The following is a 233030-nucleotide window of genomic DNA, read 5'->3' on the forward strand; positions in this document are numbered from 1 at the left end:
ATAGATGGGGCAAGAGAAAACAGAAGGGGAGCTGGGAACTGGGGGTGGGGCAGTAGGCAAGCCAGGTGGCAGGAGCAGTTGCCCATACAAAGGATCAAAGGGACTGGTTAGAAAGGCTTTCAAGGAAGAGAACAAAGCTTGAGAAGAGCCAGGGGGAGAAGCTTAATCCAGTCCAGGTGGAGCTCCAGGGACAGCTTTGTAAGAGTGGCCTTAAGGTTCCGTTGGTGTTCTCCACTTTGCCGGAGGATTGGGGGTGGTAAGGGAAATTTCCAGAGGATTTGGAGATACCATGCTACATCTTGGGTGACAGATAAGGTGAATTTCTGGGCCATTATCTGTTTGTAGGGAGAAGAGGATACCAAACTGAGGGATGATTTCCCTGATCAGGACGGAGGCAACGGTGGAGGCTCTTGTATCCTCCTGATCTCTGCCTCCTGAGTAGCTAGGATTACAGGTGTGAGCCACCAGTGCCTGGCTTCCCACTCCTAATTGGGCTTTGTTAGGCTCTGCTCCCACGCTCCTCTGAGAGGACACAGCCAGATGACCAGTGCTGAGCTTGCCATTTAGCTAGGAATGAATGCCTCAAGACATGGCAGGCATTTCGTCCCTCAAAATAACAGGACAGGGTGCCCCAAGTCACAGGATTCCAGACATGCCTCAGACCCTCTGTGAGTTAGAAGTCTCCCAGCCTACACTCTAACTCCCTCTTACCTCTCAACACAAAGTAGTTTTGCAGTTTTCATGTGCCTTTACTGCATCTTCCAGTAATATGACACCTCCATCAAGAAAAACAGTAATTTGCTCTGTTCATTTTAGAAAACACATTCCTCTACCTCCTTCCTCTAACAGGCCTAGGGCTTGAGTTCCCACATGTGACTGGCACATGTACCAGTGGACCTAACCAACCCTGGCTCCATGTGTGTACTCTGCATATGGGCTGAAAAGCATCTGACATCCCAATTAAGTTCTCATGCCTGAATGTTCAAGTATATTTTGTTACAAATCACTTTTATTTCTTCTTCTATTAGGATATCATGTCACTTTTTGGGGGAGAGCAGTATTGGTATTTAAACACAGGGCCTCACATTTATTTATTTATTTAGGCGGCATTGGAGTTTGAATTCAAGGTGTCATGCCGGCTAGGCAGGTGCTCTTACCACTTGAGCCACTCCACCAGCCCACTCCCTTTTTTTTGGTGGAGTTCGAACTCCTCCAGCCCTCATGTGGCTTTTTTAAAGTTCCAATTGTAAAAGCCTCCACCCATCCTGAAAAGGTGTCTACCAACATCAGTAGATATTTAAACCACTTTACTGGAGGCATGTGGGTGAAATCTAGCTGCCAATCAGCTTCAGGGAGAGAACCCTTGGCCTGGTATGTTGGAAAGGATGGGGTAAAAACCATTAAAGTTGCGATGGGTTTTCTGGCAAATGGAGCAGGATCTGGTAATCTCTTGTAAACCGTGAAGGTCTTGGGGTGTCGTATGAACTTGGGACTTTAGGTAAGTGGTGAGATATGAACTTGGGACTTTAGGTAAGTGGTGAGGTTTTGCAGGCTAGGATGGAAAAGGTGATGGAGGTACTGAAGGATAGATCTGGAATCTTGTTTGGGAAAAATTAGGTGATTTTGGAGGAACCACCAGCCCTGTTCTTTCAGAGCCTGTTGAGAGGTTAGGTTTTGTTCTTCTTCTGGGGAGTAGCAGGGTTTGATTGAGGGTGAGGCTAGGTTGAGGAAAAGGTGTTGGGGAACTGAAAATCCCAAGGCCGCGTTCTTTGCTAACTGATCCATTTGGTTGTTGGCCTAGGATAGGTATTTTCCATCCCGTTTATGTTCCCTACAATGGATGATGGCTGCCCGAGCGGGGAGAGTTGCTTCCTGGAGTAATTTATCAATTAAGTCTCCATTTATAATGGGGGTTCCTCGCTGGGTTAGGAATCCACTCTTTCTCCAGGTTAAAACATTGGAGTGAATAATGTTGTATGTATATTTGGAGTCAGTATAAATATTAATTGTCTTATCTTTAGCTCCAGTGAGGGCTATTAATTCTACCTGCTGAGATGAGGTCCTAGGGGGCAGAGTTTTGGCTTTTATCACCTGTCAGGGAGGAACACAGTCTTAATCATTGTGAAGTCCCTCTATTATTGCATATCCTGCCTGGTAGGGATGGGCCTTATGGGAGCTCCCATCAATGAACCAGTTGGGGGCTCCAGAAAGGTGAGACTCTGTAATATGGGAAAAATGGCTAAGAGCAAAGTCAAGGACTTCGAGGCATGAGTGGGCAGGGGGTTATCCGAAGGAGGTGGAGATAATGGGGAGAAGGGTAGCAGGACTTAGGACAGAGCATCAAGTAAAAGATATTTGGAGATCTAAAAGTGTGCCATGAAGTAGTTGAACCCTGGAGGGAGGGAGGGAGGGAAATGAAAGCCCAATGGCTCAAGAAGTCCATCAGTGAGTGAGAGGACAGGACATGGAGGGGACTATGAAAGGTTAATTTGTTGGCCTCCAGGATAAGGGGTGAGGCTGCTGCTAGAACTCAGAGGCATTGGGGCCAGCCCTGGAATACTGGGTCTAGTTGTTTGGACAAGTAGGCGATAGGGTGAGGAGTGTCACCAGCCTTTTGGCATAGGAGGCCCAGAGCTTGGCCTTTATCTGAATGAATATAAAGGAAGAAGGGTTTGGTCACATCAGGGAGGTAGAAGGAAGAGGCATGGCCAAGGACCTTTTTTAGGGCAGCAAAGTTAGGGGAAAAGAATGAGGGGGCTAGGAGAGGTTCCCTTAGGGCCCCTTTGGCAGCATCATAAAGGGGTTTGGCTATTAAAGAAAAATTGGGTATCCATATCCTAAAGTAGTTCAATAAACCCAGCTGGGAAAGCAATTCTCATTTGTTAGAGGGCAGAAGGGTGTTAAGCAGTAAAGCAAGGCAGTCGGGAGGAATGGAGTGGCAGCCAGGAGGATGCAAAGTCCTAGGTAAGTGATAGAGGTGGTTACCAGTTGGGCCTTGTCTTCGGAGACCCGATAGCCCCAGGTGGCCAGGGCATTCAGAATGATAGTATGTTGTGTGCACAACTGTTGTGTGTTGTTGTGACCTCCTGCAAAGGAGGAGGTCATCCACATACTGGATGAGACAGCTGAGGGCCAGTTGAAGGGACTGGAGGTCCTGTCGGACAGCCTGTCCAAAGAAATAAGGACTATCCCAGGATCCTTGTGGCAGGATGGTCCAGATTAGTTGTTGTGAGGTGAGGGTGTCCAGATCAGACCAAGTAAAGGCAAAAAGAGGTTGGGAGACAGGGTGGAGTGGAATAGTGAAAAAGGCATCCTTTAGATCTAATACAGTAAAGAATTATGTCTGGGGAGGAATAGTAGTTAGGAGAGTGTAAGGGTTGGGGATAACAGGGTGTGTAGGGAGAATGGCCTCATTGATTTTGTGTAAGTCTTGTACCAGCCAATGTTGGCCATTGGATTTGCAGACACCCAGAATGGGGGTATTGTGAGAAGAGTGAGTGGGAATGAGAAGTCCAGCTTGAAGGTGTTGGGAAATGATAGGTTTGAGTCCTCTGAGGGTAGGAGGCGGGAGGGGATATTGCGGGACATTAACAAATGTGGTGGGGTCTTTAAGGGAAATGATAACTGGGTTACAGTGTGTGGCCACTTGAGGATGATCAGAGTCCCAAACTTGAGCATTAATGGAGGGATATCTTTGGGGTTTAAGGGAAAGGGGGATGAGGAAGGGGGGAAGGTAAAGGAAGGGGAGGAAGAGGGGTACCTCTGGGTTCTTTAGGGGAGCTCTGTAGGAGAAACGGTTGTAGAATTTAAAGGGGGAATATGAAGGGAGACACCCAATTTATGAAGTAAATCCCTTCCCAAAAGGGGAATGGGGCATTGAGGCATAATGAGGAAGGAATGGGTCAGGACTGTTTGTCCAAATATACATAAAACTTTGGGAGTTTTATGGGGGAACTCCTGGATACCCGAGATTCCCACTACAGGGGTATGGCTCTTTGTGGAAGGAACAGACCATGAGGTGAGGAGAGAGAATATAACCCCAGTATCAGCAACAAAGGAAAAGGTTTGGCCAGCTACTGTCCCAGTCACCCTGGGCTCCTCAGACCCCAAAAGTTCTGTCAGGGGAGCTGGGGAGTCCGGGCCTCCTTATTTGAGTAGTTAGTGGAGGGGTGTTTCTGGGACATCAGCAGGAAGTACCAAGGCTTGGGGGGGGGTGCTGACCCTACAGGCACTCCCTTTTCCAGTGTCCCCATTGACCACAGATTGGACATGGCTTAGAGAGGGGGGCAGGGATTAGAACAGGCTTTGGCCCAGTGGCCAGATTGCCAGAGTGAAAGTAATTTCCTGATGGTGTGACTGTAGAGCGGCAAGCAATCCCAGGACTGGTTTGTTGCCCTGGAATCCATCTGGTTGAGGGCAGAGACAAAGAGTTGATATTTGGCCTTGAGGCTTCTCTCTTTTTCCCCATCTCTATTCCTCATCTCTATTATTGAAGACTGGGAAAGCCACATTTAGGAGCTCCTGTTTGGGTGTCTTGGGTCCCTGCTCTAGCTGGCAGAGCTTTTTTTGAAGGTCAGGGGCAGACTGGCTGATAAATTGAACATGAAGGAAGAGGGTGCCTGCTAGGGAAGTAAAGTCTAAACTAGTATATTTAGTAATGGCCTCCGTGAGGCGAGCCACAAAAAGAACCGGTTTTCTTCAGCCCCCTGAGTAATCTCTCTAATCCTATCATAATTTACTTGGGTGTGGGCATTCTTCTCCATCCCCTCAAGGAAGCAGGACACCATGTGGTTAACGCAGAGGGGGCCTGGGTTGCCCGGCTGATAGGCCCAGTTGGGTTCAGAAGGGACAGCCTTGTCCACCACTGGATTAAAGGCTGGATTCTGGCCATGGAGCTGATCCGCATGTTCTCGAGATGATAGCCAGATACACTGGAGTTCATCAGGAGCTAAGGTGGAGGTCAGGATATAGTAAATATTGGACCAGGTGAGGTGGTAATTGATGGGAACTGTCTCTTCTACAGCCTAAGCTGCAGCTGGTTTCACTCCTTGCAAACAAAACCCACCATTCCTTATCTCCCACCCCCCTTCCTTTACCTGCCCCTAGACCTTGCTTCAGCAGCTGGTCTCATCCTCTGCTAATCAAAGCTCACTGTTCTTTATCTCCCACCACCTTCCTTTGCCTGAGATCTTGCTCCTGCAGCTGGTCTCTTCCTTTGCAGATCAAAGACCATCCTTTGTCCTTGCTTTCTCCCAAATGCTACTTAAGACCAGACCGGACAAGAGAAGCTGCTGCGCCATTTTCTCTCGGCCAGCCACCCTGCTTATTAAACTTTTGGACATGAGATAACTCTTGTGAGCCTCCTTTGTGTGTGGTGTGCAGTGTTTTCCTAACAGTAAGCCTGAGTGAGCCTAAGGAATTCTTTTTGAAATTTTGCAGGATTTTCAGAAAAAGTGGTTGAGGCAAGCCTCAATCTGGGCTATCAGACATGGAAAAAGGAACATGAACCCAGATGGTCCCATCCACTCCCAACACCTTTTGTAAGAGAAACATGGGTTGGGGATGGGCCCAAGACCAAGTGAGGGGGTGGAGGATGATAACCTTTGGAGTCAGTGGTGCTGGGGGTTGGTGCAGAGAGGGATGGGGAAGAAGGGGATGGCCTGATGGGTAAAGGGGGTTACAGAGTGGCAGTGTGATAGGGAGGAGGATTGACAGGAGGTGGGTCATGGAGGGTCATGGAGTTGGTGGGGGATGGTTGGGAGGTGGGAGGCTCATCAGGGTGGAGTGGCAGGGTGGGCAGTTCATCAGCTGGGTCTAGGTCATCGTCAATATTATTAAGGTCTTTTGGGAGGCAGGGAGGTGAGGGTAGATATTATGACCCCCCTTAGGGGAAGGCATATCTGATAAAAGAGGTTGGTAAGCAGAATAGGAGGAACAAAGGGAGAGTCTTCAATGGAGCAGAAAAAAGACCTGAATATAGAGAATTTGTAACCATTTGCCAACCCATTGTAGGAAGTTGTCCAAATCTCGAAGAATGGTGGATGCCATATTCAGGCCAGTGATGTTGGTTATCTAATTGATATTATGGCCAAATTTGAACCAAGAGGCGAATGAGTTTTTTGGACTTAAGGTCAGGGGTAAAACCCAGGGTTTTGAGATTTTTTAGAAAACCTCAAAACCTGAGGGCTGGCAGTTGGAATGGATTGTTGAGACTACATGGTGATGAGTAGGGAGGCAGAAGGAGGTTGAGAGTCAGAGCCAAGGAGTCCCCCAGCTCTGAGTCAGGGCCAGAAGGAGGCTGTGGATCAGTTCCAAGGCATCCCCTGGGACTGATTCTAGCCAGATAAAGGCCTTCAGAGGAGTTTCCAAGTGTCCACAAGATGACTGCCCAAAAGGGGTCCCTGGAACCCAGAAATGGACAGAGTCTCACTCACGGTGTGCCTCTGAGAAGGAGACAAGATTCTTACCTCCGCTCGCCAGGAAAGGGCTGGTGGTGGATGTGGTCAATTGGTTGAAAAATGTCTTCAACTCCAGAGGTCTATGAAGGCAGAATGGGAGAAAAGAGGAAAGAGGCAAGGTTGGAGACTGAAGTGCCAGGGAGTTTACTCGTTGAACCAATATAGACCTAGGTCAAGATGTAGCCTCCCTTATGTGGCTCAGGCAAGGAGAGCAGAATCATCCGGTTGCCATTTGGTCAAAGTAAGCTGGAGGAGCCAACCAGCTCTCATCCTTGACCGAAGAGAAAAAAAAGGAAATAGAAAGTGAAAGGAGAGAGGGATGGGGAGAAGAGGGAAGGGAATCGGGTGGAAGGAGACCCCAGGAGGGAATGAAATCCCCGTGGGAGACTCCTCCTGGGTTTTGGCACCAAAATGTTAAGGAAGGGCTCAAAACAAGGACAGAGACCTCAAGGAGTCAAATTGCGCTTTATTAGCGAAACAAAAGGGCGTCTGGCAATCTCTGGGGCTAAAAATGCGAGAGCACTGAGTGGGGGTAGGCTGGGTTTTTAAAGCCAAAGCAGGAACAAAGACAGGAAGTGGATGTTCTCAGGCGATTCAGGCAGGCTGTTAGTGTGGGAGGTTTCAAGGTTGTTTGTGCAGGCCTGTGGTTTTATGGGTATTGGCCTGCAGGGGAACTGTAGTAGGAGATCAGGAGATAGAGTTTCCTACATTCTTCTCTGTCTGTCAGAGGTGATGACTTTCACCTTCATTTTACCTCCAGTCAACCTCTGACATTCACACACACACACACACACACACACACACACACGCACACACAAAAAGACCTCCAAAAACTAAAAGATGTCTAAATATGCACTAAATGCTCCCTCTGCCTCTTCCCACCTCTTCACCTGGCCTCTTTATTTGGTGATTAGAGGAAAATGCCTGGACCTGGCATGCCAAATCCCAGCAGTTTGGTCTTGGGTCCAGAACTCCAATTTTGGCTACTTTTTGACAAAAAAAATCGCATCCTTTAATCAGAGACTTCTCTAAGCATTTAAACATTTTGTACTAACAATTCACAAAGAAAAATAAGACAAAAATGGAGTGTTTTTATATTCAAGATCTCTGTTATAAATAACTTAAGAGTAAAAAGTACTATTTCCACCTTGCAGCCTAAAAAAATTCTAGCTGATTAGTGTACTAAAAAAATCCGAGCATACCCTCAAAATTAATGTAATTGTTTTTTGTGTGTCATTGTGTACATTTTGAGTGTGTCTATTGTATGTCTATGATGATTGACTTGTTAGAGACTAAAATCTGATAGATATGACAACAGTCTTCTTGGACACTGAAACTGACTCAAAACACTTTCCTAGAGTTGGCTCTTACTTCAGCTATTATGCCTCCCGAAATGAGTCCTAAAAAAATCCAAAATAGGACACATTTTAGTTTGCTCCTAAAATTTTTAAAAAAATAACTAACCAACATATTTATGACCACTTAGTTAATTTTTGCATGTTCTTGAGCTCTTAAACCTATGCACACATAAACTGACATTTATAGCACACCTGATTTAAAACCTTTTTTACATATATACACATAAACATCTTTAGGGTGATTCTTACTGTAGAGTTAATACACAAAAATTGTTATTTCAAAGTTCTCATGTTAACCAGGTCTAATTAAGATATAGACATTCAAGAATTATCTCTGTCTGAGGACTAAAGAAGAGGACTATATGGACAATAACTTAATCTGTTTCATTTCTGTGTATTTTACATTCAGCTCTTTTATGAATGGACCTACTAACAAATGTGTTTTGGTAAATTACTTACTGTATTAAAAAAAAACAGTTTAAGCTGGGTACCAGTGGCTCATGCCTGTAATCCTAGCTACTCAAGAGGCAGAGATCAGGAGGATCATGGTGCAAAACCAGCCCAAAGCAAACAGTTCACAAGACCCTATCTCCAAAAAACCTAATACAAAACAGAGCTGGCAGGGTGGCTCAAGTGGTAGCGTACCTACCTAGCAACTGTGAGGCCCTGAGTTCAAACACCAGCGCTGCCAAAAACAAAATAAAATTCAGTTTAAGATTGCTGTTCTTCCTGGGTCTAGATTAAAATATAAGATTCCTAGACTATTTTGCTAAAAAAAATATAGATAAACAATTTTATCTAAATTTAAAATTTTATAAAAATTATTTCAAAATACAAATTAAAAGGGGTTAAAGCTTTAAAATAATTTATGTATATGATTAAGGTGACTATAATTTTTTAATTGCCTTAAAAAATCTTCTAACATAAAACCTAAGATCAAAACTTAATGTACTGATTTAAAAGTAGAACGTAGTTCTCTATATCTATAATAACAAGGCTATCTTAATATTTGTCAGCTTCGAGTAATATCTAAGAAATTGGCTTTAAAAAATATTTTCATCAAAATAATTACTCATGTTTTCTGTTGCTCTTGTCATGCTTTTGACTACTTAAAAAAACAAACCTTAACGAAATCAAAGTTCGTTTAAGTATCTGTTCATATAAAAATCTCTTAAATGACTACTTTCTATGTGGCAAAACAACTATTATTCTAATTCTAAATTAATGCCCTATAGATCTGTGGCTAAAAGTATGTAAGTCTAGAAGTCTATATGTCTGGACTTTATCTAAATATTATACAAACATTTGCAGAGTTAAAGTGTGTCAAGTTAACATATGTAAAATGACCAGCTAATTCTCTCTTTTATCCAAGTGCATTATCTAAACATTTGACATATAAAAATGGTTAATAAAACTTTTGGCAGGTCCACTGTTTGTAATGAGTAACATTAAAAAAAACAAGAAAAACCTCTGCACTGGGACAATTCTGCTATTAAAGCTCTGGCTTATCATTTTTTTCTTAACAAATGAGTGTTATGGCTGGTGGTGTGGCTCAAAGTGTGGAGCAGCTACCTAACAAGCGTAAGGCCCTAAGTTCAAACCCCAGTGCCACCAAAACAAAGACAAAGCAAATAAGGTACTGTCTCCCTAGCTTACAAGAGATCAAAAGTTTTGACTTTTATCAGTGCTGTACACTAGAATTTTGCCTAACTAAAATTTTAAATTTTACTTCAAAAAAACTCTAATGACATCTACATAGCTCTGATGCTAATTGTTGCTGGTTCCTTTGTAATATGTTTATACTCCCCAAATATATAAGCCTTCTGAAATACAAAGCTTAGGGAAAAAACTTTACCATATAGATATTCTCCAAATTAAAATTTTTAGTGATACCAGTCTTTTGCAGGCTTATCTCCATGTGTTCCTAATTGTAACAAGAAACAATGTTGCTATTGTAATGCCATCAGTCATCATTGGTTTCCTTAAATACTGTACACTAAAAAAATAACTAGATGTTCTGACAGTTGATAAACTGCTTTACAGTATTTTAACCGTGGCTATTCTAAGTCCTGTCACTCACCATGTGAGTCCTTCTGGGAAACATTTACAATTAAGCCCAAAAAAATGACTCTAAGGAGTACTTATTTGTCAATTGAGTCAGCCTTTTTAAATATTTGCTTTTGTTGATTTTTGTATTTTCCTTGTAAAACTTTTAACTGTTGCCTGTTGATGCTCTGCAACATTTTCAAGATATCATCTATACACCATACAAAATTTTAAATGGATGCAGGTAAGTCCCCCTCTTCTAAAGCTCTTTTGCTGCTTATAATTTGGCCAAATGGGTTTTTTGGCACTGACTCCCACTTGACCTGCCTGTTATTTCCCCTACCAACGTGGGATCAGAACAGAACATCTGGGAAAAAACTATTCCTGATGACAGGGATGTTGATTAACCACAATGGTTAATTGGCAAAGTCCTCAGAAAAGAATTGTTCAGAGACAGTTTAGAGACATGAGGAAAAAGCTGTCAAAATCCAGATGGAGTCACCTGCACCAGACCTCACAAAAGTTACTGAAGTCAAGAGGTTTTTAAAAAGTGTTCTTACGCATGGCTATTGGACATTCAAACCTTTACAGGCACCTCTGACAGAAGGCAAACTCATATTTTTGGCCAAGGCCTTCTCTTTAAGTAGAGACAAAAATAACTATTTCTGCTGGCTCCAAATGTATCCTTTTAGTAGTCTATTCTTAGGGAGTTGTTTTAAAATGGGTTCCCCAACACAGTTTATTTAACTGGGTGACTTCTAACTTTTACTTCCTCTGTATTCTGCTTTAGAACAAGATTGAGTTGATCTTTTAGGTAATATCCTGAATAAAAGTTTGGACCCTCTGGGAAATAAAGCAAGAAAGCAATTTAAAGACACAAATTAGTAGAATGAGATAAAAATAAAAGTGTTTATAGTTTTAGACTTAAACAACAAATACTTTTGACTCAGATATCAGTTATCAGTCCCCTTCTCCTACACTAACTTATCACTGACCAAAAAATACCAATTTACTCAAGATTAAAAAAATGTTCAATATAAAAAATATATATATATAAGGTACTTAAACTGTTTTTGCTAAACAGAAAAAAAACACTGACTCCTTAATTGGGCCCACAAATTAACTAAAAAACAAGCTTGACATCTTTGCCTCTATTCTGCATGTGTTGTCCTTTGCTCTGACAGCAACCTTGGAAGGAATAATCATCTCATGAAAACCAGATTGCTCCCCTCAAGTGATGGACAGCAATAACAACTTCTCCAGAACCCTTGGACTGAGATAATGGTCAACCAGAACACACCCATGACTGGAACTGTTTAACTATATATAACTTTGTCCCCTGCCCCCAGTTCTTTTGTCTACTGAAACCTATAATCCATATCAATACCCTAAGGAGCCGTACAGCTCATTCCACTCCTTGTTTGCCTGGGACACTCAGCTTCTCTGGGGACCAGGCTAGTGGGCTAACCATTTCCTCAATACACTTTCGACAATGCTCAAAGACTCTTTTCCATTATCCTAGGTAATCTGAGTCAGTCCCTCTCTACTCTCCAAAATCAACTCGACTCCTTGACAAGAGTCGTCCTCCAAAACCATTAAGCTCTCAATTTCCAAACTACAAAAAAAGGGCAGTATGTCTTTTCTTACTGGAAAAATGCTGCTATTATGTCACCCAGTCTGGGGTCATCACAAAACCATTAAGAAGACTCCAAAAATGCACTTCCAGCCTTCAATAACAAGTGACAAACAGCTGGGGACAGTGGTCTGCCTGGGCTAAGTGTATGCCATGGATGGCCCCTCTATAAGGACCCCTTATTTTTATCTCATTCTACCAATTTGTGTCTTTAAATTGCTTTCTTGCTTTGTTTCCCAGAGGCTCCAGACTTCTATTCAGGATACCACCTAAAAGGTCAATTCAATCCTGTTCCCCACTGAGTTCAATTTGTCTAAGACAAAAATACCCTGCCAGTACCCTCTCTCCCTAAGAGACCTCAATGCTCCACTTCAACAAACAGCAGTCAACAGTATCAATGTTCCTATCCAAATATATATCAAAAGGCAGGAATGTTAGGTAAACAGTAAAGGAAGCCAAGTTAGAACCACACCCCTTCCCCCTCACAGGTGACTTATTGGAACCCCCAACCTGATTCCAAAGAAGGACAAACATTTGCCTTTAGCCATTAACACCAGAGACCAAAGACAGTTGAGCAGATGAGTGACCTAACCACAATTTATTTTCCTTAGTTGCCCAGCAATGGCATTCCTTAGTGACCCACAAGATAAGTTTCCCACCCAGCAACCTTTCTGGTACTTTTCTACCAGCTCCCCCTATATCTATTCCCAGTCTGTAGGTGGAAAGGGGCTACAGCTTCTGCTTGGGACCCACCTCCACAGGCTGTCTTTCCCAAATGAAGCCTAGGATGGTATTGAGCCATCTCCTCATCAGTCTAACACCCGGGGCAAACATTGATCCCCACCAAAAAGACTTCCACAGGCTCAGTCCATCCTAGAGCCAGGGGGCCTGGATCATGGAATTATCTGAGCCTCAGTCCTCTGTGCTGACTCTTGCCTGCTCTGAGACACTGCACAGGAATCAACTTCCCTGGGCTTCAATGTCATATTCTGCCTCCCTGGCTCTTTTAACTGTGAGCAGCTTTTGGAAAACTTTGAAAAGCCTAATGCAGACCAGGTACCTCTTCGATTCACCACATACCATGGCTCCTGGTGCACTGAGAATGAAGGTAAAATGCCTAAACTGACCAGCATCTTCCAATTCCCTCAACAGGACTTACACATGGTGGTTCTTCTACTGGTAACTCTCCAGCACCTCAAAAACCTTGGGTTTAAATTGATGTCCTCACACGTGAGATCACCACCTATTGGAACACAAGGACCTAAAATTTGGTGACAGTGGCAGGTCCCTAACCAGGCCCAATCAATACTCAGGTGCAGTGATATTGTGGGTCCCTGACTATGTGACCCAATCCCAAACCAGGTCCCTCAGCATGGCAGCTGCCATCAGACTCTACAGGTGGGCCAAGGCACTCTACCACTGCTGTGTTGTGCAGACAAATTCTCCTCTGGGAACTTGTTTTAACACTAATTCTTGGTGGATAATGTGGTTCCAAAAATCTGCTTAGCAGACTGACACTCAAATTGCTACAATACCTGACATGAGAGGGACACCAGAAGTCCCATCCGGAACAAGCCATCCAATCATGGGAAAGACCTTTTTCAGACAGTTCATTGGTCCAATCACTTCATAAGGAGGTCCACGGCACTCTGGGCACCACAGCAATTGTCTGCATGGTCCTTGCCAGAGCATATTTGGATAGGAATCCAGGAGCACTGAAAGTGGCATTGAGGACCTAAAGCAGGGTGAGACTTTGTTTTCTTAAAGGGGCCACAAGCAGATTTCTGGGAAATTTTGTCTACAACTGGACACCCAGAAGTTTAGAGATGTGTCATTCATGCTGAGCATGAATGATGCTCCAGGAAGCTGAAGATATCATTTTAGCCACTTCTAATGGCTACTGATCCAAAGGTCACACCATGCATAGATTCATTCAGACACAGTGTGTGCATGCCTCCTACCCAGAAGGCAAGTAAACACTATGTACTGATCTTCATGCACTACTGACTGAAGATCTGGAGTGACACTGGGACACTTCATAAGATTCTTTCAGACCAGGAGGGAAGACTCCAGGCCAGGTGGAGGTCCTGCCCTCCAGGCTGGTGCTTAGTGCGTCACCTTTGGTTACTGTTTCAGGGCTTGAACAGGCCTTCAGGGAATGATTCATATGGGTAGCTCCACTCTGCCACCAAGGTTCCTCCTCCTCCTGCAGACAAGGTTATCATGAAGACTGTGGAGAGAGGAGAGTTCAGGACTGCTCGTGAGTAACTGCTATCTCACAGTTATGGATCAGTGAGCAATTAGAAGACCAACATTCTGGCAGTAGAAAGGCAGTGCTACCTCTAGTGTGAAGTTTAATCTACAATCACTTTCTCCCTGAGGACCCAAGTTCACTGCCTCACTCATCCATCCCCTGCTCTCCCTTATGCCAAACTCTCTACCTCATAGAGGATAACAGACTCCAGTGCCACCAATGCTTTCTCTCAACTAATGGCAGCACTCATCACTGTGTTGTTCCACCACTCACAGGAAATGGACAAACATCACCTAAGTCAGCGCCTGGCATCCAAACTCAGAGGAGTCTCACAAAGCTATTCCATGGGAAACCAGACCACACCAGTAATAGAGTCCAATGTTACATCATCCTTAATTCATATACTTGATGCCTGGACCCTGGGGACATCATTCCACATGGCTCCTCCACATTTCTGTAAGTCTTTGCATCACCCACTTCCTAGGACCATCCCTGATCTTCCTACATGTAATTCAGCACAAGGCATCTAGAATACAAAGAAAATGGAAATATGATATCCCAGTGCACTGCCAGTCCCCACTGCTACAAGCACCCCCCATCCTGGAATAAAGGCCTACATGCCTGACTCTGTCCTTGCTTCAACCTCAGCCTCCAAGAGCCACCTATGGATCTGAAAAATCCTTGGCCCTATTCCACCTTTGGTGCCATTCATGTCCCCTCAATAGTCACAGACTTTCTCTCGCCAGTAATTCTCATTCTGCTATAATCTTGAGTGGTCTTCCTCCTCAGGCCCATTCACAGTGTGGCAGGATGGCTCAGACACAGAGATGGGGCACCAAAGCTTTCAGGAAGCAAGTTTATTAAGCAAGCTGGCAGCAACTCAGCAGACTCAAGTCCAAAGGCTGAGCCCCAAGAACAAAGGAGACTTTCCTTATATACCATTTAGAGCAGGTTACAGAAATGGGGGGTACAGCTTGTCCCATACATAATCACATGTTATTTCATTGGCTGTTTTAACTGCTGGAGCAAGGTGAGCCTTCTCTGGTTTCCAGGTAACACTCCCCAACTCTGGTTTTCCTTTGTTTCGCTGTAGCACTCATTAATCTCTCTTCCCCCTCCCTGCCTTCCTGCCACATTCCCCCCTTTGATGCTTGGACCCACTTCTGGGTCAAAGAGCATCACCTTTATAAAGACAGCAGTACTGGGGGATTAGGCAGGGTAATATCAGGCATGCTTCTAAGTGAAGGAACATTGTCCCTATTAAGGTCTTGAACCTACCTAGGGTTGAGAACTAGCCCCTGAATAGATCTTTGGGGCTCCATCCCTTCCAGGTCTGCACAGGAACATGGTCAAGCTTTTTTTTTATCTTGTCATTAATCTGTAAACAGCAGCTACTCAGATTGAGATTATTCCAAGCTATTGTAGGGAAGTTAGCCAGTGGGTGAGGTTGGGGCTCCATGTGATTGGAAGCCCCTCACCATTAAGTCTCTTGAGTAGTGTCATTGTAAAACTTTTGTCCCAAGCAGATCAAGTCCCCTACTGGGGTGGAGAATTGGCCTTCTTTAAAGGGCTCTTGTGGGTTTAGTTCTTTTACCTCCCATGGCCAATTGTCTCCCATATTTATTCCTCCACAAACATAAGCTAGTGAGAGGAACAGGTTTTTGGTTGTAACTGAGATGGGAAACTCACTTTGTATCTCCTCGTGAAAGGAGTGGAAGACCTGGTATGAGGAGCTCTCATGAGTGATCATGATAAGTTGAAAATGCAGCAAAGTACCAGGATCTGTTCCCTCTCCATTGATTAAAATGCCAACCTTTTTCCCAACTTCCCAGCCTGTTTCATTGAGGTTGAAAATAGTGAAATTTATTACAGGCACGAAGAGTGCAGTTGGAGGTTGCTTCCCCTTTTGTAAGAGTGGCAGTTTCATGTGCTGTATGGACCTCCCCTTCAAGCCAAGTTGCCCATCTTTTACAACCCCAATAAGGGCAGTAGAATTGTTCATAGTATGCACAACTGGATGTCCCACTGTCATTTTTTGGGCATATAAAGTTGTCATTTAACTTGTGTAGGTCATTTCCCAGGTTAGCCCCCCACCCAGTTGCCCTAAGGCCCGGTGTTTTTAGCTATTGAGGCACACACATCAAATTACATGGACACAGGTTTGTTGCAGTCATTAATCTCGGTGTGGTTAATGAGCTTCCCATTGCTGGTGAAGCTTTGGATCTCTAGCCATTGCTCTCAAAGGCGATAGATGGGGTTAAAACAGATACAGTGACCATGATGAAAGCACACCAAGTAGGTGGTATGGTTGTGGGTGCATGACCCAACAATGGTGCCTGCACAGGAATAATAAGTATGGAAAACCAGAGTTTTGGTAACAGCACTCCCTGCTTGGGTAGTGCCTATACAAGAGTTACAGTCCAAGGCCTGGAGGTTCCCCAGGTAGAGAGCTGACCAAGATTAGCAATAAGAATACATGGAACAGACTCTTCCTCAAAGTTGAGATGGGTGACTCTCCAAGCTTCTGCCATGTGTAGACTAGTCAGCTTCCGGAGTGACTAGAGCAGGGCTGATGTCTCGTTGTTATGGTCTCCTAGGAAACAGGGTCCTTTCGGGGGAGGGCACAAGCATTGTATGGTGAGGCTGGGCAGGGATGCACTCCCATTCAAGGGAAGCTGGCTTCATTTGGCTGTAGTAGATACAGGGAACAATCTCTGCTACTTTAACTGTGGTGGGGGTGGACAAAACAACAACAAAAGGGCCCCTCCAGTAGGGCTTTAGTGGTTGAACATTCCATTCCTTTAACCAAACAGCATCCCCTGGTTTATAACGGTGTGTGGGAGTTGTCAAGCTAACAGGGAGTCTCTCTCTTACCCAGTCATTGATTTTTGAGAGAATCAACCCAAGGGCCTGTATCTGCTGTCTCAGGGTGAGGTCACCTATTTCCTTCAGGTCCCTTCCCAGGTCCTTGACTAAAGGGGGTAGACACCCAAAAAGAATTTCAAAAGGGGAGAGACCCATCCATTCTATGGGGCTAGACCTCATCCTGAGCAAGGCTATGGGCAGTAATTGATCCCATAGTAGGTGGGTTTCCTGGCATGGTTTTTCCACTTGAAATTTTAGAGTCCTGTTATACATTCTACTTTTCCTGAACTATGGGGGCAGTAGGGTGTGTGTAGCTTTTAAGTTATTTCTAATCCCTTAGCCATCAGCTATACCACCTCAGCTACAAAGGCCAGCCCGTTGACTCAAGAGATGGGTATTCTGAATCGAGGGATGACTTTCTTTAACAGGTACCTGGCCACTTCTCGGGCTTTCTCAGTCTGAGTGGGCAAGGCTTCCATATATCCTTGAAGACAAACACCAGCAAATATTTACATCTTGGCCCTTGTTGGGGATTGTTTCTGGCACACAGACTGCACATTTCACATACTGTCTTCCTTATGCTGGAGAGCTTGAGGACATAAAAATGCTGGGCCAAGATGGTCTGGAGAGCTGTCTGCCCTGAGTGAGTTCCTTCATGAAACTGTTTGACAAATGTGGGAGCCAGTGAACCAGGTATGGCAATGCAGCCATCATTAAACTTCCACCATCCATCCAGTAGAAAATTTCCTTCTTCGGTCTCAAACCAAGCCTGTTCTTGCGCAGTATACCATGGGTCCCATCTAGATAAGGGTCACAGGAACAAGACAGCTGCCAATGAGGCTGAGTTTTGTCCTCCTGTGAGGGCTGCTTGCTTGGCTTCCCTTATCAGCCTTTCAATTTCCAAACAGCTGTTGTCTCCCACTTCTGGTACCCCCAGCAGTACATGACTGCTACTCACTTAGGGATCCAAAGAGCTTTTAGTAATTTTAGAATTTTTTTGTCCATATTTAATATTTTTTTCTCCTAAGTTAATGAACCCCCTTCTTTATACAGGGCTCCATGGACATGAATGGTAATGAAGGCATATTTAGAGTCTGTATATCCAGCAAAATGTGTGCTGTCCCAGACAAAACTGTTGCCATCTGTGAAATACTCAACATCCAGATGATTAATAGGCTGGTCAGTCGGTCAAGTCTGGCCAGCTGGAGAAAACCTCATCCATAATCTCCAAACAGTCATGCTACCATGGGCCTGAATCAACACATAGTACGGTGGCTGGATTTAAAGTAGAAATTATCCTGACAGGCTTAGGACTGTCTGTGAAATAGACTGGCCTGTTTTTTGTGTTGGTTGGCCCTCCAATGGGTCATTAGATAAGGTCATAGAGTTTTTGAAGTGTTTGTAGTGGAGCCTGGACACTCAGATGGTTCCTTATATTGACTGCCGGCAGGACACCGCACTTAGTTGGCCCACATGTCTAAAGCTCCACCTTCAGGAGGCAAGTAGGGTCATGGTAGCCAGAGTGGCAGCAGCTTCCATGCACAGGGAAAAAATGTAAAAAGCCAGACACCCATATTAGTGGGGGACCCCAAGGGGACCCCAACCCCTATGTGCCACTGTACCCACCTTTGCTACCACCATCTGCCTCTTCACCTCCACCCTTGGAAGGGGAAGCAGCATCTGATGGGGAAGCCCCAGAAGCAAATACATCTATAAGGCTGAGCGTAGGAGTCTTTGAGACAGCAATGACCCCACCTTCCTCAGGCCCCATGAACCTCATGCCCACTCCGAGCCCACCAGTCCTCACTCCACAGCTTCCTGTGAGACCGGCCCCTATGTTTAACCAGGAACACTTGAGCAATCCCCTATGGGTCTAGCCTCTCCCCCAGGACCCACTGCCCTGAAGATGTCCCTGAGAGAGGTCCAGGGCCAAATATACTATGAGCAGTATGGTCAGATATAAGGAGGATGGTGAATATTAATCTACCAGCCCTTCACCATCACAGACCTCCTTAATTGGAAGCACCATACCCCCTCCTTCATGGAAAAGCCTCAGGCCCTGATTGATCTAATGCAGTCCATCATCCAAACTCATAAGCCCACTTGGAGAGACTGCTGACAGCTTCTGACTCTATTTAATATTAAGGAGCAATGCCTTATAACTTTGGTGGCTCTCAAGTGGCTGGAAGACCATGCCCCTGTGGACACTTTAAATGCCCAAGCCTACTCTAAGAGCCAATTCCCTGAGGATGACTCCCACTGGGACCCTAATGATGACTGAGATTACCAGTGGCTTGAGCAGTATCAGGAGGCATTATTAAGAGACGTGAAGGAAGGAGGGGAAAAGGTCATGAACATGAGTAAGACAACAGAACTCCACGGAGGGCCAGATGAGAGCCCCAATCAGTTTTATGAGTGACTCTGTGAAGCCTTCCACCTGCACACCCCTTTAGACCCAAAGGCAGGCAAAAACCAGGGGATCATTAATGCAGCCTTTGTCAGCCAGGCCCAGGGGGACATAAGGCAAAAATTGCAAAAGCTTGAGGGGTTTGCTGGTATGAATGCCAGCCAGCTTCTAGAGGTGGCCACAAAAGTCTTTGTCAATCGAGATCAGGAGGCCAAACAGGAGGCCAATAGAAAGATAAAAAAGGAAGGTGGATCTACTTGCTGTGGCTCTTGCTGGATAGTTGGACAGGCCCCAGCATGCAGGCCATGGCAGAGGAAAAGGTAATCCCTGTGGATGGCGGTCAGCACCCCCAGAATGGCCTCACCATCGGGAGGAACTAAGGTGGGTCTAGTGTGCCTACTGTTTCCAGGAAAGACACTGGAAAAATGAGTGTCCCTAATGGCCCAGAGACTCCCAGAAGCCACCCCCCGACCAGAGGCAGAGGCTGAGTTGTTGAAGGAAAGTATCAGACTGCTCAGGGGAGAAGCAACCCCTGGGAGGAAGACATCATCAAACTGGCCACTTTTGAGGATTTTGAGAAGGACTAGGATGGACTAGGCTCCATCTACTGAGTCCCTAGGAGCCTATGGTCCAAATGAAGAAAGGGGGCCGTCCTGTTGACCTATTGGTGGACACTGGCATGACCCATTCAGTTGTAAACCCGTGGACCTTCTCTCACAGAGAAATGCAACCATTGTTGGGGCCACAAGAGATCAGACTTCCATCCCTTCCTCATATCCAAAACATACAGTCTTGAAATGCATGAAGTAAAGCATGAGTTCCTTTACTTTCCTGATTGCCCTGTGGCCTTAATGGGCAGAGTCTTGTTGTGTAAACTAAGGGCACAAATAACCTTTGACTATGATGGCATGGCAGATTTAAAGCTGAGAGGGCCTGAAGCCAAGATTCTAACTCTCACAGTTGTGCAGGAGGAGAAATGGTGACCCTGTGCCTCTAATAAAGGGATTCCTGAGATGCCTGAGCTTCCCATTAAGATTCCAGGAGTATGGGCTGAAGACAACCCCCCAGGCTGGCTTGGAACATACCTGCAGTGATGGTAGAATTAAAGCTGGGAGCCATCCTTGTTAGCCAGAGGCAATATTACATTCCTTGCAAGGCCCAAATTGAGATCCAAAAGCATCTTGACAACTACCTCCATGCAGTCAACTCAGCAACTGTCACTTACCATCCTGTGGTCCCAAACCTGTATACATTTTTGGGTCTTATCCCAGCTGAGGCAAAGTTCTTTACCTGCCTGGACTTTCAGGACACATTTTTCTACATCCACCTGGCCCCACAGAGCCAACCCATCTTTGCCTTCCAATTGGAAAATTCTAGCACTGGAGAAAAGGGACAACGACTTGGATTCGGTTGGCAAAAGGCTTCAAAAACTCTCCCATTATCTTTGGGACTGCCAAAGGCTTTCTTGGCTGACCAGCATGGCTGCCCACTCTAGTATGTAGATGATCTCCTGTTGACTGGACCAATTCAGGAGGATTGTGTGGAAGAAACCTGCCTCCTTCTCTCCCTTTCCTGAAAGAAAGCCCAGATTTGCCAGGATATTATCAAATACCTTGGGTTGCACCTGTCACAAGGACAATGTAGACTGGGCCCTGAGAAGAAACAGACTGTCTGTTCCACTCTGGCCCCCAAGACCCATTGACAGATTACAGAATTTCTAGGGGCTGCAGGTTTATGCTGGGTCTGGATCCCCAATTACTCTCTCTTGGCAAAACCCCTTTATGAAATCACAAAGGGCAGGGGGTGGGAGAATGAAAACCCATGGTGTGGGGAGAGGAGCAAAAAGAGGCCTTTAAAGAAAGTAAGAGGGTACTCACAAATGCCCCTGCTCTGGGCCTGCAAGATATGATGAAGCCCGTCTTCCTATATGTACGTGAGAGACTGGGGACAGATGTGGGAGTCTTGACCCAGCTGCTAGGATCCTGGAACCACCCAGTGGCCTATTTATCAAAGCAACTTGATCCAGTTTCCCAAGGCTGGCCACCCAGCCTGAGTGCCCTGGTGGCCACTGCCATCTTGGTGGCCAAAGCAGACAAAGTTACTTTGGGACAAGAACTCACAGTCAGCGTTCCCCACTCTGTTTTAAAGCATGGACAAGAAATTCTGGAAATGCTAGAAGCTGTATGGGCCCCTAAGCGAGCACTGGTCATGCACTGCCGAGGGCACCAGAAGGAGAGACAACAGGTGTTCAGGGAAACTGAAAAGCTGAGAGGGAAGCCAAATGAGCAGATCTCACAGGAGGACAAACTTCCAACTTCACTGACAGCTGCCTTGTTCCGTGCCCTTTATCTGAATGGGACCTACAGTACACTTCACAAGAACAGGCTTGGTTTGAGACTGAAGGAGAAATTTTTCTACTGGACCGGTGGTAAAAATTTGCTGGTGGCTGTATTGTTTTCCTGAGTTGCTGGCATCTGCATTTGTCAAGCAGTTCCATGAAGGGACTCACTTGGGGTGGACAACTCTCAAGAGCACCTTGACCCATCACTTTTATGTCCCCACGCTCTCCAGCATAAGTAAGACAGTATGTAAAAAGTGCAACATATGTGCCAAAAACAATCCCCAACAAGGGCCAAGAGCACCACCCTAGGTGCAAAATGTTGGAGGAACTCCTTTCAAAAACCTGATTGTGGACTTTACTGAGATACCACAGGCCAGAGGATGTAAATATTTGCTTGTGTTTGTCTGTACTTTCTCAGGATGGGTGGAAGCCTTTCCTACTTGGTCTGAGAAAGCCCAGAAAGTGGCCAGGTGCCTTTTAAAGGAAATCATCCCATGGTTCAGAATACCTGTGTCTATTGGATCAGACAATGAGCCAGCCTTTGTGGCTAAGGTGGTACGTTGATGACTAAGGGATTAGGAATAATTTACAAGCTACACGTGGCCTACCACCCTCAGAGTTCAGGGAAAGTAAAATGTATCAACAGGACTCTAAAATTACAATTGGGAAAATTATGCCAGGAGACCTACCTACTATGGGATTGGTTACTGCCCATAGTCTTGCTCAGGATTAGGTTTTAGCCTCACCAAATGGACTAGCCTCTCCCCTTTTGAAATTCTTTTTGGATGCCCACCCCCTTTAATCAAGAGCCTGTGCAGGGACTTTAAAAAAATAGGTGACCTCACCCTGAGAAAACAGATGCAGGCCCTTGAGTTGACTCTTTCAAAAATCAATGAGTAGTCTGCCTGGAAGTGAGGGGGGTGGGGGGAGAAGGAGGGGGCAGGAGAAAGGGGGTAGAGATGGCCCAAACAATGTATGAATAACCAACAAATGAATATCCAATAAAATATGAATAAATGAATAACCAATAGAAAAAATAATGACTGGGTAAGAGCCTAACAATTCCCACACACCCTTATAAACCAGGAGATGCTGTTTGGGTAAAGGAAAGGAATGCTCAACCACTAATGCCCCACTGGAGGGGCCCCTTTGTTGTTGTCTTGTCCACCCCCACCGAAGTTAAGGTAGCAGAGATCATTCTCTGGACCACCACAGCCAAGTAGCTTATTGCTCTCACATGGGAGCGCTGCCTCACTGCAGGAGGGCAGGCCCCTGCTCCCAGGAGACCACAAATGATGAGACATGAGCCTGGCTCTAGTCACTCCAGAAGCTGACTAGTTTAAGACGCATGGTGAAATCTTGAGGAGTCACCCATCTTACCTTTGAGGATGAGTCCCTTCTTCCAGAAAGTTTTGGTGCCCTCCCTATCTCTGTCTGAGCCCTCCTGCAACAGTGCCATTTTGAATCACACATGGCTCCTGTTATGTTACTCCATTCAAAGATTCTTGGTCTCTTCAGAGAATTAATTCAAGGACTGACTGAGAGGAAGCTTAAACAGGAGAAGATTTATTAGTGCAAAGCAAAGGGAAATTACACCCTTCAGATGAGAGGGCCAGGACTGGGAAACTCAAGAACCACTGCTATCCTGTGGGTCCCAAGACCTCAAGTTTTTATTGGGTTCTGTGCACATGGCGTCGGTCAGTGTGAGAAAACTGGGCTATGTACCACTGATGCCCTGAAACGGTTAGGCATCATCAGCTTCTCCTGAAATAGATGGTAGGGACCCACCTCTACCTGGCACAAGAATCAAGGTTAAGCATTGCTAGAATACTGCTGAATATTGTTAAAGTACTTTTGCTGATAAGGGTTTTTGTAAGCAGTTTTGATAGTTTTTTCCCCTTAAAATATGCTGAGATATTCGGGCTTGCAGAGACTTAACTCCCTAAGAGCTGCTAGACCTTTCTCTAGGGCCCTGAATGCCTTGAGCCCAGGACTGCCAGCCAGACGGCTCGACGGCTGTCATGCCAACACCTAAAGCACAACTCCAGCTCCAGAAGGCACTGCCCCAGCAAGAAGCTTTTACCAAACTTCAGCTCAACAGAAAACTAACACAACTGCCAATTCCAGGAAGCAGGACACTTCCGCCCAATAAAAGACCTGTGAGTGGTGAAAACACAATCCTTCATTTGCATAACAGACTGTACCATTCGTGGTGCAAACATGAGGGAACACTTGTGATTGGTAAAGATACTTTTGACCCTTTCCCTTTTTAGCTGTATGAGCAGTTCACTTTTAAAGCAAGTGGAAGATTCCTGCCATCCTCCTCCCTCCCCCCACTTTCCAGTGGCTTGCCCACCTTTGCTGGAAAGGAAGAAGGAGGAGGAAGTCAAGGAGGAGGAGGCAGAGGAGGAGGGGAGGAGGAGGAAGAGGGAAGGACGAGGGGGGAGGAGGAGAAGGAGAAGTTCTGCCTCCTGAGCTAACTGTAAGCACTTGACCTCTGGGGCCAACAGAGGAGGTGGCTTGTCTTTTATTCTTACCTTTTAAAAATGTTTTTATGAGTTTATAATGTTTGCACAGGGGAGTTGTGTCATTTCCATATATACATATACCCCAGTTGCCTGTAGGTGTCTTGATTCCCACACTTCCCTGTGCTGTGATCAGAGATGCCACAGCCCTTCCGAGGTGTTCTAATACTGCTGCCCCATTCTACAGGCACCTAACTTTCCCCTTCCTCACTGTCCCCTTAAAGGTGCCATCTTAGATCACATATGGCTCCTCAAACTTTAAGCATTTGTCTGGATTTAGGCACCAGGTCTAGGGGCCAGAAGGTTCTTACTCTTCTTAGAAAAATATTTCAAGGACTGACAGAGTGGAGGCTTATGCTGGAGCAGGTTTATTAAAGCAAAGGAGACTGAAAGCAAAGCAAAAGTGTACTTTCCAGATGGAAGAGCAGGCAGGCTCAAGAAGGAGCAGCTACAAGGAGGATCCTAAAAGTTCAAGCTTTTATTGGGGTCTGTGGATAAGTCCTGGAAAACTGGATATACATTATTAACCTCACAAGGCTGCGTTATATGTCACCCACTCCTCCTCAATGTTGGGTGGATGAAATTAGTGGCCAGCACTGTTGTTTCCCATGGCTGTGCGGGATTCAGGTCAGCAAGACCCTGTTGTATATCATGAGTTATTCTGTTAATAACTGCCATCAAGAATTTGGGTCCCTGCTAACATCTGAGCCATCGTTCTTAGTCATCAAGTTTCTTAACTCCCTGCCTAACGCATTTACTATCCCTCCCACCTTGAGGTGGGTCCTTATATTCTTTTATATCCCCCAGTGGTGTTTGAACTCAGGACCTCACACTTGCCAGGCAGATGCTCTACCACTTGAGCTTATCCACCAGCACATCCTTAATCTTAAAAGAGAGGAAGGACTCTTTCTTCAGAAACTAATTCCTAGCCAGGTGCTGGTGGTTCACGCCTATAATCATAGTTACTGAGAAGGCAGAGATCAGGAGGATCGAGGTTTGAAGCCAGCCTGGGCAAATAGTTCGTGAGCCCCTATCTCAAAACAACCCACTACAAAATAAGACTAACATAGTGGCTCAAGTGGTAGAGTGCCTGCCTAGCACTCTATCTAGTATGAGGCCCTGAGTTCAAACCCCAGTACCATCACAAAAAAAAAAGAAGAAGGAAAAGAAAAAACTACTCCCTGCTAAAAGGAGCACTGGACTTAATTACGGGTCTACCTTTTCTCCCTCTTGTCTATTAGGGTGACAGGTGAGATTTTTCTCCCTCTTGTCTATTAGGATGACAGGTGAGCTGGAGGAGGTGGAATAGATTGACATGGTGGCCTAATCTAGAGACCCCAATTGTTAATGATTTTCACCTGTGTGATATTGTCTGAAAGCACTAGTGTATCACTTTGAGTGAAACTTCTGAAACCCAACAGTTGGATTTGTTATGGGTTGCCTTTGTGGTTGCTATCCATTGAAAGAAGAGGTTCCTCTCGACTATGGCTAGCAGCAGTAATCTTGTGAGAACTGATTTCCCATTCCTGCTCCTTTAGACATCCTTGTATGTCCTCTAGTTGTTTCTCTAAATCAAGGTCCTGAATTATTATCCCAGGGGAAAGGGTGGGGCTGTGTAGGTAACCTTGGGGGAGTACTCTGAATATCCACTGCTGGCCATTCCAGGTGAATGTGACCTGTTCCTGAGTCTCAGTGCTTAACGGGATACTAAAGAAAGCAGTGGAAAGATCCCAAAGGGCATGATAAGATCCCATTTAACAAAAACAATGGCTTTCCTAGGAGCCTATGACTTTCTCTGCCAAAGACTTTTCTCCTGGCTTACAGTACTAAAGAGGAGTCCTCTCCCACAGAGGACAGATGTTTGCCAACATGATAAGCCTGGTCTTTTTCATTTTACTATCCTAGATCCATATCCACCTATTGATGTCTATTGCCCCCTGTGTCTTGGGAGATGGACATCAATTAGGATGTGTTTTACATTGGTGTTCATCATAGCCCATGAAGTCCATACACTGATAAGGAACAACACATGCACTGTGTCATGTGGAGCCTCTGGTTACCCTGTGAGGCACTCATTTCACGTCAAGTTTAGATATACTGCGAGAGTATGGCCTGGAGTGTGGAATGATCCATAGCACGAAGGTCTCTGTTTCCAGTACAGAAGATGTGTACATGTGACATATATTTCATTTTCACTTCCTCTGTGTAGTCTCTGGTCTCATCTCTCATTTTTCCCTTGCCTAGGTGAACTGATGTTCTGACCTTACAGCTTTCCAAAAACTTACCAAGATGACATTGGGCTTAACAAATTCTATCTCCTCCCTAGTCCTACAACAATTCTTCTACAACATCCTTTTACCCACCTGGTAGTTCTCAGTCTCACTACAGAAAGAAATTATTAAGAATGGACACAGCCGGGTGCTGGTGGCTCACACCTGTAACCCTAGCTATTCAGGAGGCAGAGATCAGGAGGATTGTGGTTCAAAGCCACCCCAGACAAATAGTTCATGAGACCCTATCTTGAAAAAAAACCTTCACAAAAAAGGGCTGGTGGAGTGGCTGAAGGTGTAGACCCTGAGTTCAAACCCCAGTACCACAAAAATAAAAAGAATGGACGCAGAAGAGACTTAAGCAGGAGGTTTATTAATGCAAGGTAAAACCAAAAATAAACAGAAAGTACTTCCTTCAGAGGAGATTGCAGGCAGCCTCTATATGGAGCATCGCACTGGCGTGGTCCTAAGACCTCAGGCTTTCATTTGGGGTCTGTGGACATCCATATTCAGCCTTTACAAAGAGGGACACCAGGCCTCTTGATTGAGGTAGTGCATGCCTGTAATTCCAGGTACTTGGGAAGGGCAGGCAGGAGGATCAAGATTTCAAGGCTAGCCCAGGCTAAGTTATTAAGACCCTATCTTGGCTGGAAGACCTGCCAGCCAGGAGTTCCAAGAAAAGTGAATCTTGGTGAACCTTGCCCATAGCAGCACAGGCCTGAAACACGTGGGTGACAGGAGGTGATACTGTTGTTACCATAGCGAGTGTCACACACTTGTGTGTTATGATGGGAAGACTTGTGTCCACTGCAATGTGGAATCAGGAAGGATGAACCAAAGGTGCTGTCTGCCTGAGTGCTTTGGAGAAATGAATAAAAATGAGTAGAAATTTTTTTTAAAAACCCTATCTCAAAAACAAAATACAAAAAAAAAAAAAGGGCTGGGAGCTTGTCTCAAGTGGTAGAGCACTTGCTTGCAAACTGGAGGCCCATCCCAGTACCACAAATGAAAAAAGGAACTCTTGTTACATGCAGCAGCCTGGATGTACTGGAAGGCATTGCGCTAAATGAAGTGAGACAGGCTCGGAGAGAGAAATGCCTCAGGCCACTCACTTGGAGGCTCCAGGACAGGTGAATTGCATAGCAGAAAGTAGAGTGGTGCTCATCAGAGGCAGCCAGGAGGGGAGGAAGGAAAAAGGAAGTTGTGGGTCAGAAGGCAAAAAAAAAGGTACAAAGTTCCAGATAGCTAGAGTTCTATTTTTTAATGGGGTGACCATGGGTAATAATAATGTACATTTGAAAGTTGCTTAGAGAGTAATTTCACAAGTTCTCACAACAAAAAAAAAAATATTGTATGTAACAGATGTGTGAATTAACTTGATTTAATTATTCCACAATGATGTATTTGAATACATCAAATGTTATATCGTACCCCATAAACATATACAATAATGATTTGCCACTCTGTAACAACTTTATAAAAATTTAGCCAGACACATTGGCACACAACTGTAATCCTAGCACTTAACTGAGGCAGGAGGATCATGAGTTTAAGGCCAATCTGGGCAAGATCCTGTCTCAAAAAAATAAACAAGCTGGAAAAGTGGCCTCCCTCACAAGTGTGAGGCTCTGAGTTCAAGTCCTAGAACCACCAAAAAAATACAAAAAGGCCTAGTAAAAAAAATAAAGATTTAAATGTCAAGTGCAACTTCTAGGCTGTGTAGAAAAAAATTAAGGACACCCAACACACATATAATGACTGCTCTGGGAACCTGGGAAGCACTGTGCCCATCTGCAGTGCTGAGCTCAAGAGAGTAGATACACCTCTTGCCCAGCAGCAGCTGCAGCCCAAGAGTGGCAGGTGCAGGGTGCAGGTGTGGCCTGTCTAGGTGAGGCTGGCCATTTGAGCCTTGCAGCCAATGGGCAATGGTAACTCACTGGTTGGGGAAATCCCCAAAGACGGTCACCACGTGAGGTCGACACAGCCTTTTTCTTTGCCTGGTTGTTAGTTGGCTGAGCGTGGAATTTCACCTTGGAGGTGAGGAGTCGCTGAGACACGGTATTTTCTCCTGTCTTGTTTGTAGCCTTTTCACCCCTCTTTTTCCATTACTTAGGAGAACCTTTCCTGGGGGCCCTACGATGGCTTCCTTTTCTCTCTTCTGACTATTCAGAACCTGGAAACCAAAGGATCCCTTAGAAGAACAAAATCCAATTGCCCCATTTTGCTGAAAAGTCAACTTCCAAACACACCTATTTAGGGGGAGTCTAGGTCTCCTGCTGTTCCCAGAGTTGTTGCAAAGGCCAGGCAGGATCAGCTGATGTCTGGCCCATGTCAGTCGGAGTCAGGGGGCTGTGGCTATATGGACTATGATGATAACTTATCTATCACTTGGGTCACTGAAATCCTATCTAAGCCAAGAGGGTAGTTCTGTTTGCCAAGAGAAGAATCTGAGTAATCTTTTTATGGTTTTTTTTGGGGGGGGGCGGGCAGTGCTGGGGATTGAACTCGGGGCCTTGCTCTTGTCCGCTCATCCTATAATAACTGCTTCTATCAAGTCATTCAAAACACTTGTGGGGACTGGGAGCAAAGAAGGATGGAGATGGAGGGAGAGCGTTAGTAAGACTCACTCCTCAGAAAATAGCTCTTGCCATCAGCTGTAAGTTGTATCCCTTCAACCAAAAATCCAGCCTGCTTGCAATGACTCCTCACCTTCTCCCATTGCCCCCCTCCTTGCCCACCCCACTGTACAGAAGGTGTCTAACTGCCCCCAAAATATCCTTTCACCTGAGCTTCAGTCCCATCCTCATCTTTTTTTTTTTTTTCTGACAGCACTAGGGCTTGAACTCAGGGTCTCACACTAGCTAGGCAGGTGCTCTTACTGCTTGAGCCACTTTGCCAGCCTGCCTTTCCTTTCTCTTTGGGGTTTGGTGTACCAGTTCCCACTGTGACATATTGAAAAACTTTTTTCCTAAAACAGAGCCGCTTACTTCACAGGACATCTGTGAATCCTTCAGACTCTGAAGGATGATACTGTTTTGATATTTTTCTGTAAAGTGACATGCTATAAGCCTCTGAAGAACAGGCTTAGCAAACAGCCAGTTATTTTTCTCATTTGCTTCCTCTTCCTTTATTTTAAGCTCCAAGCATAGGAACCTTGTTCAGTCATCCTAAAAATAACTTTCCCTAGAGTTTGCTGGTTTCCTTTCCTCAGGTTTGGGGGGTTTTGGTCTCGTGTTGTTCAACCTTTTTCCTGGATTGTTTACAGAAAGACAAATGTCTAATTCAAATTGTGTGTGTGTATGACATATTTAAACATGGCAGACTGAAATTCAGTCTTTAACTTTTCTTCCTAATGTAGTCACTTAACTGAATAGCTGAAGTATTTTGCTATTATGTCTAGGTTTTATTTTTTCTGTTTTCAATCTCCATGGATCCAGGTGATTTTTTATATTCGAGGGAGAAATACTAGGAAATTTCAATTGCTCTGAAGTTAGGATGGAACACTCAGAACTTACTAATAAGTATTTGTCCTCTCGCTTCCCTCATGGTCAACATTTTTCCCTACGTATCACAGAAATGCAGAGAAAAGCTTATTTTCATGATAGTATGTTTTGAGTCAAAGGCACATAACTGCCAGCTTTCTACAGTTAAGTGTGTCTGAGCACGTGGGAGGCTGAGGCAGGGAATGACCAGTTTGAGGACAGTGTGAGCTACATAGTGAGACCCTGTCCCCAACAAAAATGCTGCATCTACACTTTGTGCCTTCCATAGATTGTAGTGGTAAGGGAATTGCATGATTTGGATGAAATTTACTTACTCCTGTGAGCATCTACAAAAGTGAGCTTTAGATGGGGGTTAGGGGAGATACCTCTTAGTATTCACCTAAGAAAGCAAATGATACGATAAGGTATAAAGTGAAGTGTGTCCATTTCTTGGCCCCTCTTAGTCCCCTCACCTCCAATCAGGTGTCTACCATCTGTTACCTGAAGATATTCTGTGCACCTGTGTGGGGTGCTTATCCTCTTGCAGAGGGGCACTGCCTCATGGTGATGGCTCAGTGTTTTTAAGGATGCAGGTACATCAATGGTTGAGTTAACACACCTGTTGTTGGTCAAATCCTGAATGGTCTTCAGTCTTGGTGGTTTGGGCAAGGCTGTGTGTAATGATCCTTCCACTAATGTCAGGCACCTCTTCCCCGTGGCGGTGAGAAGCGATCGTTCAGTACACTGTCAGCAGTTGAAACAGTGTCCTCCACTGTGATCCTCGGTGTTCATGTTATTACTACTGCTGGTGTCAGCTGCAGTTAAAAGCCATGTACAGGTTTTTAACTGCTTCGGTCTTTTTTATTGTAATAAACGATTGGATCAGGAAAGCTATTTATATAAAACATTTAACAAGGCTGGAGTTTTGAGCTCCAGTTCACACTTGCTTTGCAGGTGTTCTGCTTGAATCACGCCTCCATCACTATAAAGTTCAGATTTATTTGTGCCATTCCTTTATCCAGAGGAGCTAGCTTTAAAGCCTGCTTGGGTGCGGGAGTGCATGGAGAGCGGCCTAAGTTCAATTCATCTTTTATTTTGCCTATTACTTTGAGATGTTCTGTTTCTTCTATGAATTGTTTGGGGGGTTAAATGTACAACAGGAATTTGTGAACACAAATATTTCAAACGTTAACAAATCTTCTGTCTTTGATGCTAGCTTGTTTGACTCTAAGAAATGACGTCCTTTCATGGATGTTAAAATCAAGTGTAGCCTTCAACAAAGTAAACACAATGTTTTTCACAATCTTGTCTATTTTGGCTTTTAACAGGAACACTAATGAGTTGCTAGTCCCACTAAAAATATCAGTGGGACTCCTTGGATGATATACTGATTAAGAATTAAGAGCTGGCGGAATGGCTCAAGTGGTAGAGCGCCTGCCTAACAAACATGAGAATCTGAGTTCAAACCCCAGTACCACCAAAAAAAAAAAAAAGCCAGAATTGAGATTTTGAAAATATGCTTTCTCTTTTACTTACCACCTCAATTTTTATCAGAATTTTAGGGTTTTCAGTGGATATTTTACCTTCTTAAATTACACTCATTTTTCTTTGTGGGTGCCTTTAATCTGATTGTCAGCGTCATTCCTAACTGTTTGAGCCACTCCTTCAGTCCATTTTGCTCTGGTTATTTTGAAGCTGAGGGTCTCTCAAACTATTTGCTGGTCTTGAACAGTGATTCTCCTGATCTCCGCCCCCCAAGTAGCTAGGATGACAGGTGTGAGACACCAGTGCCCAACCTTCTACTGTTTATTACTATTAGCTTGGAATTTTGTTAAATTTGTTACCAAATAATGTGTAAACATAATTTGATAACTTCATATGAGTTACGAGTTTTTCAAGCTCTTGGCTTTGAGGTGTACAAACTTCCTTTCCCCTTATACCTCTCATTTGATTGCTTTGCTACCAAATATAAGTAATACAATATTATTTTCAAGAACTGCTGGGCACTGATGGCTCACGCCTGTAATCCTAGCTACTCAGGAGGCAGAGATGAGGATCACCGTTCAAAGCCAGCCTGGAAAATTAGTTCACAAGACCCTATCTCAGAAAACCCATCACAAATAAAAGGTGGAGGAGGTCAAAGTGTAGGCCCTGAGTTTAAACCCCAGTACCACAAAAAAAAAAAAAACACAAATAGTAGCAGAATGCAAAACTGAAGAGGTCCTAATAGTGACCATTGCTGTCTGACTCCCTAGAGGTCAGACAAGTGGCTTATGGGTTAAATCTATTCCCTGCCCTGTTCACTTGGAGCCCAGTCTCCCTCTGGTGTTGCATTGTCCAGCCTGAGGACTTGTGCCTGAGGCCAGATGTCCCACAAATAGCACCCCTTCTCTTCTTCATGTGTTTCTCCACTAAGTTCATCTGTGACAGTTTTTGTTAGTGGGAACATTTGCTTCATCTTTCAAAGGCTGTCTAGTCCTGGCTTGCAGAGTATTTCTGTAGACACCGTTCATGCATCCCTTGACACCACGTGATCTTCCCTTCAGTATGATGTGATTTGGGGGATGCTAAGTTTATTGCGTGAAATCACTATCTCCCTGTTTTCTCAATGCCTATCTGTTTTCCTAACTGTGCATATGGCTGGGATCCTTTGTCCTAATTCTGCTTTAAGTAGATCTTTCCCTGTGGTGGTCCCCCTCCATCAGCTGCTACTTCTCTTCAGCCCTATTCTCACCTGTGTGCCCATCAATATACTGAGGAGTTGTCATTTCTCTGCACAAAAGGGGCCTTCTTTCAGCCAGGTTTTATGCTCTTGTGGTGCTGGCAATCAAACCCAGGGCCTTGCACATGCTAGGTGAGTGCTCTACCACTGAGCTACATCCCCACCCCTTAGGGAGCATGTCTTTCATGTGGCAAAATATTGCTAAAGGTTTACAATGTTGATATATTTACAAATATTTCAGACTCGAGGGTATTCTTATATGTGTAAAGAGTTAAAGATATATGAAACTGTATTTACTAAACTTAGCATTCCATGTTTAGGGAACAACTGAAGTTTCTAGGATGGTTGAGTTTTAATTTTTATTAATTTTTAAATTACCATGTATGTATTACACAAAGGGGTCTCATTGTAATATGTCCAAAAAATGCATGTGTTTTGATCAACTTCACCCCTCTATTATTTTCTTATCCTCCCCCCTGACTTTTCCACAATTTTCAATAGACTTTATTCTATTTTCATACAGGCATATAAAGTAATTCAGTAATTTTTTATTCATTAGCATATAATTGTACATGTTTATGGGGTACTAGGATTTTAATCCATGTGTACAGTGATCAGGGTGATAACCATATCCATCACCTCAAACATGTATCATTTCCTTATGCTCAGAGCATTTAGGATCCTTCCTTTTAGCTAACTGGAAATATACAATTCATTACTGCTGGGCCAGGCATTCTGGTTCACACCTGTAATCCCAGCACTCAGGTGGCGGAGGCAGAGGCAGGAGGATTGCATGGTCAAGGCCAGCTGGAGCTACATACCAAGACTCTGTCTGAAAGAAATACTACATTATTGCTAACAATCCCCTCAGTGTGCCATGTAGCACTATAACTTATTCCTCCAGATGACAGTATTTTTGAACAGAGCCCCAACAGCTTCTCCTCTCCTACCTTTCCCCGGGCCTGTGACCATGATTCTGTTCTCTGCTTCTGAGATCCACCTATGCAACTCCCACCTGTGAGTGGGGTCTTAGCTCCAGGTTGGGAGAAAGTGATTGTTGCCTACTCTTACCAATGCTTTCAGCATATAGAAAGTAAACAGGTTAGCACAAAGCAGGGAGGGTTTCTCCAGAGGGTACGTAGATTAATAAAAACCCTGCCTCTTCAAGCCAGGTGTGTGGTTTTGTGGTGTTTGGATGCTTAGCATATGTGAGGCATTGGTTCAACTGCCAACACTGAGGAAAAAACAGTCTTGCCACTTGTTTTTTTTTTTTGTTTTTTTTTTTTTTTTACTTTTTGAGACACTCTCTTTTAATGGAATAGGAATTCCAAAAACTTGGTTGGTTAGATTGACTTTATCCTGCATCCCGAATTTCAGACACCCTAGAGCTATAAGAATAGTTCAGTTTCACCCATACACCTGCAAATTTAAATGAATCCTAAATCTAGTTTTAATTGACAATTGTATTTGTGAGGTACAGGTGACACTTTTATATGTAAATTATAGAAAGAATAACCCAAACTAATATGTCTATCACCTCACTTTGTGGTGAAAACAAAACAAAACAAAACCTCTGGGGTGCTGGGGGCATGGTTTGTGTGGTAGAGCACCTGCTTAGCAAGTACATAGGCTTTGAGTTCAAATCCAGTCCTATAGGGTACACTCTACCATTTGAACCATTCCTCCAGCCCTTTTTTGGTCTTCTTGATACAGGTCTCACTAGGTAGCCCAAGATGGTCTGGAACTCACGGTTCTTCTGCTTCAGCCTTCCCAGTACTGCACCATTTTCATTACATGTGAATCTGGTATTTATGTACAAATGTGACAGATCAGGTATGGCCACCTTACGGAGCAATAGCTTTAAGACTTGCCCCTCCCAACTGAAACCTGTAGTCTCTGACCAACAGCTCCCTCCACGCCTAACCCTGGTGACCACCATTCCTGTCTCTACTTCTGTGGGTTGGACTTTCTTAGGCTCCATGTGGGAGTGACATAGCACTCAGTCTAAACCAGCCACAGGAGCACCTCCCGCTGAGCACTGTGTCCATGTCACTCTGCTTGGAAGTCTGTTCTTGCTTTGTGGCTGGAGCGGGTGTCACTTGGATCTGCACGCTCCTCCTGCTGACTACTGTATGACTTCACTGGGCCCTCAGGGGTGGCCCTTGGAGAGGTGGGTGCTCTGGGTCCCATCTTCCAAGGGAGAGAGCCCAGCCTTGGAAACAAACTTAGTTATTTCCTGAAAGTTGCAGAAGTGTGACTTGAGTGCTCTGACCTGAGAGCCCAGAATTGTCACCATGGAGATGACAATGAATTTCCTATGTGGAGTCTGACCCTGAGCCTTGGTGTCACAAGGACTGAGGTCTCATGGACTTCACTAGCAGAAATCTGTTGTGGTATTATCAGCAATCCATTGTAACAGATCACTAGTGGGGTAGAAAGAGAAAAAATGAGAGAATGCAGGGAGTGGGGGTGGCCCAAACTATGACTATTGACTAGGGAAAGCCACCCTTTTTAGAAAGCTCTAAAAAGAGGGTTTTCTGTGATTATTCCCTTTTCCCAAATCCCAGGGTACAACCTGTGCCCACACACACCTCTTCTCTTGGATCAGGGTAAACTAAAATAGAACAGTGTTGAAAATGCTCGCATTTATGAAGTGGATTTTTTTTCCACAGTGGAATCTGTTGGCACTTGTCACCACCCCAACCCTTTTTTCAATATTTTCTTCTACACATCTTTATAATCTTCTCTCTTCATCCCTGTCTTAGTCTGTTTTTTCCTGTTATAAATTACCTAATCTCAGGCATTCAGTTATAAAGAACAGATTTGTTTGGTTCACTTTTGAGTGTATTTCTGGAGGCTGGGAAGTCTAAGAGCTAGCCTCTGGTGAGCTGCATTGTTCTATAATAAAAAGCCAAGAGGATGGCAGGGCCAAACTTGCTTTCATGAGAAGTATACTCTTATGGTAGCTAAACCACTCCTCTGAGAACCACGTTAATCCATTCCTGAGGGCTGAGCCCTCATGACCTAACCACCTCCCAACACAGCTTCATTAGGGCCAAGTGTTCAACATATGAACTTTAGGGGACACGGGCCAATCATTGGCATCCTTCAGCTCCCACAACCGAAGTAATTTTAGCAAACCCCTCCTGAAGTGTCCTTGTGTGCACAGGATAGACAGACAACTCACTGCTAAATGAGCTCATCTCTGTAGGAGGGAGAAGAAACCAGATGCCCCAGTCTGTCTGTGCAAGAGCAAAAGCCAGCGTTGACAGATTAGAGACTGACTGTACCTTGGTGGGATGTCTAGGAACCAGGAAGGAGGTAGGACCTAGATAAAATCTTACTGTGTATCCACAAGTCCATCTACTGCATGTGCAGAGACAAGACGTCAAGCTAGGGTGACTGTCCGTCTGCTTGAGTTTTCAAATTGTTTTATCATATTGCTTGCCTTTGAATGTATTTTTTTTATTTTCTTTTTGGTGGTACTATTTGAACTAAGGACCACATACTTGTTAGGTAGGTAATCTAGCATACCCCAAACATTTTTGCTTTTTAATTATTTTTTGGATTAGGTGTCATGTTTTTGCCTGGACAGCCTTGGACTGCAATCCTCCCACCTGCTGCTTCCCATAGCTGGGACTACAGGTTTGTACTACAATATCCAGCTTATTGAGATGGAGTCTTGCAGACTATTTGCCCAGGCTGGCTTCAAACCCAATCCTCCTGATCTCTGCCTCCTGAGTAGCTAGGATTACAGGCATGAACCACTGATGCCTAGTTCTGGCTCTTTTTTGATATGGAGTCTTATTAACTTTGTAAGGACTTTACAAAGGGCTGGACTTTAGCCATAAGCTTTTGGAGAATCTGTGACTACAGGTATGAGCCACCATGCCCAGCCAATTTCAGCTTATTTTCATGCCAAAACTATTTGCCGTGTTTATGTAACTTGATATTAACAGGCACAGATCACCAGAAAAAAGCCATGTTACAGGTTAATAGTTGCCAGGAACCTATTGTCAGGTGCATTCAGAGATGAGTGTATTGAATCTTATTCTAAACAGATGCTGTTTGAGAACTAAGAGTACACACAACAAAATATCCCAGAACTTATATTCTAATGATGGGATAAACAGATACAGTGGCAGCTAGTGCTCTGTCTATGAGGAATTAGTGCCTGTGAGTCAGTCTGTCTCAGAATGGTTCACTGTATCACTCACCCAGGGATCAAGTGTGAACGTGACAATTTGTGGGATTACCTGTTAAGTCTTGCCACTCTTTCTTCACAGAAAGGATATTCACGCCATATTACCAAAGAATAGTGTCTTTGCCCAAAACCTGACCTCTCAGCCTCACTCCATGATGAAAGAAGACCACTTACCCTTCTTCTCCAGCTACAGGCTGCAGTGGTGCCTCAAGGATCTGGACAAGGAAGAATTCCAACGGTTTAAGGAAATACTAAAAGAAAAATACTCTGACATGACCATTTGTCCTCTTCCGTGGGTCACAGTGGATAATGCCAGTGTGGAGCGGCTGGCCTCCCTCTTGCATGAGTATTACATGGGACCCCTTGCCTGGGCAGTGACCATTAACATCTTGGAAGACATGAACCTGTTACCCCTCTCTGACAAAGCAAGACATGAGATGAAAAGTAAGACTTATGGCAAGTCTGGGGGTGGGCAGAGAAGAGGGAATCCTGAGTTCTCATGAGGATGGGGCATCTATCATTGTAGGGTAAGTCTGAACTATAAGAAATGCCTCACTGTGCAGTCCAGCCTGTGAGGCAGGGTGGTCACCTCCACCACCTGACAGAATTCGGCTGAGATTTGTAGACAGGGTTTCATTATAATGCTAAGCTTGAGCTCTGGCATTATCACTTGTTACTGTGTGAGTTTGTGCAAGTCTCCTCCTATTCAGACCCTTGGATTCCACACCTTGGAATCGAAGCTCCTGGTGTCACATTGAATGTGACATTATAAAGGTTCCACGTAGTGTATAGAAAGCAGCTCGCACTCCTATTGAGAAGACTGCTGAGGATTGTCCACTGGGGTCTCCCATTCAACCCAGGCTGAGGAACTCGGGTTCAAGGCCCAGATCTGAGCAGCCTTTCTGAGATGGTCATATCACGTAGCAGCAGTGGACTTCAGTCATACTGCAATTATGTTAGAGTATTTAGGAGAAAGGTCATTGTAAAAAGATAACAGTCCTCCTTTATCAAAGGAAATGCTCTTCAACTGGTGACTAAAAAGTAAATCTTAGAGGAAATCGTTCTGTGTAGCCAAGACTACAGGAATTACTCACAGCCCTCCTTTGACTTGCTGCCCTTCTGAGCTCTGCAGAAGCACCAGTGAAAGGCATGCTGGGATTGTTTGCAGGAAGTGAGGGAAGATAAACGAAAGTGATGGCTAATATTCACTGAGTCGAGGCGGCAGTCAAGCTCTGCACTGAAACGTGCCCCATGCACCTTTCTCAAACCACTGAGAATATTTGCTCCCCAAGGCCCTAAAATAGAGCCTTGTGACCAAGCCCATGAGCTGATAAGTGGCAAAGTTGAGGTTCACTATTTATTTAATTTTTTTTTCTTTTTTTTTTATTTATTTTTTTCTTTTATTATTCATATGTGCATACAAGGCTTGGGTCATTTCTCCCCCCTGCCCCCACCCCCTCCCTTACCACCCACTCCGCCCCCTCCCTCTCCCTCCCCACCCCCTCAATGCCCAGCAGAAACTATTTTGCCCTTATTTCTAATTTTGTTGTAGAGAGAGTATAAGCAATAATAGGAAGGAACAAGGGTTTTTGCTGGTTGAGATAAGGATAGCTATACAGGGAGTGGACTCTCATTAATTTCCTGTGCGTGTGTGTTACCTTCTAGGTTCATTCTTTTTGATCTAACCTTTTCTCTAGTTCCTGGTCCCCTTTTCCTATTGGCCTCAGTTGCTTTTAAGGTATCTGCTTTAGTTTCTCTGCGTTAAGGGCAACAAATGCTAGCTAGTTTTTTAGGTGTCTTACCTATCCTCACCCCTTCCTTGTGTGTTCTCGCTTTTATCATGTGCTCAAAGTCCAACACCATTGTTGTGATTGCCCTTGATCTAATGTCCACATATGAGGGAGAACATACGATTTTTGGTCTTTTGGGCCAGGCTAACCTCACTCAGAATGATGTTCTCCAATTCCATCCATTTACCAGCAAATGATAACATTTTGTTGTTCTTCATGGCTGCATAAAATTCCATTGTGTATAGATACCACATTTTCTTAATCCATTCCTTAGTGGTGGGTCATCTTGGCTGTTTCCATAACTTGGCTATTGTGAATAGTGCTGCAATAAACATGGGTGTGCAGGTGCCTCTGGAGTAACCTGTGTCACAGTATTTTGGGTATATCCCCAAGAGTGGTATTGCTGGATCAAATGGTAGATCAATGTCTAGCTTTTTAAGTAGCCTCCAAATTTTTTTCCAGAGTGGTTGTACTAGTTTACATTCCCACCAACAGTGTAAGAGGGTTCCTTTTTCCCCGCATCCTCGCCAACACCTGTTGTTGGTGGTGTTGCTAATGATGGCTATTCTAACAGGGGTGAGGTGGAATCTTAGTGTGGTTTTAATTTGCATTTCCTTTATGGATAGAAATGGTGAGCATTTTTTCATGTGTTTTTTGGCCATTTGAATTTCTTCTTTTGAGAAAGTTCTGTTTAGTTCCCTTGCCCATTTCTTTATTGGTTCATTAGTTTTGGGAGAATTTAGTTTTTTAATTTCCCTATATATTCTGGTTATCAGTCCTTTGTCTGATGTATAGTTGGCAAATATTTTCTCCCACTCTGTGGGTGTTCTCTTCAGTTTAGAGTCCATTTCTTTTGATGAACAGAAGCTTTTTAGTTTTATGCGTTCCCATTTATCTATGCTATCTCTTAGTTGCTGTGCTGCTGGGGTTTCGTGGAGAAAGTTCTTACCTATACCTACTAATTTCAGAGTATTTCCTAGTCTTTCCTGTATCAACTTTAGAGTTTGTGGTCTGATATTAAGATCCTTGATCCATTTTGAGTTAATCTTGGTATAGGGTGATATACATGGATCTAGTTTCAGTGTTTTGCAGACTGCTAACTAGTTTTCCCAGCAGTTTTTGTTGAAGAGGCTGCTATTTCTCCATCGTATATTTTTGGCTCCTTTGTCAAAGACAAGTTGGTTATAGTTTTGTGGCTTCATATCTGGGTCCTCTATTCTGTTCCACTGGTCTTCATGTCTGTTTTTGTGCCAGTACCATGCTGTTTTTATTGCTACTGCTTTGTAATATAGTTTGAAGTCAGGTATTGTGATACCTCCTGCATTGTTCTTTTGACTGAGGATTGCCTTGGCTATTCGTGGCTTCCTGTGTTTCCATATAAATTTCACGGTAGATTTTTCAATCTCTTTAATGAATGTCATTGGAATTTTGATGGGAATTGCATTAAACATGTAGATTACTTTTGGGAGTATTGACATTTTTACTATGTTGATTCTACCAATCCATGAGCATGGGAGATTGCTCCACTTTCTATAGTCTTCCTCAATCTCTTTCTTCAGAAGATCAAAAAGAATTAACCTAGAAGGTAACACACACGCACAGGAAATCAATGTGAGTCAATGCCCTGTATAGCTATCCTTATCTCAACCAGCAAAAACCCTTGTTCCTTCCTATTATAGCTTATACTCTCTCTATAACAAAATTAGAAACAAGGGCAAAATAGTTTCTGCTGGGCATTGAGGAGGTGGGGGAAGAAGAAGGGGGTGGAGTCGGTGGTAAGGGAGGGGGTGGGGGCAGGGGGAGAAATGACCCAAGCCTTGTATGCACATATGAATAATAAAAGAAAAAAAAGAAGTGTGTAGTTTTCCTTGTAGAGGGCTTTCACATCTTTTGTTAGGTTTACACCTAGGTATTTGATTTTTTTTGAGGCTATTGTAAATGGAATTATTTTCATGTATTCTTTTTCAGTTTGCTCATTAATAGTGTATGGAAATGCTAATGATTTTTCTATGTTGATTTTATATCCTGCTACCTTGCTATAGCTATTGATTATGTCTAGAAGCTTCTGAGTAAAGTTTTTTGGGTCTTTAAGGTACAGGATCATGTCATCTGCAAATAGGGATATTTTCACAGTTTCTTTACCTATTTGTATTCCTTTTATTCCTTCTTCTTGCCTAATTGCTCTGGCTAGGAATTCCAGTACTATGTTGAATAGGAGTGGAGATAGTGGACTTCCTTGTCTGGTTCCTGATTTTAGAGGGAATGGTTTCAGTTTTTCTCCATTAAGTATAATGCTGGCTGTAGGTTTGTCATATATAGCTTTTATAATGTTGAGGTACTTTCCTTCTATTCCTAGTTTTCTTAGAGCTTTTATCATGAAATGGTGTTGGATCTTATCAAAGGCTTTTTCTGCATCTATTGAGATGATCAAGTGGTTTTTGTCTTTGCTTCTGTTAATGTGGTTTGTTACGTTTATTGATTTTCATATGTTGAACCACTCCTGCATTCCTGGGGTGAAGCCTACTTGGTTGTGATGAATGATCTTTTTGATGTGTTGTTGAATTTGGTTTGCCATTATTTTGTTGAGGATTTTTGCGTCAGTGTTCATGAAGGAGATTGGCCTATAGTTCTCCTTTTTGGAGGTGTCTTTGCCTGGTTTTGGGATAAGTGTAATATTGGCTTCATAAAATGTGTTTGGCAGTTTTCCTTCCCTTTCTATTTCGTGGAACAGTTTAAGGAGGGTTGGTATCAGTTCTTCTTTAAAGGTCTGATAGAATTCAGCAGAGAATCCATCAGGTCTGGACTTTTCTTTTTGGGGAGACTCTTGATTGCTGCTTCAATTTCATTTTGTGTTATAGGTCTATTCAGGTGATTAATTTCCTCTTGGTTCAGTTTTGGATGGTCATATGTATCTAGAAATCTGTCCATTTCTTTAAGATTTTCAAATTTATTTGAATATAGGTTCTCAAAGTAGTCTCTGATGATTTCCTGGACTTCCATGGTGTTTGTTGTTATTTCCCCTTTTGCATTCCTGATTCTACTAATTTGGGTTTTTTCTCTCCTCATTTTAGTCAGGTTTGCCAGGGGCCTATCGATCTTGTTTATTTTTTCAAAGAACCAACTTTTTGTGTCATTAATTCTTTGTATGGTGTTTTTGGTTTCTATTTCGTTGATTTCAGCTCTTATTTTTATTATTTCTCTCCTTCTATTTGTTTTGGGATTTTCTTGTTCTTGTTTTTCTAGGAGTTTGAGATGTATCATTAGGTCATTGATTTGGGATCTTTCAGTCTTTTTAATATATGCACTCATGGGTATAAACTTTCCTCTCAGGACTGCCTTAGCTGTGTCCCATAGGTTCCGGTAGGTTGTGTTTTCATTTTCATTGACTTCCAGGAACTTTTTAATTTCCTCTTTTATTGCATCGATGATCCATTCTTCATTAAGTAATGAGTTATTTAGTTTCCAGCTGTTTGCATATTTTTTGTCTTTACTTTTGTTGTTGACTTCTACTTTTACTGCATTGTGATCAGATAGTATGCACGGTATAATTTCTATTTTCTTATATTTGCTGAGACTTGCTTTGTGCCCTAGGATATGATCTATTTAGGAGAAGGTTCCATGGGCTGCTGAGAAGAATGTATACTGTGTAGAAGTTAGATGAAATGTTCTGTAGACATCAACTAGGTCCATTGATCTATTGCATATTTTAGATCTTGGATTTCTTTATTTGGATGACCTATCTATTGATGATAATGGGGTGTTAAAGTCTCCCACAACCACTGTGTTGGTGTTTATATATGCTTTTAGGTCTTTCAGGGTATGTTTGATGAAATTGGGTGCGTTGACATTGGGTGCATACAGGTTGATCATTATTATTTCCTTTTGGTCTATTTCCCCTTTTATTAGTATGGAATGTCCTTCTTTATCTCATTTGATCAATGTAGGTTTGAAGTCTACTTTGTCAGAGATAAGTATTGCTACTCCTGCCTGTTTTGGGGGGGCCATTGGCTTGGTAAATCTTCTTCCAGCCTTTCATCCTAAGCCTATGCTTATTTCTGTTGGTGAGTTGGGTCTCTTGTAACCAAGAAATTGTTGGATCTTCCTTTTTAATCCATTTTGTGAAGTGGTGCCTTTTGATGGGTGAATTAAGTCTGTTAACATTAAGCGTTAGTTTAGTACTGATAGGTATGTGGTGAATCCTGTCATTTAGTTGTCTTAGTTGTTTGAAGGTTTGATTGTGTGTACCTAAGTTGAGGTTATTCTCTACTTTCTTGCTTTTTCTTTTCCTGTGGTTTGGTGCTGCCTGTCTTTTCATGGTTAAGTTGGGTTTCACTTTCTGTGTGCAGAATCCCTTGCAGAATCTTTTATAGTGGTGGCTTTGTGGTCACATATTGTTTTAGTTTCTGCTTATCATGGAAGACTTTTATTGCTCCATCTATTTTTAATGATAGTTTTGCTATGTAGAGGATCCTGGGATTGAAGTTATTTTCATTCAGTGCCCGGAAGATCTCACCCCATGCTCTTCTTGCTTTTAATGTTTCTGTTGAGAAGTCTGCTGTGATTTTGATGGGTTTACCTTTGTATGTTACTTGTTTTTTCTCTCTTACAGCCTTCAATATTCTTTCCTTATTTTCTGAACTTGTTGTTTTAATGATGATATGTTGTGGGGTGGTTCTATTTTGATCTGGTCTGTTTGGTGTCCTGGAGACCTCTTGAATCTGTATGGGAATATCTTTTTCTAAATTTGGGAAAATTTCCATTATTATTTTGTTAAATATAATACTCATTCCCTTTGCTTGCACCTCTTCTCCTTCTTCGATGCCCATGATTCTCAAGTTTGATCTTTTGATGGAGTCAGTGAGTTCTTGCATTTTCTTTTCACAGGTCTTGAGTTGTTTAATTAATAGTTCTTCGGTTTTTCCTTTAATTACCATTTCATCTACAAGTTCTGAGATTCTGTCTTCTGTTTGTTCTATTCTTCTGGATTGGCCTTTCATTTTGTTTTGCAGTTCTGTTTCGTTCTTTTTTCTGAGGTTTTCCACATCCTGGCTGTTTTCCTCTTTAATGTTGTCTGTTTTTGTCCTGAGTTCATTTATCTGTTTATTCATCATGTTCTCTCTTTCACTTTGGTGTTTATACAGTGTTTCTATGGTTTCCTTTATTTCTTGTTTTGTTTTTTCAAATTCTCTATTTTTGTTGTCTTGGAATTTCTTGAGTGTCTCCTGTACATTTTGGTTGACCCTATCCAGTATCATCTCTATAAAATTCTCATTGAGTACTTGTAGTATGTCTTCTTTTAAATTATTCTTGTGGGCTTCATTGGGTCCTTTGGCATAGTTTATCTTCATTTTGTTGGAGTCTGGATCTGAGTATCTGTTTTCTTCATTCCCCTCTGGTTCCTGTACTAATTTTTTTCTGTGGGGAAACTGGTTTCCCTGTTTTTTTCTGTCTTCCTATCACTGTCTTTGGTGTTGTTACTGTCCCTGTACTGTGTGCAATTAAGTATTTTCTACCTTGTAATAATAACAATGGTAATATTTAGAATGGAAGGGTAAGCTGAGATGGAAAGCAAGAAGTTAGAGAAATGGGAAAAACAAATAGACTGGAGGGAGAAAACAGAACAAGGTGTCAGACAAGAAGTTTTCAAAGGTATAAACAGGGAGCTTTAGTGTACTAATCGGCAGTAAGCTGAACAGATATTAGAGAGACAGAGGATTGAAAATCAAAAATAAAAAAATAAAGGTAAGAATAAAAATAAAAAATAAGTAAATGAAAGAAAAATCTATTTATAAAATGTATTAAAATAAAATGAAAAAATATAAAATTTTAAAAAAACAAAAAACCTCCAAGTTCAAATGCAGTGAAGTCTCAGTCTCCAATCCTGGAGATGGTGCCTCAGATGTTGTTCTATAACTGTCTCATCAAAGGGGATGCATAAAGAAGAACAAAACTACACACACATGCACAATAAAACCCCACCAAGTGTCCCAAGTTCAAATGCAATACAGTTTCAGTAAGTTTTTCAGCTTGCAGGTGTAATTTGGTTGTTCTCTCATCAAAGGTAGGGAGACAAAAAAAAAGAGTCTGGAGACAGTTCTGAGAATGGTATCTGCAACTGTGGCTTGCCTGCCTGCTGCTGTCAGCCTGCTGTTGCCGGAGGCGTTATTTATGCAGATCTCTGGGGTGAGCTTAGCACTCACCTGGCCCTGCAAGCTTTGTTTGCTCAGATTTCCCCTGTGTGGGAGCCTCTGCTACAAGCTTTCCCCTTTCCAAACACTGGGAAAGGTGACATTGCACCCGCGTTGTTAGGCCTGCATGTTTATTTACAGTTCATGTGGGAGGTGGGTCTTCCCCCCTCTCCTGTGCAGTTCTCCCACCTCCACTTTCACAAGCTTTCCTGCTCCTGCTTACTGTGTGGTGCTGCTGCTCCTGCCAGCTGCCATGTTTGTTTACAACTCACATGGGAAGTGGGTCTTCCCTCCTCTCCTGTGGAGTTTTCCTCCCTCCACCACTCTCACCAGCTTTCCCGCTCCTGGTTGCTGGGCATGCACCCTGCCCCCGCTCCTGCCAGAGACTCTCTGGCCCACCCGGCTTATTTATTTACAGTCCCAGGAAGGATTCCCTTCCCCCAATCTTTGGCGCTCGGTGTGCCCCCCACCCCTTCCCTGCATGTCTTTATTGTTCTTGTTGCTTATTACTCAGTTTCTCTCTTTTCCCCGGGTGGAGGTTGGTTGTCCAGGGGGCTATGCTGCTCTGGCCCAGGCTTGTCTGTGGGAGTACCGTGGTACCTCAAAGCTCACCTGGTCCGTGTCGTCCCAAGCCGTCTGGGCACTGGCTGCCTGGGGCCCTCCTTTTTCTCTGTTTAACATGAAGTGGAGATTCTCTGGACCGACTGGAGGTGTGGAGGGGTCAAAGTTATGCCTTTTCTCAGTGATTATGCCAGCAAAGTGTGTCTCCAGTGTCTCTCCAAAATTTCACTATAGGAGGCTCGCTTTCTGCTTCCTCCCTCTAGCTGCCATCTTGGAATCCTCCAAGGTTCACTATTCAACATTCACTTAGCAAATATTCATTCTTCATTGTCAGCTACCAAAGACATAACTGTCAGTGTGCTAGGAAAGAGAGCAATAGTGGATTTTTTTTAAATTAACATAAATCAGTTGTACAAAGGGGTTTCCTTGTGGCACAAGTTGTATATAAGGTACTTTGATCAAGTTCACCTCATCTGTTATTTCTTAGCCACTCTTCCTTTTTAACAGTTTCTGATAGGTTTCATTGTGCTGTTTTTACACATATAATGTACTTCTGTCATATTCACCCCTATAAGTGGATCTTAATCTTAAAAATAGATGGTGTAGAAAAGCCGTAAGAGAGGTTCCTACTCCAGACTAGAGGGTTATGATGTCTAAGACCACGTCTTAGAAGAAGAAAGGTTGAAGTTGAAACAACAATGAAGGTGAATTGGCTAAGTGAGTTTGGCAAACATTAGCAATGTCAGGAAGCCTTTCACAGAGAAAGGTTTGACTAAGCTGTGAGGAGGGGCAGGGGATCAAGGAATGGGCTAAAAGTCAGATCTCACAGCATGTTTAGTGGGTGGGGTAGCAATGATCAAATTGGAAGCTGGAGGAATGACTCAAGTGGTAAAGCACCTGCCTAGCAAGCACAAGACCCTGAGTTCAAATCCCAGTACCGCCAAAATGCTTAAGACCAGGGCACTCTTTGTGGCACAACTCTGGGGTGTCCTTGTGCACTCTGGGATGTCTCTGTGCTTCTGAATAGAAGGACCTGACTCCATGCCCACATCATATAGGTAAACTGAGCTCTAAGGTCTGTCTTCATTCCCCTCAGTGATTTTGGTAGGGGACAACCCTTATCCTTGGCTTGGGTGATTGCTATGACTTTACTGATGCCATTCTTTTTCTCTCTGTTGCAGGATGTTCAATACTAGAAGATTCTGAGCCCATAAAGACTGACCAAGGACCACGTGAAGAGGAGGAGCCAGGTTCGTGCAGGGGCAATGCAGAGGTGGATGTCCTTGAAGCATGTGGTTAACAGTTGTACAGCAAGGACTAGACCCCTGACTCTCTTTTCTCTTGGTAGTAGTTAAGGTTTTTTATATGACTTGTTATTTTTAGTATATTAACCATTGCTGTTACCTAAATCCAGAGATTATCACTCCCCTCAAAAAAGCTTCTCCCCATTAGCAGTCATTCCTGATACAACCCCCTAGACCCAGCCCAAGGAAATTGCTGATATCCTTTCTGTGTCTGAATTTTCTCATCCTGGACCTTTTACAACAGTGGCACCTACAGTCTGTAGCAGTTTGCAACTGATTTCCTTCTTAGCAGATTGTAAACATTTGTCCATGGCATAACATGGCAGTTATGTGTCCTTTCGGTTGAATAATTTCCTTTATGGATATACCAGTCCTTTTACATTTACCACCCTATGAACACTGGGTTGTTTCCATTTGGAGCTACTATGAATCTTAAGTTACATATGTTTGTGTGGCTGTATTTTTTCAATTTTTTAAAATTTTTTGTTCATTTATTCACATGCACATACATTGTTTGGGTCATTTCTCCACCCTGCCCCCCTCCCCCACCCTTCCTCCCCACCCATGTTTTCAATTTTGCAAGATATCTACCTAAGAGTGGAATTGTTGGGTCATGGCAATTGTGTTTAACTCCTGGAGGAACTACCAAAATAACTGTACATTTTCATTCTCACCAACAATTAAGGAGGGTTGCACTGACATCAGGTACTATGTATCGATGGCAGCCATCCTAGTGGGTATGCAGTAATACTTCTGATTTTGATTTGAATTTCCCTAATCATGTTGAGGTGTGTGTTCGTATTGGCTATTTCTATATTTTATTTAGAGAAATGTATGTTCAAATCATTTGCCCCTTTTTGGGCAGTGCTGGGGTTTGAACTCAAGAGCCTCACACTTGCTAGGCAGGTGCTCTACCACTTGAGCCACTCTGCCAGCCCTTACAGTGGTTATTTTTGAGATAGGGTCTTGCTTTATAACTTGGTTAGCCTGGACTGTGATCCTCCTGTTTGAGCTCACAGCTAGAATGACAGCCATGGTACTGCACCCAGTCATTGGTTGAGATGGGAGCTCACGAACATTTTTCCTGGGCCTGCCTCAAAGCAGGATCATTTTGATCTCAGCCTCCTGAGTAACTAGGATTACTCTGCACCCAGCCATCCTTTGCCCATTTAAATTTTTGTTGTTGAGTTGTAATACATTATGCATTCTTGACACTTGATCCTTCAGACTCATGATTGAAAGATATCTTCTCATATGCTCTGGATTCTCTTTTGATTTTCTTGATGGTGACCTTCATGGAACAAAATATTTTAATTTTTTTTTTGCAGTGCTGGGGTTTGAACTCAGTACCTTAACTGTGAGCCACTACACCAGCACTTTTTTTTGTGATGGGTTTTTTTGAGGTAGGGGCTCGTGAACTATTTGTCTGGGCTGATTTTGAACCTTGATCCTCCTGATCTCTGCCTTCTGAGTAGCTAGGATTACAGGTGTGAGCCACCGGCACCTGGCTGGTCTTAATTTTTGTGAATTCAAATTGTTTATTTGCTTACCTATGCTGTTAGTGTTATACCTTAAAATTACTGTCCAACCCAATTCATGAGGGCACACAACAGTATTTCTTTTTTATAGTCATAGCTCTTAAAAGCATTTAGTTGTTTGATACATTTTGAGTAAATTGTTGAATATTGTGTGAGGCAGGGAGCCCAATTCATTCTCTTGCCTCTGAATACTGACTTTGAGAAACTTTAGTGGAAGTCTATTCTTTCCCTTGCTGAATCACCTAATATCAGTCGAACAGAAATAGGGTTTATTTTTCTAATAGCAGTTGCATACAGACGTATGGGTTTATTTTTGGCCTCCCAATTCTATTCCATTGACCTATGTTTGTCCTTGTGCCAATACCACTTGATAGCTGTTTCTTTATAGTAAGTTTTGAAATCACGAGGTATGTCTGATTCACTGACTAGTCTACAAGATTTCTGTGCCATTCTGGGTCCCTTGGATTTCCATACAAATTTTAGTATTAACTTGTAGCAAAAGAAAAGTTCAGCTAGGCTGAACTTTTGGGTATGGATTGCATTAAAGCACATAGATCAACGTTGAGTAAATTTCCCTGTTAATAATATTTAGTCTTCCAGCCCATTAACACAGGATGGTCTTCTTACTAAGGGATTTTTTTTCAATATGTTTGTGGTTTTCAGTAAACAAGTCTTATGCTGCATCTTGGGGTTTGGGGGGGTTCTGGCACCTCTTATTCGAGTAGCAAGAGTAAGTACATTAGGGTTTTTACTCTCCCTTTTGCAGAAACTTCACAAGATGTGGAACAAGATGAAGCAGCAAAGATGTCTGAACAAGGTGAGGGAAATTCATTTTTTCATTTCTTGCCAGCCTAGAAGGAAGCTAGGTGAAAGAGCATTGTGTGTGGTTGCAGTGGGAGGGGGGTGTGTCCATCTTCGTGCCAGCAACTGTGTCCCTTCCCTGAGAACTCCAGAGATCACGGTGGACCAGGCGGTGTGGGTCAAGCCATCTCCAGTCAGATGGTGGGTTCCACAGAACCCTTGGTCCCGGTGAATGGAGGCACCGAACACTTGCCCACTTGACAGATCCTGAACAGAGCTGAACGTAGTAAAATGCTTGTTCAAAGTTACTTTGAGATTTTCTTAACTCCTGTCAAATTCTTTTATTTTTCAGTACTGGGGTTTTTGAACTTGGGACCCACACCTTGGGTCACCATCAGCTCTTTTTTGTGTTGGGTATTTTTGAGATAGAATCTCAGGAACTATTTGCCTGGGCTGGCTTCGAACCATGATCCTCCTGATCTCTGCCTCCTGAGTAGCTGGGATTATAGTCATGAGCCACTCATGCCTGGCAACAAATTCTTTTGTACATAATTATAAGCCAAAATTGGACAGGAATACAGCGCAAGAAGAATACATCTCCTACCTCTATTGTGTTTCTAGCCCAGGGTTGCACATTAATTAAGCCAACGATGCAAAATCCAGATGTCCAAGATGCCAGCAGGAATTGACTGGTCAAGGAAGTAGGAACAGTCCCCTAGGGAGATGTTGCTTGAGGCTTTGTTTATTAAGCTATGATTTGCCTACCATGAAGCCCACACTTTGGTAAATGCGTAACTCAATGGTTGTGGTATAGTCATACTCACCCAACCATCCTCACTACCGAGTGCCAGAACATTTCCTCTGCCAAAAAGTAGCCCCATCCTGATGCGCAGTGACTCCATTCTCCTTGCTAGCAAGCCCTGGGCAACCACTAACCTGCTATGTCTACGAATTTTCCAGTTGTGGACACTTTATATCAAAGGAATCCAGTATGTGGTCTTTCGTGACTGGCTCATTTGACCTGGTATAATGTTCTCAAAGTCCATCCATGTTATAACATCTATCAGCAGTTTGTTGGTCTTGATTGTCTAATATTCCATTGTATGAGCATACCACATTCTTTATCCATTCTTCAGTTGGGGGAAACTTGGAATATTTCCACTTTAGGGCTATTGTGGATAATGCTGCTGTGAACTTTTGTGTTCAAAGAAGTAGTGACAGAAATTGAACTTGGCTGACCTATTCAAGTGGTAAGATTAGTAAAACTTGGTGTCTGGCTCATAACAATTCATTCAACCAATATTCAAAAAACTAATAGCTTCCAGTATTGTCAACTATAAATTTGGACCTGTAATAATAATGACATTGATGGTATTTCTAGAATATCCATGATGAGCCAGGTGCTGTGCTCTGTTTTATGATTGTCAACTCCCACACAACAACCCCATAAGGGGAGGTGTTGCTATCCGCATTTTACATGTGAACAAATTACCATAGAGGATTGATGTGAGGCAGATGTTATACTTATGTATAGAACAGTGAGATCCATATCTGTACCAATACAAGTGCACAAATACAAGCTTTTTTCTTTCCTTGTTTGGGGGGTGTCAGTCATGGGATTTGAATTTAGGGCTTTGCACTTGCTCAGCAGGAACTCTGCCTTGAGTGCTTGAGCCATGCCCCTAGCCTCTTTTGCTTTAGTTATTTTATGCCTGGGACCAGCCTAGGCCCTCTCATTACACCTTCTGTGTAGTGGGATGACAGGGGTGCACCACCACGCCCAGACATTGATTGGGTTGGGGATCTCTCTAATTTTCTAGCCTTGAACCACAATCTTCCCTATCTTTGCCTCCTAAGTAGTTAGGATTACAGGTGGGAGCCGCTGCACCCACCCTGCTTTTTTTTTTTTCTAGTTACGACTCACACTTACAAGAAGGAATAAGTTTGGAGCTGGAGGTAAAAGATGAAATGGGTTTTTATGCCTCAAATGTGAGATCCCTGTGTCCCCTGAACGTGGTGAGTTAGACACATGAGCCTAGATTTTTAGGGAGGAAATCATCATGAGAGGTTTGGCAGTTTTAACCACAGGTGTAATAATTAAACTCCTAGGAGAGAAAGAAGCAAAGAAGTCCTAGGTTCAACTTCAGGCTGTCTTCCTTCCCTGCATAGAATCCTGAGTCCACTTGCATGCCTATCTTCTGTCTGAGGGAACTGCCTAAGCCCAAGCTTGGCAAGTAACAGTGGAAATCCCAAGGTCTGTTTCCTGCCACTTCAGTGCAGGGCTGTCCATGGCACCCCCTGGCTAGAATAATGAAGTACAAGTCTTAGAACTTCTCCCTGGAGAGAAACTTTGCTGTGTTTTTTGTAAAGTTAATGGTAAGGCCAGAAAGTTTAGGGTCAGAGAATGTGGGCTTCTTCATGTTCCTTGAGTCCCAGTTGGACGTCACAGACTATTGAGGAGGCTGGAGACAGAGTCAAAGCACTTTTCTCGTGGACAGTCCATTATAATGTGGGCACTAGACAATAACTAAATGCATAACTGTGGTTTGTGATAAATGCTGAGATAAAACGAGACCACGTGAGAGCAGTGTGGCTCGTAACGAGGCCCCATCTCCCATGTTCTCCAGGCTCTGTACTAATGCTGAACGCATGTTCTTAAATCTTTATCATGACCCTAGGGGAGGCTGTTGATCTCATAGGTGAGGGAACTGAACCTAGAAAACATGGCTCTTGTCTTAAATCACAAGGATGGCACAGCAGGGCATGGGTTCCAAGTGGTATCTCATCTCAAGGGATCTCCTCTTCTACATAGAGCAGGTCCCCCATCACATGGGGGTGTTCCTGCAAAGTAGCCTGGGATGCATAACTGTCCCATAGATGTAGGATTTAGGGCTGTGGCACACACATCCTCAGCTCACGTGAGTGTCCACAAGGCACTAGGCTCAGTTATAAACAGTGAAGATCCAACAGCAAGTAAAAAGCCCATACTAAGAATCCATGGGAAGAGATGGAGAATAAGCTAAGAAGAGAATTAGGGCTGGCACGGTGGCTCATGCCTGTAATTCCAGCTACTTGGGAGGCAAGAGGATTACAATTCAAAGGCAACCTGAGAAAAAGTTAGCAAGACCCTGTCTCAAAAATAAAATGCAAAGAAAAGGGCTGGGAGTGTATCTCAAGTGGTGGAGCACTTGCCTAGCAAGTATGAGGCCCTGGGATCAATCCCCAGTACAAAGAGAAACAGGATAGTGACAAGGAGAGCAACTCGAGGTGTGTTCAGAAGCAATCTGCAGAGTGACAGTTGATGAAGGGAACAAGGAATGGAGCTTGTTAACTCTCCATTGCTCAGAAGTAGCCAGACGCATGTTCCACAGGCTGTGAGACTCGGGGTCTGGGGTGTGTGAGTGTGTTTATTAAGACATAACACTTGAACTGGGTGCTCGTGGCTCATGCCTGCCATCCTAGCTACTTCAGAGGCTGAGATAAGACGGATCATGGTTCAAAGCCGACGAGGGCCAATAGTTCTCATGACCCCATCTCCAAAATAACCAGAGCAAAATGGACTGTAGGAGTGACTCAAGTGGTAGAGTGCCTGCTTGCAAGCATGAAGACCTGAGTTCACAGTCCTGCAAAAAAAAGACATTCATATCAGTCACTGTAAACTTCCATCATTTTTCCCGTTGGTTCCATTGTGATGTTTCCATATAGGCATACACTGTACCCCAATCAAACCCATCCTCCATCCGTCCCTCTCATGCCCCCTTTGTCCTTCTTGGAACAGATTCAGCAGGTTTCCTTGTTCCACTTCATACAAGTATGTAGAATGTGTTGGCCATATTCACCCCCCATAGCCTCTTTCTGTCCTACCCCTCCCGCTGGCACCTGCCCAAAACACAACCTGTTTTACATATCTATCATTCACTTTTTAAAACCTAGATTCCGCATAAAACGACATGCAATATTTGTCCGTCTGAGTCTAGCTTACTTCCCTTAACATTATCTCCAGTTCACCCATTTTCCTGCAAATGACAATAACTTCATTCTTTATGGCTGAATAATACTCCATTGTGCATTTACACCACATTTTCTTCACCTGTTCATCTGTTCACAGGTGCCTAGGCTGACTCCATATTTTGGCTATTGTGAATGATGCTGCTGTGATAAGTATGTTTAAGTTTCTCTCTCCTACTTTGAGAGAGAGAATGCATTTTTTTTTCTGGCAACACTGGAGGTTTGAATTCGGGGCCTCATACTTGCTAGGCAGGTGCTGTACCACCTGAGCCACTCCCCAGCCCTTACAGTGAATTATTGATTACATTTACCTTGTCGTTATTTTAGTTTTACTAAAAACCAGATATTCTTCAAATTCTGTTTCTGCTCCCCTTCTGCATGACTTCATACCTTCAGACTACAAGGCCCACGTGGTGAACAAATTCACCCCACAGTTGGATGGATACCATGATTTGGAAGAAACCACTACTGAGAGCCCAGAAATGCAAGCCCTGGTCAGCGCTTTTGATCCAGACCAGGGGGGCTTCCAGCCTCGCACAGTGGTCCTGCACGGAAAGCCGGGAGTTGGGAAGTCAGCTTTGGCCAGAAGAATTGTGCTGCATTGGGCACAGGGTGAACTTTACAGCGACATGTTCTCCTACGTGTTCCTCCTCCACTCTGGAGACAGGCAGCTGGTGCCCGAGGCCAGCCTTGCTGACCTGATCGCCAAGGAGTGGCCAAATGCCCACGTGCAAGGGGCCAAGACGATGTCCCAACCTGAAAGGCTCTTGTTTGTGGTCGATGGTTTTGACAACCTGGATTTCACCCTCAGAGATGACACGGGGCTGTGTGGAGACTGGGAGGAGAAAAGACCTGTGTGTCTCCTCATTCACAGCCTGCTGAGGAGAGCCCTAGTCCCCGAGTCCTGCCTCCTCATCACTGCCAGGGACGACAGAGTAGAGCAGCTCAAGTCCATACTCACGTGTCCCCGTTACCTGCTCGTGGGAGGAATGTCGGTGGAGAAAAGGACCCGGCTTGTCCTGGAGCACCTCCCAGACAACCATCGCAGGGTGCCAGTCTTGCGATCAGTGACAATCAGTCGTCCACTCTTTGACCAGTGCCAGGCACTCCCTGTGTGTACCTTGCTGTGTGCGGCTCTGCAGCTGCAGGAGGTGCTGGGAACTAGCAGGGTCCCCACCAGCCAGACGCTCACGGGCCTGTATGCCACTTTCCTGTTCCATCAGCTGGGTCCACGAGATCCCACCCAAAGCTCACTCACCCACGGAGAGCGAGTGGCCTTGAGGGGCTTGTGCCAGGTGGCTGCAGAGGGCTTGTGGCAAATGAAGTCTGTGTTTTGCAGCAATAGCCTGAACATCCATGGGCTGAGGGAAGCCGAGCTCTGGGCTCTGTCACAGGCAAGTGTCCTTGTGCCAGTCGGTGATCAATGCTATACCTTCTTCCACCTCAGCCTCCAGGAGTTCTGTGCCGCCTTGTTCTATGTGTTGGAGGGGTTGGAAAAGTGGGTCCATCTCCACTTTTCCCTCAGGAGCTTAGTGGAGCGTAGGCAAGTGGCCTTCAGCCCACACCTGGTCTGGATGAGGCGTTTCCTCTTTGGCTTCATGAGCAAAGACATGACAAAGGCCTTGGAGGTCCTGCTTGGACGCCCTGTCCCCCCGGTACTAAAGCGAACACTTCTGCAATGGGTGTGTCTGCTGAGTGGACAGGCCAAAGCTGCCGCCTCAGCTGACATCCTGGAAGCCTTCCACTGCCTTTTTGAGACTCAGGATAAAGAGTTCGTTCGTTTGGCATTGAATAAGTTCCAGGAAGTGTGGCTTCCAATCAACCAGAGAATGGACTTGATTGTGGCTGCCTTCTGCCTCCAGAACTGTGGACACCTGCGGAGAGCCCGCGTGGAGGTCAAAGACATCTTCTCTAGAGACAAGGTTGATGAGCTGTGCCTTCTGGGCTCCCCACAGTGAGTACCTCCTGCAGTTTTATTCTCTGCCGGCAATGAACCTCTGTAGCCGAGTGCAGTGGCTCATACCTGTAATCCCAGCTGCTTGGGAGGCAGAGATAAGAGGAATGCAGTTTGAGGCCAGTCCAGGTGAACAATTCATGAAACCCTATTTTGAAAATACCCAACACAAACAAGGGCTGGTAGAGTGGCTCAAGTGGTAAGAGCCTAGTGGTTGCCTAGCAAGTATGAGGCCCCGAGTTCAAACCCCAATACTGCAAAAATAATAATACATATTTTTTCCCAGCTACTTGGAGGCAGAGGTAGAAGGGTCACAGTCTGAGACCAGCCCCAAGGAAAAAGCATGAGACTCTGAAAAATAAACTAAAGCAAAAATGGCTGGGGCTGGGGCTCAAGTGGTAGAGCACTTGCCAGTCTGAGGTCCTGAGTTCAAATCCACAGTATTACCCAAAAGAATCACTGATTTATGTACTGCTTGCCTTGGGTAGGGTCCCATCCAGTAGAATTTCCTGCAGTGATAAAAACACTTCCTTTTGCCTTGTCCAGTATGTGACCACTGTGTGCCTATCAGGCCCTTAAACGTGAGACTGAGGAGGTAAACCTTCAGTTGTACTCCAGTTCAGCTCGCTCGTATCTGAGTAGCCACCCTATGTACCCTGAATGGCGGAGGCCTAGCACAGGCTTCGCCCGAGTTCCCATCCTCCCAGAGAACACAGAAGTCAGGAACATGGATGTGGCCACCGGCCTGCCAGTGTCTAAATCCTAAGGCTGCTACCACTTGGCATTGTGACCTTGGGAAGGTCCCTCAAGTGGCTCTGTGCCTCAGTTTCTTCTTCTGAAAAACAGAAGTAACCTATCAGGCTGTCAGGAGGCCGTTCAGGTGAAGCCTTAGTAACTGTGACTGATGCTTAATTAACTCGTACATAACAGCTAATAACTGTCAGCAAAATAACTTCATTAACTTAACACATAAATGACAACTAGAAACAGCTAACTCAAGGGCAAAGAGCGCTGGGGAAACCTGGGTTTTGAAGGTTTTTTTCTTTTTTTGCGGTACTGGGGTTTGAACTCGGGGCCTCCTATTGCTAGACAGGTACTCTACCATTTGAGCCATACTCCCAGCCCTGAAAACCTGGTTTTGGATTTTGGCTCTGCCACTCACTAGCTCTGTGGCCATCTACAAAATTGGGAAGGTAGCTCCAGGCTGTGGATTTTGAATGGTGGCAAACTTGCACTTGAGGGGCTCAGCACAGGACCTGGAAAATGCCAAGGCCTCAATGGTATGCCAGGCCCTCTCGCTCTGCTGGGGGCACAGTGAGGAAGGAAAGGACACTTTCCTCTGTCACCTTGGTTTTGGGGTTTTGTTTGTTTGCTGAAATGTTGGGGACGGAACCCAGGGTCTTGAGCATGCTAGACAAAGGCTCTGCCTCTCCAGTTGTATCCCCAGCCCTTGTCTGTCACCTGGTTTTGCCCTCTCCATACCTAAGGAAGCCCACGACCTGGGCGTTTTCCTGTGGACCAACAGGAAATGTGAGGAATTTCAGATTAGCTTTGAGCTGGTGATGTTTACAGCATCATAAAAATCATGCCTACAGCCAGGTGCTGGTGGCTGATGCCTGTAATCTTAGCTTCTTGGGAGGCTGAAATCAAGAGGATCTCAGTTTGAGGCCAGCCTGAATAGTTCAAGACCCCAGGCTAAGGTGGTAGAGGACCTGTTTTGCAAGCATGAAGCCCTGAATTTAAACCCCAGTCCCACAAAAATGATATCATCTTTCATTTAGGGTGTGTTTTGGGAACAGAGTCCTGCTATGTAACCAAGCTTCAAACTCACTATCCTCCTGCCTCAGCCTCCTGAGTGCTGGGATTACAGGTGTGCCCCACCACACCCAGCAAATTTGTTTAAGGCTGTTGTATATATGTATATACCGTGTTTTCTTTTTCCATTTACCCACTGATAAAGCTGGGTTGTTTTCTGAATCTGGACTGTTGTGAATACTGTTGCATTGACAGTTAATACCTCTTTGGGACCCCAGTTTCAATTCTCAGGGTGTGTACACAGAAGTGGGAGGCTAGATTGTAGGGAAGTCTGAATTTTAATTTTTTTGAGGCACCTCCATACTGATTTCCATGGCAACTGCACCATTTTACACTTAGGGGACCTGGAAGGGAAGCAAACTTACAATTCGGGACCTGGTGGCCCCCAATCTTTACAGCACATCTCTGCTGTTGAACCGTTCGGGGCTGGCCTGGACGTGTAGCTGGTCCTGTGGGATACAAGGTGGTGTCCGCCGAGTTGGCCACACCTCCGAGCTGCCTGTCCTGCTTGGCCAGTCGGTGTCCCTCACCCTGACGGTGCTGTGGCAGTGACTGGGGTCACATCCCTCCGTGGAATTAGTTTCTTCTCTCTGATGCAGGACGCAGCACAAGGCTCTTGTGGACGAGTCATGGGAGAAGTTCTGCTCCGTGCTGGGCACCCATCCAAGCCTGCGGCAGCTGGATTTGGGCCACAGTGTCCTGAGCAAAGGGGCCATGAAGACACTGTGCACCAAACTGAGGCACCCGGCCTGTAAGATACGGAATCTCATGTAAGGCTGCCCACCCCCCTTCAAGAGGGAGGACCCTTCCCAGGGCGAGGATGCAGCCCTTCTCCTGAGAGGACCATCAGTAAACCCACAGAACTGTTCTGAGGGGCTAAGCGTGGTGAAAGACAGAGGAGGCAGGCTCCCAGAAGTTTGTGAAGAGATCATTTACTGTGGGTTTTGAAGGATGAGCAGGAGTTGGTTAATAGGGAAAAATGGGAGGGGAGCTCATTGCAGGCCAATGGTGAGATTGAATGTATGATTTATAGGGCCCTTTCATTTGGCAGTACCTGAGTTTGAACTCAGAGCCTTGTGCTCTACCACCTGAGCCACATCTCCTCTACCACCTGAGCCACATCTCCAGTCCTTTTTGCTTTCGTTATTTTTCAGGTAGAGTCTCATGCTTTTTGCCCAGACTTGCCTGCTTAAGCTTTCCTTGTAGCTAGGATGACAGGCAGGTGCCACCACACACAGCTTTTATCAGTTGAGATAGCAGTCTCCCTAACTTTTTGCCTGGGTGGGCCTTTGTACTCCTCCAGGAAGTACAACAGGATTCACCAAGTCCCTTGATATCCCCCCAACCTGCCCCATCCTCCAGAGCCTCCTGCATCCCTGAATACTCACCTTCCTGTCCCTGCCCCTATCCTATGTCCCTCACATGGTAGCAAGTACATAATGGTGTATGTGCTCCCTGATCTCAAAGGGGAGATTCTGCAGGCTTCCTGACCTTCGACTGCTTCAACTCGACTGTACATCTCTGTCAGAAGACTACGATGTAGCATGGTCCTTTTGTCCCACCCTGTCCAGAGTCTGTCTAGATGAAGCAGGTTGTTACCACTGTTCAATGTCCTGTTTCCACTGCCTGGCGCATGAAGCGTTTGCTGCTTTAAAATTAAATGCAAGTAGGACATATGGCTCATACCATTAATCTCAGCTACTCAGGAAGTAGAGACGGAGAGCATGGCAGTTCAAAGCCAGCCCTGGCAAAGAGTTAGCAAGACCCCATCTCAACTGAAAGGTGGGTGTGTGGCATTGTCTGTCATCCCAGCTACTCAGGAAGGGTAAATAGGATCACAGTCCTGTCGAACCCCAGCAAAAATGCAAGATCCTATTCAAAACACAACTAAAGCAGAAAGGTCTAGAGGAGAGGCTCAAGGGGTAGAACACCTGACTAGCAAATGCAAAGCCCTGAGTTTAAACTCCAATAACATAAAAAAATTAAACGGAAATAATTAGAGTTTGAGAATAGGTTGAAAAGGAAAAACTAGGACGCATGTTAATGTCACCAGGGTGTATTTTGCTATCTCTCTCTCCTTCCCCCATCTGCTCCATCTCCTCCCCACCCCTGCCTCTCTCCCCCCTCCCTCCTTCTTTCTCCCCCTCCTCCTCTCCTGTCTTCTCTGTTCTCCCCTCCTCCCCTTTCCCCCATCTTCCCTCTCCCCCTCCCCCTCTCTCCCCCTCCCCCTCTCTCCCCCCCTCTTCCCACAGATTTAAAAGTGCGGAGCTGGCTCCTGGCTTCCGGTATCTGTGGATGATGCTGACCACCAACCGTACCTTGAAACACCTCAACATGGGCAGCACCCCCCTGGGGGATGAGGACGTCAAGGTAGCCTGTGAAGCACTCAGGCACCCACACTGCGCGTTGGAGACGCTGAGGTGAGTCTGGATCTAATGTCTGCATTTCACTTTTACTGGTGCAGAATGGGTCCAAGAATACTAAAAAGTGAGGAATTCTGGAGGTGGATGGCAGTGATGGCCATACAGCCCCACGAGGTGCTTTGTGCCACCAGATTGTATGCTTAAAACAGTAACTTTTATGTTATAAATATTTTACCACCAAAAAAATCTGTCAGTGTTTCATAAAGATTAAAAGCAGATATTACGAGCTGGAGGCATGGCTCAAGTGTAGAGCACCTGCCTAGCAAGTGTGAGGTCATGAGTTCAAACTACAGTACTGCCAAAAGGAAAAAACTGTCCCCCAAAAAAGGGGCCAGGTGTGGTGGTGTACATGTGTAATCCTAGTCACTAGTGCAAAAAATTGGCAACACCCCATCTCAACAAACAAGCCAGAGCATGGTGGTACACATCTAAAATCCCAGGTATGTGGGAGGCTGAAGTAAGAGAATCACAGTCCACATCCAGTTCTAGGCAAAAAATTTGAGACCCTCTCTGAAAAATAAAGCACAAAAGAGCTGGAGACATGGCTTAAATAGTAGTGCACCTGTCTAGCAAGTGCAAAGCCATGAGTTCAAACCCCAGTACCTCCAAAAGTTAGGGAAGTCCCATGTACCATCGGGAAGTTTCTCCTCATGGTTCCATTTCAAATGACCATAGCACAATGTCAAAACCAGCAAATGTGGGTGTGATGCGTATGCATCATTTTGTCACACGCCAACACTGCAGCCGAGGTACACATGCCACTGCCCTCCCCCACACACCATGCCTCATCCCTGCCAACCATTCAGGTTTCCCTTCCTGGTTTTATGTTGCCGATGCTGTCAAAGTGGAATCATGTGACCATCCCTGCCTGGGCCTGGCTTGTCTCCCTCGGGCCCTGAGGTCCATACACATGCAGAGTCCGTTCCTCCCTGTTGTGCTGGTTTCTTTGACAGCCATTTAACCATCTGCCTGAGCAGGGCATCTTGATGGCCTCTCGTGTCCAGCTGTGGCCATGGTTTGTGGATCTAGGTGTCTGTCCTTTCATAAGATTCACTTGGTCAGAAGATGCTGCATGGGCTTTGGTGGCATTCTGAGGACAGGCCTGAGCCCTGCTTTGCGGTTTGTTGATCAATATACACTGACCACCAGTTTGCTTTGCACCCCATGTCGTTTTTCCCTGTAACCCAGGAACTATGCTTTTAAAATTGTAACCCAAGGAAGTTAGAACAAAGCAAAGCCATCCTCGGGGATGGAAAGGCACATGCCTCGCGACATCATAGAGGTTGTAGATCTCTGCTGAGGACAACTCCCCTCTCTAGAACCAGTTCCCATGGAGATCCTGAAACAAATGCACCAGCCACGTGTGATGGTGAAGCAATCCAAATACATACACATATTTTTTGACAGTACTGGGGTTTAAACTCGGGGCCTCACACTTACTAGGCAGGCACTCTATCACTTGAGTCAAACCCACAGCCTGCCCACCCCCCTCAGTTTTCTTTTGGCTTTCGTTATATTTTTTCAGGTAGGATCTCTTGCTTTTTTTTTTGCCTAGGCTGGCCTGGACTATGATCCTATTTATGCCACCCACATCACTGCAATGATGTACTACTACATGCAGCTTATCTGTTGAGACGGGGTCTCACTAAGGTTTTGTTTGGGCTGGCTTTGAAATGCAGTCCTCTTGATCTCTGCCTCTCAAGTAGCTGGGATTACAGGTGTGAGTCACTGCACTCCACCCTAAGTATATTTTTTGTCTAAACACTCTAAGAGGGTTTCAAATGCTGGGTAGGTGAGGTCCTATGCCACACAGACTAATAGGGATTGCACCATTAACACACAGCATCTAGACACTGTCCGGGTAGAGAGATTCAGTTCATAGGAGGAAGAAGGTTTGAACCCCAGCCTGAAGTGGTGCAAATGACGTCCATCACATTCTCTTGGCTGGAGTCAGGGACATGAGGCCTTGCCTGCTGCAAGGCAGGCTGGGAAATGTAGTCCAGCTGTGTCCATGAAGAATCAAAAACAGCTTCATCTCTGCCCCAGCTGGCCAAGGACCTGAGCGTTTCACAACTATTCTGACTTTCTAACCCTCACCGTCACTTTTGGGGTTGGTAACACGATTAGCTTCACTTTTTTCCAGTCAGTCAACTGGGTTACACAGTTATTTGCTTAGAAGAAGATTAAATGATGGATCAGACTGCCATCAGATGACCAAATCATGGGATAAGGTGCATTTGGCTTTCGTAAACTCTGTTCAGAGTTTCAGGAGGTTTCACTTCAGCAAGTGCTTAGTGCTTTCTGTATACCGGAAGCTCTCACAGCTGCTGAAGATACAGCAGGGCAAAAGCAGGTCTCTGGGTCTCTGCCTGATAAACAGATACAAATATAAACATAGGAAGCATCAGCTGGTGGTCACCGCTAGGAACAGAATAACACTGGACAGGGGATGGAGGAAGGTGTACAAGTAGCGAGTCCAGCTTGCTCCAAAGAGGTAACATTCAAAAGACCCAAATGATGAAATGACCATATGAAGACAGGGGTAGGGGCCAGGGGGGCTGCAAGCAGAAGCAGCAGCTGATGCTCAGAGCCTGAAGTGAGATCACTCAGTACCCACGGACCCAGAAAATGGCCAGAGGAGCTGGTGTGCACTGAGGGGGATGGGGACAACTTCAGGGAGGGCTTGGGTGTGGAGTCATGGTCCTATCTCTGCAGGTTGGATGCCTGTGGATTGTCCCACTACTCCTACCAGATGATCTCCCAGGTCCTTAACATCCCTACCCACCTGAAGTCCCTCGGCCTGGCAAAAAATAAGGTGACAGACCAGGGTGTGCATCCCCTGTGCGATGCCTTGAGGAACTCGCGGTGCTCCCTGAACAGGCTGATGTGAGTTGTACTTCCTCTTACCGGGATCCCCCACGTGACAGAGTGAGGCACAGGGGCAGTCGAAGCACAAACCAAGAGGATGGGAGCTGTGACCTCACAGGAGTGTAAGGAAGATCCATGAGAGGATAGTTGTCCAGAGAGATGCAAAGTAAAGCCACAGTGAAGTAACATTGCACACTCAACAGAATTGCCAATATCAAGGACATAGAGTAGCCAGAAGTCTAAAACACTCCCTACTGGTCAGAATGTCCCACAACTTTGGGGAATCTCTGGGCATTGTCTTCTAAAGTTTACCATCCTGTAAATAGTTGCAGTCTCAGTTATATGTCCAAAAGAAGTACATACATAGGAAACTGTAATGTAACTTGATCAAAGGATATTAATGCATTATTTAAATGCCACAGTGCAACCCCTTTTGTACAATTAATATATGCTAGTGTAAATGGAAGTAAATCTATACACAGATGCATCAAGACATGTGCAAGACTGTAGCAACATTATTCATACCCTAAATTAAGAACTCGAATGTACAATAGTAAGAACTTGAAAACAACAAAAAAAAAATCAGTTGTCTTTGCTACTTGAACTCCAAGCTGATGCCAGATGGAAGTCACTCAATGACCTTCCATGGTGGGAATGCTCTCTTAGAGCGTGAGGCTTACATAAATTGCAAAGTGGGTTTGTTGTTGCGTAACTACACAGTTGGAGACATTAGTTCACCCAGTGATGGGAAGAGTATGGTGTGGACCAGCTCCTTACTGCCTGGCCTCGTGCAGACCACAGCATAGTGTCTGGGCACAGACTGGCTCAAAAAGGAGGTAGGGCTGTAGACTTGGCTCAAGTGGTAGATCACTTGCCTGGCAAGTGCAAGGACATGAGTTTAAACCCCAGTACTTTGGCAGAAATACATTCCTCACTACCAACGGCCCAAAGTGATGTCATTTTCTTTCTGGCGACTTATCCTGTGGAAGAAGAAGGGAAAGAAGAGACAGTGGTTATGACAATCCTTTTTTGTAGAACTGGGATTTGAACTCAAGGCCTTGTGCATGCTGGGCAGGCACTCTACCGCTTGAGCCACAACCTCAGCCTTTATAGTAAGCATTTATCGAACACCTATTGAGCTGTGCCAAGTATAGCACTGAGTTGTTTCCATACTTACCTCATGTTCTCAGAACAAGTCTATGCAGCAGGTTTGTCATTCTCCTTCTGATGGGTGAAGAGACAGTTCTAGGCTGAATGACTCATCCATGGCTGAACTTTTAAGTGATAAAACCAGAATTCAAACCCGTGACCAATTCTCAAAGCTGTGCCCTGGCACATGAGTGGCACTAATGTATTTAGTCTGAAGCAACAACAAGAGTTGAGAATGAAACAGCACAAAGTATCCTTAAAGGCTAGAGGGGGAGGACAATTGTAGAACACCCAACATGCCTTCTGTCCTTTGGTCCAGCCCATTGGTCCAATCCAGCCAGTGTTTTTCTCCCTTTGCCAAGAGAGATCCCATCAGAGGCACTGAACTATTGATACACATAACATGCCTCTTAAGAGCTCTGAGTGTTGAATCCGTCCACTTGACCACACCCTGTGAGAGGGCAACTATCAAACTCCTGTTGCAAGTACTGTAACTTCATTTTGTGGGGCTAAAATAAGAGGAGGTGATCAGTCTGATTTCACAAGCCCCACCATCTTCTACCATTAATAGACGAGCCCTGCCTTGGGGTCCTAATGCCTGAAGGGGGTAAGAATAACAAGAACAAGACCTTGCATGGGTGAGGACAGGGGGTGGGGGGGAAATTTAACAACACACCTCATTTCCTGGGTGTTGTTTTCTTGCAGATTGGACAACTGTGGCCTCACAGCTGCTGGCTGCCAGGTGCTGGCCTCAGCCCTTGTCAACAACCACAGCTTGACCCACCTGTGCCTGTCCAACAACAACCTGGGACCTGACGGGGTATGCCTGCTGAGTCGGTCCATGAGGCTTCCCAGCTGTGCACTCCAGCGGCTGATGTGAGTCTGACTTGTTTCCCTGCAAGGAACTCATACCCTTCTGGCAAACAGTGGGTGTCACTCCAAAGCACCAAGCAGTGAGGAGGGGGTGTGGACCACCTGAAATGTACAGCAGCCCCCCGTATCCACAGGGGACTGTCTCCAGGACACCTGCAGATGTTCAAGTCCTGTATATTAAATGGTGTGATGTTTGCGTATAACCTACACACACCATCCCAGATGCATTAAGTCATCTCCAGTTTATTGTAATTCACCATGGAGTCCAAAAGCTATGTAAATAATTGTGTCGTCAAATAACAAAATGTCTGTTCAGTGCAGACACAGTAAATTGTCGTAGTTTTGATCCTATAATGTGACCCCACAGATAAGGAAAGCCAATTGTGCCAAACTCTGGCCCTGTTTGTTGAAGTATTTCCACAATCCTTAGGGAGATCCCACCTCTCCTTTGCTTTCTCACAGTGGGAAACCACTCTCTTGGTCAACTCTCAGTATGTCCCATAATGTCCCCTCAAAATGTAGGAGTAGCTGAGGCTGAGATGTCTTTTCTGGCCATGCAGGCTCAGGTTCCCAGGACTCTCTAATGACCTCATCAACGAGTCAACACATAGCCTTACTTTGTGTTTTCCGTTTAATGATGCTTTATTTAACATGTGCCACTGATCCTTTAAAGATGAACTTATGGCTAACAGCACTGTTATCAAGGCCTGATTACCTGATACAGGGAGGTTACCACCTCCTCATGCTTAGACAGAACTTTGCCATTATGCTTGGAGGATCATTTACGCAAGTAAGTCATCAACAGAGGGTACAAGAAATACACCTCCAAAAGGTGAGTTGTTCAGGATGACAGCTGAAACAAGTTCCACCTCTGTCAGGAATGTGTGGGACTGGAGACACCAATGTTTCCAGTACACATGTACACATCTGAGAAGGTTGGTGAGCCACTAGCAGGATTAGTTTGGGAGGGTAAAGAATTTTAGCAAGTGGGAGAATTTACAAAAACAGAATCCATGACCGATAAGGCTCCACTGTATTTAATACAAACACTGAGTTATGAGATTCAGAGATGGAGGACGAGGATTGGGGGTGTCAGTGGTAGAGCGCTTGCCTTGCATACATGTGGCCATGGGTTCTGTCACCAGCACTGCAAAACAACAGATGTACATGGTGCCTGTTTCAAAAGAGCTTGACTGTGTTGGGAGAGCTAATAAGGAGATTTGAGATGGTGACAATGACACAGGGCTCACACCACAGCCACATGGTGTTGCTCGACTCCTAGGAGCAGCACACACATGGACAGTGGTGAGAACAGTTTCCTCTAGCTGTCATATAACAACTTACCTGTACAAATATTTTTAAAATGGCCAAGTTACCCTTCCACCATTGATCTTTGGTCTTAAGATTTTGCTACTTGTGTTTTATTTGCTTGTTTGAGACAGAGTCTGGTGATGTAGCCCCAGCTGGTCTTGAACTTGCTATATAACCCAGGCAGGCCTCCAACTCAAGATCCTGCTGCTTCAGCCTCCCAGGTTCTGGAGTTACAAACATGTACCACCACACCCAGCTCTTGTTGTTCATGTTCAATATGGTCTACCTGCTCTGTCAGGGCTAGGGTTGGCGGGGTCCGTCAGTAACTTCATGTACATGAAACATGGACATGTGTTAATGGCAGACTCATTGTCAGAAAGTACGTCAAAGAATATGACCTTTGCTGAGCATGGTGGCCTGTAATCCCAGCACTCAGGAGGCTGAGGCCAGCCTGGATTACTGGTGATACCCTGTCTCAAAAAATAAAAGAAGGGTACCTTACTTTGTATATCCACGAGCTCCAAGGCTCATCATAGTTGTCCCCCCCTCCCACAAAAAAAAAGTCCAAGTCTTTATCCCTATGAGTGTGCTGCCTCTCGTGGTAAAAGGGACTTTGCTTTGTAGGTGTGGTTGGGGTACAGATCTCAAGGTAGGGAGATTTTCCTGAGTGAATTGCCTGGGTGACCCCCAAAGTAAACACAAGTCTTCATAAGGGAAAGTAGGAGGCAAGAGAATCAGAAGGAGGCATGGTAGCAGTGGAGGTCAGTGTGAAGCCATCTCTCTGGCTTTGATGTTGGACATGGCTCCTTGTCCAAAGGCCTGTGGGCAACCTCTCAAATCTGTAAAATTGAGAAAACAGACTCTTCCCTGGGGTCTGTGCTGTCCCCTCAATGTGAGACCCATGATGGACGCCTGACCTCAGAACTGTAGGGTAACAGACTTGTGTTTGAGGCCACTTGATCTGTCGTTATTTGTTGATAACAGCCATGGGAAACTAACACATGGCACCTGACAGAAAGTTCTAGAGAGGATATCAGTCCTGGCCAGCATCCATCCAGCAAGTGTTCCTGTCCTTCTCTGTGCTGAGCACTCGGGTCATCTGCCATCATAAGTACAAATATGGCCCCTTCCCATGGAGAAGCAGATGCTCCCCCGGGTCACACTGTGGGGCAAGTGTGACCCTCCTCTGCTCCTTGTGTCCCACAGGCTGAATGAATGTGGCGTGGACACCACAGCCTGTGGGTTTCTTGCGTTCATGCTGATGAGCAATAGGCGGCTGACACACCTCAGCCTAAGCAGGAACCCCTTGGAGGACAACGGGATAAAGCTCCTGTGCGAGGCCATGAGGGACCCCACATGTCGCCTCCAGGACCTGGAGTGAGTACCTCTCCATCATACTGGGTCCTGGAAGGCAGGAAAGGTCAGCAGGGGGACTAAAAACCCTGCCTGGGGCCAGCTGCTTCTCTGTCTGGGGGAAGGGGGGTCACTCTAGGGACACTGGCATGTTGTCACCACAGTGTGGGTGCCGGGACAGAGGAATTCCTCACAGCCTATTTAATAGGACTATCCCATCATTAAACATTGCAGAAATTGGAAAAAAGTCTTCAGTCTCACAACCCCACAGTCAGCTCCATTGTAGTCCGGTGAACGTCTCCTGCCGCTCTTTTTCCCTACATGCATAAGTGCATTTTTCGTATTTTATAATTTTGATAGTGCTGGGGTTGGAACTCAGAGCCTTGCAGGTGCTCTGCCACTTGAACCTCATCCCTTAGTTCCTTTTTGCTTTATTTTTCTGATAGGGTCTCGTGGTTTTGCCGAGGGCTGGCCTTGCACCTCGATCTTCCTAACCTATGCTTCCCATGTAGCTGGGATTCCAGACATTTGACACCATGCCCAGCTTATTTGTTGGGATGGGATCGATCTTGCTTCTTGTCTGGGTTGGCCTTGGATCTTGATCCTCCCAATTTCTGCCTCCTGATAGCTGGGATTATAGACTTGAGCCACCATACCTGACCTCATACATTCATACGTGCATTCAATGCCTTGCAAACAAGGGATCCTTGTAGTCGGTGGTTTGTTGTTGTTGTTGTTGTTGTTGTTGGTTTTTTTGGGGTTTTTTTTTTGCATTTTCCAGAATTCTTCTAATGCATTCTTACTATGTGGGGTTTGGACTCAGGCTTCATGTTTGCAAAACAGGCACTCTACCACTTGAGCCATGCTTCCAGTTCATTTTGCTCTGGTTATTTTGCCCAAGCTGGTTTTGATCCTCGATCCTCCTGATCTCAGCCTCCCAAGTAGATAGGATTACAGGCATGAGCCACTGGTGCCTGTACAAAATTTCCTATGCACCTATGTTTTGACTGTGACCTGTTATGGGAGGTCAGGTTTTGGGTTTTCCATTTGTGGTAGTGTCATGTCAGTGCTCAGAGTTTCACATTTCAGGTGCCCAGCCTGTGTGGCACTCTGAGGTGGTTTAAGTCATTTCTGCTCAAACCATCCAGCCCTTACTGCAGGGCCCATCTGCCCCATCCACCTGCTCTGTCTGGGAACAGAGGCACAAGGCCTCCCCAACTCTGGGATCTCAGACCCTATTAGCACTTCAGTTGCTGCTTATTTTAATTATTATCTTCAATTAATGGAACAAAGGGGCTTCACTGTGATATTTCCATACATTCATGTAATATACTTGGAAATTAACCCCATCTGTATAACTCTTAACCCCCCTCTCTCCCTCTTCCCCCTCGTTTTTAACAATTAATGATATTTTCATACATAATATACTTGGGTTATCTTCACCCCCTACCTCCCTCTCATTTCCCCCTCCCCTGATCACCCCCTCAAGCAATCCCTCTATTAGAACCATCTGTTACTAGTAATAATAATTCCACATATGAGTGAAAATGTGATATTTATTTTTCTGAGTTTGGCTTATCTCACTCAACATCCAGTTCCATCGAGTTTCCTACAAACGACATAATTTCATTCTTCTTTATGGCTGAATAATATTCCATTGCATTTTCTTCATTTGTTGGACACCTTGGCTGATTCCACAGCTTGGCCATTGTGGATAGTGATGCTACAAACACAGACATGCAGTTGTCTCTATTGTATGGTGACTTAAGTTCCTTTAGATGTATGCTCAGGACTGGTGTAGCAGGGTCACGTTTTGATAGCTTCTTTCACCTTTTCTCTCCCTCTCCAGGCTCTACAAGTGTCTCTTTCAGGCTTTCTCTGCTCCTCTGCCCCTCCCCATGGAAAAGTGCCTTTCACAGCTGAGAACCAAGATCTGGTGTATCTGATTTTTTAAGAGCTACCTCCACTGCCATCCATCTCCCAAGCCAATGATACCACACTGTCTACATGGGTCCCAGAAATGGGTAGAAGGCAATCCCTACTAGTGCCTCTGAGAGTTGTACCTCACTGTAGCCCTTCCCCTCAAGGTCATGGGTTTACTGTCTCAATGTGTCCTGCAGACTGATGAGCTGTCACCTCTCCTCGGCTTCCTGCAAGAACCTGGCCTGTGTCATCACAAGAAACAAACACCTCAGGAGCCTGGACCTTTCTGACAACGTCCTGGGGGACAGTGGAGTTGTTGCACTATGCGAGGGACTGAAGCAAAGGGACAGCACTCTGAGGAGACTTGGGTAACTTCCTGGGATCCCTCTTTGGAAAGCAAGAGGACCCTGGTGGTGTGAAGTCACTTGAACCAGGAAGATGCTCTGATTTTCGTGACTCTGTCAAGTTGGACAGAATGGCACTTCAATGGAGTCCAAGATCGGGGTGTCACTTCCCACCTCAGCTCCTATGAATGGGGTGGGGGATAGCAGATGCATGGGAATTGGGTCTGGGGGTGGGAGACCCTCAAATCCTCACTGAACCACCTGGGTGTGCTGGGTGCAGTGTGGTGGGAGTGTGGAGATGGTTGAGACTTTGGTGTGGCTTGTATGGTTGAGTGAGATGAGGACTCCACATATAGAACGTGGTGCGTAGTGAATTTACTGAGCACCAGCCAGTTACAGGTTTTGGCACTCGGCCCCTGATCACCTCAACATGTGTCTTCATAAATGCCAGAGCACTGATAAGGTATCATTATTACACATCTTTCTGGTGCACTGTGGGTTGAACTCGGGGCCATGCACCCAGTCCTTTTTGGTTTAGGATATTTTTTACATAGGGTAAAGCCCAGGCTTGACCTGGGACTGCAATTCTTCTGCCTATGCCTCCTGTGTAGCTGGCATTGCAGGTATGTGCCATCATGCTGGATTTGATGACATGGGTCTTTTTTTTTTTTTTTTTTTTTTTTTTGCTAGGACTGGGGTTTGAACTCTGGGCTTCCCATTTGCAAAGCAGGGTGCCCTACCACTTGAGCCACACCTCCAGTCCATTTGCTCTGGTTATTTTGGAGATGAGGTCTTGTGAACTATTTGGGCTTGCCTCAAACCTCAGTCCTCCTGATCTCAGCCTCCCGAGTAGTTAGGATTATAGATATGAGCCACAGACACCCAGTACAGATGGGGTCTTGCTAACTTTTTCCCCTGGGCCAGCCTCCCTGTGTGTCTGCCTCCTTGGTAGCTTGGATTACAGGCACTGAGCCCAGTCCCTTATTACTCTTGATGATATTCTTTGCCATACCATTGATCTTAGGATAAAATCCTAAATCCAGCCTCTTACCACTGTCTCTGTGCCATTTTTCTAAGGAGAGGAATTATTTTGGCTCAATGTTTCAGTCCATCATGGTGAGGAGGGCCTGGTGGAGCAGAGAAGCTCACATAATGGCGACCAGAGAGGGGAGGGGGGGGGGGACAGTGGATCGGCTCCCTTACCTACCTCTTCTTTTGAGTTTTAGGGTCAATGTCACTTTCTCAACAGGTCTTCATGTGCACTCCTTGTCCTGTTGCCTTGTTCCAGGTGTTCTGTCTTTACCCTTCAGAGGGCTTTCACTGTGATATTTTCACGCATGCGTATGACATACTTTGGTCAAGTTCAGTCTCCCTCTTATTTATTCCACTTAATTTCAGTCACCCAGCAGCTCCCAGAGTGAGCACTAAAGCCCTAGCCTTCCCTGAGACCCCTTTAGAAATGGAAACATCAGGGGCCCTTCCCCAGAGCTTCCAAAGCACAAAGTCTGGGGGTGGAGCCCCCCACTCTCATTGCATGGCTGGCGAAGGTGCCCTCGCTGACGTTGACCTTTGTGTGTCTTGGTTACTAACCTCCGTCGTGTCTTGGGCACCTTCAGGTTGGAGGCCTGTGGGCTGACATCCGAGTGCTGCACGACATTGTGGTCCGTCCTCCTCTGCAACCAGCACTTGAGCAGCCTGAACCTGCTGCAGAACAGCTTCAGCCCCGCAGGAGTGACAAAGCTGTGCTCGGCCTTCGCACACCCCGCATGTAGCCTCCGGGTAATCGGGTGAGTCCCTGTGACTGTCCCCGGAAAGACCAGCCTGCTCCCCTTGCAGGCAAGCCCCGTGGGGACACTGAGATCATAACCTGATGACAGTGACGGTATCTGAATGATGGGAGCAGCTGTGTGCCCAGCACTACGCTGTTCACCGGCACTGGGGGACGTGGGAGATGGAGTTAAGATGCCTGGGCGGGTGGGGAGGATAGAGAGATGACATACATTTATGCTCAAAAAGCTAAACAGCCAGGTGCTGGTGGCTCACACCTGTAATCCTAGCTAGTCAGGAGGCAGAGATCAGGAGGATTGCAGTTCAAAGCCAACCCAGGCTAATAACTCAGGAGACCCTATCTAGGAAAAATACAAACCACAAAAAAGGGCTGGTGGAATGGCTCAAGGTGTCAGACCTGAGTTCAAATGCAAGTACCATAAAAAAAAAAAACCCTAACATTGTGGATTTATTCAGACAATAAGTGCTAAGAAGGAAATGGAGTGGGTGTGGGGTTCATTTAGATTACATGGGTTGACTTAGATTGTAGGGGTCACTGAGGTCATTCTCACAGGAATGGATGTTTGATTCGCACCCTCTAAGGCAAAGGCCTGAGGCCAGAGCTTTCCCAGCTGAGAAAGTGAAGGGCACAGCCCCAGGCCAGCAGACATGTTTAGTGAAAGAAGGAAGTGGTGGTAACAGACAAGGTTCCAGGATAACAGAAAACTGGCTCTTGATCAGGGAGTGCCCTGGAGTCAGACTTCTAAACTTTTGACATACATGCCAGGTATGGTGGCACATATCTATAATCCCAGCACTTGGAAGGCAGAGACAGGAGGACCATGAGTTCCAGGCCAGACTGGACTACATGGCCAGACCTATCACAAAATAACAAAAAGAAATGGCTCACTATCTTTATGACCTTAAGAAAGCTTTGTAGTCTGTGCCTCTATTATCTATAAAATATGCAAGAACCCTGACATATCCGTTACAAGGATACATTAAGGCCCAATGTTGGGTTGAAAGCACTCATCTGTACTGATGACCAAGGGGATAACATGGCCTGTGACAAGGTGGATGGAACAGTTGATGGGGTGCGAGAGTCAGACTTGATTTCACTGACCTTCCAGGAGCCAGTTTCCCCATGACAGGATGGCTGTGCACTCTGCATTTATTCAAATGGGAGTCTCTTCCCCGATGCTGGGGTGAGGGTGTGGAGCTGGGACTTTGCTCTGTCCACCTCCATTAGGATAAGATTTGGCACAAAGTAGGGACTTACAGGTGGCTGAGCAGTGACACTTCCATCCTAGGATCACTGGAAAGTTCCTTTACACATAGGGATTGTCTTTGAATCCCAGGCAAGGTTTCAGTGTGACAGGCTCCCTCTCTCTTGCAGCCTGTGGAAGTCACAGTACTCTGCACAGGTCAGGAAACTGCTTGAGGAAGCTCAGCGTTGCAAGCCCCACCTGGTGATTGATGGCCACTGGTATTCCCCCATCGAAGATGACCGATACTGGTGGAAATACTGAAGGCATGACGTGAAGACCTGGTTTTGGTCAAGAGGACGGTTAAGAGCTATTCTCTGGGGCAGGTCTCACTGCCACTGCCTCAAGGTGGACGGCAATCTCTGGCACTCACTCGGCCAGCAATGGTAGCGAGCTTCTTACCCCATAAACTGACACTGCAGTTGAAGGCCATGACTGTCCCCTCCTAGGACCTGGCTGGCTATCTGTGCAATGTCTGTCTACCTTAGAGCATCCACAGGGAATAAAATAAACACTGAGCATTCAAAAGTACCAACTGGTCATCTTGACCCATGGGGCTGTGACCTAAGAGCAGAAGCACAGAGAACTTGCATCCTCCAAAGTGACTCCCAAATTTGGTGGGTTTAGCACACATATCTGAATGTCAGAGGGTGAGAGTGTAACTCAGTATCTGAACTATAACCACAAGGCTGACTTTATTGATTATGATCATGAAGAGCTGGTCCTCTGTGGTCTCTGGGCAGATGAGCAGGTCTCATAGGTCAGGATTTGGGGAGGTGTGGAGTTCAGGAACTGAGTGCTCAACGGGTCAGCTGACATCAAGGCAAGGCTGATCAGCACTCAGGTTTGTGCCTCAGTGAATTCCTTCCTGACTTGCTGAGTGTGAGGCAGTTTTTCTTGGCTCACAAGCTATCTTGGATCCATTGCATGGGTTTAAGTCCGTTTGGGTAGCTCCTTGTTCCCAGGCTTCCAGAACAATTAGTCTGTGTGGGTATGTTAGCTTTCCATTACTAAACCAACTCTGATCAACACTAATCAACTTACAAAGAAGGTTTAGTTTGCCTCAGATTGGGAGGTTTCAGTACATAATTGGCCTCATTGCTCTTGGACCTGTGGTGAGGCAGTAGGTCATCGCAGGAGCCTATGGCAGAGCAAAACCTGCTCACCTTGTAGAGAACCAGGAAGGCAAGAGGGATGGGCCAGAGCACCTCAATCCCCTTCAAGGAAACGCCCCAGTGACCTAACTGCCTTCCATTAGACCCCCACCTCTTCAAGGTTCTACCACCTCCCAGTAGCACCATTCTGGGGACCAGTTCTCTGATACTTGGGCTTTTGAAACCCAAACTGCAATGATGGGAAGGTCTTGTGTGTTCAACAACATAATCTCTTACAGTGATTTCTTCAACCTAGGGATGTGTGGCTCAATGATAGAGCACTTGCCTAGCAGATGCAAGGCCCTGGGTTCCGTCCCCAGCACACATAAGAGAAGACTTCTAACCCATGATGATGAATGATAACTGCTAACACACATAGTCCTTATCCTGTGACAGACTCTAAGCACCATGTATAAATTAGCTCATTTAATCTTTAGGCCCCATATGTAGGTCCTGTCTTCACCTCTGACTTACAGATGAAAAAACTTGAGGCACAGAAGCTTAAAATGGACTGTAATCCCAGTTGCTTGGGAGCCAGAGGTTGGAGAATTTCGAGTTTGAGGCCAGTCCAGGCAATGTTAGCAATAGCACTCTACCTGAAAAAAGTACAAATAAAAGGTCTGGGGCTGGCTGAATGGCTCAAGTGATAGAGTTCAAACCCCAGTACTGCCAATAAAAGACAAGATCAACAGGTATAGTGGTTTCTGAAGAAAGCAAGCAAGAGAGCCTGACTTGATGGTACACACCTGCAATCCTGAGCACAGGCATTACAGGAGTTATTGGGAGGCTGAGGCAGGAGGATTGAGTATTCAAGGCTAGCCTGGACTACATAATGAGAGTATCTCAAATAAAAGGTCTGGGTACACGGCTCAAGGAACAGTGTCTAGAAAGCGTCAGGCCCTAGTTCAATCACCAGTACCACTCCCCACTCCACTCCCAAAGAAAAGCACAGGCAAGTCTGTGCTCTTGACATCACCTCTTCCACACAACCACCTCCCAAGTGCCACAAACCATACTGTGTAATTCAAGCATCACTTTTCAAACCTGGGAATGTTCTAGGCTTGTTCCTAGATGACTGCCTAGCCCCCTAACCCTTGTAATGTGTCTGAGCAGTTTGCAGGAGTGGGAGAAGTAGCGATCGGACCTGCAGCTTGTGCTGACACTATTAGCATTATCCTCAGCACCATGGTTTCTTATTAGGGGTGCTTTCCAAACATATTCTGCTAGGGTGGTGGTTCACACCTTTAATCCCAGCTATTCAGGAGGTGGAGGCAGAAGGATCTCAAGTTCAAGATCAGCTCTGGGCAAAGACCCTGTTTAAATAGAACACCAAAGGGCTAGGGATGTGCCTCAAGTGGTAGAGAACTTGCCTAACAAGCACTGGGTCCTGGGTTCAATCCCCAGGACTGCACAAAAATAAACCCACATCCCAGGAGAGTGAGCTCACATTACAAAATGGTTGGACATCGAACCAATGTGGCTTTGAGGTGAGTGTGTGGAGAGAGTGGGCTACATTGGCTACTACTGGGTCCAGAGGCTTGTCCTGAGTACTGCCACCCACCCACCAATGAATACACCCACTTCTTATGGCTGAAAAGGGAAGGTCAGATAAGTCAAGGTTAAGGAACAAGTTTTGGGGTTATTTTGTGGTACTTGGGTTGAACTTGCTGGGCAGGCACTCCACCACTCAAGCCATACCCGGAGCCCTTTTGCTTTTAGTTTTTCAGATAAGATCTTGTGCATTTTGCCTTGGGTTAACCTCAGACTGATCCTCCTACCTCTACATCCTGTGTAGGTGGAATTACAGGTGTGTGACACCACTCTTGGCATGGGTTTAAGACAACACTGCCACTACCTGAGTAGGAGACTGACACAGAGGATTCATGGTTTCAGCACTCCCATCTACCTTCTTGACTCTCTGAAGAAAAGTAAGTGGAGGTCCGATGAACCCAGAAGCCTGGGCTACCTGACGCAGGTTATAGTGACCAGGGAATCTCCCCCACCCTGAGGACCAGGGGCCCTGCCCCTGGCAGCCAGGACCGACTGACTTCTGAAAGGGACGGTCCCCAGAGAACATCCACAGACCTGGTATTTGCACTCTGACCATCCATGCCCCAACTGTTCACACAGACAGTTATCCATGGGGAGGAGGAGCAGAGGGAGGACAGGAAGTTTCCCATGCAAGGCAACCTGGGCTTAACCTGATGCATAACAGCACTGGTGAGGCTGGGGCAGGCTGGTTCTTGGACTCCAAGTCTCTCCTTGGGACCCTTGCTTATCTCCACCTGGCCAGCCACATCCTGAAGGTGGTTGAAGTGTGTGTGTGATCTAAAGTCACTAGAGAGAGGTTACTTGAGCCACACACCTGGGATAGGCAGTTCTGAATCCAAGGCCTACACTCTTAAGCTCATGCAGTTCTCCGAGTGCACAGCAGGGGGGGGCAGAACACCACATCTCCACAGGTAGCGCAGCAGGAAGACTTGACTCACCTACCCTGCAGGTAACCTTTCATTGGGGCTGCCTCGCTTTCTGCTGGGGCGAGGTGGGGAGTAGCCACTTGAGCCAGAAGCGCTGTGACAACAGAAATGTCTCAGGAGGTAGCTCACATTCCTGGGGGCACAGTATCCATGGCCTAAGAGCCACTGGGAAATCCTACCATACCCCAATAGCTTCTCCCTGGCCCCCACCAGGAACTGCTGCACACACAGTCTCCAAAAGAAAAAAGTATCAGCCACTTTTGTATTCTGTGATAAGAGGTGACAGCTGTTGGGATTGTCATTTGGTGAGGCTGATCCATGGTGTGCCTCTGTCCGTGGTGCTGACACATGGGATCTACAGGCACCCATGATGGGGAGTCTGTGGATGGACCATCGTCCATTGTGATGGACAGCCTCTCCCACCCACCGCATCCTTAGATACACACATCTATGCAGATACTCACAAGCTCGTGCACATCAAGACACGACACATATAACCCACAGATACACACATCCCCTCCCTGAGGATGGACTTCCTGGAGCACGTGGAAGGTGTCCTGTGAATGGAAGGCTTCATGACTGACCAAGTTCTGAACACACTACAAGCTAACACCCACCCTGTCTGCACCCCATGGGACACAGGGGACAGGGACATTTTATTCACCCAGACTGCAGAATCTTGACTGTCTGCCAAGATTCCACATTAGACAAGGCAAATCCAGCATGTTTCCAAGTTGCCTGGACAGAAAGTTGTGTTTCTTGGGACATTCCAGAGAGTACAGATGAGGACACCCATGGGAGGCAGAGCCTATGGCAAACACTGTACTGAGACTGAGAAGGATGGCGATGGAGAGGCTCCTTCCTCCCCATCGTCTGCCTGCTCCCGACACCCCTTTCCCAGGCTGTCACACCTGCCGCCCACAGGACTCTACATAAGCCCCTCTTTAGTCCTTCCATCCTTTGGTACTGGGGTTTGAACTCTGGGTTCAGGCTTGCTAGGCAGGCGCTCTACCACTTGAGCCACTCCACCAGCACTTTTTGTTTAGGTAGGATCTTACATTTTTACCTGGGACCAGCCTCAGACCGCAATCCTCCTACCAATAGCCTCCCAGGTAGCTGGATTACAAGCATGGAATGTGACACCACGCCCAGCTCACTGGTTGAGATGAGGTCTCTAACTTTTTGGCCTTGACCCTCAATCCTCCTTCTCTGCTTCCATTGACTTTTTTTTTTTGGTACTACTGAGATTTGAACTCAGGACATCACACTTCCGAAGCAGGCACTCTACCACTTGAGCCAAGCATCCAGTCCTGATCTGCTTCCAAGTAAGTGGGATTACAAGTGTGTGCTCACCTCACCTGGCTGTCCCTTGATCCTTGACTACCTAAGTCTCCTCTCACTCCAGGGTATAAGCTCTGTGAGGGCAGTGGCTGTGAGTCACCATGTGTCCCTGATGCTCAGCAGATATGGCTGTGGACATGGGTTCCACTGTTCTCCACACCAGGGTCATGGGCAGAGCGCTTGTCCCTGTACAATGGCTGCAGCAGCAGAGCAGGGCCTGAGCAAGGCAGGAAGCCACCACATGGCACAGCTCGCACCAAAGCCAGCAGCAGTCATCATTGCCACCACCACTGCCATTTTATGAAGGTGGAAAGAGCACCCAAGGGTGTATGCCCTCAACTTACCCACCTGTGTCATGGGACCACTGTAGATGGAGGTGAGAACAGAAGTGCACTTTTTTGTTTCAGTTTTTGCTATGTAGCCCAGGCTGGCCTGGAACTCGAGATCCTCCTGTGTCTGCTTCCTGAGTGCAGGGATTACAGGTGCGCACCACCTCCCCCAGCTACCATGTGCACTGTTTCCACCTGATGGGCACAAGGCTCAGAATTATCTGTAGACTGGGGCAGGGATGAATAAATCAGTAAATGACACAATGTGACACAAAAGCATACATGTGTCTGCTCTGGCGCTAGGGGACCCTTGTCTACACATGTGGATGTGTTGGCTCATCGAATTCTTTATTATTAACTGAAGTTCATTCCTACATCAAGTGCAGTAAATGGAGCACCAGAGGGGTAGGCACAGAGCTGGGATTGGGTCCTGGCCCCTCACAACTGCATCCCATTCCTGCCTGGGAGAGGCTCTTGGCCCTGTGACTTCCAATCTGACTCAGACCCCTCCAAAATGCCCCATGAGACAGGCAGCCCTTCCTTCTGTACAGAAGGAAACAGGACCAGGCCCTGGGTCACATAGCCTGGACCTTTCCCACTCTAAGTGTCAGCTCCTGGGACAGGGAAAGCAGACTCAATGCCCCTGCCTGAACCTACCACTTCACATCTGCCACAATGACAGGGCTCCGCCCTCCCTCCCTTACCCCCAGAAATACCAAGGTCAGCACTGAGCAGTGTTTTCCCAGCTTTCACTCACCAGACATCCCACCTTTAAGAGAGACCAACTGCAGATCACTGACTCCAGCCAGGCAGGGGCCACTTAATGTTTTTCTGGCCTACCCTTACTCTTGATAATTCCTCCAGGGGTGTCATGACCTTCATTTCCAACTCTCTTTGGGGCCCTGTTGCTGCCTCACAGTGGAAATGTTCTGTCCTCCTTCACCGCCATGTCTCCAAGGTGGCTCAAGGAAACAAACGTACAGACTACCTGTAAGACCTGCTGTTTTCACCACCGTGTAGCCAGGTTGAAAATCCCCCTGGCGGCGTGCTCGATGCAAACTCTAACGGACAGGGACAGGGTTCCTCGAACCCAGGAAACTGGCCATGGCAGTGGTTCCCTGGTCAGGCACCGAGGCAGGGCCCAAAACAGTGATGGCACTCTGGTTACACCCACTGGACCCTAGGCTGAAACCACGGTCTTCCCCAAGCCATGGCAGTGGGTTTCCAGGCAACTCAGGTGGCACAGCCTCCTCACGAGCCATGACCAGTGACAGACTGAAGCCAGAGGTTTGGGCTGGTGGGGCGTGCCACTTAAGGCCAAGTCGTCTTAAGAGTCCGCCGGGGAGGGGCGTGGGGGAGCAGAAGCAATGGCCACCACCTTTCCTGGATCGCTCCTCCAACGTCCCAAGGACTGCTCCTCCCCGCACGACGCTCCGCTAGCCACTTCTCCCAACTGCGGCGGAGGCGGGCAGCTCCAATGAGCCTCTCGCCTTCTCCCTCGGCACTGAAGAACCACGCAGTGCAGGGACAATTGAATAGTGCCATTTATTGCCCCCGCACCACCTCTTCCACCATGCCAGGCGCCCCGTCCTCCGATGAGGCTGGCTAGGAGGCTGGTTCTGCCTCACTCCTCCGCAACCCCAAATCCAGGAGGGGAAGGGACGACTTGGGCTAGAAAATCGACAGGACCTCAGGGCAGAAAAAATGGATGGGAGGGATCAAGACGGTGGGTATGATTAAAGAAAACTCTACAAAGGAAGAGGCACTCTACCCCTTCCCTCTCTGGGATGCTCTCAAAGCAAAGGGCCGGGCTTCCCCGTTCCTCCAACACCGCAGCCCGCCCGGAGAGCGGAGGGCCGGCATCCCCACAGTCCTCCGGTCGTCCATCAGCTCGCCCGCGCGGAGCCCTGCAGGGTGGGCAGGCGGGGCGGAAGGGTGGGGTTGTGGCGGGGCGGGCGGGGCGGCGTGGCGGGCAGGCTGCAGAAGAGGCCCCAGGCCCACAGGTCCCCTCGTACGCTCAGGTGCCGCGAGCGCTCGCCCCTCTGTTCGTTCTCCTGGGGTCTCTGGGTCTCGCTCTCGTCCCCGCCCAGCCCGAGGGGCTCCACCCCCCCGGGCGTCCCCGCCCCTACCGGGCCTCCCCACCGCGGCACTCGGCGCACCGCCCACCAGCCGCCTCGTCGTCCTCGTCGTCGTCCTCCTCCCCGCCTGCCCGATAGAAGCTCTGTCCGCAGCCGCTGCAGACGGAGGGCGCGCCCACCGCGTGGATCTTCTTGTGTCTCCGGAGCGCGGCGCCCTGCACGAAGCCTTCGCCGCACTCCACGCAGATGTGCGCTGGCTCCTCGCCGCCCGCCGCCCCCAGCCCGTCCCCGTGCTGCGCCCGCTGGTGGGCCAGCAGCCCGGCTGCATGCCCGAAGCCCTTCCCGCATTCCATGCACACGTACGGCTTGGGCGCCGGGGCGCGCCGTGACCGGGGCCCCGCCGCCCGCGCCCCAGCGCCTGCAATGGCCGCGGCCGCCGCGGCGCTGTCACCCGGCGCGCCCACCACAATGATGCCCTCGCCGTCGCCCACCGGGATAGCGATCTCGCCGTCCGCCGCCGCCGCCTCCTCGGGCGCCTTGGCGCGGCGCACGCTGGCCGCCAGCACCTTGGCCGCCACTCCGGGACCCGAAAGCTCCGGGTGCAGCCGCAGGTGGCGAGCCAGGCTCTTGGGCTGGCTGAAGCCGCGGCCGCAGCGCGGGCACACGAAGGGCTTGAGGCCGCTGTGCGAGCGCCGGTGCTTGGCCAGGCTCTTGCTCTGCGTGAAGCTGCGGCCGCAGTCGGGGCAGGTGTAGGGCTTCTCGCCCGTGTGGATGCGCTGGTGCTGCATGAGGTTGGAGCTCCAGCTGAAGCGCTTGCCGCACTCGGAGCAGGCATAGGGCTTCTCGCCGGTGTGGATGCGCCGGTGCTGCACCAGGTGCGAGCTCTGCGAGAAGGTCTTGCCGCAGTCGCTGCAGGCGTTGGGCCGCTCGCCCGTGTGCGTACGCTGGTGCCGCGTCAGCTTCGACCAGTGGCTGAAACTCTTGCCGCATTCGTTGCAAATGTAGGGCGCGGGGGGCCGGGGCCGGGGTGGGGGCCCGGCAGGGGGCGCGGACTGAGGTGGAGACAGCTTGGTCGGGGGCCAGCTGGGGACGTCGTCGTCATCCATGATGAGAATGTCCACTGGAAGGCAAGAGGGTGGGAAAGTAGAATCAGAGGCAGCTCACTGAGCGCCTTCTCCAGATCCCTCTAACCCGGTTGGGGCAGCACCCACTTTACAGGGCAGCTGGTGCGGTCACCATGCAGCTCTGCCTCCACCCCTCAATCCGTCACTGTACCATGGGGCACTGGTCACCCTTGGCATTTTACTAAGCTTTTTTCTTTTGTTATTCTTGTTTTTGTTCCCCGCCCCCCATGGTGGGGGGATTGAACCTGGGGCCTCATGCATGCTGGGCAAGCGCGGCTCTACCACTTGAGCCACGCCCCCAACCTTTTTGTTTGTATTTTGTTCCGGACAGGGTCAGCTAACTGCCAGGGCTGGCCTGACAGAAGCTGCCTGCATTACTATTTTTGCATTCATTACCCCTCTGGCCACTGAGACCTGAGCTGGGCAGGAATGGCCTTCCCCTCCATAAAGCTCTGTTAATCAAAGCCATCAGCATGGGTGAGAGGAGGATGAGTAACCAAAGCATGAGGCTGGGAGCAGGAAGGCTTCTGGGAGAGGACACTCCAAGGGCCTTAGTCAGGGCCAGACAATGCAACCAGCTGTGGGCCTCAGTGCTAAAGAGTGATGGTGTCACTGTGAGCTCTAGCAAAACAACCCAGAGAGGAAGGGGGAACCCCAGCTGGGGAGGCACACCAGTCCCTAGAGCAGCCTCCACTACAGTCCAGCCTCACAGACTGGCCCTGGGACAGGGGCTGCCTGCTCACTGCAGACAGTGAAGGGATGTGGGGCAACTTGAGCTGCACATCTGCAGCTCAGGGCCTTTCACACACAGGGGCCTTGCCGCCCTGGAGCCTGCCTCCTGACTTGACCGGCTCTTGGGGGCCCTGTGCACCTTACACGTTTGCTCTCCTCCTCGGCCTGCCCACCCCCAACTGCTCTCAGCCTCACTCTGTGATAGGAGAAATGAGGCCTACAATCACCCCCAAGGGTCTTGTTGAGGTGCATCCTGCCAGACACCCCAGGTGCATCATGAAGTTTTCTTTCAAAGCGGAAATCAATAGCCCTAATGCTCAGATCCTGTCTCCCAGGTAACAGCTGGCACAGTAAAGGATGATGGCCCTCCAAGGGCAGTGCTACAAACGGGCACAGCTGTGTTTGAATCCTGGCGCAGTAGGTGGTCAGAGGTTGAGTCTTCCCCAGAAGGAAACTAGGCACTAGGAACCTGAATCATGGTCCACGGCTAAAATCGAAAGGTGCCCAGGCCCAGATCTACACGGGTCCACCAGACAGCCTCTCCCTGAACACATAAAGTCCACCCCTCAGAGCGGGAGGAGGCCTGCAGAGAGAAGCCCCAGATGCACACCCTTAGGCCTTACTCCAGCCCCTTCAAGCGTGTTTTCACAAGTCCAGAGTGCTTCTGTCATCAAGTCTGAGAATCAGTGTTCTACAGCAAAGAATGCTGGAGTTGCCAGGCCAGAAAGAAAACTCCAGGTAAGAAGGTGGGGCAGTTTGGAGATGGCACAGAGTCCATTTGGTGCCATACGTTGTAAGCACATTCCAACGGAGAGTAACAAGCATCAAAGCTTTATGGTGGTGCAGGGGGCAGTGGGAGAGGCCGGCTTTCCACTGTAAGCTGAACCACAGGATGGGCTCCTCCAAGTGCTTGACTCCTTTAATGAAAGCAAATGTCTTGTTTTCTTTCAATTCTGAGCCTGGGACAAGTGGTGCTGGGGTGAGGGGAAGTGGCTGGATGGCATGGGGTGAACCCCCACCTCCCCTCAGGGCTGCCATGGGCTGAGCCCTGCAGGAGCCCCGTAACTGGAGCTGGGCAGCAAGCTAGAGGGAATGCTGTGGGGGAAGGTGTTCATGGGTGAGTGGTCCAAGGTGTCAGCCGTCTGCCTCCAGCTGTGACTTTCTGTGGGTGTCTGGTTTATTGGGTAGCACTGCCTTTTTTAAACAGTCATTCTGCACCCTGTTAGGTGGATGGACATGCCATTAATTAAGTGGCAGACTCCTTTTCATCTGGCTGACATGAGCTGGCTGAAACCCAAAACCTGCACTTCACCAGACTGGCCGGTTCTGAGGAGCACCAGAGCATGAGGGTAGTAGTACTGTGTGGAGGAGTAAACCAGATGGCAGGGTCAGGAGAAATGGGGCAGACAACTTTTCTACCTCAGCGTTGTCCTTAAAAGCACAACGGTAAGCGAGGGGTGTTGCTCAGTGGTAGAGGCCCTGATTTCATCGCAACAGCAGCAGGAGAGACACAGGAAGCTCCCAGGCAAAGAAGCACAGTGAGGAGCATAGGCCTCACTTCGGGAAGGCAGAAGGAATGAGGATCCAGCTCTGAGGTAGACAGAGATGACCCTTGGGGGAGAGCAGGGTCCTCAGTCACTGCCCTGTGCCCTGCAGATGCCATCATTGTTCTCTCTCTGAAGGAGGTCAGCTAGGGGCCAAGGCCTGCTCCTGCCCTGGCACAGAGGAGCAGTGTCCCCCTACCCCCACCCTAGATCTCCTCCCAAAGCAGCACTTCTGGCCTGGAGCTCCCATTCTGCTGTGTGAACCACACAGCAGCTACAGTCCACACAGCAGCTACATGGAGCCCCAAAATCAGATGCGGTGCTGAATATAAATAGATACACACAAGATCAGACAGCTTGGCCACCCTGGTGGGGCCCCTTTGTGCTCTCCCTAGCCCCCCACACCCCCAGCCCACAGCTGCAAGTGGGCCACTGCTCTGACTTGTGCTGTAATCATTCCTGTCTCTCTTCACACCTCTGTCACTCTAATCTGGTCCCCCAGAGGAGCCTCATGTCCTGGCCTTTCCTGCAGCATTCCTGTTGAAGAACAGAGCCACACAGCTTTCTGCTGCGCACACTGTTCAGCAGCTGGCCAGTGGCCTAAAGCCAGCACAGTGCTGTAGGCCATCCTAAGTGGAGGTCCCTCCTTTCCCAGTAGATGCATGATGTCTCAAGTCTTCTCAGGATGCCAACAGCTACCAATGCACAACTCAGGCCCAGGAAACCGTGGTGCATGCAGGTAGCTCTGTGCTGTGTGCTGGCAGCTATGATGATGCCTAGTCACTTCGTCATCTGCAAGCTGGAGCCAGGGTTGGACTGCATGTGGTGAAGGAAGTATGAATGTACACTCCCCTGGTTGCCAGTCTTCAAGACAATGAATTGATCCCTACCCTCCTGCAAGGGAGGCCCAACAGTCTCCCTTCCAACATCGTCCCAATTCTCCCTTGAAAAGTACCTGGGGCCACACCCTCACTCAAGCTGACATGGCAGGGCAGCCATGAGGAGTGGTGGGCCTCATCAGCACAGCCTGTCTTCCCTACTCCCTCCGGCTCCAGATCTGAGGCCCTGACTAGATTTCAGAAGCAGAATCAGGAAACATGCATTGCTTTTTATTTTTTAAAGATACAATTCCTCATGAGTCCACACTGACATCCCCTTACAAACTCAGGACAGAAGGTTTTTACTCAGCCTTCTCCACAGGACGTCTGCGACTCCCTCTTCCCCAGTAAGACCCAGGCTCTTAATGCCCAGCGTTACACACAGGCTTCACCCAGCTGCAGTATTGGCAGAGCCACACTGGCACTGGCACTGCCAGTTCCAGGGCACGACACAAACCCAGGGGATCACTGACCTCATTCCCCTCTTGTGCCTCCATCAGGTGCACAGAGACAGCCTCGTCCTCTCTTAGTCCTCAGAGCCGGCCTCTGTGCACTTCTGTCCTGTGTCCACCTCTCTGGCTCATTTGCCATTAGTTCCTCAGAAAGGATGCCTAGTGCAGAATTCTCTGGGGTCCAACCTTGCTGGCCACCTCTGCTCACCTCTCTCCGGGAGCAGATCATTTTCATCTGGCCTGAAGCATTTCTGCATTTACCTTCCCTTCAAGCCACTTGCTCTCTGCCAAGACACCCACCTGAAGGACCTGCTTCTTTAAAGTTGGTGGCTTCTGTAGTGTGTCCTTGGTGTTTATCTGTGTTGATGTGTGCACATTTGTGATTCGCTCTTTCACTACACAGGTTTTAAATTTCAAGGTTCTTACAATTTATTCTATTCCTTTGCTTTGGACTTTCTCTTCAGGGACTCTGAACTATAGGACTTTCTTTGCCTAATTCCAATGTCCTTTACTGTTTTAATCTTCCTTCACTTCTTTTTCATTTTACAATTATCTTACTTTCCACCTTCAATTTTCTGAAAAGACCTCAATTGAGTTCCATCTAGTCTTCATTCTAAAATGACTGTGTTCTCATTCCTAGGTCTTTGCTGGGTTTGCCCCTCATTTCTGAGTTCCTGTGGGTCTTCTACTTGCCATGCCAGCTCTTGGAGTATCCTGTATAATCCTGACTTCCGTGGGGGCCAATCTATGGCCACCTGTGTGCAGAAAGCCTGTTTTCTTTTTTAGTTTAGTAACCTTCTAAACTGGAGAACTGGCCTTGGCACAGCTCTGTTGCTCTTTCTATGGGTAGGTGTCCTGAACTTCTGGAAGGCAGTGAGGTATAACTTCTCAGCTGTGCTCATATCATGATCACACAGATGGCCACCTCCACTCCCACATGCCCGGGCTTTGCCTGCCATAGACCCTTCCTTCCTCCCTGTTGGCGAGGACAGGGGCCCAGCAGATTTCTTCCTTGGGGTCTAACCCTGCAGGGTTATGCATGCCTGATTTGAAAACTCCAGCCCTCTGGGCCTCCCTAGCCTCTCTCCTCTTACACCAGTCTGGACAAACAACTCCTACTTCCACTGCAAGTCTCAAAGCTCCCCAAGCAACCCAGTGAACACCTGCAGGAGACCACCTCTGCTTTCTGGCCATCCTGACCAAAACAGGCCTGGGGGACAGCTTATCCACTTCCACCCCCACTGGAGCTCACAGTGATGTCTTAGGCCTCATGTGTGGTTGGTGAGGTTCAGGGGCCTGTCCATTGCACACTGGAGCTCACAGGGCCGCCTTGGACCTCATGTATGGTTGGTGACGTCCAGGGAATTGAGCTTGTCTTCTGTGTCTTCACAGGGGGATCTGGGAATGTGAACACCCTACAACGAGCTCTCCCAGGAGCTTCCAAGGCACCCTTAGCATGAGCACCAATGCTCCAGAGGGCAGGCGGAACCTTGCTGCCCTAGCAGGAGAGCTCCAAGATACCAGACAGAAGCCCTTGTTAGGAGAACTCTCCTTGGAACCAGTATCTCCTCACTTGGTCATTTGTGGTTTCCCTTCTGAGCATCTGACAGCTAAGGCGCAGAAAAGCCTGTGTGGCTCTCCCCACCTGCCACAATTCCACTCCACAATGGGAATTCCAAGCTGGGCCATCACTGCCCCAAAAAAGCACCTGGGAGCTGCTCTGACCCTGGGGCGACCAGCACACCTCCACCTCATCCCTGACCCCAGCTTCTACCCAGGCAAGCGGCTCTCCCTGTGTCTCCAACACCCTCTGAAAAGCGAGCTTGCTCGACAGGCAACCCAACCTCCCAGGGCTCCATGCAAATGCAACAACGAGGAGGTGGGCAATGACGGCGGGACACACAGGACATGCCACTATCAGTCACAGTATCAGCTTCCTAGCATACTAAAGTTCAGGAAAAAACCTACCTCTTCTGAGGTTCTAAATGCCCTGGGCAAATGCATCTCAACTCAGCCCTCTGAACCAGCCCTTCCTCATTCAGCACCCACCATCCAGGGCCATGCTCACTACAGACAACAGCCATCAGTGGCTGGTCACAGTTCCACAGGGGATAATGGACAGTGGCCACCATTTAAAAACAGGACAGATGATGAGAAAAGCAGTAAAGGTTAGTGTGTGCTTCTGGTACAGTCAGGATTTGTGCCAAGCCTCACAAAAATGGCAACCTGGGACAACACCTGTGATTGTGTCTGTGTGTACAGGTGAAGGTGACAATACAGGCTATCTAGTCTCACAGAACAGTCTGAGGAACACTGAAGCAAGGTGTCATAGGGCCAGGTTATTAAAATAAGGAAGCCACCTGCCCTTGGTGACAGACACAAGGTGTCCTACTGTGCCTCTTCTCTGGGACCTTCCTGTCACTAGGTTGGCATCACCTACACAGAGGGAGAGGGGAGAGAAAGGTGTCAGTGGGCCGGGATAGGGCTTCGGTCAGCAAACTTGGGCATCAAGCAGCTCCAAATGAGTTTTTATTCAATCTGATAATGCTTCATTAAACCAACAAAGCACTGCCAGCATTCAAAAGTAAAGAATTCACATTAAACCCACAAGCTTGCCCTAAAACACACACCCTCAGGCTCCCCATCACTGTCTGTCCCCAGACTCTCACTCACTCATCTCCTCCAGACCCCCAAATTTGTATGGCCGCCCTGGTATGAACAGCTGCTCTCCAGGCACAGTCATGGGGCCCTGGAACCAGAGCAGAGGAGGCAGAGTGGGTGGGGCTGGGGGGGTGCTGCCCTGGCCAAGAGGTACACAGGAAAAAGATGGAAGGGGGCCCCCAAGGCCCCAAAACACCCTCACTGGACAGACACCTGGAGCCTGGGACTCCAGTGCCTTGCTCTGAGCTGGGCATGTGGGGCCCTAGAAAGGAGGGTGCAGAAGGCACACGGGAAGAGGGACCTCCGCTAAGCAGAAGGGCAGTGTGTTAGCTACAGAACTACCTGGGTCGCCTCACCTGGGTTCTCGTGACTGGCCATCTGCTGGTCCTCAGAGTCCAGCGGCCCCGGAGACCAAGCCTCTTCCCGCAGTTCCATGTCTGGGTCCCTGTTGGAAAGGGATAAGATGTAAGGTCGGCGTTTACAGAATGTCAGACAGGACTGAAGGCAGTGGAAGGCAGCCACTGCATGGACCTGAGTGCACAGGGCCTGCAGCATGGATAGAATGAAGGAGGGGGCTGGGCTAACTGGGCCCCCCCCTCACAACACAACCCTGAGAGGAGTGCGGCCCCCACGCCATGACCCTGAGGGAGGAGTGCAGCCCCCACCAGGGCTCTTGCCCCACTGTACTTACAGCTAGGACCTGGGTCTGTTTCCTCATGGGTAAGGTTGGGCGCACCACAGAGTACATCAGGCTTAAAGGATGATGCAGACTTAAGACACTTGTTGGAGGAGGGGATCCTGACCTGCAGCAAGGTGGGTCCTTGAACGTGCGGCAGAACAGTGGGAATTGCAGCAGCCAATGAAGGCACGACTCTGGGGCCAGGCTGTCCTAGGCACCTACATAGCACGTGGCATCACCCTCAGCAGTGCCGCTGGGCAAGCGGCAGAGGCACAACCCAAGTCCTCTGAGGAGTTCTCACTAGTTTCTCTTTCAAAACCAAATCAGGCCAAATGCAACGGGGCAGTTCCCAGTGGGCCCTGGAAAAGGACTAACTGGCCTTCCAGGGCCTCCATGCCTGTGATGTACAGGGGATCAAGAATGGCAAGGCTGCCCTGTGGCTTCCAGACACTGACCTTTCATACACCAGCCCTGACTTGACACAGGTGCCAACTTCTACAGCCAAACAAGAGCACGAAGAAATCTCACAAGTGGAAGCCCCACTCCCGGGCCAGGCACCGTGGCCTGGCTCTGAGCCCCTGACATCCAAGGCCACAGGGCTGCCACAACCCACTCCACAGGGCCAGCCTGAGGCACAGTTGTTCCAGGCCAGTCAGCAGAGGGCTGGGCAAGGCCCACCCTCAGGAGCACCCTGGACCACATAGCCCACCTCCCTCCAGCCAGCTAAGTGTCCCTCCAGGCCGAGATCCCACAAGGTCTGAGGGACAATCACCTTCAGAGGCCTCACCCCTACCCACCTGGCCTTTCTCCTCAGCCACCGTCCTCTCATTTTTCTGCTGTCCTATCCTCCCACCACGTCAATACCATCCCAGTACCCATGAGGACCCAAGCACCCAACGCAGTGGCAGGCACCCCAAGTGCCTCAGCCTAGCCAGGAGGGGGATGCACAGAACATGTGAGCTTGGGGTGTGGGTTCAGCTCTGAGCAGCTCAGTGGCCATCCTAGGGCAGCCATGTGGCTCTGGAGTTGTCAGAGCAACTAGTAGCTCAGTGCTAATCAGGTAACCACTCTCTGAAAACCTATACCTGAGGAGAAGCATCTTGCTGGAGAACAGTTAATCACAGCAAGGTTTAGTATGGGAAAACTGGAAGGACCCAGCAGCCCAAAGAGGAGAAAGTGTCAGCAAATTTAGGATTGTGTGACAAAGACAGGGCTCCCATTCCCCTTTCTCCATGTTTCCTACCCTTCTGACAGCAGTTGATTGCATCTGTCATAAGAAAAAGACTAAAGCAGATGTTTTCTGACAGCCCTAAGTACCACAGAGGGTTGGGTGTGAGGAGGGCAAGGCCAGTAAGGGCTGTCAGAACCCACCCAGAGTGTGTCACTTGGCAAGGGACAGTTCCAACCCCAAGACCTGTGGGAACAGATGGTTCCCTGTGCTTCCTGAAGGCTGGGGTGCAACTCCTGTCCGGGGAAGCAGGACACCTTATCACAGGGATGAAGCCAAGGCCAAGGGCCTTCTGCACAAACAGGCCAGGCCATCCCCAGTCTCTTAGGCTGTCCTTAACATTGACTCTTGTCACCTACCACAGGAGCATGGAGGCCCCTCATACATGTAGGATGATCCCTGTACTTTTCTCCTGTTCCTGTTTATGTCAACTTAATTATCAGACCCAGCAGGAGACCCTTAGAGAAAGAGAAAGTTATGCCTCCCTTACACAGGACATAAAACTGCAGGGTCTCAGATGACACAATGCCAACATCAAAACACAAAGGAAAACCTTCCAGTATACTGGATTTGCAGGGGAGGGAGGGCAGGTGGTGTCCCACCTTGGAAAACAGTCTGCCAATTCCCCAGTGGCAAACCTGAGTTACCATGACCCTGAGATCTGAGATCCCAGCCCCACGCACACCCATACCCGCACTCGCACACACACATTCGAGACACTATCCACAATGGCCAAGGTAGACGCTGAGGGACAGGCTGCATGTGTGAGGCGGCCAAGTCAGGCCCAGGCCAGGTACAGCCACAAGCAGGAAGCAGGCCAGTGGTGCTACCAGTCAGGGTGGGAATCAAAGTGACTGCTTAAATGGAGGTGGGTTTCTTGGAGGGTAACAAAAATGTTCTGGCACTAGAGGGCAGTGATGGTTATGCAACTTTGTGAATGTATTAAAAGCCCCCAAATTGTGCACAAATTTTCACTACACAAATATCTTAATAGAAAGTAAAGTTTATGGGCTGAAGCGGCTCAAGTGGTAGGTACCTGCCTAGCATGTGTCAGGCCCCGAGTTCAACTTCCAGCACCACCAAAAAGAAAAAAGGTAAAGTTTTTAAAAGTGTACAAGTCTGCTGATTACAACAGCATACATATCAAAAGTGCATGAGAAAAAACAGGACTAAAGCTGCAGAGCACTGCAGGAGATGGGGAGGGCAGCTGCCCTCTAGAAACTTGTCTGCCAAGTAGATAAGGAGTTTCCACTGAAACAATAAACCCCAAACTCCACAGCAGGGACTTCCCAGCTCTGGCCCAGTTCCCACAGGGAGAAGCAGAGCCAGGATAGAGGAAAGGGGGTGGGGGGAGGGGGGAATAAGCCTACCCTCCACTTGCCTCTCCTCTGCTGGATGTCTTGCCAGTAGACAGATGATGGCCTCTAACCACCACAAGCCAGACCCAGGCAGGAAGGCCATAAGCATGGACGCCAACACATTTCTGTGCAAGGTTAGGGCCAGGAAGAAACCAGACAGGGGAGAGGTGGAGGGGCTAAGCCTGAGCTGGGAAATTCCTCCCACCAAGAATGGCTGCTACCTTTAAGTGGGCACATTTTAAATGTTCTACCTACACGAATTACAGCTCTGGTTTGCCTCTCAATCTGTAAAGCCTAAAATATTTACATCCAACCCATGAGAGAAAGTTTGCTGACCCAGATGTGAAAGAACAGGTATGCAAGATGAGGGGAAGCAGGACCCACAACAAGAGTCACAGATCCAGCATGGGCTCAGTGCTGTGTGGCTGCTGCCCTGAAATTCCTGATCATTTTATCTGCAGATCCAAGCCTATGCATAAGGTCCAATGGGACAAGGGAGCAGGTGCTAGAGACTCTTGCCTGCTGGCCCTCACCCCTGGTAGAGCGGGGACACAGAGAGGTTGGCCTGCATCCCATGGGTGAAATACCACAGAAAATACCCTGATGGATTTAGAGGTACCTCAGGAGGAAGCAAGGCTCTCCTCCCACCCTTCTACACAGGTTTGCACTGGGCCCTGCCAACAGGCCTGGGGTGGCAGAAGGGGCGCAAGGGGTGAAGGCTGGAGCACAGGAGTGGTTGTCAATTTCACCAAGGCCCACAGGTGCTCCTTCAGAGCAGACAGACTCTGTCCTTCAGACAGCAGAGTTACTCTGCAGGGCAGTCCCACACTTAGCCAGGGAGCTGACACTGACCTGGCAGACTTAAACAAGCCAGGTGGAGCCAGGTGAGGGCAGGCCCAGCAGCGGCCCAAGCGTCCTCTCTTCACCTGGATGTCCCCCTGCTGTAGTCCCACTTCTGGCCTAGAAGCCAAACCCAGGCACACCACTGCTGCATTGTGACCTGGGGCAAGTCACTCGGCCTCTGTCCTATGCTGCACCCTCTGTAGGTCAGGAACACCAGATGCTGGAAGAGTTGTGTGGGGAATGGAGTGACGCTGGTGAGGCCAAATCGGGCAAAGGGCTTAAGAAGTGCATTCACTAAATGTTACCCCATCCTCTTTCTCTGTCACTCATTCCCTCGGACACTGCTGAGCCCTTTCATCCTAACCCTGGGGGCTCCCAGTCTGCGGGGGTGAATGCAGAGTGAGGGGAGCCCAGCTCCCTGGAGAAGCCCTCCACCAGCTTTCAAGAAAACCCCAGGCAGGAATGGAGCACTCCTCAGGGGTAGAGCTCCTGCCCAGCATGTGCCAGGCCTTGAGTGCCATCCCTGGGTTGCATCTCCAGTACCCCACACAGAAAATCAAGGAATGGCCCAGGCCACTCGAGGAACCAACGTAACTCAGGAACTCAGGCCTTCTGAATGGAGTCTGATGGTTCCCTCTCCACCTCCCCTACCCCTCAGTCCCATCCAGCATCTCCAGGCTCTCAGGCAGCAGATGCCTGACCTCCACCCTCCAGGGGAAGGAGGGGAGGGTGCCTGCCCTGGCCCACCCCGGCCAAGCCCTTGAGCGATCCAATTAGTGCATGGATCTAACAGGGCTATTAAGCCCCAGACAAATTATTGTTATTATTGTTGTTATTAGGTCCCGCCCACCCCCTTTGGATGCCTGCCTGCCAATTATCCCATACCTTTGTTCTACTGCCAATCTCTCCTCCTCCTCCCCTGCCACTGGAATTGAGCTCTGAAGTTGCCCCTCCTGGCCCAGCCCCTCCCTGCTGCTCACTTCCCCAGCCTGGTCTCCTCTGGTCCTCTCCCTCCACTCACAGACCCAAGTGGCCACCTTCACCTCCTTCCTACCTCCCAGTTGTCTTCTGGCCACCAGTCCTCTTCCTACTTTGTTCAAAGACCCTGTGTGGTATCCTGGTCACCAAGTCCTGCTTGCATCCCTACAGCACCATTAGACACACGAACCCATCACCTCCCCCTTCCTGCAGTGAGCAGGATGCAGTCCCCTCTTTCCCTGTCTCCTCCCCCTGCCCATCCCAGCCATTGCTCCTAGGAGCCTCTGCGCCCTCGGCCTCAGTCCTGGCTCTACCTCTCCTCTCACAAACCCCCTCCCCACCACAACCAGCTAAGCTTTGTAAAGAGTCATTCAGTTCAAATAACTTAATTAAAGCCTGGGCAAAGTGTATGACTAGGACTTTCTCCAAAGACGACATCCACAGTGATGGGGACTAAACAATGCTGCCCACCAGTCAGCAGGGAAATCAAACTACAAGGAGGCTCCACCTCATACCCACTGGGTGGGCTCTAACAAAAGTGCTGGTGAGGATGGGGAGGAACATGGGAGAGTAAAGTGATACACCTGCTACAGAAAGCACCTGGTAGTCCCTCAGGGTCAAACCATAATTCCTGTGGGGCCAGCAATTCCACTCCTGAGCCTTGCCTAAGGAAGAGAAAATATGTCCACATACACAGAACATACCAAATGTTCCTGGAAGTGACACACACATTGGTCAAAAAAAGAGACCACCCAATGTGCACTACAGATGACTGGATGAACCCTCCACCCACACAACAGAATGTCACTCAACCCTAACAGGGAATGAGGTACAGACACACTAATACAAACTAACTTTGAAGACCTTGTGCTTGCAGCAAGCTGGATGAAGAAGAGCAACACATGGACTAAGTCCGCTTACGTAAACTATCTGAAATATACAAATCCAGAGAAAGCAAGCAGAGGACAAGATTCCAAGGGCTGGGCAGGAGGAAGAAGTGGCTGCATAGTGGGCCGTTTGGGGGTGATGAACTGTCCTAAAATACACTAGGTGACAGGCGTGCAACTTAGTGAATATAGTGAAGGTCCCTGAACTGTGTGCTTGAGATGGCAACGTGTCTCAACAAAGCTGCTACAGGCCATGAAGCAACTCAGTTCATGTCCCTTTGCTGCCCAAACCACCCTGGCTACGCAGGCCCACCACACTTCCTACAACAACTAACTCTGCCCAGCTTCCTCTGCAAACTCACTCCCCACAGACCCCACCACCCTGACTCCTATCAGGCCCACTCCTCTTTGGAGAACACTGTCCTGTCCTCTGCCTGCCCGCTCCTACTCCCTTTCCAAGTGTCTCCTCCTCCTGCTGCCCAGCCCCACTCCACATCACAGGGCAGGGCTTTCTTCCTTGTCCAAATTTCCTTCCTGGCATGAAGTGTGTCTGGCACCTGCCATTCTAGAATATACTGCCTGATGACAGTCAGTTGACCTCCACACTGGGATGCCCCACACAGCAACCTCTCGGCTCTACCAGCCCCTTTCCTGCTTCCCTTTTCCCTCCTGTGCCTCCCTCCCACTGGGATCCGAGGACCCCAGGCTACATGTACACCCACTCCTGCACCCAGCACTCTCAGCCTTGGGGTGAGGCTTAGCTGGCTGGGAGATCTCACATTCTCTGGTAACAGTGTCTGCAACTCGCTCTGATCTGGGGACACAGATATGGCCCTGAGCAGAGCCATCTGATCCTCTGTCTGCTTCTCATAGCATCAATCAATGGAACACCTGTGTCTCCTACCTGGCCTAGTGCAACCACTTGCAAGGGTTCACAAGCACACGTTTGCCAACTCCAAGCTCATCATCTTCCTCAGGTCACAGTGTCAGTCCAAGCCAGCAGGGCCAGCTTGGTGAGGAAAACGACCAAGTGCTGTCAAGACAGACGGATCTCAGTTCCAACCACCAAGCTGCCCTTCTCTGGGACAGACTTCTAGAACCTTAATCCACTGTGAAGCTGCAGCACATCTGGCTCAGTGGCAGTGCCTGAGCACTGTCCCCAAGGGGCAACTGCTCCCTCTGGCTGACTGCTGCCTCCACAGATCTCAGGTCTGCACCTGCACACTCAGATTCTCAAACACTGGCAAATTACTGGAAATTGCTAAAAACAAACAAAACTCTTCAGGTTGAACACTGCACACTCAGGGTGGCTACAACTGTCAGGTTCACCAATTGAGGCAGGGTGGGATATTGACAGTGGGAGGATGTTGAAAAGAGGGAGAGGCACGTGGGAATTCTCTGTACTTCCTGCTCTACTCTGCTGTGAACCTAAACCAGCTTTAAAATATCTACATGCTAAAAAGACAAACAGGAACAAGCTGAAGACCCTCTCATCCAGATACATGTGCAGTCTCCACCTGGCCTTCTACCAGCCACGTGTTTCTGCCTGGCCATTTGCTGGGGCAATATGCCAGTGGGGTCTGGCCTGGCCTGGGAGCCTTCCTGAGTGCACCCTTCCCTCAGCTCCAGATGCCCTCCTTACCTAACAGTAACTGACCACATCCTTCAAGTGCAGGTTACATCCCAGTCACAGACACAAGCACTGTAAGTACATAAGCCTGGGCTGATCCCCTAAGCCACCAGGGAGACCATGAGAGGCAGGACAATCCCTCCAGCAGGCTTCCAGGAAAGAATTCAGCCTATGGACCAGCTGTGCAACCTGGGCAGGGTGCTCCACCTGTCTGTCCTTCCTCATCTTTATAGTGAGTGTCAGGATTAAGTGTCCAAAAAGAAGCCAACAGACATCACCAATGAAGGGCTGCTGTCCCTGTTTTAAGACAAGGAAGCCAGGGTTGACACCAGATGAGTGTCTAATGTGATGTCATACAGCCACGAAACAGAGCTGAGTCAAACTGGGCTCTGCCAGTTTAACTCTCTAGACACTACTGTGTGCCCCTTGTAATGTGGATTCCTGTGGATGAGGCCTACATCTCCTATGCATCCCCCTGACCATCCCACAGAGCACCCACCAGGCTGTGTCCTCAAGAAGGGCAGGGACTATTCCCAGCATTGCAATGTGCACACAGCAGCCTCAGAAATCAATGGCTCTGAGCAAACTGTCCCTGGGTTTGAGCCTGGAGCTGTATCTGACAAATCCCTGGGTCCTCAGCATCATCACATGAGGCCAGGTGCCCTGCAGGGGCTGGAAAGGACTACCCATTCAGCACGAGAGAGAAGCCACTGTTCTGCGAGCCCAAAGGGCAAGAGCAAAGGGCCAAGGCAGAGACAGTAAACCCCTGAGAAGGCCTGGTCACCAGACCCCTGGAAGAACGCACAGCCCCGTCCAGCCTGCCTGGGCAGGGTCAGCTGGCTTCCCCATAGCTGTGAAGCAACAGTGCTCTGCACTTCCACAGCACTGCCACTGTCACTGGCATGGCTGCCCAGCTTCCTTACCTACCTGGCTGGCCAGTGAGGCCTCCGTGGTAAGGCATGGATACATCTCACCACCCACATCCTGGCCATCTACAGAAGTCACCCTGTACTCTTGCTGTGCTCCCTAGAATGAGGGGTTGGGTCTCAAACTCCCCTGAATCAGCGAGCAGCTCTGTGTATAGGAGTCCTCATGATAGTATACCCACAGAACCTGAGCCCAGAGAACCCCCCTACCCAACAGTCAACACCTAAGAGAGCTTCACCACAGGCCTGTCTACCTAGACACAACATTGCCTAAAAGAATCAAGTCAAGGAGGAGGGGTTACAGTGGAGGCCAGCTCTGAACTCATTATACTTGTATTGTGATGTTGATGTGGGGTCTGGGGCTCGTGAGCACCAACCCAAGCCATCTGTCCCATCTGGATAACACAGGCCTCGGAGAACTCAGGACAGTGAGTACCAGGAACAGCGCCAAGCCCTGACAAGTGCTTAGCACATGCCATCTCCTGACCATGGAGGCCCAATGCCCGGCACAGGCCTGGAAGCACCAGGGGACAAGTAAATGAGATTTGTGAGGTGTCTTGAGCACAGGAACCCCGAGAGCTGTGTATGCCCTTTGGGGCAGGGAAAGCTAAGCATCCTGCCATCCGTCCTGGAGTTCTGGTACTGCCCCTGCACATGCCCTGGCCACACCACCCTTTCCCTGTGCTAGTTAATCTCCCCATTCTCTGCTGGTCACCCCCGCGGGTCTGGGATGCTCCAGAAGGAGCTGTGAGGTTCCTGAGTTGACCAGTGTCACCCACCACTGGGCCTGGTTCAGGGAACCCCTCTCCGACCACGTGGGCTCCCAAAGCACAGCAATCCAATGTACAAAAGGTCCCTGCGTCTGCAGTCTTGATGGGCTGGACTTGGTAAGGGAATTGTGGCCAAGTATGTTCTCTACTTTGGGGGACTAAGGAGGAAACAGCCTGGGAAAGGGGAAGTGACACATTCAAGGTCATGGAGCTACAAGAGAGGGAGCCAAGCCATAGAATCAGAACGTCTGGCTCCAGAGCACTTTCCAGTAATTATGGCTCTGAAAGGAAAGCACCAAGAGCCTTCCACTGAGGTCAATACTGTCTCACCCTGATCTGTCCTGTGGAAACAAAGAGCCTTCAGAAGTAAAGGGGAGTGGAGCAGGGATTTGGGTCCCAGAGCTCTCAGGGAGCACTTCCCAGTGCCTGCCACTTACTCTGGCACTTCCCAATGGGCCAGAGCTCCGCTTGGCTGAAGAAGACATGAGAGGACCCAAATAGAAAGCTAACGTGAATGTTCACAGGACCAGAGGTTACTGTAGAGCAGCAGGCAGGCGGACGTCAGCTGCACTTAGGACAAGAGGCTTATGGTCTCACAGAGGGGCTAAGCCAGGGTCAAGGCCACCGTGCTTCCCCAGAGCTGAGGCCAAATCTCAACTGGATTCTCAGCACTGCCCCACACGAAGCCTGGAAACAGGAGAACACAGACCTGGCCTGGCGGGTCTCTTTTCTTCCACCTCCAAGCCCTTGCTCCTCTCCCTGTCCCTGGTGCCCAGCACAGGCCAGGCACTGCGACAGGCCTCGGTCCATGTTCCTGCCCCCTGGGTCTGCTTTCTGACTGACCCCGTGGGTCCGGGGCACTCATCTCCAGGAATTGGGGTCACCTCGGCCACAGATTGGGGAGTGGGGATGGGTGAGGGCGGGGCTCAGCGTCGGGCCCACTCTGCGCCCGCCCCGGGAAGGAAGGCAGCCGTCCGGGCCGGGCCGCGCAGGCCACGCGGCGCTGACCTTGGCCCGGCGCTTCCCCTCCCGGGACGCGCTTCCTGGCGCGCACGGGCGAATGAATGGGCCGCCCGTCGCCGGAATCCCCGTAATTACCCGCGGCATCAAAGGCCAGCGCAGCCCGCCCGGGGCAGCAACGGGCTAGGTTGACTTGAAAAGAGGAAGGAAGGGACTGTGAGGGAGCTGGGGGGAGACCTGGGGCCCAGACTGTCCCCGGGCCGCCGTTTCCGGCCAGCCTGGCCCGACTGCGCGACCCCTTCCCCTACTGGGCCTCTACTTCCCCCGGGAGTCGCGAGCATTTCCGGCCGCGGCGGGTTCGACAAGGGGAACTAACTGGGCGGCCCGGGACCGACGAGGCCCCTGGCCCGCTGGTCGCGCGCGTGCACGTGCGCCCCCGCGTCAAGGCGCACGCGCACTGGCCCGAACCGCGACGCCTGCCGCACGCACGCGCACTCCCCGGCCGCGCGCCCGCTCACGCCCCCCCACCGCGCGCACGCGCACTCGCCCTCCCAGCCGCGCTTGCCCTCCCGCCTTCCCACCCACCCCCGTCCAAAGCCCGGCTTCCCAAGGCGTGCCCACCCCGGTCCCCAGCGCACGCCCCCCGGGCTCGCACCCGCCCTTACCTCCTCGGCCCCGGGGCCGCCGCACCGCACTCCTCCTCCTCTCGCCTGCCTCACGGATGGTGGCAGCGGCGGCAGCGGCGACTCAGACCCTGGGGTCAGGGGGACGGGCGCCCAGGCCGGAAGTGACCTTCCCGGCCGCTTCCGCCCGCTCCGCTCCCCCCCCTTTCCCCCTCCGCCCGGGCCCGCCAGGCCCGTCCTTGCCGCTCTAGGCAGGAGAACCCCGCGACCCCTGGCCGCCACCCCGCCCCCAGCTCTATGGTGCCGAACGGCGCCTTAGGGCCCCACTTCCGGACGCATCTAGGACCCTAGTCCTCCGTCCCCGCTCTATGGCGCCTCGCGCCGAGGGGCTCCAGCCCCGCCCCTCCCAGGACAGCAGGCGCGGCGCGGCCCGTTAGGCGCAGACTTCCGGGTGTCTCGACGGCCGCTCGCGCCTGCGCGCCCAGCTGCCCGCGGGGACGCTCGCGCCACCCCGGTCCTCCTGTAGTCTCTATCGTCGTAACCCCTTCCGCGCCGGACTGCTCCTGACCCGCGCTGGGCGCCTGGACAGCTCGTTCCCCACGACCTTGACCCCGCAGCCACTGGACAGAGAGAGAGGGCTGCGCTTTAGAGGGCTGCACCTGTTTGTACTGCCCTTCTCCTAACCTCAGTTTCACTACCACCACCTGTGCTGGACCTCCCCCTAGGTCCTAACAATTACTAGGGCCTGCAATGGGTCCTGTCTCCATTCTGCAGAGGACAAGAGGACGAGCTACTCAGCGAAAGTGACGCACCGGGAATGGCAGGGCTTGGGCTCGAACCCTCGAAACCTGGCTCCAAATGCGTACCTTTCACCGCTAGTGTCCATATCGCCTCCTAGAACGAAGATCCATCATAGCAGCTATGAATTCACTACTGCCCGGGTCAGGTGGGCGTCTAGTGAGCTATCACTGCCCGTGAGCTGCAGGCGTTAGTGACTTTCTGGTATAAAACACATATTTTACAAAAATGGTCCACACCATAGTGTCCTCGAGGGCTGGGCTCTCTGACCTCTTACCTGTTTTGTACTTTGCTTGCTCTTATACCTAAGCTGCAGGTTATTTATCGTCTGCTATTCATTATCATTTTAATATCGTCATCGCTGAAACAGCCACGAAGCTATGAACACCTGTCTCAGACTCACGGCCTCATCTGTAAAATGTTGGGGGTGGGGGGTAAGAGACGCCGCAGGCAATGCCTGCTGCAGTTGTTTAATTCGGTACCTGACTCACAGGAAACGAGTTACAATGGCAGCAGCGATCACTTACGGCAGGATATTTCTATGTATGTGTCTACTGTTCACCCTCAAGTCTCAGTCCGTATATACCTAACGTGTGAGTTGCTGACCTAATACCTTTTCAGGGGAACAAGGAACAATGCTGTTTTAAGTGTGCGGGTAAATAGTAAGATACATGGACTGGAGGCATGGCTCCAACAGCAAAGCACCTGCGCCCCAAGTTTAAAACCCAGTCCCAAAAAAAAAACTTAAAATCAAGAAATCACAAAGGGAATATAAAGGTAAAAATTTTGTGTGTATGTGCAGTGGAATATTGTTTAGCCAGAACAAAGGAAAGTAAATTCTGGTGGATACAACAACAGATGAACCTTGTGAAGTGAACTAAGTTCATCAAAAAAAAGAAAAATAATATAATATTTGTCAAAAAAGACAAATATTATATGATTCCACTCACAAGAAGCATCAAATTCACAAACACAGAATATAGAGTGGTGACTGCCAGAGAGTTAAAGGGGGGGAGGGGAGGAGAAGAATGGGAAGTTAGTGTTCAGTGGACACCAAGTTTCACTTTTGCAAGATGAAAATGTTCTGGAAATGGGTGATTGTTTTAATTGAACAAGAAAGTGAGTGTAGCTGGGCGCTAGTGGCTCACACCTGTAATCCCAGCTACTCAGGAGGCAGAGATCAGGAGGATCGAGGTTCAAAGCCAGCCCCAGCAGGTTCAAGACCCTGTCTCGAAAAACACCCTTCACAAAAAAGAACTGGTGGAGTGGCTCAAGGTGTTCAAACCCCAGTAGTACAAAAATAAATAAGTAAAAAGTGCAATTAATACCCCTGAACAGTACAATAAAAAATGGTTGAAACAAAATTTTTATGTATTTTACGTATCTCTTGCCACAAATTTAAATATTTTGAAAGTGTAAAGAAGAAAAGAAATGCCTGTTAATATGACCACCCCTCCTGGGCACAGACTTGGGACTGACAGGCTCTGGATCTGAGGGCTGCCTGGTCGCCCACAGTCTGCAGAAGGAGAAAATGAGGCCATGCAGAGAGGTGAGAGATGGAGAAAGAATGGGCAGCCAAGTTCGGGTGGCCTGGCAGTGAGACTAAGGTGCCCACTGTGCCTTACTAAGGTTGAACTTTCCCGCTCTTCCTTCTGAGTGCAGCTCTCCATGCTCCTTTGGGAAACCTGATATTGGCCCTCAGATAATTCCACCTGGGTTTCTGTCACTTGTAACCAAAAGAACCCTGAGTCTCCCAGAGCACTCTGTGTATCACAAGCCTGGGTCAGTGTTGAACAGGTGAAGATGAAGGAGGCCTGTGGCTAGGTATCCCTGTGCTGGCAAGTCAGCCTCCAATGTCTCTACGCTCACAGAAATTCCCTGGTACAGTGCTTGTAATCCTGGCTACATGGGACACAGAGATGGGAGAAGTTAGCAAGACACAATCTCAAAAAGCAAGCTGGGCATAGTGGTGAACATCTATAATCCCAGCTATGCAGAAGACGGAGGTAGGAGGATCAGCATCCAAAGCCTGTGCAGAAAGCCTGAGACTCTATCTGAAAAATACATAAAGCAACAGGGGTACAGCTCAGATGGTAGAACACCGGCCTCGAACTGCCAAAAAAGAAAGGGAAGGCAGGGGTGTGGGGGGATATTCTTAATGCATTCACCCAGGGATCAGATTGCTCTTTAGAGCCCATTGTTACCCCCTTGTATTTTCCTCCTGAGGTTGTCACCTCACACCAAGTGCCAGGAACAGCTGCAGTTGGCAGATCAGAGATGGAGGGTGTGCAGCTGTTGAAGAAGATTCCTGTAAAGTCTGCCCTCCCCCCACACACATCCTTTCAAATTCTTTTAATTAGCAACCAATTCTTGAGTTTTCACCAGGAATTGTAAACTTATATTCTTAAACTTCACCTCCACTCCTTCCCTCCACACCTAAGAGGAGGTGTGGGCCCTTATTCAAGTATGGACCTCAGGCCTGTGACATTAGTGTCACCCACAAGCCCATGAGGAATGCAGAGTCCCAGGCCCCTCCCTGCCCCTGGCTGTGTCAGAATCTGCATTTTAACCTTGTCCCCCAGGGATTCTTACCCACGCCAAAGTTGAGATGTGCTGGTAACAGGTAAATTACAGCATGCCCTGTTAAATTTGAATTCCAGGCAAACTATGATTTTTCTAGTATAAAAATGTCCCAAACTTGTCCAAAAAGAGTTGGAACCATTACCGCAAGATGAAATTGCTGGAGGTGCTCAACTCGGCCTCTAGGACACTTCTTTGTGTGGCTCTAGCCCACTTTTCCAGGCTCCTCAGAAACTTCTCTACACACCTGAGACCAACTGGACAACAGCCACAAAGACCCAGGATGCTCCCAGGAGTGTGCTAGCTAGTTCCACATGTCTTCCACTCATTCCCATGCATCCTTTAGCCACAGCCAAGTGAGGGGCCTCCCCTGTGTGCCCACCACCCCCTCATGCCATCCCCTTACAGTAATGGCATCCCACAGCAACAAGGGCAAAGCCAAGACTCAAACCCAGGCTGATTCATGAAAGCATAAATACCCATTTCTTCTTTAAGAATGAAATGCTCGTCTCTAACTACACTTGTTAAACAATAAAGAACAGATGGGGGTGGAGGACTGCCATGATGGTTCATACTTGTAATCCCAGCATTCAGGAGGCGGAGACAGGATGATCAGTAGGTGAAAGCCAGCCTGTCTTGAAACTCAAAATAAAAAGCGGGCTGGGGATGTGGCTGAAGTGGCAGAGCACCTGTATAGCAAGTGAAAGGCCTTGAGTTGAAACCCAGTACTGTGAAAATAATAATTATTATAATTAATGAATAAATAAAAAGGATTGGGAAACATAGGTCATTGGTAGAGTGCTTTCCTACCAATCTTGAGGCCCTGGGTTTAATCCCCAGTACCACAAAAATAAATACGTAAGTAAATAAAAAATAAATAAATGTAGAAAGCCCCAGGTGAGACTGGAGGGGTGGATTGGCTATACACCACACTTCTTATTCTCTGAAACTCCTGATGGCAAGTAGAAAAAGGCTGACCACACAAAACACTCAAGCCCCTCCTTAACCATAGACCTTGTTTTCCTTTAGTAAGGATAAGAAACTGTGCACCCTTCAGGCTTCCTTCATGTTGGCATTGACAAATTGTCCTGATGTAAATAAACTGTAAAACCTGTTACCATTCCTCTTCTGGGGGTGGGTTGTTGGCAGAGCTATAAAACATGCAGGGTAAACTCCACAGCCCTCCTCTTATCTGTGGGCACTTATTTATCTGGGGCGGTTTCCCTTCAGTATCACGCAACATAAAATGCTTGGGTGCCTGGTTCCACTTCTCACATCCCCCTGGGAGGTGGTACTAGTCAAGTGGCCTGACCAGCACCTTCAGCTCCCTCTGAAGGGAGGAAAAGGCAGTGGGGACAGCAGCCTTTGAGCCTATCCAAGCCCCTGCAGGTGACTGGCACAGGCCTCTGCCACCCCCCATGTTGCTGGCAGTGGTTTGATTGAGATTCTTCCTTGACAAAGGTAATGGGGTCTTGCCAGGTAGCCTGGGTTGGTTTAGAACTGCCAATCCTTCTGTCTCAGCCTCCCAAGTGATGGGATTACAGTGTGTGCCACAATGCCCAACTTTGGGTTTTTTGTGTGTTTTGTTGTTTTCAGAAAGTAGATATAAAGCTTTAATTCCCCATGGGCATTTCTCTGAGGATGCTTTACATTAGAAAGAAACTGCTTCATATTTCTTCATTTTTACAAAGACAGTGTTCTTTATGGTACTGTGAACCACACCAACATAGCTTTTTAACTAGTTAAGTAAGCATACATTACACATATCGTGACCCACGGATTAAATGCAAATATAGAAGTCGAGTACATGTTAGAATGTTTAAATAAAACAAGAAAGGCTAAATGCCTTCGCAAGTACACATATTGACTTTTATTCTAGACATCATATTGCAGTGACAATTGTAATGAAATAACCACTTGTAGAAGACAGTTCATTCAGACTCATGACACCCGATTAAGAGAGCGTTTTTAACAACACAGTACATGCTGCTGGTTATCTCTGGACTCCACATTTGTGAATCCACATGCTCGCTAAAATGAATACTGGGTGAGTTTGTGGCTTTCCCATCACTCACAGGCAAAGCGTTGAGATGGTGCCTTCTTATGGCAGGCCTCTCCTGCACATGGGACCCTTTTCACAATCTACTTACTGCATGTGTCCCACACTTTTCTGCTTTTTCTTGGTGTTTCCACTGTGTAAGAGCCAATCACAAAAGGGCCATGGTGAGCCCCAAGGAAAAGATGACATGTGCTGGGCACAGTGGCTCACACCTGTAATCGCAGTTATTCAGGAGGCAAAGGCAGGAGGATTAAGTTTTGAGGCCAGTTTGAGCAAAAAAGGAAAAAAGAAGGTATCAGGACCCTGTCTCAAAAACAACAGCAAGCCAGAGCCAGTGGCTCACACCTGCAATCCTAGCTACTCAGGAGGCAGAGATCAGTATGATCATGGTTCGAAGCCAACCCAGGCAAATAGTTCAAGAGCCCCTATCTTGAAAACATCCTACAAAAAAAGGTTGGTGGAGAGGCTCAAGGTGTAGGCCCTAAGTTCAAGCCCCAGTACTGAAAAAGAGAGATGCCATCTCCAAAATAATCAGAACAAAATGGACTGGGGGTATGGCTCAAATGGTAGAGCACCTGCTTTGTGAGCGTGAAGCCCTGAGTTCAAACCCCAGTCCCACAAAAAAGAAAATCACTCTGACCTGAATTACAGGGCTGCTGGTCATGATTTCAATGCTGTGGATCACAACACACATCAAATAGAGTGTCTAAACAGAAGCATTCACAAGACAAGGCTATGTATCGATCAGCTGATGAAAATGTGGCCAGAGCTGCCATGGCCCCTGGCCTGCACTGCTCCCAGAGCTGAGGTCAGCATTCCTGCCCTACCAACTACGCACAATGTAAACTCTTCTAGATGGGAGTCCACTGTGAGTTTGTTATAATCTAAACTTAATGAAATGGGCCAGAGTGGCAAGAGTGAATGGGTGCCCTGATTCTTAGAAAGACAAGACATGGCCAGAAAGGTGGCTCACAACTGTAATCCCAGGCACTTGGGAGGCAGAGGGAGGAGGATCCTTTTTAAAGGCTAGCCCTGGGCAAGTTAGTAAGAGCCTATCTCAAAAACCAAGCTGGGCATGGTGGTACACCCCTGTAGTTGGGAGGGAAAGATAAGAGGATGGTGGTCCAATTCCCCAACCCCATCCTCTCACTATCTGAAAATAAGTAAAGCAAAAAAAGGGGGGAGCTGGGGATGTGGTTCAAGTGGTAGAGTGCTGGCCTAGCAAGTGCAAAGCTCTGAGCTCAAACTTTAGTACTTCCAAAGAAAGAAAAAGAGAGGGAAGGAGAGAAGAAGGGTAGGAAGAAAAGAAAGGAGGAAGGGAGGCAGAGAAGGAAGGAAGGAAGGGAGGGAGGAAGGAAGGAAAAGACCTGGCTCAGGTGTCCAACATGTGGGGTTTCCCGTGCTGGGCCCTCAAGGCACAGTCACAGAAGGCACCAAACTGGGGTTTCCCCCGGGTTTCTTGGATGCACAAACTTTAGCTGTGGCAGCATTGCTGGTATCACTGGGGACACACCCCTACTTGCTCACTCTTTTAGGGTTAGCCCTCACAGGGTGAGGCCAGTGCTCCTGAGCATGGAGCCACTTGCAAACTCCAGTCCTTGTTACCCTCACCATGAGCATCTAATGGACAAAGTGACTGCATGTAAGTACAGAGGGTGAAACCAGCAAATGGTCTCCATTCCTCCATTCCAGCATCTCACCTCCGAAGGGAGGGACCAACCCACAGAGCCATCTGGGACCACCACAGCTGCCTTTATCATCTCACCTATAGTTCTGATTTCAGAACAGTTCCAGGGCCCACAACTGACTACTTTCACCAAAGCTGCCTCTGGACACCTGGAAACTAGAGGAAAATCCCAGGCACCCAGGGCAGGGAACCTCATCTGTCCCCAGTCTGGCCGACCAGGGGGCCAAAGAAATGAGGAAACCAGGGTGAATATATTCAAAGTGCATTTTATGCACGTATGGAAATGTCAGGAGGAAGCCTCTCACTACCTACCATTTAACATACGCTAATTTCAAAAGAGGACATGAAGGTAATACATCTTCCTTTATAAGTAAGAAAAAATGAGGAAATTAAAACCAGTGTGCTGGTTCCCATCCAGGTCACAGTGCTCCACTGCAGGTTCTGTAGGAGACACCTAAGTTCATAACAAGATTCCAGTGGCTCATGCCCACTCGGGAGGCTGAGACAGGGGGATCTGAGGTTTGAGGCCAGCCTGGGTAAAGTTAGCAGCACCCTGTCTCAAAAGCAAAATGCAGAACAAACCGGCTGGGGCCTTGACTCAAGTGGTAGAGGGAGACAAGGAGGGGGGAGGAGGAGGAGGGGGAAGAGGGGAGGGAGGAGGAGGGGGAGGAGGGAGGAGGGAGGATAGTCAAAAATAACACCACACAAGAACAGCAGAAACCACTAACCTCAATTCCTGAACAACCCCAGTCCTTCCCCATTGGCAGCCAGGCTCTCCGCCTCCTGGACCGGGATTATGCAGAAACCCAATGTGTGCGGTACCCATACTTTACCTGGTTCCTCCTCAGGAACTTGACCCTCTCTGGGACTCTCACTGGAGCCCAAATGCTCTCCATGGCCGCCTCTTCCCACCACAGGGCCATGATCCTGAGAGGAAGGCGTCCACCCTGCTGCAGGGAGCCACGCGCACCCAGCCATGGGTGACAGCAGAGGGCTCTTCTACCCCTTACCCCAGTTTACCCGAATCGAATCCCCACCCCCCCACACACACCAGAATCGGGGGTCTGGAAGGGCATCCGTCCAACCCAGCCTCCCCAGAGAGAGGCGGGTAGGACCAGGGCCGCGGGATCCTCCCCCGAGAAACTACGCGTCCTGTCCCTGTCCGGCCCAGTCTGGCCCCTGGCGTGGTCTGTGCGCCTAGGAGGACCGCGTCCCCAAGCGGCGGAGAGGTCCCACAGATGCGCCAGGCGAGGCCCGCTACTGGCTGTGAAACCTGGCCTGGTCCCCCCTGGAGCCTGTGCTTTCTAAATACGCACTCTATCTCCTCAGTAGCTGGGGTTACAAGCAAATCTTTCGGTATTTTATTCTCGTTACACTTGAATGGGCCTCGCCTGTGCCATGCCCACCTGCCTCTCCAGCCTCACTCATCCCAGCTGTGAAATCCGCACGCTTTGATGTGCCCCGTGTCTTCCAGGAGAGCATGAGGGTGGGATGAGATCATGGGGGATGCGAACCCATTATTAAGTAATTCGTTTATTAATTTAATCCAAACATCTCCCGGGGCCCTGGGCTCCAGACAACACAGCCTTCCCCTCCCTCCCCAGGACGTCCCGCTTCGGGGCACCGAGGGACATGGCCACTGCAGCTTGCTCATGCTTCCCTCCTGCGCTCACGTATTCATCCATCATTTGTCCAATAAAGACAACCTGACCCCCTCCTCCGCGACCAAACCCTGGCCCTGCCCTGGAGTATCCCGCTGCTTCAAAGCACCATTCACACAAAAAACGTTAATTATTATTTTGAGTAATAATTATAGCAGTGCTACAAAAGAGCAGAGAAGCGTTAGGAGGGTATGAGCTGAATTTATTGCCAAGGGAATTCTCACCCTTGGGAAGTTGGGGGAACAACCACTTTCCTCCTGCTCTTCCTCATTCCCCGCGAAGCCCCAGGCTGGGAGCAGGGGACCTCAGGCGGCAGGACATGGTTTCTGTTATGGAGTCCCTGGCCTGGGACTGTGCAGTGCAATCACAAAAAAAAGAGCATGAGATGGGGAAGGAGGGCGGCCTGTGGAAGCTCAGCTATGGTGTGGGAAGGCTTCCTGCAGGAGGGGGCATCTGACCTGATCACTGAGGGTGCTACCTGGTGAAGAAAAGGAAGACGTTCCAGGGAGCCTTCCATCCCTTGTCAATGCTTGTGGTGCATTACACACCCCTGCAGAATGGTGCGTAAGGACACTACACACATCATCATTGCAATGTGTTGTGAACAGGACCCAGCAAAAGCCCCGTGTTTGCAAAAAAGATGGCCTTGGCTGAGCATCAAGCCAAGTGCTGCGCACGGTGCACCACACGGGATGTAATCCCACGAGGCTGGCCCTGGATGTGCGGTCCTTTTAGGTTTCAAGAACAGACAACTTGAGCCAGAGTGGCTTGAGGCCGCTCACCATGTCATGAAGGACCTACCCAGTCTGCTCCCCCCTTCCATCCCAGGTAGAGCTCCAGCCACCACCCCTTCATGGCACCCAGACGGTAGCACGCTTAAGACGTCACCGCAGACAGAACAGGCAGGACGATCTTTAGCTCCGGCTTACCTCTTTTAAGAATGGGGAAAACCACGCCCACAAATACCTCAGCCAATCCATCTCCACATTTCCTTAGCCTCCACCAATCACTGGCAGGGATAGCGGACGGGCTCTGATTGGCTTAGACGGGTAAGGCCCTGCTCCGCCCACATCTCCGCCGGGTAGTTCGGCCAGGCGTGAGTTCTGTTCTCGTCCGCGGCCTCGCGTCCCCAGCACCCGCACAGTGAGTGTATCATGATGTGTCTGATACATGTGAGTGCAACAAAGAGGTAGACAGACATTGTTCCGCGGGGAAATTAGCAGTTTTGCTAACACGTACGTGGGCGAGGGGCCACAGTCACTTTTGCATCCGGCTTGGGCTTGCCTTTCTTAGTTACTCAACCTAGGTGAAGTAAAAATAGCCAGTGTTAAAACTCCCACCAGGCAATGTGCTGGAGGCTTGCAGCGTTATCAGCTCACGAATCCTCACAGGAACACTGAAGTGTGCAGGCGGGATGCATGGGGTGGGGGTGGGGGTTCCCCTGGAGACTCCTTAAAACAAATTGCTGATCCTCTGCCTGAGTTTCTGGCCAGAAGTTCACATGACCAACAAATTCCAGGTGACGTCTGGAGACCTGACTTTGAGAAGCCCCGTGCTAGAGGCACACAGTGAGCAAGTGTGGAAGTGCAGTTGGGCTGACAGCCTGTGTGAACCTTGCACCTAGCTTATAGGCTCCTGCCCAAGCAGGAAAATTCGCCCAGCCCACTCGCTGAGCCCTTCGCCAGGCTTGCAGCTTCTGCCCCGCTCCCCATCCCCGTGTATTACATGCACAAAGGCCGATGGAAGAACTCTGGGTCTGAAGGGGTTAGGGCCTGTGGGGGACTGTGCAGGCCAGGATCCAGGTTTGCACTGGAGGGATTTAAGCAAAAGACACACATGACCCTATTTATGTCTAAAAAAGAGCTCTCTGGTGAGCAGATAAACAAAATGCCCTATTTTCATGCACACGGATATTTTTATTTATTGATTTTTGAGGTGAGATCCTACTAGGTAGCCCAGACAATCCCCCTGGGATTACAGGTGTGCCCCACCATGACCAGCTTAAAAATGAAATTCTGATACATGCTACAACATGGATGGTAAGCTACATGAAATAAGCCATTCACCAAAGGAAAAATACTGTATGATTCCATTTATGTGAGTTAACTAGAGTAGTCAAGTTCATAGAAACAGAAAGTAGAATATTTGCTGGCAGAACTGGGGTAAAGTGAGGGAGAGGAAAGTTACTGTTTAATGGGTGAGGAGTTTCGGTTTTGCAAGGTAAAAATGTACTGGAGGTGGATGGTGGATGCACAACAAAATGGATGTACTTAAATGCCACCAAACCACACACTCAGAAGTGGGAAATACACTGGTGATGTAGCTCAGAGGTTGAGCACTTGCCTAGTATGCACAAGGTCCTAGGTTCCAACCCCAGCACTGTAAAGCAAAAAGTTAATATGGCAAATTTCGTATTATGTACACGTTACCACAATAAATAAATAATTTAAAAAATGCCTCTGGCTGTGTCCAGATAAGGCTGGGTACAGGGGTGGAGAAGGCTAGAGAGGACACAAACAATATTCAGGGAGGTCACAGGGACTTGGACCAGGTGGTAGTGAGGGGGGTGAAGGTGTGAATAAAGTCCAATTGTCTTGAAGGCAGAGCAAAGGGGACCTACTGTTAAGAGTAGATGTGGGGGTGATGAAAAGGAGAACCAAGGGTCACCCTTGAACATTTGGGTGAATGATAGACTTGTATTCTCTTTGAGCAGTGCTGGGATTTGAACTCAGGGTATTGCACTTGCTAGGCAAGCACTCTATCACTTGAGCCACACCTCCAGCTCATGGACTTGTGTTCTACCATGGTGAAGTTGTGGAAGAAACAAATTTCTTTGTGGGAAGGGAAGAGTGAAAAATTCTCTACTGCCCACCTTAGGGGTTTTTTTGCTTGTTTTTGCAGCACGAGGATTACACTTAGGGTCTTGCACCTGCTAGGTAAGTGCTCTACCACTTGGGCCACAACTCCAGCCCATTTTGTTTTTATTTTATTTTTGAGACAGGGTCTTACTAACTTTGCCTGGGCTGGACTCAAACTCTCAATACTCTTGCCTCAGTTGAGTAGCTGGGACTACATTCCTTCAACATCATACCTGGCTGCCACCGTAGGTTTGAGATGCCTTTTAAAAAATCCTGTGGGAGAGCCAGTATAGTGGTACATACCTGTAATACCAGCACTTGGGAGGCTAAGGCAGGAGATCACAAGTTTGGGCTATATAGCGAGATCCTGACTCCCAAAAAAAAGGCCATCAGTTTCGAATGTAAACGAGATTAAGGGATCTAGGAATAAAAAACGAGGAATTAACAGGAGGAGATTTTAAAAACGTTCTGAAGGTGGATGGTGGTGATGTTGCATAGCAAAAAGAACAAATGCCACGGAACTGTGTTTACAGGTGGCCACGTGAGGAGGCTGGTCATCAAGTCGTAAGTCCCCTAATTAACAGCTCTAAAGCCCAGGGCAAAGATGCTGTCCTGCGAATTTGTAAAGACAATACCAATTTCCGCTGAACGACTGCAAGCTCTGTGCCAGTCGCTGTCCCCGTTACGACAAGGGGTCTCCCATCTGCCCGGCCGGGAGCCGACTGCACCGTGCACCTCCACCCAGGAGACGCAGCTGACCCGCCTCTTGCACTTCCATCTCGAGACGCGATGGGGACCCATCCGGGCCGCAGGACAGGCAGTGTTCTCCCCTCGTTCACAGGAGGGGAGACTGAGGCCACAGAGAGGGCGGTACTGGTCCCAGCTCGCACAGTGAAGGCCGAGCCAGGGCTCCCACGTCGGCTCATCTCCGAAGCCGCTTAGGTCCCGACTCCCAGCTCCAGCCTCCGCACTGTTTAGTTAGGCCCGGGCGGGGGAGTGGCGTTTCCTCTTCTTCCTCTTCCTTGCCGTGATTCTAGCTTCCAAATTCTCATTTCCCGAATGCCGGGCAGTGCCCAGCCTCCGCCAGTCTCCGCAACAACGCGGCCATGGATCCACCTACTCCTTCCCTTGGCTAATCTGCGCATGTTCCTGGGCCGCTCGCGAGCCAATGGGAAGCTTCCGAGTGCATTCTGGGAAGCGTAGTCCAAAGCTTTGGCGTGCTCAGTTTGTGCCTGCGGGGGCCAAAAGGGAGTAGGCCACGCTCCGGTGCATCTTGGGAAGTGTAGTTTTGACGCTGGTATAGGCTCAAGAAGGGGGACACACTGGCGTGCACGGGTTGTCCCAGGAGAACCAATAGGAAGCCAGTTTTCCCACGATGCTTCCTGGGGAATGTAGTTCTTGACGAAACCGGGGACTAGGGGAGTTGTAGAATAGAGCGCGCGCCTCCGGTTGGGGAGAGGGAAAGCGGTGGTGGGAAGGGGGACGGGTGAGTTTGGCGCAAAGCCTGCCGGGGCATGGAGTCCCGGTGAGCTTTTGTGCGCATGTGCGGGAAGGTGAGGGGGCTTGAGGGACCTCGCCCTGGAGCGTGAGGTGAGCGAAGAGGAAAGGAGGGAGGGACTGGGGGATTAGGGGCGGACAAACCATGGGGAGCGGGGCGGGGGCGAAGGAGGAAGGGATGGGGGAGTTGGTAGAGTGGATGAGGAGGGGGCTAGGAGGGGGAGGGAGAAAGGAAGGGAGGGGGAGGGGCTGGGGGCGGGCCGGGAACCGGAGGCTTCGGGGGTCCTGGAGGTGGAAGCGTAGACATGGAGTTGGGTGGGGCGCTGGGAGGGCGTGGGAAGCGGGAGTGGGGTCACGGGAATGCTGGAGACGGTGTAGGGTTGAAGCCGGATGGGAACCCGACCCTACAGAGGAGTCCGGAGCGCCAGGCCTACTTCGTTTTCCGGAGCGGTTCAGAGGAGGGCAGCTCTCCTTATGTGCTTTCGCATGTGTGCTTCCACCTTGTAGAGTGGACATTCGCCAGGACAAGCATCGCTGCCCTGTGCATTTCCTTCCCGGTTAAGAGCACTTGCGCCGTGAGCTTGTTGCACGGGACTAAACTGGTTAATGTGCAGGAAGGGCTTTAGAGACTGCCATGACCGGCAGAAGTTGCTTCTTCCCGGTGGACTCACCCTCTTTTTTGTCCTACTTGAACGCCTATGCCTTTTCTAATTACATTACGTACATGCATATGTCTACGTAGTTTTGTTTTTGTTTTCTTTTTGACAGGACTGGGGTTTGAACTCAGGGCTTTGTGCTTTGCAGAGCAGTCGCTGAACTACGTGAGCCACACCTCCACTCTTATTTTGCTCTGGTTATTTGGAGATGAGGTCTTGCAAACTATTTGCCCAAACTGGCCTTGAACCTCTATCCTCCAGAGCTCAGCCTCCCAATTAGCTAGGATTACAGGTATGAGCCACCATTGCCTGACTGTTTCTGTATTTTATTCTGGGTATGTGTTTCCCAGCATCTTGTCCTAGTTCTCCACAAGAGACTTAAGACAAAGTCATGATGGTAGTGAACACTGAATTGATTTGCCTAGGATAATTGCAGATGTCCTTCTCAGCCTTTTGTTTTCCTTGTATGTATCAATTCTCACTGGCACTATTGGGCCAGTGTTATTTTTCCTCCCCATTTTACAGCCAAGGGAATGGAGATGGATAAGAGTGTGTAAAGGTGCTGTCACACCTTGTCCAAGGACACATAGCTGGTAGGTACACAGGCCTCACAGTCAATATTTGTCCACTGGGCCAGTGGCTCTCAACCAGGGATGTCTGTCCTTATGAATTGTCCCTGGACAGCTGGGGATGGTTGTCCCCACCACATAGGGACACAGCCCACCATGTTGTACTCTGATCTCAGATTTTAGCCTCCAGATCCAAGGAGTAAATTGTTTCACACCACCCAGATATAACAAGGCCTGAGCTGAACTTACCTCTCAGTGGGAGGTCAGGGTACCAGCGTGGCCAGGTGGCTGGCCAGGGCCCCTTCCCCTTGCAGAGAGCCATGGGTTCATTGGCAGAAAGGGAGAAATAGCTCCCTTCCTCCTGAAAGTCCACAGTTCTGTGCCAGGTGGGTGCCATCCTTCTGACCTTGTTCAACCTTCACTGTCTCCTAAAACCACATCTCCAAACCAATCACAGTAGGGTTAGGTAGCAGCACATGAATTTGGGACACAGTTCCATCCACAGCAATTCATGAGAAGAGGCCGGGGTGTGGCTTCTGGTGGCATCCTGGAGTGTCTGCCCCTTAATGACAATTCTGATAGGAACTCATATTTCTTGTTACCTGCCAGGCCCTATTTGGAGCCCTTTTCTTTCTTTCTTTCTTTTTTTTTTAAATGTGGTACTTAAGTTATACCTCCAGTTGCTTTCGTTATTTTTTGGATAGGATTTTTTTTTTCTTTTGGTAGCACTGGAGTTTAAACACTCAGAGCCTCACATTTGCTAGGCAGGAGCCCTTACCGCTCAATCACTCCACCAGCTCATTGGATAAAATCTTGAATTTTTGCCTGGCCAGCGTGCCCTGGACCTCAATCCTCCTACTCATGCCTCCTCTAGCTGCAATTACAGGCACACACCACCAGGCCCATCTTTTTTGTTATTGAGATGGAGTCTTACTTTCTGTTGGCCTTTAACGATGATCCTCCTGATCTCCACTTCTCAAGTAGCTGGGATTACAGGCTTGAACCTCTGCCCCCTGCCTTTCTTATGTTTTCTTGTTTAATCCTCACAAGGAAACTGTGGAAGGCGCTTGGAGGTGACTAAGTTACCATGATGCCTGGGGTCACCCCAGGAAGGAGTAGGGCCCGGATTTGAGTCCCTTCAGACCTAGGAGGGGAATTTTTTTTTAAAATTTTAATTTAATTAAGTTTGAAAACAAGGAGTTTCAACAGAAAGCCAATGCTGGTAGACCTCTCTAGTACTTCAGAGAAAAAGTTGATGTCTTGGTGGCAGAACTAGGAATGTCAGGAGGGGCTCATAGCCACCCTTTCATCAGCACTAGAGTGGGCCCCTAGAGTGGGCCTTCTAGGGCTCCCGTCCTGCCTTTGGCCAGGGAGCAGGCAGGCAAGGGCAGCTCATCTTTGGGAAGGAAACCAAGGCACAGGGCAATGGCTCACTCCAGCTGTGCCTGGGACTCCACAGCTGCTTGCTTTTGACATGGGTCTCAGGAAAACCAGGCTGGCCCTTATATCTCTGATCCTTTCTCCTGCAGGTGCTGCCCACCTGACCCAGAAGGCCCAATGGAGGCCCCAGTGCCCCAACCCGTGAAGCAGGAGAGCCAGTCAGTGGAGACTCTGACCCTGGGCTCGCCATGGCACCGGTTCCGCCACTTCCACCTGGGGGATGCATCTGGGCCCCGTGAGGCACTGGGGTTGCTCCGTGCCCTGTGCCGCGACTGGCTGCAGCCTGAGGTGCACAGCAAGGAGCAGATGCTAGAGCTGCTGGTGCTGGAGCAGTTCCTGAGCGCGCTGCCTGCTGAGGTCCAGGCCTGGGTGTGCAGCCGGCGGCCCCAGAACGGCGAGGAGGCGGTGGCCCTGCTGGAGGGGCTCTGGGTGAGTGGTGGGAAGAATGAACAAGGCAGTATAGGAATATGCTCAGAACAGGACCTGGACCTGGCACACAGGTGCCACATCTGTGAGTAGTTGTTACTGCTTTGAGTTCATTGCCTCTTTCTGTGGCTTTAAAATGTGCTTTGAGGTAAGGATGGTAAAAGTGGGTGGTAGTTACTTTTATTTATTTATTAATTTTTTTGGGTGGGACTAGGGTTTGAACTCAGGGCTTCAAGTTTGCAAAGCAGGTGCTCTACTTTGAGCCACACCTCCAGCCCACTTTGCTCTGGTTATTTTAAAGATGGGATCTCATGAACTATTTCTCCAGTCTAGCCTCGAACTTCAGTCCTCCTGATCTCAGTCTCCCAAGTGTGAGCCACTGGCACCCAGTTAATGTATACATCTAGTAGAATAAAAAAATTCCTTCCATTGAACTCAGACCCTCACACTTGCTAGGCAAGCACTCTACCACTTGAGCCACACCCTGGGCCTTTTTGCTTTTAGTTTGTATGTCAGATCCCTATCTAGTGCTAACATTTGCCTGGGCTGGTCTCAATTCCCTACCTCTGTCTCATGAGTAGCTGGGATTACAGGCATGTATCGCTATATCCAGCCCTAATGTGTTTCCTTTTGATGGTGTGGCCAACTCTAGTTGGATGTGTACTTGGCCTTACTGAGGAGCTCTTTGTTTCTTGTTCACTAATGTGTGCCTGGTGCTTAACACAGCCCCTGGAACAGAGTAGGTGCTAAGAAAATGTTTATTTTGGAGGGAATAAATAACCCTTGCCCTGTCTTGACATGCACCATTGACAAAGCTGGGGAGGGCACAGTCTGCCTCCCCATTTCTGTTGAGAGAGAATATGATCTGGTCAGAGAGATCAAATGACCTGCCTGTAGTCACTCAGCTCTGGTCTCAGCATACAGTAGCTGGAGAGGATTATTTGAGACAGTGGGGGCAGGGTGTGTGCCAGCCTGGGAAACCCAAAGAAAGGCTGGTGGGTGGGCCAGGGAGCTGCAAAGAGGAAGAAGCAGCAATGGCCAGTGCCCAGTTAGCACAACAAGGGGGAGTGCCCAGGTCAGTCTGGCTGAGGTCAGGAATTAAGGGAAATTCTGGGGCTCCAGAGGCAGCGCATGGGAAAATAGCACAAATTAATAACTAAGTGTAAAAGCAGAAACTAGCAAAAAAAAAAAAAAAAAAAAAAAAGTCAGGGCATGTTGAGCAACAAAGCCCAAAACTTGTTCTCTGAGAAGAATAAGAGAGCTTGGGGGCGGTTTGGGAGGGGGGAGCGTGACTCAAATGGTAGAGTGGTAGAACATCTGCCTAGTTAGTGCAGGCCCTGAGTTCAAACCCAGTGCTGCATTAAAAAAACAAAACTAAACAACTCAGCACAAACCATTAGCATGTTGCCCGGGAACAGAATGAGATGACAAATGACCATTGGTGGTAAAAGCCAGTGCAGCCTGGACACTGGGCTCTGCTGGGGTTTGTACAACCTACACAGGCATGTGAAGCCTAGAGGAAAAAAATACGTTCATGAAGAAGCAGAGGATCTGGAGTCTGACAGCCAGAAAAAGGCATCAGGCCAGGCAGGCTGGGTGCCAGTGGCTCACAGCTGTAATCCTTACCTACTTGAGAGGCAGAGATCAGGAGGATTGAAGCCAGCCCAGGCAAATAGTTTGAGAGACTCTACCTTGAAAAAAGCCTATCACAAAAAAAGGGCTGGTGGACTAACTCAAGTGGTGGAGTTCAAAAAAAAAAAAGACATCAAGCCCCAACAGTCCTGTGTGTTTGCCAGATCTCCAAGGAATGGATTATTTTTACATTTTACAAATTAAGAACACAAACAGTGCCAGGTGCCACTGGCTCACACTTGTAATCCTAGCTACTCAGGAGGCAGAGATCAGGAAGATCACAGTTCTAAGCCAGCCTGGGCAAATAGTTTGAGAGACCCTATCTCGAAAAACCCATCACAAAAATGGGCTGGTGAAGTGGCTCAAGGTGTAGGCCTTGAGTTCAAACCCCAGTACCTCCAAAAAAAAAAAGAGGAACACAATCAGCTTATTTTTAAAGGCTGTGAACCCTCTTCCCCCCAATCCAACCTAGCTATATAAGGATAGCCCAAGAAAGCAAATGTTGTAGACCTGTCTCATTGGAACTAGACAGAAGAATCCCAAGTAGAAATCTGAGCTACTCGAATCCAGCCAGGGGTTGATGGACTGACACTTTGCAGCTAGGTGGGGTTTAACTCAGATACTCAAGGATGGCCTGTCATTGGTAAACCTACCAATAAGGTACAGAGACTTTGTAGCCTGAGATTAGAGTTGAAGGCAGGGGCCCAGCTACAGGTGGAGCCAGAGGATTTTCAAGGTCTGGGGCCATCACAGGAACAAGCAGGGGGACAGCGCCCATAGCCCACAACTCCCAGAGCTGCTGGAGTGGTCAGGAACCGGTTCACAGTCTACCAGGTTGAGAGCTGACCACTAAACTGTCCGTCCTGCCACCTCATACCCAGACCAGGCAACTGTGGACCCTTGTGCTTTCAGAACAGGCTGGGACTGCTTCTCATGAAGCAGGCCATCTCTGGCCACAGTCCAAAGGGCCTAAAACAGGTAAAATGTGACATGACCACTCAACTCCAGCTCCTCTCTCACCCATGAGCACCTGAGGAGTTCTGTCTTCCTGGGGTGTAAACTTTAAGGGATGATGATGACAGTGTAAAGAAACTTTTTTTCTTGAACCTGGGGCTTCCTGCCAGGTACCATCCAGCTCAGCAGGTGTCTTCTGTATTTTCTGGGAAAAGCTCTGGTTCTGATCTTACTTTGTGTTTTTCTGAGCTACACATAGCGTTTATGTCCTCTCCTGAAGTTTACACAAAGGGCATCGAGAAGCTAAAGTAAGATTTAAAGCATATGTATGAGTTATCTGTTGCTGTTTAACAAAATGACTCGAGTTAGGAGCTTAAAACTAGAAACACTTATCAGCTTAGGAAGCTGCTGAGGGTCAGTAGGTGGACTAGCTTGGGCAAGTGTATCTGACTCAGGGGCCCTCAGATCAGTTACGGTGTTGGGAGAGGGGGGGGCGGTAGAGGCTGGAGGATCTGCCTCCAAGGTAGCTCCCTGGCACTGTGGGGGGTGGAAGCCTCAGATCCTTGCCCTTGGGCCTTTCTGTAGGGTGGCTTGAGTGTCCACCAACACATGGCCAGCTTCCCCCACTGCACAGAGGGGCTGTGATGACTGGCTGAAGGTAGGGAGGAAAGGGAGAAAAATAACAACTATCACTCCAGTTTCTCCATTTGGGATGTGATGTCTCGTTTCAGGGCCCAGCGACCTCCCCAGATCGGTTGTCAGCAATGAAGGCATCCCGGGACCTGGCAGAAGGTTGTGGGGTCAGTGTTGGAAAGGAGGATAGTGGGATGACTCCCTTAGGTGAGCAACTTACCCCTTACCACATTTCTCTTGGGGACACCCAGCACTGGGACTCCATGACTCCCAGGCCAGGCAGGGATTGACCTCCTGCCCTTACCAGTCTCGGATGACTCAGACATGTCCCCAGCCCTCACATCAGGCACAGGATGGAGAGTGCTCAGTGACAAGTATTGGCTTGTTGGTGTGAGGCGGGCACCAAAACCCCACAGTGGTTCTTCCAGAGATGGGGCCTTTTTTCCCAGATGGGTCTCTCTGTGTAGCTGGCTGCCCTTGAACTTGAGATCCTTCTGCCTTCTACTCCCAACTGTTGGGATTACAAGTGTGCACCACCATGCCAAATGAGATGAGTCATTCTTACCTGCATTTTGCAACTGCAGATATCAAAGCTGTGGCCCTCCACATAGCCAGTCCCCACCTCCCCAAGTCTCAGGAGCACCCTCCCAGTTCCTCTCAGCCCCCTGGTATCATTGGCCAGGGTGTGATGCCTGGCCTGGCACATGTGCCTGCCTTGAGTTAGTTGTGAGGTCAGCACTGCCCAAACTGCACAGTAAAGATGAGGAGGGCTCCTCCCATGGCTCTTCAGAAAAAAAGAGAGTGGGGCAGCAGCCAGGGATGCTGGCTGTATGCAGGAAGAGGTTCTGCAGGGATGGCAGGGACACAGATGCAAGACCCAGCTCTGGGAGAGGAGGAGTGCTTCCAGGCAGAAGATGATCACCTAAGCTCATGATGTAGAACTGACCAAGTCTAGGTTGCTGGGTCTCAAAGGCTCCTCTGTCACCCAGTTGACTGCCCCTCCAGCCCATTGCCTACCTGTCTGCCAAGATCCACAGACACCACCCAGCCTTTTCCACGTAGTCAGCCCACCCATCCTTTCCTACTTGTCTGTCAGTTTCCCAGCTCTTGGTCTCACATCCCTCTATTTGCCTATCGTTCCTCACACATGTGTCCATCTGTCCCCTTCCCCTGCACTCATCCTCCTGTTCTTCACTGGGTACCGCCTTCCTCCCGCCCCGTGCTCCCGGGCGCAAGCTCGGGACTCTTTAATGCGCAGCTAGCACAGATGGTGGGTGGCCCTCTGTGAGCCGTGAGCGGCTCTGCCTGCCCTCCGATTGCTTGCGCTGCCTGACCCAGCGCCTTTCCCCGCAGGAGCCGCCGCCCCCGAGTCGGAGGCGCCGGCAACCGGGGATGCCCTGGCCGCGCGGCCCTACAAGCAGGAACCGGGCAGCCCCCCGCCGGCCCCGCTGGCGCCCGGCCTGCCCGTCTTCCTGGCAGCCCCAGGCGCCGCGTCCTGCCCCGAGTGCGGCAAGACGCCGCTGAAGCCAGCGCACCTGCTGCGCCACCGGCAGAGCCACTCCGGCGAGAAGCCTCACGCCTGCCCCGAGTGCGGCAAGGCCTTCCGGCGCAAGGAGCACCTGCGGCGCCACCGCGGCACGCACCCCGGCAGCCCAGGCCTCACGCTGCGCCCGCTGCCGGCGCGCGAAAAGCCGCACGCGTGCTGCGAGTGCGGCAAGACCTTCTACTGGCGTGAGCACCTGGTGCGCCACCGCAAGACGCACTCTGGCGCGCGGCCCTTCGCCTGCTGGCAGTGCGGCAAGGGCTTCGGGCGCCGCGAGCACGTGCTGCGCCACCAGCGCATCCATGGCCGGGCGGCAGCCAGCCAGGGGACCGCGGCACCAGGCCCCGAGGGCGGCGGCGCCTTCCCGCCCTGGCCGCTGGGGTAGTCGGCCTGCGGCCACCCTGCTACCACCCCTGCCCTGCCCTCCCTCCCTATGAGGCCTCGACCCTTACCCCTCCTGAGTGCGGTTCTCCTGCCCAGTGACGGCGTCCCCTCACTGCCCCCCTCCATCCCACCAACCTTTCCCCGACAGGAGCGCAGGCCGGCCCAGGACCCGGCCCATGTGGGAAAGGAGCCCCGGAAAGGAGCGGAGGCTCCTGGATGAAGGGAGGCTGAGGACAAGGGTGTGGGTCTTGTCTCTCTCCCAGGACACAGTGGGGACGTGGAAGAGGGGGGCTGTGGTTCTGAGAAACTATACCAGGGGCAAGGCTGCAGGCGCCCGATGAGATGTCCCAGAAGCGCGTCCCTGACAGTTCACCAGCATCGAGAGTAATAAAAGTGTCTAACTGCACGAGTTCGAAGCTCTCCTGTGTCGCACTGCGCGTTTGGGTCGCACGGCTGGGACACAGCACAATTCCCGGCCGTTCCGCTTCCATCCTGCCGAGCTGGAGAGAGGCGCGGGTTCAGGCATTCCCCAGTTGTCTGTCCACCTCCTTCTCTGAGTTACTGCTGTAGCTAGTATTAGAAATGGAAGAGGCAGAGAGACGATCAAATGCCAGTGCATGGAGTTATTGTTGGGGAAGGAACCTTGTGGAAGCGGCTCCCAGCAAGAGAGCTGCAGCCCACAGCCGCTTACAGACGTGGAGTAGATTCGGGGGAGTGGTCTGGAGCGGAAAAATTTTCCGCTGGGTGGGAAGAGTCTTCCGGAGTGGAGTCAACCATGCCAGGGGAAGCTAGAGGAGACAAGTGGTAACTAGGTAGATAAGGTGCTCGGCTTGGTACCCCCTGGCGAGGTGGTAGCTTGTCATTTCCTTGAGGCTAGATATAATGGTCTTTCCAGGAGGTGGTGAGGCGCTAGTAAGCTGCCTGCAAGAGTAGGGGGTCCAATCCTAACATGGCTTTTTGTTCATCCTTACAGCTAGGTCACTGCATTTCATCGGGGGACCCCTAAGTACCAGTGTCTCTTGGGTGGGCAGTTTTGCCAAGACAATCCTCTGGCTCTGTGAAGGAGGGGTTGGGACAGCTCTGCGGGCTCCCTTACAGTGTCTGCCTTCCCCAGCTCAGCAGTACCCTGCAGTCCAGGGTGATTCCTTCTATCCAGGAGGTAACCCCATGGAGTAGGTGCCTGGCCTTGGGAGGGGAGCGGGGTCTCTGGGCTGAACTCCCCATAGTGTAGCTCCAGTGCTGACCTTGGTGTCCTGGCATCTGCCTATACTCTGCCACTCGGCCCTCCACACCCCTGCTGCCAGTGCAGGGGAGGCTGGAGGTCCTCAGTGCCCATCCTGGAGGGATCTAGGGCTGGGCTGGCAATCAAATCAACGAGAGGCAGATGAGCAAGAAAGTGTACAAGTTTTACTTATCTCTGTGGGATCCAAAGAAACGGCCCTCGCTGGGTGCTTTTATACTTCTTAGGCAAAGAAGGGTAAATTTGTGAAAAGATGGCAGGACCGTGGAGTCTGGGCTGGGGCAGGAATTTAGGGAGGTGGGTTAGGAAACGCTGTTGGTTAAGGACAACTATCTCCACAATTGTTTGTATAGGTGCACTGCAGCAAGGCTGCCACCTGGTGGTCGGGACTGGTTCTCGCCTTGTAGAAAGGAGGGCGTAGCTCAAGCTGTAGTGTACCTTCCCAGTATGCGTGAGTTCAAACCCCACTACCACCAAAAAAAAGCAAAGAAAAAGGAGCTGAAAGTCATGTCAAGTGAAAAATGCCAGACCGAGAAATGCATATATCTCATGATCTCGCTCACATGTGGAATCCAGACCTAAAACAGACATGACTCTAGAATGGGGGAGGGGACTGTTTTAGGGTGAGAACCAGAGGGAGGAGGAAGGTGAGAGACTGAAGGGGGGGGTGAATATAACCAAAGTACTTCATATATTTTTATGAAAATAGGAAAAGGAAACATGTTAAAAATTGCTCTAAAAGAGGGGAAGGGGTGAATCGGATCAAAGAACATTAATGTGCATATATGGAAATCTCACAGTGAGAGCCCTTGGTACAAGTAGTATACACTAATAAAAAAGAGAAAAAGGATGTAAAAGTAAAAATTCAGGAGTACATTAGTGATTGCCGAGGACAGAGTGTGAGACTAGGAATGGGAAAAGAAAACTAAATTTTCAAAAGAAAGGCTTTGCACAGTCCAGAAGTGCTGGCTGGGAAGGGAGGGTTAGGAGGTGTCTGTGCTGATGGGGCTGGTTTGCAGACAGTGCCACCATATCTACCCATCTCTGTCACTTCCACAATCTGTTTATCAATGACACCACAGACAATGACATCTGGACTGTGGCTGGAGCCTAGGCCATGACTTTCCTGCTTTTATTGTTGAGCGGTGAGATTGTGGCCCCTAAGGGTCCTTGTAGGGACATCCCAGTAGCCACAGCCCAATTGGGCCACAGTGATGATTTCCTTCCTTCTTCATCTCCTGGGCCCCGGCACAGGGTCATCTGTCCAAGTCCATAGAGGCCAGTTGATGTTTCTGTCCCCTCAGCCTGTGCCTCCTTCCCTTCCCCCTCTTTTTGCCCCAGTCAGAGTTCCAGCCACTGGTCCCCCACACCAGGCCTGAACCCCACTCCACTCCTCACTGTGGGAAGGGGTCACCACCACAATGTCCTCATCCAAACTTTGCTAGTGCTCCCATAGGTAACAGTTGCCTGCTCCTGAATCATCTTCTGAAATATATCCCAAAACCAGCCCTTCTCTCCATCTTCACCACCCCACAAGAAACTTCCTGTCTCCCTGGGCAAGTAGACAGTGACTTCCTACCTTGTTTCTTGCCCACCTGCCATTGCCCCACTTGAGGAAGTACACCAGCCCTTCTTTTGCGTTGGGTATTTTTGAGATAGGGTCTCATGAACTATTTGCCAGGAATGGCCTTGAACCAAAATCCTCCTGATCGCTGCCTCCTGAATAGCTAGGATTATAGGTGCGAGCCACCCACACCTGACCTTTAGTTTATATTTTTTACAATGTATATTCAAGGTTCTTTCTGTTATCAATAGTAAATTTTAATGCTATACACAAATGTAAGGGAATATAACTCAAGTTCATTGACATTGTTTAATGTATTAATAAATAATATGTTAATAGGCTTAACTCTGCTGAATTATTATAATTGGGCATTCAAAGGTAATTTAGTACACTAGTAATTCCAAATGATGGACTGACAGAGTGGCTCAAGTGGTAAGAGCACCTGCCTAGCAACTGTGAAGCCCTGAGTTCAAACACCAGTGCCACCAAAAAGAGAAAAAAGTAACAAAGTAATTCAAAATAAACAATGAAATAGCTGGCTTATCTTTAATTTTCAATCATCTTATACTAGAGAATTCTGATAAGAAAATGTACATCCACTTTAATGTCAAGTGAAATAAAAGCAGGTGCTGGTGGGTCACACCTGTAATTCCAGCTACTTGGGAGGCAGAGATCAGGAGGATTGTGGGTTAAGGCCAGACTGGCAAATAGTTTTTGAGACCCTCATCTCTGAAATAACCAGAGTGAAATGGACTGGAGGTGTGGCTCAAGTGGTAAAGTGCTTGCCTGGAAAATGCAAAGCCCTGAGTTCAAGTCCCACCAAAATAAGTAAATAAAACTGAAATAAGAATCAAGATGGAAACCTTTCTCTTCTGTGAGTGAAAGCGAAAATGGGTTTGCATTGCTGAAAGTTTATTTGGAAATTCACTACAGATCCCCGAATGTTCATAACTTTCGAGTGAGCTCCTTTTTCTTCTGGGACTTAAGCCTAAAGAATTAATCTGTGGGAATATGTGATGTTTTTTGCTGGCTTCATGTGACTGAACATGGAAATGACAATGAGTAAAATGACGTGTGGCTGGACTTCACCTCAGATTGTCTCTTCTGAGCTGTTTTCTGGACTTCCAGAACCTACCTTTCCCTCTGCAAGAGGAGGGCCATGGTAGCACCTATTTTATAGGGCAACTTTGCAGGTTAAATGAGATAATCTGTGGAAAGCCGTTTGCACAGTACCCGGGTGTGCAGTAAAGGTTCAACGCAGAAGCCACGATGTCTTATCATCCCTCAGCTTCACCCCGAAAATGTTTATTCCATCCCCAAACTCTGAAGAGCAGCACGAATGGACTGGATTTGAACTCAGGGCTTCACATTTGCAAAGCAGGTGCTCTACTGCTTGAGCCACACCTCCAGATCCATTTTGCTCTGGTTATTTTGGAGATGAGGGTGTCTCTATTTACCTGAGCTGATCCTCCTAATCTCAGCCTCCCAAGTAGCTAGGATTACATGAATGAACCATAGTGCCCAGCAAGAATCTGATCTCAGATGCAAACACTGTCTCTAACTCTTTGTGTTTTTTTCTGTTTTATCCATTTGCCCACCCATCCATGCAGATGTCTAAAAGATAGCTAACTAACTAGCCCTAGCATAACTAACTAGCCACCTCCCCTATTTCTGGAGTACTCCCTAAGTAGCAGGCACAGTTCTAAATACTTATGTTAACTCATGATGAAGGTCCTGCACCATTATTTAGCTATATAGCTTTCAATTATCCATCATCTATAATCTATCTCTTTACCTATCACCTATCTCTCACTGTCCTGTCCACGCCATCATATGCATTTTTTTCTTTTCTGATTTTTGTTTTTTGGGGTTTTTTTTTTTGGAGACAGTGTCTCACTATGTAGCCAATGTTTGGCCTTCAACTTTCTGTGCCTTATGCACATTTTCCACTTCTAAAGTGGAAGAGAGAAGATAAAAAGAAAATTCAAGGTCTAGGGTGAGGTAGTGCCCTCACCTAGCATGTGCAAGACACTGGGTTCGATTCCCAGCACCACCCAAACGACCACAAAACAGCAAAACCCAACTCAGTCCCTCCCATTTCTCCTTCTGTCTCTGAATTTACAACCTTGTTCCTTCAGGCGCTGGACATACATTATTATTTGGGGACAGACTACATCCCCTTGTCTCATTTCTTGAGTACTTGATGGGAAAGGAACAGGGTGGATTCTTGGTCATTTAGCTGGCCCTGGGTGTTCTCAGCAGAGGTCGGTTGTGAAGAGGGGAAGGATGGGGATGAGGAAAACAATTCTTAGCCATGATTTCAGAGAGGTTAAGATTTCCACACACAGACAAAAACTGTTGGGGTAGATGGAAACCTCCCCCATCCACTCAGGAGTCCCTCCTTTCCAGCCAAGAGCCATTGGTAAGTCCTGTTCATCTGTGTGAAGTGTCCTCCTGTGGCTTTGAGCTTTGTACTTATGGCTTTCTTTGGTGGGACACAAGCAATGTCACTCTTGCCAGTGATAGCCAAAGATGAGGTTCCACAAACGGTGTGCCCAGCTTCATTTTAATTCTGAGCACTGAAGACATGGTATTGAAAAGGATAAAGAACATCCCTGGTCCTAAACTGACCTCTGGCAAGAAGACCCAGAAATCATGAGTATGTCTTTTTGTTTGTTTTTGTTGTTTTAATTACCACCTATTAATTGTACAGAGGGGTTTCATTGTGATATTTCCACACATGCATATGATGTTCTTTGATCAAATTCACCCCTTTTACCCTTTCTTACCTGCTCCCTCTCTCCTTTCCTTTTTTTTTTTTTTGTTTACAATTTTGGTGGTACTGGGGTTTGAATTCTGGGCCTTATCCTTGCGAGGCTCACTTTTGCCTTTTATTTTTTCATTTTTCCATGGGTTTCATTATTTTATCTTCATGCATGCATGTAATAAACAGTAAGCACTTCTTTTAAAAACAGAAATTCATTGCAGGTGTGGGTCAAAGTAGAACGCCTGCTTAGCAAGGGTGAGACCCTGAGTTCAAACCCTAGTACTGCAAGAAATAAAGTAAAACAAAACGAAATCCCAATTCGCTGGCTTCATTAATAAAGCTCAGGGCGGAAGGCAAGAAGCAGAGGTAGGTGTGCTGTGAAGTGCGACAGTCAGCGGCCCAGGGCCCATAGCGCTGCCCATCCTGGCCTGAGTTTGGCTCCCTCTCCTGGTGTCAGGAGGTATAGCAGATCCCAGAGCTGGGGGCTTCTTTGATTTTAAAACATCGTTATCAGTAAATGTCAGTTGTACAGGGGTTCATTGTGACATTTCCATATAGGCTTACAATATGCCTTAGTGAGATCCACCCCCATGACCTCTCTCTCATCCCCTTCCCCTTACTTAAAACAATTACATGAGGTTTCAATGTTCCATTTCCTATAAGCATGCAAAGTATATCCACCATATTCACCCTCCCTGTCCACAAGTACTCACCCCACCCAGGACCTGTTTTATAATCCTGTCCCTCATTTCAAAGTCCCTATTCATTGTTGAAAGGGGTTTCTTTGAAGAGATAGTGAGAGAGGGAGAGGGGCTGAAAGAAGGAGGAGGGAGGAGGGAGGGAAGAAGGGAGGAAGGGAGAGAGAGAGAGAGAGAGAGAGAGAGAGAGAGAGAGAGAGAGAGAGAGAGACTGAGAGATTGAGAGATAGGTTTGGACCTGATGTGTCTATTCCCAGAACTGGCCAAGGACAGTAAGGTCTCTGTGGTCTCAGGTAACCTCCTCTAGGTTAGCATCACCCCCGCTTCCTGCCTGTCCCCTGCCCTGGGGCATCACCCCTCCTTCCCTTCCTCTTTCCCAGCAAAGCCATTTACACCTTCTTGTCACTTTCTTCCCTAAGAGCGTCTTCCTCCCACCTCTTCCGCCTCCCTCAGATCTGAGGCAGCACAAAGGGGGCCTGAGGACAAGGGTCTTTGTGGCCCTCCCTCTCCCACTCCCTCTCCTGGGCTCTTCCTCTCTCAGCTGAGATGAGAAGGGCTGGGGCCTGTCCAAAATGGCCACTTAAGGGGTGGGGCTGGTATGAAGATGGAGCACCAGGTCAGCAGTGGGAAGCTGGAGAGCATCTTAAAGGGTGTGCAGCCCTTCATTGGAAAGAGAATGAGACAGAATGGAGGAGAACTCAGGAACAGAGGGACAGGCCAGGAGTAAAATGACTGCTGTTGGGGCAAAGAGGGAGAGAAATAAACATCTCAAAAGACAATTGATTATCCTATAAATGTTTAGGAACCGTTTTGGGGGTGTTGTGGGGGTTCTCACCTTTGGAGCTATTGGCTTAAGGCTGTCATGGGGGCCATCCTGCATCCCTAGTGCTGTCTCACCCAAGAGACACCAGATGCTGGGAGCAGAGGAAGCAGAGGGAGGGGTGCAGAGGTTCAGATATGCTAGTGCAGATGGAGAGAGAGGAGGTGGGAGGTGGTCAAGGGAGGAAGGGAAAAACCACAACAGACAGATACACAGCCGGGCATAGTAATACCCACCCTGGGGACTACCCTGCCCTCCCAGCACGGGGAAGGCAGAGGCAAGAGAATCGAGATTGAGGCCAGCCTGTCAGTAAGAATAAGAACATGGTTATGGTGGCTGTAATATTAGCTATGAGGGAGGCATAGGTACGAGGATCACAGTCCAGGCCAGTCTCAGGTAAAAAATGTGAGACCCTATCTGAAAAATAACTAAAGCAAAAAAAAAAAAAAAAAAAAAAAAAAAACACTGGAGATGTGGCTCAAGCAGTGGAGTGCTTGCCTAGCAATCATGAGCCCCTGAATTCAAACCCCAGTACCACTGAAAAAACAAAAAAATAAAGGCAGACACAGACGAACGAAGGAGTCATTGAATAGATGCACAGCCCAAAAACACAACAGAAAGGGTCAGAGAAGGAGGAAGGGAAGATATGCTTGGGATCAGGGATTAGAGGGTCTTGGGGGAAACTGAGGTAGAGAACAGCACTCCCTGCCATGAAGCAGCTTTGTTCGGCGGCTGAGCCTCCTCACCCACCTCCATCCTCACTGGCTGACTCCCTCTCCACCTCACCCCCTCCTTTCTCCTCAGAGGCATAAAAACCGGAGCCCAGAGAAAGCTGCCCAAGAAGCTGCAGACTTCACTGAGGTGAGAGCCAGGGCCCAATGGAGGAGGGCTGGGGTTAGAGCTGGTATGAGGAGGGGGTCTTGGGAGTGGAAGGGACAGGAGAGGACACAAGAGAAATGAGGTGTTAGCGACAGGGCACTAGGGAGCAGTGACAGAGGGACAGGACAGATGGGGGTGAAGTGGAGGGGGAGCAGACTAGAAGACATCTCATGCAAGGGGTGATGGGGGGGTTACTGAGAGGCATGGGTGATGGGTGGTCAGAGAAAGAAGAGGGGTTAATTCCTCTAAGAGTCTTAATCCTGGGTCAGTTGTGTGTGTGGAGATCTTTTTGTTTGCCACATATGTTCTTCATTTTCATTGATTTAAAATAATTGTTCAGGACAATATTTGGAGCATGGACACAATGTGTAACCATCAGATTTGGGTAAACTTGAGTCTGGGTCTCCTTTGACACCCCTCCTTTCTTTGTGTCTGGATGTTTTGAACTCCATCTCCCAGTTCTTTTTTAAGATCTGTAAGTTTTTTTGGAACTACAGTCACCCCACTGTGCTGCAGAACACTAGAACTTTGTCTTCCTACCTACCTGGGTTTAGGCACCTGTTATGCGGCACCCCCCTCTGTCCCCACCCCCTTGCAGCCTCTAGTGGCCGTTATTCTACTCTCTCCTGGTCTCAATATCCTATTACATCCAGACTTACATCCCACAGGATCTAAAGCCACAGATTCAAAAAGCAAGGATCCAAAATATTTAGGGGCAGGGGCGTGAAACTGTGTCATTCTGAATAGATATAGACGTTTTCTTCATTATTATTCCCTAAACAATGCAGTATGACAATTATTTGCATAGCATTTGCATTGCCTTAGGTGTCATTAGTCATCTAGACACAATTTAAAGGGGATGTGTTCAGGTTCTGTGCAAATGCTGTGGCATTTTCTAGAAGGAATTTGAACATTGGCAGATTTGGTTATCCACAGAGGTCCTGGACTCAGTTCCCCAAGGATGCCAGGGATGGCTGTACTTACTTAATTCAGCATTGTCCCTCAACCAGCTCTCTTGTTTTGCTTAAGTACAAAATGAAGCTCCTTAAAAAAATTTTAAAAACAAAAACTTGAGTCAGAGATAATGGTATGGTGCATGCCTGTAAAAGCCCAGCTCTTGGGAGACTAAGGCAGGAGGATCACAAATTTGAGGCCAGCACAGGCAACCTAAGGAGACCCTGTGTCAACAGCCAACCAAACAAAAACACCTTGTTTTATTTTCCTGTGATATACTTATGGTTTTTTTTTAATTTTTAAAACAAAAGGAGATGGTGGTGTGGCTTAAGTGGTAGAGTGCCTTCCTAGCAAGTGCAAGACTCTGAGTTCAAACCCTAGTACTGCCATAAAAACGAAACAAAAATAACAAAAGGACACATCTATGAACCTTTGGCTGACAATGTGGGGAATGATCTCTAGTGATGAGTTCTAACCGAAAGAAAGTCACCACAGAACACTAGGGAAGCTGAGGTGAGAGGATTATGAGTTCGAGGCCAGCCTGGGCTGCATAGTGAGACCCTGTCTCAGAAACAAAGACAAGAACAGAAGGAAATTTTTGGAGATGGTAGTGATGGGTATATGCAGATGGTCAAACTCATCCAGTGGTACACGTTAAATGTATGAAATTTTTTGTGTGTGTCTTTCAGTTCTACACAATAAAGCATGCTCTCATCAGAACTGCACATAACCCACTTTGGAGAATAACTGATGCCTCTCTCTGCAGCGTTCTGCAGCTGTGCCTGTCCTTCCAGCCTGGGATGGCCCCCTCTGTCCATATGGTACTCCTTCTCACCTTCTTGCTGAACCTGTCAGAGACCCCTGTGTCTGCACCAGCCCACAGGGTAACACCTTCCTGCATTGCTGGGAGCTAACAGTGTCCTCCTTGGGGCATACTGGGGAAACCATTAACATTTTCCTGGCTTGATGTACGGAACAAGCCAATGTCATGAAAATATGAGAAACTTGACCCTGGGGGCAGAATAGAAGACAGAGGAAAAATACAGGGTCACAATTCAGTTTATTCAAAGTCAAAACTTTCCTGACCATTGGCAGTTGTTCAGAGCTGCACAAAGATGCCTTAATTCAATCCTGGGCACCAACTCCCCAACCCCCACTAAAAAAAAAGATGCCTGCATAATACAGCTTATCGTCCTGTGAGATCTAGCCTCAGATCCTGTAAGTCTGAGAGAAACATATTTTGAAACCATGGTTTAAGGAGCTCTAGAAAGAAATCCAGTCTTTCTTAAAGTCCAGTTTTAAACGTGCCACTTTTTAGCAGGAAAAAAAATTCAGGAAATTCCCCTGTAATCAGAATTAGAATGCAGTCAACAAACATTTTCTGAATATAGTGTGCAGGCCATCTGCTTCTCCCAGGTGGTGGAAATGAAGAGACAGATCAGATAGACACACTGGGGGAATGGCTCAAGTGGTAGAGTACGTACCTAGCAAGCACAAGGCCCTGAGTTCAAATCTCAGTTCTGCTCCCCCCAAAAAATAAACAATAAGTGCTAATGAGATAAATAGATTGTTGGTGATATAGCCTTGGTAAAATCATTGCACTTCTCTGAGTCTTTTCTTAAAAAAAAAGACACTTTTAATAGCATATCTTTGATGTACAGAGGGTTTCATTGTGACATGTCCATATGTGATTGCACTGTACCTTGGTTAGGTTCATCCCCACCATTATTCTCCCTCATCCCCTACTTACAATGATTTCGACAGGTTTCACTGTTCTATCCTCATCATCCCCATATCCACCCTCCTTCTCCCTCTCCACTCGCTCTCCCCTGACACTCACCCTCCATTGTGCATTTGTTGATCAAAGGGGTTTCACCCTGGCATTTCACCAGCGAATTTATTGTACTTTAATCAATCCAACACCCTCTATCCCTCTCCCCTACCTTTCCCCCACCCTCTGTTACTTAGCAGCTCTCAGTGGGTTTCATCATGCCTCCTTCCCACACTGATGCAAGTATTCTAATATTATTCACTCTCTCTCTCTCTTCCTCTCCCTCCTCCTCCTAGCCTCCAGTCTCCTCAAACATTCCCACTATTGAAAACATTATGTATATATATGTATCATTTTATAACCTTATGAAAAGTGCTAAACATGCAAAAAAATTTTTAAAAAGAGGCCTCCAAATGCTGTTGCCTGCCACACTAATCTTTCAGCACTTTGGCATACATGAGAATCATTGGGTGGGCAGATAAAACCAAACTCCTGCCACCCACCAACACCCCAAGGTAAGTTTCTGGTTGAGTAGATGTCAGAGTGGGACGGGGGACTTGCCTTCCTAACACAGGCCCAGGTTAGTAGCCCAGGGAGCCTGTTGTCAGTGGTGACAGGGGGTGAATTTGAGATGCTAATTCTGTGACTCCCTGGCTGTGTGACCTTGGGCAGGTGACCTCACCTCTTGGCCCTCCAAGTTCTCCGTGAAGGCCTTCCTTCCTGGAAGGCCAGGAGCTGCCTGAGCTGCGGCTGGCTGGCGCTGGTTGTTTGGTCAGGAGTATTAGTAATTACCAGATGCAGGTCCAAGGACACAAAGTGAGTCACTTCAAGAAGTTAGTGGTGCAGCACAGTGGCTGCAGTGACTGTTAGCACCCCAGGCCTGAAAATCACTGAAGACAGATTTGAAGTATTTTCACCACAAAACAAGATGGGAGCATGAGCGAAGCACCTGTTAATTAACCTATGGGGCCATCCACAGTTACAGATTTCAACATACTATGTTATACACCATAAATATGTGCCATTTCATATGTGCCATATGTACTGCGGTTTGAACTCAGGACCTTGCATTTGCTAGGCAGGTGCTCTACCACTTGAGCCATGCCTCCAGTCCTTTTACTTCTGGTTATTGGTTTTTGGGGGAGGGGTGGTACTGGGGATTGAACCCAGGGCTTCGTGCATGCTAGGCAAACACTAAACCACTGAGCCTACTGTTCTGGGAAACTCTTAAATGAACATGACTCAGTTACCTTAGTAGTTAAAACCCTGACAAAAATCACCAGAGAACACAGGTAAATATTTATGGGGACTAAGTGTGGAGTTAGGAAACCTAATGGCCAGGAATCATGGCTCAGATGCTGATAAGGGATCACATCCCAGATTGTTGACATTAACAAATGGCTCATGACATACAGCAGGATCCCACCAACCTGTAGTCAATGGAGCCCCTCTAAAATAACAGGCCCAAGCTGGCCATCCCAGGCCAAAAATTTCCTCCGCCTGCCATGTGGAAGGAGTAGGACTAACAGCTCCTCTCTGTTGACTGTAATAAAAACTGGACATCTTGATCTTCAGTGTAGTGCTCCTTTTTGAATTTTTATTTCTTTATCCTTTCTCAAGAGTATACTTTGGCTTTGTTTTTGTTTTTTTACTTTGCTTTACATAGGTAAATCTGTCTCAACCCTTGTACCATCAGTGCAGCACTCTCTGTGCTCAGCTGTCTCCTGCTTCTCTGTGTTTTAGTAAACTCTTGTTGTTTTTATAAATTTGTGGACTAACCTGTAGCACCAAAAATTCCTGACAGTTATCTTGACAAAAAAAAAATTTTTAAGACAGTTTTTTTGTAAATGCTATAGAGAACAATATAATATTTTTAAGATAGCCTCGTTGTTAAAGAATTAAGTTTTAGTTTAACATCAGTACATTAAATTTTGACCTTACAAAACCTTTAATGTAACTGGATTTTAGTCACCTCATTAACTTACATAAGCATCTATAAGCTCCATCTTTTTATGACAACTTACTCTGTATCTTTATGACAACTTACTTTGTATATTCTGGGGGAGCTTGTCCTTATCCTTTTTTTTATTTAAAATTTTTTTTTACTTTTTATTAAAAAAAGCCCATATCCTTAATTATATATATGTATATATATATATATATATACATACTTGTTGAAAATAACTCATAAATCCTTTTAACTTAGCCTTCCATTCGTATGAAAAAGACAGAAAGAAAGCAACCTTGAAATTATTTTTTGTATAAAAACAATTTATAGAAAGCCCATTTGTTAATAAACCCATGTATTATCATGTATTATAAGAGAGAATTATAGGCTAAGGTCATTTTTTTAGCTACCCATTTTTTAAGATTCCTGCTGTAGGCTGTGGCCCTGCTTTTCTTTTCTCTCTTTTTTTTTTCTCCTCTGGTCTAAGCCAGAGTGTTAACCCCTGAATGCCTTCATCCTAGTGAGACCTAATTGAAATAAGTTTAAAAACTGATTTTCTTAAAAGTAGCTGTAGAACAGAGTAATAATTTTTTACAATGACTCCATAATAAGACCTGTTCTCAAGATGTTTACATATTCATATGTAAAAAGCTTAAGCAGTTTATAACAGAGATCTTTAAGACACCTTTGTTACCTTGAATATCACATTAACCTTACAACAGCAGTTTAAGAACTATTTTGAAGATGCTTACACATACACACACACTCATCATACACACACAAAAAAAGTTTTATAAATTGAGTATGTCAGAAAAAAATGTCACCTCAAGTGCACATAAGATGAGCTGGAATTCCAGGAGCAAATTAAATTTTGCCCAGTGCTTTAAGCAAACTGGCACACACACACACACACACACACACACACAAGAGTGCACTCTCAAAAGAAAAACTTTTGAATTATTATACCCAGAGGGCTATCGGGTGGAATGGTGGATAACTCTTGTGAGTCTCCCTCTTTGGAACTGAATTTTTGTATTACATCTCCTAACCTTGGTTGTGGCTGTTTCCCAAGAAAAGCTCAATCTCCGCCCTCCCCCTGCCCCCAGACTGGAGGTGTTTTGCATTTTACCCAAAGTGTTTGCTTTTAACTTGTGTTGTTCCCCATCCTGGTCTATCCTGCTGGTGAGAAAACCCAGTAGGTTCTCAACCTCCTGAATTCCCGGTAGTGTCTTTTGCCCCTGCTCCCTAAACCTGAGGACCCAGTTTCACCCCAGACAGGGTTATTTGGGTGTCTCTGGGAGGTAATCAGTCTCCCCTTCTGCCTTCTAAAGGCAGGCCTGTTATTCGAACTGGGTTCTCACCAGTCTGATAGGCAGGGCTCCCAGTTGGTTCCCAAGCCTTCTCCAAGTTCCTTTGTGCAACCAAGACTTGCTCTCTGGTGCACTGGAAGAGGCAAGTCCCTCCATCGGATCAACAGGTGGGACACTCTCCCAAAAAGCCAGGCATGCCAAGTCCCAGGAACAAGGAGGTGAAAACACCTCCGAATCCAAGACGAGCCACCAAAATGTTATGGGATACTCAAGTGGGGAAATGGGACACCATGGCTTTTCAGGAATCAATGTTTATTAGCCTGCTGGCAGCAGCTAAGTGGATTCACGTCCAAAGGCTGAGCCCCAAGAGCAAACAGGTTTCACCTTATATACTCAGCAAGCAGGTTACAGAAGCAAAAAGGCAAGGTTTACCCATCTATGGTTGCACATGACTCTATTGAGTACTTCACCTCCCACCCAGTGCTATATGACCTTCCTCATGTTTAGATTCTTTAAGTTTTATCTCCTTGCTATGCCATCCCCTCCCCACTGCTATATTATCAGAACACAGACTTGCTTGCTTCTTCTTCTTCTTCTTTTTTTTTGGCCCTCCTCCCTGCTACACTACTTTTGTTTATTTTGAGTTTCCTCTCCAGGCTGGCCTGGACCCCAGTGCTCCCATTTATGCTTCCTGCAATAGCTGTGATGACCTTGCCCAGCTATTGGTTGAGATGGGGTCTTGTGAACTTTTTGCCAAGACTGGCCTCAAACCTTGATCCTCTTGATTTCTGCTTCCCAAGTAACCAGGATTACAGTATTTAGCCACCAAAACCAGCAAGTATTGCACTTTTTAAAAATCTTTATTGAGGTATAATAATGTACAAAAACTGCATACATTTATGTAACATATTGATGATTTGGACATATGCAAATGTGTATCCATGGTACCATTGCCACATCCAAGACTCTAAACATACCTATCAACACCTTCAAATACTTCCTGTGTTTCTGTCTCTGTCTCTCTCTCCCTCCCTCTCTCTCACTCTCTCTCTCTCTCTCTCTCTCTCTCTCTCTCTCTCTCTTCTGAGAATTGTTTTTGGCAGTACTGGGATTTGAACTCAAGGCCTCATGCTTGCTAGGCAGGCTACCACTTGAGCCACTCTGCCAGCCCTGTTTTTTGTGTTGGGTATTTTTGAGATGGGGGAGTCTCACAAACTACGTGCCTAGGCTGGTTTTGAACCACGAACCTCCTATTCTCTGCCTCCTAAGTAGCTAGGATTACAGGCGTGAGCCACCAGCCTCTGGCCAAGAATTCTTAATATGAGCTCTATTCTTTCAACATATTTTAAAGTTCAAAACAGCTTATTCTTAACTCCAGGCTCCTGTGGAGTGCAGTCCTCCAGCCCCTGGAGCCACCATTCTATCCTCACTCCAACATCCATTAAAACTTTCTTCCTTTTCCAAGTTACTTGTCTTATGAGGCTGAAATGGGAAGTAAGCAAACCTGTGTCCCTGCTAGTGGCAAAGTGGCAAGGTGACCTACATTGTCACTGTCGTGTGGGTCCTGCCACCCTCTGTTTGCCTGAGTTGTGATGTCTTCATCTCCATCCAGGGACGAGGAGGCTGGACCCTCAATAGTGCCGGCTACCTTCTGGGACCTGGTGAGTGCATCTGCTCTCAACACTCTGTCCCTGGGCCACACCTGCAGCAGTGTGCCTACGGTCATTGGTCTGTGACTTTACATTATGGATCTATATCCAGATCTGTCTGGAGAGTCAGTCCAAGTGGAGGGATGAGCTTAGGGTCTGTCTAGGGGTCAGATCTGAGGCTGCAACTTGCTTGATGGGCAATTTAATCTCTGTTGGTCCTCCAGGAGAGTGGGGATAACAATGGCTCCTCCACATAAGAATGTTGGGAGGATTGAGTTAGAGTGATGCTGGCACTCAGTGGGTGCCATGCAACCACTATCTGCTGTTCCTTCCTGCTTATTTTCCTCCACCCCTGCCTCCCCACTTCCTGAGTGCATCTTCTTTGGGCTCATGTACATTTGGCTGTTTGCTGCTCAGTGATTGCTAAGCCAGTGACACCCCCAGATCCCTGTGCTGCTGGAGATGGGGTTCAGTTTGGGCTTTATTCAGTGGCTGTAGCAACAGTGTGGTAGGGCAGAAAGAACGGGAGAGTTTGTCAAGATGTAGGTAGGTTCGAGCCCCCATCTTGCCACTTAGCAGCGGTGTGTGACTCTGAGGCCGTGGCTTAGCTGTGGAGTTACAATTTCCTCACTGGTAAGTAGGTATGGCTAAGTGCACCCTGTCTACAGCACTAGTGGTGGTGCTCTGTCAAGTGAATTGCGCTGCAGACTTGCTGGATTGTTTGTACATCATTCCGTTTAACAGATTGCCTGGTCTCTCCTGTTCCTCCCTAGTCCTCCACATCTCCCCAAAAGCTGACCAAGGCAGGAAGAGGGAGTCTGCTCGTGAGATCCTAGACTTGTGGAAAGCCATCGGTGAGTGAGTGGGCCCCCCAAATCCAGTGTCTCCTCTTTCTCCTCCTGCTCACCATGGGCTTTGGAAACTGGTGGGTGTGGACTCCGTCCATCACCTGGGCACTTACTACCTAGGGGACCTTGGGCAGGTGATGTATTTACTCCAAGCTTCAGATTCCTCCATATGGTATAAATGACCTCATAATTTTGTGTCTGTCTCAGTAAGAGAATGTCTGACTCGGTAAGGGATTCCTAGGACATCTGGCACATAGTGGCAATGAGTCCTGGTTTGATTGTTAGCAGAATCTTCTTGCAAGAACCCTGTCCACCCTGTTATATTGTCTTCTTACCTGGCCAAATAATCTCTCTGAAACTCCTCTCTGCTTCCTATTCTGGACCTCAAGGGGGAGCATTGTAGAGGCTCAAGAGTGTGGACACTAGTGTGCTCACTGTGAACACAGCATATGACTTGAACTGACCCTCTGCCTCATGGTTACCTGCTCAAGGGAATAATCAAGTCCAGAGAAGTCATGGTTTCTTATCCTTGGCTCTGGTACCATTTGGAGATAGCTGGAAAATTTTGGGCTATAGGGACCAAAAGTGGCCATTTCGGGATGTGTAGTATTGTCCTAGTAGAGACACTGGTACCAGTGACAATCCAGAATGTCTATAGACAGCCTGAGTGTGGTGGTTTATACCTGTAATCCCAGCTACTAAAGAGACTGAGATGGGAAGGATCGTGGCTCCAGGCCAACCTGGACAAAAAGTTTGCAAGATCCTATATCAAAAGAAAGAGCTGGGTGTGGTGATACATGCCTGTCATTACAGCTATGGCAAGAAGTGTAAAATAGGAGGACTGGTCCAGGCCAACCTGGAGCACAAAGGGGCTGGAGATGTGGCTCAAGCAGTAGAGAGTCTGCCTGGCAATTGTGAAGCCCTGATTTCAAACCCTAGTATCACCAAAAAAACCAACCCCCCCCCAAAAGAAACCAAAAAAGTCTCCATATGTGGTACAATGTTTCCTGTAAGAAAAACTACCACTGGTTGAGAGCCACCATAAGACTCCAAGGACTAGGGAAACAAAACTGTGCTTCATGATACCAAGTTCTGAACTGAGTGTGTGGAGGCCTGAGTACTTTTGCTATTCACGTCCTGTTCCTCTTCCTAGATGGGCTCCCTTATTCCCACACCCAGCGGGCCTCCAAGAGGACTCTGATGGACACTTTTGCCAAATTGGAGATTAGAGGTAAAGATGGGGAATGTGGAAGAGTGAGCAGAGGCTCGGGGATAAGGAGGGTGGGGATGAACCCACAGTTAGACATGAGTCCCCGTACCTATAGTCACAATGTCCCACCCACAACCCTCCACTCCGATTCCCATCTGGGCCTCAGTGCTCCCCTCAGCTCTATTCCTTTACCTCAGACTCTGCCTCACATTCCAGCTGAGATTTCCTATTCAGTCCAGAGATCACCCACAACCTGTTTCTAGTTGTGATCGCACACCCAGGCCTGATCTCTTCCATGTCCAGAACTGGGCATAGCCACATTTTTCCTGTACTGCAGAAACCATCAGTGATTACCTCATCCTCAGAGGCTTCCCTGACCATCATTTCTAAAGTAAATCCACATTTTTCTATAACTTTGCCATCCTGTTTCCCATGAGTGGCCACATTTATTGCTCGTGTGCTTCTTTTTGGTTAATGTGTTTATTTTCTAATTCTCTGCCTCCACTCAATAAAGTCTAAGCTCCATGGGGGGCATCCACAATGGATTTACATTGGTGGTGCGTAGCAGGCACTTGGTAAATACTTGTAACATGAAGGGACTAAATTATCCAAGCACAGGCTTCACATCTATCTTCCCACCCAAACATGATGTCAGCCACTGCTGACGCCTCAGCTCTGCCTGCCTTTCTCCAGTTGGATTCACCCAATTCCATAGCCTTCTTTGATTTTCGTATAGGTGCTACCGAAGTGAGCACTCCTTCCATCCACACCACAATTTTATTCCAACTGTGCTAATTCATTTGAAGAGCATCTGTTGGACTTTGGGGGATATGTCACCACCCCAAATCCACTAATTCCCACCCACTCTTTGACAGCACTCTCCTTCTCTTGAAAGCACTCACCACCATCAGTGTGCCCCATCTTGAAATGGGTGTGGAAAAGGACAATGATGGATGGTGAAAATAAATAGAAGGCAGAATGAAAAAGGAAAGAGGGAGGGAGGAAAGGAAAAGCAGTTGCATCAGAGACCTTCCTCTCCAGCTTCATTCTCAACCTCAAGAACCAGTTTGGGTCACAACAGTGAGTGCAACCAACAGAAGTACACCTCTTCCTCTCCCACAGGTGTGGACAATGCCTAGCAAGGACTTTCCAAAGGAGGGAGACACCCTGAAGTCATAGAGGTCTCCACACCTGGCTCCTCGTCCTTCTCCATCTCCTCCTCCCCCTCAGAAGCCCTTTCTAGACGCCCTTTGCTGATATTACGACCATGACACTAAATCCCCAAATCTCACCAACAAATATTGGAGCATTGGAAGAATTATTCTAAACTATTGCAGGAGTGTCTTAAGTTTTATTGATTTGTCCTTGGAATAAGTATAAAATGTCATTAATGAGCTCAAGAGTAATTTGAGTAATACTTGGGATATTCTGGGGTGATCAGGAAATATCCCTGAGGTATACTTAAAGTCATTATATTCTTTTGGACTAATTCTTTGGTGTCCCAGTCACAATGGCAGCAATTGAATAATCCAAACAATACCTTGAAGTCTGACATTCTCTGATGTCTTGACTGGAATAGATTCTCCAAGGTAGTATGCATGCTTCTCTTTTTATTTTCATTTTTTGGGGCAGTACTGAGGTTTGAACCCAGGGCCTTGCATTTGCTAGGCACGTGTTCTACCACTTGAGCCATGCCCCCAGCCTGCATGTTTGCTGTTCCCTATCCTTTTACCCTCCCAGTTCTCCTCCAGGCAGAAGTGAGGAGAGGTCATGCAGAGCTGAGTGTAGAGAAAAACGGTATCCTGTCAAATAGTCAATGTTTTTTCATACTAATTAGTGTGGGAATTTGAGTGGGATGGCAAAACCAAGGATGGTAAGGTCAGGTGTGGGGTTGGGAAATTATAACCCATTGGAGGTAGGAGACTTTAGACTGTCCAGTGAGAGGGCTCTTAATTCAGTTTCGGGCAGTTGTCCATACCTGGATAACTCACCTACTCTATTCATTAGTTTTACACCTTCTACATATTTTGAAGCTATGTTATCAGTGCTGTAGAAGCCTATGTCTTATAAGTTCCTGAAAGAGATATTTTATTATTCCAGAATGCTTCCCTTTTTCTTTACATTCTCTTTGGTCCAACATCAGTAACAACCATTCCAATGAGCTATTGCTGCACAGAACACTGTCCCAAAACTTAGTGGCCTAAAACAACAACTGTTTCTATAGGGCAGGAATTCAGGCAGGGATCAGCAACATGGGTCTTCCATTCTTTGTGGCCTGGATGGAGGCCACACTGGTAGTATTCAGTCAGGGGCTGGATGATTTGGGGACCCAAGGTGACCTCAGGTGGAAAGCTGGACTCCATTGTTGCCGAGAGCACCTACAGGTGGCCTTCCCCAGCATGATGCACAGGGCAGTCCAGGGCCTTCACCTGGTTAGCTGGGTCATCCAGGCTAAACTAATGTAACAAAGAGCCTAAAAATACAGTGATGTGAAGAAGATGAAAGTTGATCTGAGGACCAGGGGTGTAGCTCAGTGGTAAAGTGCTTGCCTAGCATGCATGACTGAAACCCTGAGTTCCATGCCCAACACCACACAAAGTTTATTTCACTCTTCCAGAAGGCATCCTGGGGCTGGTTGGAGATGGTTTTGCCATCTCCAGATACGTGGTATGTAGTTTAATCTCTGGGTCCAAGCAGGGCACATTGTTCTTCAGTGGGAAAGAGGGCAAGAAAGACAATCCAGTTCTCTCTCTCTATATATATATTTTTTGAGGTCCTGTGGCTTGAACTCAGGGCCTACACCTTGAGCCATTCCACCAGACCTTTTTTGGATGGGTTTTTTCCAGATAGGATCTCCCAGTCTTTGGCCAGGCTGACTTTGAACCACAATTCTCCTGATCTCTGCTTCCTGAGTAGCTAGAATTACAGGTGTGAGCCACTGGCACTTGGCACAATACAGTTCTTTAAAGAAGTGTCTTTGAGTGATATGTACAGCAGTGCCAACTCTAATCCCAGCACGTGGGGGGCTGAGGCAGGAAGATCAAAAGTTCAAAAGTTCAAGGCTAGACTGGGCTAAATAGCAAGACCCTGTCTCACCCCCCCCATAATAGAAGAATGTGAGCTAGGTATTCAGTTGTGTGCTCTGATTTTCCTTTGTTCTTTGGTATTACACCATTTTCAGCAACATCACAAGGCAGGGATTCCCTGCAGAGCAATGCAGGGAGATAAGGGATTTGAAAGAAGCAACCATGGACCATGGGGTGAGGTCCATCTGCCCAACTTTGGGCTTAGGCTGAGGAACTGGTCCTGATGAGGACTGATATATGTGAACTCCGATTTGCAAGAAGTACAGGAGCTCCATACAGCCCAGAGGTAGGAATATCCAGGCCCAGTTAAACTAGTGGGCTGTGCAGGAGGGTTCAGAGACCAAGGCAGAAAGAAGAGGGAGGAAAGGAGACAGTTGCTTTGTCATGAGGACCTCTGATGTTTAGTCTAGAAGCATGCATTCCTCAGGGAGGCAAGAAGGAGCTGAAGCGAGGTGGAAGGTGGAATGTAATAGGATGTGAACTAACAGCCCAGGGCCAAATCCAGCTGTCTGCTTACATCTGACCTCAGAGCTAAGGACAGTTTTAACAGTTGTAGATGGTTAGTGGGGTGGGGAGGGGAAGAAAAGCTATTCTGAAGCCTGTGATTGAAGCTACTTGGGGGGTTGAGATCGGGAAGATCTCGGTTTAAGGCCTTCCCAGGCAAAATGTTAGGGAGACTCCATTTCAACTAATAGCTTGGATGACAACACATCCCAAGAAAGGCTGGGATTAGGAGCACTGTGTTCCCAGGCCAGCTTGGGCAAAAAGACTTGCAAGACTCCATCTCAACAGTAAAAAGCTCCAGGATTTTCCTCTTGATTGACCATGCGCAGGAGAGGACATTACGGGAAAGCTATGGAAGTTGAGAGGCAACAGGATATCACATGAGGGTGTACCCAGTGGGGCTGAGGCTTGACTCAAGTGGTAGAGCACCTGCTTAGCAAGTCCAAGGCCCTGAGTTCAAACTCCAGTACCACCATCACCAAAAAAAAAAGTACTTGCCTAGAAATTTTTTCAGCTCCATTATTATTTATTTGTTTATTGATTGATTGGTTGTGGTGCTTGAGATCAAACTCAGGGCCTTGTGCAGGCTAGGCAAGTGCTCTATCACTGAGCTACACCCCAACACAGCTCCCTTATAATTCTAAGGTGCCACTGTCATTGATGGACACCCTAAGAGGCACGTGAGTATTTCCCTCTGCCACTGGGCATGGAACCAGCAGTGATTGTGTGATACTTCCACATAGGTTTGGAAGATTTTTTGAACACCTCCAAAAATTCTCAGAGGAAGGTGCTGCCCTCATTTTCATTGCTCATTTTTATCAGGGAGGAAAAGAACGTCTGGATTCTTATCTTAGGTTGAGATTTACATAGGAAACAACTGCTTCTGAATTCTTGGTGTTTTCTTTATTCTTCTTCATCAATTGCCTTATTCAATAGTCACATCAATTTCCTGACCCATTTTTCCAAGTGTTGATAGTCCCTGATACTTCCAGTCATTCATGTGGTCTTCAGTACCCACCATGTCTGGGATGTCCCCTGTGGACTGGACCCAGCCATTCAGTGACTGTTGGGCACAAGGGTGGGTGGACTAGTTGGTACCAAGACTAATCTAAATGAGGCCAACCAGCAGTGTATGACCCTCGTCCCTCACAGCAACTCAAGGCCATGCTAGTCAGGGTTGGGATCCATGGCATGAAGTTGATTGGAGTTTCACATGGTTTTTCCCTAGGTACTATTCTGAAACCTCTTCTGATGGATTTTGAGTGGTGACAGAGGGGGACAGACTTAGAACCGCAAGTATGGGACTAGGGGATTGAATTGTTTCTACAGAGCATTCACATCTGCAGGGCCCTGGGTTCCTTGTCACGCCATCATTCTGCTCCTCATTTTTCCAGGTTTTCAGAGAAATCCGATCAGCTTCGAGGCTTATATTCTCAGCTCAGCACAACACAGATAACCTGCCACCCTGGTCATCCAAATGTGGTGGGATTTGTCCCCACCAGCCAGTCCTGAAGAGGACTCAAGCTGGATATCCTCTGATTCAGTTCAGTTGTGACACTGCCCACTTGGATCCCAGAGGCTGGGAACTGGGTCCCGAACACTGTCCCCCTCAGGCCCCATTGCACACCCAAGGAAGGCCTTGGGAACTTCCGACCAACCGGCTGCACACTGGGGTCCCCACCATCCCCACCCGGGGTCCATTACTTTGCTCAGTGCTCATAGTACTCAGGAAGACACTCACTACCATTAACTGGTGTGTTGTGGGTGCAATAAAGAGATGGACAGGACACGATATGGGGTGCAGCCCCTCCCTGCCCCTCTGTGCTCCACCCTTGAGTGGACACTGCCAGTCTCCAGTATCCAAATGCCTTCTCAGAAACACGTTCTCACCCATTGCTTCGTGGGCTTACTTTTGGTGATATGGGGATTTGAACTCCTAGGTGGCCTGCTAGGCAGGCGCTCTACCAGTTGAATCCTGCCCCCAGCTGTCTTGTCAGTTTATTTAAATTAACTTAATTAAAAATAATCAAATAATTAAAGGTGACCTTGAACTCAACATCCTCCTGCCTGCCATGTGCCAGTGGCTCATGCCTGTAATCCTAGCTACTCCGGAGGAAGAGATCAGGAGGATCACAGTTCAAAGCCAGACCCCGAAAATAGTTCTGGGAGACCTTATCTTAAAAAAAAACCTTCACAAAAATAGGGCTGGTGGAGTGGCTCAAGGATAAGGCAATGAGTTCAAGCTCCAGTACCAGGATTCCAAGATGGCAGCTAGAGGGAGGAAGCAGAAAGCAAGCCTCCTATAGTGAAATCTTGGAGAGATGCTGGAGACACACTTTGCAGGCAAAATCACTGAGAAGAGGCATAATTTGACCCCTCCACACCTCTAGTCAGTGCAGAGAATCTCCACTTCACGTTAAATGGAGAAACCAGGAGGGCACCCGGGCCGCCAGTCACCCACACCCAGACTGCTTGGGAAGACATGGACCAGGTAAGCTTCACGGTACCACGGTACTCCCACAGACAAGCCTGGGCCAGAGCAGCATAGCCCCCTGGACAGACTGACCTCCACCCGGGGAAAAAAGAGAAACTGACTAATAAGCAATAAGAACAATAAAAACATGCGGGAAAGAGGGTGGGGCGCACTGAGTGCCGAAGATTGGGGGAAGGGAATCCTTCCCGGGACTGTAAATAAACAAGCCGGGCAGGCCAGAGAGGCTCTGGTGGGAGCGGGGGCGCACGCCCAGCAACCAGGAGCGGGAAAGCTTGTGAGAGTGGCGGAGGAAGGAAAACTCCACAGGAGAGGAGGGAAGACCCACTTCTCACGTGAACTGTAAACAAACATGGCGGCTGGCAGGAGCAGCAGCACTGCCCAGTAATCAACAGTAGGAAAGCTTGTGAAAGTGGCGGTGGGAGGAAAACTCCACAGGAGAGGGGGGAAGACCCACCTCCCACATGAACTGTAAATAAACATGCAGGCCTGAGAATGCGGGTGCAGTGTCACCTTTCCCAGTGTGCTTGGAAAGGGGAAAGCTTGTAGCAGAGGCTCCTGCACAGGAGAACTCTGAGTAAACAAAGCCTGCGGGGCCAGGTGAGTGCTAAGCTCACCCCAAAGATCTGCATAAATAATGCTGCCAGCAATAGGAGGCTGACAGCAGCGGGCAGGCAAGCCATAGCTGCAGATACCATTCTCAGAACTGTCTCCAGACTCTTTTTTTTTCTTTTTCTCACTACCTTTGATGAGAGAACAACTGAATTACACCTGCATGCTGAAAAACTTACTGAAACTTTATTGCATTTGAATTTGGGACAATTGGTGGGGTTTTTGTGTGTATGTGTGTGTGTGTGTTTAGTTTTGTTCTACTTTATGTGTCCCTTTGATGAGACAACTACAGAACAACATCTGAGGCACCATCTCCAGGATTGGACACCCAAATTATTAAGACAGAAACTTCATTGCATTTAAACGTGGTGGTTTTTTGGGTTTTTGGGGTTTTTTTTTTAATTTTCTATTTTTCATTTTATTTTAATTTATTTTTATATATAGATATTTCTTTTATTTACTTACTTTTTATTTTTATTCTTATCTTTTTTTATTTTTGATTTTCAATCCTCTCTCTGTCTCTCTAATGTCTGTTCAGCTTACTGTCAATTAGTACACTAACGCTCCTTGTTTATACCTTTGAAACTTTCTTGTCTGATACTTTGTTCTGTTTTCTCCTTCTTGTCTGTGTATTTGTTTTTCCCTTTCCTTTAACTTCTTGCTTTACATCTCAGCTCACCCTTCCATTCTAAATATTACCATTGTTATTATTACAAGCTAGAAAATACTTAATTGCACACAGGACAGGGACAGTAACAACACCAAAGACAATGATGGGAAGACAGAAAAAACAGGGAAACCAGTTTCTCCACAGCAAAAAATTAGTACAGGAACCAGAGGGGAATGAAGAAAACAGGGACTCAGATCCAGACTCCAACAAAATGAAGATAAACTATGCCAAAGGACCCAATGAAGCCCACAAGAATAATTTAAAAGAAGACATACTACAGGTACTCAATGAGAATTTTATAGAGATGATACTGGATAGGGTCAACCAAAATGTACAGGAGACACTCAAGAAATTCCAAGACAACAAAAATAAAGAATTTGAAAAAACAAAAGAAGAAATAAAGGAAGCCATAGAAGCACTGTATAAACACCAAAGTGAAAGAGAGAACACGATGAATAAACAGATAAATGAACTCAGGACAAAAATAGACAACATTAAAGAGGAAAACAGCCAGGATATGGAAAACCTCAGAAAAAAGAACGAAACAGAACTGCAAAACAAAATGGAAGGCCAATCCAGCAGAATAGAACAAACAGAAGACAGAATCTCAGAACTTGAAGATGAAATGGTAATTAAAGGAAAAACCGAAGAACTATTAATTAAACAACTCAAAACCTGTGAAAAGAAAATGCAAGAACTCACCAACTCCATCAAAAGACCAAACTTGAGAACCATGGGCATCGAAGAAGGAGAAGAGGTGCAAGCAAAGGGAATGCATGATCTATTCAACAAAATAATAACGGAAAATTTCCCAAATCTAGAGAAAGATATTCCCATACAGATGCAAGAGGCCTCCAGGACACCAAACAGACCAGATCAAAATAGAACTACCCCACGACATATCATCATTAAAACAACAAGTTCAGAAACTAAGGAAAGAATATTGAAGGCTGTAAGAGAAAAAACAAGTAACATACAAAGGTAAACCCATCAAAATCACAGCAGACTTCTCAACAGAAACATTAAAAGCAAGAAGAGCATGGGGTGAGATCTTCCAGGCACTGAATGAAAATAACTTCAACCCCAGGATACTCTACCCAGCAAAACTATCATTCAAAATAGATGGAGCAATAAAAGTCTTCCATGATAAGCAGAAATTAAAACAATATGTGACCACAAAGCCACCACTACAAAAGATTCTGCAAGGGATTCTGCACACAGAAAGTAAAACCCAACTTAACCATGAAAAGACAGGCAGCCCCAAACCACAGGAAAAGAAAAAGCAAGGCAGTAGAGAGTAACCTCAACTTAGGTACACACAATCAAACCTTCAAGCAACTAAGGCAACTAAATGACAGGAATCACCACATACCTATCAGTACTAACGCTTAATGTTAACAGACTTAATTCACTCATCAAAAGGCATTGCTTGATGAAATGGATTAAAAAGGAAGATCCAAAAATTTCTTGCTTACAGGAGACCCATCTCACCGACAGAAATAAGCATAGGCTTAGGATGAAAGGCTGGAAGAAGATTTACCAAGCCAATGACCCCCCAAAACAGGCAGGAGTAGCAATACTTACCTCTGACAAAGTAGACTTTAAACCTACATTGATCAAATGAGATAAAGAAGGACATTCCATACTAATAAAAGGGGAAATAGACCAAAAGGAAATAACAATTATCAACCTGTATGCACCCAATGTCAATGCACCCAATTTCATCAAACATACCCTGAAAGACCTAAAAGCATATATAAACACCAACACAGTGGTTGTGGGAGACTTTAATACCCCATTATCATCAATAGATAGGTCATCCAAATAAAAAAATCAATAAAGAAATCCAAGATCTAAAATATGCAATAGATCAATGGACCTAGTTGATGTCTACAGAACATTTCATCCAACTTCTACACAATATACATTCTTCTCAGCAGCCCATGGAACCTTCTCCAAAATAGATCATATCCTAGGGCACAAAGCAAGTCTCAGCAAATATAAGAAAATAGAAATTATACCGTGCATACTATCTGATCACAATGCAGTAAAAGTAGAACTCAACAACAAAAGTAAAGACAAAAAATATGCAAACAGCTGGAAACTAAATAACTCATTACTTAATGAAGAATGGATCATCGATGCAATAAAAGAGGAAATTAAAAAGTTCCTGGAAGTCAATGAAAATGAAAACACAACCTACCGGAACCTATGGGACACAGCTAAGGCAGTCCTGAGAGGAAAGTTTATACCCATGAGTGCATATATTAAAAAGACTGAAAGATCCCAAATCAATGACCTAATGATACATCTCAAACTCCTAGAAAAACAAGAACAAGAAAATCCCAAAACAAATAGAAGGAGAGAAATAATAAAAATAAGAGCTGAAATCAACGAAATAGAAACCAAAAACACCATACAAAGAATTAATGAAACAAAAAGTTGGTTCTTTGAAAAAATAAACAAGATCGATAGGCCCCTGGCAAACCTGACTAAAATGAGTTGAGAAAAAACCCAAATTAGTAGAATCAGGAATGCAAAAGGGGAGATAACAACAAACACCATGGAAGTCCAGGAAATCATCAGAGACTACTTTGAGAACCTATATTCAAATAAATTTGAAAATCTTAAAGAAATGGACAGATTTCTAGATACATATGACCATCCAAAACTGAACCAAGAGGAAATTAATCACCTGAATAGACCTATAACACAAAATGAAATTGAAGCAGCAATCAAGAGTCTCCCCAAAAAGAGGAGTCCAGGACCTGATGGATTCTCTGCTGAATTCTATCAGACCTTTAAAGAAGAACTGATACCAACCCTCCTTAAACTGTTCCACGAAATAGAAAGGGAAGGAAAACTGCCAAACACATTTTATGAAGCCAGTATTACACTTATCCCAAAACCAGGCAAAGACACCTCCAAAAAGGAGAACTATAGGCCAATCTCCTTAATGAACATTGACGCAAAAATCCTCAACAAAATAATGGCAAACCGAATTCAGCAACACATCAAAAAGATCATTCACCACGACCAAGTAGGCTTCTTCCCAGGGATGCAGGGGTGGTTCAACATACGAAAATCAATAAATGTAATAAACCACATTAACAGAAGCAAAGACAAAAACCACTTGATCATCTCAATAGATGAAGAAAAAGCCTTTGATAAGATCCAACACCATTTCATGATAAAAGCTCTAAGAAAACTAGGAATAGAAGGAAAGTACCTCAACATTATAAAAGCTATATATGGCAAACCTACAGCCAGCATTATACTTAATGGAGAAAAACTGAAACCATTCCCTCTAAAATCAGGAACCAGACAAGGATGCCCACTATCTCCACTCCTATTCAACATAGTACTGGAATTCCTAGCCAGAGCAGTTAGGCAAGAAGAAGGAATAAAAGGAATACAAATAGCTAAAGAAACTGTCAAAATATCCCTATTTGCAGATAACATGATCCTATACCTTAAAGACCCAAAAAACTCTACTCAGAGCTTCTAGACATCATCAATAGCTATAGCAAGGTAGCAGGATATAAAATCAACATAGAAAAATCATTAGCATTTCTATACACTAACAATGAGCAAACTGAAAAAGAATGTATGAAAACAATTCCATTTACAATAGCCTCAAAAAAAATCAAATACCTAGGTGTAAACCTAACAAAAGATGTGAAAGACCTCTACAAGGAAAATTATAAACTTCTGAAGAAAGAGATTGAGGAAGACTATAGAAAGTGGAGAGATCTCCCATGCTCATGGATTGGTAGAATCAACATAGTAAAAATGTCGATACTCCCAAAAGTAATCTACATGTTTAATGCAATTCCCATCAAAATTCCAATGACATTCATTAAAGAGATTGAAAAATCTACCGTGAAATTTATATGGAAACACAGGAAGCCACGAATAGCCAAGGCAATCCTCAGTCAAAAGAACAATGCAGGAGGTATCACAATACCTGACTTCAAACTATATTACAAAACAATAACAATAAAAACAGCATGGTACTGGCACAAAAACAGACACGAAGACCAGTGGAACAGAATAGAGGACCCAGATATGAACCCACAAAACTATAACCAACTTGTCTTTGACAAAGGAGCTAAAAATATACGATGGAGAAATAGCAGCCTCTTCAACAAAAACTGCTGGGAAAACTGGTTAGCAGTCTGCAAAAAACTGAAACTAGATCCATGTATATCACCCTATACCAATATTAACTCAAAATGGATCAAGGATCTTAATATCAGACCACAAACTCTAAAGTTGATACAGGAAAGAGTAGGAAATACTCTGGAGTTAGTAGGTATAGGTAAGAACTTTCTCAATGAAACCCCAGCAGCACAGCAACTAAGAGATAGCATAGATAAATGGGACCTCATAAAGCTAAAAAGCTTCTGTTCATCAAAAGAAATGGTCTCTAAACTGAAGAGAACACCCACAGAGTGTTCCAAGGCACATGCATACAATCAAGATTAAGTGACCAGAGAGAAAGAATAAGATGTTTTCCTCCTTTTAAAGCTGAATGTATTTTAAATGATACACAAAAATATAAAAATTATACATTTTCATGAAGTACCATTGGATATTTCAGTCCATGCATACATGATGTTTAAACCAGGTTAAGCACCTGTCTCTGCACACATCTATTGTGTAGGGCGGAAGCACTCAAAATCTAGCTTTATAAAGTGTGCAGTGTGTGATCATTGTCCCCAGTCACCCTGTGTGCAGAGCTGCTTGTGTCTCTGTACTTATAACTCAGCATCCATTGAAGAATAAGGTCTTTATTCATTTCCACATCAAATTGATAAATGGAGTTTAAAAACCCAAGTCGCCTAACCATATGCATAGTGTGGTCTCATTTGCAAATCAGATACACACATATCCAATGTACACATGGGTGTGTGCGTTCATGTGTCAGGGTTACTGTGAGAGATCAGGGAGAGGAACCAACAGGGAGATTGGTGTTTTGTTTTTGTTTTTAAAGCTTCTATCATTGGAAACCCTAAGAGCACATGCATTTCAATTAAAAAGCTTTTGATTAATATTTAGATTTGGAAAATAATAACATATTAAGTTGTATTTCCTATACAATTCCAAGAATGTCATTACTGAGCCTAGGTGTGTATAAGAGCCAGCTGAGAACACAGGGTGGTGACAGGGGAGGTAACTCATCCACTGACAGTGGGGGACTTGCTCACTTGGCCTCAGAGAATAAGAAGCTTCATCAGCTGAATCACTCATCAGTCAAAAAGAAAGAAGAAAACCCAATCAATAACAAAAACAGCCTCAGAACCCCCAGGAAAACGGCTAATCACAGCCCCGTGGTGACTCTTCTCTTGCTATTTCAGAGTTGAACTCTGCAGTACCTTCAAGTTGACTTTTTCCCACAACTCTTGCCTAAGCCCAGGTCTGTTTCCCTTTGGTGTTTGTTTTTCTCTTAAGGAGGAGGCTGTTTTTCCTGCCAGCGTGAGATGGGTTGAATAAGTTGATCGTAATTACACGGCCTATGAGAACAAGTGAGCACAGGTGTCACCTACTTTCCAGGCCCCCGTGGGGGTCATTACCAACAACTTTTAACGAGTCCCAGAGTGCGAGGCTCAGTTCCTGCCAGTGACATGCTGATTGGCATCAGAAAGTAACTCTGTCGATTGCTGGGCACAAGGGTGGCCTGCTCTGTCTCAGAGCTCATTAGAATAGTGTCGCCTCTTTCCGGTAGAGGTAATGGACATGATCACTGAGCACACTTAGAAAACATGGAAAAGGGTAATGAGAATGTGGTTGTCCAAACCTCACCATCCAGAGATGATTTTAATATTTAGTGTATTCTGATATTTTCTCTATGTGTATGTGCATATGTGCACATACAAATACATGTAAGTACATATGTATACACCACACACATACAGACAGACACACACACACGTAAAATTACACAATGTTCATTGAAGACTGTTCCAGTATCCACCCCTGCATACCAAAATCCACACATCCTCCTCCTTTTGATGGGACTGGGCTTTGAACTCAGAGCTTCACACTTGCAAAGCAGGCTTTCTACCACTGGAGCCACACCTCCGTCCCTTATTCCTTAAATCATCTCCAGAGAACTTAAAATACTTAATACAGTGTAAATGCTTTAGTCATTACACTGTTTTTCAGGAATAAGGAGAAAAAAGTCTACATGTTCAGTGCTAATGCAATTTTTCCTACCAATATTTTCCATCTGTGGTTGGTTGAATTGGAGACTGTGGGACCATGACTGAGGAGCGGCTCAAGTGGTAAGAGCACCTGCCTGGCATAAGTGAGGACCTGAGTTCAAACCCCAGTGCCACCATGAACAAACAAAAACAAAGCATAAAGGACCAACATAATATATGCATATATATTTCATACATATATACAGATTCTACATGTATGTGTGTATACACACACATGTCACACACACAACACACATCATTTTGAAATGCAGAACCATTGGGGGCTGTCGCAGAGCTCTATAAATGGGAATGACATCATCTACATGAATCAGTCGGATGATAAATATTTGAGGTGATGCACATGTTAGTGAAATATCCTGATTTGATTGTTACCCAATGTGTGTATGTATTGAAACAACACACTGTGGCCCACAGTCATATATAATTGCTATGTGTCAAATAAGAGCTTGAAGGGGGAAAGGAGAGGATGCTGAAGCACTGAGGATGACAGGAGTTACATTGTATACATGCATGAAGACAGCATAGTGAGAGTCACTAAAGGCTGTTAGGAAGAAGGAAGGAGCAGGGTTCAGAAATAGTAATATATAAACAAGGCAGATTATATGCAGGTAAATATCACAGTGAGCTCCCTCTGTGCAATTAATTTGTGCTAATAAAAAACAAAAATAAAATGTTAAGGAAAAACGAAAAATAAAAGGTTTAAAAAAGAAGGGGAGGGTAAATGAAGAGGGTGAACGAGGGTGACGATGGCTGATGTATTTTCTGTACCTGTATGAAGATGGATCCTGGAACACAGTTGAAGCCATTTTAAGAAGGTGAAGAGGGAGAATAATGGAGGGTTGAACCAAACCAGGATACAACAAACCCCCTGTCCAACTATTACATACTAATAAAAACGTTTAAAAAAGAATAAATTTTTAAAAATCAGTCCGTGTAGGGATTGATCAGGGGAGGTCACCCTGACTTCCTCCATACATCCAGGCCTGTGACACATCCAGACTGGTTCCCTGAGTTTGTCCAGCACTGGAAAGATGCAAAGCCCAGGTTTTGTGATGGATCTTCTGTCTCAGAAGGTGGCACAGAAAAGCAAAGATGATTTGGGGTTCCCCAAAGGGAGACCCAGGATGAGAAACAGTTCAGATGAAGAAATTAGGCTTTTATTTCTGTGGAATGTCAGAGACATCTGAAATAGTGGGACACTCTGGTTTAGGGCTCTGGGGTGGACACCTGACTCAGCCATCTTCTCCTCTCCAGAGGTTTCATTAACCCAAACGTTGAGATGGTGTGGGCAGAGCTCCATGTCAGCTTGGGTGCCTGAGGGATGAGTCTGTGGCAGGGCTGAAGGAAGGAACAAGGGGTGCAGATTTAGGATAGGGACGATGTGAACAGAGATAAGAGTGACATTTGAAATCTCTGGAACCAGGTGACCAATCAGGGCTGGAAGGAGAACAAAGATGAGCCTGGAGGCTGAGCTACAAGTTCCCAAGAGGCGTTGGGAGAGGACATAGAACACTTGCTTCCCAGGACAAGAGCTGCAGTGTCCTCTCGACTCGACACAGACCAGTGACAGCAGACACTGGACACCCACAGTTCTCAACAGGTGAAGGGCTGGCCTCTTCCACACCCTGTCTAGCATTGCCGCCTGATCTCAGACACAGACCCAGGGAGGCTCTGCAAACCTCTGGCTGGCTTCCAGAGCTTTCTCCTCACCTGTCCCTTGGTGTTATTCCAAAGGCGTGACAGGGGTGCAGTTTTAGGGCAGGCAGCCCCATCTTTCCTGTGAGTCTCCCTTGGGCCACCCATCAAGCCTTTGGAAAATATTGAGCACTTTCTAGATGTGTGGACTTCAGGGATATTGAGAAAATCCTTGCCTTTGAAGATGTCACAGACAGTGGGCTGACAAGCACACACACACCTTCTCCTCCCTCCCTCCTTTCTTTCCTACTTTCTTTTGCTTTCTTTTTTCCCTCCTTTCCTTCTCTCTCTCTCTCTCTCTCTCTCTCTCTCTCTCTCTTTCTCTCTTTCATTCTCCCTTTCTTTTTTTGAGATAGGATCTTGAGCTGATGTGTTCCAGCCCAAGTTAGCCTGGAGCTGGAACTAGAGCTCCTCCTACCTCAATCTTCCAAGTGCTGGGATTACAGGAGTTTCACAACGCCTGGTTCCACTTTTGTTTTCAAAGATGTTCACAACCCTGTCTCCCATCTCATCTCTCCTAAGCACATCAATTTCTCATCAAGAGTCTGCTTTCCTTTTCCTTGCTTCTGGGAAGATCTGTGACTCTTGTGTATTGAACAGAAGGTGGCAGAAGGGACTCGCCACAGTGTCTGAGGGTAGGTTTAAAAAGAGACATACAGCCCTGTCCTGACTGTGCTACAGGCCTGAGTTGCCCTCAGTTGTTCCATCATCCTGAGGCCTTCATGGTGTGAGGAAACCTCAACTGTCCTGTTCCACACATGGCATGACTGAATCTACCCACGGCTAACCAATTTTCTGACTTCTACCAATTAGCTTTGCCAATGCTAGAGTTTCACAAATGTGGGATTATACATTATGCAGTCTGTTGTGTCTAGCTGAGTTCTATTCAACATTGAGTTTTAAGAGTTATCCATGTGGTGTACATTCCAATATTCGATCCTTTTTTATTGTTGTGCAATATTTCAATGCCCAAACAGGCCATAATTTATCTGTTCTATTGATAAGTATTTGAGTTTTCACTAGTGCTTCTCTGTCACATATAACTATACCATAAATATTTTTGCATGCATGTGTCTTTTGGTAATAACAGCCTTTAAAAAGAAAGAAAGAAAAGCCAGATGCCAGTGGCTTATGCCTGTAATCTTAGCTACTTAGGAGGCAGAGATGAGGAGGATCAAGGTTTAAAGCCAGCCCAGGCAAATAGTCTGTGAGACCCTATCTCAAAAAAAATCCATTACAACAAAGGGCTGGTGGAGTGGTTCAAGGTGTAGGCCCTGAGATCAAACTCCAGTACCACGAAAGAAAGAAAGAAAGAAAGAGAGGGAGGGAGGAAGGAAGGGAGGGAGGGAGGGAGGAAGGGACGGAGGGAGGGAGGAAGGAAAAGGGAACTTCTTGTGTTTGCTGGAGCAGAGGTGGGAGGTGTCATGCCCTAGGTGGGCGTGTTCACAGGGGAACCTGGGAACAAGATGATCCTGGCAGAGATGTTCAAGAGCAAGAAGGGTGTGCTGTTTGGGGTCTCCAGGGCGTTTACTCCTGGCTGTTCCAAGACCCACCTGCCCGGGTATGTGGAGCAGCCTGCGGCTCTGAAGGCCAAGAGTGTTCGGGTGGTGCACATCTGAGTGTCAAGGGTGTCTTCATGATTAGAGGGTGGTGTGGCGCCCACAAGGCAGAAGGCAAAATTCAGCCCCTGGCTGACCCCACTGGGGCCTTTGGGAAGGAGACAGATTTGTTGCTAGATGATTTCTTGGTGCCCCTCTTTGGGAAGTGCTGGCTCAAGAGGTTGTCCTTGGCCATAGGGGATGGTGTGGTGAAGATCCTGAATGTGCAACCAGATGACACAGGCTTCACCTGCAGCCTGGCCCCAATCATCCTCCTGTAGCTCTGAGGCCTGACCAGACAAACTCCCTCTGCTCCTTCTGGTCTCACTGCCCAACCTTGGCCAGAGGACCCATGTGGAACCAGGGCCAAAATTCCTGCAATAAACATTCTGATCCACTCCTTTCTCCCTCTTCAAAAAAAATAAGAGAAAAAATTTTGGTAGTACTGGAGTTGGAACTCAGGACCTTATACTTCTACCACTTGAGCCACACCCCCAAAAACAAATTTTATAGATGGGTATTACTTATTTCCAGGGCTCAGCAGCCACACATGCCAAGTGCCTGCCACATTGCTCGGTGCAGATAGGGGGCACTCCTTCTCACCTCTGCAGTCAGTCCTACTGGACATTCACATGTGTGGCTTCAAATCCCAGCCCTGCCTATCACAAGCTGTGGGATCTTGTGTTGGCCTCAGGCTTTCAGGTCTCAGTCTCCTCATCAGCCATCTGTCTGACAGGGTTATAGGAGTTACTTCAGGAAAAGGTGCTCAGAAGAACGTATACAAAGGATTGCTCCGTATCTCCATTTATACCCTTGTGAAACTGAAGTCCAAGGAGGAGAAGTCATTTGTCCAGGTTCCCAGGGGCGGGAGGCAGAGGAGCTGAGGTTGAGCCTATACCTTTCTGGCTCGACTCCCATAACACTTGACAAGGGCTTTCTGAAAAAAAAAAAATCCCTTAACCCTCTAGCCTTGTGCTCTTTCATCTGTTCAGCATGGAAGGGGAGACTGCAAGGGACCTTCCCTCAGTCAGGACAGGAAGGTGATGACCAAGCCAGCCAGAGCCCAGGAAGAGGGTTGTCAGTGCCAGAACCTGGCCAGTGGCCTGGACACTGGGAGCAGTGTGCCAGTCCACCAACGAGACAGAGGCATGGTGTGGGCAGCAAGTCAGAGTGGTTGGTGTTGAGGCCCTGTGGGAGTAATAGCCCTGGTGACAGGGACATCCTGTCACCCCCTCACCAACATCAACCTCTGGGATGGCCCCGAACTGCACAAGGGGATGGAATTATTTCTACTGATTTCCCCATAGAAAACCAAGCCACCACTATTAAATTTGGTTGGTTATGATAACCGGTTCAGTCACTGTGCCTGTATTATTTTTGTTTTGTTTTGCTTTGGTAATACAGGATTCATTTTTATTGATATTTTTAGAAGCTTTACTTTTCCACTCAAATAATGGTCACCAAACATGTCTGATCTTGATCCTTGGAACCTTTGAATGTATTTACACTGCATGGGCAAAGGAGCTTTGCTGCTCTGATAAAATTAGTCAATCAGCTGACTTGCAGGTGAGCAGTATCTGGGATTACCCACCAGCCCCAATGTAATCACAAGGCTCTTCTACATGAGAGGGAGGCAGGGAGTAAGAGAAGAAAATGGAATGAGAAAGTCAGACAGTCAGAGTGTCACACTATGAGGAAGACTCAACTGACCACAGCCGGCTTTGGAAATGGAAGGGAAAACCAGGTGTGGTGTGCATGTCTGTAATCCCAGCACTTGGGAGGCTCAGGCAGTAAGATCATGAGTTTGAGGCCAGTCTGGGATACATAGCAAGACCCTGACTAAAAAAGAAAATGGAAGGGGGTCAGAGAGAGATTTGACGATCCTATGCTGTTGGCTTTGGAAATGGAGTGAGCAGCCAAGAGCCAGGCAATGTAGAGGCCTCCTGGAGTTGAGAATGACCCCATCTAGTAGAAAGGAAAAGGGAACCTTAGCCCAAGGGCTTTAGCTCCTAAAACCATGTTGACCTGAATTCTTACAACAGTCTGAATAGTGAACAACCATGGAAAGTGTGTGTTGAAACAGGAAAACAAGGGGAGAATTTTTTTTTTAAGTGGAGGTGTTGAGATCTACTTGATTTATTCAGATTAACATACAACAATGTAGCTGTGATCCCATGTGGAATCCTTTTGGTATTTTAAAATATATTCGTCTTTTTGGGTGCTTGAACTCAGGGCCTAACACTTCCTAAGCAAGCACTCTACCACTTGAGCCACTCTGCCATTAAAATATCTTTGTGTGTCTGACCCTTTGTGGGACATTTGTAGAACTAAAGCAGGCAAGGCTCTTAGAACTATTAATGGCTTTTGTTTGTTCGTCTGATTGTTTTGAGGCAGGGTCTCCTTATATAACCCAGGCTGGCCTCAAACTCAATTTGTAGTTGAGGCTGGCCTTGAACTCACAGTCCTCCTACTTCAGCCTTCTGAGTGCTGGAATTACACTAGCTTATTAAAGGTTTTTGATAAATATTATTTTAAACATATTCTTATCATTTTCAGGAGAAAAAGTTCTAATCAAATAAATTGGGGAAATTACACAAAATATAACTTTCTCCTTGGATGTTTACAATACTCTTTATCTGAGATCTTGAATTTTCTTTAACCCAGCATGTCCTGAGATTAAGTGACCACAGTACATTTTTTTTTCTTTCTCACCCCAAGTACCTATTAATTTGAACAGAAATAGCATTTATTGTGAAAAGATGGCTTGCCTGGGTCAACCACATGGGATCCAAATTTGTGACACTAGTACCTGATTAAATATTTTGCTTAAGATCACACAGTTGTGAATAACAGATCTAAAACTTCAATTTGGGTCTGCCTTTGTCTATAGCTTGGATTTCTGGGCCTCCCATTTCCAGGCTCTATGGTCCAGGGGATGGGAAAAGGCAGATCAAAGAGAAGGGTGAAAATATGAAGCAGTCAAGCAGATCTGATGTCCTTGCCAGAGGAGAGGGAGAGCATGGGACACAAGGGGTCAGGAGTGGGAAGGTGGTGTGACAGGTTAAGGCCTGTGGGTCCCAGGGCCCAGCTCACCTGGAAAAGAAGCCCACAGCTCACTCCATTTACCCCAGCCCCATCAGTGTTGAGAAGACCTCAGTTCCACCTCATGGGTTTGCCCCCTCATTCTGGGCATTTCGGGGTGACATCCTCTTTCCTTTCATCTCCACTACAAAGCTCACTGTGATGTTTATAGAACTTTCTAGTCATGTGCACTTCATTTTATGTAGCTCCTACTGTGAGGTTTTTTCATTGTCAAAGTTGGAAGTGCTTGACATGGATGAACTTGCTGATCTTCACAGATGAGAGAAGTTGGGTGTTTATAAATTAGCTTATTTTCCAAGGTCACATAGAAAGTAAATGGCAAATCCTGGATTCCAACCTTAGCAAGGGGACTCACAGATGACAATAAGACAGCACTGTTATGGACAGTCTACACTAGGGTGCCACAGAGACTAAGTTGGGGCATGGTTCTAAAGTGAGAGTTTGTATGATTTAACTTCTTTATTTTTTTCATTGAATTTAAATTTTTTTGATTTGTCATACATTGTTAACTTCTTTACAATTGTGTTGCTGCCCTGTGTCATGGATTCTGTGGTCACCATTGGCAACTATTCCAACATCCCTCCCTCATTGTGATGCAACCAGGTTCTTGGAATGACCAACCCCAGCTTAGCATGGAGTCACAAAGCCAATCAAAGTCAAGTCATCCCCCTCGAAAAATTATTGGTTAAGAGGTGGGCACATGATCTAAGCTGGTCAAATCAGAATGAGACTTGGGAGCATGTTTGATGGCAGGGATGGAGGAAAGGAAGTTCTCCGTTCCCCTCCCCTCCATGTGGATGTTGATGGGGAATTGTGTGTGACAGAAACTAATAAAGCTTTAAAAAGTTATGCTCACAAAACTTTGTGGTCAAAGAACATTTGAAGCCTTGGAAAAAGTGTTCATGAATTACCAAGCAGTTTAAATATTTCATTATGAGAGGATAATGTGCATATATAGATATCACATACACAGGTACCTGTATACAAGTGATTTCACTATATATACAAAGTAAAGGGGATGTACAGGGTTCTGTGTGCCTTCCAGGTATAAGCAACCTATTCAACAACTGTATGAGGGTGGGAATGCCATTGTCACCACTTTGTTGATGAGAAACTTAGGCTCAAAGTGGTTTAAATCACTTGCTCAGGTCATGTAGCTAGTGTCAGAGACAAGTGTAAAAACAGACTTCTTTGGAAGGGAGCACACACACAGTTAATATTCACCTCTGTGTAGAAATACAAATGTTCATTGACTTGCCTTGTTTTTTCCTGAAATCTACAATTTCTTTAGAACAGGGATCATCTAACTATTTCTGTAAAGGGTCAGACAGCAAATGTTTTAGGCTTTGAGGGTGGGATGGCCTCTGTTGCAAGTACTTTACTCCACAGGTGGAGCATGAAAGCCGCTGTGGACAGTATTGAAATGAAAGGACGTGGCTGTGTTACAATAAAACTTTATTTGTGGACACTAGCATTCACATTCTATGTAATTTTCACATGTCATTAAATATCCTTTTATCTTTTTTCCTCAACTGTTCAAAACCATAACATTAGTTTTTAAATTTTTATTAGTAGCATAAATTAACTGTATAAAGAGGTTTCATTGTGAGATTTCCATATGTGCATATCATGTACTTTGATTAAATTTATCCCCTCTATTACTTTTCTTATCTCCCTCCTTTTTAAAATAATTTTTAGTGGGTTTCGTATATATGCTAATTTTTTTCTTAATGTAAAAATCACTGTTAGCTATGATGTGTCCTGTGGGATCACAGGCCACCATCAGCAGGCACAGTATATAATTTCTCTATCATGTTGTCTTAAGATAAACAGCAGGTGCCAGTGGGAAGAAGCAGTTCCTTGGTTGGCAGCTGCTGGCGTGGGCACGAGTCTGGGCAGCTGGCCACCTCTGGGTCAGCTGGAGGGAATATGTGGGCAGTTAGTTTTGCCTTTGGAGCCCGGGAGGACAGTAGGTGACCAGAGTCCTGTTGATCCTGGTAGAAGAACGTCCAGCAAGTCCCAGATCCACTATGTGTAGATTGGAGCCATTTCTGAAGAGGTCCCTTGTGGTTCTGTTTTTCCTGGGCCAGGCAGAGACCTGCATCCCACGGGAAGGTAATGTTCCTATCAGTGGCTTGTCTCCCCTCTACGGTGACTCAGGATGGAGAGGCTGGATTCAGATAGTGCATTCTTACATCTAATGGCCCAGCTCCCTCAGACTCACACATTTCCCCTTCCCCTCCGTGGCGATGGAGGGCTGCATGAGTCCTTGGTTGGTGGCCCTGTCCTGGGGATGGACTCAATGGTGCTTGCAAAGAAGACAGTTCTGTCTTGATGGACTCATGCTAAAAAAAAAATGCCCTAGTTGGGGGAGTCAGAGAATGCTTCACTGGAAAGGTGACATTTGAGACAAGACCTTAGCAAGAATTAGGAGCTACTCAGCTAAAGAGCAAGTAGGACTGTCCTAGGCAGACACAACTGCACATGCACATGTCCTGGGGAAACAGGTATCCAGTCTCTCAGAGGCTCTGAGGATATCTAATGTGACAGGAAGATAGAGAGAAGGAAGAACAGGGTGGGTAGGAGTAGTTGCAAGTAAGAATAGAGAGAAGAATCAGAAATACAGGGTTTTATGGGTTATATGAAAGATCTTGGATATTATTCTAAGGGCAAAAGGAAATTGTGTGTGTGTGTGTGTGTGTGTGTGTGTGTGTGTGTGTGTTTATATAATCAGCTTTACTTGTGGGTGAAGGATGGATGTGGTGGGAACCAGAGTAGAAACAAAGACTCCCAGAAGGAAAATATTTTGGTCTTCAGGTGGAAGTTGGCATGAGTGGAAGATTATGAGACTGAGACATGAAGGGGAAGAAATCATGGATCAGATGCTAGAAGTGGGGAAAAGAGGAGCAAAGAAAGACTCCCACATTTCTTTTCTTTTTCCAATTGGGTGATTGAGGTTGCCCGTACAAGAATTAGGAAGGCACTGTAGAGCAACGGGTTATTTTAAACTTTATCTTGACAACCTTTTAGACTTACAGAGAAATCACAAAAATAGAATTCCTGTGTACTCCTTGCACAATTTCCTCGATGCCAACATCTTACCTAACCACATCCCAATGATCAAAACTGAGACGTTAACCCTACCACAAAACCTTTAACTCAATGGCAGACCTCACTCAAATTTCACACATTTTCCTACAAACTGGAAAACCATCCTACTTGAGGTTCTGACCCAAGAACCCAGGTTGCATTTTGTATCACATCTCCTTAGCCTTGTTATTGATTTGTCCTTTAACTTGTGACTGAAGTCCACAGTCTTGTCTTTCATGACCTTGAAACATTTGAAGAGCTCTGTTCAGCTCTTCAGCAGAATGTCTCTCAGTGTGGGTTTGTCTGAAGTTTTCCCATGATTAGACTGAGGTTATGCATTTGGGTCAGGAACAGCACAGAAGTGGTGCTATGTCCACCCTCGTGAAATATATCAGGGATTGTATGAGGTCAGTGTGCCTGTTCCCCATGATGTTGACTTTGATCTGCTGGTTAAGGTGATCCCTCTGTTAAGTTACTACTTCCCTCTTTGTAATTAGTGATCTTATTGAGGTAGGTAGTATGAGATTTTGCAAATGTGCTGTTTTTCTTCCCACATTTACCCACTATTTTTAGCATTCTTCTATGGATCTTGCCTGCAAAAATGATTGCTGTAGTGTTTCTCCAGTGATTTCTTATTCTCCTTACTCATGCTACATGTATTTATTGAAATTGCTCTTTAATGAAAAGCTGATTCTTCTCCATTTATCCAAGTGTTTTATTAGTGTGAACTCATAGGCAATTATTTTGTCAATGAATTACTTTTTGATAGGTGAGAGGATAATGAAATATGAAGTGTCTGTAGGTTGCTGAGACCTCCATAGGTTTCAAGTGCCCTGAAAAATAGGAATTGGGCTTGGGAGGTTTTGTTTGCTCCTATACCAGCAGTTCTCTTCCCATTCAGCTTTGCAAAGGCCTATAAAACAGGGCTGAGTCTGATTTATCTGAATCTCTATCATTAGAAATAGGGCAGTACCCAGAGTGTGAACCAAGTGAATATTAGTTTGATGGGGTGGGGGAGTAGATGGATGGATAACAGATGGGTGTGTAGTGGAGAGATGAGTGGGTGGATGATATGTAGGTAGACAGATGAATGGACGGAGGATGGATAAGTAAATGTAGCATAGATAAGTGGATGATGGATGGATAGATGATGGGTGGATGGATGGATGGTTAGGTGGAGGGATGGGTGAGTGGATAGTAAATGGATGGATGATGGATATGTGGATGGGTAGGTGGACAAATGATGTATGGGTGGATGGATGGATGTGTGGACGAGTGGATGGGTTGATGGGTAGATGGATAACTGGACAGACACAGTACTTTTATTGATCCAGAAAGCCTGTGGATTACCTTGCCTCCAGGGACATGTGCAGCTGTGGTCTTCTTAACTGTTGTTGTGATCTGAATCTAATCCTTAATTCTCTCCTGCTCCCCGGTCCTTGGTCCTGTTGGAATCCGAATGGCTGCTGCTTTTGCCTCCAGTTGCAATTGAAGAAAAAAGTAAGAAATTGTGGACACTCCAAGTTTGTATACCTTTAGTTAGCTCCTCTCAAATTCCTTTGGATCTGGAGGCCCCTCTGGGGATGCTGGGGGGAGGTGGAGTGTATGCGTAGTTCACAGACTTGTGTGGAGTCACGGAATAACTATTAAAAGGACATTGCTGCCATCTTTGCTTTATGTCAATGCTCACAACATTGAAGAAGGAGTTGCCTTCATTCAGCCTTTTGCCTGAGATGACTGGCACTTACCAGGAAGAAAGGTGGCAGGGAGAATGGCCCTCACTTGAGCTGGTGTTTTATAAGGTTTATGGTCTTGGGGCCTCTGGAAACTTAAAAGTTACTGAGGGCTGGGTGCCAGTGGCTCATGCCTGAAATCCTAGATACTCAGGAGAAAGAGATCAGGAGGATCACAATTCGAAGCCAGCTTGGGCAAATAGTTCACGAGACCCTATCTCTAAAAAACCCTTCAGAAAAAAGGGCTGGTGGAGTGGCTCAAGGTGAAGGCTCTGAGTTCAAGCCCACATACTGCAAAAAAAAAAAGTTACTGAGGACTACAAGCAACTTATTTTGCCAATGTAGTAATCTGTATTGACATATACCTTATTAAAAGTTAAACATTTTTAATAGGATGTGACATCTTGTATCTGTAATCCCAGTTATTGGAAGATGGAGATTGGAGTATCAAGGTTCGAAGCCAGTTCAGGCAAAAAGTTAGTGAGATCCTGTCTCAAAGAACATGCTGGACATGCCTGTATGCCCAGATACTCAGAAATCATCGGTAGGAGAATTGCAGACCAAAGCAGGCCTGAGCAAGATGCTATCTGAAAAATAACAAAAGCTAAAAGGATGTAGGCATGGATAAATTGGTATTACAGCTCTTGCCTAGCAAGTGTGAAGCCCTGAGTGTGAGACCCCATTTCAGCAGAAAAATCTGGATGTGATAGTACATGCCTGCCACCCCAGCTATCATGGGAAGAAGAAAATAGGAAGATCCTGGTACAGACTGGCCTGGGCAAAAAAGCAACACCCTGTTTCAAAAATAACCAGAGCAAAAAAGGCTGGATATGGCTCAAGTGTTAAAGTACCTGCCTAGCAAGTGCAAAGTCCTGAGTTCAAACCCCAGTGCTACCCAAAGAAATAAATAAAATTTGTGCAAATGGCCAATGAGCACATCATTAATCATCAGGTAAATGAAAATCAAAATCACAGTGAGGTCCCCTTTGTACTCACTAAGGTGGCAAGATTAAAAAAGAGACAGAGGGCTGGCAGAGGGACTCAAGCCGTAAGCGTGAGGTCCTGAGTTTGAACCCCAGTTCTGCCAAAAAAAAATCCTTGCTAAAAAGTAGGTGACAACAAATATTGGCCAGGATGTGGAGACATTAGAAGTCTCCCTACTGTGGGTGGGAGTATAAACAGTACAACTGTGACAGAAGTAGTCCAGTCATTCCTGAGAGAATGCCAAATAAACATTGATTTATCCAGTCATTTCATTCCTGAGTATGTAGACCCAAGAGAAAGTGAAGCAGAAGCCCCCCACAAAACTTGCACACAAATGTTCACAGAAACACTCTTCAAAAGAGCCCAGGAATGGAGATAACCCAGATGTCTGTCAGTTGATGAATGGATAAACAAAGTGTGGTATATGCACACAGTGAAATATTATTCAGTCATAAAAAGAAATAAATTACTGACAGACACAACATGGATGAGCCTTAAGAACACAGTGCTCAGCCATGAGCCCATGACTCATGCCTGTAATCTCAGCTACTCAGGAGACAGAGATCAGAAGGATTGAGGTTCAAAGTCAGCCTCGGAAAACAGTTTATGAGACCCTATCTCGAAAAAAATCCTTCATAAAAAGTGCTGGTGGAGTGGCTCAAAGTGTAGGCCCTGAGTTCAAACCTCCAAACCACCAAAATAAATAAATAAATAAAAGAATACAGTGCTTAGTGAGAGATGGCAATCATACCAGACTATATATTACCTGATTCTACTTATATAAATAAGATATCCAGATTAAACTAAGCATGTTGGTTCATGCCTGTAATCCCAGCTACTCAAAGGCAGAGGAAGAGGATCAAGAGTTCAAGGCCAGCCTGGGAAAAGTTAGAGAGACCTTATCTCAAAAAACAAAATAAGGGCTGGGGGTGTGGACATAGTGGTAGAGTGTTTGCCTAACATGTTCAAGGCCCTGGGCTGAAACCCCAGTACCACAAAAGAAAAGTCCAGAAGAGTCAAATCCACAAAAAACAGAATGTGAATTAGTGTTTGCCAGGGACTGTAGGGGGGCAGGTGGAAGAATTAGGGGGTGATGGCTAAGGAGAATAGGGCTTATTTTGGGGGGTGATGAAATGCTCTAAAATTGATGTGTTGATGATTGTACAGTTGAGTATTCTAAAAGCCACAGAAATGGGTGAATGGTATGGTGTGTGAATTGTATCTCACCAAAGTTATTAAAATACTACTACTTCATTAAAAATTAGGATAAGGGGATTCCAAGATAGCAGCTAGAGGGAGGAAGCAGAAAGCGTGATTCCTAAAGTAAAATCTTGGAGAGATGTTGGAGATACACCTTACAGGAAAAACCACCAAGAAGAGGCAAAACTTTGACCCCCTCCACACCTCCAGCCCTCACATAGTATCCCCACTTCACGTTAAATGAAGAAACCAGGAGGGCTCCCGCACCGCCAGATGCCAGCACCCAGACCGCTTGGGAAGACACAGACCACTAGGTGAGTGAAGTGGCAACCCAAGGCCAGATCAGCATAGCTCCCTGGACAGACTGACCCCCACCCAGGGGAAAAGAAACTGAATAAGCAATAACAACAAAAAAGAAACGTAGTGAAGAGGGTGGGGTGCCCTGAGCACCAAAGGGGGGGCACAGAACTGTAAATAAACAAGCAGGCTGGAGAAGGCAGGAGTGGCGGCACCCTTCAGCAACCAGGAGCATGAAAGCTTATAAAAGTGGCAGTGGGAGGAAAACTCCACAGGAGAAGGGGGGAAGACCCACTTCCCACGTGAACTGTAAATAAACACGGTGGCCTGAGAAAGTGGGTGCAGTGTCAGCTCCCCCAGTGTGCTTGGAAAGGGGAAAGCTTGTGGAAGTGGCAGTCGTGACCAGGAGAACTCTAAGTAAACAAAGCCTGAGGGGCTAGATGAGTGTTAAGCTCACTCCTGAGATCTGCATAAATAACCACTCCAGCAACAGCTGGCTGACAGCAGCAGGCAGGCGAGCCACAGCCTCAGATAGCCATTCACAGAACCGTCTCCAGACTTTTTTTTTCTCTTCCTTTGATGAGACAACAACCGAACTACACCTGCATGCTGAAAAACTTACTGAAACTGTATTGCATTTGAATTTGGGACACATTGTGGTGTTTTTTTGTTTTGTTTTGCTTTGTTTTTTTCTTTTTGGTTTTTTTTCCCTTTGATGAGACAATGACAGAACTACTTCTGAGACACCATCTCCATGATTGGAAGCTGAGGGACTAACACCAAAATTATTAAGACTAAAACTATATTGCATTTGAACTTGGAGATTTTTTTTAAATTTTTCAATCCTCTCTCTGTCTCTCTAATGCCTGTTTAGCTTACTGTTGATTAGTACACTATGTCTCCCTGTTTATATCTTTGAAACTTTGTTGTTTGTTTGTTTTGGTTTGTTTTACTTGTTTTCCCCTTTTTCTTTAACTTCTTTGCTTTCCCTCTCCTCTCATGGTTCCATTCTAAAAATTACCATTGTTATTATTATAAGCCAGAAAATACTTAATTGCACACAGTACAGGGACAATAACAACACCAAAGGCAATGACAGGAAGACAGAAAAAACAGGGAAACCAGTTTCTCCAGAGCAAAAAATGAGTACAGGAACCAGAGGGAAATGAAGAAAACAGATACTCAGATCCAGACTCCAACAAAATGAAGATAAACTATTCCAAAGAACCCAATGAAGCCCACAAGAATAATCTAAAAGAAGATATCCTACAGGTAATCAATGAGAATTTTATAGAGATGATATTGGATATGGTCAACCAAATGTACAGGAGACACTCAAGAAATTCCAAGAAAACAAAAATAGAGAATTTGAAAAAGCACAAGAAGAAATAAAAGAAACCATAGAAGCATGGTATAAACATCAAAGTGAAACAAAGAACATGATCAATAAAGAGATAAATGAACTCAGGATGAAAATAGACAACATTAAAGAGGAAACCACCCAGGATATGGAAAACCTCAGAAAAAAAGAATGAAACAGAATTGCAAAACAAAATGGAAGGCCAATCCAGCAGAATAGAACAAACAGAAGACAGAATCTCAGAACTCGAAGATGAAATGGTAATTAAAGGAAAATCCAAAGAACTATTAGTTAAACAACTCAAGACGTGTGAAAAAAAATGCAAGAACTCACTGACTCCATCAAAAGACCAAACCTGAGAATCATGGGCATTGAAGAAGGAGAAGAGGTGCAAGCAAAAGGAATGCATAATATATTCAACAAAATAATAACAGAAAATTTCCCAAATCTAGAGAAATCTATTCCCATACAGATGCAAGAGGCGTCCAGAACACCAAACAGATCAGACCAAAATAGATCTATCCCACAGCATATTAGCATTAAAACAACAAATACAGAAATGCAAGAAAGAATATTGAAGGCTGTAAGAGAGAAAAAAACAAATAACATACAAAGATAAACCCATCAAAATCACAGCAGAATTCTCAACAGAAACATTAAAAGCAAGAAGAGCTTGGGGTGAGATTTTCCGGGCACTGAATGAAAATAACTTCAACCCCAGGATACTCTACCCAGCAAAACTATCATTCAAAATAGATGGAGCAAGAAAAGTCTTCCATGATAAGCAGAAACTAAAACAATATGTGACTACAAAGCCACCACTACAAAAGATTCTTCAAGGGATTCTGCACACAGAAAGTGAAACCCAACATAATCATGAAAGGGCAGGCAGCACCAAATTACAGGAAAAGAAAAAGCAAGAAAGTAGAGAGTAACCTCAACTTAGGTACAAACAATCAAACCTTCAAACAACTAAGACAACTAAATGACAAGAATCACCATATACCTATCAGTACTAACACTTAATGTTAATGGACTTAATTCCCCCATCAAAAGGCACCGTCTGACCAACTGGATTAAAAAGGAAAACCCAACAATTTGTTGCTTACAGGAGACCCATCTCACCAATAGAAATAAGCATAGGCTTAGGATGAAAGGCAGGAAGAAGATTTACCAAGCCAATGGCTCCCGAAAACAAGCAGGAGTAGCAATACTTATCTCTGACAAAGTAGACTTCAAACCTACATTGATCAAACAAGATAAAGAAGAACATTCAATACTAATAAAAGGGGAAATAGACCAAAAGGAAATAACAATTATCAACCTATATGCACCTATATGAAATTGGGTGTCAATGCACCCAATTTCATCAAACATACCCTGAGGGACCTAAAAGCATATATTAACTCCAACACAGTGGTTGTGGAAGGCTTTAACACCCCATTATCATCAATAGATAAGTCATCCAAACAAAAAATCAATACAGAAAACCTAGATCTAAAATATGCCATAGATCAAATGGACCTAGTTGATGTCTACAGAACATTTCAACCAACTTCTACACAATATACATTCTTCTCAGCAGCCCATGGAACCTTCTCCAAAATAGATCATATCCTAGGGCACAAAGCAAGCCTCAGAAAATATAAGAAAATAGAAATTATACCATGCATTCTACCTGATCACAATGCAATAAAACTAGAACTCAATAAAAGTAAAGACAAAAAACATGCAAACAGCTGGAAATAAATAACTCATTGCTCAATGAACAATGGGTCATTGATGAAATAAAAGAAGAAATTAAAAAGTTCCTGGAAGTCAATGAAAATGAAAACACAACCTATGGTACAAAGCAAAGGCAGTCCTGAGAGGAAAGTTTATAGCCATGAGTGTATATATTAAAAAGACTGAAAGATCCCAAATCAATGACCTAATGATACATCTCAAACTCCTAGAAAAACAAGAACAAGCAAATCCCAAAACAAATAGGAGAGAAATCATAAAAATAAGAGCTAAAATCAATGAAATAGAAACCAAAAAATCCATACAAACAATTAATGAAACAAAAAGTTGGTGCGTTGAAAAAAAAACGAGATCAACAGACCCCTGGCAAACCTGACTAAAATGAGGAGAGAAAAAATCCAAATTAGTAGAATCAGGAATGCAAAAGGTGAGATAACAACAAACACCATGGAAGTCCAGGAAATCATCAGAGACTACTTTGAGAACCTATATTCAAATAAATTTGAAAATCTTAAAGAAATGGACAGATTTCTAGAGACATATGATCATCCAAAACTGAACCAAGAGGAAATTAATCACCTGAATAGATCTATAACACAAAATGAAATTGAAGCAGCAATCAAGAGTCTCCCCAAAAAGAAGAGTCCAGGACCTGATGGATTCTCTGCTGAATTCCATTGCTGATACCAACCCTCCTTAAACTGTTCCACAAAATAGAAAGGGAAGGAAAACTGCCTAGCACATTTTATGAAGCTAGTATTACACTTATCCCAAAACCAGGCAAAGACACCTCCAAAAAGGAGAACTATAGGCCAATCTCCTTAATGAATACTGATGCAAAAATCCTCAACAAAATAATGGCAAACCGAATTCAACAACACATCAAACAGATTATTCACCCACGACCAAGTAGCCTTCATCCCAGGAATGCGGGGTGGTTCAACCTATGAAAATCAATAAGTGTAATAAACCACATTAACAGAAGTAAAGACAAAAACCACTTGATCATCTCAATAGATGAAGAAAAAACCTTTGATGAGATCCAACACCATTTCATGATAAAAGCTCTGAGAAAACTAGGAATAGAAGGAAAGTACCTCAACATTATAAAAGCTACATATGACAAACCTACAGCCAGCATTATACTTAATGGAGAAAAACTGAAACCATTCCCTCTAAAATCAGGAACTAGACAAGGATGCCCACTATCTTCACTTCTATTCAACATAGTACTGGAATTCCTAGCCAGAGCAATTAGGCAAGAAGAAGGAATAAAAGGAATACAAATAGCTAAAGAAACTGTCAAAATAACCCTATTTGCAGACGACATGATCCTATACCTTACAGACCCAAAAACTCTACTAAGAAGCTTCTAGACATCATCAATAGCTATAGCAAGGTAGCAGGATATAAAATCAACATAGAAAAATCATTAGCATTTGTATACACTAATAATGAACAAACTGAGAAAGAATATCTGAAAACAATTCCATTTAAAATAGCCTCAACACTATTCACAATAGCCAAGTTATGGAAACAGCCAAGATGCCCCAGCACTGACGAATGGATTAAGAAAATGTGGTATCTATACACAATGGAATTTTATGCAGCCATGAAGAAGAACGAAATGTTATCATTCGCTGGTAAATGGATGGAATTGGAGAACATCATTCTGAGTGAGGTTAGCCTGGCTCAAAAGACCAAAAATCGTATGTTCTACCTCATATGTGGACATTAGATCAAGGGCAAACACAACAAGGGGATTGGACTATGAGCACATGATAAAAGCGAGAGCACACAAGGGAGGGGTGAGGATAGGTAAGACACCTAAAAAACTAGCTAGCATTTGTTGCCCTTAATGCAGAGAAACTAAAGCAGATACCTTAAAGCAACTGAGGCCAATAGGAAAAGGGGACCAGGAACTAGAGAAAAGGTTAGATTAAAAAGAATTAACCTAGAAGGTAACACCCACGCACAGGAAATCAATGTGAGTCAATGCCCTGTATAGCTATCCTTATCTCAACCAGCAAAACCCCTTGTTCCTTCCTATTATTGCTTATACTCTCTCTACAACAAAATTAGAGATAAGGGCAAAATAGTTTCTGCTGGGTATTGAGGGGGGGAGCGGGAGGGGGTGGAGTGGGTGGTAAGGGAGGGGGTGGGGGCAGGGGGGAGAAATAAACCAAGCCTTGTATGCACATATGAATAATAAAAGAAAAATGAAAAAAAAAAAAAAAGAAAAGTAACAAAAAAAAAAAATAAAATAAAATAGCCTCAAAAAAAATCAAATACCTAGGTGTAAACCTAACAAAAGATGTGAAAGACCTCTACAAGGAAACTATACACTTCTGAAGAAAGAGATTGAGGAAGACTATAGAAAGTGGAGAGATCTCCCATGCTCATGGATTGGTAGAATCAACATAGTAAAAATGTCGATACTCCCAAAAGTAATCTACATGTTTAATGCAATTCCCATCAAAATTCCAATGACATTCATTAAAGAGATTGAAAAATCTACTGTGAAATTTATATGGAAACACAAGAGGCCACAAATAGCCAAGGCAATACTCAGTCAAAAGAACAATGCAGGAGGTATCACAATACCTGACTTCAAACTATATTACAAAACAATAACAATAAAAACAGCATGGTACTGGCACAAAAACAGACATGAAGACCAGTGGAACAGAATAGAGGACCCAGATATGAACCCACAAAACTATAACCAACTTGTCTTTGACAAAGGAGCTAAAAATATATGATGGAGAAAAGACAGCCTCTTCAACAAAAACTGCTGGGAAAACTGGTTAGCAGTCTGCAAAAAACTGAAACTAGATCCATGTATATCACCCTATACCAAGATTAACTCAAAATGGATCAAGGATCTTAATATCAGACCACAAACTCTAAAGTTGATACAGGAAAGAGTAGGAAATACTCTGGAATTAATAGGTATAGGCAAGAACTTTCTCAATGGAACCCCAGCAGCACAGCAACTAAGAAATAGCATAGATAAATGGGACTTCATAAAACTAAAATGCTTCTGCTCAACAAAAGAAATGGTCTCTAATCTGAAGAGACCACCCACAGAGTGGGAGAAAATATTTGCCAGCTACACATCAGACAAAGGACTGATAACCAGAATATATAGGGAACTTAAAAAACTAAATTCTCCCAAAATTAATGAACCAATAAAGAAATGGGCAAGGAACTAAACAGAACTTTCTCAAAAGAAGAAACTCAAATGGCCAAAAAACACATGAAAAAAATGCTCACCATCTCTGGCAATAAAGGAAATGCAAATTAAAACCACACTAAGATTCCACCTCACCCCTGTTAGAATAGCCATCATTAGCAACACCATGAACAACAGGTGTTGGGCAGGATGCAGGGAAAAAGGAACCCTCTTACACTGTTGGTGGGAATGTAAACTAGTACAACCACTCTGAAAAAAAATTTGGAGGCTACTTAAAAAGCTAAACATTGATGTACCATTTGATCCAGCAATACCACTCTTGGGGATATACCCAAAAGACTGTGACACAGGTTACTCTGGAGGCACCTGCACACCCATGTTTATTGCAGCACTATTCACAATTGCCAAGTTATGGAAACAGCCAAGATGCTCCACTACTGACGAATGGATCAAGAAAATGTGGTATTCATATACAATGGAATTTTATGCATCCATGAAGAAGAATGAAATGTTATCATTCGCTGGTAAATGGATGGAATTAGAGAACATCATTCTGAGTGAGGTTAGCCTGGGCCAAAAGACCAAAAATCGTATGTTCTCCCTCATATGTGGACATTAGATCAAGGGCAAACACAACAAGGGGATTGCACTTTGATCACATGATAAAGCGAGAGCACACAAGGGAGATATGAGGATAGGTAAGACACCTAAAAAACTAGATAGCATTTTTTGCCCTCCATACAGAGAAACTAAAGCAGATCCTTTAAAGCAACTGAGGCCAATAGGAGAAGGGGACCAGGAACTAGAGAAAAGGTTAGATCAAAAAGAATTAACCTAGAAGGTAACATACACGCACAGGAAATCAATGTGAGTCAACTCCCTGAATAGCTATCCTTATCTCAACCAGCAAAAACCCTTGTTCCTTCCTATTATTGCTTATACTCTCTCTTCAACAAAATTAGAGATAAGGGCAAAATAGTTTCTGCTGGGTAGCAAGGGGGTGGGGGGAGTGGGAGGGGGCGGGGGAAGGGGGGAGAAATGACCCAAACATTGTATGCACGTCTGTATAAAATAAAAATTTAAAAAAAGAAAAAAAAATAAGGATAAACTGGACATGGTGGCTCACGCCTATAATCCCAGCACTTGGGAAGCTGAGGCAGGAAGATTGTGAGTTTGAGGCCAGCCTGGGCTACAGGCTCAAAAAAAATAAGAATAATATACACAGAACATATTGACATAAGTAAAGAATTTTAACAAAATTACTTTTCTTCAAATCAAGAAGAAGTTGGTGACTAGGGAGGTAGTGTTCCACACTGAATCTCTTCAGTGCAGAACTTAACAGAAAACACATCTGCTTCTCCAGCCATTCTGTCATGATGGGTTATTGTGGTTGAAGCAAATGAAAATCCAATCTCACACAGAAAGGGACTTAGAGGATTGCCGTTTTAGTCAGGATTCTTCAAAGAGACACAGTCAATGAAACTAGATTAAATTAAGCCAAAATAAATCTGATGATAGTGAGACAGCTAAAGATAAATAAATAAATAAATAGGTGATAGATAAATAGATGACAGATAGATAACAGATGGATGGGTAGGTACATAGATTGATAATAGATAGGTAGATGATGGATGGATGGGTGGTTGGAGAGATGACAGATTAGGTAGATAGTAGATAAGTAGATAAAATAGATGATAGATAGATAGATAGATAGATAGATAGATAGATAGATAGATAGACAGGTGTGAAGAGATTTATTAGGGGAATTGGTTCAGTTGAGTGTGGAGGCTGAGAAGCCCCAGGACAGACCATCCAGAAACTGGAGAACCAGGGAAGTTGGTAGTACAGCTCAGTCCACATCCCAAAGCCTCAGAACCAGGGAAACCAATAGTATAATTCTCAGTTCAAGGCAAAGGCTCAAGAGCCCAGGGGGCTGCTGGTGTAAGTCCTAGAGTCTCAAAGCCTGGAGAACCCAGAGGAGTTCTAACATCCAGGGGCAGAAGAAGGACATCCTAGCTTTAGAAGACAGCAAGGATTTGCCCTTCCTCTGTCTCTTTGTTCCACCTGGCCCACAGTCATTGAATGATCCCCACCCATGGTGAGAGCCAACCACTCTGAGAAGCACCCTCACCACACACTGGGCTGCACAGCCATTCTAACCAAACGCCTAACCACATGGGCTTCCCTTTCAGCAGAAGAGGGAGGGCTCTGTGCTGTTGAAGTCTTGGGAACAATTAATTCAATGACTGAGAATAAATAACAACTCGCCAGCAATCTGAGTATCCTTTAATTCAGTCAAGAGAACTTTCAAAATCAACCACCACAGCCCTGAAAGGGTCTCGGTGACCCAGTGATCCTTGGGTGACACTGGGAATTGCTGCTCCACACCACAGAGAGGGAAAGGACTTCTCTCTCCCACCTCTGTAAGACCAGGGCTGTAAGCTCCTAGGGGCTCATCTGTTTATTCTCGTAGCCTGGACCATTCTAGCACTCAGCAGGACTAAAGTCAGAGAAAGGGCTTTGTAGTTGGGAAAGCACTTCACACATAGAAGCTGATGCAGTCATTTCAGAAAGGGGGAGGAAGGGAATCAATGTCGGTTAGGTATCTGGCATGACCAGAGCTTTTAAGGTACATCATGCAACTTAATTTTCAAAGTAGTAAATGTTCCCAGTGGGGCCCAAGGTGGCCATACAGGATCGTCTGCCATATGAATCTCTTGGGAAGCTTTTAAAAATATTAAATCCCTACACCAGATTTATAAATCGAAATGCCTTAGGTAAGACTAAGAATCTGATCTTAGGTAAGACTTCAGATTCTATATACGTATACGTGTTCCTTCCTAGCTGCAATCTATAAAACTCAGATGCAAACATCTCATGAGCCACACGTTATTTTGTTTTAAAGAGTCATGCTGTTTTCATTTAAAGTTTTTTGGCTTTATGCTACATTACTTTATTAATATTTAAATCAATAATTCAAAATACCATTTGCATTAACAATGAATAAAATTTAAATTAGAAATATTGATTTAAAACATATTTTATTTTATTTTAATAAAACATATTTTATTTTATTTTAATAACGAATTAATTTTTAGTGTTTTGAGGCAGGGTCTTGCTCTGTAGCCCTGACTGACCTCAAACTCATAGTCCTCCTTCCTCACTCTACTGAGTGCTGATTTGCAAGTGTGGCTAAAACATCATGTTATTTTAATTTAACATTTTAGTGTAAATATCTTGTTTCCTTAATATAACATTTCAGGGTTTATGCCTGCAAGGTTTTTTTTTTTTTTTTTTTTTGCAGCTCTGGGATTTGAACTCAGGGCTTCATGCTTACAGGCACTCTTACTGCTTGAGCAACTCTGCCAGCCATTTCAGGGTTTAGAATTTAAGAAGTTTTCAAGATTATAGTAGAAAAATGTCTTTCTCCACCTATGCACCTAGTTCCTCTCCCCAAAGGGATTCGATATTGCCTGTTTCTTATGAAATCCTGTAGAGACGGTTCATACAAGTAGAAGCAAATATGTGTTTATATAGTCAAAGTCTTCTTGCTTCTGTTTTTATACAAAGGAAAGCGTATGGTGCACACTTTTTTGCATGTACCTTACATCTTCCACCTTACAATACATCCTGATGGTCACACATGTCAGACCGCAAAGGCATCCTCAGTCTTTCATTTATTTATTTTTGGCTGAATAATATTCCTTGTGCTCAGAATTTATTTGGCCATTCACTTACTGATGGACATTCAGATTGCTTCCAATAGTGCTGTTTGAAACAGTGCTTCAAAGAAAAAAAATCTTACATATGATCAGACATGTGAACAAAATCTGTATGTCTATACATCTCCTGAGAAACATCTTAATGTATATAGCAAATCGGGGGCTGGTGGTCACGACTGTAATCCTAGCTACTCAGGAGGCAGAGATCAGAAGGATTGTGGTTCAAAGCCAGCCTGGGCAAATAGTTCGAGAAACCCAATCTTGAAAGAACCCGTCACAACAATAGGGCTGTTGGAGTGGCTCAAGGTGAAGACCCTGAGTTCAAAACCCCAACACCACCAGAAAAATAAATATCCTATTTGTGGTTGGTTGAATCTATGGGTACAGACAGAACCTACATGTATTGAAGACCAACAGTATGGTATGTAGGATTATGTCTCTATACAGATATGCATGTATTCATATCTAGGTTTATGTGCATCTATGAGTAGACAAATAGATATCTGTAAGATTAATCTCTAAAACTATAAGATTAGTAAAGGGTTCTCAAACACATTTGTCAATACAGTGCTACCACTGTATTGATCTTTGTAAAATTATATATGACAAACTGCATGAAAGACCCTCCCTGTTACAATAGGTATGCAAATGTTCCATGAATAAAGAAATGCCTGTGGGGACTGAGACAGATTGTGGTTCAAATTAACCCTGCTCTCTCTCTCTCTCTCTCTTGCCTCTGTTTTCCACGCTGACTTGCTGACACATGCCTTCTAGTCAAATGTAAGTCACAGCCCTTTTTTCCATAAGGCCCAGTTACTCTGGGCCCAGAGACAGAGGGGGTGAGCGGGAGGGGACAAAACTGCTGACCATCACATTCTGCTGGAGCAATAGACACTATCTTACCTTGAACATGGCCCTTCAGCCTGGGTTTGCAGGTGGTTGGGTAAGGGGGGCAACTGGATGGACCTCAAAATGCCAATGAGCTTCTGTCCTGTGAAATTGAGTGTGGGGGGAAGAGAGGAAGAGGAGGAGTGAGAAGGGAGATGGAGAGAAGGAGGAAGGGGCAGGGGGAGAGGAAGAGAAAGAGAGAAAAATAGGGAGAGAGTGAGGAAAGAGAGGAAGGGAGGGAGGGAGGGAGATAGAGACACCTGCCTGTGTGAGTTTCTAGTAATTCTGAACTTAATTTCAGTGAGATTGGTGAACCCTGGCTGTATTTGTACAGCTGGATTACACTGTAGGTTTTAGCCATTGGTGGGTTTTAGATGAGAGGACCATGGTGCAGGGTTGGCCAGACTGAGTCCAGCTGAGAACTGGTCATGACAATTGGTTGTTACAAAGACCTTCCTTCTCCTTCCAATCTCCTGGAATTCAGGTGGAACTGGAAGGGTTGGATTAGTGCCCTGAAGTTTCTGACTTCTGGGACAAGTGTGTCTCCAAAGTGTGTTCCTTTAGGGTGGGACACAGACCGCTATTATGGTTCCTTATCCCATCTCAGGATCTATAGGGTGAAATGAGTGCAAAGATGTCTTAATTCATTTTGTATTCTCTCTGAATGAACCTTGATTGGCAAAATGATCCGACTGGCCCTGGTTCTTCGTCTCCTACCTGATACTTGCATACCCACAGTGCTGAAAGGTAAGATTCCCATCTCATTTCCTTCTCCCTTTCATTCTGATCGCCTCTGTCTAAGAGAGAGAATTTCTTCTGATCTTCAATTAGCTTTTCTTCTCCCAGCTGAAGCTTTGTTTTTGGTGGTACTGGGATTTGAACTCATGCTTGCTAGGTAGCTGTTCTCCCCCTTGAGCTACACCTACAGCTGAGACTAAGCTTTATAATCGAGTTTGCAAGTACAGGAAGTAGGAGGTTAAGTCAGGCAGTGAGGTGAAGACCCTCAGAAAGGGCTCAGAGTCAAGCGCCTCTGGGTTTAGAGCCCAATTCTACTCTTTCCTGGTTGGGCAACCTGGGAGAAGTGAATTCACATCTCTGTGCCTACTTCCCAAGGTTAAATGCTGTGTGATGTGACACATTTTCAACACACCCCCAGAAATTCAGGGTGCAGCAGCTCTTCCTGACTCTATGCCTTCCCCACCACTGCACACACATCTATGTAATAATATTGTTCATTAATGTTAACATTACTAATTATTTCTATTATCTGTACATATTTTTTCCTTTTCTTTCTTTTTTTTTTGTGGTCATGGGGATTAAACACAAGGCCTCACTCATATTAGGCAGGTACTCTACCACTTGAGCCATGCCCCCAACTAATTACTTCTAGTCCTATTTCTAACATTTATTGAATGTTACTGAATGTAACATTTACCCCTTGGACCAGGAGCTAGGCTAAGTACTCAATATGCTTTAAGTTTCATCTTTGTCAGCACAGCTCCAAGTGGGACATAGTATTTCCATTTTGGAGAGTCACAGAGTTCAGAGATCAACGCATCCCCACCCAGTTAGTAAAATGTCTACCTTGGATGTCAACCGTTCACATCCCGCACCAACATTCCCAGAAACACCAACACCCCAAGTACATCCACGGGAATAGCATGGTAGCCAGGTGTATAAGTTCATGCCTGTAATTCCAGCACTCAATAGGCTAAGGCAGGAGGATTGAGAGTTCGAGGCCAGGCTGGGTTACATAGTGAGATACTGTTTTAAAATTCCAAAAAGTAAATAGGAGGAGGATGATGAGAAGGGGAAGAAGAAGAAAAAAACAGTATGGTATCTCTTCAGAGTCAATAAAGGGCAATCTTTCCTTCCTTCTGAGCATGAATACAGACAAGCTGTGACTGTCTTTCTGACTGGAGCTCTCCCCTGCATCAGATGCAAAGGGGCTCTCATCATACCTTCTATTTTCAGTGCTGGAGATGGAACCTAGGGTTTTAAACATGCTAGCCAAGTGCTCTACCACTTGAGCTGTGCTCCCTCAATAATATCACAGGGTCTGGGTCTTGGTCCCAGCATGACCATAACCACTTTCTAACCTGTTCCAAGCCCTCAGCTCCTGATCTTGGTTTTTGTTTCCTAATTATTGCTTCATCTCCATGACCTCCTGGGCTCAACATTTGGCATGATGTTTGTAACCTTGGCCACCTCGCTGCCTCTCCTGGATGGGCTGCCATCAGGGATCTTGGGTAAGCACCTTGTCTCATTGACAATGCCCTGGAACTTCAGTGGGAAACTTTGAGGGATCATCTCTGAGTACCTAGCATATGTCCAGACTCAGGCTTTGGTGATGGAAGTCCAAAGATGGATCTGGAAAGTTTACTTCTTTAGAAACTCAGGATTTGGTGGGAACAGAGACAAATAGTCATGTACTAGTAGGGCATCGTGGTACATGCCTGTAATCCTAGCCCTCAGGAGGCAGAGGCAGGAGTATCAAGAGTTCCACGCTAGTTTGGGCTTTATAGTAAGACCCTGTCTCAAAAACAAAACAAAAGTAGTCATGGATCACATAATAGTGATAGTGGTCTCCTAAGATCACATTACCTAGCAACATCATCGCCATCTTTGTTTCTGTAAGTAAAGTCTATGCTGCTCGCACAATGACAAAATTGTCCACTGATGCAGCTATCAGACCATGTATGTCAAGTGACGTGTCACTGTTAATAGAAATTAAGTTACGATAGAGACAATGACACCTCATAATTATCTGGCATAGGGGGTTGGTGGGAACATCAGAGAAACCCTAAATCATGTCTGAGGCATCACAGCCATGTTTCCCTAAGAAGAGTATTTGTTAAGTTTGTGGAACTCAGGAAATCCATTTATCAGGGATTTTTTAGCCTGTGTTTGTTGTGTGCGTTGACATCATTTGTTTTCGCTCCTTCCTCAGGGTTAATGAACAGACTGTCCCTGGAGGGTAAGTGTGGGGTTATGTCCTCTGGTCCTGGTCTTTCCTTTATCTTATCTACAGATGACACAGACTCAGCTGGTCTACAGAATGTCTCAGCTGTTATCCAGTCATGTTTTGTTTGAGTTTTGATGGAATGATAATTCTTTTTTTTTTTTTGGTGGTATTGGGCTTTTTACTCAGGGTTTTGTGCTTGCTAGGCAGGTGCTCTGCCCCTTGAGCCTTGCCTCCAGCCCTAATGACAATCTTTATTACCACAAAGGTTACAGCTAGAGTTTCACCTATTAATTATTATTCTCTGGGATTTTTTTGTGTGCTGGCAATGGAATACAGCTCCTCTCACATACTAGGCAATTGTTCTACCATTGAGTTATATCTCCATCCCTGCTGTGGTCTTCTTAGATTTAAAAAGTAATATATGAACATGGGAAGAAGTTGATGGAATACTAAAAAAAAGTCAAAATCATCCACTTCATCCCATCACCAATTCTACTGATGAAAAGCAACGCCATTGCTTGTCTCATGTGTTCTCACAAGACACACTCATGCCTCGTGGAAGCATGGCTCAAGTGGTAGAGGACCCACCTAGCAAACGTGAAGCCCTAAGTTCAAATCCAGTACCACCAACAAAATACTCATGCCTATATATGTATGTCCTTAACTTGTTAAGTTAAAATATTATGTGTTTCAACAATGTATTTTTCTTTCTTTCTTTAAAATACTTGACTAAGAGGGCTAGGGGCATGGCTCAAGTGATAGAACATCTGCTTAGTAAGTGTGAGGCCCTGAGTTCAAACTTCAGTACTCCCCAATGCTTGAATAAGACATTTTTACTTACAAAATTTAATGAGACTCTGACATTTGCTGAGGATGGAACCAGGCCCTTGCAAATGGTAGAGAAATGCCCTACCACTGAGCTACATCACCAGCCCTTAGGCCTTCGAGACAACTATGTAACCCAGGCTGGTCTCAAACTCTCAATCCTCCTGCCTTAGCTTCCTGGGTGCTGGGGTTACAGATATTTGCCCCCACAAATAGCACCTATTATTTTTTGGTTTTGTTTTCATTTAATACTGTTTTACTGGGGGTACATTGTGATATTTACAAACATTCTTACAATATATCAAAGTTGAATTCACCCTTCCATCATTCTCCTTTATTCCCTCCTCCTCCCATTCCTGGAATAGGGAATAGTTTCAACAGGTCTCATTTTTCCATTTTCATACATGAGTACACAATATCCCACAATATTTACCTCCTACACCCTTTCCTTATATCCTCCTCCCTCCCACTGCTATCAATCCCCCAGGGACCTGTTTTACCTTCTTGTTCTCCATTTTTGTAAAATAAAAAAAAAGACATTTTGTTTGTACAAGATAGCAATACAGGAAATTTCACTGTGACATTTCCATATATGTATATTCTAAAACCGAATTGGCTCATCCCCTTCATTTTGTTTTTGTTTTGGTTTGCTTTGGTTTCATGCCATTGCAAGCAATGCTACAGTGACCATCCTTATAACAACTGCTTTCCTTATTTTTGTAAATAGATTCCCGGTTCAGATAATTTCCCCAAAGAGAAACCTGAATGAAAGTGTGTCTGCATTCTAAATTTGGGTGGAGGTTAACAATTTCCCATTTCCATAAATAGCCCATGGGAGCGTCTGTCACTTCACCCCTTCAGCAGTGCAGAATGCTACCTTTTTAATTTCCCATGTGGCCTAAAGAAATTGTCACTTCACATTGTCACAGACACACCAAACCCCAAACAACTTCTAGCTCCCCGTGACTACCAGTGCTGTCATTTCCATTTTCCATTGAATAGACTCAGTTTTATCTAAAATCAACTTTAAAAGGAAACTCTACCTCACTTGTCATAAAGTGAAGGCAACTGAAAACCAAATAGAATAAAAAGAAAATATTCTTAAATTATATCTAACTCTATTTTCTACTGAGGATCTTTGCTGCAAGACTATTCTCTCTTTGGCAGAAGGGAGGATTAGCAGGTGGCACTATTTGGGGACTTGTCTTTTGCTTGAAAAAGGATTAGAAAAGGAGAAACTTCCCCTGCTCCCACCCATCATGTAGCACCAGGTATTAAAGCTGAGTACTTGTCCACCTGAGGTCCTCTGGCCATCACTGAGGTCCCCATCTCTTTGCTAGAGATGCCTGCTGAGAGATGCCCATGGACTTCCAGGCAGAGGGCACCTGGGGTCTTGGCCTAGCTCCATTTCTCACCATCATCTGTGACCAAGGGCATGACTGTCTTCTCCCCTGAACAGCAAGGCCACTGTGACATGGGGACAAAGTGGGTGGGAAGCTCAGTGCGAGAGAGCTAGTTAACATTGCTTCAGTTGCCCCTGCCTTACTACTCCATGGATTCTGGGGTCCAATGCCCTCTCATGGTTCCTGCCACTCCCAAGATGAGGTCACCTGTAATTGTTGGGTTTTTGAGAAGGATTAGAGCATCAGGAACAGCCACAATGTCACTAGTTGGTATTCCATCTTACACCTCCTGTCCTCTCCCCTTCCCTCCCCTCCCTTCTTCTCCCCTTCTCCCCTTCCCCTCCTTCTCCTTCCCTTTTCCTTTCCTGTCTTCTTTCCTCCTTCCACCTGTTGGCTGTGGAACTACTGATCACAATTAGCCCCCTCTGACTCCTATCCCCAAATAATGCAGCTAACCAGACTGCCTCCCTTGGAAGGCACCTGGATTTCATTCAGTTATTTTATTTTGGCACACTGGGGTTTGAGCTCAGGGCTTCACATTTGCTAGGCAGGTGCTCTGTCACTTCAGCCACTCCACCAGCCCAGGCTCCTGAACTTGAAAGGCAGAGACAAGCTCTTATGTCACATGAGTGCTGCCATCAGTCCCATCTTTCTCGTGTGTGGTCAGCTCAGAGTTGTGGGGAGATGAGGTCAGAGTCCTCGACTCCTGCTAGAGATCATTCACCTCATATACAGGTGGGGAAACTGAAGCCTGGAGGGAACCAGAGCACCAGAGACAAAGGTGCAGCTGACAAAAGTCCATCCAGCACTTTAATGAAGCCAGTGGGTTTTCAGTTCTTTGCATCATTTCTCTCTCTCTCCCTCCCTCCCCCTCTCCCTCTTCCCTGTCTCTTTCAGATAGGCTTTTGCTATGGAGTCTCTCTTTCCCTCTCCTCTCCTCTCCCTCTCCCTCTCTCTCCTTTCCTTTCCCTCTCCCTCTCTCCCTCATCCCCCTCCCTCTCCCTCTCAGGCAGGCTATGATAATGAAGCCCAGGCTGGCCTTGAACTCTTGATCCTCCTGCCTCAGCCTCCTGAATGCTGGGCACCACCACACTCTGTTGTCTCGTTTCTTCTAACCCTAAGATACCCTGAAAGGGGGCGATGCCATTATAACACAGGCTGACCAGCTCTTCCCTGTTTGCCCAGGACTTTTCCAGTTTTATCACTGAAACTCACATCCTGGGCACCCTTGAAGTCCCAAGCCACAGGGAGATGGCTGATCTTCCTACTGTGACTGCACTTTTATAAGGGGGAGAGTGAGGCACAATGTTTCTGAACGTCAGGAAGGTAAGAAGTGACAGAGCAGGATTTGAACACAGGTCTGACTTCTTCAACAACGCTCCCTTGTTCTCTGGGTGGAGTCTAAGGTCTTTTAAGTTCTCCCAGCTCTGGTACTGTCCAGCCCTATTATGTGTCATGGCCACCTTGGGCTTCTTTCAGTGCTTCCAACAACTCCAGACCCCTTCCCAGCCTGGCTCAGGCCCACATTCCTCTCCCCATCTGGGACACTTTTCTCCTTCCCCTTTTATCACTCAGCTAATGCCTGCTCATCTTTCAGGTGTGAGACAAGACACCACTTCTTCCAAGATGCCTTCCCTGGCCCCCCCACAAGGTCAGAATCCAACACCCCATATAGGTCCCCTCTGCGCCCTGCAGATCAGCCTAGAACACTCATCCCACTGTGTCCACCTCATGATGTCTTTGTCACCCATGCTGTTGACCACACCACAGCCCTCGGGTGTTGCTTACTGAGCTGTCCATTGGCATAGCCATTGTCTCCCCCAAGCTTTGTCTAAGTCCAGCATACAGCAGGCACTCCATAGATGCTCATTATTAGAAAAAGTGGCTGCATAATTGAGTCCCTGATTTCACTTGCAAAGTGAGTTTCCCTGTGTCCTCTGTGGTGGCATTTCCATCTTGGGTCTCCTCTGATGGGCCAGGGGTGCTTGTCCAGTGGCATCTAAGATCCAAGTGTTAATACCTGTCTCTCTTTTTCTCTCTCTACTTTACTCCACATCTCCACTGGAACCTGGCTGCCTGCATCCTCACCTCCAGATAGGATGGGAGAAGAAAGTAAGTACTGTGACAGTTAAGGTTCCTGAAACTAGAGCCTCACAATCTCCTCTGGGTTTTGAATCTCCTTTTTAAAAAAATTCTGCTCCAAGCATAGTGGTTCACATCTATAATCCCAGCTATATGAGAAGCAGGGGCAGGAGGCTCAAGGTCCAAGGCTGGTACAGCCAACAAGTTATTGAGATGCCCCATCTCAACAAATAAGCTGGATGTGTTGGTTTATGTCTTTAATCCCAGCCATGTAATAGGTAGGAGAATTGAAGTCTGAGGCCAGCCCAGGCAAAAAGCATGAGTCTCTCTCTGAAAAAATAAAATAAAGATAGGGCTGGAGGCATGCTCAGGTGGAAGAGCACCTGCGTAACATATGCAAGGCCCTGAGGTCAAACCCCAGTCCCACCAAAGAAAAAAGTTTAAGTAATTTTGAAAATACTCAAAGGAATGAAAGAATAGATTGTATGGAGGTGCACTAATGCTGATTCTGTTCTCCTGCTCACTCTTTTCCATGTTGACCCCTGCTGCCTGGTTCTGCTCCATCCTCCAGTGAAAAGTAAGCTGTTTTTCCTTTCTGATGGGTAAAAAGGGAGTAACAAGGGAAGAAGGGACTGCTGGGCACGGTGGTACACATGTGTAATCCCAGCACTCAGCGGCTGGGGCAGGAGGATTGTGAATTTGACGCTAGCCTGGACTACATAGTGAGACCCAGTCCCCCCACCCAAAAAAAAAAAAAAGAGAAGAAAAAGAAAAAAGAAAGAAGCAAGGAAGAGAGAGGGAAAGAAGGAGGATGGGGGAGGGAGAGAAAGAGAGATTTTTGAGGGGAGGTCTCAATTAGGAGAAACTTCTATGTACCTCCCCTCTCTGGAGGCTGAGGACACATTCCAGGTTCCTCCAGCCCTGAGTCTGGGTCTGGGGCTGTGTACAGCAGGACTGGGCTGTGAGCCCACAGTCACAGGTGCCCAGGCTCTGAGAAGATCCCCACACTGCCCCCAAGGCCTGGTTATCGAATAAGGAACAAAGAGGAGTGTCACATTCCTTCCTGAAGTTTCCTTTGTAACCCCCCGGTGGGGGGGGAAGGCTGGGGAGGATAGGAATGAGAGAGAACATGGACACAGGGTGGGGGGTGGGGATGCTCTCTGAAACCTCCTAATCTCTGGAGGATGAGTCCCTGGGGAAACTGAGTCCCAGAGATCTGGACATGGGACTGAATGTGTCTCTAAAAGACTCGTGTCCCAGACAAGCCAGCATCTCCCACGCTGGCCCCAGCTATCCCTGGAGAACCCGAAGGGTGGACCAAACCAGGGTGGAGGCATCATGAACACCCTTCTCTCTGCTCTTCCCTTGCTTCTGCTGGTACCCAACGACTTCACCTGGACTGTCCCCTCCTGGCCACTCCCGGTTCCACAGTATTGAAACGTAAGTACACATTTTCTCCATCATTATTCCCCTCTTACCCTGCCACAAGGTCTAATGTAAGCCCAAGGACTGGGAAAAAAAAAGCTATATTATTCACCATCAAAAGGCAGGTGCAGATTAGATAGGGGGTGTACATACCATGGTGTGGTGATGATGACAACTGGAACTTCTTGGGAGCTTCCTAGGTGCCAGGCGGTAGAACCGCACTTTTATTATCTTATGTTTATATTATCCTCACAACTTCTTCAGGGAGGCACAGAGAGGCCAAGGAGCTAGACCAAGGTTGCACAGCCTGGTGGTGGGAGTGAATGAATTGTGGGTGCTTTGATCACCTTGCTGTGTGGCCTCCACTCTTGGGTACGGTCACAGTCATTTTCCTGAAAACCAAATCTGCTGTTCTGGGAATGCTCGCTTTTTGTCACATAGTGGTTACACAGCCCTCCCTTATAAATTAATGGTACAAAGGAGTTTCATTGTGAAAGCTCCATACATGCATGTGATGTATGTTGATAGATTTCACTCCATTATCTTTTTTTGGTAGCTGAGGTTTGAACTTGGGGCCTTGTGCTTGTCCAGCAAATGCTCTACCACTTAAGCCATGCTTCCAGACCTTTTTGTTCTGGTTACTTTGGGGATAGGGTCTTTTATAATGTCCCAACTGACCTGGACCATGATCCTCCTATTTGTGCTACCCCTGACTAGCTGAGATGACAGGTGGGTGCCACCACACCCATCCTTTTTATTGTAGACATGGGGTCTCACAGACTTTTTGCTGTGGCTGGCTTCAAACTGCAACCCCTCCTGATCTTTGCTTCTCAAGTAGCTAGGATTACAGGTGTGAGTCACCATCCTGTCTGGTTTCAGAAGTTTATCTAGTCTCCCTGGTTGGGTTCTCCAGGGAGACTCTGGAGTGGGTCTCTCCAGGTGGGCTCTCCAGGGTCTTCTTTCCAGGTTTGTCTCTAGGTGGGGTTCTCCTGCCTTTCCGGTTGGCCTGGGAGCCCAAGTTCCAAGGTGATCAGACCTGGGTTGGAGCTCTGATTCTACCATCTGCTAACTTGGACTTAAGCCAGCTCACACAGATGACCTTCACCTCTAACTTCTTACCTGCTTAATGGAGATAACCACCTTTGTTTGAATATACTGCGATATACAGCAGGGTTCAAGCAGCGGTTTTCTTCTATAAAGGGTCAGAGACTCAGTACCCTAGGCCTTGAGGCCAGGTGGTCTCAGTGGTACCTACTCAATCCAGCCCTCACAGCCATGAACAACACGCCATAAACAGTGACTGCGTGCCAATGAAACTTGATTTACAAAAGTAGGCTTTGGGAAATAACCCAAGTGTCCACCCACAGATGCATGGACACACACTTACAGTAAAGCGTTAGTCACAGAAAGGAATTCAGCCATCCATTTTGAACATGGTACAGTGTGGAGGAGCCTCGAAAGCACAATGCTCAATGAGAGAAGCCAGACACAAAAGACCACACACCGCGTGTTTCCATTACATGAAGTGTCCAGAATAGGAAAGGCCTAGGACTTGGGGGGTTGTGGGTTGTGGGCGCTGGGGAAATGGGGCAGGAATTCTCTTTAGAGCGATGAGACGTTCTGTGAAGTTGACCGTGACAGTTGCACAACTGTGCATGTATTAAAACCTGTTGGCCATACACTTATAATGGGTGAGCTTTAAGTCGTATGAATTATATCTAAATCAGCTTGTTACAAACACAACTTCAGAAATCAACAGCAGGCAGTGGAATGTTATTTACCTCTGATACAACCTTTGTATGATGTCAAAATCAGCTGGGCACTGGTGACTCATGCCTGTAATCCTAGCTATTTGGGAGGCTGAGATTGAAGGATTGTAGTTTGAGACCAGCCTGGGCAAATAGATCTTGAGATCCCATCTTCAAAATAACCAGAGCAGAATGGACTGGAGGTGTGGTTCAAGTAGTAGAGCACCTGCTTTGCAAGTGTGAAGCCCTGAGTTCAAATCCCAGTCCCAACAAGATGCCAACATCATGGTGACAATAAAACACATGGGAATGACAGAAGAGGAGTAGCAGCTTCCTTCCCAAACTACTGCACTCCTGTGCCAGCCCCATTGCCCTTGGATTCCTCTCAGACCCCCAATGGGGCCTTTGAAGCTCTGCTTCAAGGTCCACCTGCTCGCACCCCCCTGGGCTCTGGGCTTAGTTACTACTTGTCCCCACCCAACCGTCTGATGTCCTGATTGTCTTCCCTCCTCTCTCATGGCCCCTGGATTCCACGCTGCCTGTGCCTCGCCTCCTGGGCCACCTCCCTTCTGGATGTGTGACAGAGATCCTAGGTAAATAACGTCTCTCCACGCATGCCCGGGATCTCATGTGCAGTTTGTCTCTAACTGTGGCTGGAGCGTGCAGAGACATGGGGACCTGAAAGGTGACTCTGACATACTCGGGCATCTCCAGAAACTTGTAGTCTGATGGGGGAGGCAGGTGCCTAGCAGATTGTTATAAGAATCTGTGTCTCAAGGGAGGCATGATGAGGACAGTGTGTGAAGAGAAGGGGCTGGAATCTGGTAGGACTGCTCTGAGGAGGGACAAGACAGATAGACATGTGGAGCAGGGTCTGTCCTGCCACCTTTGTGATTCCATCTATGTGTCATTGTCTTTGTAGGTTTGCTGAGCCTCCAGGTGCTGAATGGTGAGTCTGGAGAGGCCATGATTTTTTTGTGTTTGCTCCCGTGCATGGACATACAGAGCTGTTAGCTTCCTGGTGTTGGAAGAACCTTCAGACCTCATCCAGCCTTATGTTCCTTACCACCATCATCATAATCCTTACAACCGACATAGATACTCACCATCCTTGCCTTCATCCATCAAATGTTAATCCATATTCGCTACTCAGGACTAAGCCTCGCTCTAGGTGTTGGGGATAGAGCAGGGAATAAAGCAGGCAAAATGTGCAACTAGTGTTCCAGTGAGCAGAGAAAGGAGAGAAACAGGCAGGTAAGTTTGACAGATGCTATTGTGACCTGTGGATGGTTGAGCAGGAGAGGGAGAAACAGTGTGGGAGGTTGATGCTTACTTATTAAAGGGTGACTGGGAAAGGGGACATTTGAGCAAAGACTTGAAGGATTGAGGTGACCAGAGGCATGTGCATCTGGGTGGAAAGACACTTAGGCAGAGGGAACAGTGTGTACAAAGGTACCAAGGCAGGAGACATCATGGTAGCTGAGTGCAGTCCCTTCTCATCTGAGCAGCCAGAAGCACTGGTTATCCTTGGGTCTCCATCCATCCATTCCATAAGTCACTGATGATCTTCATTTTTTTGTTCTCCCCCCCTTCTCCTCGTCCTCTTTCTTCTTCTTCTTCCTTTATAGACGAAACAAGTGACTGTCAGGATAATGGTAAGTGCCAGCAATGTGCTTCTTCCCATCTTGAGTCAGTCAATGAGCACCTTCCATCCTTCCAAGGTAGATGTAATATATATAAGACCTAAAAAGGGCTTGGGTGGCAGGAGTCAGAGGCTCAGTGCCAGCGGGCATCTTCTGAAAGGACACCACAGTCTGTACCACCCATCGGGCTCATTTGCATCAGGCACCTCACACACTGAGTATGAGTGAGAAACATTCTTATTTATCCCAGTCCCTTCTTCTGCTGATTCTGAGCCCTCTCCTTCACCCTGGAAATGACAAGTAAGTATGGCATGATAGGACTAAGTGGCTGAACAACAAGAGAAGACCAGACACCAGAAACCAGTTTGGGGATATGCAGATGATGGAGATAACACAGTAAGATAGCTAGAATCACTAAGTTCAGAAGAAATTTGTGGATAATGTTATAATTTATATAAAAAAAGGAAATTCTAGAATTGACAATATGAACATGAAATTAAAAATTCAGTGTCAGAGATGTACTTCCAGCTACTTGGCAGAAGGTGGAGATTGTGGTTGAGGCCAGATCACACAAAATCTTAGCAAGATCCCATCTCCATCAATAATCCCAGTGTGGTGGCACATGCCTGTCATCCCAGCTATGCAGGAGGCCTTAGGTAGGAGGATCGGGAGGCTAGCCCTGGGAAACAACATGAGACCCCACCTGAAAAATAACTAAACAAAAAAGGTCTGGGGTCATGGCTCAGGTGGTAAGAGCCTGGCAAGCATGAGGCCCTGAGTTCAAACCCCAGTACCACCAAAAAAGAAAAAGAATTCAGTTTCTGCTGTTGGTCATAACAGCAGACAGGATGATTAGTGAACAACAATAATAGCAACAACAAAAAAACAGGTTAAAAGAAAGTCCTCCAATTGAACCCAGCAATAGAAGGAATAGAAATACCAAAAAAAGCACCAATGACACAAGGCCCAGGGAAAGTGGTGACACAGGTAAAACTAGATTTTTACAAGACAATGGGATGAAGCAACATCTGTAAACCTCATGGCTAATGACTGAGAATTTTGTATGTTACTGTCAAGAACCATCAAGCACACCAGACTTCAAAGATTCTTACAATTCTACAGGGAATGATTGTAAAGAAAATCACTTCAAGGATGGTTGACAACCAAAAAAAAAGGGAAAAGATTTAAAAACAACATCTGCCCTCACACACAAGAATGGCCATGTATTCATGTCCCAGTGTCACCGGCAGAGTATTTGAGAAAAGAAAAGATTTTCCAATACAAGAGGGAGTTTTCTCCTCCATTTTCCAAGCCCACCAAGACCCCAGGGTCTTGGACTGATGATGAAAAGAATTTTGAAGCAAACCACAAAGGAGGCACACCAGGTCACAGGCCAGCAGAGATTTATTTTAGTAGGAAGACAAAGCAGGGAAAAAGGAAAGGGGACTAAGCCAGTGATTTCTGACAGAAGGCAAGAGCTAAAGCTCAATGGTTGGGCACCATCTAGGGGTATACATGTCCACTAAGTGGTGTTCAAGTTCAAAACATGTCACCTGTGTATATGGTTACCTAGCAATCTTCCAGTCATCATGTTGAGTGATACTATCACTCATATCCAGAGACATGGAATCTAGTCTGGCCTTACAATCAGAAGGTCTTGTGATATGGGTGTTTCTGAACTTTTTTTTTTTTTTTAGGGATTCCTCTTGCTCACAGATTTACAAAACAATAGGACTGTCAATTGCCTAACTCAACTGGTTCTCCAGTGGTATTGTATCTGACTTAACAACTAAGAGACAAGGGAGGGTGATGGAAAGAATGCAGGTCTGTTCATTCTTGAACAGTTGATTGAATTCCTTGCTGTTCTAGTGATTTTTAGCCTTTTTTTTTTTTTTTGGTTAGGACCAGAGTTTGAACTCAGGATTTCATGCTTGCAAAGCAGGTGCTCTATCACTTGAGCCACACCTCTAGTCTATTTTTCTCTGGCTATTTTGGAGATGGGGTAGGGGGGGTCTCTCGAACTGTTTAGTCTGGCCTCAAACTGTGATCCTCCCAATCTCAGTTTCCCAAGGAGCTAGGATTACAGGCATGAGTACTGGCACCTAGGTAAGAGCTAGTTTGCAGCTTGGAGCTAGTTGATGCCAAGGTTAAGTCCTAGCCTCCCACAGAAACTGAGAGAAAGAGGACGCTATTGTTCTCAATGCTGCACTTCCCAGACATGGCTCTAAAAGGTCCTGGAGAAAAATCCTATAAAGCCAGCTGGAGGCTTATTTAGCTTTTTAAAAAGACTTGCATGTATTTTATCTGTTTCTATTTGTACTTACCTTCACCCTGGTTTTTATTAGGGACTTACCTGTTTAAGCAAGTATGTTTACTTATAAAGTTTGAGTTTTCCTGAATGTCAACCCTTGTAAAATAAAAAGACAAGGGAAAAAATACTGGATAGGTAAAAAAGCAGTATCATGCCCCTCCCCCACCTGTTAGGCTTGAGATAAGGAAGTGACATGGTTTGGTGAGAGATCTGGGGAACACGCAGGTCAGAGTTGGTGAGGTTGGATGTGAGGAGAGAGAGCAGAAAGAGATAATGGTGAATTTGTATGGGATAGTGGGTGGTGACCAAGATGGTGGAAACCAGACTAGCCTCCACCAAAATGCCAACCCAGGGAGCATGTGGAGATATGGGCTTGGATTCAGAAAGAGCTGGGATTTCTGGACCCAAAAGGATGAATGTGGTTGGAGTAAATCATTCTCACTGGTCTCTCCAGTGCAACTGGCTCCAGCCACCACCCCTTCCAAGAAACACCTGGTGAGGAAGAGCAGCTGGAACTTTATGAAATGTGCATACATGATGGTGACCTTCTTCTTTGTGTCCTACAATAAAGGAGACTGGGTAAGAAAATGTGGCCTTCCCCTCTCCCTCGGGTGCCTTTCCATCTACAGAGGGAGGAGGTGAGAAGAGGGGTGGAGGGAGTTAGAGAAAGAAAGAGGAGTCACAGGGGAAGTGAGCCTAGGAAGTACCAAGCATGTGAAGATAGGGGAGGAGACCCTGCCTGTAAACAGCTCCCTTTTCCCCTTCCTTCTTTCTCTCCTTTCCCTCCCTCCCTCCCTCTATCCACTTCCAGCCCTTGGCCTTTTGTATTTAACAGTCTCAGTATCCCAAGAGTGTCTGTTTCTTTTTCTCTCTTTCTAGTTGTCTCTGAATCTCTCTAGCTCTTTCTCTGTCTCTCTTTATGTCTCTGTCTCTCTGTTTGACTCTCTCTCCCCAAATATGGGAGCAGCTACTTCTTCTCCTCCTTCTCCCCACTCCTGGGTTCCATAGTCAGGTCTGGTCACTTACCCCAGTCACCAATAGAGAAGTACTGGTGGAAGTCAGAAAAAGGAGGTTTAATTGACATAGTTTGGGCTCACCCCAAATGATGTATCTTTCCCATACTGGCCTCTATTTAAACCTAAAATAGAAGATAAAGAAACAAAGGGGGTATATGTATAATTATTAAGAAGTCATAGTCATAATTGTGTTCCCATGGTCATAGGTGGTCACAGGAGAGTCCACAGGTAGCTCATTGTCTCAGGATTGGTCGGACAGATGGGAACTAGTTACAATAAGGGTCATTGCTGCCTGGCAGGTGGTCTGTCAGGGGTCCTGATGTTCTTTCCTTAGGGAAAATTTCCCTTATAAATTCCTTGAACCCAAGGTGATTGCAGGACAGAGACTCAGATTGAAAGAGGCAGAAACAAAATGGCGGTCAGGATGCTCAGTTTTCTCCTGCCTTTAGTTAATTTGTGGGCCCAAGTAAGGAGTCAGTGATTTTTTAACAACAGCAGCTTTGAGTGCCTGCATCATGGTTAGAGGTTGTTAGACTGAAAAAAAAAAAGGCATAGAAGGATAGACAGCAGACTGCTCAACATCAGCACAGGTTTTATTCAGGAGAAGGAACCTGTGCAGGGGGTCTCCAGCAAGAAAGCTAGAGCCCACTACCATGTACATGGCCTGGGTTAGATACTGGAAACCAGCCGGAAGGGGAAATTTTTTTGTGGTTGGCTTGCCCCCAATGACAATGGAGTAAGGTGGGCATTTATCACTTTAGAGCCAGGTGTGGCTTTCCAGTAAGTGGTGGGGTATTTCCAGTAAACTGCCCAAAAGGAGGATGGAGTATCATCCCCCAACATGGCCATCCTTATGTTTACCCTAACAGAGACTAGGGATGAATCTTCAATGTCCTTCACTGCACAGGACAGAGAGTATTTCAGGTCAAAATGCCAGTAGTGTTTAGGCTGAGAACCCCTAGGTGATATGACATCACTTATGGGGACAAGGAGAACTAGCTGGAAGATGGGGCAGACAGGTGAGGCTTGATAGACCAGCAACATCACAGAATGTCACAACAGGAAGGAGGATGCACAAGGGGGAGAGACTTGGAAGAGAAAGAAAGGAGAGGGGAGAATGGAAGTGAGTTAACTGTTTCTTTCTCTGTTTCCGGCTTGCTCTTTGGTCATTGTCAACCTCCCAAGTGTTACTGCCACATCTGTAGCTCTGAAGTGGATGTGAGGTATGTTGTGGCAGGGAAGGGGGAATTGTCCACTGCTGGGTGGGTTGGATGAGGTCTGCATCTGAAGAAGGATTTATAACTCCATCACAGAACTGCAGAATTGCATGGCAAGTCCCAAGGTCACCACTCTTAAATCTTAGGCTGCTACCTGACAGTGAAACATATTACAAATTATGGGGACCTGCCGCAACAGAGGAGTTCATTCATGAATTCACTGAATAAATTTTAAGGGTTCTTAGAAATTCTGGCAAAATATATGTAACACAAAATTTAACATTACTGGCATTTATTACTCTCACAACACTGTGCAAACATCACCACTATCTAATTCCAGAACCTTTTCATCATCCCAAAAGAGAACTCTGAGCCTGTTAAGGAGTCCCTAGCAGTGACTAATGTATTCTCTGTCTCTATAGACTTTCCTACTCTGGACATTTCATATAAGGGAAATCATATGCTATATGACTTTTTGTTTCTAGCACTATTCACTTAGCATTTTATCTTCAAAGTTCATCCATGTTGCAGTATATTTAGTACATGATTCTTTTCATGATTGAGTAATATCCCATTGAATGAATATACCACATTTTATTTATCCATCCATCAGTGAAAGGACAGTGGGTTGTTGTCACTTACTTACTATTGTGAATAGTGCTGTTAGGAACATTTGTTTTTGATCCAATCAAGGAGTGGAATTGCTGGGTCATGTGAAATTCTATCTTTAACTTACTGAGGATCCCACTTGATAAATCTTTATTGATCACCTACTCAGTGATGGATCCTTGACTGAGTGAAGGAGGGTGAAGAGGGTAGACAAGATTCCTGTGTTCATAAAACAGAAATCATATAATAGATGATTACAGGTGACTCTTAGAGCTCCAGAGGAAAAGCACCAGATATTATGAGAAAGAAAACAGAAGAGCACTTCTCTGGATCTTGGGTGGTCAAAGATGGCCTCTTTGGAAAAGTGACATTGAATCAAAGATCTGTAGGATGAGGGAGGGGTTAGGGTTGGGAAACCTCAGCTTGGTTTTTCTTGAGATGGGGTGTCACTATGTAATTTAGGCTGGCCTTGAACTCATGATCCTCCTGTCTCAGCTTCACTAGTACAGACATGCACCACCATACCTGGCCACTGAAAGGATTTTGATGAGAAAGGGACAAGTTCCAGTGATTTGGAGTATAGTGCAGAAGCCAGTTAAGAAGCTATTCAGTTTCCATGAGATGATGGCTGTTTGGAGCTTGGATCTAAGCCTTTCATCTTTCATCCTGTAGCAAGCAGCCACCACACTCTACAAAATGCAGGCCAGGGGCAGTGGCTCGTGTCTATAATCCCAGCTACTTTGGAGTTAGCAATCAGGAGAATCATGGCCCAAGGCCATCCGGGGAAAAAAGTTAGGGAGACCCTATCTCAAAAATAAGCTTAGTGTGGTGGCACACACCGAGCTACGTGGGAGGAATAGATAGGAGGATCAAAGTCTGAGACCAGCCCAGGGCAAAAACCTACAGAACCTACCCCAAAAATAACTAAGGCAGAAAAGGGCTGCAGACTTGGCTCAAGTGATAGAGTGCCTGCCTAACAAGCATGTAGCCCTGAGTTCAAAACCCCAGTACTTCAAGAAGAAGAAACAAGAAGGAGAAGAAGGAGGAGGAGGAGGAGGTGGAGGAGGAGAAGGTAGAGGAGAAGGAGGGAAGTGGGTCATGTTATACCCATCCCAGTTTAACACCCATCATGGAACCTCACCAACTGCATCAGTGGTCTTCAAACTTTAAAAGAAAATAAAACTACAACACTTTTCTACTGAAATATTATGCAGAATTCCAACATGTAAAAAATTAAAGTTAGCCTTGTATTAGCAACACAGTACATTCTGTAAGATTAATTATAACATTTATTAAGAGACCAGTCAATGAGATTTGCAGGCAGAGCATAGAGATGGCCTTTTCTATCTTATTCTTAACCTGCCTACTTACCTACCTACCTACCTTCCTTCCTTCCTTCCCTCCCTTTCTCCCTCTCTCCCCTCTTTCCTTTTTGGTGGGCCTGGAGTTTGAACTCACAGCTTCACACTTGCAAAGCAAGTGCTCTATCACTTGAGCCACACCTCCAGTCCATTTTGCTCTGGTTATTGTGGAGATAGGGTCTCAAAAACTATTTGCCTGAGCTGGCCTTAAACCTCAGTCCTCCCAATCTCAGCCTCCCAAATTACTGGGATTACAGGTAAGAGCCTGGTTTCTTACACTTTTATCACTCAATTTTTTTTCACAATTTTCTTTTGATTGTCCTGTACGGAGAAAAGTCTTAACCCACAGACATAAGTGGTTGCTGATGGTAATGGTTTTCTAAAAGCCTTTCAATCTCAACTCTTCAGTTACTAGATTATTCTGAGGTCCACAGGACCATGTAATGGATCGATGTCAGTTTCCAGCAAGTGAAAATGATAGTGCACAGGCTATATTTGGTTTTATTTTTCAAATGGGAATCCAGGCAAACCTTTGTGGAATTCCTAATGGCTTACAAGATTTTACAGAGCCTGGGGGAAATCTCAGTATGATGTAACCGAGCTTACCTCTGGGTGTGACACACACAAGGTGTGTGTCAGGATTCCTGTTTCTCTAAATTTTCTTCACCTCTATCTCTCCCTCCCCCCACATTTGACCCCTTGTCCATAGTAAACAACTGGTGATTACATCACTTTTTTCCACTCCTGTATGCCATTGGATCATGGCTGAATGAAGAGCTTTTTTCACTCTGTCTAGAAAATTCCTCCTTGGTCATCAAGACTTACCTAAGCATGTTTTTGGAGTGGACCCTAGGTTTTCACATTCCACTGGGGAGGATACTTGAAGGAAATGGATGAATAGCATTTCAGCCTCTTCTCAACCACAATTTACTTTTTAGACAGGTCTCAAAAAGTAGCCCAGGATGTCCTCAAATTTGCCATCCTCCCGCCTCAGCCTCCCAAGTACTGGGATTACAGCACCAACACCATACTTTAAAGCAGTAGTTACACGCTATTTTTGGGGGGGTATGATAATGTCTAACCCATTGGGCCAGCAATCAGCAAACTTTCTCTGTGAAGGGCCAAATAGTCTTTGGCATGATAAAACATATAGTTTCTGGTATAATTATCTAGTTCTGCTACTCTAACCCAAAACAACCATCAACAGTACACAAAAAGTAAGCATGGCTGTGCTCATCAGCTGGAATATGCCATATTTGTACAATGGACAAATTTATAGCCATAAAATGAATGAATCACTGATATATGTTACAACATGGTAGAACCTTAAAAACATTATGCTAAGTGAAAAAAGCCAGACACAAAAGACTACATTTATATATGTCCAGAATAGAAAAATTCTAAGATACAATGCCAATTAGTAGTTGCCAGAGGATGGGAGAAAAGTAAGAGAAAGCAATTGCACAGTGTTTCTTTTTTGGGTTAATGAAAATGTTGGTCCATCAGTGGTGATAATTCTACAACATCATGAATGTACTTAAAGACTGAATTGTAAACTTTAAAATGGGTAAACTGGTGAGTTTTATATTGTGAGACTTTTACCACAATTGTTTAAAAACATTATTTAAAAGGTGAGGAACCTTACTACTTCATGAGATCCTCTGGGAGAAAGAAGTATGACTGACATATTGCTAGGGCTCCAGTGCATGTAAGAAAACCTTACATACTGGGTCTGCACCACCCCTGGGCCCAGAGTGCCAAGTTGAGGGTGCAGAGTGGCTTCTGCTTGGGATGTTCCTGTGCTCTGGGAGTACCCTCTAGTGGCAGGGAGGGGAGTAAGCAAGCAACCCACCTGTGTGCAGCTCTGGAACCTGGTGCTGTAGAAAGGAACTGGAGAAGATGGCTTCCTAGGACTGGGTGGTTAGAAGAGCCCCTCCCAAGGAGGAGCTATTTGTGCTGAGTGATAAAGTGAGGGGTGGGAGTCAGCCCAAATGAGATCTGAGGGAAGTGTGTTCCAGTGGGGGGAACAGCCTGGTGGGGGAGGGACAAAGAGGGGAGAACATAATGATGGGGAGACTGACCCAGGATGAAGGCAGGAAGAGTGAGCTCTGGGGTCATGCAGTGCTCTATAGGGTGAGAGTGGCTCAAGGCAAGGAGTCTGAGAATGCATTAAGACATAAATAAATGCACAGATTTCTTTCTCTTCTCTTCTCTTCCTTAGAAATGACCTCTGCTGTTCTTTCTAGTAGCCTGTTCCAATTCAGCTCAAAATCCCAAGTCCTCCATCTCCCAGATATTTCACCTCCAATGAATACCACCTGTCTGCCCCAGGCATGGCAGGAAGGCTCACTGATGCTCTGTGCCATGAGATGACAGGCCCAGAGAAACCATTTTCAACCCTTCTTTACTGTTTCTACAATTAAATATAAACTTGTTGAATGGTGACGTGCTTTGTTCTTCCATTCTCCTGATGTTGAGAAAGAACACATAGCGTGGCAGGGGACCAAGAGCCAAATACCATTTAATTCTGGCTACAATCCTATAAGAAGGATCTATTATGTGGCCACTTTACAGGTGACAGAACTGTGGCTCAGAGGATCAATAACTTGCACAAGTAACAGCTGAGACCTAAACCCAGGTGTAATTTGTTCCAAAATCCCCATTCTTTTAAATAAAGATTTGAGGGGCCCCACTGAGGACATAAATATGGGTCTGAAGTTAGCTGCTCCAGGAGTAAGCTTGTCTCAACTCTCAGCTGCCATATTTCTTGCCTATACTGGAGAAAGTCCAGTGTCATAGGAGAGAGCTGGGGCTCTGGCGATGGATTTTTTGGGTTCAAATCCCAGCTCCACCTCTTACTTGCTATCCAACTTTGGGGAGGTTACTGTCTCCTAAGCTCTGTTGTGTCACCTGTAAAATGGACCTGAAAGAAGGTGACTTCCTATGACTGTGGTTAGAAGAACCCCTTTCTAAGCAGTTGTGCTGAGTATAGGAGGAGCCAGCCTTAAAGAGATTTGAAAGAATTCTATTCCAGCAGGTGGAAGAGCCCGGTGGGGAGGAAGAAAATTGGGATGGTACAAAGAATAGAAACCCTTTTATCATGATCAAGCCAGTACTGTGTTGATTCATCAAAAAGTTGGCTGAAATGGGTAATTAAAAATAACCATTTTGTTTTAAAATATGCGAATGCATACTCACTTGCCAATCTTTTGATATAAGAACAAGGTGATTTTTTTCCTCTTTCCTTTTTTTTTTTTTTGGTGGTGCTAAGGTTTGAACTCGGGGCCTCACACTTGCTAGGCAGGCACTCTACCACTTACTTGAGTCACTTTGCCAGCCTGGTTTTTTGTTGTTGTTGTTTGGTTGGTTTTGGTTTTTTTGGTATGATTCTACTAGGTCTATAGTTTCCAGTTGTCCCTTAAAAGGGGAACAGAAAGGCTGGTGATGTAGCTCAGTGATAGAGTGCTGAGCATGTGTGAAGCTCTGGATTCCATTCCCAGCACTGGAAAGAAGGAGGGAGGGAGGAAGAAGAGAGGAAGGAAGAAGGAGGAGGGTAGAAACACAGACCCTCTTCCATAAGGATTTGAGCACAAACCTCTTCTACACTAAAAAGAGAAAAAAGTTCATTTGCACAACTATCTTGTCAATTCAAATTGACCACTTTGTTGTAGTTAACTGACTTTTATCACATCTATGACAAAAGTAACTTAAACATGTTAAGTTTGTTTGGATGGAAACAATTTAACTCTGCACTCATTTTCCAGTTTATGTTATATTTAATTGCATTACATAAATTGAAGTAAATTTAAAAAGGTTTGGAATAAAGGCAACTCACTCTTGTTTATACCCCAGTGAACTAATGGACAAATGAAGACGTTAAGACAGGAACCCAGGCTGCAGGAAAGCAGTATGCTGGCTGGGAACATTCAGTGGCTCCACAATCAGGCAGTACATCTTACAGAGGGTTTGGGGAAGTCAGTGACCCAGGCAACAGTTAAAAGCAGAGTTTAAATGAGATTCTACTGAGCCAACCTCACATAGTTTAAGTGAGGTAATATTTTTAAAACACCATGCCAGTGCTGTTCTGGTCTGAACATGTTTCTCAAATTTCATGTGTTGTAAACTTAATCTCCAATGGAGCAGTGTTGGGAGGTGAGATTTTTAGGGGGTGTAGGGTCACCAAGGCTCTGCTCTCATGAGTGGATTAATGCCGTTTTAGGAAAGGCTTTAGGGAGCACGTTCACACTTTACCCTTCTGCCTCGCTTCCATGTGAGGGATGCAGTAGTAACACAGCCCAATGCGGATTCTTATCTTGACTTCCCAGCCTCCACAATCATGAGAACACATTTTCTTTCTTCTTTTTCTTTAGGTGATACTGGAGTTTGAACTCTGGGTCTTGAACTTGCTAGGCAGGTACTCTACCACCTGAGCCATGCTCCCAGCCCAAGAGAATTAATTTCTGTGTCTTATAAATCACCCAGTCTTTCTGTTGACTAGCCCAGACGCAAAGTCAGTCCTCAGTTAACGTCAGTCATTCTATTATAATTCACGGCAGTGCTGGCCAATAAAAATCTAGTATGAGCCACCGTGACTTTAAAAAGAAACAGGTAAAATCAAATTGAGTAACATTATTTGACATATCCAAAATATTGCCATTTCAACATGTAGTGAGATATTTAAACATACTGAGATAGGTTACCTTACTTTCTCGTTAAATATTTTGTATGTGGTTACATAAACTGAGCTGCTCCCGACCCCCAATTGCCCACAAGGTCACAGGAACGCTCCAGTCTCAAGAGATTCCCCACTGCACCTCCCCAGGCGCATGCGCATAACGCCACCTCCCGGGGCTCGGCGAGTGATGTCACCACGCAAGGGGCGGAGGGACATGGGGAGGTGTTACCATGGTGACCACGATATGCTAAGACACGTCCCTGAGTGAAGGCCTATAACCTGCCCCATCCCGAGAACCAGACAGCCTCCGTTGCAAGACCAGGGGAGCGGGAATTGGGAAAGCGACCCGCGGGGTTGGGGATGTGTTCCACTCGCCTCTACCGCCCGGAGCCCTCGTCGCACCACTTCCGGTCCCAGCCTGCTGCAGAGAGCGGAAATACCACTCCCACAAGCCTCCGCGCCCGCCACTTCTCTTCCTCTCCCACTGCCCCCAACAAATAATACTCGGAGAAAGCGTTTATCAAGCGTTTCCTGGCTCTAAGCGTTTTTGTTATAAGCTGCTTTTTATTGATAAATACGCCTCAGGGCTCTGTGCTCCTTTGATACTACAATACCCAGAAGTTTCTGGGCCTCTCCCAGCCTTGTGGACAGTTTCCTTGGAGATAGCTGGACGCCGGAAGCTTGAAAAAAGAGGCGTGTCCAAGCCAAAACCAGCGTTTCGACTGGCGGAGAAGCCGCACCTCCTTCTTTAAGGAGCCGAGCGGTGGTACGTGTGCCTTCCGGCGGCCCTGCCAGCCTTTTCTGTCTGCGGAGTCCAGGGCTCCTAAAACCTGGGTCATCTGGGCGGTGTCGCAGGGTGCCTGGGAGAAGCTGGTCCGCGCATGCGGGGCATGCTGGGCCTTGTTCCTAACATCAGAAGAGGTCCCCTAGGAGGTGAGTGTGATCACTATTCCTCAGCCCCGTTCCCAGTCTCCATGGTAACAGCTCCACCTCACTAGCCTGTGACATCATAGTTCTCTAAGTATAGGCAGAGAAAATCTGAAGGGGCTGTGGGAACCGAGCCGCACTCAAGTCTTGGGGGGGCCGCTCACCCTGTACTCTCCATTCTGGGAATGGTGGATCCTTTCTCGCCCTCTGGACTTCAGTTTCCCCTTTTCGTGAAATGATGCTTGGAACCCAAGCCCTGGCCCCCTTACCAGCTCTGGGGCTTCAGTTTCCCCATTTGTGAAATGAAGGTGATTGTAGAGTTTGCCTTGGTGGGGTCGTAGCGAGGACTAAGGGAGCCTGAAAACAGTGGCCGACACACAGGTGTCACGGCAGTGGTGATAATCGCCGTCATTTTTGGTTGAGAATTTGGCCAAGTCACTCCCCTTCTTCTGGGGTCTTGTGTGTTGATATGCATCTTGGATGTATTGGATTCTATGACCCCCTAAGCTTTCTCCTGACCTCACAACCAGTGGCTCTGTTTTCACTGAAGGATGTTACAGGGTTTGGTGCTGAGAAACCAGAATTCCGGAAACCTGACCTTCTCACGTCAGTTGCTGTGTGATCTTAGTTAATCCTCGTCCTTCTGAATACCTCAACGTCACCCTGTGCCCTTGCTTTTGTGATAGAGTATCTTTTTCCTATCGGTCTTAGTTAAGTTTGCTTTCACCACTGCTTATAAATATTTGTTTCTCCAACTGTGATGCAAAACATATCAGGTTTCCTTTGCTGTGTCTGAGAGAGAAGGGAGGAACTGAGACAGTTCCTTGAGGTGTACCCCCTGGACGGCAAGGCATGGCTTGAGCTCTTACCTGTGCCCCATATCCTAGCGGGACTGTTCTGCTCTGCTAGATTCCATCTCTGTCCACGGTGGATAATTCTATCCCCAGGCAGCCAGGCTCCCGTCACACACGAGCCTCGCCCAGACTCTTGTTCACTCACTGCCTGCAAACTATTGCCTGAGATAGTTCAGTAGTTGTGCAGTGGTCACTACCTGGAAGTGCAGTTAACCATCGTTTTGTCATCAACAGGAGGATGCACCATATTATTGTTTGAAAGAGTTGAGCAGAGAGAATTCTTTTTTCCCCTTTTGGTGTGTTGGGGATTGAACCCTTGAAGCTTAGTCTACCACTTGAGTCACTTTTTGCTTTTATTTTTTGAGATAGTCTTTGCTATGTTGTCCAGTCTGACCTCAAACTCTCAAACCTCCTGCCCCAGCCTCCCAAGTAGCTGGGATTACAAGCATGAACCACCATGCCTGGCTTCATTAAATGAATGAGGGAAGTGCACTGGTAGTTGTTTTGTTTTTCAGGATTTCAGAGGCCTAGATTTTAGGACAGTTTTTGATCAAATGACAGTGTGACATTAAATGAAGAAAACAATATGTATTCAATGTGTTTTCTCAGCTTTATTGAGGTGTGACAAATAAAATTGCATATACTTATAGTGTACAATGGGATGTATTGATGAATAGTGAAATTAAACATTTGTGTGTCTGTGTGTAAGAACACTTGTGATAGTACTTATGGTATCATTCTTTATATTCAGCCCACTGTGCATTACATCTCCAGTACTTCATCTGACAACTGAAAGTTTGTATCCTTTGATCAATAGCTGGCCATTTACCTGCCCCTGGACACTGCCATTTTACTCTGTGAGCTCAACTTTTTTAAGGTCCCATGTATGAGATTATGGGATATATGTGTCTTACTGTGTCTGGCTTATTTAACTTTTTCTTTTCCAATGCTGGGGATTAATCAGGGTCTCACACTTGCTAGGCTAGTGCTCTACCACTTGAGCCATGTCCCCAGCCCTTTTGTTTTTAGAGACAAGGTTTTGCTACCTTTGCCCAGGCTACCTCAAACTTGTCATTCTCTTGCCTCAGCCTCCCATTTACTGGGATTACAGGTGTGAGCCACCATGCCCCATGCTTATTTCACAATGCCCTGTCAGGTCTCTTTTAGTGCTAGGGGGCATAAGTGCAAGTGACACTTTTGCTGTCACATAAATGTGCTGTAGCTCCCTTCTCAACACTAATGTACAAATCCCACCTTGCACCTCCCCTGCTTTGATTTCCATCAAATCCCACCTTGCACCTGCTCAGCTTTGATTTCCATCTTGGGCCCTAGCAGGTAACTTTTCTCAACTGCTCATCATCAATGACTTAGTTGAACATCAAGACATCTCCATATCTGTGTGGCTTTGTCCTGAACACAGGAACAAACAAGCCTGGAGCAGGGCACGGAAGCTGACTCTTCCATAGCCTGTCCTCTTACCATCACTCAGTCAGCAAACATCTGCTCTGTGCTATGTGTGGTGTTTTATAATCCCACTCTTATTTCACCTCAGTCATGTGACATCTGTATGAATATAGAATGGCTGTAGTGATTTTCATAATACATATGTACAGTATTAAGATACATTTAATGTTTACATGACACATTATATGATTTATAACATAGGTCTGTTAGGTTTCCAACTCACATAGGGAGAACCCTGGTATCTGTGGGTACATGGTTCCCAGGAGTCTGCAGGGAGGAAAAACCATGCATGCTCAGGATGAATGCAGTTCAGTGCTGTACTGCAGATGCTTGACTCATTTTTTCCTTAACGCTGCCCAGCTTCCAGTAAAGACATGCTACATTTCAACAAATCTCAAATTTTCACTTTATCTGTTCAATTAAGCACACTATGTGTCCATTTTGGCTTGGGAGGATTAGCGTAACTTACCTTGGTCTTTGGGCACCATTTGCTTTTTTGGAGGTAACCTTCACAAAATGAAGGGCAGGGAACACTCAGCAGATCATGATTTAAACACAGCTGATGATCAAGTGGGACTGACAGTTTCTCTGCATCAGCTGAGCTGCGTAATGCATATGTAGGAATTCAAATTTTATGTTTTTGAAATTTGTTTTTATTATTATTTCTGACCATGCTTGGTCACAACCATGTGTAAAAATCCATGAATAAGATGGGCTTACTGTCATCCTGTGGAGGATACTCAGCTCCCAGTATCAACTCTAGACAGGAAGGAATAATGCTGAGGCGTCCACACCCAAACTCCTGGGTCTCAGAGTTCAGCAGTCCTCACATACAGTCACACACAACCACACTGTCACAATCCCAGCCTCAAGCACACACACACACACACACTGGTGCACAAGCACCAGGCACAATGCCAATGGCAAAACACACGTGCCTGTGGACACATGTATGCAAGTCTTCATTTTGGGTGGCAGGTTCATCTACCACAGCAAGCTTGATCTCCAGTCCCACAGCAGCTCTTTCCTGGGGATTCTGGCTTCTTATCTTCCCCAACCCCAGGGCTCTGGGGTGCCCACCCCTTCGTGAATCCTTGGGGAAACAATTCCAGCCTTTTTATAAAGTTCATGGGCCAAGCATGCCTGTAGTTCCAGCTACAGTGGAAGTGGAGTTAATATTGTGGTTTGAGGCCAACCTAAGCAAAATACCTGAAAAACAAACTAAGAGCAAAAGACCTGGGGGTGTGGCTCAAGTGGAAGAGCACTTACCTAGCAAGCCTGAGGCCCTCAGTTCAGTCCCCACTAGTGCAAACAAACAAAACCAAAGCCCAAATGAAGCAAGACTGCCTCATTCAGACAGTCCCATCAGAGCCTGATCAGGACCTGGTCACTGGACCCTTTGCACTAGGACATGTGGGCTCTGGATGCATAAAGCTTTTCCTCAGTTCAGGGCTTCCCAAACTTTCCACCTAAGTCTCCCTAAAAAGCAAAAAGAATGACTCTCACTTTTGGGTGTAAGGAACTACTAAAGAAAATGCCAAGTTAACAGCCTCATCCTGAGGCTTCCTGGGTCTCTTGTCCACACCCCTTGCTGTAGTACTACCAGGTACTCAGGAGAAACTCCTGGTCCACAAAGAAGTTTGCTATAATGACATATCCTGGGGTGGGGAGGAGGAGGAAGGGGGAAGAGCAGGGGTTTTAGAATCAGGAAGACTTAGATTCAAAATCAGCCTTGATCCTTTCTTGCTGTGAGGCCTGGGCTTGGGCATGTTACTTGATGTCTTGGTGCTTTAGTTTACATGCCTGGATTTTCAAACTACATTTCACTGGGGTTTGAGGCATTCTTATGGCTTGAGCCACTCTGCCAGCAGTTTACGTGCCTGGAAAATGGAGATTTGTAGCCAAGAAAAAACTCAGAAGAGGTTTAAAGTGGAAAACTTTTGGCCAAGGACAGCAATGACTAAGTGCTGGCTGCGATCCTAGTAGTGAATGGGGGCGGGTAGCAGTAAAAGTCCTAAGGGTCATCTTTGCTAGCTGCCATTTTTATTACCACCACCAAGTCAGAGAAACAGGAAACTAAAACTAGCTCTCCACATTCACTTGTGTGTGTGTGTGTGTGTGTGTGTGTGTGTGTGTGTGTGTGTGTTAACTGGAAACTGAACTCAGCCTTCAGCTTGCTGGGGTCACTCCAGCCATGACCCCATTCCTCTTGACTTTACTTTGTTTCAGATAGGCTCTCACACTAGCTTTTGCCCAGGCCGGTCTCAAGTTCTTGATCCCCCTGTTCCTGCCTCCCTAGTAGCTGGGATTACAGATGTATACCACTATTCCTGGCCTTCATATTCACGTTTCTTTTTGGCACTAGTGGGATTTGAACTCAGGGCCTCGTCCCGGCAGGCGTTTTACCACTTGAGCCACGCCTTCATCCCATCACTCAATATCTAGTCCCCAAAACTCACTCATTCATAGGATCCCAGGGGTGAAGTCACAAGTCCTGGGCTCCTCTCACACATCCCTACAAACACAAACACTGGTTCTCAACACACTGGGTACACACATGGTCACAGACAGAAACGGCCTTTCACACACAACCACAAGAACGGCTGTGCAGACTGTCCAGTAATGCATATTTTAGGCTTTGGGAGCCATAAGATCCAGCTGCAACCATCGACCTCGGCCCTTGCACAAAAGAAGCCGCGGCCCACTCGTGAATATACCCGTCCAGTCAGCTCCCCACGCATACGGCCACTCCACAAAAGGGTGTCCGCTCACACCCGCACAACACACGAACACAAACACCGGGCTCCAGAGGGTCAGAACACAAACACCGGACTCCAGAGGGTCAGATGTCAGGTATTTCAGGGTTGGCGGGGACCGACGGCCTCCGCTGCAACGGACACGAACGAGCACATGTATTTAGGATCAGAGGTTGCACACACACGTGATCCACAAAAGCTGGGTGCACACGGACTTACAACAGTTCATCCTTACACACACCCACAAACTCAAACCGGGTTTCACATAAAAGCACAATCACAACCCGGAACCCACCAGGAGGCATCAGCCGGGGCAGAGCCGCACTTTACAACTTCTACAGAGTCTTGCACCCTCCCTCACAACACCCGCTCAACCCACTGCGCAGGCGTAGTGCCACACGGGGCGGAAACGGCCCACACGGGCTTCTATAGTGTGGAAGCTGCGCAAAGATCTTTAGGTTCCCCTTGTCTTAAGAAGGCGTGAGTGTGTGTCCCCACTTAAACCCTGGAGGAACGTCCCTCCGCCACCCTTCTGGTCACTTTGCTCCAAGATGGACCGGAGCCAGTACGGCCCGAGCCTCCTTTATGGGCGTGGCCAGCCACAGTTGCGCCACGCCCCGAAGGCCTTTGGAAGTTGTAGGCTGACTTCACGTCGTGAAGCGCGAGTGTGCGCGTCATAAACCCGTTATACCCACAGAACCCGCGGAGCGGGATTCTGGACGAGAAGCCCCCGGACGAGAACCTGCCGTGTGGACATCGGCAGGGCGACAAACGGAGGAGTTGGGTTTGATCGAATCGATAAGGCAAGGGCCTCCATGTCGGAGCGCGTAAACGCGACTTCACCAGGTGAGAGCAATGGAGCTGAGGTATGTCCAATGAAGGCCCTGTTCGCGCGCGGTCCTGCGTGCCACGAGGGCGTGGCCGCGCCTTGCCGCTCGGGCTCTGATTGCGTGAGCGTGCTGGCGTAGGTCGTTAGGCGTGAGGGGGCGTGGCTCTGAGCGCTTAGGGAAGCCCTGGGGGCGGGGCCGCGCCCGCCTATGTGTTTCGCGTGAGGGGCGGGGCGCAGGCGGGGGGGGGGGGGGGACGCCGGTTGCGCAGTGGTGGTGCTGCTGCGACTCGGGAAACTATGGGAACCTGACCCGCGAGGACGCAGGTGAGGGGGAGAACGAGTACATGGGGACGTCGGCGAGAGCATTGTGCTGAGCTACTGCGCTGGGTTGTGCGTGGGCGACTGCAGGCGGTTAAGTGACTGCGTGGGGCGGTGGGCCCGAGACTGTGGGGCTTGCGCTCTGGCGTTGGTGGGTGCGTGGACGCAGTGGTGCCCCTCTGACCGCACGCAGGGTGTTTCCCGTTGCCGGCTCGGGCGTGTGTGTCTGGTCGCGCGGGCGGGTGACACGGTGGCTCCGTGTGTGTGCGCGCGCTAGCCAGGCGAGTGTGGCGTGGGACTCATGGCGGCGTATGGGAAGGAAGCGGGAGCGTGCTCTGAGCGTTTCTGTCGCTGGAGCAGCGTGCATGTGACACCCTGGCTAATGTGGGTGGCTCTTTATATTTGTACCTGGAGACCAAGCGTCAACGTGACCGTGTGCACCACATCTCGATCGTCACTGTGGAAACGGTGTCGTGCGCGGGGAGAAACTGCGCAGCCGTGCGTGTGATGAGCTGCTTCGGGTAAAATGATGGCTGCATGTTGATGGGAAGGTGAGACGGGGTGACAGCTGAAATACCATCCCCGCAAAACCTGGCACTTACTGAGCTGAGCTTCTGTGGGGTTGGCCTTTCTTGTAGTGCTGATAGTGGATGTTCTTTGACCCCATGCAGAGGTCGAGCTGTAGTGGCCCATCCCAAAGGAGTTTCCACGTGTGCACTTGGTACTGGGCGTTTTTCCTCCCATAGCAGAGGTCTGTCTTCCAGTGGAGCAGTGGTGTCCGCCCCAGACATACATGCACGTGCCTTACTTGTTTCTGCAGGAGTGTGCCTTTGAGGGGAAGGTGGCACCCACCCTGGCCTGTGGGACTCAAAGTTGCCTATGGTTGTGTGTACTTCCTAACCAGGGTAGCCTGAGATTAAACTGAGTGTGTGTGTGACAGGGCTGGTGTCGCAGGGCCCTCTCTGTCTGTAGGACTGACCTCAAAGGTTAGCCTCAGCCATCACCAACTGGCCCTTCATCTTATCCCAGCCCATCTCTGAGATTTTTCCTGAATCATACATTTTCTTTCAGCATCGAGCCACTGATACAGCAGAAGCAGTCATTGATTGGGTTCACGAACTGTAAGAAAATGGTGGAAAGTTACTGTATTGGTGTCCCATTGCTGCTGTGACAGATTGCCACAGACTTAATGACTTCAAACTGCACATGTAAGCATTCAATTATTACTAGAGTTGTTAATAATTAACACTACGTAGGACTATTCTTACTATTGCTCTGTCCTACAGAGAAAGGAGCATTATAAACCCAGCATTTTCTATGTGGGTTCTTTTTTTGATGGGCTGGGGTTTGAACTCAGGGCTTCCCACTTACCAAGCAGGTGCTGTACCACTTGAGCCACACCTCCTGTCATTTTGCTTCGGTTATTTTGGAGATGGGGGTCTTGATAACTCTTTGCCCCAGCTGGCTTGAATTTCGATCCTCCCAATCTCAGCCTCCCAAGTAGCTAGGATTAGAGGCATGAGCCAATGGTGCCCAGCCTGTGTGGGTTCTCTTAAACAGCACAGACCATCTTATGATTCACATTTTGCATCAAAACATGTCCATTATTGGGCAGCAGAAGCAGGAGGATCTCAAGTGAGTTTGAGGACAGCCTAGGAAAAGTTACTGACATCCTATCTCAAAAAACAAAATAAGGCCAGGTAGGTGGCTTAAGACTGTAATCATAGCTACTTGGGAGGCAGCAATCTGGAGAATTGTAGTTTAAGTCTAGCCTGGAGAAAAAGTTTTCAAGACCCTACCTCAACTGAGGAAAGCTGGGTGTGGTGCATGTGCCTGTCACCCCAGCTACACAGAAAGGGTATATAGGAGGATCTCAGTCCAGGATGGCCTGGGCATAAATAAGAGACCCTATCTCAAAAAATAACCAATGCATGGGCTGGAAGCGTGGCTGAAGAGGTAGCATACTGGCCTAGCAAGCCCAGGCTCTGAATTCAAACTCTGGTACCACAAAAATAATTACTTAACCAAAGCAAAAATGACTAGGGGCATGACTCATGTGTCTGTCATGCACAAGGCCCTGGGCTCCATCTCTGGTACCATAAAACAATCATACACACAAAAAACCTAGCAGATAAGGCAGACCATAGGCTTGGCCTTGGTTTCATTTATCTTCCCCCATCTCCAGGGAGAGACAAAGAGCATTTTTCCAGGGAACGATTCCTGTTTCCATTTCCCACACCAAATCCTGCTGTATTTTTTTTCATAGAAAAAAAATCACAGAAAGAGCTTTTGGGACATAGCCACTGTTTTTGGCACCAGAGTGTTTGGATGGCATTTTTCAGAGATTTGTGCATAAGTGTTTAAAGTTGAACATTCTCAGGTCTGCAAGTTACTTTCCAGTGACTCCGTGTTTGTAAATCTAAGGAATATATTAACCTGGAGAGTGACCAGGTGTCCATCACACTGTGCTTTTACTCTTGAGTAGATTTCACGCTTTCCGGGTGGAGGCTTTGGTGTGTGTGCCAGCAGAACTTCCTCTGTGGTTTCAGCATAGAAACGTTGAATTCCAGCTCAGTTCAGCAATCAGGAAGCACATTCAGGATGTTACTGAGTTAGTACAAGTACTGAGCACCTGCTCTTTGTGGCTCACTGGGAGTAGAGCAGTGAACAGAACAGTCTCCATCTCTGCTCTTGAACCTAATCCATGTGTGTGGGTGGGTGGGGGAGAGCAATATTAACCACGTAAACACAGGTGTGAGCATTTTGGCTGGGATGTAGCTTAGTAGTACAGCATGCACATGGCTCAGGATTCAATCCCCAGTAGTAAGTGCTCTGAAGCAAATGGCACAGTATATAATGTAGATGCTGTAATTGGGGAGCACTGTCCTGAAAAAACATAAATGAGACATATAATTTAAAATATCCCAGCAACTATGCTGAGAAAAAGTAAAAAAGAAACAAATTTGTCATCATTAAAGTCCATTTTAATAACATTTTATTTAACTCAATATATACACAGCATTAGCATTTTGACATACAACCATAGAAAAAATTTATATTCTTTTATAAGGCAATTTATATTCTTTTGTTTTCATATCAAGTCTTTGAAATCTATTATGAGGTTTGCACAAATGGCCAGTCTCAATCTGGATACTTAATTTTTCATCGGAGATACTTGAGCCGTACTTAAATTTCATTAAATTTACCATCAGAAAAATAAGAGTCATACCAAGTTATTGAATACATATTTAAACATTTTACAGTAACTGAATTGAGTACTAGCTTTTCATTTTGGTGGTAGTAGGATTTTAATTCAGGGCCTTGTGCTTGCTAGGCAGGTGCTCTAGCACTTAAGCCATGCCTCCATCTCTTTTTGCTCTAAGTTACTATTTTTTTATTTTTGTATAGGGTCTTATGTTTGTTGCCCAGGGCTGACCTCAGACTGTAATCCTCATACTTAACATCTACCTTGTAGTTGGAAATGCAGGAATGGACCACCATCCGACCTTTGTTGGCTGAGGTGGAGTCTTACAAACTTTTTGCCTGGGCCTGGCCTCAAACAGCAATCCTCCCCATTCTGCCTCCCGAGTAGCTGGGATTACAGGCATAATGAATTTTTTAATTTAGTAATTTTAAAAAATATTAATTATTGTTTTAATATTAAATTAATTGAAATTAAAATAGTTCCTCAGCTACACTAGTCTTCTCACCCCTGCCCATTTGTCACATGTGGGTGGTGGCATCTACATTGTAGACCAATTCAGGACAGAGGCTTCCCTGCTCAGACCCTGTCCCCTCTCCCCCAGTGATGCCTTGTTACACTTGGTATCAGATTCAAGCTGCTCACCACCATCTCCCTGGCCTGCCTGCTGTCCTCCCTGCCTCACTCACTCTGCTTTCACAAGCAAACTCCATGCTTCCCTTTAAGTAGCAAGCCCCAGACTGCCACAGGGCCTTTGCACCTGTTGTACCTGTACCTGGAATGCTTTCCCTGTGCCCTTGCAGCTCACACTCTCACTACGTTCAGATCTCAGCTCACTGTGGCCACCTTGGAGAGAGAAGCCTTCTCTGACCACTTTATCACTTTCTAGCCTCCTGGTTTTCCTTCATAGCAATAACCTCAGCTATCATTGTCCTCTGTATGGACTTGTCTTCCCTGCCCAAAACAAAGGGAGCAGGGAGCACCTACTGTTCTCCTCTCCCCCAGCACCTGGAATAGAGTCTAGCACCTACAGGTGCTCAGTAACCTGCATCTGTCAAATGGATGAGCAGGTGTCTGCCATGTTTCTCGTTTGCATCCTGAGCAGGAGCCTACCATGATCTTAGCAGTACACAGTGTGGGCCCTGCCCTTCCCTGATCCTGGAAGGAGACAGGCATGCTCCATCCAGATGCCTTTGAGCATGTGTGTCCAGGCCAGGGGCCCAGGGACTCTGGGACCACGCAGAAGGTCACCTGGTCTTATGACCTCTCTTTCCCCCAGTTCTGCCTGCCAGTGCTCTACCCCCCTGACTGAGGACCCTCAAGAGGGAAAAGGATGCCTGCTGTAAGAGGGAACTCCAGATCCAAGGTGAGTGGCCATCTTCTCTGTGCAGGACACTCCATCCTGTCTTGTTATCCAACACTTCCTGCCCACAGGAGACCCAAGGTGATACCTGGTCCCTGGTTTTCTCCCATGACCCAGTGGCCTAGGAAACCACCCACTCACTGTGCAGTCAGCATCCCCAGGGTCTCCAGGGTGCTAGGGAAATGTCTTCCCCAGAGGGAGGACGACATCCCTGTGGACTTGCTGGGTGGGGATGAGTGCCCAGGTAAGACCTGCAGAGGCAAAGGGGATTTGACATGTACCACGTTAATCCCATCTTGTGACTTTGTTTCCCACTGAAAAACCCATATTAGTATGGAGGAAAGTTTCCTTGCTAAGGTCCACATCTAAGTGGCCCTGTGCAGCCCTTTCTTCCATGGGGCATGTTGGAATCCAAGCACTGAGATGCAGCAGCCAGCTGTGATCAATGTGCCTCACCACCAGACATGATCAGGTGGTTGTCTCAGCAAGCATCTTAGGTGCAGTTCCAATAACAAACACACCTATCTCTGAGGTGGGTTTGTTCTTCCTTGCTGCTTCAACAAGCTCACCACAAAGTCGTCAGTTCAGAACAGCACACATTTTTTACCATGCCTCAGTGGGTTGGGGTCCAGGCAGGGCGTGGCTTAACTGAGTCCTCTGCCCTGTTCTCGAAGGGCTGAAATCAAGGTGTCCATTGGCTGAGTTCTCATGGGGTGGTAGGGTGCCTCAGGTTTTCTTTCAGGTTTGCTGGTTGTTCATTTCTGTCTCATACCTTCCGCAATGCCCCTTTTCCATCCTCAAAACTGCAACAACTGGTAGCTAAGCCACACAGGTCAAGGCCTGGATGATGTCCCTATTTTAAAGTATCCCTGTGTTAAGATCAACTGGTGAGTAGTCTTGCTTACACCTGCAAGGAACCCTTTGCTGTGTGTAATGTACTCATGTGCTCTGTACCAAGCCTGTGTTAGGAGCCTGAGTCAGGCTCTAGAAGCCTGGTTGAACCTCCACTCCTCTGTAGTTATGTGACTAGCAGTAAGTCACCTTTGCTCTGCGGGCTTCGTTTTCCTCATCTGTATTGTTCCTGTAGTGCTGTTAACACTGCCTTGTCTGTGGTTAGCTTGAATAGAGCATTAATCACTCTTAATCAGGTGCGTAGAAAATGCTTTGACTTCGGAAATGCCCAGTAGATCCAAGTTCCTGTTTTTGATGCAATATTTTTTTTCCTAGAGTTTGAACTCAGGCCTGGTCCTTGCTAGGCAGTTGCTCTGCCACTTGAGTCACTCTGCCAGCCCAACATAATTTTTACTACCAGCCATAATCATTCTGCATTACATGTTATTTAATTGCATTTATTTAACACACCTGCCCTTTGGCCTCGAAACCCCAAATGTTCCCTGAATGCTTCATGACACCATGTATCTCCCATGTTTGAGACAAGTTCCCCACTTTCTCTAGCCATGTGGAAGCATAAGCCCATGGTGAGTGGACCTATGATTTTCCATTTCAGGCACCAGTGACATTTGGGGACTTGGCCATCTACTTCTCCCAAGAAGAGTGGGAGTTGCTGAGCCCCATACAGAAGGATTTGTACAAAGATGTCATGCTGGAGAACTATCAGAACCTGGTCTCACTCGGTAAGGCTCTCCTCCCCACATAATCCAAACCCATATATCAGTTGGTCTACTCAGGAAAATGGAAGCCACTTCAGTTGTGGGGTTTTTTTAACATCTTTGTCGAGATCTAATTCACCTACTAAACAGTTCACCGATGTAGAGTACACAGTGCAGTGGTTTTCAGTGCATGCAGTTATACATCCATCACCTGTCAGCTTCAGAATGTTTTCATTGCTCCCAAAAGAAACCCTGCACACATTAGCAGTCAGTCTTCACTTCCCTGCCCACCTACTCACCACACCCCCCCACTGCTGCCCTGCCTAGATTAGGCAACCACTGGTCCTCATTTTGTCTGCTCTGGGCTTTGGGCTTTTTGTGCTACTGGAATTATCAACATGTGACTTTTTTTGCTTACCATGATATTTTGAGATTCCTCCATTGTAGTCTGTCCCAGCACTTCACTCCTATTCATGGTTGAACAGTACGTCATAGTATGACTAGAACACATCTCTTTCATCTTTTCATCAATGGGTGGACATTCTCAGTTAAGAATTGCTGCTGGGAATATTTCTGTGCAAGTTTTTGTGTAGCTGTATGTTTTTGTTTCTCTTGGGTGTATATTTATGAGTGGAATTAGGAGGTTATATGGAAGCTAATTTTTTGAGGACACCCTAGTTTTGAGAGAGTTTAAGGAATTGGCACGTGTTATTAAAAAAAGAATTGTGGACACTGTGTAACAGAAATGGTAAGTAGGATGCAGCCCCCTTCCTGGGACAAAGGGAAGAGTTTGAGGTTTTTTAGAACTTAGAGGAAGGGCTCCACAGTTGGGACTCATACTTTGTCTGTTTTTTCTTTTTGTGGCTGTACTGAGTTTGAATCCAGAGTTTTGTGCTTGCTAGGCAGACACTCTTATCACTTGAACCATGTCCCGAGCCTTTTTTGCTTTGGTTATTTTCAAAATAGAGTCTTACATTTTTACCTGGGCCAGTCTGGACTTCCTACCTGGGCCAGATCTTCCTATTTAATGCTTCCTGCATAGCTGGGATGACAGGCACATGCCACCATACTCAGCTTGTTTTGTTGAGACAGAGGTCTAGCTAACTCTTTTGCCCAGGCTGGCCTTGAACCATGATTCTCCTGGTCTCTTCCTCCATCCCTCATACTATGACTTCTTAAAGAGAAGTGCTGCAAGCCTGGCAGTTTGTGTACCTCCTCGTTTGTGTACCTTTGAGGGGGCAAATGAGGTTAGTTTTGGGAGTGTGGGGCCAAAAGAAAATAGGAAATTGGAACAACCCCCGTGGCTAGGTGTTGATGGGAGACAGCTGGCAAAGGGGAAGTATAGGCTGCAGAGCCTGAGCCCTAGTGTAGCAGAAAGACAGTAGCTTAATAACTCCCTTCAGGTGTGTCTGACCCAATGTTCAGGAAAGTAATTGGTTTTTAAGAGTTAGAATGAACAACTCTGCTGGGTATAACTTAGATTTCATCTTCCCTGTAGGAGATGTTTTATACCAAATTGTTTTTCCTACTCACACTACTCAGCACAGAGCAGTCTGACACCAAATGTGGGGGGTTGGGGGGTTTCCCACACACCAGGCAAGTCTCTTTGAATTCCCATTGGCAGTCTAATTCTGACACCACCTACCTGGAGACAGCATCAGGTCCCATAGGTTAAGGGCCCAGCTGCAAGTCTGGCCTGTGGGATTTACAAGTGACTTCTTGTGATTCCTCTTCTCAGGTTCAGTCATCTGATAGTGTATATCACAGAACTCAGAAAGGCACTTAATTTACTAGTTTGGGATGAAAGATACTCAAAGGATACAGATGCAAATATGCATCAGCAAGGCACAGGAAGATGTCCTCTCCATGCCCTCTCTGAGTGCAGTACCCACCACTTGTTCAGCCTGGAATCTCTCCAAACTCCATCTTTTTGGGTTTATGGAGGCTTCTTTGTGTAAGTTTGATTGGTGACACTGCAGGCCACTTGCAGTCAGCCTCCACTCCTCTGTCCTGAGCTCCTTTGTGGGTGGGATGAAAGCCCTCTCATCTCAGGAGCTCCTGGCCACCAATCATGTCATTAGCTTGCAGAAGACACTGCTTTGGAGTCAGGGTTTGGGAGCTGTGTGCTAGGAAAAACGAATGTACATTTCTCCTAAATACCAGTATCACCCTCTTCTCCAGCTATCCTTTATATCCTATGTGCTTCTGATGTGCTGGTAAACTCATCCTGTTGATGCAGGGCTTGGCTCTGACATCTGTGGTGCCCACATCATGGTCAGCCCCCACGTTTGTCCTTGTGCAGGTCTTTCCTTTCGGAGGCCAAACATCATCACCTTACTGGAAAAAGGGAAAGCACCTTGGGTAGTGGAGCCATCAAGACGACGCCGGGGCCCTGGTAAGTGACTGACCACCAAGGTGTGCTTCTCAGCCATGCAGGTTGTTGTAACAGTACATGGACAGTGCAGCTTGTAATCAACAGAGTTTTATCTTGTACATTTCTGGAAGCTGGGGAATCCAAGATCAAGGTGCTGGGCAGCCACAGTATCTTGTGAGGGCTCTTCATGGTTCATAGGTGATACCTGCTTGATGTCCTCCTGTGGTGGAAGGGATGAGGCGGTGTTCAGGGCTTCTTTCATAAGTGCACTTATCCTATGCAAAAGGGCTCCCCCTCATGACTCAATTGCTTCCCAACCCCCCGCCTCCAAACATCATCACCTTGGGGGCTGACAATTTCAGCATACCGACTTTGGGGTGGACACAGCACTTAATCTATTGTGGTGAGGAGTAGGCATCCTGCGTAAGAGCCGTGAGGGAGCATTCACTGTAGGACAAGGCAGAGGCACTGGGCCTGTAGAGTCAAGTCTTGGTGTAAGTCCTTAGAAGGAGATAATGGACACTCAGTGAGCTTCAGCTTGGCACAAGGTGCTCCTCTGTGTCCCAGCAATGCTGTGGGTGGTACTGATTTCACCCCTACTTTACAGAAAGCAAACAGAGGCCCAGAAAGGTTCATTGATTTGTCTAAGGTCACCCGGCTAGGGAGTAGTAGCAGAGCTAGATTTGGAGCCTGGCCGCCCTCTGTCCTCGCCACTCATGTCTCTGTTCATGTCTCCCTCATAGAAGGTATGTGCTGACCTCTTGATGATGACACTAGACATGGTAATAATCAGAGTCATATCAGTCCTTAAAAACTAAAAAAAAATCTTTGACTCACTTCCTTCACCATTGGTTTCCTCTATTGTGGCCCAGTCATGCATGTTTTAATTTACCTTTGTCTTATATAGCATGCATTGAGTCTTTCCTTGGATGTGGGACACACCATGCCAGGAGATAGACATAGCAGTGTGGTGTAAGCCAGGAGGAAATGCCACCACCTTGCATTCCTTTCATCTTGGTGACTTCCAAGATGTAAGGGTGTATGTTAGTCAGTATCTCACCACTGTGACATACAACTGAGAGAACAGCTTAAAAAGAGGAAGGATTTGTTTTGGTTTCAGATTTCAGAGGTTCAGTCCATGCTGAATCATTTCTCTGGGCCTGAGGTTAGGCAGAACATCATGGTGGTGGGAATGTGTGACAGGCTTTTCACCTTAGAGAGCAGGAAGCAGAGAGAGAGGAAGGAGACGCAGGTGGGGACATGCCCAGTGACATACTTCTTCCTTTCTAACACCTCCTGATAATCCTGTCAAATTATGACTCCATGAAGGGATTACCCATGGATTAGGTCACAGCCCTCATGGTCCAGTTCCCATTCAATGCTTGGATCCACCAGCTGGGGACCACATTGTTAATACTTGAGCCTTTTTTGGGGGAGGGCAGGTACTTTGTATCCAAACCACAACAAAGTGTGTAATAAAAAGAAGCAGATGGCAGCATAGTGAAAATGCAAGGGCCTATCCATATTTTGACATTGCAGATAAATTTCTAACTATACATAACAACATGAATGTCAATACCTTCAACCATATGAAAATGTAAAAACAAATAAAAACTTTTCACGTAATCAAATAAAAAAACAAGAGGCAAATAAAGTAAGCCATAAGACAAAATGGGGAAATGTATGAAGTGCAAGGTGATATCAAATGGTCAATGTCTTTTGAACAGTAAAGCACCCTATAAAACTTAAAAACAAACAAATCCACAAAATCACTGTCAAAGAGAGACAGATCATGAGGAGATGATTTATAAGAGAACAAGTAAAGTCAGAAAAGAAATTCCACCAAATGTATAGGAACTCTAGTATGGCCATGCAATGTGAGTAGAGCAGTGTGGATGTCTAGTACAAATAAGGTCAAGAAACAAATTCCAAGGCCCTCAGATCCAAACTTACTCACATGAGAAAGGGTAACAGGTCATGTGCCACACATTGATAATGTCCCCAGCAGTGCTGGAGCAGTACCCAACATCAGACACAACAGTAGTCTTCTCGAGGGTGATAAATTAAGGTTATGAATAGCCTCATTGTACTTTAGGCGTTCTTGCTCCAAATATTGAGAAACAAACAAAAAAGAAAGCTTTAGTTCTTGAATGAGTATTGAAATGGCAGATAGAGGAGTATAGTGTGTGTTGAAAGTTTCGTATATTATTTCCAGTTCTCACCAAAATCCCATAAGGGTGGAGGCAGCTGTATCCACCAGAAAGAGCAAGATGGTAACAGAGGTAGAGACAAACAATTAACACTCCTGTGAGCCAAGTCCATTTAGAGCATCGCTGCCCAGCAAAAATATAGTGTGAGCCACACATTTAACCTGTTTTTCTAGTATCTGCATTAAGATGGCTTAAAAGCAGATGAAGTTAATTTTAATACTTTCATTTAACCCAGAAAATCCAAAATACAGTACTATTTACCAGTATTCTCACAACAAGATGCTTCATATCCCTGTTTTGTACTAAATCTTCACCATCCAGTGTTTATTTCTAGTCATGGCACATCTCATGTCCAGCTAGCCATATTTTAGGTGCTCAACTATTTGCCTATAAATTGCAGCTACTGTACTGGATGACACAGTTCTAAACCCTGTCTTCTGTTTCTTATGCTACACAAACTCAGGCTTATAACAATGCAAGTAGTTCTTTTATTTTTTAACTTCTTTTGGATAGGGTCTCACATGTAAACCAAGCGAGCCTCGAGCTCATGATCCTCCTGCCTCTACCTTCTGAGCATAGGCATTGTGGCGCCTGGCACAAGTAGTTATTTTAAATCATCTTGGGCCTTTGTGTCATATTCTAATTTGACATTTTGCTAAATAATAGACCTTTTTAGTCTAATCTGTTACCTTGTTTCCTTGGAGTTTTTCTGACTTCTCTAAGTTTAAAGTTTTCCCCCATCTAAATGTCTAGATGCTCAATTCTAGTTGCTATTGTTGTGTTTTTTCAAGATTTGATGTTGAAGAATACATGTTTAGGATTTACACATATAATTTACATCATAAAATTCATGCTGCTTAAGAGTATCGTTCAGTGATTTTTGATAATTTACCATGTTGTATAACCATTGCCCCAGTCTAGTTTTAGAACATCTTTATCACCCCACCTCATAAGCTCCATCATACCTGTTTAACATTAATGAATTCCCAGTTCAAAGCCCAGGGGGCCACTCATCTTCTATCTCTCTAGGTTTGCCTTTTATGAATATTTCATACAATAAAAATACATGTATCTAATGAACAATCTGTGCATTCATTGTGGTATATAGTATCAAATTTATTCTGTAAATAAAATATGTGCTTTATTCACTTTTAATTTTCAAGGTCTCCTGAATTCCAGTTATTAAATATATCTGTAAAGCTCATAATATGGTCATTGAAACCATCATAAGGTGCTGAGAGTTAGTTTTCTGGTATTTATTATTGCTGTTACTATGACTTAACGATGATAATGCTATGTTTATGTTATATGAGCTTCATGTTATCAGCACAGAAAAATAAATGTTTAATTTCTTGGTGTCTTTCAGACTTAGGGTCTAAGAGTGAGACCAAGAAGTTACCACCAACTCAGTGCAACAAATCTGAGCAAAGCATCTATCAGAAACCAGTTTCTTCACAACAAAAGATTCCCACAGGGAAGAGGGAAAATTCATTTCTAAGAAAACCCAAGAAAGGACATTCAGGGAAGAAATCTTTAAAATGCAATGATTGTGGGAAAACCTTTAGTCGAAGTTTCTCTCTCAAACTTCATCAGAACACCCACACTGGAGAGAGACCTTATGAATGCAGTAATTGTAAAAAAGCTTTCAGACAAGTCTCATCCCTTATTCTTCATCAGAGAATTCACAATGGACCAACACGCTATGTATGTGATGAATGTGGAGAAGTTTTCAATAAAAAAACAGGCCTTATTCTGCACAGGAGAATTCATAGTGGAGAGGGAACTTTTGATGGCGGGAAGGCCTCAAGCTCATGCCCAGCTCTCAGTGGACATCACAGTGTGTGTGTTGTTGAGACTGTCCGCCATTGCAGAGCATGTGGGAAAGCCTTCAGACGGAGGTCATCACTTCTACTTCATAAGAGAGTTCACAGAAGAAAGAAAACACAGAAATGCACAAAACGGGGTAGAGGCTTCAAAAAGAAGCCATCCCTTGTTCTACATAAAAGAACTGGAGAGAAACCCCCCAAAAGTGAGAAGGCTTTAATTCAGAATCTACAGCAGAAAAGTCAACACTTAGAGAATCCCTTTAAGTGCAGAAAATGTGGGAAACCCTTTAATAGGATTTTACCCCTTATGCTTCATCAGAGAATTCACACTTCAGGGAAACCCTACAAATGTGAGAAATGCAAGAAGGACTTCAGACGGTTGTCAACCCTTATTCTGCACCTAAGAATTCACAACAGAGACAGACAGTACAGATGCAACAAGTGTGAGAAGGTCTGCAATCGGCATTCGTCCCTTATTCAACATCAGAAAGTCCATAAGAGGAAGAAGAAACTCTTTGAATGTAAGGAATGTGGAAAGATGTTTTCTGGGACTGCTAACCTGAAAATCCACCAGAACATCCATTCTGAGGAGAAGCCTTTCAAATGCAATAAATGCAGTAAGGTTTTTGGTCGCCAGTCATTTCTTATTGAACATCAAAGAATTCATACTGGAGAGAAACCCTACCAATGTGAAGAATGTGGGAAGGCCTTCAGTCACCGCATATCTCTTACTCGACATAAGAGAATTCATACTGAAGACAGACCCTACGAATGTGATCAGTGTGGAAAGGCCTTCAGCCAGAGTGCACACCTTGCCCAGCATGAAAGAATCCACACTGGAGAGAAGCCGTACACATGTAAAACCTGTGGGAAGGCATTTAGTCAGCGCACATCCCTCATCCTACATGAAAGGAGTCATACTGGAGAGAAACCCTATGAGTGTAATGAGTGCGGGAAGGCATTTAGCAGTGGCTCAGACCTCATTCGACACCAGAGAAGTCATTCTTCAGAGAAACCATACGAATGTAGTAAATGTGGTAAGGCATACAGTCGAAGTTCATCCTTGATTCGACATCAGAACACACATTCTGAAGAAAAAGCCTAAGGTGTTAAATCTGTAAAAGCTAAGTTTGAGGCTATCAAGGAAGGCATTCAGAGGCATGGGAAAGTGTACAGGTGTTGCTTCACTTATGATGGGGCTGTATCCCTGTAAACTCATCGTAAGTTACAAATATTGTAAAAAAGCATTTAATACATCTGACCTTTGGAACATCATAGCTTAGCAACATCGTACAATGTAGAGTATCAGTTGCTAACCCTCATGATCTCGTGGCTTACCTGAAGCCAGCTGACTGCTGCTATCCCTCATCATGTGAGTATTCTACTGCCTATCACCAGGCTAGGAAAAGATCACAGTTTGAAGTACAGTTCATAGTGAATGTGCATCGCTTCTGCACCATTGTAAAGCCGAAAACTCCTAAGTCCAGCCATCATAAGGTAGGTCTGTATTTAAGTTTCATATATATGGAACATTTGATGAAGTGCCCCAGGTTGGAAGCCAAAGTACAAAAGTAATTGGTAACCTTAGACCTGAGGATTTGAAATCAAGTGAAGCATGCTCAGAAGGCCAATCAGTCTTGGTGAATGAAGACTGTTTCTCACAGTGCAGTAGTGAAGATATTTCACTCCCACCTACCACAGAATCGAATTGTGAAGTCCATTTTTGTGGATTGGATTTTGAACCTGATTTAATGTCACATGAAGGAAGAGTGTGAGTCTGTCTCAGAACTAGAACCATCATATAGAAGGGACTTCCTGGAAAAACAGGGTGTGACTTTCAACTAACTGAAACACAAATAAGAATGGAGAAGAATGGTTAAGATATTGCTCATAATGGTATGGAGCAGTGCTCATTACGGATGTCCCTGTGGATATGAGGATATGGTGTGAAAATCAAATATGCCCAAGACAGACTAAGGGGAAAGAACCAGGAGGTACTGAAAAATGAGGACCTTGAGAGCAGGCAGAAATTGTTATTTTTTTATTTGAAAACAAATTATATTTATATAAATAAATGTTGGTATTTTCATGTAATAACACTAGTCTTTAGTGAGTGACTAGTGGAATATGTGTTGTTACGGACTGAATATGTTACCACCACAAAATTGATACATTGCCGCCCAAACCTCCCGTGTCATGGTACTTGGAAATGGGCCTTCTGTGAGGCAGTTAGGATGAGAGGAGGTCAGGACCATGGGGCCTTCTTGATGGGATTATTGCCCTTTGAAGAAGAGATGGTCTGCACTGTGTGAGAATACACCAAGCAAGAAGAGAGCCCGCTCCAGGACCTGACTAGGCTGACACCTTGATCTCGGACTTCCAGCCTCCAGAACCATGAGAACTTAATTTCTGCTAAGTCACCCCAGGTAGTATGTTGTTATGGCAGCCTGTGAAGAATAATGCAGTGGAGAACTCCTGGGTTTTTATGTGGGACTCTTCTCCTTTCGGCTGGTCACCATCTGTAATAACACTTAGCACCTTTCCATCTGTGTGAACTGTGTAAGAAATAAACTCATAGTTCTTTTATGTGGTTAGACTGTACACAAGCTCTTCTGTATAAGTTTTCCTTCTGTGAAAGCTACTTTTGAGAACATCTGTATCTTGTTAAGACAACTTTATAGAAACATAGACATGAGGTCAGTCTACCTTTGACCACATGTGAGAAAACAGTGAAGTTGTGAGGTGTACATGCATGGCAGTGTACTTCTCAGTCACACTTGTGTGGAAGATAATCACTTAAATGCTTTAAAATAAATAACTACTTGGAGCAACCGGCACAGAGAAGGCTCATGGAGAGGCATGTTTTTTCTCCTTCTCTTTATACACACACCCACACTGCCTCCCCTGCCTTGTTAATTCCTCGCCCAGTGTCTCTTATAAGTTGGTTCCAGATCAATAGTAATACATCTGAATAGTGGGGAGGGGCAGGAGGATGACCTGCCCACAGTCACCTGCTTTTTCAACCTTACCTCACTGCCTGTTGCATTTCTCAACCCTCTTGGGGATTTCAGGAGTGCGTTGGGATAGCAAAATAAAACTAACTTGGAATTGGTTGTTGAGAATTGCTTATCCTTGCTGCCTTATTTCTGACCTAGTCAAAAATCCCCACTCTGAGTTGGAGATGTAGCTCAGTGGTAGAACACTTCTCTAGCATGTGTGAAGCCCTGGATTCCATCTGCATCACTGAGAATTTTTCATCAAACACTTGTTAGGCCCATTCTCATAACTCTGTCTCTTAAAGGCATTTCTGTGAGTGCCATATAGGCAGAATCGCTCCAGGCCCATGTGTCCTCTCAGCTTTTAGTGGCCCTCTTAAATTGTTGATGTCATTCTTAGTAATTTTAATTCTTTTGCATTACATGAGTTTTAGAAATACATCCAAACTAAGAAGAATTTGCTTTAAAGAAAATCTTGGAAATGTAATTGACAAGAATAATGCCTGATCACTAGACTGGGGAGGAAGAGCTGTTATGACAGTACTTTGAAGAGATACCTTTGGGTTTACAGTTGGCCTTCAGCAAATATCTCACCTGAACATTTGTCATGGTTGTTACTGTCATGGGCCAGTCACTGCCAAACTAATAAGATGCTGTTATGCCTACAGGCACCTACTACTGACTAGGGGATACAGGATATTAAAAATGATAAACATGCAAGGTGCATAGGTCCTACAGAGAAAAGGATAATGAACTCCGTGGTGATGGAGGCTTTGAGTTTGGGAAGTGGTGGTGAGAGTATTAAAAGGAGCAAAATTTACTGGGCTCACAGCTATTGAAGACCAACAGGAAAGTAAGTGCATAAAATAATGGCAGAAGGCAGTAGAGTACTGGGGAAGTTAACACATTGTGGCAGTTAATACAGTGAACTGTACATAGGTACATGGTGAGCACTTAACTATTTGAATGAAAATAGATCTGGACTGTCTCTGAGGCAGAATCCAACCTGAATATGACCTAGATGTTGAGATAAACCCACAGGAAAATCAGCCTTGCCCTAAAAGTAGTTGTTAGTGGTATTTGAATCCTGGTGTGAACTCAGGGTAACCACAGCATCAACAAACTTTTAAGCCTAGCCCAATTCCTGACTGTACTCAGCACCACCCAACAATTAGGGTTTAATAGAAGAAAGACATCCTTTCCAGGACTTACCTCTGTTTCTACAGCTGTGCACAAGATACCTCAGGGAAAAAAAATTACAGGTCATACAAAAATGCATGAAAAATCAACACTTCCCACTCATCCCCACCAAGAAACAGCTATTCTCAGAAGTAATACTAATGACGCAGCTGTTGGACTATCAAAACGACTGAGCAATATGGTAAATGTTCTGATGGAAAAGGGGCACAACAGGCAAAGTTACATGGATAATTGGGGCAGAGAGATGGAAAGTAAGAACCGAATGGAAATAGAAGAAATGAAGAATAGTAATAGATGCACAGTGTCTTCCACAAGTTCCTCATTATACTTGTCACTGCCAAAGAAAGAATAGATTAAGGTGAAAAAAATTACCCAAACTTAAACACACTGTGGAGAGCAGGAATAAGAAAAAGAACAGTGCATGCAAGACCTGTGGGGGAAGTAACCATTGTTCTAACACTCAGAATTGGATCTCCAGAAGGCATAGAGGAAATTGGGCGGAAGAAATAATAGGCAGGAAGTTTCCAAAGGTAATGGTGCCAGAACCCAAATCCACAGAGCTTAGAGAATACCAAGGAAAGCAATAAAAGCACACAAACACACCTAGGCAAATCATGTTCAAACTGTGGGAAACGGGTTTTGTTGTTTTTCTGGGGTTTGAACTCAGAGCCTCACATAGAAAGCAAAAATCTTGAAAGTAGCCAGTGTGGTGGAGAGAGACCTTACATTCAGAAGAACAAAGAAGGAATTACAGGAAACTTCTCATCAGAGTGCAAGCTAGAGAACAATGTATTCAACTCTTTGAAAGAAAAAAAATTGTCTTCATGGAGTTATCTTTCAAATTGATAAAGACAGTTGTTGGTGCACAGCTATGAAGCACTAGGGAGGCTGGGATAGGAGGATCACAAGTCAGCCTGGGCTACATAGTGAGACCTTGTCTCAAAAAATAAGTCAGTTGCCGGTGGCTCACACTTGTGATCCTAGCTACTCATAAGGCAGAGATCAGGAGAATCAGAGTTTGAATCCAGAGGGGCAACTGGTTGAAGAGACCCTATCTCACTGGAGCTGTGGCTGAATTGATAGCATGCTTGTCTCACAAGTGCAAGGCCCAGAGTTCAAATCCCAGTACTACTGTTGCGGGATACTCAGACAGGGAGATGGGACACCAAGGCTTTTCAGGAAGCAATTTTTATTCAGTGTACCGGCAGTGATTCACATCTTCACATCCAAAGACTGAGCCCTGAGAACAAAGAGGACTTGCTTTATATCCCCTTGAAAGCAGATTACAGAAGTATATGGTTACATACTATTTCATTTATATTGGATATTACTTTATCCTCAATGCTACGTGACCCTTCTCATGTCCAGTTTCCTTAAGTTTCAGTTTCCTGCCATGCTGTTCCCTCTTCCCTACTCCATTATTCCCCTCTTTGTTGATGCTTGTACCCACCCAGGGTCAAAGAGCATCATCTGGATTTAGGGGTTTGTACTTCCATAGCATCATCATGTGGGTGGCTGTTTTTCTTTCTATAGTGGCCTTCATAATAGACCTGATACACTGCAATACCAGGAGGACCAGACAAGGTAATATTAAACATGCCCCCAAGATAAGAACTTTTGCTCCTGTCAGGGTCTTGAATCGGCACAAGGCAGAGAACCATCCTCCAAACAAGTCATTGGGATTCATCCTTTCCATGTCTGGATGGGGACATGGGCAGTTTTCCTCATTCTGTCTGTGATTTTCTCTATGACCTTTCCTTCATTATCAAATTTCAGGCCGCAGTTGCTTACGTTAAATTTTCAACAAAATCCTCCCTCAGAGACAAGCAGGTAGTCTAGAACTAGGTGGTTCTGAGAGATAGAATTGCACATTTTAGTGCTTTGTTTTGCAGCGAACTGAGAGTTCTTGCATTTCATTAGTTATAATTTCAATAACTGCCTGCAGCATGATAATGTGGTTAAGCATATATATAGGGGTGCAATATCCCCAGGACCCATCTTCTGCCCAGGTAGTAGGGCCGTAATACTAGATGATCTGCTCAGGAGGCCATTCACTATCTTTCCAATTGCCAGTTTATAAGGCACCCCATTTTTGTCTACCTAATTTTTTTTCACATATGGGAACTCCTAGCTTCTCATCTTGCCTGAGGGGGAGTAAGAAGAAGGATGGCCTGATTGTGCCCAGTACGCAAGACCAAACCAACTGCTGGTTAGTGTCACATATGCTTACTTCCCTCAACTCCAGTATAGCCCCCTGGGTGATCTTACACGGTGAGGCTGGTCAGGGATGCACTCCCACTCTAGAGCAACTTGCTTCACTCAGCTGTGGTGGATCCAGGGAATAATCGCTGCTACCTTAACTATGATGGAGGTAGACAAAATAACAGCAAAATGGCCCCTCCAATGAGGTTTTAAAAGCTTGGGCATTCCATTCCTTCACCCAGATGCCATCCCCTGGTTTATAAGGGTGTGTGGGAGTTGTCAGGCTAATGGGAAGTCTCTCCTGGACCCAGTCATTGATTTTTGAGAGAGTCACCCTGAGGGCCTGCATTTGCTGTCTCAAGGTGAGGTTCCCTATTTCTTTGAGGTCCCCTCATATACTCTTGAGTAAGGGGGATGGGCGTCCATAAAGGACTTCAAAGGGTGAAAGCCCTGTCTGCTTCAAGGCACTAGACCTGATCCTTAATAATGCTATAGGTAGTAACTGATTTCACTGCAGATGGGTCTCCTGACAGTCTTCCCAACTGCAATTTTAGGGTTCCATGCATACATTCCACTTTTCCTGAACTCTGGAGGCAGTAGGCCATATGCAACTTCCAGGTGATTCCTTAGTTACCATGTGTACCACCTCAGCCATGAAGGCTGGCCCATTGTCTGAGCCAATAGACACAGGTATTCCAAACCAAGGGATGATTTCCTTTAGCAGCCACCTGGCCACCTCCCAGTCTTTTTCAGTCTGTGTGGGGAAGGCTTCTACTCATCTTAAGAGGGTGCAGACAAACACTAATAGATACTTATGTCTTTGAGCTCATGACATTTCAGTGAAGTTAAGTTCAGGTTTTCAAGAGGAGTCCCACTAACACTTTGCACCTGGGGTGGTGCTCTCAGTCCCTGCCAGGGATTGTTTTTGGCACATATGCTATATCTTTTGCATACCTCCTTACAGATGCTGCAGAGCTTGGGGACATAAAAGTGCTGGGCCAGGATGGTCTCAAGGGTTGTTCACACTGAATGGGTTCCTTCACAGAACTGCTTAACAAATGTGGGAACCAGTGACTCAGGAATGGTGATGTGGCCATCAGCAAATTTCCACCATCTGTCCAGTAGAAAATTCCCTCCTCAGTCTTAAACCAAGCCTGTTCTTGTGATGTGTACTGTGGGTCCCATTCAGCTAAGGGACATGGGAACAAGGCAGTGGTCAGGGCAATTGGGGCTGGTCCCCTCATGAGGGCTGCTTGTTTGGCCTCCCTGTCAGCTTTCTGGTTTCCCCAAGCAATTGTTGCATCTCCCTTTTGGTGCCTCTGGCAGTGAATAACTGCCACCTATTTAGGGACCCACAGAGCATCTAGCAGTTTGAGGGTTTCTTGCCCATACTTGATATTTTTTCCTCCTGAATTAATGAGTCCTCTCTATATAAGGCCCTATGGACATGAGTGGTTGTGAAGGCATATTTAGAGTCAGTGTAGATGTTTACTTGTACTCCTGCAGTGAGCTGGAATGCCCAGGTGAGGGCGAGAAGTTCAGCCTTTTGTGCAGAAGTTCAACCAGCAGCAGGCAGGCTTCAATGACTGAGCTCAGAGTGACCACTGCATACCCGGAAAGCATGTGCCATCCCAGACAAAGCTGCTGCCATCTGTGAAGTATTCAATGTATGTATGGCTGATAGGTTGATCAGTTAGATCTGGACAGCTTGGGAAAACCTCATCCATAACCTCTAGGCAGTTGTGTTCCAAGGGGCCTGAATCAGCAGCAATAGGGTAGTTGGGTTTAGAGTCTTAACAACCTCCAGCTGGATGCATGGGTTTTCACATAGCATACTCTGGTATTTGACCATCCAAGAGTTGGTCAGCCAATAATTTCCCTTATACTCCATGAGAGTCAGGACAGAGTGGGGAACACAAACAGTGAGTTCTTGTCATAGGGTAAACTTGTCTGCTTCTGTCACCAAGTCAGTGGTGGCTGCCAGGGCATGCAAGCAAGGCAGCCAGCCTTGGGAAATGGCATTGCATTGTTTTGACAAGTAAGCCACCAGATGGTGCCAGGAGCCTAGTAGCTGAGTCAGGACCCCAACAACTTTCCCCTTTCACTCATGGATGTACAGAAAAAAAAGGGCTTCATCACATCTGGCGTGCCTAGAGCAGAGGCATTTGAAGTGCCCTCTTGATTTCTCTAAAGGCTTTCTCTTGTTCCTCTTCTCATATTAAGGGTTCCTGTTCTCCCCCCCTTTGTGGCTTCATAGAGGGGTTTGGCCAAGAGGGAGTAGTTAGGAATCCAGATTTGGCAGAAACCTGTGACTCCCCAAAACTCTCTGATTTGCTGGCAGGTCTTGGGGGCCAGTATGGAACAGACAGCTTGTTTCCTCTTGGGGCTGAGCCTGTGTTGACTGTGGGAGAGGAGAAAGCCAAGGTATTTGACAGAGTCTTGGCAAATCTGGGCCTTTTTCTGAGAAACTTTTTATCCTGTCTTCCATAAAAGAGAGAGAAGGAAGTGAGTCCCTTCCATACAGTCCTCCAGGTTGGTCCAGCCAGCAGGAGGTCATCTATCTGCTTGAGAATTGCCCAGCAATGCTGGTCAGCTGAGAAAGCTTTGAGGTTGGATACCAAGGCAGTTCTGAAAATAGTGGGCAAATTTTTGAAACCTTGTGGTATTGAGTCCAGGTTAGTTGTTCCTTTTCTCTGGTATTAGGATTGTCCCATTGGAAGGCAAAAATAGGCTGGCTCTGTGGGGCCAGGAAGATGCAGAAAAATGCATCTTTAAGATCTAGGCAGGTAAAAAAATTGCCTCAGGTGAGACAAGACCTAAAAGCATGTAGGGATTTGGGACCATGGGGTGTAGAGTAACGGTTGCTGGATTTACTGCCTGGAAGTTCTAAACTGGCCTGAAATCCTTGGTCCCTGGTTTCTGGATGGGTAATAAGGAGTGTTCCAGGATGACTGGCAAGGTCGGAGGATCCCATATTTTAGGAGTCTGTCAAGGTTGTTTTGATTCCCAACCTGGGCCTTGCAGGAAATGAAGTACTGTTTTTGGCTGACAGGCATGGCTCCTGGCTTTAGTTCCCCCACTACTGGGTGCATGTTTTGGGCCAGGCCTGAGGGGTTATCTTCAGCCCATACACCTGGAATCTTGGAGGGAAGCTCAGAAATCTTGGGAGACCTTCCCTCAGGGGCATAGAGCCACCATTCCTCTTCTTGTGCAACCGTGAGGGTTAGAATTCTTGCCTCAGGTCTTCTCAGTTTTAAAGCTGCCTTACCATCAGAACCAAAGGTTATCTGTGCCCTCAATTTATGTAACAAGTCTACCCATTAAGGCCAGAGGGCAATCAGGAAGATAAAGGAACTTGTGCTTTACTTCATGGCCCCCAAGATTGCATTGTCTAGATACTAAGAAGGGGCTGCAGGACCAGTTCCTCATAGTCCCAATAACAGTTGCATGAATCTGTGAAAGGAGCCCACTGGCTGGGTTGCAACTGTGTCAACAATGAGGCTGACAGGATGGCCCCCATTTTCCATTCAGACCATAATCTTCCTCCAGGGCTGCCAGTCCAACAATGTTTTCTTCCCAGTGCCCTGCAGGCAGGCTGATACTTTCCCTCGAAAACTCGGCCTCTGCTTCTGATCTGGGGGGCCTTCTGGGAGTCCCTGGCTTGTTGGGGACATTCATTCTCTCATTGCCCATCTTGGTGACAGTAGGCACATTGATTTCACCCCAGTTCCTCCCTAGGGTAGGGGAGTCCCAGGAGCACTGGTGACTGTCTGCCTCTGAATAAGCTCACCAGGACCCACCTGATTGTTCAACAAGGGCTGCCGCAAGGAGATCTACTTTCCTTTTCATCTTTCTATTAGCCTCCCATCTTGCCTCCTGATCTCAATTGACAAAGACCTTTGTGGCCACCTCCAGAAGCTGAATGGCAATCATTCCAGTGAATCCTGCAGTTTCTGCAGTTTTCACCTGATGTCCCCTTAAGCCTGGCCAACAAAAGCAGAATTTAACATCCACTGATTCTCAGTTGCTTCTGGGTCAAAGGGGGTGTACAAGCAGAAGGCCTCACACAAATAGTCATAACACTGGCTGGAGCCCTTGTCCAGTCCTTGGAGGACTTCTGATGTTTTGCTCATGTTCAGAGACTTTTTACCTTCCTCCTTCATGCTACCTAATTGTGCCTCCTGATACTGTTCAAGCCACTGGTAGTCTCGATCTTCATTAGGGTCCCAATGGGGAGTCTTTTTCAAGGAACTGAGCCTGAGCATAGGCTTAGCCATTTAAAATACCAGCAAGGACATGATCTTCCAACCACTTTAGAGCCACCAATGTTATACAGTTCACTCTTCAGAAGAAGCTGTCAAGAGTCTGTCCAGGTGGGTTTGAGTCTGGATGATAGACTGCATCAAATCAATTAGAACCTGAGATTTTTCCATGAAGAAGGGGGTATGATGTTTCCAGTCTCCAGTTTAGGAGGTCTGTGGTGGTAAAGGGCTGCTAGGATAAAAGTTTGTCCTCCTCCTTGTATTTGACCATGCTGGTCATAATAGATTGGGCTTCGGGCTTCTCTCAGGGGCATCTGCATAGCAGTGGGAGTCTGAGGAGAAAAGTGGTCCTCACTGGGACTGGTTGGGTACCCCTGATGGAATGGGGGATGTGGGGTGAGAAGTGGCAGACTTGGCGTGGACTTAGGATCCATAGGATCTGGGGAAGTTGGGGGAGTTGAGGCCCCTGAGGCCTCCAGGCCAGGTTTTATAGGTGGGCCATCCGTTGGTTTTCCCCATCCAATGTGAAGACGAGGGTGCGGAACTGGGTGCCAGTGACAGAGATGGATAAAGTGGCATGCAGGGTGGTGGCATTTCCTCAGGCTCCTTGGCCAGTACACTTGGAAGTTGTAGCCATCCTAGCTACCATAATCCTACAGGCCTCTTCCAGACAGGGCCTTAGCCATGTGGCCTGGCTGATGACAGCATCCTTCCAGCAATCAATATAGGGAAACTGATCTGGGTGCCCAGGATTCCCTACAATTACCCTATAAACTTCATTAACCACAGTTTTGTCTAGTGACCCTTCTGGGGGCCACCACATACCAAAAGCAGAAAAATCTACTTCACAAAGGGCCTTAAGCTTGTTAGGAGTTAACTTAACTCCACAGTTTTCATTAAATCCCTTGTTTAAGTGTTTAACCATACACTCCAAGGGGGTGTTTTTACTATGATTTCCACCCATTGCCAGACCTCAAGATAGACATGGTGGGGTAAGGGGTTTTGGAAGAGAGGTAAGGGATCCTCTTCTCCAACACACAGGGAAGAACAAAATGCACCCTTTATCGGTGACCTTGATGTGGTCACCTAGCCATGAAATGCATATACACAGGGTCCTCACTAACTTTGTTTGTCTCTGGCCACTCCCCTTGCAGGGATTTAGGCATCTCTTAGCTGTAGTGAGTCCGTATAATCCCTGGACTGGAGGTCCTGTTAGGGCTCACCCTACTTAGACCATATGAGTTTGTCATGGACCCATGGATCAGGACTCACTTTTGCTTCATATCCAGGCTATGTCTCATTCACACATATTTGCACACAGGCATCCAACATTTCTTCCCAGCTCCCAGCACCTAGGAGTCGCTGTTTCACTTTTGCTCAAAGCTACTCAGGTGACTCTGGGAGGTGATCAAGCTCCCTTTCTGCCACTTAGGGCAGGCTTAATATTTGAACCTGGGTTCTTACCATTCTGATGGGTAGGGCTCCAAATTGGTTCCTGAGACTTCTCTGGGTTCTTTTATGCAACCAAGGCTCAGAGAGAAGGATGTGAAAACACCATCTCCAAATCCCAGATGGCCCCCAAAATGTTGCAAGATACTTAGACAGGGAGACAGGACACCAAGACTTTTCAGGAAGCAATTTTTATTCAGCATGCCAGCAGTGATTCAGTGGATTCACATCCAAAGGTTAAGCCTCGAGAACAAAGGAGACTTGCTTTATATACTGTTGCAAGCAGATTACACAAGTATATGGTTACATACTATTTCATTGGCTACTTTATCCTCAGTGCTACATGACCCTTCTTATGTCCAGTTTCCTTAAGTTTCAGTTTCCTGTCATGCCATTCCCTCTTCCCTACTGCACCACAAAAGAAAAAACTGATAAAGGATGACTTTCTCAGAGTAATAAAACAGGAAACATTACCAGAAGACCTAGTCTATGATAAATGAAGTTCTTTAAGCATTAAAAAATATGAAAAGAAACAGACACTTGGATATACACATAAAAATGAAGAGATCTGGAAATGGAATAAATGAAGGTAAAATTAGCTTTAGTTTATCTAAAAGTTAACTGGCAATCTAGAAGTGTAATAATATATTGGTGTTTATGGTATATATACCATATAGTTAAATGTATGACAGAACATAAAGGAAGGAAGAGAGAAAACAGTCATATATTATGTGAGATTTTTACATGTCAGTCATATTTTTGTACATAAATTCTTACTAAAGATGAATTAAAGATTCATTATAAACCCTAAAATATCCACAAAAACTTTTAAAAAACATAAATAGGATATGCTAGCATCATTAAAAGTACACAGTTCACTTAGTATAAACTAGAAAGAGAAAAAAAAACCTGACAGATCAGAAGGAACAATTAGAAAAGAGGGTGGGCAGGTTTTAATCCAACTATATAAAAATTTACCTCAAGGGATGGCAGAGTGGCTCAAGTAGCAGAGCACCTGCCAAGTAAATGAGGCCCTGAGTTCAAACCCCAGTACCACCAAAATTTGAGATGTGTTTTAAGCCCTATAATATACTCCATCTTGGCAAATGCTCTGGGTGACATGGGAAGTGAAAACAGAGAATTCAGGTATAAACACTGGATGGATATATAACCTGATTAAACACTATTTTCTACACTTGATTTTAGCCCAAAGACCAAGAATCAATAGACACAATTTTTCCCTATCAATTTCACACTCACTTTTAGAAATATCATGGTGCTACCATGATCAAAAATCAAACACATGCTCAAAAGCTGATGGACAAGGCAAAATTTACTTGTGCAGAAGGATGTGTGTGCACCTCTGACCTAAGTCAGGCAAGCCAGCACATGTACAGGGGCAGAAGGAGCCCTCAGTTTTTATCCCTGAGGCAGGACTACCCCTTGCTCTAAAGATGGAGCTTGCATTCACAATATTCAAGATTGACTAAAGTAGAGGCTTAGGGGAGGGCATAGAGGAAGGGCAGACATGATTGGAGAGCATAGACACAAAACTTAATTTTATTGGTGTACCCAAAGGCAAAGAGGTGACGTATAAGGTGGGAATTTCTAGGATTCTGAGGAAACTGAGGCCTGCAATGAGTGTTTGACCTGGAATGGCAGCACCAAGTATATAATTCACCTGTGGGCCAAGGGGACCTTGAAGCAGAGATTCCTCTGGACAATGATTATCCTAAGACTAGCAGTTTGAGTTTTAGGACATCAATGACAATTCTCTGCTTAAAAGCAGAAACTTTACAGCCAGGCGACATGCCATCAAGCACATAGAAAACTGGGGAAATTAGCTAATACCCACACATGACAGACATATTCCACTGTGTGGATATTAGGTGGGGAAGGGGTAAGAAAGGGGTTCAAACTCACAAATTTGAAGTTGAGTCTCATGCTCTACTGACTGAGCTAACTCTTTGACAGAAAAGACTCAGTTTAATTGATTCTCACATTACTGAGCAATTATAAGCAGTACAAAGATGACCTCCTCTCCACAACCTTCCTTGCTTCACATGCTTTTTGTGCCCCAGGGATCAAGCAGGCATGTCTTCAAGAAAACTTCCTTTCATCTGAAGGGTGCTTATTAAGTAACACAAAAATTGGAGGTCTGTGTTACAAGGACCAGGAATTAACCAGTTTATTAGACTTTATGCCTCTGGGCAGTTATAAAGTCAATACTATAGAAATAGGAATCATTGGGATGTACCAGTTGCCTAGGACAAAGGAACACTTAGCCAAGTTCTTATCACCATTAAAGAATTCAGAGAAAGACTTGGAAGGAAGCCTTATTACAGAGCAGAAGTACAAACACAAGGGACAAGTACTGGTTTCTCAGTAGAGCCTCACTTTGCAGGCTTTTCTTGGAAGGATTTATACTAAATCTGGGGGATGTTGTACAAGGCCATGTATTTCCTTTGTAGGTTGTTGCCAACTAGGGTGATCTGAAAAAGAATGTTTCATTTCTTTATCAGTCAGGGTGAAGGTTAGAAAGTTAAACATGATGTCTGAGGTTTTTTGGTTTTTTTTTTTTTTTGGCAACACAAGGTCTTGTTTAATGGTTATTGATCCCATGTATCAATATATCAATACCGTATGGTTTATAGGTTGTAAGTTCTTTTTCTTTCTTTTTTTTAATATCCCTTCTTGTTTATAAGTTCATCCCTTTGACCTCTTCCTGATCTTTTGGTCAGTCCTTGTCTTAATGGGAATTGGATCATCCCCTCAAGTAATAAGGACTTCTTTGTAGCCACCTTGAAGAACCAGGATGGAGATAATGACCAACCAGCTACAGTCTGACCAAGGCTGCTTAATTATGTATACCTCTCAGCCTATGCTACAGCTGTTCCTGAAATTAAACCTAAAGCTCACACCAGTACCCCTAAGATGGGCTGAATGCTTGATCTCTTTCTTCTCAAAATGGCCATTTTTCCAATGTCTTGAACACCAAGGATTCATGGGTTTTGTTCAGTTTTTAAGAAATGTTTTAAGGTGAATGTAGTGGAAAGACTATGTACTCGTGCATGAAAATGGAAAAATAAGACATGTTGAAACTATTCCAGAAATGGGGAGAGGAATATAAAGGAGAATGATGGGGGGGGTGAATTCAACTATGATATATTGTAAGAACTTTTGTAAATGTCACAATGTACCTCCAGTACAATAATATATTAAA

The 233030-nt window shown here is 46.2% G+C and overlaps 6 protein-coding genes, 1 long non-coding RNA gene and 1 pseudogene across 17 annotated transcripts in view; 6 read left to right on the forward strand and 2 right to left on the reverse strand.

Annotated features, from left to right (window-relative positions):
- LOC141418092 (uncharacterized) overlaps positions 1–6954 on the reverse strand; it is a 9397-nt gene extending 2443 nt beyond the window's left edge. Inside the window, exon 1 of the long non-coding RNA XR_012442729.1 lies at positions 6468–6954. This is a non-coding gene — a long non-coding RNA (uncharacterized lncRNA). The remainder of the gene's footprint in view (positions 1–6467) is intronic.
- A 26377-nt stretch (positions 6955–33331) lies between these two features.
- Positions 33332–72319, forward strand: Nlrp5 (NLR family pyrin domain containing 5). Its single transcript, XM_020187397.2, has 13 exons — positions 33332–33378; positions 36648–37009; positions 46286–46354; positions 48713–48763; positions 53152–54709; positions 57124–57294; positions 58777–58944; positions 61663–61833; positions 63670–63840; positions 66355–66525; positions 68622–68792; positions 70385–70555; positions 71932–72319. The coding sequence occupies exons 1-13, from the start codon at positions 33332–33334 to the stop codon at positions 72062–72064; spliced, it is 3414 nt and encodes a 1137-aa protein (XP_020042986.2). The 3' UTR covers positions 72065–72319.
- A 6758-nt stretch (positions 72320–79077) lies between these two features.
- Znf787 (zinc finger protein 787) lies at positions 79078–97266 on the reverse strand. Its single transcript, XM_074058495.1, has 3 exons — positions 96579–97266; positions 86927–87015; positions 79078–80299 (listed from the first exon to the last, which is right to left on the reverse strand). The coding sequence occupies exons 1-3, from the start codon at positions 96677–96679 to the stop codon at positions 79227–79229; spliced, it is 1263 nt and encodes a 420-aa protein (XP_073914596.1). The 5' UTR covers positions 96680–97266; the 3' UTR covers positions 79078–79226.
- Positions 97267–107302: 10036 nt separating this feature from the next.
- On the forward strand, positions 107303–119235 carry Znf444 (zinc finger protein 444). 5 transcript variants are annotated; one of them, XM_074058498.1, is made up of 5 exons: positions 107303–107380; positions 109139–109173; positions 113347–113686; positions 117001–117109; positions 118256–119235. In XM_074058498.1, exons 3-5 carry the CDS (start codon positions 113375–113377, stop codon positions 118828–118830), a joined length of 996 nt encoding a protein of 331 aa, XP_073914599.1. In that variant the 5' UTR covers positions 107303–107380; positions 109139–109173; positions 113347–113374; the 3' UTR covers positions 118831–119235. The 5 variants fall into 5 exon arrangements, with proteins under 5 accessions (XP_073914599.1, XP_073914598.1, XP_073914600.1 ...); XM_074058497.1 differs by having other exon boundaries at positions 107314–107409; XM_074058496.1 differs by lacking the exons at positions 107303–107380; positions 109139–109173 and adding exons at positions 110504–110685; positions 111361–111540.
- Positions 119236–128444: 9209 nt separating this feature from the next.
- On the forward strand, positions 128445–137829 carry Galp (galanin like peptide). The gene is made up of 4 exons (XM_074058502.1): positions 128445–128635; positions 135203–135283; positions 136431–136508; positions 137610–137829. Exons 1-2 carry the CDS (start codon positions 128552–128554, stop codon positions 135263–135265), a joined length of 147 nt encoding a protein of 48 aa, XP_073914603.1. The 5' UTR covers positions 128445–128551; the 3' UTR covers positions 135266–135283; positions 136431–136508; positions 137610–137829.
- Positions 137830–149368: 11539 nt separating this feature from the next.
- LOC109701969 (peroxiredoxin-5, mitochondrial-like) lies at positions 149369–153651 on the forward strand (annotated as a pseudogene).
- Positions 153652–175368: 21717 nt separating this feature from the next.
- Eddm13 (epididymal protein 13) lies at positions 175369–195536 on the forward strand. The gene is made up of 6 exons (XM_074057382.1): positions 175369–175432; positions 186056–186082; positions 186762–186788; positions 189542–189666; positions 191289–191326; positions 195512–195536. Exons 1-6 carry the CDS (start codon positions 175369–175371, stop codon positions 195534–195536), a joined length of 306 nt encoding a protein of 101 aa, XP_073913483.1.
- Positions 195537–198452: 2916 nt separating this feature from the next.
- Znf667 (zinc finger protein 667) lies at positions 198453–220820 on the forward strand. 7 transcript variants are annotated; one of them, XM_020187404.2, is made up of 7 exons: positions 198454–198898; positions 204664–204812; positions 206185–206321; positions 209595–209681; positions 211186–211312; positions 213591–213683; positions 217239–220820. In XM_020187404.2, exons 4-7 carry the CDS (start codon positions 209649–209651, stop codon positions 218801–218803), a joined length of 1818 nt encoding a protein of 605 aa, XP_020042993.1. In that variant the 5' UTR covers positions 198454–198898; positions 204664–204812; positions 206185–206321; positions 209595–209648; the 3' UTR covers positions 218804–220820. The 7 variants fall into 7 exon arrangements, with proteins under 7 accessions (XP_073914573.1, XP_020042993.1, XP_020042994.1 ...); XM_020187399.2 differs by lacking the exons at positions 198454–198898; positions 204664–204812 and adding exons at positions 205037–205119; positions 205528–205664; XM_020187405.2 differs by lacking the exon at positions 204664–204812.
- Positions 220821–233030: the final 12210 nt, after the last annotated feature.

Source organism: Castor canadensis, chromosome 16, assembly GCF_047511655.1.
Source record: "Castor canadensis chromosome 16, mCasCan1.hap1v2, whole genome shotgun sequence".
In the NCBI taxonomy this organism is placed as follows: domain Eukaryota; kingdom Metazoa; phylum Chordata; class Mammalia; order Rodentia; family Castoridae; genus Castor; species Castor canadensis.

Bases quoted from the DNA above. Each gene is read 5' to 3' on its own strand.
- Eddm13 (XM_074057382.1), top strand. From the start codon at position 175,369: ATGATCCGACTGGCCCTGGTTCTTCGTCTCCTACCTGATACTTGCATA. The intron at 175,433-186,055 runs GTAAGATTCCCA...TTGTCTTTGTAG, and splicing joins CATACCCACAGTGCTGAAAG to GTTTGCTGAGCCTCCAGGTG. The intron at 186,083-186,761 runs GTGAGTCTGGAG...CTTCCTTTATAG, and splicing joins GAGCCTCCAGGTGCTGAATG to ACGAAACAAGTGACTGTCAG.
- Znf667 (XM_074058472.1), top strand. From the start codon at position 209,649: ATGCCTGCTGTAAGAGGGAACTCCAGATCCAAG. The intron at 211,313-213,590 runs GTAAGGCTCTCC...GTCCTTGTGCAG, and splicing joins TCAGAACCTGGTCTCACTCG to GTCTTTCCTTTCGGAGGCCA. The intron at 213,684-217,238 runs GTAAGTGACTGA...GGTGTCTTTCAG, and splicing joins AAGACGACGCCGGGGCCCTG to ACTTAGGGTCTAAGAGTGAG.
- Znf444 (XM_074058498.1), top strand. From the start codon at position 113,375: ATGGAGGCCCCAGTGCCCCAACCCGTGAAGCAGGAGAGCCAGTCAGTG. The intron at 113,687-117,000 runs GTGAGTGGTGGG...GTCTCGTTTCAG, and splicing joins CCCTGCTGGAGGGGCTCTGG to GGCCCAGCGACCTCCCCAGA. The intron at 117,110-118,255 runs GTGAGCAACTTA...CTTTCCCCGCAG, and splicing joins TAGTGGGATGACTCCCTTAG to GAGCCGCCGCCCCCGAGTCG.
- Nlrp5 (XM_020187397.2), top strand. From the start codon at position 33,332: ATGATTCTGTTCTCTGCTTCTGAGATCCACCTATGCAACTCCCACCT. The intron at 33,379-36,647 runs GTGAGTGGGGTC...CTTTCTTCACAG, and splicing joins CACCTATGCAACTCCCACCT to AAAGGATATTCACGCCATAT. The intron at 46,355-48,712 runs GTTCGTGCAGGG...TCCCTTTTGCAG, and splicing joins ACGTGAAGAGGAGGAGCCAG to AAACTTCACAAGATGTGGAA.
- Znf787 (XM_074058495.1), bottom strand. From the start codon at position 96,679: ATGGACCGAGGCCTGTCGCAGTGCCTGGCCTGTGCTGGGCACCAGGGA. The intron at 87,016-96,578 runs GTCTGTGTTCTC...CCTTTCCAACAG, and splicing joins AAAGAGACCCGCCAGGCCAG to GGACCCAGACATGGAACTGC. The intron at 80,300-86,926 runs GTGAGGCGACCC...CTTGCCTTCCAG, and splicing joins GGCCAGTCACGAGAACCCAG to TGGACATTCTCATCATGGAT.
- Galp (XM_074058502.1), top strand. From the start codon at position 128,552: ATGGCCCCCTCTGTCCATATGGTACTCCTTCTCACCTTCTTGCTGAAC. The intron at 128,636-135,202 runs GTAACACCTTCC...GTTCCTCCCTAG, and splicing joins TGTCTGCACCAGCCCACAGG to TCCTCCACATCTCCCCAAAA.